Raw genomic sequence first — 269,653 nt, 5'->3', positions numbered from 1 at the left:
GTTTCAGATCCAACTACAATCCCGAGACAGAGAAATTGCCAGCCTTAAAAAAGAGTTGGCTGACATTAAACGCCTGTTACAAGCGCATCAGGTACAGAATGCCACTGCGGCTAGAATGCCACCCACCGCGTCCCAGGATTCGACCAATAATGCGATGGAAACAGACGCTATTTGCCACACTCCCTCCAACGCGTCCCAGTCTTCAGCCCATAACGCGACGGACACAGACGCCAGAATAGCAACTAAAAGACCGCATCCTACAAAAGAAGGCGAGGAATCCAAAAGAAAGGCCGAGGCTTCGGAAGCCGACACCCCGCAGCCGTCGAAAGCGCCTACCAAAATCAGGGCAGACATCAATACTCTGTCAGAGAGAACTAGCGCTATATCAACAGAACAAGCAACCTTCCAAGGCCTCGTTACTACCAAATTTGCAGAGATAGATATTCGCTTTGCAACACTAGAGGGACAGGTATCCCAAATAGCCACCTGCACGCAGCAAATAATGGATAGGCTTACAACTATCGAGGCCCGCCTACCCCCCACCTTGGATCTGTCCACGACGCCACAACCATCTATAACCCAACATGGCACCACGCCAAAAATTTGAAATTTGGCAATGGAACTGCAGAGGCTTCCGCCGCAAGCGGGCCCACTTGCAGCTCCACATCCAACAAGCACCGTCTGTTCCAACCGCAGACGTGATTGCATTGCAAGAAGCTAGCGGCAGGGCTACACTGCCAGGCTATAAAGCATATCTGCCACCTCATTATGATACTAGTAACGCAGCCGGCTCCTTCACAGCCACTCTGGTGCATAGAAATATCACCGCAATTCAACATTTTATAAATGATTCGGAAGAAGATTACACCCTACTTGAAATAGTACCAAGGCAAAAAGGAGGCTCAAATCTCTTCATCCTTAATGTATACAACCCTCCCAGAAACAAAGGCAATGGACTCCCACACTTGTTGATAAACACAGTAAAGCTGGCTGCTAGGGCTCAACTATTAATTGTGGGAGACTTCAACGCTCAACACCCAGCATGGGGATATACCAAAGCAACTCCGAAAGGGAACCTGCTCTGGCAAATCATATGTCACTAGGGCTCACAACGCTAAACAACCCGAGCGACCACACACGCATGGGTAACAGTGTATGTGTAGACACATCTCCAGACTTATCCCTCTCTAAAAACGTCAAGGACGCAAAGTGGGTCAACACCGGGCAAAACCTTGGTAGTGATCACTTCATCCTTAGCATCACCTTCCCCACGACAAAACTTAAAAACAAAGCAAAAGAAATACGAACCACGGATTGGGACAAGTTCAGGCAACTTCGCGACAAAACAGCTCCAAAGGAGATCTCTAACCTTAGCGACTGGGTTATCTCCCTGAATGAGGATGTCAGCTCCACTAGCGTTGCGGTGCCAGTTGAGAAGGAGGAGCAGATTGCAGACTCAAAACTGTTACACCTGTGGCAGGCACAAAAAGGCCTCCAAAAACGCTGGAAGCAGCAAAAACACAACAAGCGACTACGGAAAAAGATCGCTGAAATCGAGAGGCGAATCGAGGAACATACACTTACTCTCCAAACACAACAATGGAACCAAATATGTGAAAGCGTCAATGGACAGCTCGGAAATAAGAAGACATGGCATCTTCTAAGACACCTGCTCGATCCAGAACAAACACGTCCCGTGCAACAAAGTCAACTGTACAGACTCATACATAAATATGAGGGTACAACTGAAGACCTAATCAAAGAGCTAGCAGAACGTTATCTAAACACGGATGATAGTACCACACAACCAGACTACCGGGGGACTCCTAATCCAAATTTAGACGCAGACATCACAGACGCAGAGGTCTGGTACGCAATTGGAAAACTGCGGACAACATCTGCGGCAGGACCAGACAAAGTAACAAATAAGACTCTCAGGAACTTAGAAGCAACGTCGATCGCGGCGGTTACAGACCTTATGAACAAATACTGGCATGCAGGCAACATACCACCAGAGTGGAAACACGCGAAAATCACTTTTATTCCTAAAGCGGGTAAGAAACTCAGCACTGAGAATCTACGCCCAATTTCATTAACATCATGCCTAGGCAAACTCATGGAGCATGTCATCCTCAATAGGCTCCAAAACTATGCGGAGGACATGAACCTCATACCTGAAACAATGTTAGGATTCAGGGCCCAACTATCTACCCAGGACGTTCTCTTGCAGCTTATCAAGGACATAATTGAAGCTGACGAGGGAACAGGAACGAAAGCAATATTGGGTTTAGACCTTGTTAAAGCTTTCGACAACGTCACCCACAAAGCCATCTTGACAAACTTGTCAGAAATCAACCCCGGAGAAAGGACGTACAACTACATCCGATCCTTCCTCACTAACAGAACAGCAGTGATAACGGTCGGAACAATAGAGTCTGCCCCAATCAAACTAGGAAGTAAAGGAACGCCACAGGGCTCCGTCCTGTCCCCTTTCCTTTTTAACCTCTCACTCATCAAAATTCCCCCCAAACTGGCACAAATACCAGACCTACGTCACACGTTCTATGCAGATGACATCACACTTTGGGTAACCAAATGATGCGAAGGCTACATAGAAGACACACTCCAAGCAGCAGTGGACATCATCGAGGCATGCGCATGGGATTCCGGCCTCACTTGTTCTGAGCAAAAATCTGAACTCTTCGTGATCCGTCGTAAACAAAGAGGTAGGCGTACCACGACATCCCCCCCGCAAATAAACGTCTATGTTAATGGACGATCTGTCAAAGAGGTACAGACCATGAGAATACTGGGGTTGTATTTACAAACAAATGGAAAAAATACTGACACACTCACTAAGCTAAAACGCACGGTAGAAGCGACGGCGCGATTACTCCGCCGCATAGCTAACCGCAGACAAGGGGTGAGGGAAAGAGATTTATGCCGCCTAGTGCAGGCCTTTGCGCTGAGCAGGATACTCTATGCCACCCCTTATCTGAAATTTTCGAAAGCAGAAAAGGACAAATTGGATAGCATGATACGGCAGGCCTATAAGGCTGCGTTAGGACTCCCACTAAATGCCTCAACCGAAAGGCTTATGAGGTTAGGAATACATAACACCTACAATGAACTGAAAGAAGCCCATTTAATGGCTCAAACAGCGCGATTACCAATTCCAGAACTGGCAGGAGTATTCTTACCAGGCTCGGAATTAACTTTCAACCTACGAATAACGATGCTAAAGTAGACTTACCCCGCGCCTATAGGACGGCCCTACTAATCAAACCACTCCCCAAAAACATGCACCCCTTACACCATGAGGGTAGAAGACAAGCACGAGCCAAAGCCTTACATAAGAAATACAGACAGTGCGCTGCAACACTTTATGTAGATGCGGCAGAATACAAAAATACCAATGCCTTTGCAGTTGTGGTTGTGAACGAGAATGGTGACCACATCGTCTCGGCGACAATCAAAACGAAATCCTCTGAAACGGCAGAAGAGGCGGCTATAGCCCTCGCCCTAGCACATACCCAAGGGAGCATCATCCTCAGCGATTCCAAAATGGGTATCAATAATTTCGCTAAAGGGCGAATTACAAACACCTCCCTTAGAATCCTTAACGCAACCAAATTCTCACCAAATTATTCCGAATTGATATAGGTCCCAGCCCATTCGGGGAATCCGGGGAACGAGGCAGCCCACAATAAAGCCCGAGGTTTCGTCGACCGGGCAGTGGATGAGTCTGGCTCCCTGAATTTCGCGAAGGACTCAATGATCACATATCATGATCTCACCAATCATTTTAAACTAGAGAGGAGAATTTTCCCCCCTCCAGACAAAAGACTTACTAAAGAACAAGAGGTTACGTGGCGTCGTCTACAGACGAGATCGATACGCACCCCATCACTCCTCGCGCACATTTATCCAGATCTTTACAACCCAAACTGCAAACACTGTGGCCAACGTGCTACCTACGATCACATCCTGTGGGACTGCAAAATAGAGCCACCTCCGGGTGATCTAGTTACAGCTCCTTCTCTCGAGCGGTGGGAGACCGTGCTGGCTAGCTCTGACCCCAGAACGCAAGTTTTGGCGGTGGAGTGGGCTGACAAAGTCGTCGAGGGCTATGTACTCTCGACCACTTAACGCGACCTCTTGCCAAGCTCTTCCCGGCGAATAAAATGTTTTACAATCAATCAATCTGATATGAGGGCTCGCAGGGATCTATGAATGTAGAAAATGATCAATTCCGCATACATGGGCATTAACCCATTAACGCTATCGCGTCATACCCTTAAGGCGGAGCTTAACTGTCCCCTCCAGTTTTTTTTTTTTGCACAAAGTTCAAGAGATGACTAGAACGCCGCACCCCTCCAAGATTCGTCCATAAAGATATACAAAGGGCCGAACGAAGGCACACACTGCCGGAGCCGGTACAGGAAGCCGAATGAGAAGCTGAGCTGCACTGCCTGAGTAGAGACAGTAGACATTTTTGAGTATAGCGGAAAGAATCTCCGTGTCGAAGAGAGAGAGAGAGAGAAAACGCATTCAAACTCAATAAAGGATTATAAAGCCCATCGTAATGTAGCTAGGAGCGCTCTGGCGAGCTTAACCAGGGGTTTCTGACATGTACGGAGAAGCTGATGTGGTGTAGTAAGCAAGCTTGCCCACGGACTATGGTAGTTTCTAGCGGGGAATCGGGACAAGGACTGACCGAGGGTAGTTTTATTGTGCGGGCAGTCCAACAATGTGCGAGTATGTGATAGCGGCATGCATCTTGCGGCCTCAGTACTTGTAGCGGGGGTGGCCAGGGTTGTGCTGGATGCTGTGCATGTAGTGGCTGGTGAGGAGGTGGTTGTGGTGGTGAAGCAGTTCATTTAAAAAGGTGACTGGGAAACCGGCCCTCGTGGACGGGGTCCTCAGTCCAAGACTCCGATAGCTTCTGCTATCCTGCGGGCCCAAGCGATCAGCCGCTGCTGATCGCCCAGGCTAGAGATGGACAGAGCAGCTTCCCATGAGGGTATAGTGGGGTGAGGTATAGGGTTCGGGGGGGGGGGGGGGGGGGGTTAAGCCGGGAGTGAGTTTAAGCACCCCACCAGTGCAGGAGTTCAGAAGACCTACGCCAAGTATTAGGCGGGAAAGGGGTTCGGAAAATGTTTCGCTATAAGCGTGAAATAAATTGCTTTTGTCCTCGGCTCACCGCCCAGACAAAGACAAGCCCTCTTGTCGAAACGTTGGCAAGCACCCTGAGGATTTCCCTTCCCTTGTTCACATTGTGTGTGTTGAAACTAGTTATTTACTGTTGATAACTGGCGTGGGGGCCCAACGGGGCTAACAACCCCTTCGTTACTGTCGTCTTTTCGGTTCAGATCTTGCTCCGATCTTTTCGTATCCTACGCAGTCGATTGTAAAATAGCGCTGGAGAAGGAATAAATGAAACCACGCCCGAAACAGTCCGCGCTATGAGGCTCAAGCGGACAAAGAAGGCTCTCACGGGTGGATTTGGCTATTTTTCGTCCGTATCAGCAGAATCTGTCTCATTTTCTATTCGAAATAGGGTTTGCTCGCAGGTCCTCTAGGCATTACGGGGCAAATTTCGTTATCGTAATTTTTCCAAAGGAAAGATAGGTGGATTTGCTTGACATTGCAGTACAGTTTGAGTTTCACTTTCTGGATTGGGGTCATTTCGAAAAAAAGAAAAAAACTCGAATTATTTTGCCGTTTAAGGTTTCTGGCGACAGCCCGTCTGGTTCAGCTGCGTAATCGGCCCGGGACACCTGCAGCCGGGGTCACTGCATGGCGATAGTCATCTTGGTTCCCACGGCCTGTCCCCGCTTGGGTTATTCGATTCGAGACGGAGGACTCTGCTGCTGTTTGTAAACAACATTGTTCCCGGAACATCGACCGTGCGGTACGGAGGCAGTTAGCGACCGCCAAACCTAGCAGGAGTGGCTCACCCCTTCAACTGTGCCGTCTCGCCGGCGCCTCGCCCATTCGGACTTCCCGAAAGACGTGTTCGGCTTGACAGCGTGAGAACTGTCGTTCGGACGCTAAGACAACGCTCTCTCTGGTGGGGGCGATTGTCCAGCGGCACCGTCTCTCTCCGGCGAGGCATGTGACGGGGGCGTGTCCCTGTGTGAAGTGGTCTGTGTGTGTACGGCAGCGCAAGTTAGGTCACGCCCAACCTGGCGAAGACCTCCTCGAACCTGGGGAATCCTAGGGACCGGACCCTTTTAAAACCGGACGACGAGTGCCATGAGAAGCAATCCTCGATCATCCTCAGATCTTCTCAGACCCTCCGACCTTCCCCATCACCCTGCAATGGGTTCCTAAATCTTGTAAATAATGTAAAATAAACCCCCAGTGCAGTTTCTTTCATAGCCAAGTCCGACAACGCCATTAGGAGAAGGGACCTGCGGCGCTGAAAGAGTCAGCTCACTCAAGGACCCCTCATCTCCGACAGCCGGTACTCACCTGCCGAGCCACAACTTGGACTTTAACAAAAGAGTTGGGAATTATGTTCAAGGGAAGGTAGTGCAACGGAAAGGGTGTGAGGAAGAACAGTGCACACGGGACGAGCGCCACTAGAATCTGTGAAGTGTATCGACTCGTGCGTAGGCATGGCCTCTGTAACACTTTTAGAACAAACAGAGGCGCTCTTTTTTCGCGATCACATGACGGCCGCTTTTGAGACCTAACTTTTTTCGTCTAGACCTTTTTCAATGACTGTCATTCATTTACAAATGTCGCACGCGCCATTCTTCGCTGTGTTCCTTCCCTGCAGTTGCGACGGCCTGCGCAGGTGCGCAATATTCAGTTGGGGCGTCTATTTCTAAATAAACGTCACCGTTGTCAGTAGCGTTTGATGCACCCTACTTCCTTACGTCCTGTTCTTCGCGTTGCCTTCGCTCGATTATGTGTAAACAACCGGCGCGCAACTCTACCTTCTTAGAACCGTGAAATGAGATTGAGGATACAAGCCCTGACAACGAAAAAAATGCCAGTGGCTTAGCTCGGCTATGCCAGGATATACGTAGCGAAAGCTAAGGCTAGCTCAGCGGTTAACCTTGCTTAATCTTGATTGTAAGTCCAGGTTAGTCTGGTTGTCTGGCTAGTTGTTGTCACGTGGTTCGTCACGCGATTGGTCACGTGGTGCGGTGCGACCACGGTGGGAATGCGAGCACCGTGAAACTGCGAGTTCGGGGCCAATGTAGCTTTCGCTACAAAACATTACAGCTTTGCGCTCAGAAGGTGAGCAGCGCGGATTAGAAAATAAACGTGAATTCGTTGTAATCTATCTAAAATTAATACGAAGGAAGTGTGCAGGACACGTAATGCGCTGAACGAACAGACAGTGGTGTATGAGGGCCACCGCTCCGAAAGGTGTGGGTTGGCAGACAAGGTGTGAAAATGCCGCTTCGATATAGGTGTATCATATTTTATTGCAGGAAACTGGGTACAGACTGGTGGGGAGGCGGCGGTCGCATGACACCTCACGCTAGCACTAGATAGATACCTAAACTTCCCCACACCGGGTTGTTTGACCCCTTAGTCTGCCCCGTTATAACATTCCTCGCCCCTACATGACGACGTCCTTTAGATGCGCGGGACGGTTACTCTGTTGACGCCGTGGCCACTGGGACTTTGGGGCTACGCTCACTTCACAGTCTACACCACTGGGACCTGATTCGGAACTGAACATTTCAGCCTCTTATGGTGCTTCTCCTAGACCTCGTTCGCCTGGGTCCTCAGAACTTGTTGGAAGAGCCCCGGATACAGGACCCCTTGCTGGGAGAGCAATAAACGGATCCTCCCCTTCGGATAGCCGAGGAGTGGAGCGTTCAGATGCATGGCTCGCAGAACCGCTTCTAAGTGGGCCAACGCGATGTCGCCCTAGACGGCCATCCTTGGTTACGACCAAGTAGGACACTGGTCCCGTGGCAGCATCTACAATGCAGGCAACCAGTTGGGCCACTACAAACAGTTGTGCACAAACACTCGGTCTCCCGCGGCAAACAGCATGCTGCCTGGTTACCGAGCTGTGCCCCCTGTTCTTGGTTCTGCTTCACGATGGACTGACTGTAAATGAGGATGCAGACGTTCGAGCACCGTTACTTGCTTCCTACTCGTTAACCGTTCGGCTGGGATTTTGCCTGTCGTAGAATGAGGCAGAATATGCTTCGTCACTAAAGACCTCATCAGAAGTATGTCTATGTTGCCTCCCATGCGCATGAGCAATTCCTTGGTTTCGAGCACTATTTGCTTGACCGTTTGAAGAAGGGTGATGTAGTGCAACAGTCACATATCGTATCTGGTTTATGGTATATGGCGACATGAGCTATGAGGGACGCCGTAGTGGAGGGCTCCGGATTAATATAGACCACCTGGGGTTCTGTACAACGTGCACTGGCACCGCACAGTACACGGGTGTCTTGCGTTTCACCTCCATCGAAACGCGGCCGCCGCGGCCGGGATTGCACCGCGGGTATTGAACCCGCGCGAGGTGTATGTAGTTTCTGGAGAATTTTGCGAACTAGTCCGAACAAAAGGCAGTTCTGTTGTCTGTAAAAACAGTCTCTGGAATACCGTGGGTAGCAAAAAGAAAACGAAGCTCGTCACAAACTGCAGCTGCTGACATGGAATTCACCCGGCACCAGAGGTGGGCATTTGACCTCAAAAGTCTGGACCTCACCTCAACCTCAAAAAGAATTTGCCGACCTCACTCAACCTCAACCTCATCAGTTGAGGTTGAGGTCTGCTTAGACGCCCTCACTCCACTTTTCCCGAGGCCACTGCTGACCTCACTCAACCTCACCTCAACCTCAAATTGTGAGGTTGAGGTCGGCTGCTCGACCTCAGAAAACAAACGAAAAACAAAACAAAAAGCGAGTAAGAAGTTTTTCAGTTAAAACAATTCTGAGAATCCTGTGAGACAGGAAAGCCAAAATGATGATGGTATTATTTAATGAGGTGTGTACAGACACTATTGACGTGCACGCAATAGGAGAAGCTTATAATCTGGGATGAACCCTCAGAGAGTATATGGCCTGCGGGCAGGGGTGTCCAATACGCGGTTACCACCAGTACGTCGGTGAGTACTTTACCAGTGTCAATATTCGGCAACCTGCTTCGTGTATACTCGTTCGTATTGAAAGCCTCACGCTCATTCACGCACGAACCGGCAATTGGCAAACACAGACCTTCTACACCATCTACCAGAAATTTGGAGGAGGGGGGGGGGGATTCACGGTACTCTTTTCAGTCTTGAGAATAGTTACCGAATATAAAGAAACTGGTGGCCGATGTACTTTCAAATGCGACGGTTATTCAGACGCATATCAGTATTTTTCGATTTTCTAGCTCTATCCGGCATAGCGAGAATGCTTCTTTCAGTCCTCTGTATGTTGCCTTCGAAAACACTTAAGAAGCTGCGACTGTAGTACACCAACAGAGGCATCTTGTATTTATGTCTGTGTAGAAGCAAGCGGCTTCCTTTATTAATTGGAAAGCATTAGATGGCTCACTTCAAGGTCATATCCGCAAAAAAAGTGTCCGCAAGCAACGACACCATGTGACGTCACGATCCGACGAGTCACGCGACGAAGATGATGACGGCACATAATAAAGTAATGGTAATTAATATAATTAGGTAACACTAAGACTAATTAATAAAATTAGTTATGACATCATATGAGTGTGACGTCATACCAGGTCACGTGACAGCGATATAATGTGCCATCAAACCTAGTCACGTGACGACGCTGTAATATGACATCACACCTACTCACGTGACAACGATGTAATTTCTCGTCATACCAGGTCCCCATCCACCCCTCTTCCACAGCCATTTCAAGATCCATATGGATCCCACATTACTACACATGCGCGCATGACGCATTACAAACAGTGCCCACAACCCGGTCCACAATAATGACATTCGGATTGTCCAGCAGGTAAACGCGCCAGTTCTCATGTATGACATACTAGAAAGATCATGCAACGACACATGCATTTGACTCTAGATATGATGGCGATGATGATGATGCTAACAGTGTATCCTTTTGAGCCCGATGAAGTCTGATATACCGCTACCAAATTAAAAGTTGCCAGAATATTGATTAAATATTGAACATTACCCAGCAACCGGAGACAATTATAGCGCGGGAAAATAGGAATACCTGCAGCTAAGGGAGGTCAAGACCCTCCCCAATTTCCGCTACTTCCCTCCAGGTGCCGACGGTAATGGTTTCGAAATCCTGGGAATTCTCAGATGACTCGGTGATCCCGCGGCATATTGAAAGAAAGGGCTAGATTACGTCTTCGAACACTGTGCCAACTATTAAAATCACATGAGTCAGAACAACTGGCCTAGAGTGGGCAGCATGAACCGCTCTCTCTGTCAAGAGCACCATGGGTCTCCGCTCAAATTTCCCCGCAGCGAAATCTTTTTCCGAGCAACCCCCCCCCCCCCCCCCCCCCAAACCGCCACCCCACCCCGGGGGGAAAAAACCGCCTAAATGCTCATACGCGTCAATACAATTCTGGGTACCATTTCTTCAACCAGTCTGAGAGAAGCTGCTTTAAGTCACTCACTTGTTTTACTTCAAAACTGAGCTAATCAATGGTACGCCAGCATCCTCGACGTTTTTTACCCACGAGCACCGCGCGATCATTATGCGAAGCCGTTTAAGGTGAACGATGGGTCTCTGAAAAATAGTAAAGGAAAGATAACGTTTAGTGCCTGGTCGTCTGCAAGGCAGGCCGCCAACCCAACTGATCCCATACGAGAAAAGAAAACAAAAAGAGAATGTTTAGAAACATACAAACAAAAATCGCACACTAAAAACAGAAGCGAACAACAGTGTGCCCCATTAAACGTTATATTAGAAGGTTTGAAACAGCGACTCAGCAGCACAGCGCGAGCACGTAGTCAGTTCTATTCACACATCTTCATTTTAAAAAAAATGAAAATGAATCGGCTACCACATCATGATACATTCATATAGTTTTGCATTTTTTACCACTATAACACTGCTATACTGCTACGTTCACCCCGTGCTGCGGTGTTTCGGCATATGTGAATTCCCGAGAAGGAGCAAGGAACCGGAGACCAAAGAGAGGTTATTCAGACTGATAAAAAAGTGAAATCATATTTACATGTGATTGCATTGCGGAACGGGAATACACAGAATTAGTGTGAGATTCGAAAGGGGAAGACACCGATCAAAAGCTTCGACGGTGTTATACAGGTTTTTCTGGCTTCGTGCTTTTTTAATAAAATCAGATGTGTACTGGTTAGGAACCGGCTGATAAACATTCTCTCGCCTGTGGCGACTTCTCCAGTTCATGTTAAGTCACCGTGTAATATACATACAGCAGGATCCCCTTTATTCGCCTTCAAGGCAAGAAAGAGCCATTACGTCTGCGCCGGCAACGAGCATGAACACGAAGCAGTCTTGCTTGGGGCCATCCGCGCTGCGACGAATTTATTGCGTGCTTGTTGGACTGAACTTATTTGTTTGCGGCATCAAACAAAGCTACCGCTAGTCAACGTGAGTTACGTGCTTTTCGCGCTCCCGGGAGTTTGAGCCGACCGGCAGGCAGCTACGGGTGCTACGCCAGCGGGGGAAGGGGGAGGGAGAGTGGCGCGCTGTGACAGCAGCACTCCTTCCAGGAAGACCAGAGGGGTGCGTCTTCCTGTCGGCTCGGGCTGAACGGACATTGCGGTGCAGCACCGAAAGCTAAGAGGGAACTTTGGCATCCGGTTGTCCAAACAGGAGAAACCAAACACCAAGCGTCATTGCATGAACACTGCAGCTCCAACTCCGCTTCAGAAGCGGCACTCGTCGGAGTAAGGCGTGGCAACTGCAAAAAGTCTCGACCTCAATATTTCGACGTCACTGAATGACGACCTCACTCAGCCTCAAACTCACGCGTGAGGTTGAGGTCTGATTTGCTGACCTCACTCACAAATTTCGAGCCGTCGCCGACCTCACCTCAACCTCACCTCACGACGTGAGGTTGAGGTGATTTTGAGGTTGAGGTCAACCTCATGAGGTCGAAACCTCATCACGTTGCCCACCTCTGCCCGGCACACATCTAATGACTGAGTGAGCGTCCAGCGCTATCAGGAAGACATTGTCTTGGATGGGCCCAGCAAAATCAATGTCTAACCTTGTTCAAGGTCACTTGGAGATATCCAAGGGGTGCATTCTCACAGCCGTTGGCGAGGCCTGGATTCCTGACAGCTCACACAGTCATTCACCCTCTGCTCAACAGTTTCGTCGATTCCTGGTCACCATACCGCTCCTCGGACGAGTCACTTCATCTTGACAATCCCGGGATGAGCCGTGCGAAGAATTACAGTGACATGCCGTCTGTCTAGCTGAGGATTCACAACTCGACTGCCTCACAGCGGACAACCTTGGTACACGACAATTTATGATTTCGGCTCGCAAACGCTACAAACTCTTCAGATAGTTTGTGCTCTGGTCACCCATGCTGCACCCAATTGCAGACTCTAGCCCCCCCCCCCTTTTTTTTTCCTCCGACGTATACTTTACCACCTTACTTGAGTTACGTGCGGCTTTAGGAGCCATTTCCAACATTCCTATCACCCAGAGACGTTGCTCCTCTCAGCGCCCAGAGGTAAACGGCTGAGTGCATCGCACTGCCTGCAGAGTCTTCTTCGCTGGTCGGTACTCAATTTCACAGTCGTATATGCCGACAACTTGAGAGACCAACACAGCATGCGTGGTGACAGCACCTGTAGAATGGGCTTGGCATGGTGCAGCAGTTATATATAAGAGCGGCTTGTGACCTCTCGCAATCTTGAAATGCCTGCCATGAAACTTCACGCCGAGACCGATGGCGGGCGCCCCTAGGTCTGTTTGAGCACGATTTCTTTTTCTTCTCTCTCTCTCTCTCTCTTGGTTCTTGAGGTGCAACTGGCCTCTCTCTGCCGTGTTGACTCGCAGGTTAACACGTCACCCAGTCCATACGGAGACGCATCACAGGCAAGCAAGCTTGCTGGGATAATCGTGCACTAGCACGTGCAATTACTGCAGCGGATCCTTCTCTCGGCGAAATTTTGCTGCCTCGGCCTCAATCGAACGCCACTCGCGACCCTTGTCCAAAGGCTGTATAGTGGCCACATGGCATGAGGTGCTCGTTTTAGGTATTCGTTGTAGGAGTTCAGAGCTCCCAAAAAGGCTTGAAACTCTTTTTTGAATGTAGGCGCTGGTGCCTCGTGAATTGCACGTACAATGTCTTTGGTCGATTGTGCGCCTGCAGAGTTCACTCGGCATCCCAAGTAACGCACTTCTCGCAAACAAAACTGACATTTGTCAAGCTTCTGTTCCAGGCTATCTTCACGGATTCCCTTGAGCAAAGAAGCATTGCCCTACTTCTCGTCTTTCCCATCGATCGCGATTTCATCTAAGAACACAAGAACTACATATAATTCATGCAACTGTTCTTCCATGCATCGTTGGAAAATAATCACTGCCATTAGTACATCAAACTGAATACGGGTTACGCGCAACAGTCCCTGATGTGTTGTAACTGTCACCATGTCAGCTGTCCCTTCATCAACAGTATTTTGCTGATAGGCTTGGCCGATATCTAACCTCGAAAACTTCGAGAATCCGGCAACTACTGCCATAGTGCCAGTAGTGTATAAGTTTTCCACTGCACTACAAGGTTGACTGTGCTCATGTAGTCCCCACAGGTCCTAAATTATCCGTTTTTCTTGACTACTGGAACAACAAGTGTTGCCCACAACGAGTGACGTACAGGTAGGAAAATGCCTCAGCTCGCGAACTTGTTCAGTGGCTTGTCGACCTTCACCCTTGGCGCAAATGGCACTTGCCGTGCCTACAGAAATTGTGGTTCAGCAACCAGGTCCACCTCTATATATATGCGCAAAAGAGGCCCCCAGCTTGTCCCAAGTCCGAGCTCGAAGACAGATGTCCTTCCATGACCGCCGGTTCGACACGGCTCGCGCACACAGTGAACACCACTCAGACTTATGCTTAGACATGAACCAATCCCATGCTCGGCGCCAATTATTTTACATCTTTTATTGCCGCGCAGAGTGTGTGCAGACTGGCGGGGAGGCCGCAGTCCCGCCATGCCTCACGCTGCCACTGCATGGCTGAACTGCCCCGCACAGGGTTGCTTGACCCGTTAGTCTGCTGTCCCGACGTTGGTCACGGAGATCCTCAAATGGAGTTACACCTCTCTCTTTGTGATGGCAATAATAATAATAATTGGTTTTTGGGGAAAGGAAATGGCGCAGTATCTGTCTCATATATCGGCGGACACCTGAACCGTGCCGTAAGGGAGGGGATAAGGGAGAGAGTGAAAGAAGAAAGGAAGAATGAGGTGCCGTAGTGGAGGGCTCCGGAATAATTTCGACCACCTGGGGATCTTAAACGTGCACTGACATCGCACAGCACACGGGCGCCTTAGCGTTTTTCCTCCATAAAAACGCAGCCGCCGCGGTCGGGTTCGAACCCGGGAACTCCGGATCAGTAGTCGAGCGCCCTAACCACTGAGCCACCGCGGCGGGTATGTCATGTATGAAGATTCAAACCAATTTGCCCCCAAACTCGTTTTGCTTTGTAAATAGGTTGCGAGTGTACGCTTCCACGTTTCCGAAGCCTCGAGAGTTGACGCGTTTTACTCGGCAAAAAAATAAAATAAAAGCGGGCAGCGCGCCAGGAACGTTTAAACTAGCTGACGCTCCTAGCAGGAGCGAGCACGCGCGCAGAGGCAAGAAACGTCCCTTTGAAACGAGCGTCTACCTGGTGGCACAAGTCCCAGCGGCTCCGCATGCACGCCATGCTGTATTTTCGGAGCAGCGCGACGGCAGCGACTCGCCCAGCGGTTAAAAACTGTCCGTAGTGACGAAGACCAACCAAGCCAAGGGCGTCGCTGGCGCTTCGGCTCGTGCATAGACGATGCGGAATTCGGTCTTCGCTTGCGCAAATGGTTTCGGTGAGGCGGGCTGGCGAAAGCCTCGGGGCCCAACAACCGACGACCCGCACGCACGTGACCCACCTCAGGAAAACACCGCGCGGCAACTGCTGGCGGTCACCCCGCGGCCTGCCGCGCGGACATCGGCGGACTCCTTGCGCTGTTGAGGGCACGCGAAACTCCCGCCATACAAGTGGTCAAACTTGTCAAGGGGGGCGAAAGCTGGTTGCATGACACTCGCTGCACCGCGGGTGGGGGGAATGAATCAACAGAGGTGGTCAATCGCGCCAGCCTTCTTCCCCTGCATGTCCCGCTTCGATGGAGGCGAAATGCAAAATCACCCGTGTGCTGGGCGGTTAGTCCGGAGCCCTGGAATACGGCCTCTCTCTATAGCCGACGTGCTACTTGGGGACGTTAAACCCGCATGTTAACGCCGCATGTTATCGCAGTTATATCGAGACGAAAATCGAGTGCGAGCAGTCGCGATGTCGTCTTTGTGCCGGTGCCAACGTCCCTTCCCGCAAGCTTGTTTCATAATTGTATGGGTGTTAGAGTTGGCCTCGCCGTTTTCTGAGCTGAAGCTGATGCGCGTCTTCAACTTCCACCGTGAATAAAAAGACGACAAGATAAAACGTTTCGCAGGGGAACAAGAAGTGTTTAAAGACCGGCATTTATCGCTCATTTTCGTCCAGTCTCACTGCTCAGTCTCATAGGTTTGCACCGGCCCGAAAACTTATAGTCGAAGTAAACTCCCGCGCTGTCTGCAGCCTTCCGTCGTGTTAGCTGAACGCTTCGCACTTACCAGCGCTCGGTCGTTCTCTTCAACGTCTTTTGGCCCTCACGGCGCTTTTTGCGCAGGCCCTTTCGATTCGCATTAGCAAATATATTGCCTGCACAGCTTTAAGTTTAGACAGAGTTGTAGACAGAAAAAACGAAGCAGGAGTAACCGGAGGCTGCCCCTTCCCTTCCCCTCAGAAATCTGACCAACCGAACAGAAAAATACTACAGTGGCCCTGGTCTTCCCGATCACATCCTGCTCTTCAAAGGGCCGGGCACATTTCAGTTTCAGCACGCACTACCCTCTACCTTCCGCCTTCAATAAATTTCTCGCAATGCCACTGGTCTCTGCGCTATCCTCATAAAGGGATTTTTCGCCGTATTCTCAGAGCGCACAGGCCAGAATGAGATGCGCAGGCCGTCAAACAAAAAAGCCTGCAACTTAAAAGGGGGAAGAAACTAAGAGAGACAGAAGAACGGAAAGGCAGGGAAGTTATAAAGACAAAATAACTATTGTAATAAGCAGCTGGGCAAGCAATGTTGTTTGTCCGGTCGGCCATCTTTTGTGCCGCTTTTCTCGCTATTTTCCCGTCCTTAGCAATATACTGATCGTTTGCGGTTCGCTTCTTGTGTTTACGCACAGTTTGAGCAGAGAGGTTTGATGCGTGTTTGAAGCGTGAAGTTTTTGAAGCGAAAAAGCTTCACTACGCTAGTCAACACCGCGCTTCGCGCGAGCCGGCGTATGTCGGAGCACGAGTGACGTCACGCACGGCGCAGGTAGTTGCCGCCGACTCTTTCTCTCTCTCTCCCTCTCGCTCACTAGTCACAACTGCGCATGCGCCACTATTAGCACCGAGCCACAGGTGTTCCGCCGCTGCGCAGCGCCGCGCCTTTCCTCAAAATCCAACTTTCAATTTTCAGTTTTCTCTTTCTTCTTTCCCCACCTTCTTTATCCCTTACTTTATGGCGCGGTTCGGGTGTCCACGCCCTGCAAGCGAAGATAAGATGTCAATATCGATGCCGCCGTTTGAAGTCTTGCACGAACTTGAGGACGGGTCACCCCTGATGCCCAAATACAGATATCATCTGCATATACAGAGATCTGAGCAGATTGTGGCAATACGTCGACCAGGCCGATGAGAGCAAGGTTGAAGAGGACTGGGCTCAGCACTCCACCCTGAGGGACTCCGCGCGAATTTCGGTGTAAGGACGTTGGTCCGTCCGCAGTCAGGACAAAAAACGACCTATCTGATTTCGACCGAAAAGTGTTCACTTGTGGCGTTTACACGCAAAATAATGTCACGTTACACCATTCGCATCAATGGCGAAGCCATTCCCTATGAGAGAAGCCACAGATTCCTTGGTGTTGTCATCGACAGGAACCTCTCGTGGAGTCCACTTATCTACGACATGAGAAATAGACTAATTGCAATTGTCCGCGTCCTCTCCTTCCTCGGGGGAAAGTCCTGGGGCGCATCAGTGCGCTCGATGCTACAACTGTACCGTTCCCTATTTCTGGGCTACATGCGGTACAGTCTTCCGATATTCAGTTCCATTACGAAGACAAATATCAAGACTCTTCAAAGTGTGCAAGCGCAAGCTCTCCGTATCTGCCCTGGACTGCCTAAATGTGCATCAACAGCAGCAACTGTTCTTGTTGCCCGGGAACATCCTGTTACCACATACATTGCTGTTGACACCATGAGAACACATATTCGGCACCTCACACGGGCTCCCTGTCATAACCTCGCAACACTCCCAATAATTAGGCCGCGTACGGCATTCACCAGTCATTGAAGCTCATCGCGCATATCTTCCATCGGAGTTCACCCCTGCGTCAAGACCGTGCTCACCCTTATGGAGTCTTCATGAACCTCGGGTTCACCTCTATATTCCTGGCATTACGACGAAACCTGGTGTATCACTGCCCGCTCTCAAACAACTGACATTGAATCACCTGCATACTTACCACAGTCACCGCATACATGTTTACACAGATGGATCAGTTCACTCTACCAGTTCTGCGGGTTCGGTGGTGATACCGGCCAGATCCATCTTCATGCAAGTGAAGACGACCTATCCAACATCTTCAACTGGTGCGGAGCTCGCAGCCTTACGGGTTGCGGTAGAGTTCATCAGACAAGAACCTCCACATGACTGGACGGTTTTCACCGACTCTAAAGCAGCCCTTCAAGCCCTGCAAGCTGCGCTACGCCGCGGGTCGCAGGAACAACTTGTTGCTGAGATCTGTCTACTGTACCACGGCACCGTATCCAAAGGTCATGACATCATTTTTCAATGGCTGCCAGGACACTGTGGTATTAACGGTAATCACCAGGTCGATGCGGCTGCGCGTTCTGCTCGCAACGACGGACTTCCAGTGAGGATTCCAATATCAAGACCTGACGCTGCGTTTTGGCTTCGCCCTTTGGCGCTGGAGCTCACACTTTTAGCGTGGAATACGGGAGAATTTTGCAACCTCCGCCTCAAGGCACTGGACCCTGGACTGCGGCTTCGTCATCCACGTAACTTAGCACATCGCGAAGCAACATTGTTATGCCGTTTAAGGATCGGTGTTGCTTTTACCAACCACTATGCTTTCCGGATGGGGATGGCCGACAGCCCTGCCTGTGAAAGCTGTGGTTCTGAGGAGACCATCGCTCATCTTCTCTGTGAGTGCCCTGCATTTGCGAGTGCAAGACATACACTGTGGTGTATCCTCGCCCATTAACAGAGCAAAAGATCCTCGGTCCGTGGCCACAGCAGTCGACTTCCCTCAAGGCACACAAGGCACTCTTTGCCTACTTGAGAGCGACTGGATTGAGTGACAAATTGTGACAGCGTTGTGCGTGTGTGTGTTATGCCTTTTCCCCTTCTCTCTTCCTCCTTTTAGTCCCCTAATTCCTCTTCCCCAGTGCAGGGTAGCCAACCGGAACCCCTTCCTGGTTAACATCCCTGCCTTTCCCTCCTCCTCTTTATCTATCTCTCTATCGAGTGTCCACCGAGATATGTGAGACGGTTACTACGCCATTTCCTTTCCTCAAAAACCAAACAAAACAAGTGAGCTGACGGCGTTCATACAGTTCATTGGCGTTGACAACTTTGCAAAGGCCGTTCATTTTCATGAAAGGAAAGGCGCACAACCGGTTCCGCGGGTCACTGGAGACCTCAGTCTCGCTTTTCGCTTTGTATATTCTGGATTAGCTGAGCTAATCCACATTAATGTTTTAATGCCACTTTGTCCCAGGTGTGGCGCGAAAGTGGGAAATAACTCGAATTGGTAGCAGCATGTAGCAGCATTTGCATTAGGAGTAGTTTGGCGCAATTGGCGCAGCAGTTCCACAGCTGCATATACTCTGGGTCTAATTGTTTCTGGCTCGTGCCGCTAAGTTAAGCGCACGCCCCAGCTCACGAACGTGAAGGCGCTTCAGAAATGAGATTCGCGATGACGCTTCAATCGTTAAGGTGTAAGCCTCGCCTCATCCTCTCGCGCCGCGTGCTTAACTGGTACACCCTCTCGAGCTATGCTTTGTAGTTCCCCGCCGCGTTCGCCCTCTTCCGTCTGTTCGTTGCGCGCCTCGGCTCGGCTGGACGCCGCCGCTCCGTCAACCGTCGACGACAGCGATATGCAGGGCGTGCTGGCGCCATCGCCAATTCTTCGCGTCCGGCGCTGGTCCCGCGGGTCGCCACAAACCATAAGTGGGGAATGTGTACCTGTGCGCGCTGTCTCGCGCTGTGAAAAGCTAATGAAAGAAAAGCTGCAAATGACGGAAGTTCCAAGACACGAATGCGGCTACCATGCAGCATCAATGAAGCGTCCTAGAATGCGCTACGCCTTTCTTGCATTGCATTTCACACATCTGCTCTCGACGAAGAGATTGATCGGGATTTTTTTTTTCGTATGTGAACACATATCGCAGTCGTATACAAATGAATCAGTAAATGTATTTCAGGAAAGGAAGTCCTGAGCCCTTTGGATGAGGCAACTGAGGGGAAGAGGGTCGAGGGATGACCGCTCATGACTGTGTCGGTGAGGTCCTTCTAAGGGGAATATCCAGTCTTCGTAGGACGCGTTAGACTCTGTGTAGGTCTCGTTGTGCGGCAAATGTGTAACTACATTATACAGGGTGTTTCACATAAGATTTTGAGGAATTTTTAAAAACAGGCTTCTTGAGTTAGAAGAGCGCTTCTTTCGCCATAGCACTGCCAGCGCAGTAGCACATCAGAATGCAGCTAAGCGTGCTAACTAGCAGACTGGTTAAGTATTATTGAATCGTTAACTTTTAACTATTACTCTTAGTCTCCTTAATTATTGAGAGGCATGTAGCGCACCGTAATTAACATCCATATCGGCTTTTATAATTTCGAAAACGCTATTACCCTCGGCAATGTGGGCCAACAAATTCTGCCTGCATCGCGCCAAAATACACGTGCTTTCGAAAGCATGCAGGCAAAGCAATCCCTCCAGTGGACGTAATTATCGAAAAAGCCAAAAAGCCGAAAAAGCCACAGCGCCAAGAGTAATCACGTTTTCGAAATTTTTAAAACTGATATGGCTCTTACTAACGACCGGCTACAAATCTCTAATAGCAACTAGACGCCTAACTCTATGCTAGTTAAAAAGTTAATTATTAGAAATTAGTTAAACAGCTTACTACTTAAGACCATTCATCGCCTTTCTGGTGTCCGCCAACACTGGTAATACTGTGCCGCACAAGCTATATCTCTACGCCAAAAAGCCTATTTTTGAAAATTTTTGAGTTTTCGCTAAAACACCTGACATGTGCGAATGTGTTTGTGTTTTGCTATAGAAACAACTATGAATAAACATATGAATATGTATGAGCATATGAAGCGCGTGTGTGTGCGTGCGTGCGTGCGTGTGCGTGTACGTGCGTGCGTGTCCTGCTTATGAATAGAGCGCGCAGTCATTTCTGCCGGCGTAAACCTGGGCATTTTGATTTTACGTTGGTTGATGCGTCAATTGAGCAGTGCTTTTGACACGATGTTCGACGTTCGACTGCAATTGCTGAGGAAGGGGACTAAGAGCACTCGCTTAAAAATCTTGAGAGAAGGCGTTGCTGCTGAAGGCGCGAAGGATTGTGGCTGCCTCATTACGAGCTGCAGGTGCGCCCATTTCTGTGATGAACGCGTGTCTCTGGTATAGAGCGCAATTTTTCTTCTTTTTCGCACTTCAGTTCGTCCGAAATCTGCCGCTGGCAGCGCTGTGCGCAGCTTTCGACCTTAATTATCTGCGACGCAAGCGCAAGCTTGCTATACGCGTTAGCTTTGTCCCACAGGCACACACACACGCACACAATAATAATAATAACAAATGGGCGCTGTGTGCCCGCTGCACCGGCTCTTCTCGCGTCATTGCCGAGCGAAAACGAGAGTACGCCCACCGACGCCAAGTGAGGTGGACTTAATTGTCGCACGGAAGATCGTCGCGAATGCGTGAACTGGAGCGCGTTTTCTTTTACAGCAGCGATGTGATAACGGTCCCGGGCGGACGCTATTCTCGTCCCGACACATATCTCCGACCCGTCTTTCGGCGGCTCGCCTCGAGTGGAAGATAGCACTCCGGAAGAAGGCACTCCAGCCTGCTAGCTGCCCCAAAGCTGCGCCCACATCTCTCGGATGCCGTACACACAGCCAAGGTCAATGATTCTGCTGTCAAGCGAGCCACGTGAGCGCCGCATGCAGAGCTCTCTCCGCACGCCGGTCGGCGTCCGCCGGCGACGACTGTATGTGCGCACGCCACGTTGGAACGCGAGTGGGCTGACGCAGATAAACTCGCTGGCATGCAGACACCCGCCTCTGGAAATGGAATGCGAAATGGCCAACTTCGCGGTCACACTGCAAAAAAGAAAAAAAATTAAAGGTGCCAGGTGTTATCGGGAGATTTGATCATCGAACCACAAATCACTCGGAGTATATCCCCAAACAGCCAAAACTGCCTTTACAGCTACGTTTGTCCATCCACTCCGCGCACTTTGACCCTTCTTCCTGCGTTCTATACTGTTCGATTGCTCGCTCGCTCCGACCCCCCTACACCGGGTTCGAACGTGCCGCCCATGCCATGTTCAGCTAGGTGCGATGTCAGTGCACGTTAAAGAACCACAGATGTTCGAAATTATTCCATTACGGCAACTCTTTACTCTTTCCCTCTTCTTGCTTTCAGTCCCTCATTCACCCACTTCTTCACGGCGCAATCCAGATCTCCACAGAAAGTGAGACAGCTGCTGAGACTTTCCTTTCATCATAGGCAGTTTATTATTTACAACGTGGCGCTGCGCAGGGTCGGATCGGCGGCCGCTGTAGGGAATGACAACAGTTGAAGGGCCGGTTCCTTCGTAAACTGCATCGGTGCTCTGTGTTATCGACAGTCGATCATTGAAATGAGGGCCACATGTAAGAAATCAGGTCCGCCCTTGACTGAGTGGGGCAGATGAATGAGCGGATATCTGCTGCCCGACATCGCAATTCGCATGCTGTACTGCATGCCGAGGCGTCTGGAAAGAAGGGAGCACGCGGGATGTACAGGTGGAAGCAATACGAAAGGAAACACGCCAGCGCACCGGTGCGGGCCGATAGCGCGCTTCCTTTGAACTTTGGATGCACGTGTTTGCGTCCTGTCTGCGTTCGAAGCCGGTATCCCGACTACATATGCATGCCAAAGTGCTCGTTGGGTGTCGCTGCAGTTTTAAAAAACTGAAAGCACTTTTCGTTATACTGTGACTTTAATTTTTTTAATTGGTTTTTGTGGAAAGGAAATGGCGCAGTATCTGCCTCATATATCGTTGGACACCTGAACCACGCCGTAAGGGGAGGGATGAGGGAGTGAAAGAAGAAAGGAAGAAGGAGGTGCCGTAGTGGAGGGCTCCGGAATAATTTCGACCACTATACTGTGACTGTTCGTTAAATTCAAGTCACTCCCCGCCGTGCTTGCGGCATGGCGTGCTATAAATCATTTTCTAATAGAACAACGACAGGAACGCGATCGCCCCGCATTGGCGCGCGCTCACGCGTTCTCATGCACACTGCTCCAACCTCTACAATATACGACATATGCCGCCGCCCGCGCCCGTCATAACGGGTCGCCTTTGGCGCCATCCACGGCACACAAGTGCCGGGTCGCGCACTGGCGGGCATTATCGCCAAACTTGGCAAGGCGACAACTCACGCGCCGTTGTTTCGCTCCCAGCGACGAGCGAACGGCGGGCGCAGGTTGTGCACGCCGCCGCGTTTGTTTAAAAAAAATCCAGTAATCAGATAAGCATGGTGCCCCCCCCCCCCCCGCTCACCGCCGCGCGCAGGCAGGGAAACAATTAGTGCAGATACATCTCCATATTTTAGCTTTTAGTGCGCGCCTTGTCGCTTGCATGTCAACTGCTGCGACAAAAGCGTGGCGGCCAATCATCATACAGACACTACGCTTTTTATCGTTCATCCCAACTAAGCAGCCCGAACGCCAGACACAACATGTTTCCAGCGGCTGGGCGCGCCAAGTCGAGTATTCGGTAGAATGGCCACCAAAATTCATCGTCGACAGACAATGCGTGAGAAGATGCATGTCAGCTCGTATGCATCCGCGGAACCGCAGAGCCCTACCCACACGGGGAGCGGCCTGGCGGCGTCGCCTGCATCCGGCAGATAGGGGCACCCTTCCGACTGACTGCTGTGCCCCGGCCCGCCCGCCACGCGCCCCACAGTTGCGACATATCGCACTTGTCGCACGTAGACGTTATTTAGCGAAGCGGGAAAAAAGAAACTTCCTTTATGTGTGTATATATATATTAAGGAAGCCAACGGTCACCGAAACCAAGGTGCATATGGGAATGTTTCTGTTTTTAATATCTAGTGCCGATCAATTTGTTTAAAGAAAATTACTTATAAAGCAGCAGAAAAAACAACCATGCCGCCGGTGGGATCCGAACCCACGACCTCCGAATATCGCGTCCGGTGCTCTTACCAACTGAGCTACGGCGACGGCTGTCCAATCTGCTGCTTTCGTGGGTATTTATGTTTTGCGTGTAAGCGAACCTTGAGAGTGTTCACCAGCGCCACCCTATGCACCTTGGTTTCGGTGACTGTTGGCTTCCTTAATATGTTTGTCAAACGAGCCCCTCACTTCATTTGCCTTGTCTGCTAATGGCTTAACGGGGGTCTTGGTTCTGGCAGTCTTGATGCCATAGGTAGCATAGGAGGGCTCTCGCAGTTTCCGCCCTCGCCGTTAGAGGACGTTCTACGTCACACTTGCGGTATTACAGGACGTGCTGCGTCCACCGCTATGGACCAGGGTATATATATATATATATATATATATATATATATATATATATATATATATATATATATATATATATATATATATATATATATATATATATATATATATATATATATATATATATATATATATATATATATATATATATATATATATATATATATATATATATATATATATATATATATATATTAAGGATGCGTTTAATTGGGGTGCTCAGAGCGACCGAGCAGCTGGGACGGTTCTTGCGACGTAGAGTCTGGAAGAAAGGAAGGCCTCAGACGTTGCTGGCCAAGTGGCCAAGTCTGCTTAGCCAGCACCAGGAGAGAGACCAACTTCCTCTTCTTCGGGCGCAGCGTAGTCTCCGCGCATGCTGGTAGTGAAAACGGTTACAGTTGGCACACTAGTTTCTCCCGGCGGAAAAGGAGCCATCCTGGCGACTCATGGGGACAAAAGAACAGAGGGATCGTGGCAAGGTTTCGAACGGTTTACATGGACGGTTTCGCGTCTACGGCGACGCAAGTCCGCAGAAGATTATCTTCGAGCAGGTTGGCTCGCGCCCGTATACAAGATAGAATGGAGACAATGCGATGGTGGTTTTCGTGGCGGTGTCTTAGGCTTAGGTGACGAAGGGAAGCACCTGGTCCCAGTTGCAGTGGTTGACTGCTCACGTACTATCGCGCTCGATATGAGTTGCAACGCGCCGTCGTCGACCGGAGCTGGCTCCCTCGTCTACACCCTCCAACAATCGCTCGGAATTCTGGGAAGAACTGCCATTCCAGGAAACGACCACACTCCCTCTCAGGAAACAACTTGATATAACTGAGATGCATTCTATTTGACTGTGGTATTCTGCTGCATCCCAACTACCATCGATAAGTTCATTATATATGTCGTTTCCTGGAATGGCAGTTCTTCCCAGAATTCCGAGCGATTGTTGGAGCATGCACACCAGACAGCCAGCTCCGGTCGATGACGGCGCGTTGCAACTCATATTGAGCGCGATAGTACATGGCCAGCATGTCACTGAGGGCCATTCGCTCTGTCAGGTCATTCGCCTGACTGTGGTGAGGCGTAGCAGTGCGGTGTTATCCACCACGGCACTCTTCAAGAGCTCCTTTGAGCAGTGCTTTAGGACAACCATGGTGTAAGAACATGTTCTTGAGAATAAAGGAAGCAACGTCACATGCGGAAGCAAAGGTAATGGCAATGTTTCAGTATAACGGGTCAAACGGTCTGCGGCTACGATGATCCAACTGTGGCCAAGGGGCCGTGAGGCCTATGCCAACGAGGTCAGATGGGCGTTCAGCAGGGTAACGTCTGCAATGACGCAGGTGAAGAGTGAAGAGGGGCGAAAAATGAAGCGGCGAAAAGGGGGGGGGGGGCAGGAGCAGAGGCTGAAAAAGCTGTGCAGCTGCTTCAGTGAGGTTGGTCAGGGAGATTCGGAACCTGCACGAAGTTTGGAAGAATGCCACAATTAGAAACGACGTGTCCTAAAATGGTGAGTGTTCGGGCGGCAAAGCGGCACTTTTTCAAATTCAGCTGATGCCCAGCGTCAGTGAGACAATTTAGGACATGCTTCAGTCGGAGGAGGTGAGAAAATATCAAGAAGATATCAAGATAGAAAAGGCGAGTCTGCACTTGAGGCCACTGAAGATAATGTCCGTCATTCATTCGAAAGTTGCGGGGTCATTGCAAAGGCCAAACGGCATGAAGTTTAACTCACATAAGCTGTCAGTTGTTATTAAGGCAGTGTTTGTGCGATCAGCGTCGACCATCGGCACCTGCCAGTAGCCAGAGCACAAATCCGATAAGGAGAAAAAGCTGGCTCCCTGCAAGCAGTCCAGGGTGTCATCGATGCATGGCAGAGAATAGACGTCCTTGCGTGTGATCTTGTCGAGCCCTCGGCGGTAATCAACAGAGAACCGGATGGAACCACCTTTCATCAACACAACCGGAGACACCTACGGACTGTTGGAGGGCTGTATGATGCCCCGACGAAGCACGTCGTCCACGTGGTCATGAATGACTCGGCGCTCAGAGGCCGCGACGCGAGTGCTGGCGCAAAGGGGCGTGTGCGCGCGTGCGTGTGTGAAGAAATCGAACAGTAACTGGTGGTTGTCCAATCTTCTACTTTCGAGGATGTATTTATATTTTTCACATATATTTTCAGCCTCGCTAGCCTTTGATGTCGTATACGGCATTTTTGGGCCCGCTCGTTCGCCAACCTCGAGTGCACATTTCTCGTCATAAACACGCAGCTCTTGGCTCGGTCGTGTTTTTTCCCTTCCATTCCGCTAATGCATTTAGCGTCAGAAGAACACTGCTAGCTTGCGCCGAGCAGAATCAAACTTCTTTCTCTCCTGTTCTCCTCTTTACCGCAGGTGCGCATGGTCGATCCTTATTAGTCTGGGGGCTCCAGGCGCGTCCATCAGCTCCTTCGAACTAAAGGTCGCGCGCTTACCCATCGTCCTTTATGCGTCCTTTCCACGAAGGGCGCGTTCACTTGGCGCTCCATTTTACGCGCTCGAGTGCAATGCGCTGGACTGAATATTAAGGCCAGCACCAGCACAGTGCGCTGCGGCGCCACACGCGACCTGCTCGGCTTCCGCGAGTTCCTGCCCCCACACCCGCCGCTTTCGAGATTAGTGGGTCCGCAGCTTCCTTCCTTTGCGCCATTTTTTTTTGTTGCCGTTAACGGACCAGACGGCAACCGTCGGATGGGCAACGGCTATTAGAGACGGCAGCACCGGCCGCGCCAGACAGCCAACCGATGACGGCGACCACCATATACTATGTAGTCGCAGTGCCAGGGTGTGACACTATACACCGCCGCCGCCAGCTCGTATAATAGAGCGCGGCCGTCTCCGTTGACGTGCGGCTCCTCGGCTTGCAGTGCACGCGCGGACGGATCGATGCCGAAGTGGGGCCGCGGTAGGTGGTTCGATCATCGGGCCTCCTCCTCCTTCCACGCGCCGGACTCTGGGGCGAGGGGGGGGGGGGGTTGTGGGGGGGGGGGGGGGGGGGGGGGCACGCGCCGCTACGCTGCGCCGAAGACGGCGTGGCTACTTCGCTGAAATGAGCGGACGCCGAGGGTGGGGGGGTAGGGTCACTGCCCCAAATATTTAGAACGCGCAGACGGCGAAAATAGCTTATCGGCGCGCGCGTCGACTGGGGTCGGAGAGTATGCGACGGCCCGTTCTTCTGTTCGCCATCGTGAAAGTTCGCATAATAATATTAGCGGTACACATGATTGCGACGTTCTTAAGAGAAAAAAAAAACACTGCGAGGCGTGAGAAAGGAACGACCTCAATTGAATTAACTTTTTCAGACGCCGTATGCACGCCGCTGTGCATAAAGCGAACCAGCAGCTTTTTCTGAGAACGACGCTATACCTGCGTGGCACGATAAAGAGAGGGCAGCGAAGGAGGAAAGCTTGACAGCACGAAATGAACAGCAGCAGTCTGTTCGTGCTGTGTTGGAATATGGGCTACGTTTTGGCGAGCCAGCGCTGAACGCCGCCGTCGACGACCCGCCCCCGCCCCCCCCCCCCTCTCCTCCCACGTGACACGGCCGACAGTGCTCAAGGAAGATTTCACGCAGTTCACGGCTTAGTTGTCGTCCCTTGTCGGTGTAGGTTGTCGAAAGTGGAAATACAGTGGCGCCACCTGTGATCAGTGGGCGCTATCCAGGTTTGCACGATTTGCGCCACCAGCGTCCGCGTTGTTGTCTCAACACTTCACTGGCAGGCGGGATTCGTTCATGAGCTGCTTGTTTCAGAGCACGGCTATCGCTGCGCGCGAGCGAGCGCGGAAACGCGGAACTTTTAATTTCATATCTCGCTGGTTTTCTTTCCAACGCGGAAAATACTAATCCGTCTAAATGAGGTGTTTTCCAGGACACCCTACAGTTTTGTTATTGGAAGCTTTGGCCTAAATTCAGATGTTATAAATTAAAGTTGCAAAATACTCCGAGTTGCTCCAGTGAGTGACCTACAATACGCTTTAAGTTTATAACCTTTCGTTTTAAGATTATCTATTCTTTTAAATCGAAGGTGAAAATTGAATAGAAATAAGATTTTTCACAATAGTGTTCCGCATTTAGAGCTTTATTATAGGGGTGGGTTTATTGTTATATTGAAGAGACATAAGAAACATACTTTTTTTTTTGGAAGGATAACGTTATTTCATTACAGCGATAAACAATAAAAACAAGGTCGCATCAAGAAAGTGTTTACGAACTGTTGCTTCCTAGCTTTTCCTGAAAACCCTTCTCAGCTTTCATTATGAATTACAATCATTGCCTTCCTATGCCTATTCTGAATATGCTTGACTTGTTCGTGCACTCCAACAGCGAAAAAGATATTTGACCTTCACAGTTGCCAACCGGCACATGAAGAACAGCTTTACAACAGCGTACGCAAGCAAGGAATATAATTTGGTGAAGTGACCGCAGCCTAAACTTTTGTATATCTCAGCTTTTACCGGGACCTCAACTGGCAGTGAAGCAATGCCTCGAGTGACAAGGGCTCCAAGGGAATGAAAGTTTTTTTTTTTAATAAAGGCTAGCCCACCACCGGTTAACTGTAAATGTCATTCATTTAAGGTTTCTGTCAGTTCTCTCCATGCATGTTAGGTATGTTCAGCTGCTTTCAGCGGCAGGATACATTCCCCAAAGGAAGTGTTTTGATAGAAGACAGCTTTGAATTAATTCTCCTGAAGCTATCTCGAGGTGCAGGGGCCGGGAAGAATCGCATTTCGCCCGAAAGAGAAGGGCCCTATTTAGGTCGCGCCAGGATCGGATAATTTATAATTGGAAGACCATACTGACCCCCCCCCCCCTTTTCTTTTTCTGCGAATAAAGCTTAAGAAATAGATGCTTCACGTGAGCCGCCCCGAAGGGTTGCCCACAAATGCGCCCACGAGTTGCGTCCTCCCCAAAGCGCACCGGTATATTTTTAAACCTTGGCTCAGGTAAGTTACTTGGAACACATTGTAGACTACAGATTGCGCGCGAAAACCAGTGTGTGAAAGCGGTGCGGCTGCGAGTCAGTGCTCAACCAAGTCGACTTTTCCGCCAGTAAGTCGGTAGAGTGAATTACTGAAGCGAGCTCACAAAGTGGTCAGCGTACCCGTGGTGAGCGCCACGCTTATCAGTTCTTGTGCGTTCCGTCCTTTTACGCTGGTCCCTTATAAATGTCCTAACCACTCCTGCAGCTTTCGGTATACGGCTCCTGCAGTTGCCAGAATAAAACGCGCAGTTTGGAATTTCGGATTCTGAGGTACTTGATGTTGAGGAAAAATGAGATAGGCCCGTCATAGTTAGGTGAAAGAAACTCACGGAGATAGAAATTGTATTTTTTTTTCATTGTTAATTCGATGGCATTTAGTTTTTCTCTAAAAAAATTCAGCCGTTTCTGCCACGAAATTCCCTAATTGGGCGAGAGAGGTCACGTGACCTCGTGACGTCATCGCAACCTGCCCACCGGACTGTGAGAAAACTTCTCACCGTGGCGGGTGGCAGTTAAATTAATGATTGGTTGCTCGAGAACAGAAACCTGGGTCGCACAGGGCCCACCTTGGCTTGGCAAATTTGGCCCTGCCAGATTTGAAAATCTGAGGACCCCCAAAATTCTTTGGCCCACCCCCGAAAATTCTTATGGATCCCCAAAATCTTGGAAGTGGGACTGCCCTAGAAAATGAATTAAGGTGGATTAAACTGGATTAGTGTGTGGGATTAGTGTAATCCCATATGATAATCCAATTGAAGGTACTCAAACATTCTATAAGGTGATGACTAATGTACATCATATAAGGGCAATGGAACCGGTTTCGACCGGAGTGTTGGGGGAAGATCGCACGAACAACATTAGACACTCATCGCAGACATCATAGCAGGCAAACTGAACGCTGTCGCATTTTCTTGCTTGTGAATGTGGTTAAGCAGGCCTCAGAGTGTTTATTCCAAGACTTGCTGTATGGCATATACCTGTACATCCCAAGCTGTTTGAAAGGCGTTCGCGCTGCGCGTGTAAATTGCTCCTACCAACTTAAGTCATCGCGCCAAACCTGCCCGCAAGGACAGAAAGCCTGTACAGGTGGCGTTGATCCACTGACTTATTAGCGCGGTAAGTTCTCTTTTCGCCCCTGTTTTGCAGAGCCGCATGCACAAAGCAGCGAAACATGTCCATGAGCGTTCGCACGAATATTTACGCATGTAGTCGATCAAGCATTCAGGGGAGCGCAGAAAAAGGCTAGCTAAACTAGCTATACGTGGCCCGCTTCATAAAAGCGGCATGGCTTGTTCCTCACCTTGCCACATCCGACAAAGACTGGACATGTGTCAGTAACCCCGACCCGCCCGTAAGCAATTTATTTTTTATGCCCTCATGCTCAGCAACGACGGAGTCGTGTCAGTCGCCGTGGGCATGACAACTGCACTGGCCAATTAAGCGACTGAAAAAGGCGATATCGGGCATTAAAGGGGCACTGAGGACGACTCCGCCCAACTTTTGTTTTCGGTAAAAATAGATTCTGTGGTTTGTTTGTTCGGCAGCAAAAGAGGCATTCATTGCGCCGATAAAGTTGGATTTAAAAATTCTTCCACCAGTCGATTCAACTTAGTGACGGAAATACCGAAAAGGACTCGGTAATCGCCGTATGAAAGTGAATGGTATAGTACAGCCTAGCCTCAGAGATCCGCACGAAAAAAAAAAATGTCTTGAAGCACTTCAGTTTGCTTGCAAAAATAGCCGCGGGTGGCGACACTCGTTATGTCATTTTTTTTCATTTTCTAGGTTATAAACGCTCCGTTTTAAACAAAAAAAATGACGTTTTTTTTCGTTATAACGCGGTAATGTAAAGAAATAGGCCAACTTAAATTTATCCTCAGTGTCCTCAATGGCCAAATAAAAAAGCACAGCAGCGTCTACAGTACTCCGCACGCTGTTCTCTTGGAGTTACACTAACGAGGTACTGTTAAGAGAGAGAGATTTATTGAAAGAGAAGGCGCAGACAGGTCGACTGAGGCAGCGTTTTGTAGTCTTCGGTTCCGCGCTGGAAAAACAGGGAAAGGGAAGAAAAAGAAAAAAATAAGTGAGGCAATGTGCACGGAGAAAGATAAGAGACAACAAAGCCAGCCCTGTCAGTGTATACTGCATGCAGAGAGTCCAGCACTGCCCATGTGGCCTGCCTTCTACAGCCCGAAATAATACCTCTGGAAAGTGGTCGGCTGCCTGTGCGTTCCAGGGATGAGCCCAGCACCTCTCGCTGCCGCATGCCTGCATGGCAGCAGTGAATTATGTGCCTGGCAGAGGAGGCGTGTTCTGAGCAGCGTGCAGGGGTCGTTTAATCCTCAAGAGTTTCCACGATCGTAGAGGCTCGCTTGTAAGAAGCGCTTTGAGCACGTACGCCTTTCAGCAGGCGAGGGCGCCTTGTAAATGATGCTGTCAGCGCGCATTCTACACGAACTTCGTTTTGTGCTTGAGGCACACTTTGTAGGAAACGGGTCCGCCCATGTATTCTCTTTTCTGCTTTCATTTACATCCCTTTCAGTTTGGTAACGGCGTAATATATGTGCTATTCTTTCAGTCGAGGCGCAGTCGGTCTTTTGTACGGCATGCACGCGAACTGAGCGCGGCGTAGTATAGCACACGGCGAGACCTGGCCCCAGCGATCACCCCAGCTGCTACGCTCTGGTCACAGTGCTCATGTCGGGTCATACAGGCTGCAGCTTACAAAGACAGACACAAGCGCCTCACATTTTAAAGCCATTTGCTGCAGTCTAATTCCGTACTGCGTTTCATTTTTCCCGAAACACATCGCTGGAGCGCTCACTATACATGATTGCGGTCTTCAGGACCGCAGCCTCGGACTCCATTCTCACGTCTTGTAGGTCCATAATTGGTGCTCTTTATTTAGAGACATGCACGCTTGGACCTAAAGCGCGCTCGTTATGCGTGGATATATAGGCCATGAGGTTGTCCCCGGACAGCAACGAACATCGTTTTCACTATAGCCCTTGCCTTGGAAAATAATGCACACAGATAGTACCACATGCCTGATCATTTAACCACAGTGATATTGACAGGGAAGCCCACAGCAGGGAACTCCGCATTCAGAATCGCCTGCCAAGGACGGATCTCACGGGGGCGGACGCCGAAGAACCCTTCCGACAAGTGGCCTTATTCTTAACAAACACAGATACCAGGCTCCCGTCTTCGTACGTCATCACGGGAGGATAGGTTCCCTGGCGTTCCCTGCTTCTTCAGATTTTGTAACCCAGTTCGCTGAACAAGGTTTGCCAACTTTTTGCGCGCGCAAAGCATCGCATGAGCCTCAGCCATGCCTATACCCCCACAGTGTTGAAACTTAAGACCGACACTGTGGTGTATGTGGCGCGCCTTTTGAAAATGAAGACACTACTTCAAATAATGGTTTCGAATTACAATCTCAGACTTATCCAGCTTTCGTTCATACCGAGTCCTTGCATTAATATGCTTCCGAGGAGTCAGTCTCACGAGACCGAAGACGTTTCATGGCATAAAAGGTGGCTACCGCCTCAACCGCCGCGGTGGCTCAGTGGTTGTGGCGCTCGGCTGCTGGCCCGAAAAACGCCGGTTCGATCCCGGCCGCGGCGTCGAATTTCGATGGGGGCGAAATTCTAGTGGCCCGTGTACTTACTGTGCGATGTCGCTGCACGTTAAAGAATTCCAGATGGTCGAAATTTCAAGAGCCCTTCCGGAGACTACTGGGGGTGACATCCGATGTGGGCCTTGGCGTGCAAGGGCGTCTGCTTTTCTCTGGCCAACAGTCGGAGTTATCTTTGTGGGTCCAGTGTATTTGGATGCGTTTCATCATTTTCATATTGAGAGCATGCATGCATCTCCTGAGTGATGCTTCGTGCCTTCGATCGTCCCTCTTGAGCTATTTAATAGCAGCTAAGAAGTTAGATATGCGCGTCTCTTACAGACGCCATATCATTTATAGACTCCATCGCATTTAGGACAGCGTAGAGCTCCATTACAAAGAGCTCCGGGTTGTCCGAGACGTATTCCCGATGTGTGATTAACTCAGAACGTGCAGGGCTAGTAGTCGCCGTTTTTCCAGCCTTTTCTGCGACCGATGCGTCCGTATAAGCTATACACGTTCCTGGACTTATATCAACCTCCACTCTAGTTGCCGCCTTGTCTTTATCACGGAGCTTGGTCGTCTTGTTTGTAGCTAGTGTTGTGTATGCCCACGGAGGGGGGGGGGGTCTATTATTTTCGGTGACTGTGCTGTCATCTCATTGCATACAGCAGCAACGGCCGTAAGGTACTTTCTCTTCAGATGTCTTGTTGCATCTCGCTGTTCGATAAGTTTAGTTAGTGTGTTCAACTGAGCGTACTACTGGAGAATCGGGATGGGTGCTAGTTTTGACAAGGCCGTGAGAGTGCGCACTGCGCTCCTATATATTGTTTCTAGCGCCGCCCACTGTCTTCAGTCAATGGAACGGAGCAAGACGGCTGGTCATCTCGGTGCCGGCCCTGCCACCCCTATATTAAATGCGCTTGATCAAGTGCAACGTGGTCGCTACTGCTTTCTTCGTCCTATGGAGCCATTGTGTTCCTTTGCGCGACTCATGTATATCTAGCCCAAGGACCCTCAGCTCATCCACATCTTGGAACGTCCGGTTACCAATCTTGAGCGGGAATCTCTTGGTTTGAAATTTCTTTCTTCCGTTATTGTTAACCACGTGAATGTAGCTGGATTTCTGTGGCCACATTTCCAGGCCCGCTTCGTGGACGTACTCCTCCAGTGTGTTTAAGGCTATTTGTAAATGAAGGTTCTGCGTCGAAAATTATTACCAATGGACCATATAGTGACATTATCTGCCTAAATCATGAACCATATATGGTATTTCTCCTAATTTCCAAGCCAATGGTACGAAAGCTATATTAAATAGTTCAGGGACTAAGACTGAGTCTTATGGCACTCCACTATTTGAAGTGTTATTACCGATTTGTTCTCCATTAAGCCGAATAGAGAATGTCCTGTCCCTAAGCAGGTTGTGCTTATGTGACGATCCTTTCTTCTTACGTCGCACGAGCTGCCGTTAGCCGCGAGTACATACCATAGCGCCATCTACCACCAGCACCTCTCGACATACAGTAGGCGACATCCCGTGACCTCCACTGTCGCAGCGTTTGCTTCGAACCGAGGTAGCCGTTCGATCGCCGTGGTGCCGTTGATAATACGCTTTCGGAAGTGTGCAATAACCAAAGGTGTTCCCAAAACACGACGCAATTGGAAACGCGAAACGAATACGAGTGCAAGACTCGCAGCGAGTTGCGCGCAAGGCGCCAATGGTGTATTCATTTTTAGGCGTTGTGTCGGACAGTTAGGATAACGCAGACAGTGGTTGGTCTGGTTATTTCCGCGTTTCTCTGGGGGGCATATCTTGCAGGTGAGAGCGTCAATGATCGCAGGCACTGGATTACCAACGAAGTCGCACCTCTGTCCTTGATCGCATTCCAGGAAACGCGCGCGGTGTCTGCATGGCGCACATGATCCTGGTGGCAAGCGCCATTCTTGATTTTCTCGCTTAAGTTACTTTTATTTTCCTTGTTTCAGTGACTATCCGTTTTATAGTATCATTTAGGGAGCGTTCAGTTTTATTGCCCTCAGCTCCAGCCTCGAGAAGGTTGAAATGACCGTGGTCCATAGACTTGTCAACACGCAGCAAACCTCTATAGTCATGCATCGATTGTATGCGCCTCGGCGACATGTGCGGTCGGTCATATTGTGCTTACCTGCTTTTTAACACCGTGAAAAGTAAGAAAAAGGAAGCAGACAAGGTGCTCGCTGGGGTTACATACAGTATGCTGTGGATTTGTACCTTGCGTGTTGGATGCGCTTGCGTGAAGTTCAGCGTTTTTCGTGGTGCCGTGCATTGTATTCAAGGTTACTTTCATTCGATGAGAGCTGAAACATAAACCCAAGTTGACTCCTCAAACAGCAAATTCAATATAAGATTGGGGTCTACGTATGTTCGCATTCTGCACGAAAAAAAAGACGGTTAAGGGCACAGTGCCGAAAATCGAAAATGGCCTGGCAAATACGACACATTTAGTGAAAACGGAGCCTTTATAAGGTATAGGAAATGTAAAAAAAAGAAATACAGGTGTCTCCACCACCAGCCGTTCTCGCAGGCAAACTGCTGCGTGTCAAAATTTCAACGCGGATCCCAGAGGCTATGCTCCACCACCACTCGCTCAAAAACGGTGATCACGGAGTCCTTTTCGGTCTTGACGTCACGAGTTTGAATCGGGTGGTGGGACAATTTTTAAATGTAATTTTCTCGGCGATAAATGTGCGTTTTGCGGCCGGATAGACATCGACACAGCCAGAAAGAGCCATAGAATCGATGTTTACTTACTAAGAACAAAATTTCGATGGAGTTGTTCTCGGTATCCCTTTAACAAAGGCAAGCGGAGAGTGACTTTGTTTTGTGAAGACATTAGAGGCGTCCAACGAAATCAGGAGCCACTTTATTTTCGTTTACCGAACAGTGCAGCGATAAGCGAGACCCCAGGTGGCCGGAATTAACCCGGAGCCCTCCACTGTGGCGCCTGTCACAATCTTCCTTCTTTCGCTCCCCCTTCCCCCCTTCCCTCACGGCACATTTGAGATGAGTCGGTTAGTGCGCCTGTTCTCTCCTATCACCAGTTTTCTCCAACCAGAAAAATGAGCGACTTGGCTGTATAGCCGGTGCAGTCCCCCTTCGTAGCAAATACGGTCTCCAAGGGTCTCAAAAGAACTTGAAGTTCATAATCCTAGCAACATACATTAGTGGCGGACAGAAGAAGACTGTTCTCCAGGAGGAAAAGAAAAAATAAAGCATCGTAACCACGCCACTTGGCGGTCCAATCCTGATCGTTCCCACTGCGCTGGCGCGGCGAGGTGGTGTCGGTGCAGTGTGGTGAGGCGTCGCTTTCTACGCCACGACGACTGCAACGCCAGCGCGTATACAATGGTGAAGCCTTTGTCGTCACACGCCAGCCTGCGACCCAGCAGGAGTCGACCGACGAACCTGCTGTTGCGGGCGCGGAACGCGAATCCCGCAACGCGCCGTGAACACCTCACGTCGGTCGAAAGCAGTGGCTCGGATTCAGTTCGCGACTGCTCTTCCGGATAGAAAAGCTCGACCTTGAAATGCCACCGCGCCGCGCCCGCGCCCATGACACTAACGAGCGCTTCTCCGCACGACACTCTAAAAGTGCGCCACTGATGGTGGATGGAGACAGAGCTCCGCCGGCTGGCGTCTCCTGCCTCATAGCGGCCGGCAACGGGACGTGTCTTGCACGTCCTGCAGATAAAGACGTCACCGAAGGCACGCGGCCGATCAGCCGACTTCGCTGCGTGATTTTCTGGCACCACGCCACGCCAGCCTGATTCTACCGCACCCTCCGTTCTCGGACCTGTCCATCAACGGTGACGCAACGCGAGAAGCGTTACATCGCTGCTCCCTGGCGTGAAACACAACACCGGAACTATTTACGGCTCTCTCAGATGTGGAGGGCGAAGGAGCCCGTCTGAAATAAAGCTCATAGGTCACGTGCTCTGTCATGGGGAGCTCTGCAGTTATAGAGGGGGAAAAAAAAGCAGAAATGGAGGATGACGGCACAACAATAACACGAGACACACAATGACAGGGAAAGTTTTGAAAACATACTCTTAGGGCACCATAAGGATCACACCTGTCGTCTACAGTGCTTTTAAGAGGTAGTTCCGATCGTAGCTATTCAGAAGCAAGTACCAACTAGCCCAACTTTCTCGTTTAGTTGTATGCCTTGAAGGGAAATGAGGCCGTCATTATGAACACATTACTAAGTTCTCATTTTTATGTTTAGTTTATTTGTTTGAAATTCGCTTGGAGTTTTACCGTCGCACGTTGGTGGCCCTGCGTCGTACTGTCTCATTCGCGAAGCTCACGTGGCCGCTTCCCCGCCCAGTTTTCGGCACGCCCACGAAGTGCGATCGCCGGCCTGACCGCGACCAACACCTCGTCGCGTTTTGATGCGCTTGCTTCGTTCGCAGGGAAGCTTGCTTGGGAAGGACCAGCTGCAGTGAAATTGTTTCAATAGCTCTTTCAGCTTTCTTCACTGAACAGTGCGCATGCTTTCAGATAGTCCGAACTGCCTGTCTTCTTGCCTTTCCCCGTTCTATTCGCTCTGGCTCCCAAGCCATACACATGCCCCACTAAAAAGCTTCCTCTGGTCTGATTGGGGGCTACCGGCAACGCGGTTCTCTGCGCACAGTGCACAGCTGCGCCATTTCCCACACTCAGCCGGAAATTAGAATCCTCCCTTTTACTAACAAAAAAAAAATGAAATGCAATATGTTACGGTGGGAACAAAGTTTCTAAGCGGAAACGAGGGCCTTGATGATATAGCAGTACCCCGCAGCTATCGACAACAGTGAAATCAAATTCACCTACACACGAAACCCGAGTTCCCGGCAGGAGTTTGTAAATGCAGAGGCGAAACAAAATTAAACACGTTAAGGCGCAGGGATGTAGCTTCGGCTAGGTCACACGTCACACCGGCTAGGTCACACCGAACTTCGGCTAGGTCACACGTCGGCGCAGTTGTGTCACTGCACAACGTCCGGTCCGCCTATGAGGCGGCGCGAATGTTGAGTGCGACAGTGCATGTGCAAAAATTTAGTGTACAGTCAAGATAATTATATTCTCCGCATTGCACTTTGCACAACTTTAGTTGTTCACACGGATTAAATCCATCCTATATGATATTTCCACGAGTCTGGCTGTAATGAATGAACACTAGAGAATGCGAGCAATACAGATTGCCCACACGAATCACGAGTCTTTCACTCCGTTAAGGCGAGCCTGTATTCTCAATAATCGCACCTTTATTACGAGGATATCAGTCCGGCACTGCAAGTATTGCACCACATTATATTGCCTGCGTTCACAATCAACACAATTCAAATTCCTAGTAAACAACAACAGCAGCAGCAGCAACAACAACAATAAACACTCACTTAGATCATGAATTTACACCCATGACTAGACTCACATTCAGTATCATGCCCTACAAAACTACACTCGACACAGCAGCCATAGCTACCCACAAAAAAAAACCTGGATCGCGGAAACTTCATCAAAATTGCATTCCTTCTGACTGATGCACAACTATCCTGCACCCCAGCTGGGTATATTGCACTCACAAACTTAATGTATAATACCAATGTTTCTGAAAAGAAACGGAGGGAAATGTTAATGTCATGCTCGAACCGGTAGCTCGGTGGCTATGGAGTACGTTCTGCTACTGATTACCATGCCGTGAGTTCGATCCCGGCCGTGACAGAGGCATTGCGACACGGGAAAACACTCCTGTACTGAGATTTATGTGCTTGCTGAAGAACCCCGGGTCGCTCAAACTGGTTGGGCTAGTTAACGGGTTTTCAAGCGTCGAAACGACATGAGAGTTCCGGATTAATTTCGACTAGGGTTCTTTAGCGCGCACCGATAACTCAATACACGGGCGCGTTTGCAATTCACCTCCACTGATAAATCGGTCGTCGCGGCCGGGAAATCGAAGCTGCAACCTCGTGCTCTGCACGAAGAACGCCGTCTTAATCACCGAGAGGCCGCGGCGGGTGGTCGCTGAGAACAATCCAGAGCCTTTCACCACAGCGTATTTGATACACAGCTGTAGATCGTTAATGCTACGAATGTTACTGGAAGGAAACGTCGAAGCTACTGAAAGGAAGTCAGTCCTAACTGCCGATGACGTTTCGCGACCAGGCAACGTCGACAATCCCCTTTAGCGAGGAGATCTGAGATCGGAGTGGCCGCGTCATTTCAATGTAACGTCCTTTTCAAAACCTCGCAGGCTACCGCGGATTCGCTGTCGAAGCATGTCGCGGAACTATAGTTACATAAACGGCACTTCGAACTTCTGAAAGAGGGAGGAGGAAAGGCCTCCTCACCCGCCAGAGGCTCGAAGCAGTGGGGATGCTAGCTAATGAGCCTCACTGCATGCAGGGCCTGGGAACTTTTGAAAGGAACGGCGCACCAACGCATGGATGACCGCGGCCGATTTGGTGCTGCTAAAATACACACACACAAAAAAAAACCACGCGCGCTTTTTTTAGTGCATGTTGCGCAACCTGGCACTGCCAGCCAGGGACAAACGATACACTGAGCAACAGTCAAGGCACGTTAGACTTTAACACGAATGCTCGTACACCAGACTGAGCAGAATGTACTAGAATACACCCCCTGCTGCGCTGTTCACATGCAAAGGCTCGCCAGCGCGCGCGCGCACGCACGCTTAAGACCTGAAATGCGGAGGGCTCTGCTCACTGAGCTGACGCACTAGCGGAGACTGCACACATGCGTGCACGCGACTGAAGTTTGCGTTCATTTCCGCAGGAATAGTCCACCGAGAAAGAGTACGCACGGCTGCACCGAGGTGTGCAGTGAATATGTCGTGGTGAACTGAGACCTTGGACAGAGAGCAGCGCATATCATATTATCTCAAAGTCAGGAGAACCCCTACTATGGCAGGACGGTCAGGAGCCCTTGTCAGGAATAAGGGCCCTAGGTTTTCGGGTTTTATCTTTTACGGCGTCCAGGGGGCTAAAAAACGGACGCTACTCTTTTGGTTAAAATTCGGGTAGAAATCTGGCTGTTCAAGAAAAAGTTCTATAATTCGGGGCGAAGGGGGTATTTTTCAACGAAATAATTAATTATAATTAGTGCACGTTCATGTGCGGGACGTAATTAGGCGATATATTTTTCTCATTACTATATTTATTACAATTATTAAATTTACTACGAATGCTCTGAGCAGCACTCCCGCTTCTGTACTATAGGCCTGTCTGAGTGTACACTGCGGAAATATTCAACATCACAGCGGACATTCTAAACACAGCAGCTTCGCGGGTGGATTCGGATAGCTTGGTAGCGCTTGATACACTGGAGAAAGTAAAATTTTCCGTCCGTACCTGTGTTCTGTGCTCGCACTTTAAGAAAGCATAGTTTTTGACCTCATCCACGGATTAAGCCATGCCGCGGATGACAAGCGTCAAAAGAGGTTTGAAATCGTTAACTGGAATCACTGCTACTGAAAAACTACAAGACATCCGCTATATTTCCGTACGGTGCCTTCAGCAATCAGCAATCACATTTTCTGGTACAAAATGGGTTTAACTCTATTATCAAGAAATCTGCTCGGGGTGCAAGAACCGGGTGAAACCGCGGTTGTTCCCAAAGAATAAGAACCCTCCCTAACTGTATACCGTGCCTGTCTACGTCAAAGTCTGCACTGGTGGTGAAAAAAAGGGGTCTTCAGGAAGTGCAAGCGGCAACCGAAGCGCATAGTTGTGTCATGAGCAGAATGCTCGGGACTAGGCCCATAGCGGTGAAATTTGCACTCGCCTTCCCTAATGCGTTATACAGGACACGGGGGATCGCCGGCCTACGCCGCACCTGCGCGTCCTCTTCGCGCGTCTTCGGCACTTCTGTCCACGAGAGTACACATACTCGCTGGATCTCGGTCAGCCTGCCGTGGAAACATGTGCGACACTGCTGTATGCGTGTCACGAGCGCTGCTGCGCCATTGTTCGCGTTTAAAGAAATCGCTGCTAATTATTTCAGTGACTTTCCACAGAGAAGTGGAACAGACAACGTACACCTCCCGTCAAAAGTATACAGCCCAAGGTATTTGCTTGCGAGGCGTTCGGCGTGCCTGGTTATGCATACTCAGGGACCGTAATCTCTCGAACCATACATGGCTTCGAGTCCTGAATCCCCCCAAGGTATGGATTGCTAGATTTCCTAGGGAGCTCCGCTAAACAGCTTAGAAGCGAACCCCTTGAGCTGTGCACTTTTTTACGGGGGCCGTACTTTTCCACTGTCGCAGGAGCGGATCTGTGGCTCGCTCTTGGAGGGAGCGGTTGGTGGGGGTGTCTCATTTGAACCACGCATTTCGTGGACTTTTTCGTCCCCCAAGAAAGGGTTGGTTTATGGTCTTATGGGGTTTAATTCGTCCGAAAGCGACTCAGGCTATGAGGGACGCCGTAGTGAAGGGCTCCGGATAATTTCGACCACCTGGGGTTCTTTAACGTGCGCTTACATCGTGCAGTACATGGATGTCAAGCATTTCGCCTCCATCGAAATGCGACCGCCGCGGACGGGATCGAACCCGCGTCTTTCGGGCCAGCAGCCGAGCGCCATAACCACTGAGCCACCACGGCGTGCAGCAATACTTCTCGCTGATGGGGGGGGGGGGGGGGGGGGGGGGGGGGGGGGGGGGGGGGACCGCCTCCCCGAACCCCTTTAAGTCCGCCTCTGAGTCATCGCAGATAGAAGCGAAGTCGCAGTTTGGCAAACAAAGCTGATTCGCTGTTGCAGTTTCTAGTGGGCCCATGGAAGCACGCCAACTGATCACGACTTACTGACGCGCGCAAAGAACGTTCGAGTAGGAGTTCGATTCTAGCTCTCGCGCTGGCCTCTACCGCCCTGCCACAGATATGCTTGGAAATAGAGCACTCACACTCAATTGCAGCATTGCAGCCGACGCTCCAGGCGTTGGTTGCAATGCTGGCCGAGCAGTATCCTGTGATCAAGCGTTTAATGACATCCTGGCTGCACAATTTTGAAATCCATGCGTATAAAAAGGGTCCTGCTTGCATGAGGCCTCGCAGCACTGACGACCCTAATTAGACGCCCACAACCACTGAGTCACGGCGACAAAAGTCGCAGCTGCGTTCAAAAAACAGCACAAGGCACACAACACCTCCTATAATGTACAACACACCCGTTACTTCACCGTTACTACCATCAATATTGACGATTTCTGGTGACACACAGAGACCGGAGGTATACTCGAAATCGGTGCTGAGCTGTCCTCTGCACAAGCAGTTCCTAAATGTCCACAAAATCCATACATAAAGTATAGTTTTCACAGAGAAGATCGTTTCACTTTAGGTTAACAAGGTTTTTTTATGGTTTATGGGGGATTTAACGTCCCAAAGCGACTCAGGCTATGAGGGACGCCGTAGTGAAGGGCTCCGGAAATTTCGACCACCTGGGGTTCTTTAACGTGCACTGACATCGCACAGCACACGGGCCTCTAGAATTTCGCCTCCATCGAAATTCGACCGCCGCGGCCGGGATTGAACCCGCGTCTTTCGGGCCGGCAGCCGAGCGCCATAACCACTCAGCCACCGCGGCGGCTAGGTAACAAGGTTACATGAGGAAGTACATGCATACGTCTTCAAGGACAACGTAGCCTCGTACACTGGAAATAAAGAGGATAAGGATATGTCTCTAGGCGTTAGCTCATCTGATATAGCTAGTGATGAAATGCACACACTCCCATTCAGAACAGAAGGCCCGTTATACGACTGAGCCCTTGCCTCTACAAGTATATCCTGGAAGCACTGGTCTAGGGTGTACAGCCATTATAAATGGAACTAACGGCGTACCCTGCGATAAATAAAAAGTGGGGTTCTCAAAGCACATGATACTGGATCCACCCGCTGCCCCGTACTACGTATAGAGGTGGAACACTGAAACGACAGCCTACGGTTCAGTCACTCCATTACCACTGCACTATCTTTGCTGTCTTTGTTAGCCATATCAGGTACACAGTAGGATAAAGGCTACCTGCAAATGCCGGTGTCTTATTGTGCCGGCCATGGCCACCCTGTCCCGAAAAATTCGCTAACCCCGCCACTCCAGCTTGGCGTGTATCGCCCAGGGACCACCGGTTATCTGCTCTATGTGTTCTGTCCAAGTCTATTTCCTCAAAGTCATTTCGGTTAGTGCATCAACTTGTGTTCTTTCTCTAATCCACGCCCTCTGTCACTTAATGTCACAGTTATCAGTAATCATTTTTTTTTGCATTTCTAGCTGTCATTACAAGACTAATATTATTGCGCGAAAAGAAAAAAAGGGACACTTCTGACAGTAGCTGCAGACAGCTGCGTAGTTCAGCACAAAACGTGTTTCACTGCGAACAAACCAGGTACCATACAACCACACGACAAACTCCTGTCTCCAAAAACGACGGTTCTTGAGCAAAAAAAAAAAAACTGTTGAAAAGCTCGAAAATCTGGGACAACAAAGAAGGAAGCGGAACTAGAGACGAGCAAAGGGGATGGCTCAGTCCGGTGAAGAAGGTTTGACAAGGAGACTACTGGACAAACAGACTGCCTCAGCACCACCCTTGCCCATTTCTGGTTCTCAGGAAACTGAAAAAAAAAATGCACCATTTTACGCCGTCCAACTACACCCACCTTCGGCGCTCACATTTCGTCAAACAGCAAACAAAACAAAAACAAGGAAGGGTGGCGTGAGAACGCCAGACGGGGTTCACCGCCGAACGCCGCCTACGGACATCGTGTGCTCAGAGCCAGTGGAGCCAGCTGCCGCATTGTGACGCCGACTTGTGGGCGGCAGGAGCCCGGTCGACGGCGGCGGCGGCGGCGGCAGGCGCCGTCCGTGAGCGGCGGAAGCGGTAGTTGGCGCCCCCGTTGTTGTCCCAATAGCGGCGTCCGTCCTCGGTCTCGAAGCAGACGGCCAGCTCGCAGCGCAGCGGGGCGTCGGCCACGCTCAGTGCGAACGCGAACTGGTCCACGCCGTCGGCCAGCGAGCCCGGCAGGTACGAGGCCGGCCAGTCCACGTGCGACTGCCACTCGTTGGTCGTGTAGCGCACAAACACGTGCTTGTGGTACGTCAGGTTGGCCACGCTCACCGTGCCGTGCAGCGTCAGCTCGCGCACGGACAGCGCGCTCAGGCACACCTGCGCCACACAGCGGGAAACCTTAGTGAGGGCCGGCTCGCGCACGAGTCCGCGGTGACCATGTTAGATCGCCCGCTCGCGACAGCAGGCATTTGGGGCGGCAAAACGCGCGGGAACAATTGCATGCGCGGTCTCCAGATGGACCACCGGGATGCACTGCATACAGGCTATTTTCTCTTTTTTTTGCGCGACGCTCTTTTAGTCTTCATCTAATTACTGGTCACGCGCCCGCTCTTGTAAAATCACAGGCTCTAAAACAAGCAAGTCTCAGTCAACCGCCAGGGTGGCGGCGTACAGTTGGCCTCCGGTGTGCCGCTGTAGCATCAAAACCAGCTGCCGGTGCACCGTTCACTTAGTTGGCTCCGCCATTAGAGTCAGGCCTCTCATTATGCGACACTTAGGAAAACTACATTCAATTACTGTTCCCAGCAAAAATTGATTACCTGGCTCTTTCTGGCTGTGCTGACATTTGCCCGGCAGCAAAGACGCATTTATCGCCGAGAAAATTGAATTTTAAAATATTCCCGCCAGTTGATTCAAACTCTTGACATCAACAAAAAATATAAAAAACGACGCGCTGCTATAGTTTTGAAGTGAATGGCGGTGTAGCGTAGCATCTGGGATCCGCGCCCAAAAATCTGTGTCGACGCACGCATTTTACTCGCCAAATCGGCCGGTGACGGCCACACCTGCATTTCGTTTTAGAGCCGTTCTTGGGTTGAGCCGTGTCGCCGCCATCGGTGTAACTGAGCCAAACTATAAACAAATAAACACTGCCACGACAGGGATTCGAACTCACGACGCCGCGAACAGATCAGCTTAGCTTGCCACTGCACGAGAGCACTATAGGCTACAGCCGCAGCCGATCACGCCTCGTGTTAAATAAACTTTAACACACACTCGCGCTGTGCATTGCACATCATCATCTTCATCAACTAATACTACTACCGAACTGATATCGTCGCCAGACGTGCCGACGACCAAGTTTTAGAAAGGAACTTCAATTCACGCGTTTGCCTCACGGCCCGATCACTAACCTCCACGCTGTTGACCCGTCCTGTATTCACTAAAGTCTCCTCCTCCTCCTCTCCTCAGCGCTGTTACTGTTTCCTTTACGGCAACAGTACTTCATGTTGCAACCACTACTCTAAACACCACCATATGTGCGTTATTATACTTCTACATGAACTGCTGTTTATAAACAAGCCAAGATAAACTATAAGAGACACTGAGCGCACAGAGGCGCCACATATATCACAAAAAAAAGAAGATTTTTCCGCGGTTCCCCGAAAAAAAAAACCCGAAAATTGGGTTTTGAAATAAACACCGAAAAAATTCCGCCGAATTTTCAAGGAATAAATACCGAAAAGTCCAACCCCCTCACCGTTAGCACTGCTGTTGGGCGCTAGCTGGACGCGTGCTGCACGTGCGTTTCCTCACAGATTCGGCAACGGTGCGGAGCAATACCGATAAGCAAATAGGCCATACTGTATACTCCGTTTCATACATAGCAGGCAACGCTGTCAAAGCTAGCACGCCTGTTCGCGCAGGTCAAGTCCGCGCCCAAAAAGTAGTTCGCCATATAGCCAAAGTGAACACAGGCACATTTCGTCGCGACAAACCGTAAGTGGTGTGGCTGGCACCTCCTGGACTTCGTTATACCTCTTGCCACAGTTTCGTCCAGCCACTCACCGAGACTTCGAGAAAAAAGAATTGCACATGTGGCGATATGATGCGCGGTTGGTAGGGCCAACCGCTCTTACTAAATCCGCGCCCAAAAAGTAGTTCACACTCAGTGAAAATTACAGCCCGAGGGCCCGAACACTGGGCGCCTCACAGCATCGGCCGTGATTTTCAATGCTACCATTTCGTTGTATACCTCTCTTTGTTTTCGTCCAAACATTCGCCGGAGAAGAACAAATGATACATGGCGGACTAATACGGTTTCGCGAACGCACAGCTTCGGCAGCCTCCGCAGCGTTGCCTGCTGTGTTCCCTTGCGCAGCTAGTGTCCAACGGTACCGGTATATGTAGGGCCCTTCGTTTTCGGTTGGATTTTAACCGGAATGAGAACGGGGGGCGGAGGGGGGGGGGTAAATCGAGCGATACTTTATTACCTCAAATTCGCTCACAAATCGAGTTATTCAACAAAAGATTCCATAATCGAAATTTATCGGGACATAGTTTGAGGCAAAATGCAATTTGCTGTAAGCGCTCGTTTTGTGCGGGACATAAAATGCTGTATTTTTTTTTCGCACATTGTATTGTAAACAAAATGGACCTAGTAGGCTGCACTGCAAAACTTCTGTAGCATCACGTATTTCTTTGTTTATTTTCATTATAACTATTTCGCCGCGCACATTATCATCTACTGCGCAGCACTTCTGCGTCCGTGAAACACCCATCTGCCTTTGCTAGTACACTGCGACAACATTCATTCGACGTCCTTGCGGTCATTTTAAACGAGAACAGCCATGCAGGAGGACGCCATTAGCGTAGGTATCGCTTGACAGAGCGATGCCATTGAGACGTGTGGTGAGTACCGCGCTTTAACTTCTCGCTTCCGAAACGTACTGTTCGAACTTGGCCCCAAATTAACCGCCGTCATCAATAAGAGGTCTTAAACGAAGTTTAAAATCATCGTTTGACTGAAAACATCCCTCTGGATGTCCCAACAAGATGTCCGCCACTTTTCATGTGTGGTCTCTTCACCTTTGTCCACACGTTAAACTATGTTTCCTCGTAGGCTTATTTTGGGGTAGAAAGCAAGTTTAACCGGATTTGTAAGAAATATCGCTCGGGGTGCAAAAATCGGGTTATAATTGGTTATAATTGGTTTTTTTGGGGGAAAGGAAATGGCGCAGTATCTGTCTCATATATCATTGGACACCTGAACCGCGCCGTCAGGGAAGGGATAAGGGAGGGAGTGAAAGAAGAAAGGAAGAAGGAGGTGCCGTAGTGGAGGGCTTCGGAATAATTTCGACCACCTGGGGATCTTTAACGGCCCCGCCGCGGTGGCTCAGTGGTTAGGGCGCTCGACTACTGATCCGGAGTTCCCGGGCTCGAACCCGACCGCGGCGGCTGCGTTTTTATGGAGGCAAAACGCTAAGGCGCCCGTGTGCTGTGCGATGTCAGTGCACGTTAAAGATCCCCAGGTGGTCGAAATTATGCCGGAGCCCTCCACTACGGCACCTATTCTTCCTTTCTTCTTTCACTCCCTCCTTTATCCCTTCCCTTGCGGCGCGGTTCAGGTGTCCAAAGATATATGAGACAGATACTGCGCCATTTCCTTTCCCCATAAAAACCAATTATTATTATTTATCTTTAACGTGCACTGACATCGCACAACACACGGGGCGCCTTAGCGTTTTTGCTCCATAAAAACGCAGCCGCCGCGGTCGGGTTCGAACCCGGGCAAAAATCGGGCAAAATATAGTTTTACCCGAAAGCGAAGGGCCCCAGGTATATGGCAACGCTGAGCTAAAACATTCTAATTGAGAGTTTTGGCATAGCGGATACAGTCAAACGTTTACCACGGCCGCCAGCTGTCAGTGCGCTACGCACATGGCACCAGGCAGCCACGGGCCTGCAGAGCGCGGTAACGCGTGAACAGCGGGTTAGGAATCCGGTCGCACTTTCACTCACCGCGCAGATCGTACGCGGATAAGCACTTGACGAAGCTGTGCCACAAAAGTAAACATCTGAGGTGAAAACAGTACACAATGCGCAGGCCTCAAAGAAGGCCTCACAACATGCTCGCAGTATGCGAGGCGGCGCCTTCCGGAGGTGCAACGTTCTCATGTGCCGACCGCGCAGGCGTTGAGAACCCGCCTCCTTGTCCTCGCAATGCCAGAAACTAGCGAAGGCGAAGCTAAAACGCTTGCTGCGCAGCGAAAGAGTGCGACCGCTAAGCGACCAGACGCCAAGAGGCACGTCACCCGTCAATCGGGATGATGGACCGGCCATATGCTGTGGACTATTCGCGTAGCAGGCGCGGCCGTGACGTCGTCGGCGTGGACGAGGCCACTGGCTTTGCCGAAAGAGAGAGAGAGAGAGAGACCGAGCGGGCTTTGGTTCGAGTTTCCACCGTCTTTCGTGTAGCGCCTGACCCTAATATTTTTCAGAGGCGATCGCAACCGCCCAATTAACGCACAACACTTATTTACATAAAATGTCCAAAACAAAGCACGGCTCTCTTTATACGGTCATAAGAGTCGCAACAATGGAGACCACATGCGCGAAACAAGGAAAACGATTACGCATCACTGATGTTCTTCGCTTCTACAGGGATTGCTCCGAAGTGCATACGGCGTCGCGTTTGGCGCACCATGCCGTAGCTGAATACTCCCTCGTTCTCCTGCTGGCGACTGGGCCACAAACGGCCGTAGAGGTGGTTGTCGGCGCCCTCTAGAATTCATCATCCGCGCCCACGTGATTTAGGTGGTCCACGGAGTAGGCGCACCCACTGGGCGGAGCTCTCGCTGTCACTTCATTACTCCGCGGACAGCTGAAAAGCATGGGGTTGTGCTCGCAGTTGTAGTTGCACGACATTCTAGATGTGGCGCGGAAGCGTGCCCGCAGTGTGAAGCTTCGCGAAGCGGCCGCCATGAGCGCGCTGCAGTCGCGGCGGCGCAGGAAGGTCCGCGTGGCTGCCATTGCGGTGCATTAGTGTCGAGCCACACGACAGCGACGTCACAGCGGATACACATAGCGTGGTCGCCGCAGAGCTTGCGTCATTCTAGACGGCTCTGCGCCGTTTATTGAGGCTGCATCGCGCGTGCGATCGAGAGCGCGAACGTTTAGCCGGAGCGGCACGATGCGCCGCAGAAAATGCGGAGCCACGGCAGGCTGCAACACGCGCGAAGAAGCTAACAGCTACCGCTGATTTCGTGCAATACGTTTTTTGGCCTCGTTTCGCTGCTGACACGGAACCTGCGATTATGATGAAGGGCAAACGCCCACTCGCTGTCCGGGTAGCAGAGAAATGTTACGACAATGTTACTCTTTTGTTTAGGTCAAAAGTTAATATATTGTTCTTAATGTCCTTTTTATAAAGTTTCTGAAACGTTACAAATAAACGTCGGAATAGCCTTGCCCTAAACTTAAACATTTAAACAACATAAATAGAATTTCTCTAAGGTGGTGACCTTGTAAGCGCGTGCGTGTCCCCAATTGTGAAGGTACACAACTTCAAAGCTTTGCAAGAACCAACAACGATCGAGGAGACACACGAGATGTACAATGCACCAATACATGCAATAACTCACTCACCTGCGAGAGGATATCATGGACACAAGCTTAAATAGCCATTATCAAAGCGGTAAATGGGTAACAAGCAAACAAAATGATGGGATGCGCATGCAATATACGGCAAACGAATCCCTTTGTAGGGCCGGCGCTTGCCAATACACTTCCAATATTGGGCCGATTATCTGTGCTGCTGGGGTTTGCGATTTCCCAGAAGCCTCGTCGGCAGAAGCATACAGAAAATTCCGTCTACCTTCGCTTTTCCCAGCTTCGCTGGCAGCGACTTCCAGTGCCCTTCCTCTGACGCGCGCCGTTTGGAGGCTCGATTACGGCGCTAGCAAGAAAATTAATGGAAAGGGAAAACCACAAATCGAGGATGTCGGCAACGCATAGTAAGTACAACAAGAAACCGAGCTTAAAATACATATACTAGCACCGAAAACATGATGCATCGTGAGTTATTTAACGGTTCCTGCTCTTCTACACCACACTCTCGAGTCAGGGCACTGCATTTGAAACAGTACGCAGGGAACAACTACACTTTCAGTGCCCACAAATTGGCGCAACGCCACACTGGCACTTTCTGGTCGCTCAAGTGCGCAGCGCTTAAGTTCCTATAATTGGCAGCTTAAGCTCCTTTGTCGTGCGGGGGGGACACTGACGTTGAAACGACAACGAGCTCTTCTCACTTCCGCCAGGCGCTGGTGCGATGGCAGCCTTTTTGTAATGTGGCGCGAGCCCCATCCTTCTGCGGAGAAGGCAGGCTCGGAGCAGCGGATGCGTGGAACCGCGCCAAACTTCGTGCTTCCCCGCCTCCGCGCATGCATGGGCTGCCGTCTGCGTGCATACACGCGCACGGCTCCCGGAAGCAGCGACACAGCGGCCAAGTGGCTCGATTGCCTCGGTGCAAATTGCCGGGCCCTCGGGAGCCGCCTGTTTAGACGGGCCGCCCGCCAGACACTGGGCGGCTACAAGAGAGCCTCGTTTGGCGCGGCTCCAGGCTGCGCGACAAACGGAAACAGCCTCGGGCGCAACAAAGCGCGGCTGGCTGCCGCGTGCATGGCAGTCAATCCGTGCCTTAAAGAGCCCCGAAAGGCAGTCCTCACTCGGGCCGCCAATGACGAGCTGCGGGTTCGTTCAATGTCTTTCCGCCACTGAGCTACCAGGAACACGTGCACGCTTCCCAAAACGCACGTCGAAGGTCAGAACCGCCAAGCGGTCATATGCTACGCCTTAATGACCGTTGGCGAAAACGGTGATTTTACTCTGTGTAATAATTTAACCAATAAAGCTTCAACAGGGGTTGGGGTAAAGCGAAGCGGCTAAGCGGCCGCATTAACGGCATCCGGGGCCTCAGCAGGAGTCTCACATGCTCTGACCTCAGTGGTAACTTGGCGACCGTCTGACCATGGAGTATAGCCTTGGTGAACATAACCTCAGTTACCATGCACTTCAAGCTGGCGCTCTGAGCATGCACGCCACTTCCAACACACCAAAGCCATCTCATTAAAATGACTGGTTCGTATAGGGTTGACATAGGGCCCTTCGTATTCGGGTTCTTTCTTTTAAAGAATTCGGGGGGGTCGGTACCAATGGGGTTAATTCAGGAAAAAAATTCCAAAATTCGACTTTATCGGATCCTTTTTTGCAGCAAAAGGCAATTTAATAAAAGCACGTTCGCTTTTGTGCGGGAACAAAATGCCCCATTTCTTGCTCGAAATTTCACAGACAGCATGAAAATGGCAGGTTGCGCTCAAAAAACTGTATACCAAATCAGCTTTTGCCTAACGTATTACAACTATTGCGTCGCGTGCACTATCAATCTCCTACGCAGCACTTCCGCGTGCAAGACCTGCTTCCCTTATGCACTGCGAAAACATTAAATCAACACCAGAGCAGCCAAAGCGCAAGAGCCCTGGAGCAGAAAGTCGTTAGTCCGGATAACTCTTGACACAATTATGTCAATTCAATGTCGGGTCGGTACTCTGATCTCTCCCTTCTAAAAGGTGCTTTTCGAACTTACCCTCAAATTAAGCCACGTCAAGATCGACAAGCGCTGTATGAGGTTTAGAATAAATACTTAAACAGGAGCAGTATGCACAGGGTACCCGCTAATTTTCGTGAGGTGTCTCCAACATTGAGCAAAAAAGCGTACGTTACTTCTCTGGGTTCTTCCACATATAAATACCGTAACAAGCCTCTTATTACCGTACCCGTGTGTGTTCTGTGGGAAGGGGCACTTTCGCGTTGAAATCGGGTTTAACAACCCGATTTTTTCTTAAACACTTCGGTGTGCAAGAATAACGAAAGGCCCTTTTAATAATGTTTAGCGTCCCGAAGCTGCACGACGGCTATTCGGCTATTGAGCCGGAGTACCCGGGTTCGAACCCGACCGCGGCGGCCGCGCTTCGACGGAGGCAGAACGCAAAAAATTAAGGCGCCCGCGTGCTGTGCGATCATGACTAAACTGCCCGAAAGAAACAGGGACAAAGGCAAGAAAACACATACTGCGCTCTGTGTGTGTACGTGTTTTCTTGTCTTTGTCCCTGTTTCTTTCGCGCAGTTTAGTCATGAAGGAGAAGCACCAACTATATAGCCCGCCAGAAAACCCTTCTTGCTGTGCGATGTCAGTGCACGTTAAAGATCCCCCAGGTGGTCGAAATCATTCCGGAGCCCTCCACTACGGCACCTCTCTCTTCCGATTTCCTCCCCCCGTTTACGCGCCAGCAAAATACAGACGGTGGCGCGTCTTCTTCACAACGTGTGTCCCTCGAAGCTGTCTGCGTGCGAAACAGGGAACGAAACAGAAGGTCACGAGTGGCGCTTCGCACACCTCAACAGCGCCCGCCGCGCTTCTCGTCCAAACATCGTCGCACGTGAAAGCGGCGAGCCAATAGCGGCCGACGAAGATTTCACCTCGACAGGTGCAGTTACCGGAATTCCGGGTAACTGCAAGCATGGCACATTTTTCAACCTGCACACACTACACAAAATGTTCCCTACCCAGTACAGGGATACATGTCCATGGTGCGGGACAGCCCCCACGTTATAGCACATCACGTGGGAATGCAAGCGTAATTTCGCATTCCATAAAGTAAATAACCCAAGTGCGGAACAATGGGAGGGGGGCTTGCTCACCAGCAGCGCGCTCGCAGCCCAACGGGCAATTGTGCAGCACGCCTGCGAGGCAGCAAGACTCAGCGGTGCCCTGGAATAGGGGCGCCGACCTTGTGAAGCGGCCAGGTCTCACGACATGAAGACATCGGCCCACCGCCAATCTCTCTGAGATATAGAGCGATAAAGTTTTCCATTCCATTCCATACCGGAATTACCGAGGAGCGCGTCGCTCCTGGGGGTTTTGTACTTTCGTGAGCTCTGTTCTTCATAAAAATGACATATTTACCAATTTAACCTCCCAATCCAGCTCGACCTGGTACTCCCCTTGACATCGCACAGCACACGGGCGCCTTTTGCGCTTCGCCTCCATCGAAATGCGGCCGCCGCGGCCATGGGATTCGACCCCGCTACACCATGCTTAACAGGCGTCCGTCAAGACCACTCCGCCACGCCTGCATGACAGTATTCGTGGCGAAAATTTCCAAGCAAGCTGTTCGCTCAAGGTGCCAGTTTTGGATAATCGTTCGGCCCCCGCTTCCAGTTCTAGCTGACGCCTGTAAACGGTTCCCCCGAAAACAAAACTATACAGGGCAGGAAGAACATGCACAGACGTGCACAGACGTCGCGGGGCTAGCTCATTCAGCGCATTGGATATGATGTGCATGATGAAAAATTGGAAAGGAAACAACGTTTGCCAACAGTATACATTACTGTATGCTGTTAATTTTCGAATTAACTTTTAAGACATCTGGCACGGCTTCGTAACGTGCGTCAGAAGAACGCCCCAGCTCCATAAGAGCCAGAATTCTCCCCTTGAAACGTCCTTTCGAGATTGAGAAAATATAAACCGCCGTAGACTTTTGGACCAGAACAGCACGGTAACGCACTGCTTTGAAGACGACGAGTTTGCACGCGCCATGTTTGACTTGATCACTTGAGCTACTGCCTCTCTCTCTCTCTCTCTCTGTGCGTGCGTGTGTGTATGCTTTAATTTCCATTATTCATTTGTCGTTGAGGAACTGAATGAGCAGTGCAAGCCTCAAGAACCAGACTTGATGTGTAGGAATACAGTGTAGGAATACAGCCCTCGTGCTACAGAAATGCAAATACAAAGCGCGCATAGCCCAGAGTCAACAAGTGATAAGTGGGGACAAACCGCATTTCGATGGAGACGAAATGCAAATGGCCAATGTGCCGTGCGAGTGAGGGCGCGTTACAAAACCCCAAGGTGGTCGAAATTAATCCGAGCCCTGCACTAGGGCGCCCCCCTCCGCCTACTTTCACACCATACCTCACTCCTTACCTGCACGGCGCAGTTGAGGTGTTCGCCAAGAAGTCAGACAATTACTGCTCCCGTATTTTCCTCACAAAACACTTGCACTGCCATTCGCGTGTTCGGACCAAAAGCCTTCCGCAGTGCCGTCATAGCTGCCTTCTCCTCTTGACAGCGTCACATTTAGCTGAGACTAGTCCTGCCCACGAGTTTGGTGCCACTTTGTCGCTTATTAAGCCTGTTCAGCGTAAATGGTGCAGACCGGGGCTTATCATTTGTGAATCCTTTTAAGGTAGCGCCAGCCTACTGAACGTCGCTTACAGGCAGGACATTATATTACGTATTCACTTTTATTGTACAACCTAACGTATATCACTCACAGAAGCCCAATGTGTCAATATATAGGCGGTGCTGGCAGGCCACCCTTCTTTAAGGGCCCCTTCGTTTAAGGACCCCTCCTAACGAATGTCGATCGCAGACTGCGCAGCCTGTAATCGCTATTTTAATGCGAAATCATTATATGCCGCATTAGCATTAAAGGCAGCGTCCGCCGTCCATTGCACGAAATTCGAAGCATGTCAGAACGCCAATGTACGATGTCACAACACATGTAAACGAACATTTACAGTCATCAATGATGAAATGTAACGTACAATGACCTACTAAAGTCATGACTCGTAGTCATAGTTATGACTCAGCACTTTACAAGTAAGGTAATGTAAGGTGTACAGGTTTATGGGGGTTTAACGCCCCAAACGGACGCAGGCTATGAGACGCCCTAGTGAAGGGCACCGGAAATTTCTACGAACTGGGGTTCTTTAACGTGCACTGACATCGCACAGTACACGGGCCTCTAGAATTTCGCCTCCATCGAAATTCGACCGCCGGGGCCGGGATCGAACCCGCGTCTTTCGGGTCAGCAGCCAAGCGCTATAAACACTTGAGCCACCGTGGCGGCACGTAAAGTGTGGAGTTTGCGCAAAGTATGCATAGTCAAAGTCATGACTCATAATCATTGTACAATGTAACATGATTCAACACTTCTGCGATGTAGCATTACTCAGCACTTCACAAGTACCGTAGTCATGACGCATTACTCAGCACTTCACATCCGCCACATAGCATGACTCAGCACTTACAAGTAACGTAATGTAAGGTGTACAGTTTGTCATGACACGTAGTCATTCCACGACTCATAGTGATTATGCAATGTATCATGACTCAGCACTTCACAAGTCATGTAATGTAAGGTGTATAGTTTGTACAAAATATGCATAGTCATAATCACGACTCATGAATTTTAACTCCGCAACGTAGCATGACTCAGCACTTCATTTATGCAACGTATACAGTTGACTCTGCACTTAACAGGTACCGTAATGTAAGGTGTACGAGTTTTAGACATCGCTCACGATAAAGTCATTCTGCAAAATATCACGACTCAGCACTATACAAGTAACGTAATGTACGGTGTACAGAGTTCATACAAAGTATTCATAATGATGCTTCATAATCATTGTGCAACGTAGCATGACTCAGCGCTTTAATGCTCTCGCATTCTCACTCGCAAGCATTCTTAAGTGTTTCTGGCGAATTTTGTTGTTGTTGAAGAACGGACATCACATGTTTGCTTGTGTGTTTTGTTTGAAATGATGCGCTATAGGCATAAATTTCATGCACTCCGTATTTTGCTCACTTTACATGCAATAACATTAATTAGTATTAACAACGCCCATTACTGAACAGTCAATACATTGCTCTTTCGAATAAGGTAGAACTTGTTTCTATATATCTCAAGCGGGAGGGCCACATCAATGGCGCAAACATTGTATAAAACGGCCAGTGGCCGTTTTATAAATACCCTGGTGGCTCAACACCACGATTACGTCGCTACATAATTGGGCAGCCACAAAGGGCGCGTTTCTGTCACAATATATAGGCGCCGGCTGCAAGCGGCGCACTCGCGGTTTCGTCGAGAGCAATGCGATGCCGGACGACAGTCGCCTGACTCCGAAGTCTGGCTACGCGAGATCTCCGAGCGGCACCGACAGCTGCTTCTGCCGGCTTTCCCCGTAACCACCGGGAAACGGTGTCCTTCGCTAAGCCTATGGGCTACGAAAGTCGAGCTGCGACCTCGGAAGCAGAAAATTCAATAAAGTCAGCACCGTAAGAATTGTCGACGAACGCAGTGGAGAAAAAAAAAGCTGTAATTATGGTAGTACCGGCGGCGAGTATGCGGCTCTCGTGGGGTCCCTCTACATCACAACAAAAAATGCGCCCTTAATTTGTCCTTACCGCGCCAAAGTCGTTCAATTTGAACAATGACACATTTTGAGCAATCCAAGCCGCTTCTGGACAGGTAAAGCTATTCGGTACAATGGAAACGGTCTGGACTTAAGTTTCGGATTGCTTTTTTTTTTTCGTCAGCCGCACAAGGGAGTATTTTTAAACTTTGCTCGAAAGGTGTCAGCACGGAGTGATCGCGCAAGCATGGCGTCCTCTTCTCGCACTGACCGTGCTCAGCAGCAACGGTGTTTTCGCGATTTCCCAGCATCGACATATCTGACTATATACAGGAGGTGCAAGTGACAACCTTCTGCGAAAAGATGACGCCCAGCTGCCTTGTTTTATTCCGGACAGAGGTGACTGCTCCTCTCAGTCCGGACCATCGACAGGTGTCCGCCTGTAAATTTCGTTTCCGCCGTTGCCGAGGAGATTTAACTGCTTTCGGGGCCTCTCTGAAGGCGTACCGGGCATGTTCTGAACGATGCCGTGCCACCTTGCAACAGTGCAGCGGACACAGTTGTCTGCAAGACTGCCCCCAGGGGACCACCTTGGCACAGCACTGCGGAGAAGCCCAAAGCGCTGCACGCAAGCGAATGATTTTTCTTCTTTTTTTTTTTGCTGACCGGAAAGTTTAGCATCAAAAGTTCTGAAACTTCGAATACTCACTTTTGGCAAAGTAGCGCATTAAAAGGATATTCTGATTTTTTTTATTCTCATATTTTCCGACTGGATGTGGTTAATATTTTCGTTACTTTTGCGCGAGTCTCGTGTTCCCCCCCCCCCCCCTTTCTTTTTTCTTTCATGAGCAACTTTTTTTTTTCTTTGTATCATTGCAAAGAGAATTCTATTAGGTACCGCCGTCAGCACGCTAAACGCGAACGCTCGACTGCGCGTCCTGCGCTGATATTACAGCCCCTCAACGCTGCGGGCTGAGTCCGAGACCATGCTGCACGGTTTGCTTGCGGCGGTTGGAGATAGCGCGTGCCCTGCTTCCACCCTAGTATACTGTCTCAGACCCAGCGGACGACACCCAGCGAAGCTAATGTCTGTGGAAGACACGCGCTCGAGCGTTCGTGTTAGGCGTGATTACAGTGCTACAGTATACATGATATGCTGCAATAACGAAAAAATTTTAATTAATAGGAGAAAAAAAATTATTCGCACGTACCACCCTCAAATTGACTGTTTTCCCGCGGTAAGGAAAAGGTTAAGGGCGTAGCGCTGCTGCGACAAGCTTTCCAGACCCGTAACCTTGTATCGTTTTTTTTTTCCAGGTTGTGCACCTTTCTAAGGTGTGCAGGTGCAAGGCTGCTGCAGCTCCATGGGGTGCAAGGGCGTACAGGTGCTTTTAGACTTACTGGACAACTTTCCAGTTGTTCATTAAGCATGCATCTAATACGATGCAAGCTATTCGAACTCTCGATTAAAAGATAATTTCAGATTTTCGCTTAAGGCTATGTTTCTGAGTTGCGCAGGCACAGCTTGAGAGTTGGGTCAACTGTCTTTGCCCAAGTGCCAAGCACCACTGATTCAATTGATGGGTTTACTTATAAGGGGTATATAAAAGCGGAGGAAGTAACCGCACGTGTCATCAAGAAGTTCGGGGCGTGCTGCTGCAGTGTGCTTCCTTGTTAAACTCTCTCCCTTCGGCAGCACTGAACGGCTCATTCCAATGACGACTCACTCTGATGGCGTTCTCCTGGTCCACATGTGTGGCACGTGCTAGCATCGTGTTGCTGTGTTAGCAGGTACGCTCGAGGTTGGTCTTCCCTGGGGGGCTTTTTGAGTTTTGGAACATTCTTGGAAGAACATATATCTCTATCATTTTCATTTTCGCGGTTACTATACGAGTCTAATGCACACTGACAAAGGCCGTCCGCATTTTATAGCGAGCTGGCTGTTCAGCTTCCCGTTACCATGACGGGAAGCTCTGTTTCTGGGGTGCATGCACTCATAACGGTTATGAGTGCATGCACCCAAAAAGGAGCTGGAGGAGGAGGACAAAAATGACGGATGATTTAGCGTGGCTGGGCCAAATGCGAATTAAGTACGCTCGGACTTCGGTTTTTACTTCGGTTTAGGTTTAATAATAATAATTGGTTTTTGGGGAAAGGAAATGGCGCAGTATCTGTCTCATATATCGCTGGACACCTGAACCGCGCCGTAAGGGGAGGGATAAGGAAGGGAGTGAAAGAAGGAAGAAGGAGGTGCCGTAGTGGAGGGCTCCGGAATAATTTCGACCACCTGGGGATCTTTAACGTGCACTGACATCGCACAGCACACGGGCGCCTTAGCGTTTTTCCTCCATAAAAACGCAGCCGCCGCGGTCGGATTCGAACCCGGGAACTCCGGATCAGTAGTCGAGCGCCCTAACCACTGAGCCACCACGGCGGGTGCGGTTCGGTTTAGGTTCTCGGGGCTCGGTTTAAGAGGCCATGGCGATAGCAGTGTGTTCTGAATCCATCGCGCACGGATGGAAGTCGATGAAGACAATGACATACCCAAAGCATAGCGCGAGAGACTGCCAGTTACTGCGCCACTTCCTTTCCTCAAAAACCAATTTAATTTTACTTTGTAGCGCACGCGGTAGCACTAAAATTAATAATCAGCGGTTTTTGAGGAAAGGTAATGGCGCAGTAACTGGCTCGCTTCTCGGTGGACACCTAAACCACGCCGAGAGGGAAGGGAAGGTGTAACTGAAAGAAGAAAGAGTGAAATAGGTGCCATAAAGGAGGGCACCCGAACCATTTCGACCACCTGAGGATCTTTAAAGTGCACTGACATCGCACTGCACACGGGCGCCTTTCCGGGTCGATGGATGTATTTATTTATTTATTTATTTATTTATTTATTACAATTACCTAAAGCGCCCATTGGGCATTATCGTGTGTGTGTGTGTGCGGGGGGGGGGGGGAGGGGGGGGGGGTTAACTGCAAACATAAAGACTGCAAAACAAAAATTGCAAACAGAAAAGCGGAAGCGAAAGCATACAATCAGTTCTAAAGCAAAAAAAGAAAGAAAATAACTCAAACGGTCATTTTAACAAACAGGACGGAAACACAGTCAATGCCAAATGTAAATGACACACAGAACAAAAAAAAATTTTACCCAGTTTCACAATGAAGTACACTGCATGTAAGGTAAAACAGGTTCAAATAATGTTCTCGATGGCAGGTGAGAAATTAGGCGCAGATACTACCTCATCCGGGAGTAAATTCCAATCTGAAAATGAGCGCGGGAAGAATGAAAACTTAAATTCATTGATGCGACTTTGACATGGCCTGATTTTTTTTTAATTGTCCCGTCTCTTAGACTGATAATGAGGTTGATTAAATATGTGTTCCTACCGATTCCTGTGTTACCGTTGTTAATGTTGTTCGAAGCGTGCGGAGAGCAGTTTCCAACCCAGACTTTCCCTGATTTGAGAATCTCTAATCTTGAAGTCGTAGTTCCCGGGTTCGAACCCGACCGCGGCGGCTGCGTTTTTATGGAGACGAAACGCTAAGGCGCCCGTGTGCTGTGCGATGTCAGTGCACGTTGAAGATCCCCAGGTGGTCTAAATTATTCCGGAGCCCCCCACTACGGCACCTCTCTCTTCCTTTCTTCTTTCACTCCCTCCTTTATCCCTTCCCTTACGGCGCTGTTCAGGTGTCCAACGATATGAGACAGATACTGCGCCATTTCCTTTCCCCCAAAAAACAAATTATTTATTTACAGATGCCCGTGACGAATCTTGCAGCCCTTTTTGAACACGCTGTAATTTATCTTCAAGGGTTTTTGTGAAAGGGTCCCAAGCTATGCATGCGTATTCTAACACCGGCATGATATTTGAGAGGTACAATGTTTCCTTCAGGGCTTTGGTGCACACTTGAAATTTCTTTCAAAAATGTGTAAAAGGCGACATGCCTATGTAGTTTGAATACGATTTGATTAGTTGGAATATGATGGATGGAATGGATGGATGGATGGATGGTAGAAGCGTCCCCTTCGAAGCGGCGTGGTGGCAGCTGCCACCATGATCGATCGGCTTTATTTTTTTATATTACAGCGAAAGCTTTACTGGCCGAGAACTTGCGATTTCGCCGTGGCGGTGCTCCGAAGAGGCACATGACGTCACAACGCGCGCCTCGCCGCGCCTTTCCTTCTCTGATTGTTTTTTCGGGGCGAGCTAGATGGTCAATTGTTGAGCATGCCTTTTTAAAACCGCACTATGGATGTCAAGAAGTTCGCGAGCTTCAAGGACAAAATTTAATCTGATATTTAGGACACTTTCAAAAGATTTGACGAGACAGCTTGTAAAGGCTATTGGCCTGAAGCTGCTAGGGGAGGTTAGCAGCTTTGCAGGCTTCAAAAATGGTACTATAGCGGCTCTTTCCTATTTGTTGGGTATTTCTCCTTCTATGAATATCTTGTTAAAGAAATTCAACAGTGCTTCTATGGCAGGCTTGGAGAGATGGGCAAGCATTTCGTAGTGCATCTGGCCGTGTCCTGGAGCAGTTTTTTTTTTCCCGGCATACAGTACTCTATTGATTTCTTGGGGGGTAATTATACTATTGTATCTTCCATTAAGACCTCCACTTTTTGGGAGCCTGTGTTTTTCGGCTGTGGGTTTGTATTTTAGAAATGACTGGCTACAGTGTGAGGGACTTGAAACCGCAGCAAAGTACTCCCCCAGTATGTCTGCCTGTTCTGCTATACTTGTTTGTGTACCTTGTCTTGTCAGAAAAGGAACTGTGAAGGGTGAGTAGCTACCATTCAATTTTTTAACCCACTCCCACAATTTTTTCGACGAGATCTGGCTGTTTATAGATTAAATATAACTTTTCCATGAGGCTTTCTCGACGCTGCGACGGACGTACCGAGCTTCAGCTCTGAATTTTTTTTTTAATTTACGAAGTTTTCCTGTTTCGGGTACCTTCTAAATATACCCCCATGCTTTGTTTTGTTGTTTTTTGCTTTCTTGCACTCTTCTGTCCACCACGTTTTGTGGTTTTGTCGCACAACCCCAGAGGACTTAGGAATAGCTAATTGTGCGGCAGCTATAATGCAATTTGTGAATTTTTCATTTATCTCGTGGATGTCAAGATTATCTAAAATAATTTTTTCTAAGAGGCTTCTGCTGTAAAAAGTTGCCAGTCTGCTAGATGAAGTTTCCAACGTTGCGGTTTTGTTGGGATTATTTCCGGTGGACATGTTAAGCTAATTAGTACAGGGAGATGATCGCTGCCATATGGGTTGTCGATGACATCCCATTTAAAATCACTAAAAACAGACGGTGAACTAAACGATAAATCTAAACAGCTCATTTTTCCTGTGCTTGGGGAGCAATATGTGTGCTTTCCCGAACTCGATTTAAACAGCTCATTTTTCCTGTGCTTGGGGAGCAATATGTGTGCTTTCCCGAACTCAGTAGACAGACATTATTGCACAGAGTAAAATCTTCTAAAATGCGACCTCTAGTGTTAGTTTCCTCACTTCCCCAGAAAGAGGAATGCGCATTAAAATCCCCGACTAACAAATATGGCTCTGGTAGTTGTTCTAGAAGTTTTTCTAGGTCATGCAGTGTAACTGTTAGTTGTGGCTCGAGATAAATGGAACATATTGTGATGATTTTAAAATGAACAACTGTGGCTGCGACGGCTTCATATTTGGTTTTTAATTTGATTTCACAGGTTGGAAGATGAGACTGAACGATAAACGCGACACCTCTAGAGAGCCTTACTCGCTTGCTCTCGGTCACACCGAAAGACTTTATAATTTTTTTTAAATGTTTGTATGTTTTGAACCTAGGTTTTTTCCCTGAAGGCATAATGCCACAGGGGAAAGAGAGTTTAAAATATCTGTCACATCGCTGTAGTTTGTTAAAAGTCCTCGACAGTTCCAACTAATTAGGAACGCCATGTTGAATGAGCTTTGGGAGTGCAGTTAAACCTATGTTCCTGGTTTTGAGGGTCCTGTTACCAGGGTCCTCTCCTTTCCTTTCCACTCAAGAGAGCTGTGCCGCTGCTGCAGCGAGGCAGAGTTTTGTGTTGTGTCCATTGCCTCACTAGAGGCACTGGACAACCGCGGGGAACCCGCGGTACAGGGGGAAGCCTTGCGGGCTGCCGACTGAGGAGCCGGCGGGCCCATTTTCAGAGGTGGCAGGGCAGCCTTTGCTGCGTCTGCCAGGCGTGGGGATGGCCCTGCCAGAGGCTTTGCATGGACAGTGGCCAGAGCCGGGTGTGGTGCTTCAGCCCTATGCACCACATCCGCGAAGTTTGTCTTTTCCGTAAATAGAAATGGATTTGCGAGTGCCAACCCTTTTCTGGCTTCTTTGAAAGTTATGTTTTCTTTTGTTTTCAGGGTTATGATTTCTTTTTCATTTTTCCATCTTGGACAAGACCTAGAGTAAGCAGGGTGGCCTCCTTCGCAGTTGGCACAAGGGGACGCCACTGCATCGCAGTTCTCAGCTGCATGTTCTCTTGAGGCACATTTCGCACAGGTTTTATGACCGCGGCAGCTGTTTGACCCATGGCCATATCTTTGACAGTTAAAGCATCTGCGGTGGTTGGGCGTGTATGTTTGAACTTGGATTTTCAGGTAACCTACGTCTATTGTTTCGGGTACTGTGCTTGCATAGAATGTGAGGATCATGCGCTCAGTAGGAATTTCTTTATCGTCTTTTCTGATTGTGACTCTTTGAACATTCACCACATTTTGGTTCACGAGACCATCCAACATTTCTTTTTTCAGTGATGTGGAGGAAGCCCGGGTCGGAAATTACGCCACGGACGGTATTCAACGATCTATGTGCAGTGATAGTGATAGGTACTTCTCCAATGGACTGAATGTTCGAGAGCTTTCCTTGCTGCGATTCATTATCAAGTTCGAGTAGCAGGTCTCCACTGCCAATTTTACTTGCTTTGTACTTTAAGCCTATGCCATCTGTCAGGCATTTTTGTACTCGGAAGGAAGACAAGACTCGGGCTGGCTGTTCTTCAACTTCGGAATGTATTACGTGATACTTGGCAAAGCTTTTCTTTGTTCTTTGCATGAAATCTGCAGTGGCATCGGTCCGCCTCCTTTTGTCGGGGCGATCAGTTTTTGAGGAATGGGAAGCCATAAAATGGATATGTGGTTCGGCAACGGTGCCAACCGCCCACCATGGAGGCCCAACGAGGGGACGGGACCGGAACTTAGAACAAAGCCCTGCCCACGCCAGCTCTACACCGCCGCTATAACCCAATCTGAAGTAACTCAGGATAGTTACCCACACAGGGTTAACCCTCGCCGCCAAGAAGAAGGAGAAAGTAATTAAGAGAGGAGAAGACAAGAGAGTTGTAAGAAAGAGATAGGAAAGTGAAAGATGGAGGGGAGGATAGGAAAAGGCGACGGCCGATTCCCCCCGGTCGGGTCAGGCCGGAGGTGCCATCTACAGGAAGCTGGGGCCAAAGTGGTGTGTTGCCTCCGCCGAGGGGCCTTTAAGGTCCAAACGCTCGGCATCGGCTCAACCACCAGGATCCCCTTTTCCCCGGACACGGCTATGCCACGCACGGCTAGGCGCGGGTGCTCGGGTCCGTGGTGATGCACTGTTCACCATCATCCCCCTGCGGGGATGTCCCTGCGGATGCTCGGGAACCCGCGGTGTCGCCACTCACCAACGCCTGCAAGCTGCAGACGCCCCCCTGCGGGGTTAAATACATTTTTAATCCTACACTTCTAACCTTATGTCAGCGCTCTGCTTTGGGGCACCAATCTTCAAATAGCTTTTTGCTAACTTCCACCGCTTATGACCATTGTTGCCTCTAAACCCTATAGGGCCTTCAGGGAGAGCGAGTGTGCCTGCATCGACATCCGGATGGATACTATCACATTCGAGTATAAGATGTTTACGAATGACGACGCTATCTGAAAGCGGCAAATAAAAACTGTTGCTTATATGTTGCCATGGTCTTCTGAAGAGCGTCTTTTCTTTGCTTATTTTACTTTAATTTATCCGCCAGACTGTTACATCTAAGAATCTTTGTTATAGCATCTGTTTCACTTATTTTGTTGCCAGGCGGTCGTGTGTGTATTAACAAACTCGAAGTTTGCAACTTTAACACAGTTTACGCTATTAATAGATCGCAGGCGGCCCAGCAATACGTGAACAACCGAATTTTGGCCACATCGGACCACCGTTTTATGACAGATGGACCTTATGGGAAAAGTTTCGCGAATGGCAATATCAAAGCGCTCTGCCACAGAAATTGGCAGTGCCATTCAAACCCCGTCGATCTGTACTTGCAACTATAAAACAATCCAGACCTAAAAAGGTGCAATGCATAGCCACTGACATTTGACCCCTTACTATAGCGGGTTCAAGGACGCAAGCTATACACACAATGCACCTATAAGGGTGCGTATTTCTCTACAGTGTAAGGTACACGCTTCAGAGCGCGCCGCCGTGTTCCCGTGCCCAGAGGCGACCCACGTACCTTGTCCCGGTGAACGCGCTGTCGCAGCTCGTGCCCGGAGGCGAGCGTGAACTCGGGCTCGAGCACGGGCGGCGCGGTGCTGGGAGCCGGCTGCGGAGTCCGGATGCGGTGCACGAGGCGGCGCACGTGCTCCAGCTCCAGGCCCAGCGCGTCCGCGAAGGTGACCAGGCGGCCCCGGCGGCGCCGCTCGGTCCAGCCGGCGGGGCTCTTCTTCGGGGGCCCGCGGCGGAGGATGCCGCGCACCGCGCCGTCCGCTGCGCAGTGGACACCAGCGTCACAGCGGTGGGCGACTGCGCACAGCCTCGGACTGCTTTGTACTGGAGTTCTTCCCCCAAGTTTAGGGACAGAACCAGCGAGGGGGCGCCAGCGTCGATTAGAAGGCAGCAAGCTGGTATTTCTCCCAGGAAAGAATCCTTGCACGCAGAGAGGTTACTCGTTAACCACGTCTTACACGAGGAGACAGTTTAATTAAGCCGGACGAAGAGTGGAACAGAGCTATGAAATACGTGCCTATCAACTACTCTCTCTTCTGCTCTCTCTTCTACTCCCTTCGTTTTTAACGACAAACATTGACGAGTGTTGCCACTTATTAGCCATGCTTCCCTTGCGATGTTAGTACTTTTTGTTACCCCGCGTTACCGTGTGCTTTTCAGACTAGAATAATCCCCAGTTCACTCCTGTATTACAATTTGTATGTTCCTTTCTTCTTAATAATAATTGGTTTTGGGGAAAAAGAAATGGCGCAGTATCTCTCATATATCGTTGGACACCTGAACCGCACCGTAAGGGAAGGGATAAAGGAGGGAGTGAAAGAAGGAAGGAAGAAAGAGGTGCCGTAGTGGAGGGCTCCGGAATAATTTCGACCACCTGGGGATCTTTAACGTGCACTGACATCGCACAGCACACGGGCGCCTTGCCTCCATAAAGACGCAGCCGCCGCGGTCGGGTTCGAACCCGGGAACTCCGAATCAGTAGTCGAGCGCCCTAACCACTGAGCCACCGCGGCGGGTATTCCTTCCTTTCTTCTTTTTTTTTTGTTTTGTACTGTATCACTCTCCTCTATAATGCCCTCTGGGTCAAGAGGGTAACTGAAATAAATTAATAAACAAAAAAATAAACTAATAAATAAAAAATGGAATGCATTTAACGTCTATAACGCCGCCTTTTGGCGTCCGCGGAGGGCCCACGCCTTTTTAAGCAGACACGGTATAAGTGATCTTGGCAATTAAGCTTCCTATATTGCTTTCAGAGGCCAGGAGCGATGATTGTAAAACGTCGAACGGCGTGGAAATGCGCATTCCTTGAGTCCCCTCGTACCAACAGTGGCACCGTAAAGCCTGTTAGCTCTGTGGGAAAAAAAAAATTAAGTACGTGTTGGGTTTGTCGCGACTAGCTCAGTTCTCACCGTGCAACTATTATCGGCAGTGACAGCTGCGATGCAAGAGCGCTTCATGCATTTGCCTGCGTTTCCAGCGTTGTCAAAGAAAATGCATCGTAGTACATAGGTATTGACTTTGAAAAGTTGATGCGGGGGTTACTGTGAATTACTTATTTTCCGCGAGCCCAATATTTCGCGAATTCGGCCGAAGTCGCATAGTCAGAATATTTCGCGAGCACTAAATTTCACGAAGCACAGGCGATCGAAATCGCGCAACCCCTGGTGCTCCATTCGCCCAGATTATTCGCGGAACCAATTTTTGGCGAGGTCTCTGCGATTCGCGAAAAACGCAAAAATTAGTTTTTTTCGCTACAGTCGCAGCGTATAGTGCCGTGACGCACTGCTTACTTTTCGTAGTAGTAGTAGTGGTTTATTTAAAAAAAATAACATAAAAGGAAGGTAAAAGATTTTTGCTAGCCCCGGCATCTGCCATCACGTGCGGCGGCACCTGAGCTGGGGCAGCGGAAAGAAAGGATAGCAGGCAGGTGGGAGAAATGAAATAAAAGAGGTGAGGGGACAGAAGAAAGACATGGGGGGAGGTAAATAGTACACTACATAAAATAAATATACACTGCATAAAAACATTAAAAGTGAACACTATAAATGCAAAATAAATATACTATATACATTATTACACAAAGAGTCAAAATTACTTTTCGTCCATCGCCTGCTTTTTATGGCAGTGCAGCAGAGGCTAGGCAGGAAAGGGGAGGGGACGGTCCTTTGTCCCCATGCTGTGGGGAGTGTGCTCTTCAGCGCTACTGACCGCGCACCTCCCCTCATCCCTCCGCACCCCTAGCCCGAACAACGAATCACCCACTCCCCACTGCACGGAGACAAAAGGCCGCCTCCTTCCCTTTCCAGTCGGAACAGCCTTAATGCTTCAGCTATTCTATCGAATACTGGCTTCCGGTACCACGCACCACCTTGACGTCGTTGAACAGAGAAACTCTTAGACTGTTTTTAATTGGTCCCGTAATGCTTGTCTAAATAAGGCATCTCTGGATTGGGCTAGGATATGTGGCCATGCTTTCGTTGTGTGGTTTCTTTTTTACGCTTTTATGCTGGTCATGGAACTTTTGCGTAATGCTACGCAGTGCCGCGTCGATTGGAGCGCGGTCTTCTTCTACTCGGATAGCCGCATAGATCACCGACTTCTCGGCCTGTAGAACAGGCGCGAAAAGCGCCAGGAAAGCGGCGAATTTGTATCTGAATTACTCTTTGTCTGTTTGACAAATAAAGGGGAAAAACGTTGCAATAACTTACACGCTAACGGCGATCTAGCGAATACTGGCGGAATACATTTAATGCTTTGAGGTGCTGACTACATCGACAAACACTGAGGCAATGATGAATGCACCTATTGCTCTATCTGAGCACCATGTAGTGTATGCCATGCATCGGATGTACGCTAATAACAGCGCACACACTACAAGCAATGCACTCTGGGTGTCTTTGTTGTGCGGGTGTTGGCATAGGTTTGTGCGCACTCCCGACCACGGCTCCGTACACACTGATCGTGGCACCTAGCCAACCACTTAAAGGCACGCGTGACGTCACACGCTCCGCCTATTTCTGGAGCTCCCACAGACCTTGTGGTCGGGTAGCATTGTATGCTTTTTCTTCAGCGGACGTGACGGATTGCAATGCCTTTCTTCTATTTATTCTTCTAACGGGTACTCCGGCCCATAGGCATGATTCCACTCTCTAAACAGCACAGCACCACGACTTCATCGAGGCACCCTACAACTTCCAGTTACGTAGCGCAACCTAACAGGAAAAAAGGGAAAATTTTATGAGAACGGATAAGAGTACATGATGATGATGATGATGATGATGATGATGATGATGATGATGATGATGATGATGGTGGTGGTGGATTTTTATGGCGTAAGGGCATCTGTGGCCAGGGTAAGAGTACAATTAAAAGGCTTCGTATACGCGTCGCTTTCGTGACGCTATGTGTTAGTGTTGTGTTTTTACGCGTGGGACGACTGTTCGAATCCCCTCAGTTGACTTAGCTTTCTTTTTTTTGTGTGCTTGAAATTACCGTGCAAATTATTTACGATCCCCCTGTGTGTGTGTTAACATTTAGGTAAGCTATTGAGGTGCATCTGAGCTTAAATCGCAGTTTGAGACGAAGTTTGGAGACGAGCTCGAAGGCCCAACCAGAAGTTAAGGTTCTGGGCCCTAGAGAACTAAATTATGCCTCCCATAGAAGTATATGCTTCCTATCAAGACTGTCTTCCATGCTTACTACGTTGTACGCGGGAAATGGCATGCAGCCACAGCTGGGCTTTTGAACCAAGAGGCCCACTCTCGAAGGCGAAAATCCACTGTAATAAAGTTCCCGTAAGTCCATGTTTCTATCGAGTCTGTACCCGCGGCGGTATAGCTCAGTAGTTAAAGCTTTCACCTGTTGATCACGAGGACGCATTGGCTGCGCTTCAATGGAGATGAAATGCAAAAGACGTCCATGTACTGTGCGACGTCAGTGCCAGAGGTGGGCATCCTCACGAAGGCGAGCCCTCATGAGGGCGCCCTCACCCTCACCTCATGAGGATTTCACTCTGTGAGGCGAGGGTGAGTGCGGGAGGATGGGCGCATGAAAATTCGTGAGGACGAGGGTGAGGGAGGAAAGACATGGTGAGGTGAGGGCGAGGGAGGGAGGACATCATGAGGTGGGGGCGAGGGAGGGCAAGATGGACGGTTTGTGGGCGAGTGTGGTGGCCCGAACAGTACTCCGGGCTAACGTTTTTTTGTGATTTGTGAGGGTTTAACGTCCCAAAGAGACTCAGGCTATAAGGGACGCCGTAGTGGAGGGCTCCGGAAATTTCGACCACCTGGGGTTCTTTAACGTGCACTGAGCGCGCACAGTACAAAGCGCAGCCCGTTATGAATTCCCTTCCTAAAGCGCTAGTTCTTGGGGTGAAGGTTCCCGGGGAAGACGCAGTTTCTGCAGTCTGGAGGTACACGAGGCGTACACGAAAGGCGGGCAGCCGCACACCTTCTCCGTCGCCGCGATGTACTACACCGCGGACAATTCTAGCCGAAAAAAGCGCTCTTCTAACTCGAAAAGCTATTTAGAAAACTGTGTAAAGTCATAGTTGAAACGCCCTGCATAGTGAGCTAACAAGGGGGCACTGGCCGGGCCGTGCGGGCGGCCGCCGGTACAACGGGAACCGTGGTATCGCAGTCAAAATTTTCATTATTATACCTAAATTACACCTAGTAAGACTGTTGAATTCCCAAGTTCTAAGCCTCGTTTCCCGGAACGAAGTCGGATTTCAGCTCAGTGAGGTCTCAAAGAACTGGCTGCAGCGCAGCAAAACACTTCTACGAAATTCCACTATCAAATCAAAGCCTGTTGGCGGCGTGGATGTGAAAATTTTTCATTCGCACTTGGTTTATTTCTGTCCCTTGAGAGACGTGTGACCCCGTAATCGCGCGCCTGATTTTATGAACCAAATTTCTTGCAGACATGGTAGGTAACTGACACTCAGCGTTTGGGTAATGCATAGACGGGCAAGCAAAAAAAAAAAGATCACGGGCGGTTTAGCTTGGGGTCAACCACGAATTATCGTGCGCTAGCACCATTAGCCATGGTTTTGCCATTGTTTACCATGACTTCATGTGATTTTGCTTGAACTGAGCTGCCTTACTTTGGTTGATATATCATGTGATATAAGCTAGCGTGATATCTCATCATTTTAGACTTGTGCTGCGGTAGAATTGGTCATTATCTACATTCACAGACCCCGGGGAGTCCTGATTTCGCTCCTGGCGCAGAGGTGCAGCGGTTAGGCTACGCGCCACTGTCCTGCAATGGCAGGTGCTGCCATCGGTGGGGCTTGTGAGACCCATGTTTGTTCCTGAGGAATCTGTCGCGACTATAATCATTAATTGAGCTGCTGCGGTGGGCAGCTTGTGATGACGTCACAACGACACGTGACCAATGTGGGCCATTTGCTAGATGCAGGCTTCGCCGAAGGCAGACAGACAACCGCTCTTCGGTGGAGTGGAAGCGGCGACCACAGGAATCGTTCCCTCCAGACTCGGGGAGTTAGTGATTACCATTATTCAGCCCAAATGGTGCATTTCAGCGACTCGCTCCATTTTCGGGCCGCCTGAATAATGTTTTATTTTAAGCGACTGCATTAGAGCCTCACTGCAGCGGAAAGCCGGCATCGCACTAAGGGAAGGCACTAACGAAATAAAAAAAAAATCATAGCTGGGGGAGCGGGATCCAAACCCGCGGCGGCGCTAAAAAATCAATTCCGCTGGCCGCTGCTTCAGACCACTACGCCATCACCACAGCTGTCCTTTAAGCATGGTATTTGTTACAATGAAAGTGTATTCTGTCCAAATTAACTAAATTATTTACAATGCTTCTAGGAAACGCCACGAGACACATCGCAAAGAGGAAGAGCAACAGAGCACTAGACGCGAGGTAAGGCTGAGCACATCACCAAGAGGGAGTGACACTCCGGTCGGTTAAAATCGGTCGGTTCATACACTTTCCCCCGATGAACATTCAGTTGGGAGAAATCTCAACATTCTGCCTGCACGAACTGCCAAGCTCGCGAGCTGTGCTCGCAATGTCGGCGTGTTATCCTAAACTGTCACTCTCTCACGCTGTAGTATGAAAGCGTGATCTTCATCACCTTTTTTCTATATGCATGGAAGCGTCATCAAACAAGCATGCAGCAAACCGCACGAAATGGCGGGAGATTAGAAACAGTGAAATTCACAAGACTCAGTGCTATCGCAGTGTCATCGGGTAATAGTAATCGAGCGAACTGCAAGCTTTCCTTGTTCTGAGTCTATTCTGTGCTTATCACTTATTGTAATTGTTGTGGAAAACACTACTGCACTGTTTTCTAAATATTCTTGGCGTTCATTAGTTTTGTAGCGAGAGCTACACTGGGCTACCAGTCGAAAATTTCGCGCTACATGGGAGAGGCCACTTGTGCGCATGCGTCGTTACCATGGCAAGCGGAGAGGAGCAGATGTGGCGTGCGCTTCGCCGTCGCCGCGTCCGCGCGCCCGCTCCACCGTTGAAGCCGAGCGTGACGTCACGCGGATGAGCAGTTGTGCGCATGCGCCGATGCCATCGCAACCAGACAGTCCCCACAGCTGCGCCGCGTTCTTCGTCGGCGCCTCGCCGCATGCCGCTCTATCACCCGAACCGCACGTCGCATGCGCAGGATTGCGTATAAAAGGCGGAGATGTAATGGGCGTCTGTATCACAACGTTTGACATGCATCCAGAGAAGGAGAGTCCAGTCGCTGCTAGACGGCGGTATAGACAAGAGATTTCTCTTTCGATCCTGAGGTTGTCGCTTGGCACTTGGCTACTCAACAAAGAGAATGAGCGTGAGAGAGAGAGCAGCGGAGACGCCCGAACAGAGAGAGGAACGCCTTGCCTAACGGAGATGCCAGGCTGCCGAGCGTAATAGACGGCGCATAGCCGTCGAGATGGAGCCTATGGAAGGCGTCAGTCAACGGGAACCAACAGAAGACGATGTGAAGGCCCGTCGTGTGACTGATCACACCATTCGAGTTTCCGAAAGACAAGCTCAGCCAGGGAAACGTACCTCTCGCTACGTATATCCTGGCATAGCCGAGCCAAGCCACTGCCATTTTTTTTTGTACACAGACACAACGCGCTGACACGACGCCGCTGATGTTATAAGTGCAGGGCACATGTATGTTGCAGTGCGTGCCAGAAGTTAAGACGGAGTGATATTTTGGGGCTGAACTCGTAACTGTCGCGGTTTTTTCTCACGTATTAGGTCAAAACACACACACACACACACACACACACACACACACACACACACACACACACACACACACACACACACACACACACGCGCGCGCGCGCGCGCGCGCTAATATAAGCATCGATACTCTCGTCCAATAGTGCATAGAGCCTTGACGGCTTGTCTTTTATGTTCATTACTCAGTAATATCGCCATAAGTTGCCGACTACAAAATATTTCGAGTTTTAAAACGACTGTTAATAAGGATGAGGGGGGCCAGCAAATTTTTCGAAGTGAGGGTGAGGGAGGGCCGGATAATGTTTCAAAATGAGGACGAGGGTGAGGGAGAGCCATGGATTCAAAAGTGAGGGAGAAAAAGTAAACATGAGGGCATTGGCCCACCTATGGGACTCAGTGCGCGTTGAAGAACCCCAGATTGCCCGGAGCCGTCCACTACGGCTCATCTTTCTCCCTTATTTCACTCCTTCGATCCTTCATTCCTTAACCCATGGCACGGTTGATACGTCCACTCAGCGTGAGGCAGCTGATTAAAATCTTTGTGGGAGCTAGTCGGTTACTCATCATGTTAATTTAAGCGGCGCGAAGAAATGAGGACAACGAAGGAATAGATAGACAGATAAATTTAATGAAACGAAGGCAGAGAGGTCGGCCAGAAAGATCGAGATCTGGCCTGCTACTCTGCACTGGGGAAGGGGAGAAGAACAAAGAGGGTCGTGATGGGTGACGATGTGGTCAGAAGGGAGATGAGAGTATGTGACCATACGAGTTTCTTGTTGCTTGTTCTAATAAAACTGTCGGTAGTCAGCGCTTGTCCTATCGTTTCCGTGTTTCCTCGATGTTCTCATTTCGCGCTGCTTAAATATATCCTGGTGCGCTTCCCTTTCTTCGTAACCACTTTTCTATCGAGTTTTTTTTTTTCCCGTCTTCCAAGCCCACCTGCATAACGTGCATACATCCTCCTACCGTACGCGGCCATGTACGCAGTGAGCTCAAAATGTTGCCACGTGTACAAACGTTATGTTGCGACCGAAGAAAAAGCAAATATAAATGTCCCTCGCATGGGCCCCCTATATAGGGCCGGCGGCCCTGGACCGAATAGCGTGAAACAACAAGGACGAGAAAACACAGGTATTTCACGTCGTCCTTCTGTAATCAATTATCAGCGCATTCGTATTATAATTTAAAAATCAAAGTAAATAATTTCGTGGAAATGCGAAGTCTCTGATTTCATTTCACCGATGTTGACAAATATTTTGCACGGCGTTTATTTCGTGCCCATTTAGAAATTTCAAGACTCATTCGGCTTCTCAGACCACTTCATTTGAAGTTAAATATGTGGAGTAGTGGGGATTCGGATTGACTTCGACCACCTTGATTTCGTTAACGTGCACCAACAGCTCGTAATTTGTGGGGTTTAACATTCCGGAGCGACACATGGGCTATGAGGAACGTCGTAGTGGAGGGCTCCGAATTTAGACCACGTATAGGGTTTTTTAACGTGCGCTGACAACGCACAGCACACGGGCGCCTTTTGCATTTCGCCTCGGCTGCGTTTTTATGGAGGAAAAACGCTAAGGCGCCCGTGTGCTGTGCGATGTCAGTGCACGTTAAAGATCCCCAGGTGGTCGAAATTATTCCGGAGCCCTCCACTACGGCACCTCATTCTTCCTTTCTTCTTTCACTCCCTCCTTTATCCCTTCCCTTACGGCGCGGTTCAGGTGTCCAACGATATATGAGACAGATACTGCGCCATTTCCTTTCCCCAAAAAACAATTATAACTATATTACATCCGTCGGCTGCTAAAACCGAAACAGGAAACCATTTAGCGGTCGTAAGAGAATATCACGCGATGATTCATTTACACTAATTTATAATCCATTTATGCGATATATGTAACGCAGCATTACAAAGAAGAAAACACGAAATCAAAACTTTGGCGTCGACACTACTCAATAAAACTGGAAATATAAGCCAAAGGAATTGAGCGGAACAATCCATTCGTTTATTCACTCTGAGCGAAGTAAACGCATCCATGATCTAACTTCTTCCAGCTCACAGCACCCGTTCAGTCACAAAAATCCCCGCGCGCCAAGCGCAGGCCTCCTTGAAGCGAAAGGGAAATCTCCGGCGCGTAAACCTTGAGATAACGGCGGCGAACGAAGCAGGCACGGGGACAAGGTCGACCAAGGCGGAAGCGGGCTCGCTGCAAGATACAAGTGTATGCCCTTCGCTACTTGAAACCGTGATAGTGCGCGGAATCTCCTTTCAGGACGACGGCTGAGGCCGCGAGGCGGGACAAGTTTTTGACAGCCTGCATGCGGATCTTACACGCCTGCTGCATAAGAGGCGCCCGTAACAAAGCCAGCCTATTGCTTGAACAATAGCAAAATTACAACGGTAGGCCGCTTACGGTGCGCATTGTCGTCGTTCTTCAATTTAAAATCAGAACTAACCTAGCTAGCTATGCCTGTTTCGTATGCCGTCTCTTTGATATGCAATCTCACACTGATTCCACAAAGGAAGAGTTGTAACGCACAGCCACAGCAATCACTTCTGAATGTGAACCGTAAATTTTCATGTCTGAGCAGTAGAGTTCTGGCAATTTATTCTTCTGGCAAAATAATGACTCGAGTAAATAAGGCTACAAAGGGGATAAAGCCGACGAAAACAGTTATTTCGTCAATCCTAAGTGCATGAGATTCTAAATGGTTTCTGGGTGTCATTCGGTTTTTGTACGATGCCTCAGTCCGCGGTACCTTATTTCATTGGCTTGTAAACTGTTTTACATTTCGGGAAGGCATTATCCTAACAGATGCAGAATTTAACCCGATATTTATCAAACTTGTTCGAGATGCAGGAATGGGGAATGAGGAAATGAATAGCCCATGAATATAATATACGGTGCTGTTAAAATCAGTCTATGTTTACACCACCGTACACCAATGCCCAACGGGAGATTTGCACGTATGAAATAAATAAATAAGAACAATATCTCTGTCCACTGCGTTCGAGCCTTTTTAGACGTTTGACAAGTTGTAGCTTCGTCATTACGATCGACAGGCGGTTCTTCTAATGTCAGGTGAAATAAGACGCGGATCAATAAGACGCGGACGATGCTGATGCAGGAACTTGGCGCAATTACCTGTTCATTGAAGGAAAAGCCGATTTTCTGTCAACTTGAACGCGGTCAGGCAGGAGCGTGGTTAAGTGGCTTGACCGAAAGTTATGGACAAAATTCTAACGACCAGGTACCGCCAGCGAGTAGACGAACCATCAGAAGGCAGCTAGGAAATCCTTACCGGGGGGAATGGGCTTCATGCTCAGCACATCGTCATCGCCGGATTCCAACGATTCTCGCTTCAGAAACTCCGCTAAGAGTTTCATCTTGCGCTCCCAATGCTGTTCTTCTACCTCGGCACACATGTGGCACGACGAAAGGTTTCTTGGCAGGTAAAGGTAAATACTGTCCGCGTCGGCAGCATTAAGGACGTTCGCGAACTCCCGCCGCTCACCCGGCGGCGGAGCGCATGTCTTAGACATCGCTGTGGCACTTGTTCTCGCACTCCGGGATAGGAATGACATGAACCTGCACGGCACTTTCTCTCATAGCTCATGCCGACGAGAAGCCGCAACATCCAGGCTGATAAGCGAGTTCATAGCCCCTGCTGTGGCGACACCGCTGACAACGTTCGTTGACACCGCGGGCCGCTTGTCTGCCGTTAACTCACAATGGGGCTCTCATTATATATAGGTGACCTCGAGGGCTTCGTGCAGTCGGTGCCTTCACCTAGCTCCAAAACTCCTTCGCCTGTTTTTCTCGGGACCTCTCCGCTTTCCCCGCTTTCCAATGGAGCTTGCCAGCTACTACACAACCATCAAGACACCGTACACCGCATCCGAAACCTATGAACAAAACTACCATGCGGCTTCGGCTATGGATTGATATGGATCGTAAGGCTTCATCATAAAAAAAAGAAGCCGATAAAAAATTCCGAGTTTGAAAAAGAAGGTGACATGTCAGAAAAACAGTCGCAGAAACTAACTCGAAATCTCAATAAATACTAACTACACAATTAAAATAACTACTTTTCTTCATCCCAAACGCTTGCTGTTCATTATGTGGCCCGTGGCGGCAGCTTCAAAAGAGGCACAAAAGCACCAACTTGTAAATCCCTCTGAAGCGTGATTTTTTTTTTTTCCTTTGAAATGCCACGATAGCTTGCAACCTTTCTTCCCTGTGTTACACAGTATGCACTTTGGCACTTGGTTCTTCGCGGCTAAAGGAAAATACAATGTTACAGTGCTCCATGTATAAACAGATTAACCTGCAGCGCGAAGGAACGAGGATGCGAAAGAGAACGCACAACATAGGACGGGCGCTGCCTAACTTTTTATTGTTCCCCAAACCAGCACGATATATACCAGTGACACTGTATCACGTTATACGGTCTGCCAAATGACAGTGTGAAAGGACGCCTGAAAACGCTCGAATACGAAAGAACAAGAAAGAGAACTTTGTGACCCGTGCACTCAACACAGGCCTTACAACAAAGCCAAAATAAAGTATACCAAAGCTCGTGAGCTCGCGTCGTCGTTCTTTCGCGTTGAGTTAATCTGTTGATAGCAATGAACCAACTAGCCCAGAACAAAATCCTGATTCTCCGTGTATCCAAGAGGATATTTAATCATGTTTACAAGCCTTCAGTACATCACACCAAATCATATATTTTTTTTAATAGTATATGAGTATATCCAGCACACTACAGACTACACGTCTGTCATTTTGCAGTGTCTGGACTGCAACCACACACAGACATATCTAGATTGACAGGATTTCAAATCATATCAACTTTTTTTTAACATTTGTTACAATCTTATTTGTTAACAGCAAGGGCAAGAAAAGCCAGGCATTTCATGCAGCCGCCCAGTAAAAAAAAAAAAAATGAACCAACTAGATTTCAAACCGGTTTCAATTGGACCAATGTAGTTCTCAACTGGCTCCAACTGGATACTCCAAATGAACTATCCAATTAGACCAATTGGATTTCCAACTGGTTAGCCCAATTGATCTTACTAATTGCACCCAATCGGTCTGTCCAACTGCACCCAATGTATCCATGTGAACATCTGCATATTCGGCAAACAAGACAGAACCGATATGGTTCTTATAGCAAGAGCTATCAGCGACTTACCCTACTAAACTGTATTCACCTGCACTATCATATTCGAAATTAAATAACTGCGCTCAGTGGGCAAGCGCCACGCCCCAGCATGATAATCACGTAAATGGGCTATTTAAGTTGGAATTAAGTGTGTTCTCTGGATGTGCACCCTTCCAATTTTTTAATAATAACACGTGTTGCATCGTTAAATGCAATGTGTCGAATGCTTCTCTCAGCTACACTGGGTGTTATTCATGCTGCAATTTAAAGCATAATGTGGTATAACATGTCACTTGCCTGATTCAGTCAGAAATAATTGAAAATCCACATCATCTACTACGACAAAAAACCAAACAAGCAGCATATGTACTGCAATGATCCTTGCTGCTGATAGACCCTAAAAGGTCACTGCCACTTCCACTTTAGAGTGGTCGCTTCCCCAGAGGAAGAGAGATGAATCAAAACCACTGCTGTGTATGTTGATTGATCTGGCTCTTTGTCACCGCAAAGGATGCAGATTTTTAATTAATTCTGACTGAATGCAGCAAGTACTGTCCCCTAACACGTTATTAGAGAATAGGAACCATTAACTGCCAAGTCACATATTCAACTGCTGCATGAACAAGCAAGCCACATAGCATAGAGAAGCATTTTACATGTTGCATCTACAGATGCAACACGTGTTTTTATTAAAAATTAGAAGGGTGAATATAATGAGCTTATATATGATATCAGTGTCTGAATGTGTAGTGTTTTTTGTGTGTGATGTATGCATGTCTGTTGGCCTTGATTTCCATAAAAGCACGCGATTTCCAATTCCCGTGCAAAAATATTGATTGGCACCAGGCAGAGCGTCTCCCTGCAGTCTTCACAAATCAGTCTTCCTTTTGTACATTAATTTGTAGTTGTAGAAATATTTTTCACATTGTGCATTTTGTGAATATTTTCTGGATGCAATAACTGCCTAAAGCCTAATGAGTCCAATTGGTTGGTCCAGTTGGAACCAGTTGGAATATCCAATTGGTTCCAATTAAAATTTCCAATGTTTTTTTTTTTTTTACTAAGTGGACATATCTGACATCCTTCTGTCACCAATGCTCAGCACATCTGTATTATAATTTCAAAAGTTCCGGAAACACATTATGTGCAAAAGCAAATTCTCTAATTTCATAATAGAATCAGATTTCAGAAATATAATCAATTTGTTATAAAATTTATGACTTTACGTTCGAGAATTGTTGCCTGCAAAAGCAGCCAGAAATGTGAAAGCAGTTAGAAACAAGACGATAAATGCAGCAAGTCTTTTTTTCTGCTCTGCACCTACATTCTGTCACGCCTCGCAGTAAGGAGACCATTGAGGGGAAGCTCACTATGATGAAGCAAAAGGTGGACACCTGGTGCTATGAATGCCGATAGTATGGAGCATGGTACAGTCCCCTCACATTTTCTGCGTAGTACATTGCTGCAACCAGTGTTCAAATGAGCACCTGCCCCATTTTAACTCGACAGCGTTAAGGAGCTCGTGTCGCAGAAAAGCCGGTGTCGTCGGTGTCGGCCGTGAGCAAAAATCCCTCCTCCTCCCCGTGAGCGAAAAATCCCTCCTCCTCCTCCTCGCAATGTATGCCACTGCCCCAACAGATGGCGCGCGACTGCAGTGCCTCCCGCTCATCTCGTTCGGGCGCAGTGCGGCCGTGCAGGCAAGCAGTAATCACGCGGTGAGCGGCGGACAATGCAGCGCACATCCAAAGCGCGTTCACCACGAAGCTTGCGGCTTGCTGCCCGTTTGTTTGGCACGAAAGCTACGCTGGCGTTCGCGGCATCGGGTTTGTCGAGAACGATGTGCTGACGAACTACAACTGCAACTTGAGTCGCGCGCGTTTCGGCAAGACGCCTGGCAGCGCTTCTACGTGGTTTGCCGCTCCACGCGTCCGTTTCACCGTATGTAGCAGAGCGATTTGTCTAACGGGCAAGGTGTCGCACCGAATGGGCGATGGCGTTCCGTGGACTCCCTGACAGTGCTGCAACACGCTGTCGTGTTCCACTCTTAAAGGCAAAGCTTAAGCATCCTCCAATTTTTCCATTTACATACCATTTCACCTTGGTAGGAAGTGCAATCATGTACATAAGTGCAGTTTGTCTTTACACTGAAGTATACCCAGAAAAATAAGAATGTGCAGCGTTCACATTACATATTGTAAACTGCTATGTATTTTAAATTCATTTATTTATTTCTTTCTGTTATCTCAAGGCCAAAAGGCATTGGAGAGAGGAAGGGCATATAAAATCGTAGTCACACTTCTTGAAGGTGTCGGCGGTGTTGATGGAGGCAGGGAAGTGGTTCCACTTGTTGCAGGTGTGAGGAATAAACGAATTCAGACGAATATCAGTACAGCATGGTGGAACCCCTACTTTAAACTGATGATCGATGCGGGATGACACACAGGATAGAGGAATGAGCAATTCATGTTTGAGGGTGGTGTTCTTGTAAATTTTATGGAACAGACAACAATTTACACACCTGCTGAATACTTTCCATCATTAATAAGGAAGAAGCAAGCATGAGCAGAAAAGAAGCGTCATGTATCCCAAGAGGCCTTTTACTCATAAGGAGCATCATTTCAGTACTCCTTTTGGATGCCATGGTGGCAGTCTATTAAAGGCATAGCTGTCAACAGTTGTCATCTTCAAAATGTAATCAGACACACCGCACCTCAATGATCTGAGGTCAGTGCACCTCAAGGAAGTCCATATTGCATTGTGCTTCTTCTCCGAAATACATACTTCTTGCCTGTTGAGCATTCACGAAATAAGAGTGAACAATAGTATCCCAAGACAAGAACACATAAATTTATTAATAGTTTAGAATCATAATGGCCATGCATTTGGTTCTTCCTGATGCGTGCTCATATATTCTATTTGGTAAAACACAGAGTAGATATACAATACACCAAATTACAGCTGAACCCTCCAAAGTCAAATATGAAAGAAAGCTCGTTATAGTGCGTGTAATCAGTTAAAACTTGCACACAGGACATGCATTTAGCCAAAACCACACCCAGATTTTTCGCGCAAGTTAGTCCCTAGTGGCACAGTACATCAAGCCCAAATTATTTCGAATTATTGGCTTTATCGAACAGACAGATTATCCCCCTGAAAATCCTGTTAAAAGTATAGGAAAGTTGTGCAGTGTATCGAACTCTAATTTCGCCAGTTTTTCAATACATCGAACTGCACGGCGCACCCCTGAGAGTGACGCTTTTCTCAAAGACACTCTTCGATCACATTTTGTGCAAGAAGACTGGTCGGCTGCATGGCCTTGGGCACCTGCTGGCAGTGCTAGAGTTGTAAAATTGTGTGACGAGATGAATGTGGGGTGTGCATGAGGGTGGCCTTCGATCGCTTGTACACATTTTCCATGCCACATAGCGGTCATGTGGTGAAACCAACCTAACTGACTAAAGCCTACAGGCAACTCTTGCGTGGCATTCTTCGCTGATGAAGGCGTTGTGGAATGAGCGATTATTCTATATTGTGTACTGGTAACCGGAATAGACATCTTATGATAGGCAATGGCTAGTTCTGAAGCGCCGTTCGCTGTGGCATTGAAGGACTCTGGCTGCAGCTTTGATGCAAAGCAGCTTAGGCCTACCGACACCTCATGTTGTTACTCATGTTGCAATTATTCCCAGCTCAGGCAACGATAGTCAGGCACACTCAAATGAGGCCACCGGTGTCTCAGCCCCAAACAAGTTTTGACAGTTGGCTTTGCCTATGGAAAGGCCTCATATTTCTAAATCTATACACTTCTTTCCAAAGAAAAAAATTCTTTCTTCAGTTATAATTCAGCAGCAAGAAACATTGAAGAGCTTTTTGAAACTATGCGAATGGTTACACAGCAACCATAGAAATAACGAGTAGCTTTTAGTCAAGGAATGAGAATTTTATTGGCAGACTTTAAATAGTAATGATGAGGGTTTGAGACATAGTTATGACAAAACAACAGCTCAATGACCATAGGCACTCTCTTTAAAAGGATGGTAGTTCAATGACATTTTAAACTGTACACTGAAGCTGTAGACTTTCGTGCAAATGCCTTGCCTTTTTAACTGCACCTGTACACAAACTGTGAATCTTGGTTCTAGTTTTAGGCAATCATCAGGAGGGGTCTTCATGCACTTTGGTCCAACTCTCCAGTACTTGTGAATAAAGTCGCAATTGACTCACACCATCCAGCAGGGACCTAGGAAAACAAAAGAAAAGCAAAACCACAAGTAATAATCATTTGAAACATTCTCAGGCTCCACCCTCCTTAAACTCCTTCAAGCTTCAACACTGAGGCCTATGAAGTTTCTTCAATCTACTGCCGATTTGAAAAGATGGTATGCTAGCACATACAAATTGCTCACCAATACCTTGGGAACAAACAATTCAATTTTCATTTTTTTTTAATGCGGAGCACGTTTTTTTTCTTGTTTATTTAAGAATGAAATTTTCATTTAGTTTTTTTCTTTTGGCTACTATTATTTCGCATGGAAGAATTGTATATATTTTTTTTTCAGCACTATATGTGGTATCACTGTGTGGTCAAAGGTCACGCAGAGTTTCTGTTGGCTTTTTTGTTAGCATGATCTGCTAACATGTCAGTAATTAATGCACATTTGGACAAACTGTAAATCTCATGTAAGGGCCGCACCAGTGTATGGGCTGCGCCCCCTGCTGTTTTGGACTAGAGAATTGAGAAAAAAAAAGTTATATATTTTTCTTTAATGCATGTATGGGCCACACCTTCAGGATTCCCACCTGAATATTAAAAAGAAAGTGTGGCCTTTACACGAGTTAATACGGTATCAGAGCAGTGCTTGCAGGAAGAAATCCCGCCACCACAACAAAAAGTAACAGTATGGGAGCTATCTGATCGGCCTGTGAGGCAAAAAAAATAAATGTAAGTTAATTTCTAACAACTTGGTTGCACAAAAACCAGATAAGCGAAAAACAAACATGTGAAAGCAACAGGTTAGCTGCACACATATACACTTGCCATGACTAATCAAGAGGCCTTTCAGTCTCTTAACCTTGGCAATGAAATCACTTCATCTGGCTGTGGTAAACGAACATGTATTTCTTGCTTATGACATGCTGCTCACTGCTTCACTTAGGGAAGGAACTGAGAAACCAGCAAACGCTTCACTAGAACAAATTTTTGCAATGGAAAGAAAGAAAAAGTGACTGCAGCAGAAATCCAGCAGCCAAGTGACAGCTGTGCATGGTTTTGCTGAGAGCCACTTGTTACGGCCACAAAACTTTGCCAGTGTCCTTACATGCAATGGAAAAACCTCCATATAAAAAAGTAGCATGGTCTCCGATAGGGTGATGACATTCTGTGAGCATGCAGCCCTATGCTAGCAAACAAAGTTTCACTAGGAGATGCAGCCTCCAAGTCTGCACCAGTGTGTGTATAAGGTTGCGGAGCAATGCCTCAAAACGTGAAATCACACTACTTAATCCAAGGGCCCCACTGTTTCACCATGCCTCCTGGCTTCCGAACTTTATAAATTTCCCCTTGTGACAGACTGTAACTGGTACCCAATAGCCAGCAAGTTGTGGTATACCTCTCAAGAATACTAACCTTCTTCGGTTGAAACCAAATTTCAAAGTATTAATTCAGTGTATATTTATAGATTTTTATTGAAACTGAAAAGTCAAACATGTACAAAAACCAATACATGGCATAAAATTTATGCATAAAATGGCAAAAGGAAAATATTAATTGCACTGTTGGCACAGATAAACTTATGATGCAAGAAACTTCACATCTTTGCACAGAGGCCTAAAATCCTGCTACAAAAAAAAATGAAAGGAGAACAAAGAGGGGCCACAGTTGGCAAAAATGGCCTTCCACAAAAGAGAAGGTCAAGGTTAACCCTCCTTCAATATAAGGCACCACCATACTGACCTCAGAGAACCTTCTGCCGAGTCTGCAGCAGCCCGAAGTTTGCACGACAGGTCAGAGGTCATTTCTGGCAAACTGTCATGTTGTTGCTGCTCCAGCTGCTTACAGCGAGCCTACAGTGCAGAAAGAAAAAAGAAAAGAAAACCAAGGTCCAATCTTTCTTATCCAAGGAAACACTTTTCAACAGCATCCCTAATGGGATTGCATATATAAAAATTTCTTGGACCACAGTTTTTTGTCTAAGTCACCAGAAGCAAAATAAAAAGTTACACAATAGAAAATTAGCATACTACCTAGCTACTAGCAGTATTACGAGGAGAAAGAGTAGGTCGATTGGTAAGGAGGCTTGTCCCAAGCACTGTGGTACGGCTAGTGGCACATATGTGACCACGGCATGCACTTGCATATCAGCATGTAGAAAACATACAGGCCCCTTCAAGTAATATCCTACTTCATCTTCTACGGAGCTCTATATCAAAACAGGGCAAGAAGTCAATACACTGACGCATACCAACTTGCATTTATGTATCTTCCTCCTATGTAAGCTTTATTACAACCAGCACACAGAAGAAAACAATAGTGAGTGTCTTGTGAAAAGTTCATTTAGCAATTTCAAGCTAGTTACTATGTGCTTTGCATGAAGAAGTTCAGTTTCTTTTATAGTTCAGTACCTAAAATACCTTTTGCAGCACTCTGAACACCCGTGTTCTGTAGCTCGTGGTTACAGAAGCCATTTCCACTTGTCAATTTCCCGCAAGCATCACAAAAAGAAAAGGTGAATCTTGAATCAAGCAAAAATGCAACTCGAGTGAGCTGCTAACAACACAATGAAAGTTTTGAAGCTTGTGTGACTAAGGGAAACGCACAAAATAAGAGTCTGAACTACTGAACCCCCTGCACAGTCATTGTACACTGCTTTCACAAACAATCAAATATTGCTTAGGAGTGTGTTGATAGGTGCAGCACACTGCCACTAACAGAGGGCAAAATGGCATGCAAGAAGTGTGCATACATGCTTCACAATGTCTCTGTACACATTCACTAGAAGAATATTCAGTGGAGACTTATGATTTCAGTTTTTTGTGATTACATATTTTAAATTCTGGTGCAATAATAAATTTAATAAGCTGCAGCAAGCGTAATAAAAATGCTTCAACCAATTGTGGTGGCAGTTATAGCTGTCTTCCTTTGTGTCAGCAGGCCTTCTGCAAATCCCGACACAGTATGAACACTGCCTGGTGACAGTCACTTGCAAGCATTGGCATCTGGAGCATTGGCTACCACCATCATTTGCCAGAAGCAATAATCTTCATTGCGTCGCTTTAAAATGTCAAACTTCACATACCACATTCTCTTTTATATCTTGCTTAATAAGACACTAAAGAGAATGGCAAATTAAGAAAGATGCTACACCAGATGGATAGATTATTTCTCCAGCATACTACCACTGTTTTTTCTGCATGCAAAGGTGGCTGCATTACTGAAAAAATTGCAAATGAAATCCTCGATATCCTTCCACATCCAAGGACCCCTGAACTTGGGGAAGGTTACGCCATTTTTATGCGTGTTCGCCAGAGCTCTCCGGCCATCCAAGGAACCACTTGTGAGTGTGAATGCCATTAAGGGCATGCAGTTCTGAACTTGCTGCATACGACAACTACACGCAGACTTGATGCACACAATGCAAGGTGAAAGGCTTGGTGCTCATGTGTCTTGTAATGTTTTCTTGTGTCTGATTTGCACTGTTTAAAATAGGCGACTCTTTATAATATTTGCTTAGCTCACTTATCTGCTTTCCTCATATTTTGACAGTACTTGCGCGTTGATGACAAAAAAAAACATCGAGAAAGCAATGAACCAGTCATGGCCAGTGAACAAATTCATGTTACCAGGCACATTTGCAGGAATTCGCAGGGGGTTTTGCCTTGTGTACTTTGCTTTTACGCCATTTTTTGGCTTATAAAAACTCTGTTTTCAGTAAAAATATATTTGCTGTCACATGATGCTAACCTAACAGTCTAGCTTGACTTAGTGTTCCGCTTTATTGTCCGTCTTGAAATTGGGCCCTGGGCCCTTGTGCATGTGTTTGTTTTCATATGAAGGCAAAGGGTGTCATAATCTTCATTCACAGAAATTCGTTCCATCTCTGTGAACACTTATTCGTGACTCATTTAAAAAAAAGTATAAAAGAACAGCAGTCCCTAAATCAGCTTTTAACTCATTTGTGGACTGGGGAACTGTATATATAGTAATCTTAACCTGTATGAGAAGTGGTGCATTTCTGCACTATGACACCTCTGAATATTGTGCTACATCAATTAATGTCCTGCTTGAGTGAGAAATTATCACATGTGCGCCTCACTATGGAATAGTTGCATTCTCGTGCATGCTACAGGTGGTGTTTTTTTCTGTGTTAGACACCACTGAGCAAGGCTCTCTCAAACAGCTAAAAGTGCAGAAAAGCTGGGGCAGTGGAAAGGTGCAGAGTGCCAGTTTTCAGGTTTGGCATGCACTGAGTTTCATCGCAGTACATGGCTTACACTTAAAAATGGCAAGAGAGCTTGGGTCATCCCTAAAAGAAGGAGTCACAACAATAAGCTCCAGGATGAAACAGTACGTCGTCATGGTACTGAAGAACTAGCCCCTACAGTATACCTGTGCATTAAAATTAAATTTTATTCAAGGGTACTTAACTTTTCCTGTCAGTATGTATAGAGTAAAGCTTTTTTTTACACGGGCACTGCTTATTCTTCATAAACAAAGGCGAGGTGTCCCTAAAAAGCAGTAAAGGCATGCATATTCTATGTCATAACAAACATCACACTTATAAGGCTATGTACCTAAGAAGCAGACTATGGCAAGCACTACTAGCATAATCTTGTGTGCAAACAATGGCAAGATCCAAACGCATCACGGAATCAAACAGATGCACATCTCCTGGTCAGGATGAGGTGACCTATGACGCAATTGCAAAGCTACCCAACAACTCCCGTCGTCGACTCCTGGAATATTTCAATTTTTCCTTGATGAGCGGTGAGGTCCCCACAGAATGGAAGCTGGCAAAAATTGTGCCTGTTTTGAAACCCTGTAAGCAGCCAACAAGCTACGCGTCCTTCCAGCCCATCACTCTACTGAGCTGTGTAGGTAAGCTAATGGAATCTAGAATGGAGCGAATGATCTGCAAAATGCATCACACCTGGTTTCTTGAAAGCCACAATGAGTACCCCCAAGAAATGAACGGGTTCAATCGAAAAAGGTCTGCGACTGATAACGTTATTGCCCTCGTCTCATCAATTGAAGAGTACCTTCATGCTGGTGCACACGAACAGCCGTTTTCCTTGACATAAAGGCCGCTTTTGACTCTGTTTTTCACCATGCAATAGATGATATGCGAAACTGCTTGGTGGTCTGGCAACACCGCGCCCACAGCTTCTGGCTCACATCTTGGTTCTGTTGAGCTCGTCGAGCTGGTGCGTCAATTACTATGCGTAATTTCTCATGCCGGTGTGGTTGTCGTGAATCTCACGAGTGGAATTTCAAAACCCAATGCCTCAGTTGCTGTGCTGCTTGTTCTACTCACCTTTTACCAAATGTAAGTCATTTTACTCAGCGCCAGCATGCTCCTACCGCGTTCTCAGCTTCGCTTAAAATTTGGCGCTGATGATGGCAAGAATCTGCACAGGAAAGTGGGTTGGAAAGTCGAACTCTGTGCTGTTGTCGTTTTAATACGTGCATTTAAGTAGCGGTTCAAGTGTCGCGCATTATCATCACTATTTTAGTTTCAAGTGGAAGCAAATTCATCCGCTACAGGGTAGCGAGCGGTTATTCTGCGCTGAGTGCGCAAATGTGTTTACCAGCTTCTCTGGCACTGCGAACTATCATGCGCGCTGACGATAGCAGTCGCGTGCATGGCGATACCCTATCACACAAGAACCTCGGCTAGCTGTGTACTGCCATTTCCTTAATTGCAATGTGCAATGCATATCCGATATTTTCAATGTCACCGTTTCAAAGCCATTGCTAGTGTTGAAACTGCATCATGGAGTGAATATTGCATTGTTAGCAGTCCATATTAAAGAGTGCACAGCCTGAAAAAAAAAACATTCACACCTCAGTTTTTATACGTAGTGTGTATCACATCACACAGACGCATTACCACGCATAACATATGCGGGGGCGATCGCACGACATTAAAGGAATATAGACACCTAATTTTGGTGGCATGTTTTCTTCTCTAGAATGATGCGGAAGACACTACTACGCATGGTTCACCATGTGATATTTGCCTACGACCACTAAATAATTTATAATCTAATTTTTTTCCGTCATGCTGTTTTGGTCTTGGTTTCAACAGCCGACCGATGGCTGTGACGTCAAAGAGTGCTTTTTTGTCATGTGAGGCATAGAAAAACGTCCATAAAATTACTGCTTCATCGTTTTAATTTACTGCAGTGCTGAAGCCGGCCTTCCTCAAGAGCCGGAATGACAACGAATGAGGAAGCAGCGATTATATTGCAGTTTTTTCATGTCTCACGTGACCTGTAAGTACACGTTGAAGTCACAGTTCTCCCCCCGTTTTTTCTTTCTTTAATTTAACCTTTCCTGCACTCCTCTCCTTCTGTCTTTACCTCCCAAGTTTCCTTCCCCACACAGAGTAGCATGCCAGCGATGTTTAAACGTCGGCTAAATTCTCTGCTTTTTCATTAAAGCGCTTCTCTCTTTCTCTCTCTCAAAAGGCAAACTTAAGTAAATTTCTAGTAAATTCCATAAGATGACAAGAGGATTTCCATTTTTCATTCTCCCCTATTTTTCCCGCTTTGTCTATGACTTCAGCTCATAGGCAGTTGTTAAAAAACATTAATATTTGCAAGGGATGGGTTTTTCCGCTACTTCTGATTTTGCTTGCAAATGAAAAAAGGGCAGAGGTGCTCACAAAGCATAAAACACAATTTCCACAGAAGCCATTCATTTTTACATTTCATGAGTTTCGTAATAAAATTTCTACACAGCAATCCTAGCTAAAATGACCAAAAGGGCACAAGAGCTGAAAGGCACCAGCTATTATCAGAAGCAAGGTTAATGAGTATAAAATGACAGGAGATGGCACACTAATGCATTTAGCTCTCTGCTAATGACACAATAGGCAGCCAATCAATATGATCAGTGGTTTTTAATACTACATAAAAAGTTGAACTCAGTGTTTAAAGACAAGCAGTATCATGCATTGCACAGCTAAAAAACAGTTGTTTCAATTTAAATCTAATTTAGTACTTCCTGCTGAGTAGCAAAGTCCCCCAAAAAACACCACCTTTCACCAGAGGTAACACCGCCAATCATCCAATACAATGTACAGCAGACATTGTGAACCCCAAAAAACATACAACTCTAATTACACACTACAGTCATTCAAAAGCAAAGTTTATTAGCACAAGCTGCACCTGAGGCTCGTTAGATAGTGTCATGTCATGTCATTTTAACTTTGATGACGTCTTATAAAAGAGCTTAAAGGGGTGTCCAGTAGTGAGTACTGTTTAAGGAGGGACAACCCTCTTTGAGCTATCTTTTTTATTTATGGACAGATTTACACCAAATTTTCACTGTTTGTACATTTCCATGTGCTGATTCCAAAACTGCGAACAGTTTTCTCCTGCAGCAGATAGTTTCAGATTTATCTTGGAAAGTATGTGTTTTGTTTGGAGGAAGCTTGGTTAACAAACAAAAGACCTTGTGGAGAAGATTTATATTTATAAATGATCTAGAGTCACGAAGGAGTGCAGTAAGGCATAAATGAGCATTCTAGGACACCTTGAACGAATGTTACAGCTGGTCGAACTTGGCAGAGAAAAAGCTCATTTTGATGACTGAGACAAAGGATTTATTTTGAAAATTTTCCTAAGGAAGCAGTGGTTTAAAATTAGCATTACTGCACTACCTGTGCATTTATCTTTCTAGCACAAAAGGAATTGTAGTAATAGCTGATATAAAACCGGAGATATCGCTCCACGAAAATTCTGAATGTGCCAAAAATGCAGTTTTAAGAAATCGGGGAAAAACGTTTTTGGCATATTTCTGTGGTGCCAAAGCTAACTAGAAATGACTGAAGTGTGCTCTGGCTGGTTTCTGATGTGGAAGCACCATTTCCCGTCGGCATAATTATGCTTGCAACAAAAAAACTGCCGGAGAACAGATGGCATGGGGTAGAGGCTGGAACCCGAGCTGAGTGCCTTTGCACTGCGACCTCACCGAAGTTGCGGCGCGCGATTGTAACAACAGCGCTGTTATCGCAGTCAGCCCTTAACAAACAATACGTGCTCGTTTGCTCATCCTGCCCCTCAGAACATTCAGAAGCAAGTTTATTTCGTCAAGGTTTCCGATTCCGCACGTTGCGGGACGCCGTTTTGCAACCAGCGTTACCGGAAAGTTAGATCTGTCGCGCCGGTGCTGGCTGTCCACGAAAGCTGCTTAGGTATCACTTCTTCATCTGCACAATCACGATTACGCTGTCTGTACGCGGCAGGAATCGCCCTGGTCACTCCTCACCATCGCGCTAAGCACCGCCTGCATTTACAATGCATTTACACCTCAATAACACGGAAACTTGCTGTTCCAGCAGCCATGGGCAAGGTCAAAATGCACAGAGCCCACCTAGGCCCATGCATATTTTTTTCTTATTAACATGAATACAGATGACAAGACCTCAAGCACCCTAACCAGATATTTTCTCTCCTGTATTTTGAGTAAAGGACACCATCAAACGGTAGCGTGTGAAAGCTGAAATGCCTCAGAGGTGGCCTCCTTGTTTTGTTTGGTGCTTATGCTTTAAAGTGCAGAAGTGCCAATCAAACACTATTTCACAATCAAGTATTACTTGAACGACTAAAAAGAAAGCTCCCTGAAGCTTCTCCTACATTAACAGCTGTATTGAGCACCTGTTAGGCATCAGGACAAAAATATTATATGCATTTATATGCAGTTATAAGCAGTTTGTGAAATGTGAGCAGCCTTAGTAGAAGAAACTCCATAATGCGTCTCATGGCCCACAAAGCGTCTGAAAACAGTGCAGAATTTTGTGTAATGATAACGACGAACAGGACTCATATTCGAACTTCGATCCCTTGACAGATGTCAAGCATGCACCAACTGGATGAAGCAGCAGTTGTGGCATTCATTTGAAACTGAAAGTGCAGTGGTGCAGTCACATCATCTGTGCTGTGGGTATAGAAAGCCTGAATCTTAGCGAAGTTGCGTCAACCGCCTTTTCAAACCAAACACACAGCACACCTAAGGCAACACTGAGGAAAATCCCATTAAATTAGCGTTCTCAGTACAAGTTGATTCAGATGATGCTGCTGATGATGATGAGGAGCTTTTTTTGTGCAAGGGCATCTAAGGATTGTCTCTAGCTGGCTATTTTGATGCTTGTCCACCAGGAAAAGACACATTTATTGGTGAGAAAACTGGATTTAAATATCCTCCCACCAATTGATTCAAACTAATGACGTCCTTACCAAAAGGGATGGATTGCCACCGTTTTGAAGTGAATGACAATGCAGCATAGCCCCTGGGATAGTCATTAGCAAATTTTCAGAGTACCACATTCGTTTTCTAGTGCTGCCAGGCTTCGAAGGCATATGGCTGCCGCAGCCTAATTTTACCACAACAGCGAGCACCAACTTTTGCAAGTAATACTTTCCTTAGAGTGGCACCCTTCCAATGCCTCCAGGCCATCCTCTAGGGCCTGCATAAGTCTGCAACATGCTGCTGAATAAAAAACTCTTGTTTCCTGTCTCTTCCAAGTGCAGAGAAACAGAACACTGCCAATATGATTACTGTGTTTGAAACCTCAGCCAGCAGCAACCATATACAAGCACGGTTGAGTGCAGAGGAAGAATACACTCCTCAGGGCAACTTTCCAGTGACTACTCTGGGATCCGTGGCCAAAAAACAATGTTGATGTACACCTTTCACTTGTGAAATGAGCCGGTGACAGTGACACCTATATTTTAATTCTTGGTATTTTTTTAGCTTATAAAACCTTAGTTTTTGGTAAGAGTCATCTCTTCGTGTTTAGAACGCAGTAGCCTATCAACGTAGGGCAACTTTTGGTTGGTTTGGTTTATGGGAGTTTAACGTCCCAAAGTGACTCAGGCTATGAGGGACGCCATAGTGAAGGGCTCAGGAAATTTTGACCACCTGGGGTTCTTTAACGTGCACTGACATCGCACAGTACACGGGCCTCAAGAATTTCGCCTCCATCGAAATTCGACCGCCGCGCCCGGGATCGAACCCGCGTCTTTCGGGCCAACAGCCGAGCGCCATAACCGCTGAGCCACCGCGGCAGCTGTAGGGCAACTTTTATTTGTCCTCGTGTCCTTTAAAAAAAAAACAGTACGCCCTAATAAACTCATTATCCTTTTTATAAAATATGTCGGGAAGTATATTTTTGTTTATTAGCAAAAAGCACCAAATTTTTTATCAATGCTTTAAATGCAGCTGCTATACAAATTCTGCGACATCCAAGTTCCTTTGGTACCAAAGCAATTATTCCAAAACTGGCATGCCTTCATACAAAGACACTTTTCATTCTAGCTGGGCACCACATCTGCTTCCACTGCAGAGATTGCAGCTGTTCTAGTATCTACAGTGAGTGCCATGTTGCGGAAAAAAAAGTCCTAAAAGAGCAACCAGAGAAATAATTGAGGTGTGCGAAATCAAGAAAAAGAAAGATGCATCAACACCATGACCTGAGCCCTGTCAGAAAAGCAACTGCAGCTTCTGAATGATGGTCACTGAAATAAAAAAAAAAGCTTTCTCTCAAGCATGCATCGCTTCTGCCACATGTGTGTGATCTTTTGTCGTTCCTATGTGGTGTTCTCATTTTAAGATCGCTGGCAATAGTATACACACTGCAGTAATGCCTGAATAAAAGCCAGAAGTAAGCTCAGAACCCTCTCTATGTGCTTCTTCTGTCATCCATGTCCCTGCACTGCTTCATCAACACTGCTGCACGAACCAATTGGTGATCACTTCATGGGAGCGATCCACCGCTCAAAGATGTTTAAGTTGGAATATGGGCTCAAATAATGCACTTGAATTTGCCAAGATTGTGTTTGTGTATTATTTTCATTTTACTACACACCACTAAGTACAGAAACAGACCTTATTCAGAAAGCTTTTCAATAACAGAGTAATTACTCATTCACATCCACCCGAGCGCAGCCATATGGCTACAGAGGAATGCTTCCTCACCTTTGTGGCTGTATGGCTGCGCTCAGGTGGATGCTAATGAGTAACTACTCTCTAAATGATATCTAATGGGCTAGAAAGTTTTCCAACTTTTATTTATTGCTATGGACAACTCACTTTACAGTTTTCTTCAGGAATGAAAAAGTCCATATCAACATGGCATGACTGCATCTCAGTTTCACGGCATTTTGAAACTGTCTCACCACATGACATAACTGTCATAAATGCTATCTAATTAAGAACTGAACAACTATTACAAAGTGGTCTGACTATTCCAAGTTATAGCTGTGGACACACATTTTAGATATTTTGTGGCATTCTACAGCACTTTATTGTAGCACTTTACATATTTTTTGTCAGGCAAGTATTTTATATACTTTAGATTGTGAACTGTCACAACAGACCCTAGTAGAATGGCAAATGTTTGTTCTTGTGGATGTCATTTTCTGTATTTGCTATAAACTTCATGAACACAAACAGAAAAAATCTCTATGATCACTCTTGATCATTTTTTAATGAAAAATCCAACTAATTTGACATACTGGAGTAGTTACTGTGCCCAGCAGTTTTTGAGACATGAAATTACACCAAGAACTTAAGATGATCAATGATTTGTATACCATGATGAGAAAAGAATTAATACAAATGGCTTGATGTACTGCAACAAAAAACAAAAATATGAGTGTCAACTATCAGCACCAAAGTTAGAAACCAAGTAACGCATTTTGCAAAAAGAAACTAGCTCTGCACTACTGGAAGTTTCCTTGTGTGAACTGGTGTATCTTTCATTCTAAAATCTGACACACAAGCAACAAACATTTATAAACTGCTTACCCATCGAAGCTACATGGAAATTCCCTACACGAAAGTTGCAGAGCATCATCTGAGACATGCTGGGGTGTTCATAACCGAAAACATCGTCATTGTGATTCTTCTGACAGTTGTATTATCCTCAAGAATTTTTTTCTCAGAAAAAAAGGGCACCAAACAACTAAGGAGAGGGAGATTGTGGTCAAAGGGAGCCACAGCCACCAGGATCAGGTGCACTAAGCGCAAACACCATCCCAAATAACAATGCCCAAATAACAATTTGATGGCAAAAGAGATTTCATAATTAATGCCTTTCTTGTCTTCAATGTACGCTTGTAGTGGCATGCATGCAAAGCACCATTGGTACCACCGCAGGTACACCTGTCCATTGGGCCATAGCCAAGTAAGCAGCTATGATTTCTTTATTTTATTCTTTTATGACTTGGGCATTAAAACAGCAGCTCCTTCGAACAGTCCTCCTCTTCACTCTACAAGATTAAAACTGACCACCAGCTTGAACTCTACAAATTTTAGAAAGTGAGTACCTGTAGGGCTTTCACTTCAAGCTTAAGACTGTGGGCCAATTGCTCAGCATCGGAGGCTCTTTCCTAGAGGAAAAAAGAAAATGTGGAGATCAGGATATTATTAGTAAATAAGCATTTATTACACGGTAAGAGCCACATGCTTAATGCTTCAAATGACAGATTCTAATGGAGTGTGCAATGAGTTTTGCACTCATAACTTCATGATGAGGCAGCATAACAAAACAAGTGAAACTTTCCATGATTTGAGAATGACTCACTCAGTTTATAATGAGTACAGTTACAAAATTAAATAAAAATTATCCTGAATCATTCGCCAGCTAAGATTGTGGGACACTGACCCTAAGGGCACAGCAATGATCCGAACAGCTTACACTACATTTTTTTTCAGGTCGAAGTGATTCATGAGCTGGCATATGCTTGCCATCCCTCTAGCTCTGAAACAAGATAGAAATCCACTAAAGGGGTCAAAAAGCACAGGGTCCATTGACAGCTGCATTGCTTCAAAATAAGCCACTCCTACTTTTAAGATTCAACACATCCTTGCTCCAAATATAACAGACAAGTAATTCTTTCCCCGCAGTACATTTCTCAAGCAGCAAAGCTGCCCCCATAACTGAAACAAGGAACTCTAGAGAAAATTATAAACAGTTTTTCACGTTAATCCCGGCTTACATATCCATGCTGACCTAGTATAGCACTGTGTGCTACCACAAGCTACATAATGTTTATCAGCGACATGCCACCTTTCTTTACGCTTGTCGTAAAACTCTACTGAAATAGGTAAAAGGAAGGCCAAATTACAAATACTTTTTTGTTATTTTATAGACAATAAGGTCTTTCCAGTCAAACAGATAATTATTCGCTTCAGCAGATCTTGTACCAGCCACATGAACTCAACTCCTGCACACTTCATGTCGTCAGTACTCCTGAATGGCTGGACCTCTCACAAGCCCCTCATGTCCATTCATGGTAATGACGCTTGACAATGCAACAGCATGGGCACCATCATATTTGGTTACGTGATCCCACCACCATTGCGGGCCTTCTAGCTTAGGCAGCTGCCGGCGCGCTCGTGCTGCCTGATAAGGTGGTGCTCCAGCTACTGGAATAACGAACTGGCGGGGCCGACAAAAGTGCTGTGCTAAGGCGCAGTGTGTGTTTGTGCTACTGAATGCTTAATTTAGGTACCTAATTTACTCGCCTCCATCTGAATGCGTGAATCAGCCGCGTGAATGCGTGCACGCGTATGTGATCACCCCCAGTTATGCCCATGTATACTATTTTATCTTCCGTTAACTTTCTGGCTTCCAAAGAAACAATACAATTTGCTCGAAGGCCAGTTTAAGCGCTCTGAGGTGCTCAAATAGGCACTGGGAAATGTAAAACCATACTGCGCTGGTACTATACAGGTGCTGCAGTGTAGTTAGCTGGAATCAGCTTAAGTACACAAAATTCTATCACACGAATTTTCACCATTGTTTCCTGCACAAGAGCCATTTTAAACGCTTCAATAACTCTATGAACAGTGTCACCGTGTCACCGTCCAAGGTTGCCGGCATGCACACGATGGCATGTCTTCTCCATCTGATGACTTGTAAGGGTGTGCGAATATTGAAATTTTCGAATACGAATTGAATATGAATATGAAAAAAAATGGCTTCAAATATCGAACAGAATATCGAATATCTGTTCAGCTATGAAAAAAATATTTCAGAAAATGATATACAGGCAAATGATGTGGCACTTATGTGTTTCAAAATGGTGCATGTTCTTTGCAACTGAAATAAACAAAACCAGACTGACTCAGCACCATATAAAAAGCATGGTGTGCACAAAAATGTGCCCTACTTGATTAGACAGCATAACAGCGTCCAACCTGAAATGTGGTCATGTAAAATGAAATCCACAAAATGACACATGACTGGCAACTAAAAATAACATTGTGGCTGGTAAAACCTCATAAATTCGGAGTTTAAGAGACCGGAAGAAATGCCCAAATTACCTGAAGGTCGATTTATAAATTGCCCCGCGCCCCACGAAAAAAAAAAAGTCAAAAATGCAAAAATGCGGTGAAGCCTAAGGCAAAAGTAGCCAGAAGCCAATCACAGCTGTCCACAGAACAAAGAAAACAACACATGCTTACATAAACAGCAGTCTCTATTCTTAAAATCAACAAATGAGATAGCAAATGAACAAGATAACCTTCTGCATAAACTGATAACAAAATGAGAACGTTTGGCTACCCACATGAGGACAACAAGCCATATTCGGCCACGCCAGGGTAGAAGTGACACTTCCGGGACAGATTAAACAAAACCACCGACTGTGTCCAGCAACCGAACTATGTCCAGCAACTGAACTATGCCTAGCAGCCAAAGAATAAGGATTTCCTGAATGAGTCTGCACATGCCAAGCTCCCTAAACCCATGGGGAAAAAACTAGATCCTCATTTGGCCGCATTATCCATGCCAGTCAGTAGCAATTAAGGTGTAGCACTCGCAGAGTCTGGTGATGGCTGTTGTAAACTGCCAATGAGGATGCACTGCTGCACGACTAAAGAGCAGGAAGAGCCGCCGCGGTGGCTCAGTGGTTATGGTGCTCAGATGCAGAACCGAAAGGCGCAGGTTCGTTCCCAACCACAGTGGTCACATTTCGATGGAGGTGAAATGCTAGAGGCCTGTGTACTGCGCGATGTCAGTGCGCATCAAAGAACCCCAGGTGCTTGAAATTATCTGCAGCCCTTCACTACGGCGTTCCTCATAGCCTGATCCGCTCTGGGACGTTAAACCCCATAAATATGAAGAGCAGAAAGGATTACTTTCTAAAGACTGGTTCACATGCAAGTGACTGAACGAACTGAGCGATTGAGTGGCACGTTGCAACGAAAATTTCCAACTTGTTGAAACCTTGTCGCTCTGCCGCCAGAGCTGCGGCGAAGACTCAAAACAGGTCTCTGCGCTGCGGCGGCTGGAATCGCTTGCTTTTTCACTTACATGTGAAACAGGCTTGAGGATGCAAGAATGGTGTGCCCCAACAACTCTCACAGCACAATTTTCATGTGCCTTTAACAGTCCCCACTTATTATATTTGTTCGCAAAGTTTCAGGCGGCTCAACATTTTTGTATCACAAACATTTGAACTTAAGGAAATTACTTTAAAAAATAACTACTCTGCATGAGAATTACGCTTTACTCTTGCAAAATGTTAGTTAGTTAGTTAGTTATATTGATTTTAATGGCGCAAAAGCAACTTAGGCTATGATGCGCCAAACACACGGTTAGAGCTTTTGTTAAAGGTTACGCTTTTTATATCTAAAGTTTGTATAAAACATTGGCTTCTCTGAGAAATTTAAAAATGCTAGAAAAATCAACCAGTGCTTGATCTCCTAAAAGTAACATGGGGTGTAGTGGGATGTATTCATTGTACAATGTTGTGAAATATTTTTTCCTCAGTTGTTCCAGTTTTTTGCATACAATTAAAATGTGGTTTACCGTGAGTTCATCGCCACACATTTCGCAGAGAGGTTTGCCTTTTTTTGTCAGTAAGAAGTTGTGAGTAAGGTGTGTGTGTCCAATGCGTAGTCGACACAAAATAACTTCTATGAAACGCTCCTGATGTGTACATGATCTCCATTCTCCCAAAACAGGTTTTATAGAATGTAGTTTGTTGTTTGTTTGTTCGTCCCATGCAATCTGCCACTTATTCCTGAGTTTACTGTGCAGTAATTTAGAAAAATCCCTCTGTGGTATGTTAACTTGTTTTATATTGCCAATTCTAGCTTGTGCTGCGCAAGCATCTGCTCTCTCATTACCTAAAATTCCAACATGGCTAGGGACCCAGCAGAATATAATGTTATGTTTTTGCTTTGTAATTTTAACTATGTTATGTATGATTTTTCCTATTATGGGTTCAGCAGCGTTTGTAGAATGCAGCGCTTTTAGCATACTGAGTGAATCGGTGTAAATGATGCTATTTTTTATGTTTTGTTTTACTATTTGTTCTACAGCTACAAAGATGGCATAACACTCCGCAGTAAATACCGATGCATACTGTGGCAATCGTATCATTTTTTCATTTGTTCCTTGAATTACTGCACTTCCGACATGACTTTCTGTTTTTGAGCCATCAGTGTAAAATTCGGTGTAAGTGTCATATTTTTCTTGTAGTGCGAAGAACTCTTGCTGTATGTGCTCGTGTGGTATTTTCTCTTTGTTTAAGTGTGTCAATGTGAAGTCACACACTGAAGGAAGGCTGTACCATGGTGGTAGATATTCATGTCTTTGTGCAATATTAGGTAGGGCGTCCAGCACTGCTAAGTCTTCACATTTATCTTCAAAGCGCATTATTAGTGGCCTGATAAAATGTGGTTTATTATTGAATAATCTCCTAGATGGGCACTTGGTAACAATGGGATAGCAGAGATGTTTAGGGAGAGAACGGGTTTTTAGGATGTACGTGCATGTTAGTGTAACTCTTCTATCCTCTAGTGTGGGCTCATTAGCTTCAACGTAAAGACTCTTTACCGGGGATGTTCTATAAGCTCCAGTTGATAGGCGCAAACCAAGATTATGAACAGGGTCCAGTCGTTTCAAGTAGGATGTTCTTGCCGAACCATATACCACACACCCGTAGTCCAGCTTGGAGCGCACCAAAGAGCGATATATTTGCAATAGGCATGCTCTATCGGACCCCCACCGTTTTCGCGAGAGTACCTTTAATATATTGAGGGCTTGAGATGCTTTCTTTTTCAGGTTGTTAATGTGTGACAGAAATGTAAGTTTCTTGTCAAAAGTGACGCCTAAAAATTTATGTTCCTGTTTGACTGGCAGTGTGGTTTGATTCAAGCACAGATTGGGATCGACCTGTAGGCCTCGTCGTAATGAGAATAAAACAGCTACTGTTTTTTGAGGGGAGAACTTGAATCCATTTTTCTCTGCCCAAGCAGCCAGTTTATTTAGTGTGATTTGTATTTGTCTCTCGCAGGACAGTATGTTGGAAGAAGTGTATGCTATCTGTATGTCATCTACATAAACTGAATACATTACGGACTTAGGTATTACTTTGGCCAAGGAATTCATTTTTACTATAAATAGTGTCGTACTTAAAATGCATCCCTGGGGTACGCCATTCTCTTGGGCGAATGTCGTTGATAGAGTTGCTCCCAGACGGACTCTGAATGTGCGGTTAGTCAGGAAGTCGTTCAAGCAGTTCAGCATCCTGCCGCGGATCCCTAGATCTGCTAGGTCATGGAGGATGCCGAACTTCCACGCGGTATCATATGCCTTCTCCAAATCGAAGAAGACACCGATACAGTGCTGTTTGTGGATGAACGCCTCTCGGATGGTGTTTTCTAGGTGGACAAGGTGATCAGTGGTCGAGCATGCTTTCTTAAATCTACATTGATGTAAATCTAAGAGTCGACGAGATTCAAGTGTGAAGGTCAGTCTAATGTTTACTATGCTTTCGAAAGATTTAGCGATGCAGCTGGTGAGGGCTATCGGTCTGTAATTGTTAGGACTTGTTGGTTGTTTTCCGGGTTTCAGAAAAGGTACTATTATTGCTTTCTTCCACTCCTCAGGTATATTCCCAGTTGTCCATATTTTGTTAAAGAAGTTCAACAATGCCTGCACGGCAACCTCAGAGAGATGGGCGAGCATAGCGTAATGCACATTATCTGGGCCTGTTGCTGTCTTTTTACCACAAGATAATGCCCTGATCAATTCCTGGAGTGTGATGGGTTGATTGTAGTCCTCGTGCATACCTGCTGCAAATGGAAGTTTTTGTTTTTCTGCTATTGCTTTGTGCTTCTGGAACGTGTTTGTGTAATTGGACGAACTGGAAACTTCAGCAAAATGCTCATCCAGTATGTTGGCCTGTTCTTCTAATGATGTTTGTGTCCCGGGTGTAGTCAACAGAGGAAGTGTGAAAGGGGTATGGTCACTACTGAATCTTCGAACTTTTTCCCACATTTTTTTTGAGGTTATTGAGCTGTTTATAGAGGACACATATTTCTGCCACGAGGATTTCTCGGCATTTCTCCGAACGAATCGCGCTCTGGCCTTGGCCCTCTTAAAGGCAATCAAGTTCTCCGCTGTGGGATACCGACGCAGAGAGCCCCAAGCTTTATTTTGTTGTTTTTTTGCCAATGTGCATTCTTGTGTCCACCATACTTTGTTTTTTGTGTACGAGTCCTGTTGTTTGTGGTATGGCTAGTGTAGCGGCCGATATTATGCATGTAGTAAATTTTCCATTAATTTCATCTATGCTGAGATCTTCACAAAATTCTTTTTCTAGTGTGGCACTTGCTGTAAAAAGTGACCAGTCGGCGAGGTGAAGTTTCCAGCGCCGTGGTCTTGTGGGGATGACTGCAGTAGACGATGAGAGGCTGATGATAATAGGTAGGTGATCACTTCCCAGAGGGTCATTTAAAACATCCCATTTAAAATCTGTAAAAAGCGATGGTGATGCGAAAGCTAAATCGAGAAAGCTCATTTTTGCCGAGCTTGGGCAGCAATAAGTTGCTTTTCCTGTATTTAAAAGACAGATGTTATTTGAGAGGATAAAATCTTCGATTGTTTGCCCCGTAGAGTCGCAGCGCTCGCTTCCCCAAAAAGGGGAGTGAGCGTTAAAATCCCCAACTACCAGATATGGCTCTGGAAGTTCATCTATCAATTCTTCTAGATCATGGACTGTTAATGTAAAATGTGGAGGAATGTATACGGAACAGATTGTTAGTGTTTTATAGCTGACGATGCTGACTGCAACCGCCTCTAGTTTTGTATTGAGCTTTATTTCTCGAGCAGGGACGCCACTTTGGACGACAATTGCGACGCCTCCTGAGAGTCGATTTGCCTGCTCGCGATCACGTCTAAAAGTTTGATAATGTTTCAGGATATGCACATGTTGTGGACCAAGATTGGTCTCCTGAAGACATAAAACTATGGGTAACATTGACCCTAAAATATGTGTTATATCACTATAATTCCGCATAAGTCCTCTACAATTCCATTGAATTAAAAAGCCATGCTTGTGTTTTTAAAAGAAAATGAAAGGAGATTTACTTATGAGGTGGGCCCGTTATGAGGGGCCTGTCTTTTTTTCGCTCAAGAGAGCTGTTCCGCCGCTGTAATGGAGGCGGAGTGGGTGTTGTATCCATCACCTCAACAGAGGTGCTGGAGGACCGCGCAGCCGCGGTTGTGTTAGTTTCAGGCCTCTCCCGACGGGGGGAGGTCCTGCGGGATGCCGACCCATGGACCGGCGGTCCCTGCTTTGGCAGTGACAGGGCAGCTTTCGCTGACCCTGCCTGGGGCGTGGATGGCCCTGCCATAGGCTCGGTGGGAGCGGCCTTGGCAGGTGCCGGAGTGCTGTGCGGTGCTACGCCCCTGCGCACCACATCAGCGAAGTTTTGTTTTGCTGTGAAGGAGAATGTGTTTGTAAGCGCAAAACGCCTTCTCGCTTCTTTAAAAGAAATGTTTTCTTTTGTCTTTATGGTGATAATTTCTTTTTCTTTCTTCCAGGACGGACACGCCCTGGAGTATGCAGCATGTTCTCCTTCACAGTTTGGACAGCACAGGGCTGCGTCACATACATCAGACTGGTGATCCTTAGAGGCACATTTTGCGCAAGTTTTACGACCGCGGCAGCTCTGTGAGCCGTGGCCGAACCTTTGGCAGTTGAAACACCTGCGAGGGTTTGGTATGTATGGTCGTACATTGATTTTCAAATATCCCACGTCGATTGTGTCGGGCAGGGTGCTGGTGTTGAACGTCAGGATCATGTGTTTTGTGTCTATTTCCTTGTTGTCCTTCCGGATTTTGATTCGGTGGACATCTATGACGTCTTGGTCGATGAGCCCTTCGAGCATTTCTTTTTCAGTTATGTGAAGAAAATCATTTTCCGATATTACGCCTCGGACAGTGTTTAGTGAGCGATGAGGAGTCACGGAGACCGGGATTTCCCCTATGGACGTTAGGTTGGAGAGCTTAGAATGTTGGACATTGTCACACAGTTCGAGCAATAAGTCGCCGCTGGCCATTTTTGACAGCTTATAACCAATGCCTAGGGTTTCAGTCAAGCACTTTGACACAAGGAAGGGGGATATTATTCTTGCCTGTTTATCTTGTTGTTCACTGTGGATCACATGATATTTGGGGAAAGTTACTTTTCTTTTTTGAAAGAAGTTGTCTGCCTCGTTCCGCCCTCTTTTGAGAGAGCGATCAGGTTTTGAAAGTTGGGGAGCCATAAAAAAACTTTGTTTTTTGGTCATGGTGCCAGCCACCCACCACGGAGTCCAACAAGGGGACGGGACAGGAACTTGATAGCAAGTCCTGCCCACGCCAGCTGTACACCTCAACTATAACCAAATATGACGCAACTCAGGGCAGTTGGTCACACAAGGTTAACCCTCGCCGCCAGGAAAAAAGGAAAAACCAAGAAGTGAGTAGGATATAGGAGAGTTGTGAGACAGAGATAGGAAAGTTAAAGATGAAGAGGAGGATAGGAAAAGGCGACTGCCGATTCCCCCCGGTCGGGTCAGGCCGGAGGTGCCGTCTGCAGGAAGCTGGGGCCAAAGTGGTGTGTTGCTTCCGCCAAGGGGCCTTAAGGGTCCAAACGCTCGGCATCGGCTCAACCACCAGGATCCCCTTTTCCCCGGACACGGCGATGCCACGCACGGCGAGGCGCGGGTGCTCGGGTCCGTGGTGATGCACAGTTCACCATCATCCCCTTGCGGAGATGTCCCTGCGGATGCTCGGGAACCCGCGGTGTCGCCACTCACCGTCGCGACGCCTGCAAGCTGCAGGCGCCCCCCTGCGGGGAACTCTTGCAAAATGCTTCCACATTTAGAAAGTGTTTCATGCAAGCGATTTCAACAAAAATATGAATCAATTAAAGATTAAGTTTTGATGTCAGCACTGTACCAGCAAAAATAATCAATGGCAACATTATTTTTCCAAACAAAGGGAATGCTAGGACCTTGAGCCTTATATTTGCTCAGATTTTCATCTTCAGATTAATGATGCAAGCAATGCTACTCCAGGTCAGCTCTTAAAGTTTCACTTTAGAGCATTGCAAGAAAAAAGATAATTTTAATCGTAGGCTCAATGCCAAAAGGGAAAAACTAATGGCCATAAGCGTTACACACATGTACCCTTGCGCTGCTGCGGTGGCTCAGTGGTTATGGCGCTCGGCTGCTGACCCGAAAGACGTGAGTTCGATCCCGGCCGCGGTGGTCAAATTTCGATGGAGGCGAAATCCTAGAGGCCCGTGTACTGTGCGATGTCAGTGCACGTTAAAGAATTTCAACCAGGTGATCGAAATTTCCGGAGCCCTTACACTATGGCGTCCCTCGTATACTGAGTCGCTTTGGGACGAATTAAACCCCATAAAACCAGAAACCAAACATGTACCCTTGCTGTGCCTCACATTTTCAAACTTTTATTTTGGTACCAGCACAAATGAACTCCTACAAGCTTCATTGGTGCAATTCACTTCAAGTGAACTGAATACAGCAGGCACAAACCTCTTTCAGCCATGATTCTTTATAGGATGCAATATGAAAGTGAAATCAGCTGGGCATTTCCTTGACTGCCCAGTACTACACCTCGACAATGCCCTCATAAACTTGAAAGACAAGGTTTAGCAAGGAGTTGATGACAGTGAAATGTACCTGGGCTGCCTTGAGGCTGCACTCTACTTGCTGGATCATCCTCTCCAAAGCAGCAGTCTCATCCCGCTCTCTGGCCTGCTGCTGCTCCAGTTGCTCCTCTAAGCTTTTCAACCTGCAGCCACAGTCAAGCATCACCCAAAGCTGTTTCCAGACAAGAGGGCATCACTGGAGGAAGGTCTACAGCCACTCCACCTGGTGTGCTAACAAATTTGCAATTTCAATCGCAGAAATGTGTTGATACTTGAGTAAAACTGCAAAACTCACTAAAAGTAAAATGTTGTATGCATAATGCTAGACTGAGGGAGCCATGAAATATAATCACTGAAAGAATAAAGCAATGATTCAGCCAAACCTTTCAAGTGAGGATAATTATGCAACATTTAGTAGTAACAGCATGAATTACATAGCGAGAACAAAGAAAGGTACAGTTGCGACATCAAAGAAGCTAGGAGTTGCTTATAACTTACTAGGCAGGTGAGTTTCGTGAGTTGTGGCCCTTATCTAAAGATAGAAAATTGGGTTCTGCTACGCTGGTACAACATCTGAAATCACAACTGTTGCTTTCTAACTGCCGCCATCACAAAAATATTCCCGAGAAACTCTTCGAAATCACAAGGCCCACATGCAAGCGGCAGTTATCACTGCCCTGGCATGCAAAAAACAGCTTTAATGGTCCCATGATGCCAGTCCCCAATGGCAAGGAATTCAGAACCTGTAATGACGCCTAGAAAAGCAGTACAGTAGGCCTTCGTTAATATGGACACAGTGGTTTCCAAGAATGCCCACAAACGAGTCGTCCGTATAAAAAATTGTGAAAAAAAAATGTTCAGAAAAAGCACTTTGTGATTATGACTAGCTTCCGTGCACAGTGGTGGACAGTGAATTGGAAATTAAGATAAAATCTTGGCAACTCCAAGTGCATTATCTTGGTCACCATTATCTTAAAATTATGCGGTGCAGTTTGAAGCGCCTAGTGGTCCACAGGGCATGTGTTGGTTTTTCATAGCATGATGACGTATCTCCTACTATGACTGTTCATTTTCCACGAACCACTCGTGCACATCTCCACTCAGTTGGCTGACAGCTTCTGAATGCGGCTGTAAATGCAGCACAGAGAAAGTTTTTTTTATAGCCATTCATGTAATGTCGCAAATTTTAGGGCACATCAAGCGTGCTCCTTGGCAATGTACAGCACAAAAGCACACAAAAAAAAAAGGCCATCATTCAGGCATTTGCACTTTCACACTGCCTTTCACTGGTGCCCTTCACTGAAAATACTCGAATGGAAAGATATTATTGGGGCAGTTGAGGTTTGGTTCTCAGCACTGTCCGGGCACAGAAAACCAAAAGGTCACGGACAAAAGATACCGAGTACCTGACTAGGCCCCTAAACATGTGGTTCATACGGGGCGGATTTAGTGGGGAGACAGTGAGAGCAGTTGCCCCCCTCAAGTGAGAAATTCTGCATACGAAAACCACGCTGAAGTCCAATTTTCAAGAAAAAAAAAGTGAAAGAAATACATGGTTCAAATGGAAACGACCCCCCCCCCCCCCCCCCCAATTGCCTCCGCCAAGAGCGACCCATAAATCCGCCCTTGGTTTCAAACCTGAGCAGCATAAAACTGAATTCATTTTTTCATTAAATAAAAATGCAAACTGGCTAAAACCAGATGTTTCATGAAAAAATTAGTGCAAAATGCAACCAAGGCAACAGTTACCAAACAACTGCTGCTACCAAACAACAAGCATGTTGTATTATTTTGACATACTAATAAATATGATTCTGATTCTGATCTGCACACTCACTTGGAGATGCACATTTCTTGCAACAATGAAAGGCAAACTTTGGCAGCAGATGACACTAACGCTTTGCAAGCCAGATTGTACGATAACAAGTGGGGAGAACATCAAATCCAGATGATCCACATACTGAATATAGCCACTTCCCTAGGTTCCTCCAGTTCAACTAGCAATCAATTACCACTGCTGCTTGTCCAGTGTTGTTTGTAAGGCTGAAGTAGTACTGAGAAGGCTATTTGTTTCATTCCATGATGGAACCTGACATACAAAATACACGTCCATGGCTAAAAGATAGCAGTTTTGACTGGTTAACACCTTTGCTATCTCATAAAGCACTCAACAGTAGTGTGGAGTACAAAAACAGCCCCACCATTTTAGATCAAAGCCCAACCAGATTTAGAATGCTCAAGAGTGGACACACTTATTTATGATGATGATAATTACTGTGATAATGATTACTTTTGATACTACACCCAACAGATCCCAAAACTTGAAAGCACATTAAAGCTGTGATCAAAAAGTGATGAGTTCAAGAAGAATCCAACGTCACACAGGTGACTCAGCATAATGACAAGCAAGCCATAAATATTCCATCAACAAACTGCATCTTCCAGTTTCTATTTTTTTTTTAGCAGATATATGACTTCGTCACTGCAGTGACTTAGCAAAGTTGTAATATATCAGTTAAATGGACACTGAGGACAACTCCATACCATTTTTTTTTAGTAAAAATCGATTTTATGGATTTTTCTGGGTATGTTGATATTTGTCCAGCAGTAAAAGCCACATTTATTGCCGAGAATATTGCATTTAATAAATTTCCTCCCATTCTGTTCAAACTTGTAATGCTTACATTGAAAAGGATTCTATGGTCACCGTTTTGAAGTGAATGATGGTGTAGCCTAGCCTTTGGAATTGGCAGCCAAAAAAATAAAATCTGCCAATGCACTGCAATTTACTTGCAAAATAAACCAGTGATGATGACACCTCTGTTTCACCTTGTGTCCTTTTCTAGCTCATTAAAATCCTTATTTTCAGTAAAATAAACATTAGAATGCCACAATCTAGTGATACAGGCCAACTTGAATTTGTTCTCAGTGTCCTTTTAAGTAGCTTGTATTATGTATTACCAGCAATAAAAGCATTGCAACAAAACAAAATGAAATCCACCTTCTCAGCTGTTCCTTGTTCACTTTTTGTGCATCTTCCAGCTGTTTTTGCAGTTGCTTGTTCTTTTCGTCAAGTCTTTCAGTCAGGTCCTGCATCATCCAAAAACCCATCAATAAATTAGATAACAAACTAGTACCAAACACAACTTATAAAATATTCACAGACACGGTTTCACACCTGGTATGGGCAGCAATAGTAACCAGTGCATTGTTTGCTCAGCTCACAAATGAAACGTGCATAACTTGGCACCACAGCTATCTTTCACAAAACATTACAAAAAGAAAAGTAAACTGCTGAGCAAGCATTTTTTACAAAACCATGCCTTGTACCTCATTTATGATGTCTTGCTTCTCAAAGGAAAGCCTTGATATTCAACCCTTAAACATGCAGCGTACGTTTAGCAACATAAAGACAACACTGGAGCTATTCAGAAGTCTATTTATAAAATTATGAGCTCTAGATGATAGCATTTTAGGTGGAACAGTGTGAGAACAAATGAACGACAAAGAAAAAGGTCACACAGACGAGCGCTCGTCTACCAACTACTGCTGCCAACTAGCCCTACTTTTGATCTTATCCTAGCTGCTAACAACTGAAGCATGCATTAATGATGGTTATAAGCTTCATACAGAAAGAACATTTTATAACAGCTTTTCTGTAAAACAATTACTGCATATAACACATATAAAGACAATCTGCAGCATCCTACTTATGCTTCTGGTTAATATATTCTAAATTGGTCACACCTACAAAACCTTCAATGAAGTAAGGGAACTACATCAAACAAGCTTTCTGAATGCTGTGGGTTGGTGCATATTTGGCAGAATATGTCAAAAATTGTCAATTCAAACAAAGTTAGTTTCATTTTACAGGAGTACACTTAAAGGGGTACTGAATATAAAACTGAAAATACTAAGAAAGCAGTAGATTTCCATTCGTAAGATACGATTACCCAAGTATACAGTCAACAATCCAGTTATTTTTTAACAGATGGTGTTTCGTGAGCGGCCGCCGGGCTGCACTCAGCGAGCGCCTGCCTACAAGCTGGCAGGCATAACTTCACGCGTACCCTCAGTAACGCTGTAGGCAAGCTGGCTTGGCAGTGCACAGTTCAGGAATCCCCGCCCGCTCGTTCCTCTGGTGGGCGCGAGATGGCGCCACTGGTACCGTCTCTGCAAAATGTTGCTTATTTGGTTTGCCGTTGCTGCAGACGATGGGGATTTTCAATTAATTCTGACCGAATCAGGAAAGTAGTCCCCAAAAGTATACAACCACAAGATGCAGGCAGAGAATCTTGAAGCATGGACACGAGAAAGCTGAACGAAATGAACTGTGCAATGAAGCAGAAGCACGCCAAAAGCATTTGGTTTCATGCAGTCCATGCTGCTATGAGTAAGGCTGACGTCACATCTCGTATTGTGAGAGCTTTCACAGGCAGCTGCTATGTCCAGCGGTTTGAGAAACATTCATTAACCTGGTCACTCTCAGTGCCACAGCTATCATTTGGACCAGAAATCTCCATGGCAGACTTTTTGTTCACTATCCCTTTATTGGCCAATTAGTTTCAACTGTTGAAACAACAAGTCTTGCATTTTACAAAAACAGCATGGAACTAGTTCAGCAAAGAATGAAAAGCCTAAGTATAAACAAGCAGATATTATGAGGTTCATTGCAAAAGCAAAAAGATGGCAGAGTCGCCAGGAGAACCTCTACAGATGTTAGAACCTTTCCACAGATGTAGAGAACCTCCACTCTCCCATGGCTCCAACTAGTGGACGTGTAGTACCAAGACAACCACACTCACAGCACACTAGATTTAGATTTCAGTACTAAGCACATGTCAAAGATGCTGCAGTAATAAGGTAACACATTTGCTTCTTGAAAGAACAAAAAGTCAAAAATTTCTAAAGATTATTATTGGAACAATACTAACAGTGTACCTCCTCCAAAAGTAAATTTTTTTAAATCGCAAAAACCAGAGCGAAGGTGTTCTCAGATGCATATTGACTCATTGAGGCCATCCAGTTAGTGCCGACAGAGGAACAGGGCATGGAAATGAGTGGCTCAAACAAGCAGAAAGAGAAACTTACTCTTCCTGTCAGTTCAAAAGCACGCAGTGTGCTTCACTTGCAGTAAAAGCAAAAACAAACAAATATAATTAAGAGATTGGGAAGGTGATGAGCCAAACCCTATAACTCTAGAAATGTATGTCCTTAGGCTAATAACAATCTCAAAAAGAAAAACTACCAAGACTTTTTTACCTCCCTCGAAGGAAATAATGAACTTCATTACGTGCACCTTGTAGTTTGAATCTCATGATGATATGTGATATAGCACAGGCACACAAATCATTTATACCAATATTTCACCTGATCCTTGTGTGTCTTCCTTTTTCCCAGTCTCAATTTACGCTGTTTCTACTCAATTTCACCTATTTCCAAAAGTTTGAAAAGTTTAGCAGTTAAAAGGTTAATGTTGAAAAGACGATACCCAACCTTGTAAAAAGCAAACGTCAACAACACTTTTCCAGTTTCATTCTCACAAAATGAACATTTTTATAGCAATTTGCTCCAATAGCACAGGGCACCCGTATGCACACATACAAACAAACACATCCATCCAGCATAACAGTGAAGTACAAGTAATATCAAAAAGATGCTCTTCAAGATAAGAAGCTGGTTTCTTTAGAATTTGACTGCCAGCGGTGACGGCATCCAGCAATAAACAAATTGAATTAATTATAGTAGCCAGGTTAGAGGAGGCCCATTAAACTTAGTGGTCAGCGCAGTGAGACACGTTGCTATAATTAGCAATCCTTAGCTTAGTGTAAGAAAATGTCATGTCTTAGATTTTGAGAAATTTGATCCTTCTCAGTGTTTTAGTCTAAGAAATTATGGAACTTTGCCCCCATCAAACTGAAACCCAGAGCGCTGGAGGACGCAAAGAGCCAATAAAACCAGCTATTAACCTGTGCACTAGAGGAGTGGCACTGGCTACTTGGTCTCTTCAGCCACTCAGCTTCACAATTGCATGAAGGCAAAGCCAGAATTTATCGCCCTGCAGCCATCAAGAAAAATCAAATTTTTCGAAGTCTAAAAACTGGCATGTTTACTAATATACATCTGTGGATCACTAACTGCAAAGAAGTCACCAACTGAAGTAGTCAATAACAAAAATACCCATGCTTTTCATCTTCTGCTGAGACAGAGTAACAGATAGAGACAGAGTAACAGATAGCTATACCATCTAGTTGGGATAACTATATTACGAGTAATTAACACATACCATATACATTTCTGCTCACCTTATCTAGGTGGCAATGTGCCCCAGGTTCTACAGGCGGTGGTTCTTGAACCCAATTGGACTCAGCAGCACCGATCTGCTCAGAGCTGGAAGGGCAGCTGGCGTCTGTGGTGTCACTTAAAGACGGCCGCCTGGCTGGCACTGCTCCCAGATGTGCAATTAAGTCCAAAGATTGAGGCCTCTTTATATGTGCTACTGCTTCTTAGTAGAATTCCGGCACATGGAAAAAAAAAAATAGAGCATGCCCCAGAATCTTTAGTCTGCAAGTTCAGTACAGTTGAGCAGCCATTTTCAAGGAACCCCTTAAACTCACATCGCTTGTTAGCTGGCGGCACAAAATGTATTTTGCAGACAATGCAAGACAGGAACTCGGGGCACATTAATTGGCTTGTGCAAGCCAAGCATTTTTCTCATACCACTGCACTATGATGCTGTCATTTTTTGTTTAGTGGTACTATGCATACATGAACTGGTGAAATGCCCAATGCAAGCCAACATGATTTCACCATATTAACTTGACCCTAATTTGTGCTGCGGAAAGACACACGCCATTGTAATCATTTCATCTTGCAAAACAGTAAAGTACTACTGTTTTTATGATTGGTGGGGTGATTATATATGAGAAAAAAAAAAGGTGCAGAGGCTGTCTCATTCCAGGACACATGAAATGTCCAATGAAGAAAGGAACAAGAGTCAAAGCAGTAATAGAAGCTATTTCCTCAGTGCTTTTATGCAAGAAAGGAACGGTGCTGTACCACCACACTGCAGAATGCCTTGACAAATGGCATGTTCTGTAATGCAGGTCATGTTCTCATTATATTCAGAAATAGCTATTGGTGATTTCAGTAGCTCATGCATTATTTATAGCCTGCAAATGATTATAAACGGCAGGGAGTTGCATATCTGTGTAGAGAATCTATGCTCACTCTAGCTGGATAGCATTCATAAGTTGTGTTTTCAGGAGAGACTGCCTTTTACGAAACAAGCGTGCCATTAATAGATGCAATAACAAGTTGTGGCTTGACGACTCTTGGATTTTCTATGTAGTGCTATTAACACAATAAAGCTTGATGTTCCATTCACTATTACATATGTCATGACATGTTTCACCAATAGGCACCTAACAAAAAGCTCTACCCTACTTGTGCTCACCTGCTGAAAGCCGACCACCTGTTGTGTACAAGTTACGAGTGCTGCTAAGCATAAGACAGATACATTCATGAATGATGGCTCCAGCTGTACTGCACTGCACTTACTAGCAGTGGTAGAGATGGTAGTATGAAATTTACTGTTATCCTCATATAGCGGCTAGTGCAAGGTGCAGGGTGATCCAATATTTAGGGGAATCCCCCAAGGTGGAGTAGATTAATAATAAGGGAGTAATTACTCATTAACATCCACATGGCTACAAAGGAAAGCTATATCGCTTTCACAAGAACTTTGCAGTTTAAGAACAATACGTCTTGGTCCGGGGTTCAAACCCGGGACTACTGCCTATCTGAGGCAGTCACTCTATCAAGCTAACCAGGACGGCTAGCAGATGGTAGGGCAAGAGCGAACTGATCAACAACTAGAAGTGGGAACAGTGTTGGTACAATTTTGTTTATGGTTTATGGGGGTTTAACGTCCCCCATAAACCATAAACCAGGCTATGAGGGACGCTGTAGCGAAGGGCTGTGTAAAGTTCGACCACCTGGGGTTCTTTAACGTGCGCCAACATCGCACAGTACATGGGCCACTAGAATTTCGCCTCCATCGAAATTCGACCACCGCGACTGGGATCGGACCCGCGTCTTTCGGATCAGCAGCCGCCCACCACGACCACTGAGACAATGGTCCAATGTTTGGAGAATCTCCCAAAGTGGAGTAGATTTCTATGAAGGGAGTACTTACTCATTACCATCCACCCAAGCGCAGCCATACAGCTACAAAGGAAAGCTATACAGGTTTCATGGTCCAATGTTTGGAGAATCTCCCAAAGTGGAGTAGATTTATGAAGGGAGTACTTACTCATTACCATCCACCCAAGCGCAGCCATACAGCTACAAAGGAAAGCTATACAGGTTTCATGGTCCAATGTTCGGAGAATCTCCCAAAGTGGAGTAGATTTCTATGAACAGAGTACTTACTCATTACCATCCACCCAAGCGCAGCCATACAGCTACAAAGGAAAGCTATGCAGGTTTCATGGTCCAATGTTTGGAGAATCTCCCAAAGTGGAGTAGATTTCTATGAAGGGAGTACTTACTCATTACCATCCACCCAAGCGCAGCCATACAGCTACAAAGGAAAGCTATACAGGTTTCATGGTCCAATGTTTGGAGAATCTCCCAAAGTGGAGTAGATTTCTATGAAGGGAGTACTTACTCATTACCATCCACCCAAGCGGAGCCATACAGCTACAAAGGAAAGCTATACAGGTTTCATGGTCCAATGTTTGGAGAATCTCCCAAAGTGGAGTAGATTTCTATGAAGGGAGTACTTACTCATTACCATCCACCCAAGCGCAGCCATACAGCTACAAAGGAAAGCTATACAGGTTTCATGGTCCAATGTTTGGAGAATCTCCCAAAGTGGAGTAGATTTCTATGAAGGGAGTACTTACTCATTACCATCCACCCAAGCGCAGCCATACAGCTACAAAGGAAAGCTATACAGGTTTCATGGTCCAATGTTTGGAGAATCTCCCAAAGTGGAGTAGATATCTATGAAGGGAGTACTTACTCATTACCATCCACCCAAGCGGAGCCATACAGCTACAAAGGAAAGCTATACAGGTTTCGCAGAAACTTTGTAGTTGAAGAAAAATTCGTCCTTGTCCAGGGTTCGAACCAAGGACCACCGCCTGTCCCGGGCAGTCACTCTATCAACTGAGCTAATCGGGACAGCTAGGATGGTAAGGCTCTCTACTCCACCTAGAGGGATAACCCTAAACATAAGACCAACACCGTTCTCACTTTGAGTTGATCAATTCACTCTTGCTCTACCATCTGCTAGCCATCCTGGTTTGCTCAGTTGGTAGAGCGACTTCCCCAGACAGGCAGTGGTCATGGGTTAAAACCCTGGACCAGGACGAATTTCTCTTCGGCTGCGAAGTTTCTCTGAAAGCTTTACAGTTTTCCTTTGCAGACGTATGGCTGCACTTGGGGGGATGCTAATGAGTAATTACTCCCTTATTACAGATGCTGGATGAACAGCATGGAAAGCAAGTAGGAAGTATGCAGAGTACAAAAACAAGAAATTTGCAATACTAAGGCAAGAAGAGATTTGAAAAGGAAAACAGAAAAGAGAACAGCATGTACGAGGTGAAGTTAGAACCGGCAAGCTCAACTGTCGCGCCTCAGAACATCGCTCCGAATACTTTAGTAGAGCTCGTGAAGGACACGATGCGGTGCTCACTGGCAACGAGTGGCCTATCGCTCGATATAGGACCTCGACGTAGATGAGCTTCCGTTTGCACCATGGTTCACAATGCCTCAAAAAGCCAAATTTCGCGAGTGGGACCACTTAAAGTTGCTTATTGGGCAGAGACCACTCAGCAAAGTGCGACCACTTGAGCAAGTGGGACCACATGAACAAATGGGACCACATGAACAAATGGGACCACATGAACAAATGGGACCACTTGAGCAAGAGGGACCACTTGATAAAAATGGACAATTTGGAACTTCCTGGTAAAAAAAAAAGAATGGAAATCTCAATTAGAACCATGCAATTGGATATTCCATATGGTTCCAAGTGGGTTTTGAAGGTTCTAAAGGTAAACTGATTTATGAGGCCTGCAGGGCGGCGCTCGGCCTGTTGACAACATTTTCACAGGGGAATTGAAACTATGAGAATTGCTGTCATGGAAATCAAGACACACACATAAGCATGCATCATACACAAGGAACATATACACTAATATAATTAACATTAGCTCATGTATACACATCCACAGAACAAACTTCTGCTCCCATTTATATACCCTTTGTCAGCAGTGGTGCTTGCATGCCTAATGAGCGCAGTTATTTCATACAATTTCGACTACAATGATTGAGCAAATTATGAATACAATGTAACAGGTTAAGTTGCTGACAGCTCTTATTTTAACAATTGCATTATAGTTCTGCCTTGAATATGCAAATATTCACATGGATTGTGCTTCCACTTGATGCCCAGATGTGGCCACTTGCAGTCTGGTGGTCCCACTTTGCAAACCACTTGCTTTCGAATGACACCATTGCAACCAAGTGGGACCACTTATAAAAACCACTTGCTTCAATGGCATCACTTGACACCAAGTGGTACCATTTGTAAAAACCATTTGCTTTCAAATGGTGCCTCTTGAAAGCAAGTGGGACCATCTGCAAAACCGCCTGATTTGAAGTGGCATCACTTGGAAGTGGGACCTTGTTTTGAAGTCGCACCACTTGAAAACAAGTGGGACCATTTGGAATCCCACTTCATATTTTCACCTGGGATTGCAAGTGGCAGTCTTAAACGCACATGTGTATGTGAACTAATTCTCTGGCGGAAAAAGCGTTATGAAACGAGTACTGCTTTGGTTATCACCTCCGTACCTTTTGGTTTATCGTCTACCACAACGAGGCACTTTCGATGCGTTTGGCGCCCATGCTGACCACCAGCGATTAAATTCGCAAGCTTATCTGATGCACTGTGTTCAGTTGTTGATGAGCTACGGATGTTCACAAAGCGCTGAAAGGAAAACGGGTTGACGTCTTCGCAAACAGAGCTCCGGTCATCTGACTCCTTCACGCTGGACGCCGCCATGCCTCAAGCCCTTAAGCATACTAAGCTAAACCATTCGCGAAATATTTCGATGGTTTCGAACTACACAAGCCGAGCCGCCCCAAGTCACAGACCACCGAATCACACATAGACACGCAAGGAAACGGTGTGAAGAAGAAACTGTGTGGGAGTATGGGGGCGCACCAATCGAGCTATGACAAAGTTTTTAATATTGAACTCCATGGATTCTATGAACCTTATATGTCATGCAGGAAGAATGTGCTCGTTCTTTTTTTTTTACATTTCCCAATCGTCGCACGGAGTTCTCAAACTCCTTGGTGCTTCCCGTCCTCTCCCGCTCTGAGGATGAAAAAATAAACTCCCGGAAACTGTTAAGACAGAAAATAACAAAGGTAGTGTTCCCCGCTTTCTAATAGTCGGAAAGTGATTGTGCGCTGGCGGTGTCACCCAACGTTTATAGATATACTGTGGTGTCAACAACCTCGTTGATTTTTCAAGAAGCGGCGTAGGACGTAGGAAGAGAATGGTGCCAGCGCATTAGCAGCGGAATAAAACGACATGCACTGCTCTTCTGCCAGATTATTGCCAAATTAGACAATAAAGAGGAAAATCCCTTTGTTGAACCCATAATAATTCTGTGGTTTTAGCGTAACATTGCTTTCAGGTACAGTGTGTATCCACCTATCCATCGCTCCACACATCGCTTTCTCCCACACTGGCACTGCTCCCACACTTCCTCTTTCCCACGAAGGGCAGTTGGCGTAACTACGTCAGAGAAAAATAAGGGAGTTTTGTGCAAATGATGAACGAAGTTTCAGAAAATGCATGCGAGTTATAAAATATATATACTGAATACTACCCTAAGGAGTGCCCTGTGGTTATGGTCCCTACTTCTAGGGTCAGACCATACAACCATACCGCGCAGTGCTGTTGCAAGAGCGCTTTTTGAGCTTTTGGCGCCGGTTCAACAGCTTGCGCAATCCTCGCATCGCTCTCTAGGCGCATGATGGAACTATGTTGCTTGAACAACGTGGCGTGTACAAGCTTGGCGTCGGTACGACAGTGCTGCCGGGGCCACTATCTCCACATTATTTATGGACTTCCGCAGTGACCGCGTTTATTAATCCCCCTCAACATTGAAGCGACCAACGAAGAGCGCTTAACCGTACGCGGGCTCATTTGAAATCAGATGCCACTTTCTGCAGTAAGGAAAGAGATAAAAGCATAGGCGTCTGCTTCTGTGGAACCTCGCAAGACACGTGTGTGAGGCAGCTCTTGCGGAATCGTTTTTTCGCATCTTGTGGAGCACGGTAACGTCGTGGAAGAAGCGTGCACACAAGTGTTTTAAGCAGATATTCATCTGACTCCTCTTCGTAGCGCCAGCAGGACAGATGCTTCTAAAAGTTTCCTTGTTTCGTGCCTTCTCATCGCAATGCGGTACGTATGGATAGTTGCTGCGTAAAAGTTAAACGGCATGCAGTTCACGCGCGTGGAAACCCTCTGTCGCGCTTACATTCCCAAGCACGCGCAAATTTTGCTTGCGCCCACATCGCCGCTGACGGCGCATTTTGATGGAAACGAAATGTAAATGTAGTCCCCTGCCCTGAGTTTTCGGCCCAAAGTGGTCGAGATTAATTGGCAGCCTTCAACTCCAGTCCCACAGTTTGGTATGATTGGAAATCATTAAATGCAGGTTGCAGTAGTCAGCTGCAGAATTTGGTGCAAATGCAAATGATTGCAAAGAACACGGTAAATAGTAGTACATGTAGTATGAAATTTGTTTCTCGTAAACGTTTCTTGCTTGCATGTACTCTCCTAGTTTGCTTGAGCATGTCATACCTGGCATGTAAGCCACTTGGTGGCATGGTTTTCACCCCAGCAATTTTTTTGCTGTTTTGTGAAAAAATTATACTGCTGCCACTTTACAGGTTCAAGCTCCTTTGCTGCAACTAGGTGCTTGTTGTCATATTGCAGCCATATATCAAGGTACTGCTCAGTGCAGCCAAGCCATATGCAGTACCTTAAAGGCCTGGTGACCATAGGTCAGCGGACTCACTCGGGTTCAATTAAGAGCATTTCAGATCATGATCTGAGTTGTGAGTGAGTCTGGACCATAGTGGTCCGGACTCACATTCAGGTTACGGTCTGAGTCGTCAGTCCTGGCACACATTCAGATCATTATCTGAGTCTTGGTGAGAGTGGGCTCACATTCAGAGTGTGATCTGAGTCCTGGTCAGTCCAGTAGAGTGTGGGCCTATCAAATCAAATCAGTCCATGATATGAGGCTGAACAATCCCATGATCCCAAGTCAATCCATGTTGCCGATAGGTCACAAGTTTGTAGCGTTCGTAAACGCGTGTTCCCTGCGCACTTGTAATACTGAATCTGCTCTTGGTCGAGATGATGATGTATACCAATTTCATTGTTTTGTGTTATGTAATTTTTGTGGCTGCTGCACTCTAAAACATTACTAAAAGGCAAGAAAAGTTGATTAGCCACCACACTTGGTCCTGTTGATTGTTAGCTGCTGCTTACTGTATCGTGGTTGTTCAAGTTCTTCCTTTACAGTTTTTTAATTGGTTGCCGAACACATGCAGTGTCGGATCTTTACGTCCCACAAGCGGTAGCTAGGCCTCTCAGCCAAGCCTGACTTCACGCTAGCTGCAGTTAAGAGCTCATTGTATCACCGTGTCTTTAACAACTTTTTTGGCATTTTAGGTGCGTAACGATTCATCTGTTCTATGTGTGAGCTTATAGGAGTCCTGAGTCAAGGTGAGCCTGAGTGAGTCAAGTTGAAATGCGCAAGTGCACTCGATGGGTGAGCGCAGATGAGTCATGAGTTGAAACGAGCGAGCGAGTCCAGATGAATCTTGAGTCGGGATGAGTAAGTCCAGGTGAGTTGAGTCAAATTGAGTGAGCCCAGATGAGTCATGAGTCAAATTGAGTGAGCCCAGATGAGTCATGAGTCCAGCTGGATCGTGAGTCCAAATGAGTTGTGAGTTGAAATGATTGAGTGAGCCTAGATGAGCCGTGAGTCTGAGTGAGACATATGTGAGCCGCTATGAGTAGTTGACCTTGGGTGACCAGTGAATCTGAGTGAGCCCAGGTGAGTTGTGAGCCAAGTGAGTGAGCTCATGAATTTAAGTGAGCCCGAGCCTCTGTAAGTGTGAGTTTTAGTGAGCCCGTAGGTTGACAAAACTTTTGTAAGTGAGCCTGAGTGAGCACTTATGATTTTGCTGAGGTATGCCGGTGACTGCAGCCAGGATAGCCTGAAGAATGCTATAGATAGCTTGCACTATTGCCGCACTTCCTGCGTGTTGGTCGACTTGGAGCATGGCAGGAGCCTGTTCGTCCTTTTAATCTGCTTATGCTCTACCTGCCCCATGGAAGCTTGGCAGAAGCTATGCATGGTGCACTGACCCGCCTGATGTCATGTGTAAGCCACGATAAGATCTGATGAGCCACTATAGCAGTTAGCAAGCAGCTAGCTATCCCAAAGGAGGCCACTGTATACAAATAAAGGCCAGTTTTGTTTATTGTATTACTATACTAGGTGTGTGCAAGACCCTCTGCTGGTGTAGTTAAACGATTGGATGCTGCAAGGTGGATGCATCAGTGTTTGTGCTGAAAGGTTACAATATGTGTTATGGCCTCATTATTGGTCGCATGTAAATAAAATTAATATTAGTGTCTCATAGTGCTGCATGGTTTTTACTGAACTAAGTGAATGGCTGCTGGTCTTACAGGAAGCACCGTACAGTGTAGTGAATTTATTTGCAGTTGCCTTCTGCTAGCTACAGATGAATGAACTGTCCAGCAAAGCTGCTGCTGCTCCAGTTGGTCCATTGTGACACAGTGAGCACAAACATACGAGTACATACTATGAAAGGCAGTTAAACGGTTGGTCAGGCTTTAGCTTAGTCACTAGGGTTCCTACATGCTACAGTGTCTCACTTATATTCATATAACTCAGGCTGCACATTTTGGTACGACACAGACTGACAAAGCGCAACGGAACTAGGACGAGTAGAAGAAACACGAAACACAGGACAGGCGCTACTACCAACTTTTATTGCGTCATAAAAAACCAGCACAATTTATACCATTCACATGGACCATGTGATACACTGTCAGCCAGTGGAAATTACGAAAGAAAAAAACGCCTCCCAACGCAGGCGATCATTACGTATTTTGGTGCTGTCAAAAATCTGCTGTGGCTTTGTGTGAACATCTGCGGTCTGAAAAAATTGTTAACTTTTTATACATAAAGTAAGGTAATCATATGCAACTCAGTCTTGTAGGCCTGTTTTTTGTGCAGTGAGCATATGCTGCATTTTGTACCTCCGAGGATCAACAGTTATGAAGCCACCTACCACTGCATTAGATCTGAGCCGGTAACTACAGCAAGTGTTTTTAGTAGGACGCAGAAAAAGCATGCGAACAGGCGTGTTTCTATTGTGTCTTTTAATACGAAGCACTAGCTTGCATAAAGTTCATCTTTGAAAGTAGCTTATGCAACAATTATTTTGCTTGTACACATTCTGCATCATTATAAGTGCTAAAGTTTAATTAATGTAACTTGAAACACAAGTGTTCAACAGAGTAACTCAAGCAAGTGCCTTTGTTCTTGATATTGCTCCTCTTACAGGAAAAAATCTGATTTCCTGCCCGCTCTAGGTTATGCTACTTCCTTGTGCTATGATTTCTGAATTACTTCAATTAGGCATGAAAAAAACTGGTATAATCGTTAATATGTAGTTTTAATTCACTACAACGTTCAAGTCAGCCTACCTCAAGAGCCGTAACGACAACAAACAACGTATCAGCGATTATATTGCAGTTTTATATGCCTCATGTGACCTAAAGCCACTGTTGACATCACAGCCATCATTTGGTTGATGAAACAAACAGCATGAGAGACGAAATTTAATAATAAATTATTTAGTGGTCATACACAGATACCACGTGGTGATCCTTGTATTCTGATGGCATTATATTCAGCACTTTGTGTATTTATAATGATATGATATATTTATAATTATAATGTTACAGACTGTTCTTGTACAGCCAATATTTTTTGCTGCTATGAAATTCCACAATTTTTCAGTCCTATGAATTGAAATGCTGATCAATTATGAAGTATTTTTCAAAAGTGTAAATAACTTGTTGCAGTGTAAGGTAGAATTTTTATTTGTTGACTCAAGGCATGACTTTTATTCCAGGTATCAAATCTGCACGACCGTTAACATCTGTTCCAGAAATTCCACCTTGTAGTGAGAAGCCAAAACCATATCAGGTGCGTGATTTATGTCGTAGATGACTAGATATAGTATTTGCAATTACTTTTAGAAGCAAACATAAGTGCATTTTCTATGAACATTTTGAATCCCATTTGGGGACATGGAAATGGGATTCACAGCCAGTAGCTTATACAGTTACACTCATTTTCTACAGACTTGTTGACCATACAATTTTTTTTAGGTACTGTGTTGAACTTGTAATTGTAATGTGACACAAGAGGCTGAATACAGGTGCGCTTAAGAAATGGCAGCACATCAGAGATGAACGCAGTATTAGCTTTTCTTATTGACTTTTCTGATTTTTAGACCCGCCGCAGTGGCTCAGTGGCTTTTGCATTCAGCTGCTGAACCTAAGGTCGCGTGTTCGATCCTGGCTGCAGCAGCTATATTTTGATGGAGGTGAAATACAAAAACTCTCGTGGGCTGTGCGATATCACTGCATGTTAAAGGGCCAATTTAATCCAGTGCCCTCCACTACGGCGTCCCTCATAGTCCATGTGTCGTTTCGGGCTGTTAAACTACACAATTTAATTTTTATTTTCTGATATTGAGGTATTACATGCTTAGTGGATTTGCAGAATCAGTAAGCAGTCATTGGAACTGGAGCAGTTCAAATGTCATTGTAGTGTTGGTTTACATTGTAGCATGAAACCAGCTGCTGGAATGAACATCATGGCCACCAAAAAGGCACATCTCCTGTTCTTCTGTAGAGCCACTTGGCCAAGCCAGGAGTGGAATTTGTATAGTAGCATATGTTTAGGAGCAGTCTAGAAAAGTTGTCAATGGAAAAGTTACATGCACATTTTTCAAATATCATGGGCTTTGTTTTATGAATAAGAAATAACTTGGCTGAAGCATGCTGCAAGAAAAAAAAGTTTTGAGCTTTTGAGGAGCGCAACTTTCTGACTGTAGCATGGGCCCATGAATTGGTGCTTAAAAAGTTGATGGGTAAATTTGAACTAACGAACTTATAATCTTAGCTAATTATTTCAGATTCAAATATAAACCTTTTTTTTCATGATTCTTGTGCACCAGCCAGATTGCATTTGAACATGCATCTGTGTGCTGTGGTTCAGTCAGTTTTTATTTATGCTTCTGTTCATTCATTATTTTTTTTCTCTTAGAATATGGTAACTGAGATATCTGAGCAGTCTTTTCTTAAACTAGTTGTTTGCCCTGTAACTTGGGTGCTGGGGTCTTGACACTATAATTGGCACAGTGAATGTAATTGAGTTGAAAATGCAGTAAATTTTCTACCTTCCAGAACATCACTGCAAGTGGCTTGAAGTGGGCTTTCTCTGAGTCCAGTTATTTGTTGTGGTCTTTTTTTTTTTGCTTGACATGCGGGTGTGGCTTGTTCATGCTTACTGGGAATTCTTCATTTTAAAGGTGAATTAAGCATTGGCCTTTCAGGCAGTCATTCTGTCAGGGTGCTTGCTTAAAAGCTTTGCATTTGCAGGGATTGAGTTTGTGCTTGCAGAAATAGTATGTTACAGTTCTTGTACAGTGTGATTATAGGAAGTTAGTTTTTACTGCCCATAAAGGCAAATGCTTTAGTGCCACATATGTTCATAAGCATTGTCTTTATAGACATGATAACATTTCATTGCTTCTTGTTCTCACTAAGCTTTTTTTGACAAAAGGAACAAGCAAATTGTGTAAGGAATATGAAGAGGAAGCTGTTAGAAGCGGGGGTGGGGTGGACATGAAAAGAGCAGCACTGTGTATTACAAAAGTTAAATATGCATTTTGTGAAAACAGAATACCAGTTGTTGGGCATGTTGGTGTTCACGGTGGTCCATAACAGCGCGACAAACGGGACAGAGAAGAAGGGACACAACACAGAGCGCTATCCCGTCTGTCGCGTTGTTATGGATCACCGTGAAAACAGAATTATGTGTTGTGTCACCTCTTCAGGCTTGTGACGTTCGTATGGCTGAAGTGTCATGCATTCTTTCCTGTGGACCATGTGGAAGTGCTCCAGTTGGAATCTTCAATTGGAACGTCCATTTGGAATGCCCCATCTATTCCAATTGGTTCCAAGTATACAAGTGGGAATTTTCCATTTGGAAGCCAGTTGTTTTTCCTTGACTGGGCAGACATTCCAATTGGACCTCCGAGTTGGTTCCAAATACAAAATTAGGAATTTTTCAATTGGGAAGTCCAATTGAAACCGATGTTCATTTTTTCTTGTAGGGAAGGCCATGGGCAGAGATTGTGGCGCTGCGAAAGCAGCACTTGAACCCAAGCCTGAGCAGCAACTTGCTGTACAAGGAACCACTGCTGCTCACCCAGGGCCACATGCAATGGCTCTGGGATCACACGGGCAAGCGCTACTTGGACATGTTTGCTGGCATTGTGACTGTTAGCGTCGGCCATTGCCACCCGTGAGCAAAGCAGTCTTCATTTTCTTTCAGTTTTGCTGAAGTTTTTTTTTTACCTGAAACAGCTGGCTTTTTTTGGCATGCTCTGTACATAGCTGCATATAAGCTGTTGTACATTTGCTGTAAGTTAGAAGTTGGTTCAGGCTTTTGCTGGATTGCATGTGTTCATAGGTTGTGCAGCACTGGTACCAGATGTGTCTTCAGCTAGCCTGAAGACACATCTTCAAGAGAGGACTCACTTGAAGAAATGAAATTGCCAGTCATTTTGTTTATAGGCGTTGCTAATTCTACAAGACCTTCATGAATGAAAGACACATCATTCAGAACATCAGGCCTATGAGGTTTTGCCTGTTGGGTGCTCATCATACATATTGTGACTTGAAAAAGAAAAATGTGGCTTGCTTCAAAAATCAACCACATCCAGCCTAAAATTTTAAACTGTCCCATCTGGTGATATTTATGTTTGCATTTCTGTTTGTATAGATTTTGCTGAGTTAATTCAAACTGTATTGTTTTTTTTTTAGTTTTCAAATGGTGTGCACTCCTGTCTTGAGCTCATTCATTGGCTTACTTTTTTTTTTTTTTGGCCCACAGGAAAGTAGTTGCAGCTGCTGAGAGCCAACTGAAACAGCTGTGGCACACTTCTAATGTGTATCTCTACCCTACAGTGCATGAATTTGCTGAAAAACTCTCTTCAAAGATGCCTGGTGATCTGAAAGTGAGGTTATGCTATTGCATCACATATTTTCTGTTTATTTGTTTACTTAAGTGACTTACTACAAGATGGAGTAGTGGATAAATCACTAGAAATTACTTGTAGTTTACTCTCACTGGTCACATCCAGCTGTAACTATATAACATTCTTAAAATGGGCTCACGGTTCCTTGGTGAGAGACTTAGTAGCTTGTAGTTACAAAAAACACTGCAGCTCTTTTAGAGTCCTCTCCCATTCTAGCGAGTACTCAAGATAATAGCACATGATCTTAAAACGCAATGCAAAACATGCATGGGGCTTGCTGCTAGTGCACAGTCATATTTTTTTCTTTAGAAAATGACTCAAATAGCATTTTTGTTGTGTTTTTGGTTACATGCAATGTTTCAAAATTGGCCCATTTTTTTTACTGTCTGTCAGTGGTGATTGTGTTGGGCAACTGCAACGGTCGGTGCTTAGGGCTCCGTTGTGGATCTGCTTTCTTCAACTACTTTTTATGTTAATTTGTTGCATCAGTTGCCTTCCGATTCAAAAATAAGTTGATTGCTATTTTGCCATCCTTAGCATTCATTCTAGAAGCTATGCAGAAGGTGTTACTTGCAGTAGTTTGATGATTTTTTTTTTCATTGACAAATTATGTCAGGGATTATAAGTAATTTGAGTGTTTGAAAATTTGTTATTTATGCATGCATTAAATACGTTTCACTGTTTTCTCCCATAGGTGTGCTATTTCACGAACAGTGGCTCAGAGGCTAATGACTTGGCCATGATGATGGCAAGACTTTACACAGGGGCATTCGACATTATTTCTCTGAGGTAAGGCTGCTGCATAATTTTTTGGCATTGTACAAATATAGGAAAAACTTTCCACTTTCATGCTGCTTGTATATGTGTTGAATTGGGCTTATTTGTTCTCTCTTTTGATGTGACTCCTTTAATTCTGATTAGAAGGAGGATATACTTATTCTTCGTGAGAAATTTTCCATAATAAGGCTAGCGTTAGCAGGTGATTTAAACTGGGCGATGAATGTCACTTCGTGTTTGAATTGTTGGATGATATCAGCACTAAGATCCTTTACTTAATTTCGTTATTTTAATCTGCGTGTTAAAGTTAAAAATTGAATGTGCAGTTTTCTTTGTCTCTCATTCATTCACTTTTACTGACCAGGCATCCTAGATCAGTTTTGTATATGAGCTTTGCATGGCATGTTGCAGTTGACAAACACAGGATTTTTCCCATTGGTGCTTTGTATTGTGCATTTGTTGGCCTTTGATTGCAAAAACCATGTCATGACTCTTATCACACACCTTCAAGAAGGTCTCTCATCTGCATTATTTTTCTGAATTACCCCCATGAGTACAAAGCATATTTAGTGAAAGCAGACATAGCCATTCTTATTCATATGGTGAAGTTACGTAGACAACACACACAGTCATTTTCATCATGCACCTATATGGCAACAAATTGTTTTTTTGAGGAAAGGAAATGGCGCAGTATTGCATCTTGGTGGACACCCGAACTGAGTGAAAGAAGAAAGAGAGAAAGTGGTGCGTTAGTGGAGGGCTGTGGAATAATTTCGACCACCCGGGGATCTTTAATGTGCACTGACATTGCACAGCACATGGGCTCCTTCTGCATTTCTCCTCCATCGAAACATGGCTGCCGTGGCCGGGTTTGAACCCGGGAACTCTGGCAGCAATATCATATTACTGGATATGAGTGACAATGTTACGTGGTTATTAGCTCATAGATATGTTGCAAAAATTAAGGTTTCAAAATTGTTGAAGGGGCACTGATGACAAACTGAAGTTAGCCCGTATGATTAGGGTGCCGCATTCTAATCACAAAAAGACCACTCTCACCAAAAATGGAGCCTTTGTAAGCTAGAAAAAAAAAATAAAGGCATTGCCATCACCTGCTGATTTTGCAGTTAAATTGTGTGCCCTGACACTGATTATTTGTCGTGGATCCTAGTGGCTAGGCTACTTCATTCACATTAGGGAGGGTACAGAGCAAAAAATGTGATTTTGATCAGCAAAAACCATTTCTGGACTTTGGTTGTACAAGGTTCATAAACAATAAGGAACATATTATCCAAGTTTGGTCATGATCTGCACAGTAGAAAGTAGAGTGTAGAGTGTAGTTTTTTCCCCTAAGGAAAAATGTGAGGTGTCACCTGCAAAGCCCAAAAAAGTTGTTTTCAACTCAAAGCACAGTAGTAGGAAGGCATATCGCAGTTTGTCTTTACCCTTTTTTGTTTTTTGAGGTATCCTGCCAAAACTGAAGTGGGGACACATTGTAAACGCAAGAAATTACGATATAATGCTACCCTTGTGACCAGTAATTGGCAGGCAAAACAAAACTAAGGCTGTGAATAAGGGAAACATGTCATGTCACAGTTGGAGCCTAAATTCTAGCCTTTATTCTTCATAGGACCTTGGTTTTATTGGAGCTTGTGCCGCTTATCTTTACTGTTCCGCTTATTTCCCTGAGCTTTCGAGCATGAATTAAGCCACTCCACAGTTCAAAAGCTGGAAAATAAGAGAAAGAAACTGCAAGCTATTGCCACCATGCAACATAAATGAAAGAAGCTGCTACCTATGCTACAATGGCTTTTAATTGAGATAATAGGCCCTTGAAACAAAATTACAGCTCTTGAAACCTTTAAACTCGTTCCCAGTTCACATTTTTTAGCTAAACTGCACATTTTGGAAAACTATCATTTTCATACTGTGTAGCCAAAATTTACTTGAAGTGCTTTCTGGGCCAATATTGTGTGGAGAACAAGCTAATGTGCTTACCGTGCTTGTTGTTTGGTAGATTCTGATGGCAAAACAAGCCAAAATTTTAAATATCAGTTGCAGCAAAAAAACGAGTCAAGTATACTATTGTGATTTTCAGAAATCATTGTCATAAAACAGCAATCTCTTCCCCTTTTTCTGTATGAGAGGCTTTTCTAGGGATCACCAATTTTGAAAACGTGACTAAATTGCAAGCATTTTTAAGATGACAGTTTTCCTAAACTGACACACTCACCAGCTGATTTTCATGTCAATTTTTTTCACTCTCAAGACAAAATATATAAATTTTATTATGTTTAATGGCGTAAGGATACATCATACTTGAAAAATTCATAACTACTGGTGCAGCAGTTCGAAAGTTAATTCTTCAACCTCTCATCCCGCTTTTCACAAACAGTGGCAGCCAGTCCTTTTCGATGTAGGCATCACAAGTTTGAATTGAGTGGCAAAAAAAAATTTTAATTCCATTTTCTCAGCCATGAATGCGTCTTTTGCTGCTGGACAAACATTGACATACCCAGAAAGAGCTGCAGAATCAATTTTTACTGAGAACAATAATTGGGTGGAGTTGTCCTCAGTTTTCCTTCAAGCCAGCTTCTCTGCAATGCTGCATGTCCACATGATGGCAAATGGACAATATTTAAGGCAGCAACTACAGTCAGTGACTGTGGGTTTTATGGCATATAGCAAGTGTCAACGGCGTTTCTATAATGACACCTGTCAAGTATTAGCATCCTTATTCAGCATTGTGTCTTAATCCTACAGACAGCGAGCAGATGTTACTAATTAGGAAATATACAATGTGGAAAAATCAGCATAACATTTCTGAAAAGGGGCTGCAATTGACTGTGTAGTAGTATCACGAGAAAAAATATTTAAAGGCATTTTATTATGAAAAGCAGCTGTTCTCAGTCAGGCTACATATACACAGTGTCTGAATTTAAGGGCACCAGGCTTTAAAAAAGGAATGCTTAACGCACTGTGTGGAGACAAAATTAAAGTAGCATTTATTATTGTCATGTTCTAGTATGAGTTATGTTTACTGTTGCAAACCATAAATTAATTAGTTTTCATGAATACTAGCTGTTGATGCAAGATATTGCCACACTACTAACTCTAATAGTGGCGCTGTATCACGGCTAAACTGTGTTACCTGGCAGTTGGCAAACCTTGAGCCATCTCGGGGCTAGATATTCTTCGTCTTCATCTCTCGAGCTGCCTGCTGCCTTGCGCGTTCCAACAGGGTCTTGCGCGTATAAGTAAACCAGCCCTGCGTACGTCAACCGTTCCTTGGTGACATATTTGGTGGAGCCGCTGGGTAATGGTTCATGTACGCTGACCTCGAGGACACTCTTGACGTCAGTTCTCAATGCGTGGCTACAACACCAGTCCACAAGGCGAGCCGCCGCCTGCGAGGCCTACAAGCAGAGTTCGGCCAGCTCACAAGATTAGTAAGGGCCATGACGTCCGCTACGGCTAGCCAGAAAAGTCAGCATTCATTCCGGCAATGCCCCGCCGTTCGTCCTTCACACGCCTCGGTCGCCCCATCATTCCACGGTGAGAGGTTTGATGACGTCAAAGACTGGTTGGCCAGCTTTGACCGTGTGGCAGGCTTCAACGAGTGGAATGGCGAGCGCAAATTGCGGAACGTGTTCTTCGCACTACAGGACTCAGCCAAGATGTGGTATGAGAACCACGAAGCTTCCTTCACTAACTGGGAGATCTTTCACCGAGAGCTTTTGGCCATGTTCAATACCAGCGAACGAAAGGAGAAGGCTGAAATCGCCTTGCAATCGAGGTCGCAGCAACCGAACGAGAACGTCGTCATGTTCATTGAGGACATGACGCGACTCTTCAATCGCGCCGACCCTGCTGTGCCCGAGGCCAAGAAGGTACGCCACTTAATGCACGGCATAAAAGAGCAATTGTTTGCCGGACTGGTACGTGACCCGCCAAGAACGGTGGCCGACTTTGCCAAGGAGGCAACAAGCATGGAGCATTCTCTGCAAGATCGGGGCATGCACTACGGCCGTCAGGCTAGTGTAGCAGCTGCTCACCACTGTGCGCCCACGTCGCTACCGACTGAGGAGCTTCGAGAGCTTGTGAGGAGCCTGGTGCGCGAAGAACTTGAGAAACTTCCTTTCGAAGCTCCACAGGCCATCGTCGCAGCCATACCGGACGTGGTCCGAGATTAAATCCGGCGAGCTGTTCAGTCACCACTCCTGTGCCTTCACTGCGGTACCCAACTGCAGCTGTACCTGTCGTACCGCAGGAGCCCCTGTCCACCATGAGCAAAGCGCGCGTTTGGCGTACGCCAAATAATAGGCCGCTCTGCTACCACTGTGGGGAGCCCGGCCACATCCTCCGCCACTGCCCCTACAGCAGAATGGGCTTAAGGGGGTTTTCACCTGACTCACCTCGACCACGCTATGGAGAACGGCCGCGGGACATCGAGCAGTATCTATCCGATAACGTGCAGCCAACGGCCTCGTGGCGACGCCAGTCCCGTTCGCCATCCCCAAGGCGGTTTTCTTTGCCAAGCTGCCCGTCTTCTTCTAGCCAGTTCAGAGGCGCACCCCCACATCGGGAAAACTGAAGACGGCGTCCCCCAGGGGTAGGGCCGCCGCTATTGGATCAAGTCAAGATCCTCCACCCGACAATCCGCGGCTACAATCCGACCGACGTTGACCTCAACCGACTGCTTCAACGACAACGACGTGCTGTGACTGACTGGTGTCTGCCGAAATCCCAGTAATCACTGATAATCCCGATGTGACCACACTTGTGGATACGGGGGCCGATTCTTCTGTAATGAGCAGTCGGTTAGCCACGGCCCTCAGAAAGCTTCTGACCCATTGGTCTGTACCACAGATCCAAACCGCCGGCGGCCATGTTGTTACACCAATTGGCATCTGCACATCACGAATACATATCCGCGGTGCTACTTTCCCTGGTTGCTTTGCTGTGCTGCCCGAGTGCTCCAAATACCTGATAGTCTGTTTGGATTTCATTCGGGAGTACGGTGCTGTCATCAACCTTCAGGAGCTGGTCGTGTCATTTTCGACTCAACCAACCCCCTGTTGACGGCGATCCCGAGCCATGCGGGACTAAGTTACGCGTCTTTGACGACCACATATTGATCCTGTCAAGAGCTAACATGTTTGTTACTGTAGATTGCGACATCACCGCAACTCATGGCATCGCTGAAACCAACATGTCGCTGCTCCTTGGTCAGCAAGTCTGTGTTGCTCACGGAATTGTTGAGCTGAACAATGGCCGAACCGAACTCTTGGTGACCAATTTTGGCTGTGAACCTCAGTGTTTGCCTGACAGAACAGTTATTGCGTATTTTGAAGAACTCAGCGAATTCGCGGGACAGCACGATTTGTCCGAAGCCTCGGCATCAGTGGAGGCACCGACCACTCCCATAAAAACTGACATGAACCCGAACCTCCCGTCTCATCAGAAATGCTGCCTCAAAAGCGTTATCCAGTCTTTCTGTGACTGCTTTGCCTCGACCTCCAAGGTCAGGCAGACACCGCTCACAAAGCACCGAATTATAGTCGGTGCCAACCAGCAGCCATTATGTCAGCTGCCTTACCGGATCTCTTCGGAGCGTGATGCCATTCGCCGCCAAGTTCAAGAAATGCTCCAGGACGACGTGATACAGCCGTCGACAAGCCCGTGGGCATCGCCTGTTGTCCTATGTTGTTCTAGTAGCTAAGAAAGATGGAACTCTACGGTTCTGCGTTGATTACCGACGTTTAAACAGTCACAAAAAAAGGATGTTTATCCTCTGCCGTGCATTGATGACTCCCTGGATCGGCTGCACCACGCTAAGTACTTCTCATCACTAGATTTACGCAGTGGCTATTGGCAAATCGAGGTGGACGAACGCGACCGGGAAAAGACCACCTTTGTTACACTGGACGGTCTGTACGAATTCCGGGCGCTCCCTTTCGGCCTGTGCTCGGCTCCTGCAACCTTCCAGCGGATTATGGACACCGTTCTTGCTGATCTGAAATGGCAGTCCTGTCTCATGTACTTGGATGACATTGTCATCTTCTCTGATAAGTTCGAAGAGCACCAGAGACGCCTGCGCGTTGTGTTCAGAGCAATTCGGTCGGCTGGTCTTTCCTTGAAGCCCGAAAAGTATCACTTCGCTTTCGAAGAGTTGAAGTTTCTAGGCCACATCGTGAGTGCTAAAGGGGTTAGCCCTGACCCCGATAAGACAGGCGCTGTGGCTGCTTTTCCTGTGCCCACCGATAAGCAAAGCGTGCGCCGCTTTCTGGGTCTCTGCGCCTATTATCGGCGTTTTGTGCAGAACTTCTCCCAGATCGATGTGCCCCTCACCCGTCTCGCGAAAGATTCTGAACCGTTATTCTGGGGCCTGGAGCAACAGAAGGCCTTTGAAGACCTCCGAACTCGTCTCCAAAGTACGCCCATCCTTGGACACTTCGATGAGTTCAGCCGCCACTGAACTGCACACAGACACCAGCAACATCGGTCTCGATGTGGTCCTTGTGCAGTGGCAGGATGCTCTCGAACGCGCATTCACATACGCAAACCGCACCTTGTCACGATCTGAGGCAAACTATTCCACCACCGAAAACGAATGCCTGGCCATTGTGTGGGCAGTGACCAAATTTCGCCCATACTTATATGGCCGCCCTTTCAGGGTCATCAGTGACCACCACTCGCTGTGTTGGCTGGCGAACCTCAAAGATCCCTCGGGATGGCTTGCACGCTGGAGCCTTCGACTTCATGAATTCGATGTCACCATCATCTATAAGTCTGGTAGGAAGCACAGTGGTGCCGACTGTCTCGCGCTCCTATCGAGGACCCTCGAGCTGACCCTGGCAACGATTCAGTTTTTCTTGGTGCCATCTCCACGTCCGTTCTGATTCAACACCAAAGAGACGACAGTTAACTACAGCCCCTCATCGAGTATCTGGAAGGAAGCGCTCAGTCTCCCCCATGAATCTTTTCACACGGACTGTCGTCGTTCTGTTTACGCGACGACATCCTGTGTAAGAAAGACTACATCGCCAACGGAAGCTGTTTATCTACTCGTCATGCCTATGGCTCTTCGCGACGAAGTTCTGCAGGCATGCCATGATGACCCATCTTCTGATCACCTGGGGTTTTGTCGCACTTTGGCACGAATACGGCAAAAGTACTACTGGCCCAAGGTTGCTGCAGTTTTGAAGCACTACGTAAGAACTTGCCGCGAGTGCCAGCGTCGCAAGACGCCGCCGACTAAGCCAGCCGGCCTACTGCAGCCTGTTGATCCGCCTCAGGTCCCCTTCCATCAAGTCGGCATGGACTTACTCGGCCCATTTCCGGAGTCCTTGCTGGGTAACCGCTACATTGTGATCGCCACCGACTACCTCAGCCGATACCGTGAGACTAAATCTCTTCCCCGTGGTACCACTGACGAAATTGCAAACTTTTTTTATCCAAAACCTTGTGCTTCATCACGGTGCACCCACCATCGTTTTAACTGACAGGGGAACAGCGTTCACCTCGGCCCTTACGCAGGAGGTTATGCGCCTGAGCGGTACCAGTTACAGCAAGGCAACCGCCTACCACCCTCAAACAAATGGCCTCACCGAACGGCTCAACAAGACGATCGCCGACACGATTTCCATGTATGCCGACGCGGACCACCGGAACTAGGACGCCATACTCCCTTACGTCACATTTGCCTATTATACTGCAGTCTAGGAAATGACATGCTTCACTCCATTTCATTTAGTACATGGTCGCGAAGCCACAACCATGCTGGATGCAGTGCTGCTTCCAGCTAGCACTACCTCCTCTGTTATGGGTGCTGCCCAATTCGTTCGTTACGCTGAGGCCGCCCGCCAACTCGCTCGAGAGCGCATCCGGCACCAGCAAGTTCTCGACGCTCGGTGCTATAGCCTCAGCCACCGAAATGTGCGTTACCAGCCCGGCGAACAAGTCTGGGTGTGGAGCCCAATCTGCATGCGAGGGCGCTCTGAGAAGCTTCTGCGCCGATACTTTGGCCCCTACGAGGTGCTCCGCCAGCTCAGTGAAGTCACCTATGAAGTTCTTCCACAGGGAACCGTTCCCTCTTCTAGACGGCCGACCTCCGAAGTTGTCCATGTCGCCCGGATGAAGCCATACCACGCCCGCTAGCCCCTCGCGTGTGTCTACACCGTACGCCAGACACATGCGACTACCCTTGTTGTCCTGCCTCCCATTGCTGCCTCACCGAGTCGGTGTCTTTCAGATAGGGGGAGTAATGCCACACTACTAATTCCTATAGTGGCACCGTATCGCGACTAAACTGTGTTACCTGGCAGTTGGCAAGCTTTGAGCCATCTCGGGGCTAGATGTTTTCTCATCTTCATCTCTCGAGCTGCCTGCTGCCTTGCACGTTCCAACAGCGTCTTGCACATATAAGTAGACCAGCCCTGCATACGTCAACCGTTCCTCGGTGACAGTATTGAAGTATTTGCAGTTAGGAAGCCGCACATTGCTAAATGAAACAGTGGCACATACCCCATGTCTGACTGTGCAGGAAACTGGTGGTGCAATATTTTTTTGTGCTTTGAGTATATTGCAAAAAATACTGTGGAGACATGAGGTTACAGCATCTTGTACTTGCTGCAAGAGACAATGACAGCGCAAGCTGGCAGCCAGAACATCAGTGCGCGTGAAAGCAAATGATGATGTGGGAAAATATCTGAAAATACCACCTTTTTTTATAGCGCTTGAAAATGTACTATATATCAGCAGCTTTTTCAGAAATTGCAAAATGAGAAGTATTTTTCATGTTTTGCTGCTTTCTAATTGAACACTTCCATGTATTGTTTCAACTGGAAACACTCTGTCAGCTATTATGAGCACTTCCGTGTCTGATTACGAGATAAAAAGTTATATTACTTTTTGACCTCAAAGAAGAGACACGGGTGACACTGTCTAAAGTGTTATCTGTCTCTCCTCTTTCTTTTCTGTGGTTTCAGTTGTGCTCATCTCTCAATCTGGAAATGCACCAGCATCGCTTACATAAGTTCTCCTCAAGCAGCATTGCTGCCTTTATAATTGCACAATACATGTCGTTTTTTATCCTTTTTGCTCTATACAAAATTGCTTGTATAGTGTAAACACGTAAAAAGAGAGTTTGTTTTGCGGAAGGAATTATTGTGCAATGATAAAGACTTTAGGATGCAGTCTTGTTTTGAAATTATTTGCCATGGGATAATGCACCTCACTATTGGTTGCTGTATTTAATGGATTAAGATAACTAAGTTCTGGTACGCACAGAGGGATTAGGCGAGTACAAGTACTAACTTCATCTACACTAGTGAGGTGTTCTGCTGTGTGAGGGCTTGAATCTCATCAGTATTTGCAAACACCCAGTATTGTTCATGCAGGAATGCCTACCATGGAATGAGCCCATACTGTGCAAGCCTGTGTGGTGTTGGCAACTACAAGCACCACATACCATCTAGCTTTGGGACATTCCATGTGAGTATATAATGTGTCACATTGGAGCACAATAAAAGAGCATGAGCATATGAGACTGGTGCACTGTGATCCTGAATGTTCAGCCTGCCTGAGCCTTATGCCTTGTTCAGATTGAGAGTAAGGTCTGGTTACTCAACGCATGGATCTCCCTCAAGCAGCAGTGTGACTTCTGACTGCTTAAGTACCTGAGCTTGGAAATAAAACAAATTCATGATAGTATAATTTAACCAAGCATACCTTCAGGTGCATGTAGTTGAAGCAGTTTTTCAAAGGAATAAAAAAAACTCTGTCTGTTTGCACACCTCTCTGTTGCAACCAGTGTGCAGCAATACTAAACTGCAAATGCATTTATCAGTCAGAATTTTCGATTTTGTTTAGTAGTACCATAACCTGTAGCTTCTACAGACAGTGGATACATCTTCTACAGAGCAGAAGCAGGTGTTGGTGCTATTTCTACCAGCTGCTTGTATGCTTTGATGTAGACAAAATACAAAGAAAAAGTTCGGCAGGGAACAATTTCAAAGGCTCTTTTTTTTTTTCTGAAAACAAAAATCATACTTCTAAGTCTTTAAGGCATTCAAATACACTCACATATTTATACTTTGACCACTTCAGTGGTTGAGTAGCAGGTTTATATATGACAAAATGGAGTTTTGTTGCCTTATAGAGTGTTCGGGCTTTCGGGCTAGTCTGCACCATAAAGCTTCAAAAAAAATTTTTGATGCACAATGTGATTTTTGGACAGTAAACCAAAATGACATTTAAGCCAAGAAAGATAAGCACCTTAATTTGGTTATTTAGTAGCATATAACTGACAGATAATTAGGCAGTGTAGCATGGGATAATTTTGTGATGAAAGGCAAATCAATCACCATTGATTACAAAAAACATGTTTGGTTATGATATGTAGCATATTGCTTGCACAGTTTTGTGCCTTGCTTCAAAATTTAGATGCTCTCAATACTGAATGCTTTTTCATGAAGAGTATTCAGGGGAAGCACTGTTTCCAATACACTCAAAGCTCATAAAATTTTTTGTAGAAACTGAAGATGTTTGAGAACCATGAATTAGACTTTTTCTATGAAATGACTCAACTCTTCACTGCACTAAAAGGAGCCAGTCACTTCACTGTACAGGCAATGCTGTAATCTTCACTGGCTTTCTTACCACCTAGCCATTCTTGAATACCTTCAATGTTGCCGAACGTCATGGGCTGCTATGTCGTGGAAAAGGTTAGTTTGCGTTAATGCTTGCAAATATAAAGAATAGTACATAAAGAGCAGTGAAAATCATGTGTACAGCATGGTTTAATGTATTCATGCTTTGCAGTCATTATTCAAGTTTCAACTAAGATTGGAGAGCAGCTGTTGCATATCAGGCAGTGCCTACCAAGCTCGTTTAGCACATTCAATATTTAAATTTTGGGCTCATTGTTATTTTTCTGTTGGTCATGGGTTATCTATTGAGGGCTCTTCGAGCATATATCATATAAGGGACTTCTGCCAGGGTAAATCGCGTTGCCACCAGCATTGGTGGGCGTTCCATCAATGTAGTGATAAGTCACAAATGAAAACTCTTGCAATAATAATTGAAAATAACTTCCATTCACCCTCTGCTGCCCCAATACAATGTTTCCCAGGTGGGCACTAGTGGTAGAGCTACTGCTGTCACTTTGTCGCCTGATAGAATGACAAAACACTGCAGTTTTTTTGTTTATTTTTTACTATCAGCAAAAGCACAAACCTGGCTTTCAAACTTTGACATGATCAATCATGGAGCTGTTTGCATCGTTAGCGTTTGACATTGATTCACACTCATTCTTTTACAGTGAAAATGATACTGGTGAGCAGAACAATTATTCCTTTCCGTCAAAAGACCCATTGAGTTCATTTATTCACTCTAGGAATTATAACAGTGGTTAAAAAGAGATGGCATTTTACTTACAGACACATAGCAAACAGCTTGGCCTCCACATAAGATAGTGCTTGTGTACCGAGTCAAATTATTGACCAAAAATCAACAGACATGACGATGGGCTGCCAATAAATGTTTCATGAAACATTTTTACCTAGCTATGGGTTTTTCCATAGCTCCTAGCTCTTGTGGGTCAGATGTCATGACCACAAACGGTTGACATATATATATAACCGATTATTTAAGAAACAATATGTAACCTTTTGAGAGACAGAATAATAAAAAAAAATATTGAGAGAGAGAACCTTGGATTTTGCATTTTTCTAAATGCTCACATAATAGTATTTAAAATATAAAAAGATAAACAGCATCCTGTAAAATGAATGAAAGGAACAAGTTAATTCATTAGCAAGTCTCATGTTGACACTAAATTTAATATGCAAGCCTGTTTCTCCCAGGCAATGAATCCTGACCCATATCGAGGTGTCTGGGGCGGCGCCAAGTGTCGCGACTCCCCAGTTCAGACAGACCGGACTTGTTCGTGTGGAACAGAATGTGAAGCTGCCTCCCGCTATGCTGATCAGCTCAGTGAGGTACTGCAACAGAGCGTGTCAAAGAAGAAGGTGGCAGCGTTCTTTGCAGAGAGCATCCAGGTATTCATCAGTCTTCTCTGGCTCCTGTTGTGGCACTGTTAAAAGACTGTAGACACCAAAATTTTACTTGCATTTTTCTTCTGTGAAATGATGCATTAAACATTAGTATGTGTGGATCTTCCCGTGGTATGCCCCTACGACCACTAAATAAATAATTATTAAGTGTGTGCAAGTTCTGAAATCTTCGAATATGAATCGAATACGAATATGAAGAAAAAATGGTTTCAAATATCGGATCGAATAACTATTCAGCACTAAAAAATATTTCATAAAATGATAAATAAGCAAATATTGCTCTTATTTAAAAAAAAATAATGTCTGGTCTTTGCAACTGAAATAGACAAAACTGTGTGCACAGGAATGTATACTACTTGATCAGACAGCATAACAGTATCCAATCTGTAATGTGGTCATGCAAAATGAAATTCATTAAATGACTTGGCTGAGAACAAAAAAATAACATGCTGGCTAGTAAAACCTCATTAATTTGGTGTTCAATGGAACGGAAGAAATGACCGGGTTACCCGAAGGTCAATCTATAAAATGCCCCACAGCTCCCGACAAAAACTAAAAAATAAAATAAACTGCCGAAAATGCAAAAATGCAGTACAGCCCTGAGGTGGCTCCATCACACTAACGCCTGTAAGCCTGTTACAAGCGCCCAGTATCGGTGAACGTAATTAAGGGGGGAATGCACAATGGCACGGGACGGCAAGACCGCTTCTAAAAAAAAAAAGCTGCCACCATTTGGAAGACGTTGAAGTAATGAGCGTTAGCTCTTTGGTTTACTAGATGAAGAAAGCGAAGAAGAACGCAGTGCTCGCATCGAGAAACGGAATGTAATACCCTTTGAAACAGGGTGGATTGTCACCATGCTCGGCTAGGCATGCACGCACGCTGCCTAGCCGAACAACCGCCGCCTAGCGCCATCTGTAAGAGAAATTACGATGCACGTCTACCCATTGTTGAGTTGCACCCCCTCAAGATACGTCCCAAAACAAAATTTGCTTCGTTTGGGGTGTCAAGGTGGGCGTAGAATTCGGCTTGTGGTGTGATATGGTGACGCTTCAATTAGTAATTGCATGTATACAATGTTTACCTATTATGTAATTGTGGTTTTATTTCTATACCACAACCCATAGGGTTTTATTTGCCTACCAAATTCGGTATACAACTGCCCCCGGATGGGTGCCCATTGTTGTCGGAGTATATATAGCGGAACGAATGTATACATGTATAGCGGTCCCGTAACGGGACAGTTTTCCTACCTGTTTTAGGATATTTTTTGGTAGGGGGGTGGGGGGGGGGGGGGGGCTAAGGATGAGAGGGCACAACCAATTTTAATGGCCGCTATCTTGGATTTGAGAAACCGAAACTATACCGCCATTTCGTCCCCTGATGTCATACTCACATAGTTCCTCCTCTATCCACCATATTGGACCGTGACGTCATCATTGGCACATGGCAGGTGGTTGTTTCTACAATGCTATTGTAGATGGCGCAACAAGTCTCAATGCGAGATGCGCTGTTTTCTAGTTGCAGCCACAGATGGCACTTTGATCTCAGGGTGGTAAGAGACCTCATGAAATTTCGAAACGTGATGAGTAGTTGCTGCCACAGATGGCGCTGTGATCAAGGGTTGTAGCAGGCCCCACGAAATCTCATGATGAGCTAGAGCTAACGCTCTTAAAAAAGACCAGCGACGCACCAGTCGGCATCCGAAAGCGGCGCGGAGCTGGGATTGGACTGCCGGCGAATGCGCAGGCCGGCAGCTGCCGTCACCATGGGCGAGCAGCAAACCTCAGAAACCAAAACCTCACGGCCAGGCTATTTTTTGGCTTAGCGACATGGGCCATCCGATCGTTCTCACGCCAGCCATTATATCCACGTAAGTGATGCACGGGTTAATATGCACCATGCAGTAAATGGGATTTTTACACGATCGCTTGCCCTGCTGAGACACCTCGACTACCCCATTTGGTAACCTCACGCAAAGTTCCACAAGTGGGCTTTCCCGCATATCGCAGTGAACCAAAACGAGATGGCGGACCTCACGCTAGGAGAGTTATGAAGGCGACAGGACGAATGCCATGAGTGTGAGCAATAAGTATGCGACATATTACGGAAGGATAAAAAAATACGCTTTCGCATTGTGGTTGTTCGAAGCGGGTCGTCGGTCATCTTGTACGTAGCATTTGTGGTATGTGGGAAATCCCACCTGCGGAATTTGACAAACTAGGTTCAGCCTAGCAACGTTGGAATGCGATTGGTCCGCAATAAACGACGGAGAAGAATGGGAACAGGACCTTTGCATTGTTTTTATGGAACTTTAAACTCGATCGTCAGATAATTTGCCCAGATACTGTGGGTTCTGCCACGGTCGAATTTCTGAAAATCGGCGTGGTATATGATCGCTGGCGAGTATTTGGCAATTTTCGAATATTTGGAAATCCTCGATAACAATTTCTCGAATACGAATATGTACCAGATGTCAAACATATTTGATTCATATTCGAAATTTTGAATATTCGCGCACCTCTATTTATAATTTAATTTCTTCTTGATGCTTTTTTGGTTTCAGTTTTAACACTGAACAATGGTTGTGATGTCAAAGATGACTTTAGGTCGCATGAGGCATCAAAGAAACTGCAGCATAATTGGTGATATGTTGTTAAATCAGAACAACGCTAAAGCCAGCCTGCCTCAAAAGCCAGAATCACAGCGAATAAAGAAGCAGTGATTATATTTCAGTTTTTTTTTTTTCATGCCTTAAGTGACCTTTACTGTCCTTTGGCATATCACGGCCATCGTTCAGCTGTTGAAGCCGAAACTAAAACAGGTGAAAGAAGAAATTTAATTGTAAATTTTCTAGCGGCTGTAGGTGAAGGCCGTGTGGTGATCTATGTATTCTAATGTCTTTGCATCATAACAGAGAAGAAAACATGCAACTAAAATTAGGGGCCTCTACTCCTTCAATTAATGTGCATGTATGTGTCATTATGATGTACTAACACTCTTGGAACAGTGAAAAAGAAAACTTTTGATGGAAATCAATGAAATCTTTAGCTTAAAAGACCAATGGTGAGGGCATGGCCAAGCGATATGATGAAGTGACTGGTCTGGCTGATCATTTATAAGTAGGGGTCGGAGTTTTGGTTTTTACTTTTCGAACATTCAGCGGACTATTTTCACTGTTTATTTCAGAATGCAGTGTTCAGTTTTTTTGGGGGTGAATATTTTTTCCGCAGATGAATTACTTACTTTTTTCGAGTATATGACGTTATATTCCGGTACTTTCAAAAGTCACTTAAAGTTGATCTTGTCCTTTTTGTCAGCATGAGCAGTCAATTTACAAATAATTAATGCACAAATGGTAGTGCTTAGAGCTGTGCTTGTAGAGGAGGTACTATTGCCTATAAAAATAAATAATCGAAGTTATATGATGGAACCGTCGGACAAAAACGCAAGTGAAAGTCTACTTCTAAAAACTGGGTTGTCACTTATTGTTGGGTTGATCCACTGGGTTGTGTGATGGGACGAGGCATTACATGGCCGACATGTCGACAGCAGCAATGGGACTGCTACTGAACATGTGATAGCCAGAACATGACACATTTTTATGACACGCTTATGCTTGGCTCCACGTCACTGTCCTTAGATGCAGTGGGGGAGCCAACTTTGAAATCAAATTTTATCTGTACAAATCAAATAAAGTAACTGCCCTAAGTGAATCATGACAGCAAACAAATGGTGAAGAGGTGGAGCCTATCGGTCTGCAGAGGTTTCTGAGGTAGCAGAGCAACGCCTGCCAATACCATGCCTATGGCTGTTGTACTTTGTTAATTTTTTTTTGACTGAGTGTAACTGTTACTCCACAACCAGATTGCTCTAGTGTGCATGTCAAGCGGGCTGACCTTTTTCAGTTTTGAAAATTGCATCCAACTTACTGACCACAGCGGTGGGCAAGTCGTTGAGCATCCGCCTCGCATGCGGGAGGTGCGGGGTTCGATCCCCAGTTCCGCCGGGTACCCACCGGTGATACAATGAGTACAAGCTTTCCCCTGGTCTGGTGCTCGGCTTCTTTAGGCTGAAATGCTTGGGAAATGGGTCTTTGACCCCACCTTGAGAAATGAAAAACACCTTGTGCCATGGCGCTCTTTGGCCGTAGATGCCCTTGCACCATATAAATTCATAATCACCATAATCACTGGCATCCAGCTTGCTTTTATTGTTTTCTTTTTTTCTGGAGGGGGGGGGGGGGGGGGGGTTGGAGTGTGGTGTTCAAACTGAAAAGTCCACCTCTTGTTTATAAGTAGGGCTTGGAGTTTTTGGTCTTTCTTTTTTAAAATTTGGCTGACTTTTTTGAGTGTCTATTTCAAAATGTGACTTCAGTTTTTTTCTCTTTAGTGAATATTATTTTTGACGAATGAAATACTCACCTGACTTTTTTTCAAATGATTTAATGCTGCAATCGTGTTTGGTCAGAAGTAATTTAAAATCTATCTCGGTGTTTTTGTCATCATAACAGCTTATTTATTAGTAATTAATGTGGAAATGGTAGTACATGGAGCTGTGCTTGTGAAAAAAGTTGCTATCATCATTAAAAGAGTAAGTCAGTCAGGGTAAATGAGGTAGCAGACAGACAAAAACGAGAGTGGAATTGCTTCTAAGAAGTAGATTGACATGTTGTCATTGGGTTGTCGCGCTAGGTTGAGCGTGAGGGCGGGGCATCACATGGTCTGCATGTTGATGACAGCGATGGAACTGCTGCTCAATCATCACAGTGACCAGAACATACTTTTTCATTAGACCCTTGCACGGTTTCATGTCCATGTCCTACATGCAGTTGATAAACCTACCTAACTGACTAGCTGCTCTGAGCAGATGATGATAGGGAACAAACAGTCCTTAGCTAGCAGGCGGCGAGGAGGCAGTGCTTCAGGGTCTGCAGAGGTGTGTAATCTAGCAGAGCAAATACCTCAAATCACACAGCTGTGCTGCTGTGATCTAGCAGTACCATCGTGACATCATGCTTCTGGCTTCCCTACTTAGTCAGTTTTCAACTGACCATTCTCGCTTAAAACCGAATTTTTAAAACTAAATTCTGCATGCTTTTGTCACTTTTTTTCTAGTTTGCACCAAAAAGTCCAACCTATTTATAAGATAGCGTGGAGTTACTTATGTGTTTATTTTATTCAGTTCATTTTAAAGTTTACAAGAGTGTATTTGTGATCCGTACCTTTACAAGTTTGATCGTCGTAAAATGCAAGCTGGGTTCAGGCTGTTGGGTGTTGGTTAATGTCTGCATCATGGGGTGCATATTTGACACGCCCATTTTCATAATGACTCAGAGTGGCTCTGTGTGCAGTGTACATTATAGTTCCATGTGAAAACTCTTCTTATCAGCTGATCACAGTAGGCATAATCTCATAAACATTGCTTACTATGGTACAATCTAGTCTCTCAAGATATAACTTAAAAAGAATGGCACAGGGGCTTTTCTGTTTCTGCCTATTGTGCTTGTTTATATTTTTAATTTAGCACTGCAGTGTCTTACATATTTTGTTACCATATTTCCCCGTGTATAAGGCATTTTTTTTTCTGGATTTTTAACTGGTGCATCCTGTAGAACGGTGCGACTTACATATGACAAAAAACTATGCCACCACATGCCATCTTTTGCCATGCCTAATAATTATGTCTGAAAAGATGTATAAAAGAGGAAAAAATTGGTTATTAGAGAGTTTTACGCTAGCACGATCCGTGTTCTGCTACCATGACCCACTTCCAGGGAGACCCAGCTGCACTTGCACAATGGCAGGTGTGCACTCCTAAGGGTCATCTGCGCAGGCACAGATAGCTCCCCTGCCAAAGCTGATGACAGTAGTGGAACACTGATCGCGCAATATATGCAGCAACAGTTTTTTTTTCTTTAATGTTAGCCTATGGGTAGAACACACAATGGCCGCCGCGGTGACTAAGTGGTTATGGAACTCGGCTGCTCACCCAAAAGGTGCGGGTTCGATCCCAGCCGCGGCAGTCGAATTTTGACGAAGGCGAAATTCTTGAGGCTTATGTAGTGTGTGATGTCAGTGCATAGTGGTCAAAATTTCAGGAGCCCTTCACTACGGCGTCCCTCATAGCCTGAGCCGCTTTGTGACGTTAAACCACCATAACCGTAAACCATAAACACACAATCTCGCCGCATCCAGCCCAGCATATTCTCAGAAGTTTCATTTTCGGCGTCGTATCCGTGTAGCTATTTAACACGCATTGTGCGAAGTATGTGGTATGCACTTATGGATAGAAAAGTATGATCACCTCAGCCACCCAGTCCAACCTCAGCCACTGTTCTAAGTTTTTGTTAAAAGGTATAGCTCACAGACCTGCGGCTATTTTGTTATAGAAGGGAACACAGCTTTTAAATGGCTGTTGCACTAGCACATGTACGTGCACGCTTTGACTCAAGGTGCACGGGGCCACCAGAATTCTGTGCCACATGACATCTTGTTGCCGGTGTGGTATGTGGAGCTGCGTGCAAGGAGAAGACCATCACTGCCAGATGGCACATTTTTCGCATGCCATAAAATTGATGATGATGATTATGGATTTTTATGGCGCAAGGGCAGCTATGGCCAAAGAGCGACATGGCACAAGGTATTTTTTCTTTTTCTCAAGGTGGGGTCAAAGACCGATTTCCCCAAGCATTTCACCCTAAATAAGCCGAGCACCAGACCAGGGGAAAGCTTGTACCCATTGTATCACCGGTGGGTACCCGGCGGCACTGGGGATCGAACCCCGCACCTCCCGCATACGAGGCGGATGCTCAACCACTTGGCCACCGCTGCGGTCGCATGCCATAAAATTGAATTTGGTGTTGGCCCTACTTGTCTTTTTACATTGAGGTATATATCAGCAATTCGCAATGTGTCTCAAGAAAGATGTGATATATCTTTTATTAAAGCAAAGTTTTTATTGTGAAGCTTGATGCTTAGCTGCAATTTAAAACAGTTGTGTTGCTCTTTGCATACTATATTTAATGTGAATCAGTTATGTATAAAATGCTTAATTATTGGTGTGTCAAATTTCTACAGTGTGATTTTGTGTTCAGTGATAAGGACAGCAATATTAATGAAGTTTGAAGTCATATGCTGCTAAAAGTTTTTCTTTCTGTGTGTTGGTAGGGTGTTGGAGGCTCAGTTCAATATCCCAAAGGCTACCTGAAGAAAGCTCACAAATTGATCAAGGATAAGGGAGGTCTTTTTGTTGCAGATGAGGTAAGTGTATTTATTTAAATTAAATGTAAACTGTTATCATTGTCCATGTACATGTCAGTGCTCTACACTTGAGTGCATGTGGTTGGCCTGTGAGCTTAGAAAGAAATATAAGTATGATGTAGAACAAGCACTGATGACTTTTTGAGCTAAAAATGCTTCTGAAGTCTGTCTTGTATGCTTACCCTTTCTGCTTGCACAGCACTGACATAATTTGAGAGTTAAGCTAGCAGTGCAGAAACTTACAAATGGCAGCCCACATTGATGAAACCTGCATGCTTGATCACAAGATGGAAAGGCGTTTGCACAGTTAAAAAGCCTCTGACTAGAATGCAGTTTTTTTCTGTTTTAAGGTAAGATGGAAGAGAGAGCAGTAATGAATTGACGACTTAATGTTGATAAGTATGTTAGCTAAGTTTGCAATGGGAAAAAATAATCGCATATATAGTGATAGAACACTCTGGTGTCTCAACTGCATTTCCCATTCTATTGCTTGCTACTGCATGTTGCATGTGTTGCATGAGGTTCTGTAGTGTGCAGAAGGGAACATCTTTGTGAAGTACTGTTCTTTGTGTGAGAACTATTAAAAGCAAAAGCACATTGTGTCTCATCAACACACATAAAGGAAACTACTTACTGCAATCTTGTCAGACATGCATATTAGACTTCAATTGGTAATACAATGTTCTTGTGGTCTAGCAGGTTCATTTCAATAAATTTAAAACTGTGTGAATAAGACAGGAAAGGAAACATAGAAACGAAAACAATATACCACGAAAACTGCGCTTGTGGTGTGTTTTCGTTTCTGTGTCTCCTGTCCTGTCTTATTCATGCAGTTATGCCTTTTATTCAATTGGTACATGGCGTAAAGGCTATCAAATCTACTTCAATATAATTACATATCATCATTGTCATCCCAGCTACATTTCAGCTACAATGCTTTTTAATAATGTTTTTTGTCTCCTGGGAGAACTTGCCAGTGTCCTGCCTAGCTACTCGCATTACCTCTGAGCCAGTGCAGTGCATGTTGATAACCTAGATTCTAGATAGTCATCATGGTTGTACATGCTTCATACTACGTCAAGCATATCTGAATAGATTGAAGCAGCCAGTTTGCCACACGAATTGGTCTGGCTGAGCTGTTTTCAGATCGGCCTGAAAGTCAAATGAAGAGATTTCAAATTTTTTTTACTCTGAGGTACAATATAAAAGCCAAGAAGTTCAGGGTGCAACACTAAGGTAAGAACGTGGCACTTGCGGTAATACAGTACTTTCTATGTCCACTGCTATAGACGGGGGGTGGCGCTGGTGAACACTCTCAAGGCAAAGGTACACGCAACATAAATACTCTCAAAAATAGAAGGTTCCTAGATAGCCGCTGCAACAGATCAGTTAGTAGAGCACTGTACACAACAAATGGAGGTTGGGGGTTTAAATCTCACTGGAGGCATGTGGTTGTTTTTCTCCTTTTTCTTATCGTTTAGCTTTCAGGCAAAAAGTGATTACACTACCAGTTCACATTGATCAACACCAGACATGAAAAAGATAATTCCCCTGTGCTTTCCTTGGCTTCCATGACTGTCGCCTTCCTTCAAATGCATGTCATAACGAGCCCCTCATTTCCCTACCCTTGTCTGCTGAACTAAATCTGTGAATACATGTACAATGCATTCTTTGTTTAAGCACTGAAATATGTGTGCCTGTTTTGCACAAGTAGAAGTTTCCTTGGCGATTTTGCAATTGTGAATGTATGTTCGAGCTTGACTTCACACAAATATTGCTGAAGGAAATAATACATTACGAAAAAACGACTATGATTTCTGTTCTTTGAGCTATGTTTCAACTCAGGAAATTGACCATTCTGCTTTTTTTGCAGAGATACTGTGTCTTTGAAAATAAATTGCTTTGATACCTTTAAATACACTGAGAGAGAAAAATACTTCATTGATGTGACTGAGCGCCAAAGTGATGTAGGCACACATTGTATTAAAGGGGCTCTCAAAGGGGCTCAAATAAAGTTGTGGTATGCCTGAGGTGTTAAAGAGCACCGCTTCACGAATACCGTAGTTTCCTCCAGCAAGGACTTTTTTAATATGCTTTGTAGGGGCTGAGTTAGCCGTAGTCAACATTTTAATTTCAGCGTCCTCATGCCTTTCCCTCTCATCTAGTCACTTTTTGCACGCTGAAAAGTTGGGACTCCTCCGCTGGCCCCATCACTGACGTGTGCGGGAATTCCCCTGGGAGTGGAACTTCCTGACCCGCCAGAGAAACGTGGCATACTGGCCGCGGCCATGGTAGCTGCCTGACGTCTGAAAGAATGTAACCAATGTCCATTCCTGAACTGGCATGCGCAGGAGCATGCAATGGAGGACATGTGAGCATAAAAAAGACGCCGGAAAGGGCTCGCCAACTTTTGCACACGATTGTGGGTGCTTTGCCGCATGTAGAAGTGTATGATTTGTCTCAGATGTTCGTGACAACACAAAGCATAGATTGATCGAATTGATGTGCTCTCCTCGGAAGGTGTTTCAGAGACCCATTAACATGGGTCAGTGGGCTTTTAGGCTATTAATGAAGGCCCTGCAGAACTCTGTGGTGTCTTGTGTTCAGCGATGCTTATATTTATTACGCCTAACCGTTTGCACAGGGTCGTATTAGGATTTTGCCCTATTCTTCCCATTTTTTCCTTGGCATGTGCCGCCAAATTCAGTTCGCATAAGTGGTTGAGATTGCTCCCGGGATCTTGGCATGTAGGCCATTGCTAACATGGTGTGCATCAAATGTGATGTGGTCATTTTGGCCTAAAAAAATATGCCTGATGCATTCATGAAGACTGTTAGCATAATAGCTGGTAGAAGAGAATATGAGGGTCAGGCGGGGACACTGAGCTCCAAGCTGCTGTTCTCACTCATTTCATTTGCTCAATCTTCTCATTTTAAGGCACTGTTTGTAGAAAGTATGATTTCTTTTAAAGAATATTGCGGATTGTTCTTTTAGTAGTTTAAAAGACTATGTATTGTGTGCTTTTGTAGGTCCAGACTGGGTTTGGCCGAACTGGTGATCACTACTGGGGCTTTGAAGGCCATGGAATAATGCCTGATATTGGTGAGTATGTGTGCCATGCCAGCGTTCTTATTAACTTTTCATTTACTGCAGGGAAGCTGTGACATTTCAGGTGTTACTTTTAGCAGGCATGAACAGTAGATTGAAATGCTATTTACAGTGTACAAAACAAACTTTTCTAACCACTGTGGCCTGTAGCTTTTTTCCTGAGGCAGTCATTTTTTGACTGTCATTTCAAGCCACTGTTAGCGGCAGTGTAGGAAAGAGTATTTTAGTTTTGATCCTGAGATTGTATTAGTGGTATGCAGTTGTTTTCCGGATGAGTTTTTTGCTGTGTGGAAATGACTTTTTCAGCGTATTTGCTGATAATTTATTAGAGCAGCATCCTTGGATCTCTAGGGATAACTTTAGTCTTGTGGCCAGTCCAGCTGGTACAAACAGTGTTTTATGGTTTATGGTGTTTAAAATACCAAAGTGACTCAGGCTATGAGGGACGTCGTAGTGGAAGGCTCGGGATAATTTCGACCACTTGGGGTTCTTTAATGTGCGCTGACATCGCACAGTACACGGGCCTCTAGAATTTCGCCTTTATCGAAATTCGACCTCCGCGGCCGAAATCGAACCTGCATCTTTTGGGTCAGCAGCCGAGTACCATAACCACTGAGCCACCATGGTGGCTCTCACAAACAATGCATCAAGAAGTTAATTTTGCTGCTGCTGTTCTGTAGGCAGCACTATATTTAGAACAAAACTGTCTATTCCTTTCTTTCATAGTCATAACTGTGAGGAAAGCCTGTAATGCTTGTTAAAGGATATCTGAAGTAAAGGGACGTTGGGGACAAATTTAAGTTGGCCTCTATCGATAGGATTCTGCATTCTAATCACCAAGACACCACTTTCACTGAAAACAGTTTTTATAAGCTAGAAAAGACCAAAAAATGAATTACAGGTGTCTTTATCACTGGCCGATTTCGCATGTAAAATGCATGCCTTGATACCAGCATTCGCTTCAAGACAGTGGCAACCGAGCCCTATCTGCAACATACCGAGAAGGAGCCAAAGAATCAATTTATACTGAGAACAGTAATTGCTTGAATTTGTCATTTTATTTTTGATGAATGTAATAATGTTATTTTTTGGCTAGCACCGCTAATAATTAATGCAAAAATGGTTTATTGATTCAACCTGTTTTTTGAACTGCATGGTAGAGAGTTTAAGAAGCGATGCATGGTGCTTGTTGTGCAAAGTAGACAGAGAGAGCCAGGACCAAGGTTGTATTTGAGGTGGGTATTGTGTGGAAAGCTTGGCCGCCATTTATTGCTGTGCCCTCCTCATCAGAGGTTAGCTACCTAAATTAATGTCATTGCTTCAGGGTGACAAAAGTGGGTGCCAACTTGAACTCAAGATTTGCTACATTTAGGTGATTTTTAATGTTTTCTGTTTCAGTAAATGTATAGAACATCAATAGCAGGTATCAGTACTCCTCAAGTCTGCACAAAGTGTACTTATAGCTTAATATTTTTTCAAATCTTTGGCTTATCTTTGTGCAGAAATTCCAGAAGCTTCCAGAAACTATCAAGACTATTATCTTTTATTAAGCAAATCAAGAAGTACAAATGAAGGGAAAATTGGGATCATTCCATGCCAAACGAACCAGAGTTTGCATTCAACACCCTCCAATCTTTTCCATAAAATTTGTGGCTCATTACTGAACCGTCTAAAGTAATTACCCTGAATAACTTTGGGGCAAAAAATTTCCTGGTCATGTGATGGCCCTTCAAATTTTTCAGACGTGTACGAAACTTGGTCGTACTAAAAAATTGACAAAAAATCTAATATTTCACTTTTGCGGTCGAAAAGTTTTTATAGATAACGCATATGCATTGTGGTTTTTTGTACAGCAGTGTTCGTAATAATAAATTAGGAGAACTCTATCAAATTTTTTTGTTAGCAAAACCTGATAGTTCAGCATTTCATGGCTTTGTTGCCGCTTGTCCGCGAGCGAAAGATGCATTTATTTCAAACAAATTTGGATTCGAAGTTGAAAAAGTTTTTCCCACCGCTCCAATTCAAACTCGAGAACTCTTATGACGTCACAGCGCACTCTTATGATGTCATAAAATGGAGTGACGTGAAACGTGACGTAAACTCAACTCTGTGATTTTTGGCGGCTAGCGGTGCAGTCTAGCAGCAGCCGAAATGAAAGCTACCGCCGCCGAACGTTGAAGGCATCTATCGGGGGTCGCTACCATGCTTCGTTTATGTTTGCACCGGCATCTTGCCAGCGTTACGATGGATACCGTTCGTTCCCGAACCCGACGACGAAGTTCTCGCAAAAACTCTGGCCTGCATTTCAGCGACCTCAACCCCACAGAGCGTGCGATGCTTTTGAGGAAGCACGGTTAGGTTAGGCGCCGGCGGGTCATTTCCCCGTTCCGCCGTGAGCAGCCGTTGCAAATTAAATATTATAACCCCAGTGCGGGGAGTTGCGAGGGGCCAGGACAAGGTTGGCGCGTCGCGCCCATAGGAAGCTGGTCGGGGCTTTGGGGCCAACGGATTGTGATTTCTTGAATGGAGCGATTTCATGGTGCAGCAGGCGGCGTCGAGGATCTCCCACTGTTGCAAGGGCCAGGTCGTTTATTAATTTTTTTGCCACAAAAAACGGATGGGTGCTCAAGGGCGCTCGCGTTTAAAGTTGGCGGCTTGAAAGTAAAGCCGACGCACGACGCATCAACGGCTTCCGCGCTTTTCCAGAGGTACGGGGTCCACTGGATCGGGCTCTCTCGCCCACTTGCATGTACCTTCAGATGTGTACTGTGAATGGATTAAATTAGCCGAGAGCTCGAAAAGAACAGCTCCGCCCAACTGCCGAAGCTATTGAACGATGTCACAATGCGCACCTCGCCGCGGAGCCAGATCGGTCTGGCCGGGCCGGCGGCGGCTGGCGCACTCAGCGCGAATTAGAGACATGCTCCAAGTCTCCGCCAGTGCGGTTAGAGTGCGGCGAAGCCGCCGAACGCATCGGCGGTCAAGCGCAGTTGGAACGTAGTGGGTCTCGCTTTGGCCGACGTGACGTCGCCGTGCAGCGCGCGCTCGCGCTTTTCTCTGGAGTATAAACGTGCCTTAACAGAGCCGGCGATTAACCGCTAACCAACGTATTCGGTGGCGGCATCTATGGGAGCTGCTGAAACCCCCCCGCCCACTCACTGAATAAAAAAAGAAACCTGTGCCGAGGCTCGGAATCGAACCAGGGCCTTTAGCGTTTGAGGCGGAGACGCTACCACTCCGGCACGACATCTCAAGGTTTAACCATGAATAAAGGCGCATCTAGTGAATGCACTCTTGCGATGCAGAAGTCTCTGCGCTTTCGCTACGTATATCCTGGCCTAACAGAGCTAGGCCATCAGAAATTTTTCTTAACTGCCTTGTACCTTGTCTCCTGTCCCTTATAAACAATTTCCATTCAGTAGTTTGAAGTTGACTGGCACAGCCGGGAATGTTTCGCCGGGCGAGCGTGCGAAGACACAAGTGGTCTTTATACTGTGAACTGCCTTGTACGATTACCGATCATCTGACCAGCGATGTGCGATGTCAGTGCACGTTACGAGAACCGCAGGTGGTCGAAATTCCCGGAGCCCTTCACTACGGCATCTCTCATAGCCTGAGTCGCTTTGGGACGTTATACCCCCATAAACCGAACCAAACCAAACCACCTGACCAGCCTTAACAGGCTCCTTCAAAGGTTAACTAAGTTAGCACTTGAAGCGGCACTTGGAGTTCCTCTGCTGTTCAGCGCTTGCAAATGGAGGCACGTCAAAAACAAAACCACGGGGCACGCAAAGCTCATAGACGCGAAGCGCCATAACAAATCAAAACTCTCCTGGCCGCCTGTGGCGCTGCCAAGCACCGGTTTCCTTTGCTTCCAACATTCAGGTTGTCTTTTGTCTGTCTTCCTTGTGTAATAAAAGTGCACTATCTGTTTTAAAACAAAACTTACTTCAATTCTGAACCGCGCAACATTCCTTTGTCAGCCTCAGAGATTCACGGCTTCCATGTAGGAAGGAAAATTCCTCCAAGGTGGCATCTCTTGTTCTATGACGTCATCATGCTTGTACTTGCGAGATTGGCCTGTGGCGGCGATACCTGTATTTTGGTTCTTGCTATTTTCTACCTTACAAGAGCTTTGTTTTCAGTAAGAGTGGCATTTTTGTGATCAGGAGGTGGTATTCTACCGATACAAGCCAACTTAATTTCTGCTCAGTGTCCCTTTAAGTGAGAAAAAATTTTTCAAGTTAAGCATCACACCACGAGCTATGGTTGCCCCTTACTGCTACCTCAGTGCAGAACACAACTGTAGTGCTGCTCAGAAATCTATATTGTGTTTATGCGAGCAATGGTATGCGAGAGCAGCATCAAATGACTCGACGGGGCTTCGGAAGAGCAAATATGATTACCTCAGGAAGCATGCGTCTCGCCACCTCTGCGTTCTTTCTCTTGCTCCCACCCACCTTTGAGCCAGAGCCAACCATTGGAGGCACCATTGGAGAAGCGCCTCATCCCAATATAAAAATGAAAAGAACTTTGTTACCTTGTGCCACCACGAAAAGGATTTTAATCTCTCTGCTGAGTGGAACTTTTTCGCTACCTCTCATGGCAAGAATGCTTGTGATGGCTTAGGAGGAACAGTAAAGCACCTTGCATTTAAGGGCAAGCTTTCAAAGGCCTTATGAAGGCTACATAATGACATCCCATCAGACATTCACCCAGGCAAAAAACTATCATAAAGTTTATTGAAGTCTTTTAGGTACCAGAAAGCACTGTTGAAGAAAAATAAGCATAACTTAATCAGAGGTTTGTAATGGCTATGCCTGTGAAAGGTACACATGCGTTTCATCATTTGAAACTGTCATCCCTCATTACTGTTCTTGCTGGAACCACATCCTATTCAGCTGCAAAGAAGTTTTCAATAATAAAGCAAGTGTAACCACCGCAGCTGTCTTCCCATCATCAAAGAAACGAGCACCACCCACTTTGAGAACTGAAAAGGTACTAAGACAGCTGCTTTTAGGCCCTCGGTTCTGTTTCAGTCAGCGGCACGAAGCACAGAAAAGACTGCACGAAGCATCGAGGGGGTGGGGGAAACGTGGAAGAATTCTTTACCTTTATTAGTTCGTGCAAATCAGCAATGCTCAGAATAAATCTTCTGGAAAATATTATATCAATTCATGTTATTCAAAGCATTGCATGCTGCATATTTACTGAAGAAACACTGAAAGAAAACACCTGACTGCGCTGCTTGCTCCAGTGATAGGGGAGAACTAATTTTTCTGTATTTGGAATATGGACTGTATTGCGTCTTCTTTGTTAGATGAACAACTGCCATTAGAAAATTTGGGAGCAAAGCGTATTGCGTCGGCTCTGGCTTAAACGTGGATGGGAGCAAGAGAAAGCAGAGTGCAGATGTGGCAAAACACTTGCTTAGGGTATTTCGAATTGCAAAGGTAGTGGCCGCTTTTATGGGAATATTTCAGGTTATATCGAAGGCAGTGGCCGCTTTTATTGGGGGCGGGGGGGGCGTCACAGAAGGCTACAACAGTATCATGCTGGAAAGCGCCGCAAATGCAGTGACTCGAGTCAGAGGTTGTGTTTGTTGTGCTCAAAAAAACAATTAGCCGCTCATTTGTGGATACGCAGCGTGATCGTGAAAACTGTACGGTTTTGTAGTAAGGGCTTTGCAGATTACTGGGCAATTTTTTCTCGAGGTGTGCAGCCGTGAAGTTTGCAAACAATTCGGCGCACCGTTGTCGACGACACTGTGCTAATTCTATGGTTCGAGTGTTGGTGTTCGCGCAGCGTCGCACGTACGCGCCGTTGACAAATGTCTAGAAACAAAATTCAGTGACACTACCCCACATTTAGACCGTTCGTCTAGTCGGCTAGCGCAAATAAAGCATGACCGGCTCAAGAAAATTGCTGGGGAAATACCATGGTTGCATTGGCCTGCCATGTTGACAGCCTGACTCGCCGCTGGTGACGCTCGGATTTTTCATGTTTTCGGCAAGTTATCGGTCAATTTGCACCGTCAAAAGTGCAACGAAGCTAGGGGCGGTGTTTTATTGCGATGCAGGCTGATTATGGTGAGTGGCGAGCAAATTTTTAGACTGGCTTCCCCACTTCCCAATTTGTTAACGTAGCTCTTCGCGTTTAACATTGCAAAGGTCATGCGACCGGTCAGCAGCTCGACAACGTCATTGTTCACACTTGCAAGCGCGACCTGTGGGTCGGGTTGCCTTCTCGTTTGAAGCGAAAACTCTCGGGAATGACGTTGTTCGTGCGGTTTCGAGAGTTTTGTCTGCTTTGGCCAATGTGAAACAGTTAGGCTTAGCGATGACTATAGCGATGACTACAGTAGCCAGGGAGCAGCTCAGTTCGTTGCCTGCGCATCCACAGTCGGCATTGTCAAAAGCTGAGCTCGCTCGCTCGTTGGTTCAGCGGTTCGTGACTCGCAGTCGCAATGCTGGAAAATCGAGCAGCGAGCGACTCGCCTGCAACTGTCGCTTTTCAACCAAAACAGTCGCACAACCTCTGCGGCTCGGAAGTGTGAATGGTCCCATAATCGGAGGGACACTTCTTTTGTGCTTTTTTGCCATGTTTCAGTGCCAGAAGTGCTCTTTAGAGCAGTAAAACTTTGCCATCGAGTGCATGCCATGGAATGCTACGGCAGAAGCCTGCCCACTATCTTTTTCTACTTTTCGGCATCCAAGAGACCTCAGTTTTCCGGCATCGCAAAACGTCAGAAAAACTTTATTTTCGTGTGGATTCTATCAAGAGGGACACCAGCGATGCGATTGTGACTGAGATTAAGGGTTTGGGCACGCTGCACCATAGAATTCGACAGCTTGCCGAGCGCCCCCAGCAGCTGGGGGCGCTCGGCACTCGCTTGGTACTCCTTACTAGGCAGGTCGTCGGTCATGGGTTTGGCACTTTTGTGGCTTGATCTGTACTTGCATGAGACTAATGCCACCGCTCGGGGGTGGCGATGCCTCCGCTCGGCACTTCACTCTAAGCGGATCAAGTTCTTCGTGCGCTTCGAGTAATGCGGCTTAAAATGCATGCGTTTGGTCGGGACTGGAAGAAATTCAGAATAAAGCGATATTTCGAGTAAATCGATTCGTTATAACAAGGGATTACTGTACCTTAGTTCTGAATACAATGCAAGGTGCATTCTGAAGCCAGTGAAATGATGAAAAAAACGTGTTATATTCGTGTAAATATGCTATTTCACCAAAGACTGCTGTCAATGTTTATAAAAAAGATCTGGCTTTGGGACCCTTATGTGAATATGATTATATATTTACTTATCCCCTTTGCATCCAATAAAGCCTTAATAGATCATTTGAAAATAATCTTTTCAATGGTGTAATATCAGCTCTGGGGCCAAACTTCACAAAACAGCTAAGAAATTTAAACTAGTACCAACCTGGTTAACTAAAATCTAATAGCTAACATATCAACTAGTGTATAGTTAGGTACCTCATTTCACTAATTAGAGGTTATTATCTAGCTGTAATAGCCTTATCACTTTTTAGGCTTTCAAAAATGTGATTCTTGTTACCACAGCGGCGTAACTAATTCTAGCGTTACTGGTGCATCAAGCTGAAACAAGTACAATAGAGCATACGGGCTGTAACACCCACAAACACACATCACTCAGCAGCATGCATGTCACATGCTTTCGTTCATGTTGCCCAAGTGAAAGCTGAATGAGAATGTGCCACCTGTGGTCATGATGGTATTTGACATATTGCACAGCACATGGGTGTTTTTGCATTTCGCCTCCATCAAAATGCAGCCATTACAACTGGGATTCAATCCCATAACCTTTGGCTCAGCAGCCAAATACCATAGCCACTGTATCACTACGGCTGATTGAAGTATATCAGCTAGGCCTTATTTTACTCAACGTGCACGTGAGGGGCCTTATGCATGGGGTATAAATTTAACAGTTGTTAACAATAGTAATGCAAAAATGTACAGCGAGTGGAAGGCTTGGATATTTATATGTGTACATGTAGGCAAAATTGTTTTAGCCTGCATCTGCTAGTGTGCTTTTAAAGTAATGACTCAAACTACATTTTTGTTCTATGTTTTGATTTGTTTCTATGTTTGAATAGCATGTCCTTGCTTGCTGCCATAACAGTCTTCACTCACCTGTCTACTGAAACTGAAAACCTCCGAAAAACTTGACTTTGGGATCCCGGTTTCTACATACCTGGCTCCCTGGGTCACACAGGTTTAGTCGTGTTGTAGAAAATCAAATTTTGCCTCTGCTTGATGTGCATTTGTGCTGAACATATGAAGCACTGAGTTGTATTAATCATTGTGCACACATGCTCAGTTAAAATTATTATCATAAGGTGAGAAAATGGGTTAATAGATGTGAAAAGTTAGCATACCATTTGTAGAAACTGATTGCATTATGTTACTTCTAATGATATTTGCTGTTTGCACATGTTGCAACTCTGTGTTTTTGTTTTTTCGTGATCATTTCAGTGACCATGGCAAAGGGCATTGGTAATGGCTTTCCACTAGCTGCAGTGATCACAACACCAGAAATTTCGAAAGCCCTGGATGCAGCTAGCTTTTTCAACACATTTGGTGGCAACCCTGTGGCTACTGCTGTTGGTTCAGCTGTTGTTGAGGTCAGTCACCCCAGTTGCTCTTTGTTTTCAACGCATCTGCTTGAGCTTAGTGTTCGCTGCACTTTTTCAGGCCTTTACTTTGGCAGCTGTTGCAGTAAAAAGCTTAGCTGTGGACTTTGTAACTGAGCATGGAGTATAAATGGTGGCAATAGGAAATGCACAGTTGACATATAGTTTTCCTGTGTGTTATCAGAGCATGGCAGCAACTTTCCAGAGGGTTAGATGCAGCATAAATCACTAATTTTAATCAAAAACATGAAACGGGCTGCTTCGTGTGTCCCCCTGTTGATGCTTTATCAACATTGATTCATTGTACAGCTGTTTGAAAGTTCTAGATATGTCCTACCTTGTAATACTGCCAATTTTCTGTTGCTTATTGAAACCAGCCATGTTTTTGTGAGTTCAGATCCAACTCATGAAGCTCAACATAGTTGTTGTGAAATGTAGAGACAGGAACAAGCAAAACAAGACAAGCACAGCCAACGCAAGGTGCATGGTGAAGTGCTTAACTGTCTTCACCTTGTTTTCTCATCTGCGTCATTACAGTTCAGCACTACAACCATGATTTTAAACATACTCATCATTCTGCTTTCAAGCATAGTCATGCGACCCAGTATATGAGAGGAATTTGATGGTGCCTTTCGCTGTAGCCGAGAATAGGAAACGTGGCACTAAATGTGCCAGTTGCAGTGACAAAAGTGGTGTCATTTACTCCAAGGATACCACTCTGTTATCTTGCACTGAAAAGGTTTTATCACTGAAACTGCATAAAAGCTGTGTTAGGCAAGGGTGCAACGAAAATAAAAATTACGATAGACACTTATTAATTCAAACTTCAAGGGACCCGAGGTTTTTATCTGATATGTTTACCCAACGAGCAACTGGTTGTTTCGTTCAAAAAAGTTTGCAGTGATGCCCTGTTTTTCCATTATAGTAAAACCACAGTAATTGGGATCTCAAAGGGCTGGAAAAAACGTCCGAATTATCTCAAGGTCGCGTCATTGAATGGCTACAAAAAAAAAATTCCAAGAAAACCGTTATGTTGCACAGTAAATTTAATTAATAAAAAAATGAGCAATGGTCATCTGCTTTCAAGTGGAAACTGTGCGGCAGTGATATTTTTTGCAATTCCGTCATGCTGTTATGCATGCCAACTGTAGGAAACATCAATTCAATTCAATTCAATTCAGTTCCTTTATTTTACCATATACATGGAAGGAGCTCTTGGGCAAAAAGCTGCTCGAGGCAGCTTGACTGGGCTCAAGAGACAACAAGGTAGGGCAGCGTGAAGTTCACTCAATGTACATTGCAAATACAGGAGAGACACTACTTGAAATTTCAGTATGGGGTGCAGAATTTCAATATCATGTCGAAAAATAAATATAGGAAAACATATTGCATACATGGAAATGGCAAACAAGGAAAAATAGTTTATACACGATTAAAAAGGAACAGTAACATCAAACACAACAAAATCAATATCTTAAGTAATAACATGCAAGGCAGTGTTTAAGTGTTGATCTCATAATATATTAAGGAATTGCTGCCTCAACTGATTTATCGTAGGCTTGGTATGAAATATGTATGTGTTTAGAACTGAAGGGAGATTATGTTTTAATGACTGATGTTTATAATTAGTTCGAAAGCATGGAATGTACCAGTCATTAGTGCTTCTGGTAGAAACGATATGTTCGTGACGCTGTAGTGATGCGGTTGAAATGAGAAATTCATGAAATGCAAAGCAGAACTACTTCAAAATATTAAGGCCTTCCGCGGCCTCCTCCGCAGGTACAGTGCGGCAGTGGTAGCGGTGGAGCCTTCTCACAAGTGGTTGCACTCATGTAAGGATGTCTTCACCACACAAATTAGGAGCACTTTGTGATGAGCCCGTATTTTTGGCGCGCGGGAAGAACCATGCGAACAAAAGCAAGAGGGGCGCACATCTGTGCCTGAATGGCGAGACTCCTTCTGAACCAAGCAAAGAATAACGACTTGCCAATCAGGGTCTGAAATGGCACACAGCTGGGCTTGGCTCACTGATGCACAGCTGACAGCTACTATCGCTTTGGGCTGGTAAAGTGAAGCTCAGAAAACAAAACTACCCGGTGACAGGATCGCTTGAAGTGCCTATCGGACCTCGACATGGCCCCCCCTTCGCAACGTGTCTTAGTTAACCAGTTGGAGGGGCCGAATTTTCAGCTCATGTGGCACCACAAACCTGATGTATCTGACCTTGACCGCTGCTTTTCGTGCATTGAGAGTGTTGGAGCAAGCATTGAAAATATAGCTGGCCAACCAAAATTTTGAAATTTGTTTGAATTAACCAAAAGGACAAATTATCTGAGTTTGAATTATCGCTAGTGTACTGTATATTAAACTCTCACAGTGTTACATATCGCAATAGGTCCCACTGTTTGTGTTAACTGATGCATGAATCCCTTGCAGTGGTTGTCAGTACACATCAGTGTTTGTATATCTGAACTCAAAGGAAGCGAGTAGGAAAGATTTTGTATGCTCCATATCAGTATCATATGAGTATTCTGGGTATGCTGTTAGCAGAGAAAGCTACAGGCATTACTCCCAACTTAATTTTGTAGCCATGTGTCGATGGATTCAGTCACCTTACTGTGTTTTTTTTTTGTTTTTTTTCATGCTAGAGATGTGCTTATTGCATATAATGAGTTTGAAGGCCGCAACTTACTATGCATGACAGAAGACAATCTGTTGGAAGACTTGCACAGATATTGCTGTTATGACAACTTTTGCTTCAATCTTTGTTATCAGCGCTTTTAATGTGGCTCTGCTAGCCTTGTGTGACTTTGCAGTTGGTTTCTTTAACAAACTCTCTTTCACTGCACCTAACTGACATCTTTTTCTTGCATCAAATTGTGCCCCAAACGTAACTTAAATGCTTGCTTCCAATGACATCTCTTATAACATCTGTAAAGAGGGGAGCCTCTGAAAGACTGACCTATTGCACTGCTGCAGCCATGCAACAGATGAAATGACTACTGCAGTTTGGTAATCTGGCATACCGCTAGCTATCATGCTAGCTCTGAAAATTCTAGCTGGCATTACTGTACCACACCTCTGTGTATCAGAAATCAAGTGGCTGATGCACCTTCTTTGCATTTAAAATAGAGACCAAGGTTATTTCAATTCATGCTGACTATATTGTGTAAGGCCCTGGAGTGCGTAGGTATGTGACGTTATAGTCTGAAATGTTTTCAAACCAATATCAAATTTTTGCAAACCATGCCAATTGTGCATTTAGTTTCAAGTACGCCTGCACTCCTTTCCAGCAGCTGTGGCAAAAAGAGTGGTAACACATTAGTTTGCTTCACGTGGCTTTGTGGCAACATTGCTGTGGTTAATTCAGTATGTATTCTCAGCAAAGTAGGTGTCCTCACTTCTGCTTCTCGAAAAAGCTGGCTGTGCTTTGTTTGTTGCTAACATGCAAATAACTGACTGCATTGTCCTCTCCTAGTCTCTCTCTGTCTCTCTTTTGGCATGGGTACTAAACACATTGCTCAAGGCTATTTGTGAAGCTTGCTGTAAAGGCTCCTACTGGCAGTCAGTGTGACCATACTTCGCCTCACAAGTTGTTTGCAGCACTGTGAATGGTGAAGCTCTCTCATACAATCAGGGCCAAGGAAGACAACAAATAGCCCTTCAAATATTTGCGCATTGGTGGTGTGACAATTTTTCAAACAATTATTACAGTAATTGAAAAGGTAGTTCATGATGGTGTTTTGAAAGAACAGTAAGCATTTCATTCACTGATTATATTAGCTGTGAAAGTCGGCTCAACCACAACACTGTGGAGGCTTGCTGTGAAGTGGTGCGCTGCCATTTGTAAACATGGTGTCCACCGAGTCGGCCGAGCCTCCTGCGCGTAGCAGCTGACACTGGTGTAGTTTCCTTCCCAGGGGTAAAGCCACCATTTGCAGGGTGAGAAACGCGGAGGAACACGTTTTGCAGTGAACTGCGTTCTGACTGGCTGAGAACGCCGTAGCCTGCACACCCCTGCAAACAACTTGTGAGATGGAGAGATGGAGTATAGATGCTGCATAGTGGCTTGAAGCTGTTGTGTTATCACATTTATGCCCGTTCTTTCTTTTTGTGCTGCATTTTCACATTTTGTTTTTCTGTGAAGTCCAGAGTGAAGAGCAATCTTTTTTTTGTTCAGTACGCCTATAAGGCAGTACATTTGTTTAAAACACTGTTTTGTTTTTTACTTAACACACAGGTCTTGGATGATGAAGGCTGCATGGAAAATGCTCGTGTGATGGGAAACCGGCTGTTGCAAGCACTGGAATCACTAAGAAAAGAGTTTCCTGTGATCGGTGATGTCAGAGGCAAAGGACTCATGTTGGGTGTGGAGCTTGTGGAGAATAAGGTTAGTGTAGGTCACATCACAGAAAGTGCCGTGTCTTGGTCATGGCTGCACAGTTGGCGATGCAGAATTCCTGCTTGGTGATATAGTTTCATAGCTTTGTTGGGCCTTGTGTCTGGCTTGTTGCATTTGTAAATGTTAATGGTGTAAATATATCTTTAAAGTGAGGCAAATGGCAAATAGTAAACAGCAATTTATGAAGTGGAGTGGAATATAGTGGATTCTTTGATTTAAAAAGAAAAAAAAGAGTTAAACCGTGAAGTTCATTCATAACCATTAATTAGCTTTATACCAAGAGTTGACTGTAGTCATTGATAAATGTTGAAAACAGTGTTGATTTCAATTTTATGAAGTCACTGTCAGCTGAAATTACCATACTTCACAGCTTTTTATTAGAGGTTTCTGCTATTAATTTTTTTTTTGCTTGCGCATGTGTTCAGAATTTAAAATAAGATTACTGAGACCAGTGGTTCTCAACTGGTGGTCTGTGCACTCTGGGGTTTTTCGAAGCTCTTGTGGTTAGAAATAGCCTCCTGCTCTTTTTTTTTTTAAGGTGATAAATCTGCGTTTGCTCATGAATTTAATCGCAGCTGTTCAGGGACTTTTATATATTTCAGAAGCACTGCTTAAAATTCCAGTGTTACATTGCAGCTTCCCAACATCTGGATGAATTAGTGAAATGACGCAGTATTCCTTTTAATATTTTCATTTGGTTTATTATACTCGTAAAACAAGCCTAATTCATGGCCACAATCAGTTGCATGACCTACCATTTGTTATTAATAGTACCAATTCTGTTGCCCCCTTCCATTCCTCTCCTTTCCACTATCACCTTCCCTGATGCACAAGGTATGTCGTATGAAACGGAGTATATCTGTTTTGTAACCTTGAAATCTGGTGGTGCATATACTTTATAACTATCAATGCTTATAATTCCAGCTTGTATGGGACTATGCTTTTCTTTGCGATATAGTTATTATTAATATGCAAGCATTTTTTCATGGTTTAACAGTCTTCAACTTTAATTTTTGCATTAAATGTTGCCAAATACTGTGAACTGCTATATAAACAAAATTGTCAGGAAAGCAGGAACACTTTGCAATATCTAAGTGTTATTTTGGTAAAAAGAGAGGGGCCTTAGACATCTAGACATATATACTCCAATGCTTTATAAGTACTTGAACCAGGTACTGAACTAAACTGGTTGTTACAGCAAAGTTTTGGGATTTTTATTTTGATTCAAAAGTACGATGTTTTTAGCATCTGAAGCATATCTGCTAGGCAGCAATATGGTTCTTCCAGTATCTTGACATTGGTCATGGGATGCTGTGCTTGCTGTCACTGTCCTGCTCCCATTCCAACATTTTTATGCCCATTCTAATGGATGTCAGGCAAAAGGTACATCTTGTGAATTAACATAGACAAGGCATCCAAAAAGCATACTTGCGAAGTCTCCTTTTTTTACTGGTATGATGTGCAAGATTTGGTCATTTCATATGGTTGTCGAACTGACAGAAAAATCTCCAAGGAAGTTGTCCAGGCTTGCAGTTTTTCAGGCCACATAAGAGATAAAACCCCAAGGGGTCTGTTCATACCAGTTGCATTAGGAAACAACTGTTGACGTTATCCTGGCACCGCCTTCCAGGCAGTGCAGATATTAAAAATCTAGTGCGCCTTAAAACTACTGCTGACTCAGCCAACTAGTCTGTCAAATCTTTGGCTATTGGGGACTTGGGCACATTTAGTCAGTCAAATTCCCACCATTGAGCAGAGAGCATGTTTGTTTTACAATTTAGTCACTATGTCTTATAGCGAGCTTTCATTACTTTTTTGAAGAAGGTGAAATTCTGTACATGATTGCCGAAGGTATATTTTTCCTCCTTAGTCTCACAGAGTGAGTTATTATTTTTGTGAAGTTGGTGACATCTATACATGAATGCTTGCCTTCTGCCCCTCCCCTGTTGCCTGCATACACCAAACATCTTTATTGTGAAATGCTTTGTTTTCCATCAGTCCCTAATAAATTTCATTTCTGCTTGGTCTCTCCTTTTCACCATCTTTTTGTCCCTCCGGTTTAGCTAGTGCCTCTTGGCCCCGCATTCTTTCTAATATACATTAATGACGTACCTTCCACAGTAACATCTACCATCCGCCTTTTCGTGGATGACTGTGTGATCTACTGCCCTATAAGTAACGCGGACGATGCTTCTGTCCTCCAAAATGACCTGGATAGCATACAGCAATGGTGCACTACCTGGCTAATGTCTCTGAATACTACAAAGACTGTAATAATCTCTTTTCACCACCGCGGAAATTATACTTCACAAAATTATAAAATTTACAATACTACAATTATTGCAACTAAATCTTTTAAATACCTTAGTATTGACCTCACTAGTGATTTATCTTGGTCTTGCCACATTAGCCCAACAATAAATTTGTCTAATCGAACAATTGGGTACTTCCGTCATAACCTGCCCATGGCGCCTTCGTCCTTAAAATTACTAACTTACAAAAGATTTGTGCGACCTAAACTTGAACTTGAATACGCTAGTGCAATTTTTGACCCACGCCAGTCTAACCTCATTTCAGCCCTTGAATCAGTTCAAAATTGTGCTACTCGTTTCATTCTTTCAAACTACTCGCGATACTCTAGCATATATGCCTTAAAATTTCAACTACAACTTCCTTCTCTCGTCTCCTGTCGCCGAATTTCACTCCTCTACCTTTATCACAGGTTTTTTTCATTGTTCACCACGTGACAGCCAGCTCATTCAACCAGCCCGTCGAACACCTCGCGCAGGCCATCCCAACAGCATCATCCCTCATCATGCCCGCACTGCCACATTCCAAAAGTCCTTTTTTCTGCATACAGCTCACGACTGGAATGACCTTCCCAGAGGTCTAGCACAAATTTCTGATCCTGTTCATTTCAAGACTGCCATCAAGGAAACGGTGTCGTCTTCATGATTATCATGGAACAGTCATTGTCAACCGCCATTCATATGCCCACCCCTCATGTCTCATATGGGACCGTTGAGGTTCAAATAAATAAATAAATAAAAAGTTTGTAACCTCAGCAAGATGGCACTGTGCACACACCTACGAGCAGATGGCATCAAACTGTTTTCTTGCCTATCCCCTGTGCCCCCTAAACGACTGTGATAAGGAAAGCTAACAGAATGAGCATGGTGTTTTTACGTGACCTTCACAACTTAATTTGTCTTGCCAGATTAAAAAAATAGAAAAGCGAAGGATCAATGTCAATGGGCCACCAGAGTGTCAACAATTCACAATATGCAGAATTAACTGCCATTGCATTCAGAATAATCTGATATAAAATTTCAGTCTGGTTCAGACCATGACACACTTCAAATAAGGCAGCTTGTTATTATGAAGGTTCACTGTTTGTTTTTAAGAAGAAATACTGTGTCATGTCATAAGGAAAGGTGTCCACAAAAATTTCTCCTGTCTGAAGACAAATGCTTAAAGATGGAAGTCCTCGCATCTACCACATGGTGTGCATTTCAATTTTTGCTACTGTGTTTAGTTTGTATTTCTGTCACTCACCATTTATAAGACCAACCAAGGTTTTTTCCCATAACTAAATGAAAGGTGCTTTTTATTATGTGCACAGTGAAACTTATTCTCATGCAATGTTCTGCCTTTGGTGCACTTGGTAGAAACAGCTATGCTCAGCCGATGGATCACATATTCAGGGGATGCGTTTCAGAAATTGCAGAGAGCATTGATGCATATGAGCACTGCTCTAAATAATTATTTATGTGGGCTTTTCGTTTTGGTGTTTGAGTACTAAGAGCACGAACATGCATCTTGTTTCTTACAGGAAACGAAAGTGCCCCTTGGAGCAGAAAAAGTGAATGCCATACTGGAGCACTGTCGTGAAATGGGTGTTCTTATTGGCAAAGGTGGACAGTACGGGCATGTAAGTAGTGCACAAGGGAGCATGTCACATGGTATCTGTTGTGTGTCACATGCAGTGCCTCAGTCAGTTTTAAGCAGGCTTCACTGATTGCACAAGTTCTTCAGAACAACTGACAGTGTTTATTTTCTGTGATGGAACGAACTATTGTACAAAGCGTTGAAGAGCAAGTGGCATGAATATATAAAAATGCATGTGCCTATGTATGTTGCATTTATGTCTTGATACACCGGCAACCATTCAAACCACTTTAATGTTTAGGGGGTATTTTTTTTTACTTTTACGCTGTGTTTTATTTTCCTAAAAGAAAGAGATGTTGATCAGCTTTTGAATACTACAGTTACCGATGGGTTATGAGGCACACTTTGGTGCACGTAAATGGCTACAGATTTATTCTGATCACATTTTTAAATTCAGTACAATTTATTTACATTGAAATGTTTTAATGTGCAATGAAATCTTATTACACCAACATTTTTGTATTGCACCTTCATTATAATGCAGCTGCAATACTGAGATTGAGCCAGTGATTTCATTCTTGTTAGCTTGACGCCATAGCTACTGAGTTTACTCAGCCAACTGTTCTCCCGGATCAAGCAACTTTACAAAAAGATCACGGTGTTTCTTACTATAGCTAGCTTCTTTCGTTTACGGCAGAGCTGTTAGTGACTTACTCGTGACATGATCAGCTTTGTTGGCGTAGCATATGATGTGACCATCATGTCGCCAGTAATGTTACCAGCAGTGAGGAACCGTCCGAGCGTGCTCCACACAGGTGTTAGTAGGCAGGCAGGCAGGCGGGTGGGGTTACTGTCTGTGCCATCGTCTGCTACAGTGCGTTGTTTGCTTTTGCTCATTTATTGCCATTTCAGAGCTGCTTTTCATTTAAATTTGTCTAGGCTTTCTAGTTTGAATGACTGCATTAGAGAGCAAGTGTAGTGCATGCGACAGCATGTTGGACTTCACAAGAAGCTTGCACAATTTTGAGAAGAAACACCCAGCGGATAGAGCGCCTGTTTGGGCATATCTGGCATCACAACACAGATTTATCATGGTGTTATAAAAAGATAGCTTCGAAATGACTTGGCATACTTTGTCACACCCTTCTTCAAAGTAATCGCCAACTGTTAACGAACTGCTACCTCCATGGGTGCCCTCTGAAACGAGAAAAACATTTCTGAAAGTTTTGTTTGCTTGTTTTTCTTTCAGCTACGCTCCAGCCCCACACCAACAGATATATGTTATAACTAGCGCATAAAGGTATAGACAGGAGAAGAAAAACAGGACTCCTGTCTGTGTTGTTACGCTTAATTCTCTCTGTGTCTTTGTGCTCCTCTCTGTTTCTTTATGCCATGTCTTTATATGCTAGGTACAGGCATCTACACAGCTGTCTAGAGTGCTCGAATGGTGCACTGGGGAGTAAACTTGCATTTATTACAAGCAATCTAAGGCTCCAAACACGAACCTGTCATTCATGCACATTCCCATGGACCTTGTTCAACTCATCATGTCTTTAAAAGCTATGTTGGACCCACCATGCAGTAGCAATTGTCATAAATGCACAGCAGTGTGTGCCACTCGGGTGCTCTAGACAAATGTGTGGACAACTGTTCTATGTCTGGATTCTGTGACCAGCTAGCCTAATTCAGGGCCATGGCCATACCCCAGCCAGGGATGACTCCCAGGTGCACGTATTGCAGTGTTTTAGTAATACGTCACCTTTGAAATGGCATTCCATACTTTCACATCCTGTTCTAAGATGTACTCTACTTTCTTCATGAAGGGACGGTATCATAGGTGCAGTGTGAAATCAGAACACTGCTTTTAAAACATTTGTTTATGCATATTCTATGGGCCGTAACCTCATCTTTTACCCCCAGCCGGTGACAGCAGTGCTAGTGTAGGCGGTGGCACTGCTGTGGCCAGAAGGGGGTAGAAAAAAGAAAAACACTGGCATTTTTACAGCTGTACCCTATGTGGATAAAAAAATAAATCAGGCAGAAAGGCCTAGAAACCATAATGAAACTTTGATAATATTTGTTTTTATCAGTTTTATAAATGTTTGCAGGGGCTGTCTACCTACCATTGTGGTTTGCGAAATTGCCAACTGTTTTAGTCCTTTTTTTTTTTAGCTTTTGCTCTCTGATAGGAAATTGCTTTCCGCTGAACATACAGAGTCTAGTAGCATATATTCCTATGTGACCATGTACCCGTGCGATTTACAAGCAACTTTCTTCTTTCATGGGAACAGCACAGATAAGCACTAAAATGTTCTGTACTCTGCCTATTTCCTCTCAGGAACACAGCACTTATGCTCCAAAGTTTTATTGATTAAGTATGCATTCAAAAGACTTGGGCAAATGTGACTTTCTTGAGTGTGACATTGTTATTGTTCATTATACCACCAGAGAAGGGAAGCTTTTAATAGGGATGTTCTAGAGGCATGCATGCATGGATATGGTTGTTTAGTATCCGTCCTTTACAGGCGACCTAACTTTGAAAATAACTGACACATGTTAAGCAGGTCAAGCAGTCTAATTTGTGCAGACACTTTTTGCCCAAGGACTGACATTGTCATCTGCGGACAAAGTAATTGCCTGGTGTTATTGTTGCCTTTTTTTTTTTAACTATACTGAAAACTGTGCACCAGAGCCTTCAGCCAGAAATGCATAGTGCAGCCTTTCTCAACGCACCATGGTGCCTCAGTGGTTAGGGTGGTTGGCTACTGAGCCAGAGTTCCCGGGTGCAAACCCCGCTGCGGCAGCCGCATTTCAGTGGAGGCGAAATGCAAAAGGCACCCTTGTACTGTGTTATCTCAGATGGTCGAAATTATTCTGGAGCCCTGCACTATGACACCTCTTTCATCCTTTCTTCTTTAGCCACCTCCTGTATCCCTTCCCTTACAGCACGGGTTCGAGATGTGAGGTAGCTACTGCACCATTTCCTTTCCTCAAAAACCAAGTTTTCAAAACCCAGTTTTCAATTTCAATTTTTTCAAAAATGTACAACCCAACATGTTCACTTTTGAGCCATACAGCATGGCTCATTTTGCATCACGAGCATTTCAAATGCCATTAAGGTGTCAGAAATTTGCATCCTCATCCTTCTGGAGCTTAGGAATTTCATGAACACTACAAGAGACTTACTGCATGGCTTACAAGCTGAGACCATGGGCTGTATAACTTTGACAAAGGCTGTGCATCAAAATAAAATAAGATCTTGTATTCCAATTGCTGACATCGCAAAAAGCCTGAGGTTGCAGGTAATCGTGTCGCTGCTGATGAGCGGCTTGTGCTGTACACTGTGAGAGCAGTCTGCAGCAGACGTGCCCTATGTTTAGATTTCCATTTGGGTGCCTCTGGGCTGTTGATAGCTTTGATACATTTTTTTTTTTAACTCCACAAATGTTGCAATAACAGAATTCTCTTAGAACCCAAGATAATTTATGCTGCACTTTCAGTGTCATAGCCTGCTCTTTGTTTTGTATTATCTAAAGGCTGGATTTGCTTCACGAATGCTATTTTTGCTGCATCATCCTTGGGTCGCATGGATGCCAAGTGTAGGTGGGGTTTTCACGAAGATTTTGAGTAGTTTTCTGAAGTGCCATGATAAATTGCTTGTTTGCTATCTAGAAGTCCATATGCTAAAGACATATGCTATTGTAATATAAAAGTTTATTTTAAAAACTTCAGTTAAGAGCATGCATTCTGAGATAACCGTACTGAAATTTGCCTGGCAATGATTTTACTTTGGACTTGCTATCCATGTTCCTTGTAGAATCAGCGGTGCTTGGAATATTCATTGGCTCATTGCTGTGCTTGTGTATGTGCAAGGCTTTGGACTTCTGCTGAGTCTGATGGCATTATAGTTTATACCAGCAGATTTTACTATACTCCGTTTCATAGATCAGGTGCAACGCTGTGAAAGGTACGGAAGTACCATATTTACACGATTGTAAGTCGACCCCCCCCCCCCCCCCCACCCCAATCACATTTCTGAAAAATAAAAAAAGCTTCCAAGGTTAAGCTTGGCCTTGAATAGTTGAACGCGATAGCATTGTCCAGCGACCGCCATTTATCGCCAGCCACTATAGGCTGCTGCGCGCGGGCGTGCCCGTGGGCACATTCCAAAATGAAAATGTATTAGTCACTGGACTACCCATCCACACTTGCACCATCGTCCTCACTAGCGCTGCCGCCGTGATCGCTACTGCGGTCCCACAGCATGTCGTTCTAACATCGTCGTCCAGCGAAATCCCGCACTTAGCAAACAGCCACATCATGACATTGCGTGGAACGGCTGAAAACTTTCCTCGCTGCAGCTGCCACACCTGTATCACCCATTGCGAACATTGAACTTGCGGCCCGGCACGCGGTTGTTCGTTTCTTCGGCATAAAAAATGGCAACCATCTTGAATGTAGCCGTGAACGAGCGCTGGTTGCTTGCCGGACCTGGAGCACAAATGATGACTGACGAATCACTACATTAAATACTTGTGAAACACGTCCGGCAGTAGTCAAATGCGTCAGAGCCAAAGAGAAACTTCGTGTGAATGGCTTCGGCTCTTCCGTTGGCTACCGACACTCCCCGGCACCGCTGCCGTTCCGAGTGGGGATGCCGCCTCAGTTGGAACAGCGGCCCTTCCATCAACTATCAACGCTTCCTTGAGCACCGAGCGCGCATTTGAAAGTAAAAAGAAAACTTGTTGGACGCTTGAGCTTCCCGTAGAACGCGATTGCGTTATCGGGCCACCGCCGCTTATCAGCAACTGCAGTCAGCAGTTACGTGCGGGGTGCCAGTTTGCTGCTTATCGATAGCCGCCATCGGCCGCCGCCCGCGCGCACGGGGAGAGGATGTTAGTTCTACGCGTTGACATAGCAGCTGCTCAAGGCCAGCACCAAGAGCGGTGCGACGGAGACGCGCAGCAAAAATGCAACCACACTGTAGCATGCCAGATATCTTGTTTGCCTCGCCTTTACTTATAGTGCGATATTTTCGTTTCGATTGTAAGTCAACCCCCCACTTCGGGTTTTCAAGTTTTGAAAAATAGGTCGACTTACAATCGTGTAAATACGGTAGTCTGGACGTGAAAATAAAGGGAGGTGTGTTACTCCGCGCTTTTTCTGTGCCTGAGTGGCCTATGGCACGAGAAAGCGACAGCATGTTGTCAGCAATAACAGTGCATTTAATCAAGATTATGACAAATATGTCATCCGGTAAGCCTACAGGCAAAGCATTTAGTATGTTTCGCTCACCAGAGAAAGACTACTTTTTGGTCGCAGATGCAGGAAGCGCAAGCAAGAGTGCTAGCTTTGACAGCGTTGCACCTGATGTATGAAACGGAGTATACGAAGTATTGTTCCTAGCACGTGCTCCTTCATCACTATCATCATAATCATCATCAGCCTGACCACACCCACTGCAGGGCAAAGGCCTCTCCCATGTCTCTCCAATTAACCCTGTCTTCTGCCAGCTGTGGTCACCGTATCCCCACGAACTTCTTAACCTCATCCGCTCACCCAACTTTCTGCTGCCCCCTGGTGTGCTTGCCTTCTCGTGGAATCCACTCCGTTACCTTTAAAGACCAGCGGTTATCTTGCGTTCACATTACATGCCCTGCCCCAAGCCCATTTCTTACTCTTGATTTCAACTAGGATGTCATTAACCCGCGTTTGTTCCCTCGCCCACTCTGCCTACTTCCGGTCTCTTAACATTACACCTATCAATTTTGTTTCCATAGCTCACTACGTTGTCCTTAACTTAAGCTGAATCCTTTTTGTTAGCCTCCATGTTTCTGCCCCATAAATGAGTACCGGTAAGATACAGCTGTTGTATACTTTTCTCTTGAGAGATATTGGTAAACTGCTATTCTTTATCTGAGAGATCCTGCCATATGCGCTCCACCCCATTCTTATTCTAGTTATTTCCCTCCCATGATCCGGCTCAGCAGTCACTACCTGCCCTAAGTAGAAGCATTCCCTTACCACCTCCAGTACCTCGCTACCAATTGTGAACTGCTATTCCCTTGCGAGACTGTTGAACATTACTTTGATTTTCTGCATGTTAATTTTTAGACCCCCCATTTTGCTCTACCTGTCTAATTCATTGATCATGCTTTGTAGTTGATCTCCTGAGTGACTTAGCAAGGCAATGTCATCAGTGAATCGCAGATTATACATGTATTCTGTATTAACTCTTATCCCCAACTGTTCCCAATCCAGGCCTCAAAACACCTCCTGTAAACAGGCGGTGAATAGCATTGGGGAATTCATGTCTCCCTGCCTGATACCCTTCCTTATTGGAATTTTATTGCTGACTTTATGGAGGACTACGGTAGCTGTGCTTTCAATAGATATCTTCCAGTATTTTCACATACTACTCTTCTACACACTGATTCCACTATGCCTGCATCACTGCTGAGGTTTCCACTGGGTCAAATGCTTTCTCATAGTCAATGAAAGCTATATATAGGGGCTGGTTATATTGTCACGGGTCATTCAGACGACGCGGGTCGAAGGCACGATGGGGGACCAGGACCACAGTAGCAGGCGCCAGAGACAGGCCAAGTGGTCGCGGCCGGGCTCACGAGCGAGTTCTACCGAGCTTCGACCTCTTCACCGTCGATCGGGACCTCGCTGGTTGAAGATGACATTAAGTGCAAAATGAGGGAATAATAATAATAACACACACGACAATATTCTCTATCACCTGATTGATAGCGTTAATAGGGTCTATTGTCAAGTACCCGGTGTGAAAGCCTGCCTGATCGTCTGTTTGATTGAAGACTAAGGTTGTCCGGATTCTTTTAGCGATTACCTTAGTTAATACCTTGTAGGCAACAGACAGTAATCTGATCAGCCTGTAATTTTTCAAGTCCTTGACGTCTCCTTTCTTAGTGAGTTAAGATAATGTTAGCATCCTTCCAAGCCTCTGGTACGCTTGGGGTCTGTCGCAAATTGGTAACGCGTCCCCGACTTTTCGAAAAGGAACGCTATTGCGTGTAGATTCGAACAAGAGAACAAAGCGATCAAATAAAACAAAACGACACCATATTTGTGATTTAAAGGAAAGGGGGCCAATAAGAAACGGACACGAAAACAAGAAAAACACACACCTAACAGGGGTACAACACTACAGAATAAAAAAAAAAGAGTTCACCAGGTACTGAGCGTCCCAAGTGAAGTGGGGATGCCTTGCAGACAGGGCGGACACCGGTGGTTGTAGTGCGACCTCTCTGGCGCCGCGTCGAAAGAAGCGACAGAAAGGAGCCAGGTGGTATTAGGAGCGGAGAGAACTGCAGGAAGACGTCGGTGGTCTCCAGTCAACAGCCCGAAGAACTTGGCAGCAGCAGGATAAGCATAGCCAGGATCCGTCGACGGCGTCCCGAATCACCAGAAGCTTAAAACAGGCTATCCAAGAGAGCTTTTCGGCAGCACGGACCCTCAGTCCATTGGCTGCCACCTCCACGCTAGCAAGGAACGCAGGAGGCTTGCGTCGGATATTCAAGGGAGGTCCACGGCAGCACGGACCCAATGTCCGACGGCTGACACCTCCACGCTTGAATGACCCGATCTCCGCTGCGCTGTCTTCCATTACACCTCAGTTTTCTGATACGTCAGCTCTCCGCTCCTGGTGCTCACCACGTTCTTTATCGCCATCGCCTCGCACACACCCTTAGCACGCACAACGCTGGGCTGGCACGCGCAGCGCTCTGCTGTCCGACGCACTACTGTCGACGCACTGTGTTCGAAAATCCACGATGATTTGGTGTGCACCTCACAGGGTCATAAGGCAATGCATATACAGGGGAGCTAGTTTTTCTAGCACAGTGTCCCCTCCGTTCTTCAACAGATCTGTTTTTACTTGATCCTCACCAGCTGCTTTCCCCCTTTGCATTACTCCTAAGGCTTTCTCTACATAGATTTGTGCAGAACTCTTCAGCTACTTTAACCATTTTTCCATATTGCTAATGACATTGCCGTCTTTGTCTCCTAAAGCATACATCTGATTTTTTACCTATGCCTAGTTGCCTCTTCACTGCTTTTAGGGTAGCTTACCACTTTTGCTCCTTACCACTTTTTAAAGTTTTTCTTCTTGAAACCATTGTGGCAGTTTCCTTTGCATTTAATGCATAGCTGGAGCATAATGTAGGTGGAAAGATAAAACTCATGTGAAGTCCATAGTTCTGTGAAAAAAAAAGTCTAAGATTAAAGTTTTGAAGCTTGAGATATCTCATGTTTAGAAGTTTTAAATTTTTCTTTCTTTTTACCAATTTTTATTTATAAATGCAGGATTATTACAAGTTAAAAGCGCAACATTTAAAAAATTGTGAAGTGCGCATATGAAAGCATGGCCAGACGTTCTGGGCAAAATTTAATGTTTTACAGCGCAGCTGTTGACCGCCTATTAGTGGCATTGGGCACCAGTGTTATGGTGGTAGGCCTTCAGCATAACCAGCAGAGCAAGCGCAGGAAGGGGGTTGCCACGGTCACCACCAAGGAGGGGGGTATGGCGAGAGCAGATGAATGTGGCATGCTCCATCTGTGGCGGCCGCCTCAAGGAGAGGCTCAGCAGTGGCGGCATCGTATTTGAAGTAGTGTATTGGAGAGGAGTGCTAGCTGAAGAATGATTTATGTGTGGTAAAAAAAAAAGTGGTCTGTAACTATCCATGTATACATGTCTCTCTCAAATTCTGTACCTCAGTATATTGCAAAATGAAATTACCTCAAGAGCTGTGCTGAAAATTTGAATTACCATGTGCAGTAGTTGTCCAGTCATTTTTTTTTTTGTATTAGAGCACTGTGCCTGTCTTTTTCATATTGCATTGGGGCACTCGCATGAGTGTCCCTGCTCTGAAATTTATTTGCGTTCGCTTTTGTGCTAGTGTCTTGTGCTGTTGTACAAAGGTCCTTAAAGGGTAACGTTTAATATTGCTTTTGTCATCATGTTTAGTGTTTGTTTACTTGAGCAGATTATGAAGGGTAAATAAGGTTTGTGATGTGACACTAGAAGACAAAACATAGGAGGTTATGGCTGAACTGTGCCTGGAATAGTGAGGCATTTCAGAGGTGGCTGATAGCACTTTTGCTAAGTGATGCAAAGGCATCCTGCCTTTCTTCTCCTGCATAGTGTAATCAGTTCAATATCGCAGCCATGCCTCAGATTCAGAAAATGAATTTAAAATCTCCATACAACATTCAGAGCTGGTCAGTGATCTACACCCCACCATAGGTTGTTGCACCCAAGGCACTTCGCATGCCTGACAAGCCATGATACCAATGTTTGTCATCCAAACCCCTTGGCAGGTGGCTTACAGCTATTGAATTTGGTCAATGGTTATGGAGCCTTGCTCTCACAGCACTGGAGTAACATCAAAGCTTCCTCTATATTTGTTAAGTTTCCCTTTGATTACTTTGCATGCTTGCTGGAATTCCTTCGGGCAGCTACTGTAAAAAATTTTGTGCTTTTAGAAGGACAATAGTGCTATTCTACAAGTTCCTGCCCTGTGGCCTATGTTGTCTGATGGTGTCTTAATTGTTCCACATACAGCTAGAAGTTATCAGGCACATCAGGCCAGGTCATCCTTTTGTGTAACTTTGCTTCATAGCTTGTCTATATCTGGACAGCTGATTCTCAGCTTCATACATGGTCTTCCACTAGACACGGCAAGCTTGGCAGTAGTCATAGTGTGTGCTTTAATAATCAATACCACGTGCAGTTAACCCATTACCTGAAATGAGTCTGACAACCCTGTCAAAGAACAAAAAGAAGACCTCATTTCTCACTGCTTCAGTAAGTTAAAAGTGGACATGTAATAGCCTTTGTTTTTTTTTTTTAGCTTAATTAAGATTATGGTTGTTATTGTGAACAGAGGAGATGGGAAAGAGGGGAGAGAAGAGACAGATAGAAAAGACACAGAGAATACACAAAGGAAAGAGGCAGGAGAAAGAAAATTAAAATGAACATGCTAAGTAAGGAACAAGAATAACAAAGAAACACAAGGGCCTGTTGCAAAAAGCATAATAAAAAAAAGGAAAAGAAAGACTACAGCAATCGCCACAGGTAAATAGCCCTCTAGACAGTGTTGTGGCTGTAAAGTTCTGCAGATCACGATGATAGAAGTACTTTTAGCACCGTGCTACAGATCAATATTTTAGAGCCTAATATGCTTGGCTGTTCCAGGGTTCAACAAAAGCTTGTCTGGCTAGGAAAAGGCATGACGGCACCAGAAGACACTTGTAATGCCATCTCCTTTAGTCGTTACTCTTCCTATCTGGTTTATTTTTATTCTTATTTTTGGCGAGTGACTGTTTTGCACACCAATATGATTGGTTGTGCCATTTAGATTTTTAGGCACTCAGAATCAATGTTTTCAATAGAATGATGGATAGAGAGTATACGTGATATTCTTACAAAAGCATTGCATACCGCTGCACAAATTATGGACAAACTAAAATTTGGAGGCTATTGATTTTGCAGGGGCCACAGGATAAGGAAGACAGATTCGTCATTCACTCTTGGCTGAACAGCACTAAGAGCATATTTTCAAGCATGTGCATGTCATAAGCCTATAACTGAAAGGAATGCATTGAGAGGGCTGTGTCATTTGCAGGAGGCACTGACTTTGCACATTGATGAACAAATTTATAAACTTTTCAGTGGTGAAAGTTTAGGCCAATGATGAGTACAACTTTTTGAAATTGATTGTGCCAACAAGGTTATGGAAATGAGGGTTTCGTTATGACATACATATGATATAGAAGCCATCAGTCGCTGAAACCAAGAAAGGCAAAAGGGTATTTTTTAAATTTTGTTTGTATCAACATCACAAATTAAACAGGGAACAATTCCCCTATGCTTTTCTTGGCTTCAGTGACTGATGGCTTCCTTTACAAGATCTCCATTGTGTATGACTTCCATTAAGTGATATTTAACATTCCTGCCTTGGTTGTTGTCAAGTGGTGCCAGCAATATCTGCATCCTTGATTTGCTATAACAGAAATGAGCGTGTGCAAAGTGTATGGAGATGAAAGACAGTACTCTGAGAGAATTATTGTGCCATATCCTGCTAGGAAAAGCAATGGCTTATGCAAATGCAACTTTCTGTCTGGTTTTTATGCAGGTACTGAGGATCAAGCCACCAATGTGCATCACTGAGGCTGATGTGGACTTCACTGCAGCAGTGCTGAAAAGAGCCATTGCGCATGTTCAACAGTAGCGACATGGTGCTGTTATGGGATGATTATGCATTCTCATATAATTGTTGGCTGTATAGTGGGAGGATTGGAGATGCTGTGTGTGCAAAGCTTATAGGCCTGACTACCAGATGTCTAAGGGGGCTAAGAGATTACTACTCCACCATTCGCAATTCTTTTTGTTTGCTGCCTCCTTTATACTCATGCATAGAAGGATTTGCAGTTCACGGAATGTGACATGCGCTGATGCAGATTTGCATTCAGCTTACCTTAATGATTTCTTGACAACTCCAGTGCCTTGAAGGGGCTTTGAAAGGGGCCCTAATAAAGTTGCAGTATGCCTGGGGTGTTAAAGGATGCTGATTCACAAATATCGTCCAGCAAGAAATTTTTAAATGCGATTCGTAGAACCTGAGTTATCTGTAGTCAAAATTTGAATTTCAGCATCTTCGTGCCTTTCCCTCTCCTCTCACTTTTTGCACGCTGAGAGTTCAGCGCTTCTCCACCAGCCCAACTGGTAGGGGAGGGTTGCTCAGGTGTTTGTGACAACACAATGCAGTGATGCAGTGACTGAGTGAGTTGATGTGCTTTCCTGGGAAGGTGTTTCAGTGCCCCTTTAATGACTCCTAAGGAACCTGCAAGTCCTCCTTGATGCACATAGCCCAGCACTTGTATTACCTTAATTTTTAGCAAATCACTAATTATAGCCATCAGTATAGTACTTGGAATGTATGCATTTCAGCTTTGCAGTAGACTCTCAGTAATTGAAAGGGGACTGAAAATTTTTTTTAATCATGTAGGGCTTGAATTCAGAGGATCCGTTTAATACACCTGGTGTTGATGGGACCAAAGCGTTGGTTCGAGTAAGCCAGAGGTTTGAATTAAGCAAGTTTGAATTATCGAGGTTCCATTGCATAAAGCTACATTATGTCAGTGTTGCTAAGTTGGTCACTTCTGCTACTGTAGCTGCATAACAAGTAAGGCTTTCAGCACGAACTTAGTTCAACAGACTTTATGCAAAATCTTCTTCTATCTAATGGCTACCACATGTCTATCTGCTATGCTGGAAGACCAGTAAAGTCATTTGTGGACTGCGGTGTGTTTATTAAACCAGTCAGAGTTCACAAATGCTTGTTCTACAAATATCCCTGAAGTAATTCTCGCCTTTCAGGGCCCAGAATTGATAAATCGGTTTGTTGAGATGTGCTTGTTTCATTTTTATTTTAAATAGTTTTGTTTAACAATGCACAATGATCATGAAGCTGAGTTGGATTGATCACATTCTTGAAAGCCCTTAGGCTTACTACTATTTACGTATATGTATGTATGTTTTGTCAGTCCTTGATTATGTCATGTAAATTATGAATTTTTGTAATACTCGAGCAGTGTGAGCATGTGTATAGAGGAGGGATACATGCTTTGAATATGAAAATACATTCTACGGATTGCATGCCAGATTTTCACCCACTGTTGGGTCTGCACTGCAAATCTCACCTAGATAAAAATAGAGGTTTAGGTTCACCTTGATAACAATAAAGACCACCCTTGTCTTTAAAAGCAGGTGCAATATACATGATTGGCGACAGCTAACACTGCATGAGTGGCCTCATGGGCAAGAAGCTAGGTTATACACGGTGTATAGGTGAGCCTGAAAGAGTAGAAAGGTTAAGAAGATAGTCTTGATAGAATACAGGAGCATCCTGTGGGCTGTTGGTGGAAATGCATTTTTTAGCACTTGTGCACCCAGCATTTCACATGTGTGTATCTGTAATTTTTTTTTATAACTGCCATTTTATGCTTAGACAAGCATCCTTAAAGGAGTATAGACACCTAAATTTTGGGTGCGTGTTTTCTGGTTTATAATGATGCGTAAGGAATTATACATGGATTACCACCTGGTATTCTCTTACGACCGCTAAATAGTTTATAATCGCATTTCTTTCTCGTGCAGTTTCGGTTTCTGTTTCAACAGCCTAATGGGCACTGTGACGTCAACGTGTATCTACAAGTCACGTGAGACATGAAAAAACGTCCATATAATCACTATTTCCACATTCGTTGTCATTCCAGCTCTTGAGGAAAGCTGACTTCAGCACTGCAGTAAATTAAAACGATAAAGCAGCGATTTTATGGATGTTTTTCCATGCCTCGCATGACACAAAAGCACTCTTTGACGTCACAGCCATCGTTCGGCTGTTCAAACCGAAACAGAGAAAGCACGACAGGAAAAATTCGATTATAAATTATTTAGCGGTCTTAGGCGAATATCACATGGTGATTCATGCGTAGTAGTGTCTTCCACATCATTGTAGAGAAGAAAACGTGCCACCAAAATTAGGTGTCTATACTCCTTTAAAGGACACTGGGGACAAATTAAGGTTGGCCTGTATCATTAGATTACTGCATGCTAATGACAATGATACTGCTTTCACTGAAGATGGAATTTTGGTAGGTTAGATAAGGTGAAAAAATTAAATACATGTTTCGCTACCACCAGCCATTTTCACAAGCATACTGTCGTGCATCGAGACAGTGCTTTGCGCACGGATGGTTAGGCTGCGAGTCAATCACTTCCAAGCAGTGATTATAGTTTTTTTTGGTCTTAACATCATGAATTTGGATTCAGAACAGCTTTCTTGGCATTTCAATAGTATCTTCATCCATGTAATTCTGGGTCCTGTATGTTCACTTAAGTTGCGATAAGTTCATTTTGTTCCTAATATAAAGCATTAGCATACAGTCTTCAAGATCCCAAGTAACACTGTATCTATAAAAGCATGTGATAAAGAATGCCTGGATTTTGCAGTACAGTTGCTTGCAATTGACAGCATGAATGAAATAAATAATATTTTCTTAACATTATTTGACTTCACTCTGCTGCCATTTTCTACTCTTCACTTTACTCAGTAGGAAGCTTGTTAAAAATTTAGCATTTGTCATGCATATTTCTTGCTCATTTCTGTGTGACATACTGAAGATAGACTTGGGGAAAGTATTTTAACCTACATTTTGTTTTTGATGGCTAAATTTCTGCCCCATAAATAATTATCTGAGAGTCTTGCATGAAGGTGAATTTCCACATTTCCTTTACAGTTCTGAGAAAAATTTAAGCTATATTCAAACATTTGCTTGCTATTTTAACTTTGTGTGCTCAACGTAATTAGTCTTGTGCGTGTTCTATTTTTTCAAAATTAAGGTGCTACATCTCGTGCACTGTGTTTATGGGCAGCTCTCACATATTGACACTTCCCTTTCAGCTTTGATCATATTGCTCTTTGCAATATCACATCACAGTTCCACTTTCTTAATGTTCTTTTTTTGTTTTAATTTTTTTGCTGTCAGTTGAGAAGAGAAAAATGTGAAATTAGTGCAGTAACTAATTCCTCTCTTCTCTATACATACCCAAGGGATGGCAGAAATATAACTATGAATTTGGTTTCTTGTGTCATTTTGTTTATCGTACTCCCAGCTTCAAAAAATGATCAGGAGTACAGTAGTAGTACCCTGGGGACAATGTTTTTGTATTCTTCAATTCCTCTTCTCAGTATGTGGCTGGAGAGAGAGAAGCTTATGCAAAACTAGTCGATATGTATTTATGCCACCTATTCACGATGGTCAGTTTTTCCAACTATAATATGCATTTTAAACAGGATTTTTAGAAGTAATTTACAGATGAGATTAAATAACATACAGGAAATTCCAAGACCACATGTGAGGACCATATAGGAGTGCACTAGGCAGGTGACAAAAAATATACCATGCTTGCTAGCATGTACAAATGCACCTAGTTTAATTAAGGAGAGTGGTTGTGATTTGTGTATGCACCTGTACATGCAGCGCTGAATATCTATGCCCCATTCCAGAAGTGGGCTATAATGCTGCTTCTGAAGCCTGCTGTACTGCTGGATCTACATTACTACTGTATTTATGAAGCCTGCTATTGCACTGTAGCCTAGTTTGAGAGGTGTGGTGCTGCTCTTGTGCACTTTTAGAACCTTGTTGCAAATGGCACCACGCTTATTAACATATGCTGCTGATTTCTTAGTTCGACATGAGGTCTCTCCAGCCTACGCTTCCTTTGTGTTCCTGAGACAGTGGACCACATGTTTGCTGTTTGCCCCTGTATCCTGTATGCATGCAAATGACTGGTGCTGGCTGCTTCCTTAGTGCATTTTGATGGCAGGCAGTTGACAAAGGACATCATACTGGACCCTTGGCCTGATCACAGCTACTGTCAGGCTTACTGGTGGGTGGGTGGGTGGCATCTTTATTTTGAGAGATTTTAGAGGTAGGTAGGTAGGCAAACAACTTTAATTTGAGAAATTTTAGAGAGGGGCTGGAGATCAGAGGGCCGCAAGCCCTTGCTCTGTCGCGACCTCCGCTGTCCTGGTTACCGTCCTCTCTTTAGCGGCGGCTTCCGAGTTGCTTGACAGTGCCTCCCACTGTTTGGTTGTAATTGTTGGGTGTGTGAAGGGTAGGTATTGGCATTGCCATAGGGATAGCGGTAGTGTGCCTGGTTGTCAGCAGGATTTGCGTGTTAGTGTGTATCTATCTGGATATATTCTGGAGAGCAGAAGTGAGTGCGGGTAGGTATTTTTCTGTAGCCGTTGCCACGCATTCGCTTGAGTTTTGGTCAGCGACTTGTGTGCAGGTGGATAGAGTGTCTTTGACAGTCAGTATGCTGATGTAATTTCTTGTTAAGTTTGGGGACTATCCCTGGATCCAGACGCCATCTCTTGCCAAGTAATTTCCCTCACCGGGTAGGCCAATTCTCGGGCTGAGGTGTGGGCAGCTAGATTGCCTGGGAGTCCACAGTGAGCTGGAGTCCAGATTAAAGTGATTTTTGAATGTGGTGCTAGGGCATCTTCAAGAATGCGATGTGCACTTGGGGAGACACGGCCGCACGCAAAGTTGTTACTACCGCTGATAACTGCAGATATTGGCCATAGCAATAGCTAGGACAATAGCCGCCTCTTCTGCTTCTTCTGGGATAGTGCTTTTTATGGAGCAGCTGTTCTAAACTTCCCTCTATTCGTCTGTGACGACTGTTGTCATGGCTGCCTTGTGATCGTGTTCTGCAGCGTCTGTGTAGATGACCTGGGGATTTGAGTGATGGTGCTGATGTAGACTTTGACATCTTGCCATCCTTGTTTCCTGGTGATACTCTGGGTGCATATTTTTGGGTATAGGGAGGGGCGATGACTTGTTTGTTCCGCATCTTTCTGGGAACCGCAAGTTTGGGATTTGGAGATGAACCTAGCTTGCCTACTTCTGTAGAGGAGAGCTGGAGGGATTGCGAGGATAGGTAGCCTTCCACTAGTTCATCAATGGTGTTGTGGACACCCAAGGCCAAAAGCCGGGTTGTGGATGTATTCGGAGGCAGCCTGAGTGCGCATTCGATGATGATTATGGATTTTTATGGCGCAACGGCATCTATGGCCAAAGAGTGCCATGGCACAAGGTATTTTTGACTTCTCAGCGTACACATAGAACCGAGGTTTCCTGGCAAAAAAAAAGTGTCCCTCCATTTCACGTATCACGATGTTTCTTGTTGAATAGTGTTAATCTCGCTTTACAGCATTAAGTGTTCGCCTAATGAAGACATTCCGCTGACGAAGTTATTTTCGAAATCCGTTTTTACGTGAATATACACCATAAGAGGCAAGCCGACTACGAATAAATGAATAAATTCTTACTTAAATTACAAATACCCGAAAAGTGATGCCAGTGAATTAAAATGGCTTATTCTGCCCCTCTTTCGTCGGTTACTTGTGCATTCGAGTAGAAGATATTCAGCGCAAAATAAAACTCGTATCTTGTCTTCAGTCAGCGGCACATCAAGCTCGGTAAGTCCTTTCAGTATTGCGCATCATATTATAAATGGAGATTTGTTTCACCCTCGTTAAGCGCGGCTGCTGATATTGCAAAAATTTAATTGACGAAGACTGCCGCGCAGCAATACGTAAGATGATAAATGCATGGGTTCCACCGTATGCTTACCATGCTTATCAATGACGTAGTTGTCTTAAACGGGTTGAGTCCGAGCGAAAAGGCAAATATTGCAGGTATCAGGTATATGGTCGCTGCGCCGTAGTTGAAACAGACATACTGTGAGACAACAAATGACACAGGCGGAAAATCAGGAATTATTCTTTACTTCTTTTGCAGGCACTGAAAACCCATTATCATAATCTGTACAAGAGTGTGTGGATAATACTGCAATAATTTCCTTTTTATTGGCCATTTGAAACGAAAATTTTCCCATTGCTAAAAAAATATTTCTGTGCTTTCACTTGTACCATTCAGTTAACTCTTTTAGGCAAAATTGTGCGCAGCATATTAAAATATGTTTAGGAGATACGCGTGTGTTTACATAGGGTCATTCCCAATGCACACATTTACTTTAAGACACAAGCATAGCGGTGCGGTTTAGAATAATCCGATGAGCAAGAAAAACCACTGCATTCTGTCAATTCAACGTCCTTTCTGCCAAAATGCATCGCCGTTCCTCCCAACACCAACTGAAACCAGTGGGTACTGCCGGCGCAGAGAAGGCACTGGCTGAGTGCCCTAATTGTGGCCACAGCTGTGCCGTTATTGAATAGGGAACAAAGTTGCGTGGCTTTGAGAAACACATCTAAGCATTTAAATATGTGAGTGCTTAGCTGACGCAGAATGAGAAAGGAGTACATTTATAATAATAACAATAATAGCCTTTATTTCCAGCAACATGATGGGGGAGGTTGGGGGAAAAAAGCTGGACAGCTTGACTGGTTCCCCCCCCCCCCTATATAGAATACACAATTGCTTCCACAAAGGCAGAGCTAAACGGACGGCAGAACACAACATTTCAAAACTAAGCGCAGTTTTAACGATCATGAGAAATGAAAATAACACGTAATAAAACAAGTTATGATGAAACAAAAGAAACAACGTTTTATCAGTAGTGTGGCCTATTTGTACATACTGAGACAATTATAGTGCTATTGAAGATATGTCGCATTCACATGGCTCTAGACATACACAAAAACTACAAATGCATATTTACACGTAGAAAGGGGTATATTTCAAGCCATTACACACAAGAAGAGTACGGGAAACATTGTAAAGGCATCCAAAAAAAATCAATTCAGGTATAGTAGGATAAAGTTAATGATCTTCAAGAAAATAGATTTAATCCCGAAAAAAACATTTTAGGTCTTTCATTAATTTTTTTTCGGGATGTATGTTGTGTCTATAACAAATATTCAATAATTCTGGCAGTTTCTATTTAATCATTTGCTTTCCGTAGTTTGTTGTGCACCTCTAAATGTTCCAAATTTCCGGACAACGTATATCACGCGAAGGTGTTCTCTTTGATAAGAAAGCTAAGGAAGAAAGAAAGTTTGTTTTGTTTTACATCTTTTTTGTAAGTTAAGCACGGGCGGTAAAGGTAGAGTTGAGTAATTTTTATAATCCCTAATTGTTCATATAAACACAAACTTGGGTGATCCAGTGGAACATTAAAAATGTGTCGCAACATTCGTTTCTGCAATGTAAGGACTTTTCTTAAATTTGTAGCAGTAGTACTCTCCGAAACTAAGTGAGCATAATTAATGTGACAGTCAATGCATTGTAAAGAATGACCTTAAAATTTAATGGCAACAACTCCTTATTAATGTATGTAACTCCTACGATGCTTGAAAGCTTGCAAACAACATGTTCGACGTGATCATCCCAAGACAGATTTTCATTAAAAACTACACCAAGAGTCTTGAAAGCATGGAGTATTTCTATTTTTGAGTTACCTAACAACAAATCTGTATTAATAAAAACATTCTTATTTCTGAGACGAAAAAGTATGGCCTTTGTCTTAGACGTGTTTATTTTTAACGCGTTAGCCTTTGCCCAATCATGTAGCCGTGCTAATGAGTCGTTTGCTTTAGTGATCAAATCATTAGGATACGCAGCAGAAAAAAGCATAGTCATATCATCAGCATAAATTATATATTTAATGCTCGGGTTGATATGGACAATGTCATTTAAATAGATATTAAATAAAAAGGGACCAAGTATACTTCCCTGTGGTACTCCTGATGTTATTCGTTTTACAACTGATGAGAAACCATTGAGGTAAACATACTGCTGATGATCATTTAAATAAGATTTTAACAGCATTAGAACATTCCCATGTATTCCATATGCTTCTAATTTTCTAAGTAAGAAAGAATGGTTAAGAAAGTCGAATGCTTTTGTAAAGTCTACAAACACACCCAAGGCCAATTCTTTTTGCTCAAAAGCATTTAAAATGACTTCTTTTTGTTCTAGTAAAGCCTGTTCTGTTGACCGGTGTTTACGGAAGCCAAACTGTGACCTGGTTAGTACGTTGTGTTTATCGAAAAAGTTATTTATTTTGTCGAGAATAATTTTTTCTAATCCCTTGGAGAAAACTGGAAGTATTGACACAGGTCTATAACTACCAATGTCGTTCTTATCACCTTTTTTATACAACACTGACTTTCGCAAGCTGTAATCGTTTCGGAAACACTCCCTGCAATAAGCACAGGTTAAATATGTCGGCCAAACAAGGTGAGATAATATCGATTACATGTTTCACAGGTTGAATTTTTATGCCATCTGCATCGCTGCTTTTACTATTGTTTAGTCTTCGAAATACTGAGACAACTTCAGCCTCTATTACAGGGCTCAAAAAGAGGGATTCCTGATGGACTACTTTGATGTAACTGAGTGCGCTATCAGTAGGACTGTCTGGATTAAGATTGACAAAATATCTATTGAACTCGTCCGCCAAACGTGCCCCCGATATCTGTTTCGTGCCACGCTCAGTCTTCGTAAAAATGGTTAGATTCGTGCGGCGACATAGGAGTACGTTTAGTTTTTTCCAAATTTCATCTGTGTTGCCTGCTGAGGTCTCAAAAAAATTGCAAAGGTAATCATTTCTCGCACATCTGAGCTCGTTTGTCAGTTTTGTTGCGAAATTTTTTAAAAGTTTTCAATACATCTGAATCACAAGTAGCTAGAAATTTCTATCTTTCGCAGAAGTTCCCTCGTCACCCACGGCTTACGTATCTTCTTTGACTTCGAAAATATCTTAATGGGAAAACACTGATTGTATATTTCTAAAAATTGCAGCAAAAATGTATTAAAAGCACTTTCAGCGTCAATCTCGTTAAGCACAGCACTCCAATCGACACACGAAATTTGCTGTTTAAACATGTCCGTGGATGTGTCTGAAAAGTCCTGAAAATATTGTGGGGCAAGCTTTTTCCTGAGCATAGTACATTTCTTTGAACACATATATATGCCAAAATGATCACTTATATGTGTGCACATTGTTCCGGCCATTATATTAGTTTCATGCAAGTTGGTTATAAATATGTCAAGTGGAAGATGTGAGAGTCGCTCTTGTTGGTTCCTTAATAACATTCTTACATCCGTAAACGCTTATTAATTGTTCAAGTTCCCGTTTTATAGGCAAATCCCCAAGCATATTAATGTTGAAATCACCGCCAATGATTACATGCAGCTTATTTTCCCTTGAAAATATCAGCAAAGATTCCAGAAACACAAAGTTTTGCACATTCCCAGTTGGCGGACGATATACTACGCCTATTAAATATTTTTCAACTACCAAACAAAGAACTTCATAATCTTCTTGCATGCATGTAAAATTTGGCACTTGGTCACAAACAAGGCAATTCTTCACTATCAAGGACACTCCTCCTCCCAGAGAGGTGGTTCGGTTTAACAAATAAGTTGTAAGAAGGTAATTTTAGAGCATTGGCTTCATCATTATACCAGGTCTCAGTTAACATAACTACATCAAAAGCAAAATCAAGCCTACTGAACAGTATTTCAAATTGGGCGTTTTTTTTTCGTGCTGACTGGGCATTGAGATGAAACAGTTTTAAAAAATTCGCATATTTGACTCCACAGACTGCTCGAAAGTCAGATGGTGCAATGTAATCATTTTTTGACACTGTGAGGATGCTGACTACGGGCTCATAAAAAAAAATTAAGAGCCTATGCAATTTGCGCTAGGTCCTCCTTGGATCTCATGTGATGGGCTGTTGTTCCATCTTTCTGGCGGACAAAAACTTTCCCGTTCCTATGCCAGGCATATTTCAAAGCGGAAGCAACTTATCTCTTGTCGTTTACGCCGTCTCGCTGCCTGCGAAGAGCGAGCGCTCTTATTTCAAAAATGCGAAGCAACTAGACCGGGAAAACACGTTTGCCAGGTGCCTCGCTGTACCCAGCGCGTAGCGTTCCATACAGGCAGGCACTGTCCATCGGGGTGCGCGTCGCACGTTATCTTGCGCTACCAAGCGCGTGCAATTATTAGCATATAGCCAGCGAGTATATTTTTTCAACTCAAAAACGTGGACCATCTGGCAAAGGCACACAGTGCGGCCTGCAATGGTTCCTGAAGGCATGTACTGAAACGTGCTCTTTGGAGACAGAGCAGAGAAGGCAAAAAAATAAAAACCTCAGCATTGCACTCATCAGCTCTAATTGTTTGTTGTACAGATGCCACAGTGACCTGCAAGTGTTTCAGTGAACCTCGTTCCTCCTCTCAAATCGATGGGATTGGATGGAATTTGGCTTCCGGTGCAAAAAGCACCACAAAAAATAACGTATTGGCGCTTTCCTACGAGCCGTCCCAGCTTCGCTATTATAAGTGATAAAGAGCTCTTGCGCAGCCGGCACATTCAACTTCGATGATATCATAAACTGAGACTAAAAAGAAACTCTCATAATGAATTTCCACAACATATTTAGGCAGAACATTGTGCACCTGAGCAGGTCCTAGCTGCAGAGGCACTGCAAGAGCTCCTCTCTTGGCAAATTTCCTTCAAAACCTGGAGCTCGGTGTTCTGATTATGATTATAGATTTTTATGGCTCAAGGGCATCTATGGCCAAAGAGCGCCATGGCACAGGGTATTTGCAAATTCTCAAGCTGGGGTCAAAGACCCATTTCCTAAGCATTTCACCCTGAATAAGCCAAGCACCAGACCAGGGGAAAGCTTGTACCCATTGTATCACCGGTGGGTACCCGGCAGCACTGGGGATTGAACCCCGCACCTCCCGCATGCGAGGCGGATGCTCAACCACATGGCCACCGCCTGTGCATTTGACTGCTCCTCTGATCAGACGGTTAATTTTTAGCCTGTTCACTGCGTACATTTTGATGTGTCAACGTATACCGTGCAGGCTCAGGACTAAAGCTTGGAGCATTCTCAACAGATCGTGTTCTTTCATGCCACTATGCTTATTTGAGACCTTCTTTATAAGGCAGATAGTTTGATGGGTGGTAGCTGAGAGTTTCTAAAGAGTGATTGTATTATGATGATTGTTAAAGAAGATGAGGCCTAATAGTCCACCTCGGGAATCGGTTGATTACCGATGTGTAGATTGAGGGTGTGGGGAGAGTGGTTCTCTTCTGAGTTTTCCAGGGCTTCCCTTTGCCAGCTGTGGGGGGCTTGATCACGATGTATTCGGACTTCTCATAGGAGCAAGGTAATCCCTTCATGGTAACGTATGCATATATGATGTCGATGACCGCTTGCAGGATGTTGTTGAGCTGGGGTGTGCTTCTAGCCTCTGCCCACATTGAGATGTCATGCACGTGCAAACTATGGTAGAGCCCCGGGATAGTGTAAAGCTTCTCTGGGAACCGAGATGATACCAAGTTGAATAGGAATGGGAAGAGCACCGCTCCTTGTGGGGTTCCTCTCCTGCCCAGCAGGATGGGTGACGATTGATGTTCCCCAACTCGGAGGATCACTGTTTACCCCATCAGAAAATCTTGAATGTAATGGAAGGTCTGCACTTCCACATTGAGGTGGTTAAGATTATTGATTATGGCAGCATGGCTGACATTAGCAAATGCTTTCGTGAGGTGGATTCCTAGTATGCTAGCTGCTATACTTGGGGGAAAATCAACATTGGTGGGCAGAGGATTTGATGTTTAAGCTGAAGAAGAATCTTGTGTGGAGAGATGTGGGCGGAAACCGAATATGGTGTTCCCATCCTCCATGTAGATGTTGAGACAATCCAACACCACGTGCTCCACAAGTTTGCTTATACATTAGGTCAAGGATATGGGATGAAGGATTTAAAGCTTCAGAGGCTTTCCAGGCTTTGGTATGAAGGCCACTGTGGCATTCTTTCATTGCTACGAAAGTTTGCCGCTTTCCCAGCAATCCTTCATAGATTTAGTAAAAGCCTCGTTTGATTGATCGTCCAGGTTGCGAAGGATCTTGTTATGGACGCTGTCTGCTCCTGAGGCTGAGGCAGTGCGGAGTTTGAGAATGGCAACCCATACCTCAACTTCCAGGATTGGGGTGTCCAAATTAGGATCGGGCATGACTTGGTATTCTACTGGTGTCGTGTCTTGGACTTAGGGGCCTATATAGCGATCTTGAAGTTCGCTCAGAAGTTTATCGGGGTTGTCTTTCTTTTGATAAAGGAGCCTGGTCATTTGGCGACGGTGCTCGGCCTTGGTTGCATCTGGGTCCAGAGGGTACCCGAGCAGATCCCAGGTCTTGGCCATGCCAAGACTGCCGTGCATACAGTCACATGCTTAATGCCATTGCTGGGTCGTTAGCTTAGCTGCATGCTGGGCTATTTCTTGATCTATCTTCGCGATGCGCAGCTGGAGTTTTTGATTGGGTCTACCTTGCGCCATCCATCTCAGCATGCTTTTCCAGGCTTGCCACATGTGCAGCTGCCAACTATCCAATTCCGTGATTGGGTCCCAATCTTCAGGGTTTATCTCACTGGTGTACACCTGTACATCTAACTGCAATTCTGTAGTCCAGGTCGACTATGGTTTCCAGCGCCTTCTGCTGCTGTATCTCCCGAAGGTGGTTCCATTCTCTGATATGGAGGATTTTGTTGCTGTGGCACTGCACGCGGAGTCCAGTTGGTATTTCTAGGATGTAGTGGTCGCTTCCCAGACATTCTTGTGTGTTACCCCAGACACAGCTGGTGGCATTTTTGACAATTAAGGGTCAGATCGGGGCTCGTGTTACGCTATCGTCTATGCATGTAGAAAGACCTTGGTCCACAAGGATCGTGAGGCCTTCCTGTTGAGCCATGAGGCAGAGCTGCCATCCTTTAATTCTGTGTTTCTTTGAGATAGCCACATGCTGGACGGGTGGCGTTAAAATCACCGACTATGATGAGTGGCTGATTTTGGTCTAAACACTTGGTGGTGTGGAAAAGCGGGCCGAATCTGTGTTAATGCTCTTGTGGATGACTAGATATTGAGTATAAAAAGGTCTCCTCTTTCTATTTTGGGGAAATAGTTTCGACAAACACGTGGCCATGCCAGTCGAGAAGCCTGGGACGATGGAGTGTTGTAATGCTGTGAGGTCCCTATGGATTAGGGTTGCCATCCTGCTCCCTTGCTCCTGCTTTATATTTAGTCTCTTGCATAGCAATAACATTAGAATGTAGTGTCAATTCATTTTTTTTTTCCCCCGAGCTTTTCAAGGTAGCTAAAGCAGCCTTCACCTCTGGGCTTTAAAAGCCACCAGGGGAAGCCAGCTTTTTTAATACCTTGGGGCAAAGCGTGCAGCGTGTTTGTGCGAAGGAGAAGGTGGTTGTGGATACGCATAAAGGAGTCGGTGTGGGTTGTCGAGAAAGAAAAAGACACTGAAAGAGTCTGAAAGCAATAAAGGGAAAATGGATGCAGGACTGGGGAGCTCAAAACATCTAGTAGTGGTGGCACGGCTGTGGCGATGTTTGCTGCTGCGTGGAAGGCTATGTGGATTAATGTATTGGAGACTTTGATTCGCTATATTGCGGCACATGTATCTGAAGCATTGACTCGTAAACAACCTAGTTCTTTGGAGGACCGTCCAGCCTATATGCCTGGCGTGAATAGTTTGAGATTGCATGATAACTGTAATAATATTTATTTAACAATTATTTTGAGTTCTCAAACTTTCATCTCGCATTCATATAAATAAAGCAAAGCAGTCATCTTTACATTGCACTACTGTTCCTACTGATGTCCAAAATAGAAGTGGCATAAAATAATGAGAATGTGACTGCTAACACATAATTCCGCGAAAAATGCTTAAATCTACGTTTTTTCACAGAATCACTGAAAAATATAGGGGCCTCTCACATGAAATTGAAAGTGGTTTGCCGGCTGGAAATCGTCATTTCCAGCTGTATTTCAAGCTGTATTTCGTCTGGCCAGGTAGATTTAGCACCTTCCAGCTGAAAACAGACTTGATACCTGCTAGATGTCACATAATGCAGGCGGTAATTAGTAATAACTTATGGCACACCCACGTTCACCTGCCTGGCTGTGAAAATGTTATACAAGTGGGTTGGGGATTGCATGGGCGCTTTTTAGAATATGCTATCTGCGGTCAATCATGTGACCTAGGTGGGCAAGAAGTGAGTGGAGGGGGTGCAGCATGAACGCAAAAAATCTAGGACTTTTTTCCTTATGCCATGCATACATACGTCATTTTATCAAAGGACAAATGGGATTTCAGTGAATATTGGACCACCATACTGCACTGAATTAGAATTTATGTATACATTTGCACCATTTTGTTTTAGTGGACTTGCTGTTGGGATCATATATATCTTGTTCAGCAGTGTGTAGACGAAAAAGTGTGAATGTTACTTTCATCAGTTGTGATAACATTTTTATTTAAAGGGGTAGAGAACATCTATTACTTGCATCTACGAGTGCCATCATGATGCACAAACTGCCTGATGTGCATCGTGATGCGTCGCATTTACAACAAGTGACCTGTTCTACATGTGACACGTAGAGGCGCAAGCCTGACCATAGATCACCTTTTATGGGAGTGTGTCGGACTACAACGAACACATGCCGAGCACATTAGCTCAGATATCTGCTGCCTACAGGATTAGATTATGCCCCAGAATTCTGCTGGCACCAAAGACACACTTTTATCCTTGTGGGCCTTTGTGTGCGCTACCGCGTCAACCGCCGAATGTGACCTCCCTCCCAACTTCCTCGGCAAATAACTAGGCCAGTGAGTCACCCTACTTAAAGTACTCAAATATGCTGCGCTTGCAGACGACGGACGAAGAGAGGACGAGACACAAAGTTGTATGTGTGTTTGAGAATGCCTGGGTATGTCAAACCAACTTACCTAGTAAGACATCCTGCTTAAATTAAGGGGTTTTAATCAATCAGTGCGCAAACTAAACTTGGCTCATGTATTCTTTTGTGTTCAGAATACATCCCGTATATATACATTGTGATCAAGGGAAGCAGCACTCGTTTACACTGATTAAAAAAATTCAGAGGGCACTTAAAGCTGCTTGCATGCTGTGAAGGCGAAAGCATTAGTGTGTCATCGTGAGCGTTCGACCTTGATGCAGGTTGCGCACTGAGAAATGAAATGATAATGTGCTTCCGAACGCTGATTCCACAAAGGTCCGAGTGAAACACTCGGGCACTCAGTTTGAATACCTGTCGCGAGCTAGCCTCCAACCTGATTAAGAAATGTATGCTACATGGAACGAGAAATCACACATCACCCGTAATGGAGTATGAAGAATGGTTGTGTTGCAATTTTAAGGCCAAAGCCTTTCTTCGCTCATGAGTGGCATGGACGGAAGTTGTCCGCACGAACTGTGAATCATTAGTTGGTTGGTAAATAAAACAAAAATGTAAAGGTTGATTGAGCAACAGTTCTTAAGCAACGTATTTGTAATGAAATAAACCAGAAATTAAAAATAAAAACAAAAGGTAAAAATGAAAATAATAAACACACACACACATATATATATATAAACACAGAAATGGCAAAAATGAAGGGAGTATGAGGACAGGAAAGGCTTTCACATTTGCCCTCTTAAGCAGACCTAAAGGTGAACTAAAGAGGAACCTGAACTCGTCTTTTTACCGCTGGAACTCGATCTCTATGTCCCGAGCATTCTTAGAAACTTCAGATTATTGCCCCGTGCAGCCGATTTCACTAATTTAAATCAGATTAAACGTCCCTGCTCCCGCCTTTTTTTGAACTCAACGCAGAAGGTAGAAGCAGTCAACCAACGCGTGGAGTGCCTTTCAGGCAGTCTCGTGGCAGCTTCACTTCCGCTTCTATTTTGCTTTCTAGGTTTCTGTGAATAAACAGTTTCAGTCACAGCAGACAACATAGCCGCAAATTAGGCCCACGGAAATAAAAATACACGCGGACTCTTTGATTTACGTATCACTCCGTTGATGGCAGAGCGGCAAGCTGCCACGGGACTGGCTGAAAGGCACTACACATGTTGGTTGACTCCTCCTAGTTGAGTTCAAAAAAAAGGCTGGAGCCGGGACGTCTAACCCGATTTAAGTTAAGGAAATCAGCCGCACAGGACAATAATTTGAAGCTTCTAAGAATGCTCGGTACCTGTAAATCAAGTTCCCGCGGTAACAAGACAAGTTCAGATTCTTTAGTGCGCCTTTAAATGCAATCCTGTAATTTTTAATATGAATATTGGTTTTTGAGGAAAGGAAATGGCATAGTAACTGTCTCAAATCTAATTGGTGGACACCTCAACTGCACCTTAAGGGTAAAGGTAAAGTCTGGGAAGAAGGCATACAGTTGAAGGTGCATACGTTGTCAGTTAAAATCCCTGTCGCAAGCCAGCCTCCAACTTGACTAGAATATGCAAGCTATTTGCAGAGAAATTGTATGACACCACTCTGAATGCTGCAATACAAACGGTCGCTCACAAATTTTGGTACAAATGCAGATGAGAATACTGACGCCACGTTGAGGTCAGCCAGTGGGGGATATATAATGTGAACCAAATGTATCACGATTGTCTGAAATTGTGCTGCTCGGCTTGCTATGTGCATCCTAGCCACGGCTGCTTAATGACGTCACCCTATTTTCCTTGCCATCGCTGGGATTTTCTGTACCATCTGTGACTACTCACACACACGCACACCACCAGCTGGCTTTTCTTGTAATGGGACTAGTAAGGCTTTCGCCTTAAAATGGCGTTAGCACCTTTTGCATAACTGCGCAACTACCCAGCCATGTTACTTGTGACTGTACGTACTACATCATCCCGTCGCCTTGAATGGCACAAGTTTTAAATTATGCCTCCTTGGACTGCTTTAACAGAGGGTGCCTGGGCTGCTCTGGTGCCCAGGCAGTTGCAGGAAAAAAAAAAAAAAGGATGGCTCGCAATGATATAAGCACACAGCCTCATCTGTGATTATAATTCTGGCATTAACTGCACAAATAAAAGCTATTACTTTGTGGGAATGGGCAGCACCTTTCTTTCATAATGCTATTCTGCATCTTATTTACGTCCTGGACTTCGGCATTTGATGCAATTGAAGTACAGAAAAGATTACTGGCATCGGCTGTCACCGACGAAAACTTGGCAAAATGGGAATTAATCCATCAAGTCACTGCAGAACACCCAAACGTAGTCGGTGGAAATCAGGAAATTTAGTATAGCTCTAACATCATCAAACTGAGCCAGCGTTATAATTAATAACGATTTATTATGTGCACGGCGTTCACTCTGTCTCAAACAAAATAAACCATTCAGTCGAATTGGGCATTCCAATTGCATCGAAATGAAATCTAATAGACACTAACAGGCTCGAGAGGACAGCCAATTAGACTCGTGAATTCAACTTTTTAGCCCACTTGGCTTCCCATTTGGGCAATCCATGTTCCAGTCCGACTAGATTGGAATTAAGTCGTTTTGGAAGCCGTCCTTGACTGCTTGTGATCTGGGCCGGCGTTATTTCGACCAGGTTGAAATAAAGGAAAAAATTCGTATTTTGGCAGTCGTAGTTACGTTTTAAGACTAACGCTAGCCAAACCAAGTAAGATATCTAGTTTTCCCGGCATTTCCGCGGTGGCTGGAGATCGTGGCGCCAGATTTCTCTCTGGGTAATATTTAAGAAACTCTATGGCTTTAAAAGGAAAAGAAAGTCAGTAGAGTTTGGTTTTTTAAAAAAAGAATACCGGGCGTGGTGGCACAACTGATCAGTCAGTGGTAGAATCACCAGTACCAGTGACTCTATAGTGAGTGGCCAATGGGAGGCATGGCACTAGTCACTACTCTGGCGAACGCTTCTAACATCCATCCAGTTATCTATCCATGTACATCGTGCATCCCTCTAGGGCAAGCATTAATAAGCATAGGGACACAAGGAATGCTGGGAAGGCGCAGAACAGAAGGCGCGCGCATTCGGGCAGAGAGTAGTCGAATGGCGTACAAGCTGTAGCGTGTAGTTTTTCGGCTCTATCTGGCTCTATTGTAGCGCGCGGTGGTGCGGTCTGCGCAATCCACGACCGATTATATTAACAAGAATTGTTGGCTTCTCTGAAGCGCGTTGAGTTTCTGTAGCCGTAGCCTGTGAAGCGTGTAGCCGACCAGCGTTTCGACAATGAGCATGGCTAGTGAAGATGAAGAGGAGCTTGCGCTGGAAATGGCCGAAGAACATGCGTATCATGTGAGTTTGCTGGAATTGAATGAACCAAGCATCGAGGAGCCGGCAGCGACATCTGTGGTACGTGCAGGTTCTAGTGTCGGAAGTACTTTTGCACGTGAAACCAAGTACAGGGGCGATGGAAAGAAACGGGAACAAAGCGGAGACTAGGCACTCCGCTGTTCGTATTTCTTTTCATCACGCTTTTACTTCGGTGGTAGCGAAAAGACACTAGAGTCGTCTGTGATGCATTCTAGGACGACTCTAACGTCTTTTTTTTTTTTGCCCTTCTGCTAAAAGCGCGATCAAAAGATTCGGACCGCGTAGGCGCCGCGTTCGCCATTTCTTTCCATCGCTATAGTTCCCGATTCTTTCCATCGCGGTAGTTCGCGTTTCTTTGCATCGCAGAATGTTAACCGTACTGTGTGTCTAATGTATGCATAGATTTTGATGCTTTGTTTATGCTATCATGTCCGAAGCGCACCACATGTCAAAACCACTGAAGGCGTTTGACAAGAAGTCTTTCAGCGTGTTTTACTGCGGTGGACACGTGTTGTGGATGGCAGGCAAATCGGCGTTTACCTTTTGTGAGACCGAGAGTGGAACAGTCATTGACTGAGCAAGACGTATTAGGAACGTTTAACAGTGGGAAAACGGGACAAGAACAGAGGAAAACGCAATTTACATGCGCAAGACGCAGCGCTGCTTCGCGTCTTGTGCACATTGTTTCCCTGCCCTGTGCCCACAAAGCGAAGAGTGTTTCTAGTCACCATTTCTTATACTGAGAGTGGAACAGGCCTAAACTGAGCAGGACGTGTTAGAAACATTTAGCTGTGTAAAAACAGGACAGGGACGCAGGGAAACAACTCGCATGCACGAGACGCTGCGGTGCGTCGTGCACTTGTTTCTCTGCCCTGTTCCCACAAAGCGTTGTGCTGTAGCGTTACTAGTAAAATTGCGAGTCAAGCAATATTGTTAGTCACGTAGCATGGCTGTACAGTAAAAAAAAAGATGCGATGATATTGCACTTTTTTTTTTTTTGCCCGCTGTTTGACCACACTTCTTTGTTTCAACAACGGTTGCGTTGCTTCAAGCTTCACTTGAAGTTCGCCGCTTAGCTGTGTTCCGTCCTTTCGCGCAGTTAACGGTAACCATACCAGCTTGCTTGCCATTTTTAGCACTGTTATAATGAAATTGGAATTTTTTCATTTATTCTATTCAATTGTGCGCTGGTTTGCAGGCAACCCACTCATTGCGAAAAGACCTCTCAGTGGTGGATCCATTTTGGCAGCAATGCGACCCATACCCAGATGTGCAGAGACTTTTTGTTGAATTTAATGAGGCCTACTTTTATGGCAAGCTGGACCAGGTTGCAGTGTCCTGGAACTGGCACATGACCCTGTGAGCATGACTTTTTTTATGCTTTAATGAATTTCTGCATTATTTAGGTTTGCATGTGCCAAGTGGATGCTGTGAGCACTCGGTTGTCTGACTTGACTAAACACAAATACCAAAGCAGCAATTTTGTTGTGAGGGTGTTGTGCTCTAATATGGCTAATTTGCATTATTTATAGATTTTTTTAGAAGCTAGTACTTCCATAAATTTTTGTTGACATTGTTCAACAAGCTTTCACTTTTGCACCCAAGCTGAAGTACTGATAATGTACTAATTCATTGTCCATTACCAGTACTTATTGAAATCTGAAGGTCCATAACATTTGTCTTCTACACTTCGCACAGATTGTACAGTCATCAACATACCTGTCGAGCGCTCGAAATCCGTGCTGTCTACACTCTACAGCGCACAGAGCGATGTCTAGCGGCAATGCCTTGTTCCAGATATTGCATATCTGATTATGGTCTGACCATCAGACATGCGCTATATCGAATCAGGCGCTGCTGCTAGACGTCGCTCTGCGTACTGCAGCTAGCATTTCTGGATATTAGGGGAGCCTACGACAACGTTATTCAAAAGGATTTGTGAGACATACTGGGCACATTGGGTGTTGAAGATGGAGTAATTAATATTTTAAAAGATATATATATAAAGGTAACAGAGTGCTTATAAAATGGGAAAAAATTGTATCAGAGCCTATAGAGATACAGTGGGGGCTCAGGCAAGGATGTCCTCTGTCTCCTGTGTTGTTCATGTTGTACCTGCAAGGGTTAGAAACCAAGCTGGAGAGGAGCGGACTAGGCTTCAACCTTTCTTTTTTCAAGCAAGGAGAATGGATTAAACAGTCATTACCGGGAATAATATATGCCGATGATATATTGCTAATGGCTGACAACAAGGAAGGTTTACAGAAGTTGATAAACATATGTGGTACAGAGGGAGGTAGATTAGGTCTCAAGTTTAGTAAGGAAAAATCTGCAGTCATAACATTTAATGATGAGGGTGGCGAGCATAGAATACAGGAGTTCACACTAGAAGTAGTGGATGAGGACAAGTATCTTGGAGTGTGGATAAATAACTGTGCTGAGTAGCTGATTGAGCATGAAAAATATGTCATGAATAAAGCTAACAGGAATGCAGTTGTCATGAAAAATAGGGCCATGTGGAATTACAATAGCTGTTAAGTGGTAAGAGGGATCTGGAAAGGGGTGATGGTACCTAGTCTGACTTTCGGCAATGCGGTCATGTGCATGAGACCAGATGTTCAAGCAAGGTTAGAAATCAAATAACACTGCGTAGGGAGGCTAGCTTTGGGAGCACATGGCAATACACCAAATCAGGGGGTACAGGGTGATATGGGATGGGCGTCGTTTGAGAGCAGAAAAGCTAGCAGTAAGGTAGCATTTGAGTAGTGATTGAAAAATGAGGGAAAAGCAGTGGGCTAGGAAAGTTTTCAGATACCTGTACATAAGGAATGTTGACACAGAATGGAGAAAGCGAACTAGAAAATTGACAAGCAAATATCTGGACAGCAGTAAGGGGGCAAATCAGCAATTATCGGTTAAGAAAAAGGTTAAAGAAACAGAGAGCTCTGTAGAAAACAGGGATGCTGACGAAATTGGCACTGGGAACATACAGGATCTTTATGTAAGCAGGAAGTTGCCAAAGAAAATATCTGTGATAATTGTGGGGAAACTCTTTGTTGTTTGAGGCTAGGACGGGAGTTTTGCGGACTAAGACATATAGAATCAGGTACCACGAGATAGACACATTGTGCGTTGTGTGCGGAGAGGAGGAGGAAATGGCTGAACACTTGATACTTTTCTGTAAAGGGCTTCACCCTACAGTGCAAAGCAGTGGGGCTGAAGGACAGTGAAGGAAAAGTAGATTTTAAGGGGGTAGAAGTAACCAAGCGAAGGTTATCTGATTGGTGGCTAAAATCAAGACGAGTAAAATTTCACAAGTCATGGCTTGGTGGCTTGAACCACTGCCCAATTTAAAGGGTTCAGCCTTATCCATCCATCCAGCGCAGATGGCATAGAGTTTGGACGCTCTAGACAGGTCTATGGATGACTTTCCAACTGCTAATGCACATTTAGTTATTTTCTGCCTAAACGATGCTTGCAGGTCAAGTTTAATTAGCTATTCAATGTAGGAGTTATTGCCAGCTATGCAAGTCACTGAGAGCAGCAGCTACTTTCTCAGCCTAAGTATTTCAGCCTTTGCATTGCTTTGATGGGTAGAGGGTGAAGTGAAACGTGACCTCGTGTATGCATTTCAGCTGTGCTGGGTTGTGCGAATATGAAGGGGATGGACTGTGCACCGTGAAACTCAGTGAGCCCCTACTGAAGTTGAGGACAAGAAAGGATCTGGTGGAAACGTTGCTGGTGAGCACTTGCCTCCATCAGGATATGTAGACATGAGTGACCCTGCCACCCAGTTTTTTCATCGTGCTTGATTGTAAACTTGAAGCAACTAAGCAACACACTGTTAGCAGCCAGCTTGCTTTGATAATGTGGCATGCTGTTCAAGTATGCACTGTTTGATATGTTCAGAAAAGACCAGCAAGGGTTGGGTCATGACTTTCTGCTTCTATTGAAGAATTGATTCAGCCTTGATTTTTTTTGTGCCAGGGGTAGTGTGCCATAGCCACTAAGCCACTGCAGCATGTACCTAGTAATATTTTGATGCGTATAATTTACAGGGGGGTGTTAACTTTGTCATCTAAAGGCTTACAAATGATGGCTAAGTATGGCTGTAAGTAATACAAATGATGATGTAAGTATGGCTCGGGCATGGCAGCTCACATGCTCAGGCACCACACTTGCTTCCTTGTGAAATTTTTTTTTGTGACCGAGCTGTTAATTTGTGTTGACTTTTTCTCCATTCAGTGTAACTTTAAAAAGGTGTGCATGATTTCAATATGCGTGCATGACTTATTGTCTAGATATACATTCAGAAAAGTCTCGAGTAGCAGTGAAATGTTGTGCTGTCAGGTGTAATCCCCAAATTCTTTAAATACAGTCAAGCCCACTTATAACGGCCGCAGATATAACGAATGCATGGTTATTGCGAACAAGGGTGGTGCTACTGTCAGAAATATGTATTGGGGCAATGAAAAGGAATCTGATAGAATGAACAACTAAAGAATGTGCCGCACCACTCGGTTATAGCCAACGCCATCTGATTGACTGTCAGGTTTGTGTCGAGCCCACTGCATGTGGGCTTGACTGTTTTGCATTTATATACTAATTTACGGGTTTTATTCTGTTATAGCACGAGATGATCCATGCCTACCTCTTCGTAACCGACGGCAACATGGTGCGTTATTGTTTCATTCTTTTGCTTTTTTTTTCTTTGTGGAAAAATTGCTGCAAAAAAAAAAAAGTGGATAGTGCACATCCTCTCACTTCTGTCTTGTTTTTTTACTTGCCAGCCTCTGCACACCATACATGGTGCAAAACTTACAATGAAAAAAAAAAAATCACTTTTATGTATAATATAACCTTACTGCACCTTGCTGTGTGTGGGTGTATGATGAACATATCTCTGGTCTTGACATCATGCTGGTGACTCATTTGCTAGTTCCATGGAAATTGAATCTAATGAACTAAATGTTCCATGAGCTGAATTTGTGGATGCACTTAAGAAGGAATGCTTTGCTCTTTTATGAATGTTAGTGGACAAGGTTGCCACAAGAGTAGTGTAGTAAAATGGATAGTTAAGTGAGGTGTTGCATGTTCAGTTTGGAATGCATCATTACATGCGAAGCTGCAGAAAGATGTGCAGAACCACCACCCTGCAGTCCAGCACTACTGATTGTACTGGTGCCACTGTGCAACTAAGCACAATTTGTTCCATTGCTGTAGCCACGAATCGCACAGTTATTCTTGATAGAGCTGTCGGGCATAGTTTCATACAACAGACAATGCGTCTGCCATACTTGGTCATGCTTCTGGAGAATGACATGCCCAAAAGCAGCAACATACTTTTTACAAGTGCACTTTTGCCGATGTTTGTTGCGACAGTAGTGCATCAAGACTGAAACCTCGCAGTTGTGAGTTTAGTTCCCGTCTTGTGTGGTTTTCTTTCAAAGGTGCTTTGAAACATTTTCTGAGGAGAGTACATAAACTCACTCAACCACTGCATTTTGTTGTCATGAACACCTTTGCCTTATATAATAATACACTTATACGCAAAGCAGAAAACCCACAATCCTGCATGAAAGTTGGTGAGCCCTTTTTGGCGACTTTTTCATGCTCCTGCGTATGCCGGCGAAGAGATGGCTATTAGTTAGATTCATTCAGACGTCGCGCAGCTACTATGGCCGCGGCTAGTCAGCTGCGTCGCTGTGGCGGATTAGGAAGCTTGCCTCCCGGGAAATTCCCACGCGTGGAGAGGAGCAGCGACCTTTCAATATGCAAAAAGTGATGAGAGGAAAGGAAAAGGCACAAAAGCCATTCAAATTCAGATTTTGACTACAAATAACTAAGGTTCTGTAAAATGCATTTAAAAAATTCTTGCTAGAGGATACTTGTGAAGCGGCATCCTTTAACACCTCAGGCTTACCGCAACTTTATTGAGAGCCCCTTAAATGCGTTAGCATTAGAACCCCCACTGCAGCGATTTCTGTCCGTCAGTGTTGGTCTCTGAAGCCTCCCAAGAAAGTGAAAAAGCTTACTATACCTATAACTTCAAATGGGATTCAAACCCATGGTGGCGCAAACAGATTAGCTTCACTTGCTTCTGTTTTACATCACTTGGCCGTCGCCATAGCATCTCTCCCCACGTGTTAAATTGCCAACCTCTCATGCTGCACTCGCATTGCAAGTACTAGCTCGCGCAGCTGTGCAAAGAGGGCACCACAAGTCAGTGCGGGCCAATTTGATTTCACTTTTGGGCACTTTTTCACCTTCTGTGATAAGGTATGAGCACATTTTGCATCTTTGCCTTAGCGGAACGTTACTCAAAACGAACACTGGATTCACAGGAAAAAGAAGCCTTTCAAGCATGTAGAATTTTCATTCTTGTCTCATTTTGTTGCCATGTGTGTTTTGTTTTCTGTAGCATTCCTTTCAAATTGAAGGCTGTCCTTACTCCCACACTTCCAGTTCCTGCCGTTCGGCCTGCATGCATGTCACTCGTATTCCGTTACTATCTGCACTTCTTACTGCTCACTGCCATATATGCAGTTACAGTCAACAACCGAAAATTTGGACTCTTGATTATTCGGACTTTATTGCGGCACCGCGACATGGCACATAGAGCCAATGTATAAGGGCGCCTGAAATTTCGGACGCACCGCAACTGACTGCTCGAACCTCTTTCGCACTCGCGGTCAATGCACAAGAAGCCATATAATGTATATAGTGGAACCTCGTTAAATCAAACTGCACGGGAGATTGAAAACTTGTTCAAACAAAACGAAATTCAATCTTAAATGGCGGGGCTGGTATGCTCCGCGAGTTGGCACATTGCGCCCGCGTGGTTTCGAGTTCGTACCGTTCTTGGACACCCTCCGCTGCTTCAAATTTGGTACAGTAGTTACAGCTCGCGAAAGTCATCTATGCCGAGCCTTTCGTCCCGAACGCGGAAAGAGGTGGCAGCGAAGCGCGGGGATGACGTACGGCGTTATGGAGACAGCGAACGCGGAAGAAAATGATGGTGCATTTCAAAGCGAGATAAGCGTACCCGCGGCGAAACTCAGCGCAACCCTGATTTTTCTATCGTAAGACCGTCAACAACTGGAGTTTTGTTGACAAGCAATACACATCTCATAATGCACAAGCCGCCGCAGAGTTCATATCGCCGGTTACGGTGCCAATTTTTGCTCTACGTAGTCGTTAGGCCTAACCACGAAAAACGACGCCGACGGAGTGCTTGCTTCGGTCGTTTGTTGGTTCTTATCGTTTTCGTCTTCTCGTCGTTGTGGGTCCTTCGTACTGCGGGCACACTCGTCGTTGTGGGTCCTTCGTACTGCGGGCACAGCGCAGTTCCTGCAGCGACGGCTTCGCTTTCGCGTACAGACTTTGTACTAACCCGTGCATTTGTCGGCGATATGCCGAAGGCAGTACGGCCATCGTATGCAGAGCTCGTGAAGGCGGGCGCCCGCCGTCGTCTGTGTACTCGACGCGCGCCGAGATTTAATCATGAGGAGCTTCAGAATGTGCACATCACTACCCCTTCCTCGGGCATGTTGGAAATGTTATAGTGATTTTTTCGGTGAAATTTGATTTTTCGGAAAAATTGGTTTTTTGAGCTTTAAAGGAAATGGCGCAGTAAGTGTCAGATCCCGGTGGACCCGAACCGCGCCGTAAGGGTAGGAAGGAAGGTCGGAGTGGAAGAAGAGTGAAGGAGGTGAAAAGTGAAAAAGTGAAATGTGTAAGAGTTCGCATGTGTTCACAGAGTGCTTGCAGACATGCAGGCAGTGCATGTAAACACTGATGGCCCATGTCTACGCTGCAGTCAGGTTAGTCGCAGGGTCTGTGTCATCCCTTTACTCTTCATGCGAAAGATTAGATGGGGCTCTTGATGAGTTAATTGAGTCATTTATTTCCAGTTTGGTTTTAGAAGTAGCGTTTGAAACGAGTTTTTGGTTAATATTTTTTCTTCAGTGATACTTATGAGTCTGCCTGTCTTTCTTTTTCCCCCACTGGTGAAAGCTAGTTATATGAATTTTGACTTGAGTAAAAATGTTGCTCGTCATAGTCATCAGTGACATTACCATCCATAGCCTTGATAGTTCTTATGGGCTTCAATGAAGAGGAGGAGGAAGGTTTAAGGTGAAAAGACTTGACAGCTGCCATGTGCAAAGTTGTCTGCCTGGCCTCGCTCTGTCATGCTTAGAGTTTTGAAGAGGAGGAGATTGTGAGGATAGAATAGACACGCATTCCTGCAGTAGTCTCATCCAGCAGTGTAGACTGTGTTTTCATTGAGTAATATATGACACATAAACAATAGTACTCCTTGAAAAACACTGTCAGAACATCATCATCAGCCTGACTACACCCACTGCAGGGCAAAGGCCTCTTCCATGTTTCCCCAATTAACCCTGTCCTTTGCCAGCTGCATCCACCCTTTGCCTGCAAACTTCTTAATCTCACCCGCCCACCTAACCTTCTGCCGCCCCCTGCTACGCTTACTTTCTCTTGGAATCCACTTTGTTACCCTTAAGGACAAGCGGTTATCTTGCCTTCGTATTACATGCTCTGCCCAAGCCCACTTCTTCCTCTTTATTTCGACTAGGATGTCATTAACCCGCGTTTGTTCCCTTACCCACTCTGCCCGCTTGCAGTCTCTTAATGTTACACCTATCATTTTTCTTTCCATGGCTCACTGCGTTGTGCTTAACTTAAGCTGAACCCTTTTCGTTTCGTGTCGGAACGTGTTAGCCCATCTGTTGCCAGTACATTCTTTTGCGAGAAGGACGAGAATTCCTCAAGATAAAATTTTCTTGTTGTTGTTGGCATCTTCAGAAATTTTCTCTTTCTTTGCATTATTAGCTCATAAAGAGAGTATCAAGTGCTAAAATAACCTCATAAATTCAGTTAAATGCTTAATTTTGTTGGGTGGCCCTTCTGCAGAGGAATTTTATGGCAAAGTGCTTGAAAAAACATTTGCAGTACAATTTACAAGGTGAAGAATGAAGGCCTTCTCAAGCATAATGTGCATGTAGCTAATGCTTTGGTATTGCTACAAATAGTATACTTTATATGGCTATATCAGTCTAGCTTGCCAGTAGTGTGATCAAGCAATTCTCCTGAGTTTACGGGGAGACTTATCTTTCTCTGTCCAGTGGGCTTTGGTACTCTGAGCTGTGGTAACCGCTTGTGTGCTCTGCAAGCTGTCACCCAGCCTCTGACAGCAGCAAATGTGGCTCTGTGTCCTCTCTTTATCTCTGTGATTGCTTTTTCATCACAACAAAGTTGTTACTGGGGGAAGTATTGGTTTTTCACGTAAATGTCGCTGTTCTATAGTTTACCGACTTTGCAACATAAATGACGACATGCTTCTGTATTACCAGAGTTTAGCATTGTCATTGATGTCTTTGTTTGGTTGCATTGCATTTGACTGTTAAAACTTGCATGACTAGAAATGTGGGCAGTAGGTTGGGAGTAATTTGTGTGTGCACATGCATACATCGGCACCACAGATTTATCTGTAATTGACCGTCGCCTTTTATAATGTACTTATTAAATGGTTTCAGTGCTCCTGCATCCTGGCAGTTGTAGCAGCTCTTTCAGGGGCACTGCATAAATATATTTATTGCTGTTCTTTTTTGTGTGTGTGTACACAGGATCACGATGCTCATGGACCAGAGTTCCATAAGCACATGGATCGTGTTAACAAAGCCAGTGGAGCAAACATCACTGTGAGTTGGCCGCCTATTTAGTTTCATGGATACAGAAATGTTGTTGTTGGAGAAATAATTACTTGTGCACTATAATAAGCATTACTTATCTACTCCTTCTGCCTTGGTTGTAGCATTTGCCTTTGTAGCAACTTGAATGCATTATCTAATGTTGTTGTTCAGTCAAATGTGAAAGTGGCCCAGCCTTGTTAAGTGCTGTGTAGTGTTGCTGAGTTTCAGGTAACATTGCATTATTTTACTGTAGCTTCTGCAGGTTCATTAATGCACTGTTAAACAATGGAGGCATTATGAAGACTACACAAAAGGTTGCACCACGTTCTGACTTCTGGTGCTTGTGTTGTTCTAAAGACAGTGAAAATATAAACACATTATTTCATGTTTTTTTAACCTGGCCAGGTGTTCCACAACTTTCATGAGGAGCTGAATAACTACCGTACCCACTGGTGGCGCTGTAACGGCCGCTGCCAGCATCGATTTCCATTCTTTGGCATTGTCAGGCGAGCCATGAACCGGCCACCATCTGATTATGATCGCTGGTGGGCTGACCACCAGCGCAACTGTGGTGGCACGTTCACCAAAATACGTGAGCCAGACCCCAAAGGTAGTAAGGGCAAGCGAAAGGATGGTACTTTGCCGGTTAAAAATGGTGAGCAGCCCTCGCATTTTGTTTCGTTTGCTTACTGTGGAATGGGAGCTTTTGAATTTCCCTGCAAACTGTTTCTGCATGCCTGGCTCTCTTGCTTGGTCATCAACAACTATCTTCCATACCAACTTTCGTAGTGTAGATACCGGACATTATTTTGTAGTGAAATGCTTTATAAATGTATCTTTTTTTTTCTTCTTGTAAAGATGCAAAGCAACCAAAATTGATGGATGGAGCAGACATCAGGGCCCCGCTCGTACCCCCACACAGTGTCAAGTCAACAGTTTCTGTACCTGATAGTCAAAGTCACCAAGGCACCCGTCCAAAACATGTCTCAAGTTTTCCTAACACCATGACGAAGCTGCCCAGTAATGTACATACCCTGCCACAGCATGCCACTGATCTGCAGTGGCCCCAAGTGGTTCCCTTCACTGGCGAAGGCCGCAGGCTTGGTGGTTGTTCCTCCAAATCTCGGCTTCTAGGAGAATCCAACTGTGTTTTGGGAGGTGTCTCCAGCCAGATGCTGCACATTGATGCGAATGAAGCAACATCCTGGAGTTCTGCGGTGTCAGGACCTGGCCAGTCACTGAGCAAGTGTGTAACTGAGACACAAGTGAAACCCGCACCACAGAAGCCATCAGATTCAACTTGGCCAACACTGAAAGATTTTCTGGACCAGGAAATCGGCTCTGACATTTTCAGCTCTAACACCGAGTCTGATGATGACTGTGTTATAACAGAAGCTGATATGACAGTGAAAGAGCAAGGAAAGTGCACTGGAAAGCTGGATGAAGCAAGCGCGTCATCATCATCTTCGCTCACTAGTACAGACGTGGGTGCCACAGCAAATGTGAGCACCAGAAGTGTTGTAGCTCTGATTGAGTGTCCTGTCTGTGGGCACTTCTTGCTAGAGAAGTTTATAAATTCACATTTAGACACGTGCCTTATTCAAGATGACTGATCAGTTTCCATGGCAAATTGTGCTAATCAGCTGAGAGTTTTAGCTGGTTTTATGCATAGTGTACAAAATAAATATTGGTTATATGCATAGTGTACAAAATAAATATTTTATAAGGCTTAAGCTTAGCTAGCTTAGCTATTGTTGTCTACCTCTTAAAAATTTTTATGGAAGAACAAATAAAAATTTGTTCACACATGGATGCATCGTGTCTTTCTTGTAAATAGTATATATAAAGTGCAATTTCCTGAATGCACTCTATCTGCATTGTGCACCTTTGTACGAATGCCACAAGGTGCATGTTTCTCACTTATAGGTGATTGCTCTTCTAAGATCTCTGGTTTGTTCATCATCAAATATTGCACAGAGATGACATTCTATCTGCTTCGTATATTGAAGGGTACAAAAACAAAATTATAAATGCAAGCCAACAATAAGATTTTTTTCAACGTAAGAAGATTCCTTCTAGCAAGTTCAGAGGCGCGCCCCCACATCGGGAAAACTGAAGATGGCGTCCCCCAGGGGTAGGGCCGCCGCTATTGGATCAAATCAAGATCCTCCACCCAACAATCCGCGGCTACAATCCGACCGACGTTGACCTCAACCGACTGCTTCAACGACAACGACGTGCTGTGACTGACTGGTGTCTGCCGAAATCCTAGTAATCACTGATAATCCCGATGTGACCACACTTGTGGATACCGGGGCTGATTCTTCTGTAATGAGCAGTCGGTTAGCCACGGCCCTCAGAAAGCTTCTGACCCATTGGTCTGTACCACAGATCCAAACCGCCGGCGCCCATGTTGTTACACCAATTGGCATCTGCACATCACGAATACATATCCGCGGTGCTACTTTCCCTGGTTGCTTTGCTGTGCTGCCCGAGTGCTCCAAATACCTGATAGTCTGTTTGGATTTCCTTCGGGAGTACGGTGCTGTCATCAACCTTCAGGAGCTGGTCGTGTCATTTTCGACTCAACCAACCCCCTGTTGACGGCGATCCCGAGCCATGCGGGACTAAGTTACGCGTCTTTGACGACCACATATTGATCCTGTCAAGAGCTAACATGTTTGTTACTGTAGATTGCGACATCACCGGAACTCATGGCATCGCTGAAACCAACATGTCGCTGCTCCTTGGTCAGCAAGTCTGTGTTGCTCGCGGAATTGTTGAGCTGAACAATGGCCGAACCGAACTCTTGGTGACCGATTTTGGCTGTGAACCTCAGTGTTTGCCTGACAGAACAGTTATTGCGTATTTTGAAGAACTCAGCGAATTCGCGGGACAGCACGATTTGTCCGAAGCCTCGGCATCAGTGGAGGCACCGACCACTCCCATAAAAACTGACATGAACCCGAACCTCCCGTCTCATCAGAAATGCTGCCTCGAAAGCGTTATCCAGTCTTTCTGTGACTGCTTTGCCTCGACCTCAGGCAGACACCGCTCACAAAGCACCGAATTATAGTCGGCGCCAACCAGCAGCCATTATGTCAGCTGCCTTACCGGATCTCTTCGGAGCGTGATGCCATTCGCCGCCAAGTTCAAGAAATGCTCCAGGACGACGTGATACAGCCGTCGACAAGCCCGTGGGCATCGCCTGTTGTTCTATGTTGTTCTAGTAGCTAAGAAAGATGGAACTCTACGGTTCTGCGTTGATTACCGACGTTTAAACAGTCACAAAAAAAGGATGTTTATCCTCTGCCGTGCATTGATGACTCCCTGGATCGGCTGCACCACGCTAAGTACTTCTCATCACTAGATTTACGCAGTGGCTATTGGCAAATCGAGGTGGACGAACGCGACCGGGAAAAGACCACCTTTGTTACACTGGACGGTCTGTACGAATTCCGGGTGCTCCTTTTCGGCCTGTGCTCGGCTCCTGCAACCTTCCAGCGGATGATGGACACCGTTCTTGCCGATCTGAAATGGCAGTCCTGTCTCGTGTACTTGAATGACATTGTCATCTTCTCTGATAAGTTCGAAGAGCACCAGAGACGCCTGCGCGTTGTGTTCAGAGCAATTCGGTCGGCTGGTCTTTCCCTGAAACCCGAAAAGTATCACTTCGCTTTCGAAGAGTTGAAGTTTCTAGGCCACATCGTGAGTGCTAAAGGGGTTAGCCCTGACCCCGATAAGACAGGCGCTGTGGCTGCTTTTCCTGTGCCCACCGATTAACAAAGCGTGCGCCGCTTTCTGGGTCTCTGCGCCTATTATCGGCGTTTTGTGCAGAACTTCTCCCAGATCGATGTGCCCCTCACCCGTCTCGCGAAAGATTCTGAACCGTTATTCTGGGGCCTGGAGCAACAGAAGGCCTTTGAAGACCTCCGAACTCGTCTCCAAAGTACGCCCATCCTTGGACACTTCGATGAGTTCAGCCGCCACTGAACTGCACACAGACACCAGCAACATCGGTCTCGGTGTGGTCCTTGTGCAGTGGCAGGATGGTCTCGAACGCATATTCACATACGCAAACCGCACCTTGTCACGATCTGAGGCAAACTATTCCACCACCGAAAACGAATGCCTGGCCATTGTGTGGGCAGTGACCAAATTTCGCCCATACTTATATGGCCGCCCTTTCAGGGTCGTCAGTGACCACCACTCGCTGTGTTGGCTGGCGAACCTCAAAGATCCCTCGGGATGGCTTGCACGCTGGAGCCTTCGACTTCACGAATTCGATGTCACCATCATCTATAAGTCTGGTAGGAAGCACAGTGGTGCCGACTGTTTGTCTCGCGCTCCTATCGAGGACCCTCGAGCTGACCCTGGCAACGATTCAGTTTTTCTTGGTGCCATCTCCACGTCCGTTCTGATTCAACACCAAAGAGACGACAGTTAACTACAGCCCCTCATCGAGTATCTGGAAGGAAGCGCTCAGTCTCCCCCATGAATCTTTTCACGCGGACTGTCGTCGTTCTGTTTACGCGACGACATCCTGTGTAAGAAAGACTACATCGCCAACGGAAGCTGTTTATCTACTCGTCATGCCTATGGCTCTTCGCGACGAAGTTCTGCAGGCATGCCATGATGACCCATCTTCTGATCACCTGGGGTTTTGTCGCACTTTGGCACGAATACGGCAAAAGTACTACTGGCCCAAGGTTGCTGCAGTTTTGAAGCACTACGTAAGAACTTGCCGCGAGTGCCAGCGTCGCAAGACGCCGCCGACTAAGCCAGCCGGCCTACTGCAGCCTATTGATCCGCCTCAGGTCCCCTTCCATCAAGTCGGCATGGACTTACTCGGCCCATTTCCGGAGTCCTTGCTGGGTAACCGCTACATTGTGATCGCCACCGACTACCTCAGCCAATACTGTGAGACTAAATCTCTTCCCCGTGGTACCGCTGACGAAATTGCAAACTTTTTTTATCCAAAACCTTGTGCTTCATCACGGTGCACCCACCATCGTTTTAACTGACAGGGGAACAGCGTTCACCTCGGCCCTTACGCAGGAGGTTATGCGCCTGAGCGGTACCAGTTACAGCAAGGCAACCGCCTACCACCCTCAAACAAATGGCCTCACCGAACGGCTCAACAAGACGATCGCCGACACGATTTCCATGTATGCCGACGCGGACCACCGGAACTAGGACGCCATACTCCCTTACGTCACATTTGCCTATAATACTGCAGTCTAGGAAATGACATGCTTCACTCCATTTCATTTAGTACATGGTCGCGAAGCCACAACCATGCTGGATGCAGTGCTGCTTCCAGCTAGCACTACCTCCTCTGTTATGGGTGCTGCCCAATTCGTTCGTTACGCTGAGGCCGCCCGCCAACTCGCTCGAGAGCGCATCCGGCACCAGCAAGTTCTCGACGCTCGGTGCTATAGCCTCAGCCACCGAAATGTGCGTTACCAGCCCGGCGAACAAGTCTGGGTGTGGAGCCCAATCTGCATGCGAGGGCGCTCTGAGAAGCTTCTGCGCCGATACTTTGGCCCCTACGAGGTGCTCCGCCAGCTCAGTGAAGTCACCTATGAAGTTCTTCCACAGGGAACCGTTCCCTCTTCTAGACGGCCGACCTCCGAAGTTGTCCATGTCGCCCGGATGAAGCCATACCACGCCCGCTAGCCCCTTGCGTGTGTCTACACCGTACGCCAGACACATGCGACTACCCTTGTTGTCCTGCCTCCCATTGCTGCCTCACCGAGTCGGTGTCTTTCAGATAGGGGGAGTAATGCCACACTACTAATTCCTATAGTGGCACCGTATCGCGACTAAACTGTGTTACCTGGCAGTTGGCAAGCCTTGAGCCATCTCGGGGCTAGATGTTTTCTCGTCTTCATCTCTCGAGCTGCCTGCTGCCTTGCACGTTCCAACAGCATCTTGCACATATAAGTAGACCAGCCCTGCATACGTCAACCGTTCCTCGGTGACAGTATTGAAGTATTTGCAGTTAGGAAGCCGCACATTGCTAAATGAAACAGTGGCACATACCCCATGTCTGACTGTGCAGGAAACTGGTGGTGCAATATTTTTTTGTGCTTTGAGTATATTGCGAAAAATACTGTGGAGACATGAGGTTACAGCATCTTGTACTTGCTGCAAGAGACAATGACAGCGCAAGCTGGCAGCCAGAACATCAGTGCGCGTGAAAGCAAATGATGATGTGGGAAAATATCTGAAAATACCCTTTTTTTTATAGCGCTTGAAAATGTACTATATATCAGCAGCTTTTTCAGAAATTGCAAAATGAGAAGTATTTTTCATGTTTTGCTGCTTTCTAATTGAACACTTCCATGTATTGTTTCAACTGGAAACACTGTCAGCTATTATGAGCACTTCCGTGTCTGATTACGAGATAAAAAGTTATATTACTTTTCGACCTCAAAGAAGAGGCACGGGTGACACTGTCTAAAGTGTTATCTGTGTCTCCTCTCTTTCTTTTCTGTGGTTTCAGTTGTGCTCATCTCTCAATCTGGAAATGCACCAGCATCGCTTACATAAGTTCTCCTCAAGCAGCATTGCTGCCTTTATAATTGCACAATACATGTCGTTTTTTATCCTCTTTGCTCTATACAAAATTGCTTGTATAGTGTGAACACGTAAAAAGAGAGTTTGTTTTGCGGAAGGAATTATTGTGCAATGATAAAGACTTTAGGATGCAGTCTTGTTTTGAAATTATTTGCCATTCTTTAGGGTGGGATAATGCACCTCACTATTGGTTGCTGTATTTAATGGATTAAGATAACTAAGTTCTGGTACGCACAGAGGGATTAGGCGAGTACAAGTACTAACTTCATCTACACTAGTGAGGTGTTCTGCTGTGTGAGGGCTTGAATCTCATCAGTATTTGCAAACACCCAGTATTGTTCACGCAGGAATGCCTACCATGGAATGAGCCCATACTGTGCAAGCCTGTGTGGTGTTGGCAACTACAAGCACCACATACCATCTAGCTTTGGGACATTCCATGTGAGTATATAATGTGTCACATTGGAGCACAATAAAAGAGCATGAGCATATGAGACTGGTGCACTGTGATCCTGAATGTTCAGCCTGCCTGAGCCTTATGCCTTGTTCAGATTGAGAGTAAGGTCTGGTTACTCAACGCATGGATCTCCCTCAAGCAGCAGTGTGACTTCTGACTGCTTAAGTACCTGAGCTTGGAAATAAAACAAATTCATGATAGTATAATTTAACCAAGCATACCTTCAGGTGCATGTAGTTGAAGCAGTTTTTCAAAGGAATAAAAAAAACTCTGTCTGTTTGCACACCTCTCTGTTGCAACCAGTGTGCAGCAATACTAAACTGCAAATGCATTTATCAGTCAGAATTTTCGATTTTGTTTAGTAGTACCATAACCTGTAGCTTCTACAGACAGTGGATACATCTTCTACAGAGCAGAAGCAGGTGTTGGTGCTATTTCTACCAGCTGCTTGTATGCTTTGATGTAGACAAAATACAAAGAAAAAGTTCGGCAGGGAACAATTTCAAAGGCTCTTTTTTTTTTTCTGAAAACAAAAATCATACTTCTAAGTCTTTAAGGCATTCAAATACACTCACATATTTATACTTTGACCACTTCAGTGGTCGAGTAGCAGGTTTATATATGGCAAAATGGAGTTTTGTTGCTTTATAGAGTGTTCGGGCTTTCGGGCTAGTCTGCATCATAAAGCTTCAAAAAAAATTTTTGATGCACAATGTGATTTTTGGACAGTAAACCAAAATGACATTTAAGCCAAGAAAGATAAGCACCTTAATTTGGTTATTTAGTAGCATATAACTGACAGATAATTAGGCAGTGTAGCATGGAATAATTTTGTGATGAAAGGCAAATCAATCACCATTGATTACAAAAAACATGTTTGGTTATGATATGTAGCATATTGCTTGCACAGTTTTGTGCCTTGCTTCAAAATTTAGATGCTCTCAATACTGAATGCTTTTTCATGAAGAGTATTCAGGGGAAGCATTGTTTCCAATACACTCAAAGCTCATAAAATTTTTTGTAGAAACTGAAGATGTTTGAGAACCATGAATTAGACTTTTTCTATGAAATGACTCAACTCTTCACTGCACTAAAAGGAGCCAGTCACTTCACTGTACAGGCAATGCTGTAATCTTCACTGGCTTTCTTACCACCTACCCATTCTTGAATACCTTCAATGTTGCCGAACGTCATGGGCTGCTATGTCGTGGAAAAGGTTAGTTTGTGTTAATGCTTGCAGATTTTTATTTACAGATACTGCAGGCCCTTCTCGGGCCCATGCACGAGTGGTTACAAGGAGGGAATATAAAACAAAGGGAATACGTAAAGTACAAGGGTACAAAAATAACATTTCATCGCTATAGTGGCACAGGGTACTAATGACGTCAAAGCCAGGAGAAGAAACTAGCGGGTTGAAAAGGAAACACATGTAATTGCAAAGAAAATACAAATGGAAATTGGGCGACATAGGTTCATCACGGTGGTACTGACAGTGATTCAACTCTGTTAACATGCTCTATGAATGATTCGATTGAGTTGCAGTTTACAGCAGCCGGTGGTAGTTTATTCCAGCAAAAAATAGCCGATGGGAATAAAGAATATTTATGAGCATTAATGTGGCTTATGGGTTGATGAAGTGCTTTTTCATGGTTATTTCTTGAAGAGTGACGGAATGGTTCCTGGAGGTATGTTTCTCTTGAGATGTTCAAATGACCGTAATAAAGTAAGTACAGAAATTTAAGCCTTGATGTTATTCTGCGCTGTGCTAAGGTGTGAAGATCTGCTTTGTGAAGTAGGTTAGATACGCTAGAATGTCTAGAAAAATTTGAGTATATGAAGCGTACTGCTAGGTTTTGAATACGTTCCAGCTTGCCTATCAAATATTTTTGGTGTGGGCTCCAAATAAGATCCGCGTATTCTAAGGTCGGTCTTACGAGTGTTTTATACGCATTAAGTTTCACGTTAGGAGGTGCGTTGCGTAATCTTCTTCTAAGGAAATACAGCTTACCTTGGGCCTTATGACATATGTTTTTAATGTGCTGTTCCCAGCATAGATTGCTTGATAGTGTCACTCCTAGGTATTTAATGTTATTAGTTCTCTCGACAGGAACATTAGTTATAGTGTATAAAAAATCTAGTGGCTTTTTTTTCTTACTGAAAGTTATGCTCTTTGTTTTGGTGGCATTAAGTCTCATTCCCCACCTAGTGCACCAAGACTGAATAGACGATAGAGATTCATTTAGTTTAATTTGATCATTAATGGTGTCTATTTCCTTATATACCACGCAGTCGTCCGCAAAGAGCCGAATTTGTACCTCAGGGTCAACGCATAGATAAATATCATTGATATATATTAAAAACAATAAGGGGGCGAGGACTGAACCCTGTGGTACACCTGAGTAGACATCCAAATTATCAGATTCGGAACTTTTCAGTTTGACGCACTGTTTACGATTTTTCAAAAAGCACTCAACCCATGAAATGATAGTGTTTTCGATCCCTATAGCCTGCAGTTTTGTTATTAAATCTAGGTGAGGAACTAAATCAAATGCCTTAGAGAAGTCTAAAAAAATGGCGTCTAACTGACTCCTTACATTAAGGGCGCTTGCGATATCGTGCGTTATCTCTGCCAACTGTGTGGTTGTTGATAATTTCGACCTAAAGCCATGTTGCCTACTGTAGAGGAGGTTGTTAACCTCTAAGTGGTTAATAATTGCTTTGTAAATAATATGTTCGAGTATTTTACAAGTAGAGCTTGTTAGCGAGACCGGTCTGTAGTTGTTTAGTTCATTTTTGGGACCGCCTTTATGAATTGGAACTACTTTAGCCCTGAGCCAGTCATCCGGGACTGTTAGGGTTTGCAACGACAGAGTGAAAATTCGGAACAAATATTTGGAAACCCAGAAGGCGTATCTGTTCAGGAAATTATTTGAGATGTCATCAGGCCCCGGAGATTTCTTTACGTCTAGATTGCGCAGCAGGCAGAAAATGCCGTCTTCACTAATGTTTATTTCTGACATGGGATGAGTGATGGAGTAAGAATCAAGGGAAGCACCTGAAACCGAGCGTGAGAAAACAGACTGAAAGAACGAGTTAAATTTGGTAGCAATAGCGGCAGTGTTGGTTATAGTTTCACTGGACGTTTTTATTTCAGAAACTGTGGATTGCTCGCATGCTAAGTAGCGCCAAAACTTTGCCGGGTCATGCTTCATAAATGACGGTAACGTCTCCGAGAAGAAACGTGTTTTCGCAGCTCGAATTTTACCTTTGAGTGTACTGACAAGGCATGCAAGGTTGCTTGATAGGCAACGCTTGCACCGCCGCTTAATCTTTCTTTTCAGATGGATAATTTCTCGCGTTATCCACGGATATTCTCGGTTCACACGTTTTTTCCTCAAAGGAATGTACTGCTTTTCGCAGAAGTGAACAGTTTTTTTGAAATAGGACCACATTTCACATACGTCATTGAGTGCTTCAAATGCTGGGTAACAAGATTCCAGGCGAGCAAAAACAGAAGTGTCATCTGCCCGCTCGTAATCTTTAACAAAAGTGACAGATGGTTTCACAGTCTTAGTTGAAACATGCAACGGACATGCTAGGATTAACATCTTATGATCTGAGATTCCATGAGCTACATTTACGGAACAATCTTGAAGTGAATTGCTAACAAGCATAAGGTCGAGTAGAGAAGAGCAACACCCGACAGTACGAGTATCAGAAGTTACTAATTGTTTTAATGAAAAACTAAAGGTACTTAGTAACAACATTTCAGCGCTTTTCACTTCCTTGTTGTCGTGTGACATGTCTGACCAATTGATTCCAGGCAAGTTAAAGTCTCCTGTAATGATTATTTTGGATCGTGAGTTGGTACATTGCATGAGGTAGTCGTGCATTACTTCGAGATACTCGGGGGGAGCATTGGGTGGTCGGTACACGCCTCCGAGGAGTATGCGTTTGCCCGCGTATTCTATATTACACCATATGCTTTCATGACCATCAATGTCCTCCAGGCGGGAAAATTTAATGTTGTTTTTTATTGCTATCGCGACTCATGTAAAGAATAGTACATAAAGAGCAGTGAAAATCATGTGTACAGCATGGTTTAATGTATTCATGCTTTGCAGTCATTATTCAAGTTTCAACTAAGGTTGGGAGGAGCTGTTGCATATCAGGCAGTGCCTACCAAGCTCGTTTAGCACATTCAATATTTAAATTTTGGGCTCATTGTTATTTTTCTGTTGGTCATGGGTTATCTATTGAGGGCTCTTCGAGCATATATCATATAAGGGACTTCCGCCAGGGTAAATCGCGTTGCAACCAGCATTGGTGGGCGTTCCATCAGTGTTGTGATAAGTCACAAATGAAAACTCTTGCAATAATAATTGAAAATAACTTCCATTCACTCTCTGCTGCCCCAATACAATGTTTCCCAGGTGGGCACTAGTGGTAGAGCTACTGCTGTCACTTTGTCGCCTGATAGAATGACAAAACACAGCAGTTTTTTTGTTTATTTTTTACTATCAGCAAAAGCACAAACCTGGCTTTCAAATTTTGACATGATCAATCATGGAGCTGTTTGCATCGTTAGCGTTTGACATTGATTCACACTCATTCTTTTACAGTGAAAATGATACTGGTGAGCAGAACAATTATTCCTTTTCGTCAAAAGACCCATTGAGTTCATTTATTCACTCTAGGAATTATAACAGTGGTTAAAAAGAGATGGCGTTTTACTTACAGACACATAGCAAACAGCTTGGCCTCCACATAAGATAGTGCTTGTGTACCGAGTCAAATTATTGACCAAAAATCAACAGACATGACGATGGGCTGCCAATAAATGTTTCATGAAACATTTTTACCTAGCTATGGGTTTTTCCATAGCTCCTAGCTCTTGTGGGTCAGATGTCATGACCACAAACGGTTGACATATATATATAACCTATTATTTAAGAAACAATATGTAACCTTTTGAGAGACAGAATAATAAAAAAAATATTGAGAGAGAGAACCTTGGATTTTGCATTTTTCTAAATGCTGACATTTATTTAAAATATAAAAAGATAAACAGCATCCTGTAAAATGAATGAAAGGAACAAGTTAATTCATTAGCAAGTCTCATGTTGACACTAAATTTAATATGCAAGCCTGTTTCTCCCAGGCAATGAATCCTGACCCATATCGAGGTGTCTGGGGCGGCGCCAAGTGTCGCGACTCCCCAGTTCAGACAGACCGGACTTGTTCGTGTGGAACAGAATGTGAAGCTGCCTCACGCTATGCTGATCAGCTCAGTGAGGTACTGCAACAGAGCGTGTCAAAGAAGAAGGTGGCAGCGTTCTTTGCAGAGAGCATCCAGGTATTCATCAGTCTTCTCTGGCTCCTCTTGTGGCACTGTTAAAAGACTGTAGACACCAAATTTTTACTTGCATTTTTCTTCTGTGAAATGATGCATTAAACATTAGTATGTGTGGATCTTCCCGTGGTATGCCCCTACGACCACTAAATAAATAATTATTAAGTGTGTGCAAGTTCTGAAATCTTCGAATATGAATCGAATACGAATATGAAGAAAAAATGGTTTCAAATATCGGATCGAATATCTATTCAGCACTAAAAAATATTTCATAAAATGATAAATAAGCAAATATTGCTCTTATTTAAAAAAAAATAATGTCTGGTCTTTGCAACTGAAATAGACAAAACTATGTGCACAGAAATGTATACTACTTGATCAGACAGCATAACAGTATCCAACCTGTAATGTGGTCATGCAAAATGAAATTCATTAAATGACTTGGCTGAGAACAAAAAAATAACATGCTGGCTAGTAAAACCTCATTAATTTGGTGTTCAATGGAACGGAAGAAATGACCGGGTTACCCGAAGGTCAATCTATAAAATGCCCCACAGCTCCCGACAAAAACTAAAAAATAAAATAAACTGCCGAAAATGCAAAAATGCAGTACAACCCTGAGGTGGCTCCATCGCACTAACGCCTGTAAGCCTGTTACAAGCGCCCAGTATCGGTGAACGTAATTAAGTGGGGAATGCATAATGGCACGGGACGGCAAGACCGCTTCTAAAAAAAAAAAAAAGCTGCCACCATTTGGAAGACGTTGAAGTAATGAGCGTTAGCTCTTTGGTTTACTAGATGAAGAAAGCGAAGAAGAACGCAGTGCTCGCATCGAGAAACGGAATGTAATACCCTTTGAAACGGGGTGGATTGTCACCATGCTCGGCTAGGCAGCGTGCGTGCATGCCTAGCCGAACGATCGCCGCCTAGCGCCATCTATAAGAGAAATTACGATGCACGTCTACCCATTGTTGAGTTGCACCCCCTCAAGATACGTCCCAAAACAAAATTTGCTTCGTTTGGGGTGTCAAGGTGGGCGTAGAATTCGGCTTGTGGTGTGATATGGTGACGCTTCAATTAGTAATTGCATGTATACAATGTTTACCTATTATGTAATTGTGGTTTTATTTCTATACCACAACCCATAGGGTTTTATTTGCCTACCAAATTCGGTATACAACTGCCCCCGGATGGGTGCCCATTGTTGTCGGAGTATATATAGTGGAACGAATGTATACATGTATAGCGGTCCCGTAACGGGACAGTTTTCCTACCTGTTTTAGGATATTTTTTGGTAGGGGGGTGGGCTAAGGATGAGAGGGCACAACCAATTTTAATGGCCGCTATCTTGGATTTGAGAAGCCGAAACTATACCGCCATTTCGTCCCCTGATGTCATACTCACATAGTTCCTCCTCTATCCACCATATTGGACCGTGACGTCATCATTGGCACATGGCAGGTGGTTGTTTCTACAATGCTATTGTAGATGGCGCTACAAGTCTCAATGCGAGATGCGCTGTTTTCTAGTTGCAGCCACAGATGGCACTTTGATCTCAGGGTGGTAAGAGACCTCATGAAATTTCGAAACGTGATGAGTAGTTGCTGCCACAGATGGCGCTGTGATCAAGGGTTGTAGCAGGCCCCACGAAATCTCGTGATGAGCTAGAGCTAACGCTCTTAAAAAAGACCAGCGACGCACCAGTTGGCATCCGAAAGCGGCGCGGAGCTGGGATTGGACTGCCGGCGAATGCGCAGGCCGGCAGCTGCCGTCACCATGGGCGAGCAGCAAACCTCAGAAACCAAAGCCTCACGGCCAGGCTATTTTTTGGCTTAGCGACATGGGCCATCCGATCGTTCTCACGCCAGCCATTATATCCACGTAAGTGATGCACGGGTTAATATGCACCATGCAGTAAATGGGATTTTTACACGATCGCTTGCCCTGCTGAGACACCTCGACTACCCCATTTGGTAACCTCACGCAAAGTTCCACAAGTGGGCTTTCCCGCATATCGCAGTGAACCAAAACGAGATGGCGGACCTCACGCTAGGAGAGTTATGAAGGCGACAGGACGAATGCCATGGGTGTGAGCATTAAGTATGCGACATATTACGGAAGGATAAAAAAATACGCTTTCGCATTGTGGTTGTTCGAAGCGGGTCGTCGGTCATCTTGTACGTAGCATTTGTGGTATGTGGGAAATCCCACTTGCGGAATTTGACAAACCAGGTTCAGCCTAGCAACGTTGGAATGCGATTGGTCCGCAATAAACGACGGAGAAGAAAGGGAACAGGACCTTTGCATTGTTTTTATGGAACTTTAAACTCGATCGTCAGATAATTTGCCCAGATACTGTGGGTTCTGCCACGGTCGAATTTCTGAAAATCGGCGTGGTATATGATCGCTGGCGAGTATTTGGCAATTTTCGAATATTCGGAAATCCTCGATAACAATTTCTCGAATACGAATATGTACCAGATGTCAAACATATTTGATTCATATTCGAAATTTTGAATATTCGCGCACCTCTATTTATAATTTAATTTCTTCTTGATGCTTTTTTGGTTTCAGTTTTAACACTGAACAATGGTTGTGATGTCAAAGATGACTTTAGGTCGCATGAGGCATCAAAGAAACTGCAGCATAATTGGCGATATGTTGTTAAATCAGAACAACGCTAAAGCCAGCCTGCCTCAAAAGCCAGAATCACAGCGAATAAAGAAGCAGTGATTATATTTCAGTTTTTTTTTTTCATGCCTTAAGTGACCTTTACTGTCCTTTGGCATATCACGGCCATCGTTCAGCTGTTGAAGCCGAAACTAAAGCAGGTGAAAGAAGAAATTTAATTGTAAATTTTCTAGCGGCTGTAGGTGAAGGCCGTGTGGTGATCTATGTATTCTAATGTCTTTGCATCATAACAGAGAAGAAAACATGCAACTAAAATTAGGGGCCTCTACTCCTTCAATTAAGGTGCATGTATGTGTCATTCTGATGTACTAACACTCTTGGAACAGTGAAAAAGAAAACTTTTGATGGAAATCAATGAAATCTTTAGCTTAAAAGACTAATGGTGAGGGCATGGCCAAGCGATATGATGAAGTGACTGGTCTGGCTGATCATTTATAAGTAGGGGTCGGAGTTTTGGTTTTTACTTTTCGAACATTCAGCGGACTATTTTCACTGTTTATTTCAGAATGCAGTGTTCAGTTTTTTTGGGGGTGAATATTTTTTCCGCAGATGAATTACTTACTTTTTTCGAGTATATGACGTTATATTCCGGTACTTTCAAAAGTCACTTAAAGTTGATCTTGTCCTTTTTGTCAGCATGAGCAGTCAATTTACAAATAATTAATGCACAAATAGTAGTGCTTAGAGCTGTGCTTGTAGAGGAGGTACTATTGCCTATAAAAATAAATAATCGAAGTTATATGATGGAACCGTCGGACAAAAACGCAAGTGAAAGTCTACTTCTAAAAACTGGGTTGTCACTTTTTGTTGGGTTGATCCACTGGGTTGTGTGATGGGACGAGGCATTACATGGCCGACATGTCGACAGCAGCGATGGGACTGCTACTGAACATGTGATAGCCAGAACATGACACATTTTTATGACACGCTTATGCTTGGCTCCGCGTCACTGTACTTAGATGCAGTGGGGGAGCCAACTTTGAAATCAAATTTTATTTGTACAAATCAAATAAAGTAACTGCCCTAAGTGAATGATGACAGCAAACAAATGGTGAAGAGGTGGAGCCTACCGGTCTGCAGAGGTTTCTGAGGTAGCAGAGAAACGCCTGCCAATACCATGCCTATGGCTGTTGTACTTTGTTAATTTTTTTTTGACTGAGTGTAACTGCTACTCCACAACCAGATTGCTCTAGTGTGCATGTCAAGCGGGCTGACCTTTTTCAGTTTTGAAAATTGCATCCAACTTACTGACCGCAGCGGTGGGCAAGTCGTTGAGCATCCGCCTCGCATGCGGGAGGTGCGGGGTTCGATCCCCAGTTCCGCCGGGTACCCACCGGTGATACAATGAGTACAAGCTTTCCCCTGGTCTGGTGCTCGGCTTCTTTAGGCTGAAATGCTTGGGAAATGGGTCTTTGACCCCACCTTGAGAAATGAAAAACACCTTGTGCCATGGCGCTCTTTGGCCGTAGATGCCCTTGCACCATATAAATTCATAATCACCATAATCACTGGCATCCAGCTTACTTTTATTGTTTTCTTTTTTTGGGGGGGGGGGGGGAGGGGTTGGAGTGTGGTGTTCAAACTGAAAAGTCCACCTCTTGTTTATAAGTAGGGCTTGGAGTTTTTGGTCTTTCTTTTTTAAAATTTGGCTGACTTTTTTGAGTGTCTATTTCAGAATGTGACTTCAGTTTTTTTCTCTTTAGTGAATATTATTTTTGACGAATGAAATACTCACCTGACTTTTTTTCAAATGATTTAATGCTGCAATCGTGTTTGGTCAGAAGTAATTTAAAATCTATCTCGGTGTTTTTGTCATCATAACAGCTTATTTATTAGTAATTAATGTGGAAATGGTAGTACATGGAGCTGTGCTTGTGAAAAAAGTTGCTATCATTATTAAAAGAGTAAGTCAGTCAGGGTAAATGAGGTAGCAGACAGACAAAAACGAGAGTGGAATTGCTTCTAAGAAGTAGATTGACATGTTGTCATTGGGTTGTCGCGCTAGGTTGAGCGTGAGGGCGGGGCATCACATGGTCTGCATGTTGATGACAGCGATTGAACTGCTGCTCAATCATCACAGTGACCAGAACATACTTTTTCATTAGACCCTTGCACGGTTTCATGTCCATGTCCTACATGCAGTTGATAAACCTACCTAACTGACTAGCTGCTCTGAGCAGATGATGATAGGGAACAAACAGTCCTTAGCTAGCAGGCGGCGAGGAGGCAGTGCTTCAGGGTCTGCAGAGGTGTGTAATCTAGCAGAGCAAATACCTCAAATCACACAGCTGTGCTGCTTATCTAGCAGTACCATCGTGACATCATGCTTCTGGCTTCCCTACTTAGTCAGTTTTCAACTGACCATTCTCGCTTAAAACCGAATTTTTAAAACTAAATTCTGCATGCTTTTGTCACTTTTTTTCTAGTTTGCACCAAAAAGTCCAACCTATTTATAAGATAGCGTGGAGTTACTTATGTGTTTATTTTATTCAGTTCATTTTAAAGTTTACAAGAGTGTATTTGTGATCCGTACCTTTACAAGTTTGATCGTCGTAAAATGCAAGCTGGGTTCAGGCTGTTGGGTGTTGGTTAATGTCTGCATCATGGGGTGCATATTTGACACGCCCATTTTCATAATGACTCAGAGTGGCTCTGTGTGCAGTGTACATTATAGTTCCATGTGAAAACTCTTCTTATCAGCTGATCGCAGTTTAAGAATGGCACAGGAGCTTTTCTGTTTCTGCCTATTGTGCTTGTTTATATTTTTAATTTAGCACTGCAGTGTCTTACATATTTTGTTACCATATTTCCCCGTGTATAAGGCATTGTTTTTTTCTGGATTTTTAACTGGTGCATTCTTAGAACGGTGCGACTTACATATGACAAAAAACTATGCCACCACATGCCATCTTTTGCCATGCCTAGTAATTATGTCTGAAAAGATGTATAAAAGAGGAAAAAATTGGTTATTAGAGAGTTTTACCCTAGCACGATCCGTGTTCTGCTACCATGACCCACTTCCAGGGAGACCCAGCTGCACTTGCACAATGGCAGGTGTGCACTCCTAAGGGTCATCTGCGCAGGCACAGATAGCTCCCCTGCCAAAGCTGATGACAGTAGTGGAACACTGATCGCGCAATATATGCAGCAACAGTTTTTTTTTCTTTAATGTTAGCCTATGGGTAGAACACACAACGGCCGCCGCGGTGACTAAGTGGTTATGGAACTCGGCTGCTCACCCAAAAGGTGCGGGTTCGATCCCAGCCGCGGCAGTCGAATTTTGACGAAGGCGAAATTCTTGAGGCTTATGTAGTGTGTGATGTCAGTGCATAGTGGTCAAAATTTCAGGAGCCCTTCACTACGGCGTCCCTCATAGCCTGAGCCGCTTTGTGACGTTAAACCACCATAACCGTAAACCATAAACACACAATCTCGCCGCATCCAGCCCAGCATATTCTCAGAAGTTTCATTTTCGGCGTCGTATCCGTGTAGCTATTTAACACGCATTGTGCGAAGTATGTGGTATGCACTTATGGATAGAAAAGTATGATCACCTCAGCCACCCAGTCCTACCTCAGCCACTGTTCTAAGTTTTTGTTAAAAGGTATAGCTCACAGACCTGTGGCTATTTTGTTATAGAAGGGAACACAGCTTTTAAATGGCTGTTGCACTAGCACATGTACGTGCACGCTTTGACTCAAGGTGCACGGGGCCACCAGAATTCTGTGCCACATGACATCTTGTTGCCGGTGTGGTATGTGGAGCTGCGTGCAAGGAGAAGACCATCACTGCCAGATGGCACATTTTTCGCATGCCATAAAATTGATGATGATGATTATGGATTTTTATGGCGCAAGGGCAGCTATGGCCAAAGAGCGCCATGTCACAAGGTATTTTTTCTTTTTCTCAAGGTGGGGTCAAAGACCGATTTCCCCAAGCATTTCACCCTAAATAAGCCGAGCACCAGACCAGGGGAAAGCTTGTACCCATTGTATCACCGGTGGGTACCCGGCGGCACTGGGGATCGAACCCCGCACCTCCCGCATACGAGGCGGATGCTCAACCACTTGGCCACCGCTGCGGTCGCATGCCATAAAATTGAATTTGGTGTTGGCCCTACTTGTCTTTTTACATTGAGGTATATATCAGCAATTCGCAATGTGTCTCAAGAAAGATGTGATATATCTTTTATTAAAGCAAAGTTTTTATTGTGAAGCTTGATGCTTAGCTGCAATTTAAAACAGTTGTGTTGCTCTTTGCATACTATATTTAATGTGAATCAGTTATGTATAAAATGCTTAATTATTGGTGTGTCAAATTTCTACAGTGTGATTTTGTGTTCAGTGATAAGGACAGCAATATTAATGAAGTTTGAAGTCATATGCTGCTAAAAGTTTTTCTTTCTGTGTGTTGGTAGGGTGTTGGAGGCTCAGTTCAATATCCCAAAGGCTACCTGAAGAAAGCTCACAAATTGATCAAGGATAAGGGAGGTCTTTTTGTTGCAGATGAGGTAAGTGTATTTATTTAAATTAAATGTAAACTGTTATCATTGTCCATGTACATGTCAGTGCTCTACACTTGAGTGCATGTGGTTGGCCTGTGAGCTTAGAAAGAAATATAAGTATGATGTAGAACAAGCACTGATGACTTTTTGAGCTAAAAATGCTTCTGAAGTCTGTCTTGTATGCTCACCCTTTCTGCTTGAACAGCACTGACATAATTTGAGAGTTAAGCTAGCAGTGCAGAAACTTACAAATGGCAGCCCACATTGATGAAACCTGCATGCTTGATCACAAGATGGAAAGGCGTTTGCACAGTTAAAAAGCCTCTGACTAGAATGCAGATTTTTCTGTTTTAAGGTAAGATGGAAGAGAGAGCAGTAATGAATTGACGACTTAATGTTGATAAGTATGTTAGCTAAGTTTGCAATGGGAAAAAATAATCGCATATATAGTGATAGAACACTCTGGTGTCTCAACTGCATTTCCCATTCTATTGCTTACTACTGCATGTTGCATGTGTTGCATGAGGTTCTGTAGTGTGCAGAAGGGAACATCTTTGTGAAGTACTGTTCTTTGTGTGAGAACTATTAAAAGCAAAAGCACATTGTGTCTCATCAACACACATAAAGGAAACTACTTACTGCAATCTTGTCAGACATGCATATTAGACTTCAATTGGTAATACAATGTTCTTGTGGTCTAGCAGGTTCATTTCGATAAATTTAAAACTGTGTGAATAAGACAGGAAAGGAAACATAGAAACGAAAACAATATACCACGAAAACTGCGCTCGTGGTGTGTTTTCGTTTCTGTGTCTCCTGTCCTGTCTTATTCATGCAGTTATGCCTTTTATTCAATTGGTACATGGCGTAAAGGCTATCAAATCTACTTCAATATAATTACATATCATCATTGTCATCCCAGCTACATTTCAGCTACAATGCTTTTTAATAATGTTTTTTGTCTCCTGGGAGAACTTGCCAGTGTCCTGCCTAGCTACCCGCATTACCTCTGAGCCAGTGCAGTGCATGTTGATAACCTAGATTCTAGATAGTCATCATGGTTGTACATGCTTCATACTACGTCAAGCATATCTGAATAGATTGAAGCAGCCAGTTTGCCACACGAAGTGGTCTGACTGAGCTGTTTTCAGATCGGCCTGAAAGGCAAATGAAGAGATTTCAAATTTTTTTTACACTGAGGTACAATATAAAAGCCAAGAAGTTCAGGGTGCAACACTAAGGTAAGAACGTGGCACTTGCGGTAATACAGTACTTTCTATGTCCACTGCTATAGACGGGGGGTGGCGCTGGTGAACACTCTCAAGGCAAAGGTACACGCAACATAAATACTCTCAAAAATAGAAGGTTCCTAGATAGCCGCTGCCACAGATCAGTTAGTAGAGCACTGTACGCAACAAATGGAGGTTGGGGGTTTAAATCTCACTGGAGGCATGTGGTTGTTTTTCTCCTTTTTCTTATCGGTTAGTTTTCAGGCAAAAAGTGATTACACTACCAGTTCACATTGATCAACACCAGACATGAAAAAGATAATTCCCCTGTGCTTTCCTTGGTTTCCATGACTGTCGCCTTCCTTCAAATGCATGTCATAACGAGCCCCTCATTTCCCTACCCTTGTCTGCTGAACTAAATCTGTGAATACATGTACAATGCATTCTTTGTTTGAGCACTGAAATATGTGTGCCTGTTTTGCACAAGTAGAAGTTTCCTTGGCGATTTTGCAATTGTGAATGTATGTTCAAGCTTGACTTCACACAAATATTGCTGAAGGAAATAATACATTACGAAAAAACGACTATGATTTCTGTTTTTTGAGCTATGTTTCAACTCAGGAAATTGACCATTCTGCTTTTTTTGCAGAGATACTGTGTCTTTGAAAATAAATTGCTTTGATACCTTTAAATACACTGAGAGAGAAAAATACTTCATTGATGTGACTGAGCGCCAAAGTGATGTAGGCACACATTGTATTAAAGGGGCTCTCAAAGGGGCTCAAATAAAGTTGTGGTATGCCTGAGGTGTTAAAGAGCACCGCTTCACGAATACCGTAGTTTCCTCCAGCAAGGACTTTTTTAATGTGCTTTGTAGGGGCTGAGTTAGCCGTAGTCAACATTTTAATTTCAGCGTCCTCATGCCTTTCCCTCTCATCTAGTCACTTTTTGCACGCTGAAAAGTTGGGACTCCTCCGCTGGCCCCATCACTGACGTGTGCGGGAATTCCCCTGGGAGTGGAACTTCCTGACCCGCCAGAGAAACGTGGCATACTGGCCGTGGCCATGGTAGCTGCCTGACGTCTGAAAGAATGTAACCAATGTCCATTCCTGAACTGGCATGCGCAGGAGCATGCAATGGAGGACATGTGAGCATAAAAAAGACGCCGGAAAGGGCTCGCCAACTTTTGCACACGATTGTGGGTGCTTTGCCGCATGTAGAAGTGTATGATTTGTCTCAGATGTTCGTGACAACACAAAGCATAGATTGATCGAATTGATGTGCTCTCCTCGGAAGGTGTTTCAGAGACCCATTAACATGGGTCAGTGGGCTTTTAGGCTATTAATGAAGGCCCTGCAGAAATCTCTGGTGTCTTGTGTTCAGCGATGCTTATATTTATTACGCCTAACCGTTTGCACAGGGTCGTATTAGGATTTTGCCCTATTCTTCCCATTTTTTCCTTGGCATGTGCCGCCAAATTCAGTTCGCATAAGTGGTTGAGATTGCTCCCGGGATCTTGGCATGTAGGCCATTGCTAACATGGTGTGCATCAAATGTGATGTGGTCATTTTGGCCTAAAAAAATATGCCTGGTGCATTCATGAAGACTGTTAGCATAATAGCTGGTAGAAGAGAATATGAGGGTCAGGCGGGGATACTGAGCTCCAAGGCGGGGGCACTGAGCTTCAAGCTGCTGTTCTCACTCTTTTCATTTGCTCAATCTTCTCATTTTAAGGCACTGTTTGTAGAAAGTATGATTTCTTTTAAAGAATATTGCGGATTGTTCTTTTAGTAGTTTAAAAGACTATGTATTGTGTGCTTTTGTAGGTCCAGACTGGGTTTGGCCGAACTGGTGATCACTACTGGGGCTTTGAAGGCCATGGAATAATGCCTGATATTGGTGAGTATGTGTGCCATGCCAGCGTTCTTATAAACTTTTCATTTACTGCAGGGAAGCTGTGACATTTCAGGTGTTACTTTTAGCAGGCATGAACAGTAGATTGAAATGCTATTTACAGTGTACAAAACAAACTTTTCTAACCACTGTGGCCTGTAGCTTTTTTCCTGAGGCAGTCATTTTTTGACTGTCATTTCAAGCCACTGTTAGCGGCAGTGTAGGAAAGAGTATTTTAGTTTTGATCCTGAGATTGTATTAGTGGTATGCAGTTGTTTTCCGGATGAGTTTTTTGCTGTGTGGAAATGACTTTTTCAGCGTATTAGCTGATAATTTATTAGAGCAGCATCCTTGGATCTCTAGGTATAACTTTAGTTTTGTGGCCAGTCCAGCTGGTACAAACAGTGTTTTATGGTTTATGGTGTTTAAAATACCAAAGTGACTCAGGCTATGAGGGACGTCGTAGTGGAAGGCTCGGGATAATTTCGACCACTTGGGGTTCTTTAATGTGCGCTGACATCGCACAGTACACGGGCCTCTAGAATTTCGCCTTCATCAAAATTCGACCTCCGTGGCCGAAGTCGAACCTGCATCTTTCGGGTCAGCAGCCGAGTACCATAACCACTGAGCCACCATGGTGGCTCTCACAAACAATGCATCAAGAAGTTAATTTTGCTGCTGCTGTTCTGTAGGCAGCACTATATTTAGAACAAAACTGTCTATACCTTTCTTTCATAGTCATAACTGTGAGGAAAGCCTGTAATGCTTGTTAAAAGATATCTGAAGTAAAGGGACGTTGGGGACAAATTTAAGTTGGCCTCTATCGATAGGGTTCTGCATTCTAATCACCAAGACACCACTTTCACTGAAAACAGAGTTTTTATAAGCTAGAAAAGACCAAAAAATGAATTACAGGTGTCTTCATCACTGGCCGATTTCGCATGTAAAATGCATGCCTTGATACCAGCATTCGCTTCAAGACAGTGGCAACCGAGCCCTATCTGCAACATACCGAGAAGGAGCCAAAGAATCAATTTATACTGAGAACAATAATTGCTTGAATTTGTCATTTTATTTTTGATGAATGTAATAATGTTATTTTTTGGCTAGCACCGCTAATAATTAATGCAAAAATGGTTTATTGATTCAACCTGTTTTTTGAACTGCATGGTAGAGAGTTTAAGAAGCGATGCATGGTGCTTGTTGTGCAAAATAGACAGAGAGAGCCAGGACCAAGGTTGTATTTGAGGTGGGTATTTTGTGGAAAGCTTGGCCGCCATTTATTGCTGTGCCCTCCTCATCAGAGGTTAGCTACCTAAATTAATGTCATTGCTTCAGGGCGACAAAAGTGGGTGCCAACTTGAACTCAAGATTTGCTACATTTAGGTGATTTTTAATGTTTTCTGTTTCAGTAAATGTATAGAACATCAATAGCAGGTATCAGTACTCCTCAAGTCTGCACAAAGTGTACTTATAGCTTAATATTTTTTCAAATCTTTGGCTTATCTTTGTGCAGAAATTCCAGAAGCTTCCAGAAACTATCAAGACTATTATCTTTTATTAAGCAAATCAAGAAGTACAAATGAAGGGCAAATTGGGATCATTCCATGCCAAACGAACCAGAGTTTGCATTCAACCCCCTCCAATCTTTTTCATAAAATTTGTGGCTCATTACTGAACCGTCTAAAGTAATTACCCTGAATAACTTTGAGGCAAAAAATTTCCTGATCATGTGATGGCCCTTCAAATTTTTCAGACGTGTACGAAACTTGGTCGTACTAAAAAATTGACAAAAAATCTAATATTTCACTTTTGCGGTCGAAAAGTTTTTATAGGTAACGCATATGCATTGTGGTTTTTTGTACAGCAGTGTTCGTAATAATAAATTAGGAGAACTCTATCAAATTTTTTTGTTAGCAAAACCTGATAGTTCAGCATTTCATGGCTTTGTTGCCGCTTGTCCGCGAGCGAAAGATGCATTTATTTCAAACAAATTTGGATTCGAAGTTGAAAAAGTTTTTCCCACCGCTCCGATTCAAACTCGAGAACTCTTATGACGTCACGGCGCACTCTTATGATGTCATAAAATGGGGTGACGTGAAACGTGACATAAACTCAACTCTGTGATTTTTGGCGGCTAGCGGTGCAGTCTAGCAGCAGCCGAAATGAAAGCTACCGCCGCCGAACGTTGAAGGCATCTATCGGGGGTCGCTACCACGCTTCGTTTATGTTTGCACCGGCATCTTGCCAGCGTTACGATGGATACCGTTCGTTCCCGAACCCGACGACGAAGTTCTCGCAAAAACTCTGGCCTGCATTTCAGCGACCTCAACCCCACAGAGCGTGCGATGCTTTTGAGGAAGCACGGTTAGGTTAGGCACCAGCGGGTCATTTCCCCGTTCCGCCGTGAGCAGCCGTTGCAAATTAAATATTATAACCCCAGTGCGGGGAGTTGCGAGGGGCCAGGACAAGGTTGGCGCGTCGCGCCCATAGGAAGCTGGTTGGGGCTTTGGGGCCAACGGATTGTGATTTCTTGAATGGAGCGGTTGCATGGTGCAGCAGGCGGCGTCGAGGATCTCCCACGGTTGCAAGGGCCAGGTCGTTTATTAATTTTTTTGCCACAAAAAACGGATGGGTGCTCAAGGGCGCTCACGTTTAAAGTTGGCGGCTTGAAAGTAAAGCCGACGCACGACGCATCAACGGCTTCCGCGCTTTTCCAGAGGTACGGGGTCCACTGGATCGGGCTCTCTCGCCCACTTGCATGTACCTTCAGATGTGTACTGTGAATGGATTAAATTAGCCGAGAGCTCGAAAAGAACAGCTCCGCCCAACTGCCGAAGCTATTGAACGATGTCACAATGCGCACCTCGCCGCGGAGCCAGATCGGTCTGGCCGGGCCGGCGGCGGCTGGCGCACTCAGCGCGAATTAGAGACATGCTCCAAGTCTCCGCCAGTGCGGTTAGAGTGCGGCGAAGCCGCCGAACGCATCGGCGGTCAAGCGCAGTTGGAACGTAGTGGGTCTCGCTTTGGCCGACGTGACGTCGCCGTGCAGCGTGCGCTCGCGCTTTTCTCTGGAGTATAAACGTGCCTTAACAGAGCCGGCGATTAACCGCTAACCAACGTATTCGGTGGCGGCATCTATGGGAGCTGCTGAAACCCCCCCGCCCACTCACTGAATAAAAAAAGAAACCTGTGCCGAGGCTCGGAATCGAACCAGGGCCTTTAGCGTTTGAGGCGGAGACGCTACCACTCCGGCGTGACATCTCAAGGTTTAACCATGAATAAAGGCGCATCTAGTGAATGCACTCTTGCGATGCAGAAGTCTCTGCGCTTTCGCTACGTATATCCTGGCCTAACAGAGCTAGGCCATCAGAAATTTTTCTTAACTGCCTTGTACCTTGCCTCCTGTCCCTAATAAACAATTTCCATTAAGTAGTTTGAAGTTGACTGGCACAACCGGGAATGTTTCACCAGGCGAGCGTGCGAAGACACAAGTGGTCTTTATACTGTGAACTGCCTTGTACGATTACCGATCATCTGACCAGCGATGTGTGATGTCAGTGCACGTTAGAGAACCGCAGGTGGTCGAAATTCCCGGAGCCCTTCACTACGGCATATCTCATAGCCTGAGTCGCTTTGGGACGTTAAACACCCATAAACCGAACCAAACCAAACCACCTGACCAGCCTTAACAGGCTCCTTCAAAGGTTAACTAAGTTAGCACTTGAATCGGCACTTGGAGTTCCTCTGCTGTTCAGCGCTTGCAAATCGAGGCACGTCAAAAACAAAACCACGGGGCACGCAAAGCTCATAGACGCGAAGCGCCATAACAAATCAAAACTCTCCTGGCCGCCTGTGGCACTGCCAGGCACCGGTTTCCTTTGCTTCCAACATTCAGGTTGTCTTTTGTCTGTCTTCCTTGTGTGATAAAGGTGCACTATCTGTTTTAAAACAAAACATACTTCAATTCTGAACCGCGCAACATTCCTTGGTCAGCCTCAGAGATTCGCGGCTTCCATGTAGGAAGGAAAATTCCTCCAAGGTGGCATCTCTTGTTCTATGACGTCATCATGCTTGTACTTGCGAGATTGGCCTGTGGCGGCGATACCTGTATTTTGGTTCTTGCTATTTTCTACCTTACAAGAGCTTTGTTTTCAGTAAGAGTGGCATTTTTGTGATCAGCAGGTGGTATTCTACCGATACAAGCCAACTTAATTTCTGCTCAGTGACCCTTTAAGTGAGAAAAAATTTTTCAAGTTAAGCATCACACCATGAGCTATGGTTGCCCCTTACTGCTACCTCAGTGCAGAACACAACTGTAGTGCTGCTCAGAAATCTATATTGTGTTTATGCGAGCAATGGTATGCGTGAGCAGCATCAAATGACTCGACGGGGCTTCGGGAAGAGCAAATATGATTACCTCAGGAAGCATGCGTCTCGCCACCTCTGCGTTCTTTCTCTTGCTCCCACCCACCTTTGAGCCGGAGCCAACCATTGGAGGCACCATTGGAGAAGTGCCTCATCCCAATATAAAAATGAAAAGAACTTTGTTACCTTGTGCCACCACGAAAAGGATTTTAATCTCTCTGCTGAGTGGAACTTTTTCGCTACCTCTCATGGCAAGAATGCTTGTGATGGCTTAGGAGGAACAGTAAAGCACCTTGCATTTAAGGGCAAGCTTTAAAAGGCCTTATGAAGGCTACATAATGACATCCCATCAGACATTCACCCGGGCAGAAAACTAACATAAAGTTTATTGAAGTCTTTTAGGTACCAGAAAGCACTGTTGAAGAAAAATAAGCATAACTTAATCAGAGGTTTGTAATGGCTATGCCTGTGAAAGGTACACATGCGTTTCATCATTTGAAACTGTCATCCCTCATTACTGTTCTTGCTGGAACCACATCCTATTCAGCTGCAAAGAAGTTTTCAATAATAAAGCAAGTGTAACCACCGCAGCTGTCTTCCCATCATCAAAGAAACGAGCACCACCCGCTTTGAGAACTGCAAAGGTACTAAGACAGCTGCTTTTAGGCCCTCGGTTCTGTTTCAGTCAGCGGCACGAAGCACAGAAAAGACTGCACGAAGCATCGAGGGGGTGGGGGAAACGTGGAAGAATTCTTTACCTTTATTAGTTCATGCAAATCAGCAATGCTCAGAATAAATCTTCTGGAAAATATTATATCAATTCATGTTATTCAAAGCATTGCATGCTGCATATTTACTGAGGAAACACTGAAAGAAAACACCTGACTGCGCTGCTTGCTCCAGTGATAGGGCAAAACTAATTTTTCTGTATTTGGAATATGGACTGTATTGCGTCTTCTTTGTTAGATGAACAACTGCCATTAGAAAATTTAGGAGCAAAGCGTATTGCGTCGGCTCTGGCTTAAAGGTGGATGGGAGCAGGAGAAAGCAGAGTGCAGATGTGGCAAAACACTTGCTTAGGGTACTTCGAATTGCAAAGGTAGTGGCCGCTTTTATGGGGGTATTTCAGGTTATATCGAAGGCAGTGGCCGCTTTTATTGGGGGGGGGGGTCACAGAAGGCTACAACAGTATCATGCTGGAAAGCGCCGCAAATGCAGTGGCTCGAGTCAGAGGTTGTGTTTGTTGTGCCCAAAAAAACAATTAGCCGCTCATTTGTGGATACGCAGCGTGATCGTGAAAACTGTACGGTTTTGTAGTAAGGGCTTTGCAGATTACTGGGCAATTTTTTCCCGAGGTGTGCAGCCGTGAAGTTTGCAAACAATTTGGCGCACCGTTGTCGACGACACTGTGCTAATTCTATGGTTCGAGTGTTGGTGTTCGCGCAGCGTCGCACGTACGCGCCGTTGACAAATGTCTAGAAACAAAATTCAGTGACACTACCCCACATTTAGACCGTTCGTCTAGTCGGCTAGCGCAAATAAAGCATGACCGGCTCGAGAAAATTGCCGGGGAAATACCATGGTTGCATTGGCCTGCCATGTTGACAGCCTGACTCGCCGCTGGTGACGCTCGGATTTTTCATGTTTTCGGCAAGTTATCGGTCGATTTGCACCGTCAAAAGTGCAACGAAGCTAGGGGTGGTGTTTTATTGCGATGCAGGCTGATTATGGTGAGTGGCGAGCAAATTTTTAGACTGGCTTCCCCACTTCCCAATTTGTTAACGTAGCTCTTCGCGTTTAACATTGCAAAGGGCATGCGACCGGTCAGCAGCTTGACAACGTCATTGTTCACACTTGCAAGCGCGACCTGTGGGTCGGGTCGCCTTCTCGTTTGAAGCGAAAACTCTCGGGAATGACATTGTTCGTGCGCTTTCGAGAGTTTTGTCTGCTTTGGCTTAGCGATGACTATAGTGATGACTACGGTAGCCAGGGAGCAGCTCAGTTCGTTGCCTGGCGCATCCACAGTTGGCATTGTCAAAAGCTGAGCTCACTCGCTCGTTGGTTCAGTGGTTCGTGACTCGCAGTCGCAGTGCTGGAAAATCGAGCAGCGAGCGACTCGCCTGCGACTGTCGCTTTTCAACCAAAACAGTCGCACAACCTCTGCGGCTCGGAAGTGTGAATGGTCCCATAATCGGAGGGACACTTCTTTTGTGCTCTTTTGCCATGTTTCAGTGCCAGAAGTGCTCTTTAGAGCAGTAAAACTTTGCCATCGAGTGCATGCCATGAATGCTACGGCAGAAGCCTGCCCACTATCTTTTTCTACTTTTCGGCATCCAAGAGACCTCAGTTTTCCGGCATCGCAAAACGTCAGAAAAACTTTATTTTCGTGTGGATTCTATCAAGAGCGACACCAGTGATGCGATTGTGACTGAGATTAAGGGTTTGGGCACGCTGCACCATAGAATTCGACAGCTTGCCGAGCGCCCCCAGCAGCTGGGGGCGCTCGGCACTCGCTTGGTACTCCTTACTAGGCAGGTCGTCGGTCATGGGTTTGGCACTTTTGTGGCTTGATCTGTACTTGCATGAGACTAATGCCACCGCTCGGGGGTGGCGATGCCTCCGCTTGGCACTTCACTCTAAGCGGGTCAAGTTCTTCATGCACTTCGAGTAATGCGGCTTAAAATGCATGCGTTTGGTCGGGACTGGAAGAAATTCAGAATAAAGCGATATTTCGAGTAAATCGATTCGTTATAACAAGGGATTACTGTACCTTAGTTCTGAATACAATGCAAGGTGCATTCTGAAGCCAGTGAAATGATGAAAAAAACGTGTTATATTCGTGTAAATATGCTATTTCACCAAAGACTGCTGTCAATGTTTATAAAAAAGATCTGGCTTTGGGACCCTTATGTGAATATGATTATATATTTACTTATCCCCTTTGCATCCAATAAAGCCTTAATAGATCATTTGAAAATAATCTTTTCAATGGTGTAATATCAGCTCTGGGGCCAAACTTCACAAAACAGCTAAGAAATTTAAACTAGTACCAACCTGGTTAACTAAAATCTAATAGTTAACATATCAACTAGTGTATAGTTAGGTACCTCATTTCACTAATTAGAGGTTATTATCTAGCTGTAATAGCCTTATCACTTTTTAGGCTTTCAAAAATGTGATTCTTGTTACCACAGCGGTGTAACTAATTCTAGCATTACTGGTGCGTCAAGCTGAAACAAGTACAATAGAGCATACGGGCTGTAACACCCACAAACACACATCACTCAGCAGCATGCATGTCACATGCTTTCGTTCATGTTGCCCAAGTGAAAGCTGAATGAGAATGTGCCACCTGTGGTCATGATGGTATTTGACATATTGCACAGCACATGAGGTGTTTTTGCATTTCGCCTCCATCGAAATGCAGCCATTACAACTGTGATTCAATCCCATAACCTTTGGCTCAGCAGCCAAATACCATAGCCACTGTACCACTACGGCTGATTGAAGTATATCTGCTAGGCCTTATTTTACTCAACGTGCACGTGAGGGGCCTTATGCATGGGGTATAAATTTAACAGTTGTTAACAATAGTAATGCAAAAATGTACAGTGAGTAAAAGAGTAGTGGAAGGCTTGGATATTTATATGTGTACATGTAGGCAAAATTGTTTTAGCCTGCATCTGCTAGTGTGCTTTTAAAGTAATGACTCAAACTACATTTTTGTTCTATGTTTTGATTTGTTTCTATGTTTGAATAGCATGTCCTTGCTTGCTGCCATAACAGTCTTCACTCACCTGTCTACTGAAACTGAAAACCTCTGAAAAACTTGACTTTGGGATCCCGGTTTCTACATACCTGGCTCCCTGGGTCACACAGGTTTAGTCGTGTTGTAGAAAATCAAATTTTGCCTCTGCTTGATGTGCATTTGTGCTGAACATATGAAGCACTGAGTTGTATTTATCATTGTGCACACATGCTCACTTAAAATTATTATCATAAGGTGAGCAAATGGGTTAATAGATGTGAAAAGTTAGCATACCATTTGTAGAAACTGATTGCATTATGTTACTTCTAATGATATTTGCTGTTTGCACATGTTGCAACTCTGTGTTTCTGTTTTTTCGTGATCATTTCAGTGACCATGGCAAAGGGCATTGGTAATGGCTTTCCACTAGCTGCAGTGATCACAACACCAGAAATTTCGAAAGCCCTGGATGCAGCTAGCTTTTTCAACACATTTGGTGGCAACCCTGTGGCTACTGCTGTTGGTTCAGCTGTTGTTGAGGTCAGTCACCCCAGTTGCTCTTTGTTTTCAACGCATCTGCTTGAGCTTAGTGTTCGCTGCACTTTTTCAGGCCTTTACTTTGGCAGCTGTTGCAGTAAAAAGCTTAGCTGTGGACTTTGTAACTGAGCATGGAGTATAAATGGTGGCAATAGGAAATGCACAGTTGACATATAGTTTTCCTGTGTGTTATCAGAGCATGGCAGCAACTTTCCAGAGGGTTAGATGCAGCATAAATCACTAATTTTAATCAAAAACATGAAACGGGGTGCTTCGTGTGTCCCCCTGTTGACGCTTTATCAACATTGATTCATTGCACAGCTGTTTGAAAGTTCTAGATATGTCCTACCTTGTAATACTGCCAATTTTCTGTTGCTTATTGAAACCAGCCATGTTTTTGTGAGTTCAGATCCAACTCATGAAGCTCAACATAGTTGCTGTGAAATGTAGAGACAGGAACAAGCAAAACAAGACAAGCACAGCCAACGCAAGGTGCATGGTGACGTGCTTAACTGTCTTCACCTTGTTTTCTCATCTGCGTCATTACAGTTCAGCACTACAACCATGATTTTAAACATACTCATCATTCTGCTTTCAAGCATAGTCATGCGACCCAGTATATGAGAGGAATTTGATGGTGCCTTTCGCTGTAGCCGAGAATAGGAAACGTGGCACTAAATGTGCCAGTTGCAGTGACAAAAGTGGTGTCATTTACTCCAAGGATACCACTCTGTTATCTTGCACTGAAAAGGTTTTATCACTGAAACTGCACAAAAGCTGTGCTAGGCAAGGGTGCAACGAAAATAAAAATTACGATAGACACTTATTAATTCAAACTTCAAGGGAGCCGAGGTTTTTTTCTGATATGTTTACCCAACTAGCAACTGGTTGTTTCGTTAAAAAAAAGTTTGCAGTGATGCCCTGTTTTTCCATTATAGTAAAACCACAGTAATTGGGATCTCAAGGGGCTGGAAGAAACGTCCGAATTATCTCAAGGTCGCGTCATTGAATGGCTACAAAAAAAAAATTCCAAGAAAACCGTTTTGTTGCACAGTAAATTTAATTAATAAAAAAATGAGCAATGGTCATCTGCTTTCAAGTGGAAACTGTGCGGCAGTGATATTTTTTGCAATTCCGTCATGCTGTTATGCATGCCAACTGTAGGAAACATCAATTCAATTCAATTCAGTTCAGTTCCTTTATTTTACCATATACATGGAAGGGGCTCTTGGGCAAAAAGCTGCTCGAGGCAGCTTGACTGGGCTCAAGAGACCACAACAAGGTAGGGCAGCGTGAAGTTCACTCAATGTACATTGCAAATACAGGAGAGACACTACTTGAAATTTCAGTATGGGGCGCAGGATTTCAATATCATGTCGAAAAATCAATATAGGAAAACATATTGCATACATGGAAACGACAAACAAGGAAAAATAGTTTATACACGATTAAAAAGGAACAGTAACATCAAACACAACAAAATCAATATCTTAAGTAATAACATGCAAGGCAGTGTTTAAGTGTTGATCTCATAATATATTAAGGAATTGCTGCCTCAACTGATTTATCGTAGGCTTGGTATGAAATATGTATGTGTTTAGAACTGAAGGGAGATTATGTTTTAGTGACTGATGTTTATAATTAGTACGAAAGCATGGAATGTACCAGTCGTTAGTGCTTCTGGTAGAAACGATATGTTTGTGACGCTGTAGTGATGCGGTTGAAATGAGAAATTCATGAAATGCAAAGCAGAACTACTTCAAAATATTAAGGCCTTCCGCGGCCTCCTTCGCAGGTACAGTGCGGCAGTGGTAGCGGTGGAGCCTTCTCACAAGTGGTTGCACTCATGTAAGGATGGCTTCACCACACAAATTAGGAGCACTTAGTGATGAGCCCGTATTTTTGGCGCGCGGGAAGAACCATGGGAACAAAAGCAAGAGGCGCGCACATCTGTGCCTGAATGGCGAGACTCCTTCTGAACCAAGCAAAGAATAACGACTTGCCAATCAGGGTCTGAAATGGCACACAGCTGGGCTTGGCTCACTGATGCACAGCCGACAGCTACTATCGCTTTGGGCTGGTAAAGTGAAGCTCAGAAAACAAAACTACCCGGTGACAGGATCGCTTGAAGTGGCTATCGGACCTCGACATGGCCCCCCCTTCGCAACGTGTCTTAGTTAACCAGTTGGAGGGGCCGAATTTTCAGCTCATGTGGCACCACAAACCTGATGTATCTGACCTTGACCGCTGCTTTTCGTGCATTGAGAGTGTTGGAGCAAGCATTGAAAATATAGCTGGCCAGCCAAAATTTTGAAATTTGTTTGAATTAACCAAAAGGACAAATTATCTGAGTTTGAATTATCGCTAGTGTACTGTATATTAAACTCTCACAGTGTTACATATCGCAATAGGTCCCACTGTTTGTGTTAACTGATGCATGAATCCCTTGCAGTGGCTCTCAGTACACATCAGTGTTTGTATATCTGAACTCAAAGGAAGCGAGTAGGAAAGATTTTGTATGCTCCATATCAGTATCATATGAGTATTCTGGGTATGCTGTTAGCAGAGAAAGCTACAGGCATTACTCCCAACTTAATTTTGTAGCCATGTGTCGATGGATTCAGTCACCTTACTGTGTTTTTTTTTTTTTCATGCAAGAGATGTGCTTATTGCATATAATGAGTTTGAAGGCCGCAACTTACTATGCATGACAGAAGACAATCTGTTGGAAGACTTGCACAGATATTGCTGTTATGACAACTTTTGCTTCAATCTTTGTTATCAGCGCTTTTAATGTGGCTCTGCTAGCCTTGTATGACTTTGCAGTTGGTTTCTTTAACAAACTCTCTTTCACTGCACCTAACTGACATCTTTTTCTTGCATCAAATTGTGCCCCAAACGTAACTTAAATGCTTGCTTCCAATGACATCTCTTATAACATCTGTAAAGAGGGGAGCCTCTGAAAGACTGACCTATTGCACTGCTGCAGCCATGCAACAGATGAAATGACTACTGCAGTTTGGTAATCTGGCATACCGCTAGCTATCATGCTAGCTCTGAAAATTCTAGCTGGCATTACTGTACCACACCTCTGTGTATCAGAAATCAAGTGGCTGATGCACCTTCTTTGCATTTAAAATAGAGACCAAGGTTATTTCAATTCATGCTGACTATATTGTGTAAGGCCCTGGAGTGCGTAGGTATGTGACGTTATAGTCTGAAATGTTTTCAAACCAATATCAAATTTTTGCAAACCATGCCAATTGTGCATTTAGTTTCAAGTACGCCTGCACTCCTTTCCAGCAGCTGTGGCAAAAAGAGTGGTAACACATTAGTTTGCTTCACGTGGCTTTGTGGCAACATTGCTGTGGTTAATTCAGTATGTATTCTCAGCAAAGTAGGTGTCCTCACTTCTGCTTCTCGAAAAAGCTGGCTGTGCTTTGTTTGTTGCTAACATGCAAATAACTGACTGCATTGTCCTCTCCTAGTCTCTCTCTGTCTCTCTTTTGGCATGGGTACTAAACACATTGCTCAAGGCTATTTGTGAAGCTTGCTGTAAAGGCTCCTACTGGCAGTCAGTGTGACCATACTTCGCCTCACAAGTTGTTTGCAGCACTGTGAATGGTGACAATTTTTCAAACAATTATTACAGTAATTGAAAAGGTAGTTCATGATGGTGTTTTGAAAGAACAGTAAGCATTTCATTCACTGATTATATTAGCTGTGAAAGTCGGCTCAACCACAGCACTGTGGAGGCTTGCTGTGAAGTGGTGCGCTGCCATTTGTAAACATGGTGTCCACCGAGTCGGCCGAGCCTCCTGCGCGTAGCAGCTGACACTGGTGTAGTTTCCTTCCCAGGGGTAAAGCCACCATTTGCGGGGTGAGAAACGCGGAGGAACACGTTTTGCAGTGAACTGCGTTCTGACTGGCTGAGAACACCGTAGCTTGCACACCCCCGCAAACAACTTGTGAGATGGAGAGATGGAGTATAGATGCTGCATAGTGGCTTGAAGCTGTTGTGTTACCACATTTATGCCCGTTCTTTCTTTTTATGCTACATTTTCACATTTTGTTCTTCTGTGAAGTCCAGAGTGAAGAGCAATCTTTTTTTTGTTCAGTACGCCTATGAGGCAGAACATTTGTTTAAAACACTGTTTTGTTTTTTACTTAACACACAGGTCTTGGATGATGAAGGCTGCATGGAAAATGCTCGTGTGATGGGAAACCGGCTGTTGCAAGCACTGGAATCACTAAGAAAAGAGTTTCCTGTGATCGGTGATGTCAGAGGCAAAGGACTCATGTTGGGTGTGGAGCTTGTGGAGAATAAGGTTAGTGTAGGTCACATCACAGAAAGTGCCGTGTCTTGGTCATGGCTGCACAGTTGGCGATGCAGAATTCCTGCTTGGTGATATAGTTTCATAGCTTTGTTGGGCCTTGTGTCTGGCTTGTTGCATTTGTAAATGTTAATGGTGTAAATATATCTTTAAAGTGAGGCAAATGGCAAATAGTAAACAGCAATTTATGAAGTTGAGTGGAATATAGTGGATTCTTTGATTTAAAAAAAGAAAAAAAGAGTTAAATCGTGAAGTTCATTCATAACCATTAATTAGCTTTATACCAAGAGTTGACTGTAGTCATTGATAAATGTTGAAAACAGTGTTGATTTCAATTTTATGAAGTCACTGTCAGCTGAAATTACCATACTTCACAGCTTTTTATTAGAGGTTTCTGCTATTAATTTTTTTTTTGCTTGCGCATGTGTTCAGAATTTAAAATAAGATTACTGAGACCAGTGGTTCTCAACTGGTGGTCTGTGCACTCTGGGGTTTTTCGAAGCTCTTGTGGTTAGAAATAGCCTCCTGCTCTTTTTTTTTTTAAGGTGATAAATCTGCGTTTGCTCATGAATTTAATCGCAGCTGTTCAGGGACGTTTATATATTTCAGAAGCACTGCTTAAAATTCCAGTGTTACATTGCAGCTTCCCAACATCTGGATGAATTAGTGAAATGACGCAGTATTCCTTTTAATATTTTCATTTGGTTTATTATACTCGTAAAACAAGCCTAATTCATGGCCACAATCAGTTGCATGACCTACCATTTGTTATTAATAGTACCAATTCTGTTGCCCCCTTCCATTCCTCTCCTTTCCACTATCACCTTCCCTGATGCACAAGGTATGTCGTATGAAACGGAGTATATCTGTTTTGTAACCTTGAAATCTGGTGGTGCATATACTTTATAACTATCAATGCTTATAATTCCAGCTTGTATGGGACTATGCTTTTCTTTGCGATATAGTTATTATTAATATGCAAGCATTTTTTCATGGTTTAACAGTCTTCAACTTTAATTTTTGCATTAAATGTTGCCAAATACTGTGAACTGCTATATAAACAAAATTGTCAGGAAAGCAGGAACACTTTGCAATATCTAAGTGTTATTTTGGTAAAAAGAGAGGGGCCTTAGACATCTAGACATATACACTCCAATGCTTTATAAGTACTTGAACCAGGTACTGAACTAAACTGGTTGTTACAGCAAAGTGGTGGGATTTTTATTTTGGTTCAAAAGTATGATGTATTTAGCATCTGAAGCATATCTGCTAGGCAGCAATATGGTTCTTCCAGTATCTTGACATTGGTCATGGGATGCTGTGCTTGCTGTCACTGTCCTGCTCCCATTCCAACTTTTTTATGCCCATTCTAATGGATGTCAGGCAAAAGGTACATCTTGTGAATTAACATAGACAAGGCATCCAAAAAGCATACTTGCGAAGTCTCCTTTTTTTACTGGTATGATGTGCAAGATTTGGTCATTTCATATGGTTGTCGAACTGACAGAAAAATCTCCAAGGAAGTTGTCCAGGCTTGCAGTTTTTCAGGCCACATAAGAGATAAAACCCCAAGGGGTCTGTTCATACCAGTTGCATTAGGAAACAACTGTTGACGTTATCCTGGCACCGCCTTCCAGGCAGTGCAGATATTAAAAATCTAGTGCGCCTTAAAACTACTGCTGACTCAGCCAACTAGGCTGTCAAATCTTTGGCTATTAGGGACTTGGGCACATTTAGTCAGTCAAATTCCCACCATTGAGCAGAGAGCATGTTTGTTTTACAATTTAGTCACTATGTCTTATAGTGAGCTTTCATTACTTTTTTGAAGAAGGTGAAATTCTGTACATGATTGCCGAAGGTATATTTTTCCTCCTTAGTCTCACAGAGTGAGTTATTATTTTTGTGAAGTTGGTGACATCTATACATGAATGCTTGCCTTCTGCCCCTCCCCTGTTGCCTGCATACACCAAACATTTTTATTGTGAAATGCTTTGTTTTCCATCAGTCCCTAATAAATTTCATTTCTGCTTGGTCTCTCCTTTTCACCATCTTTTTGTCCCTCCGGTTTAGCTAGTGCCTCTTGGCCCCGCGTTCTTTCTAATATACATTAACGACGTACCTTCCACAGTAACATCTACCATCCGCCTTTTCGTGGATGACTGCGTGATCTACTGCCCTATAAGTAACGCGGACGATGCTTCTGTCCTCCAAAATGACCTGGATAGCATACAGCAATGGTGCACTACGTGGCTAATGTCTCTGAATACTACAAAGACTGTAATAATCTCTTTTCACCACCGCGGAAATTATACTTCACAAAATTATAAAATTTACAATACTACAATTATTGCAACTAAATCTTTTAAATACCTTAGTATTGACCTCACTAGTGATTTATCTTGGTCTTGCCACATTAGCCCAACAATAAATTTGTCTAATCGAACAATTGGGTACTTCCGTCATAACCTGCCCATGGCGCCTTCTTCCTTAAAATTACTAACTTACAAAAGATTTGTGCGACCTAAACTTGAACTTGAATACGCTAGTGCAATCTTTGACCCACGCCAGTCTAACCTCATTTCAGCCCTTGAATCAGTTCAAAATTGTGCTACTCGTTTCATTCTTTCAAACTACTCGCGATACTCTAGCATATATGCCTTAAAATTTCAACTACAACTTCCTTCTCTCGTCTCCTGTCGCCGAATTTCACTCCTCTACCTTTATCACAGGTTTTTTTCATTGTTCACCACGTGACAGCCAGCTCATTCAACCAGCCCGTCGAACACCTCGCGCAGGCCATCCCAACAGCATCATCCCTGATCATGCCCGCACTGCCACATTCCAAAAGTCCTTTTTTCTGCATACAGCTCACGACTGGAATGACCTTCCCAGAGGTCTAGCACAAATTTCTGATCCTGTTCATTTCAAGACTGCCATCAAGGAAACGGTGTCGTCTTCATGATTATCATGGAACAGTCATTGTCAACCGCCATTCATATGCCCACCCCTCATGTCTCATGTGGGACCGTTGAGGTTCAAATAAATAAATAAATAAAAAGTTTGTAACCTCAGCAAGATGGCACTGTGCACACACCTACGAGCAGATGGCATCAAACTGTTTTCTTGCCTTCCCCCTGTGCCCCCTAAACGACTGTGATAAGGAAAGCTAACAGAATGAGCATGGTGTTTTTACGTGGCCTTCACAACTTAATTTGTCTTGCCAGATTAAAAAAATAGAATAGCGAAGGATCAATGTCAATGGGCCACCAGAGTGTCAACAATTCACAATATGCAGAATTAACTGCCATTGCATTCAGAATAATCTGATATAAAATTTCAGTCTGGTTCAGACCATGACACACTTCAAATAAGGCAGCTTGTTATTATGAAGGTTCACTGTTTGTTTTTAAGAATAAATACTGTGTCATGTCATAAGGAAAGGTGTCCACAAAAATTTCTCCTGTCTGAAGACAAATGCTTAAAGATGGAAGTCCTCGCATCTACCACATGGTGTGCATTTCAATTTTTGCTACTGTGTTTAGTTTGTATTTTTGTCACTCACCATTTATAAGACCAACCAAGGTTTTTTCCCATAACTAAATGAAAGGTCCTTTTAATTATGTGCACAGTGAAACTTATTCTCATGCAATGTTCTGCCTTTGGTGCACTTGGTAGAAACAGCTATGCTCAGCTGATGGATCACATATTCAGGGGATGCGTTTCAGAAATTGCAGAGAGCATTGATGCATATGAGCACTGCTCTAAATAATTATTTATGTGGGCTTTTCGTTTTGGTGTTTGAGTACTAAGAGCACGAACATGCATCTTGTTTCTTACAGGAAACGAAAGTTCCCCTTGGAGCAGAAAAAGTGAATGCCATACTGGAGCACTGTCGTGAAATGGGTGTTCTTATTGGCAAAGGTGGACAGTACGGGCATGTAAGTAGTGCACAAGGGAGCATGTCACATGGTATCTGTTGTGTGTCACATGCAGTGCCTCAGTCAGTTTTAAGCAGGCTTCACTGATTGCACAAGTTCTTCAGAACAACTGACAGTGTTTATTTTCTGTGATGGATCGAACTATTGTACAAAGTGTTGAAGAGCAAGTGGCATGAATATATAAAAATGCATGTGCCTATGTATGTTGCATTTATGTCTTGATACACCGGCAACCATTCAAACCACTTTAATGTTTAGGGGGTATTTTTTTTTACTTTTACGCTGTGTTCCATTTTCCTAAAAGAAAGAGATGTTGATCAGCTTTTGAATACTACAGTTACCGATGGGTTATGAGGCACACTTTGGTGCACGTAAATGGCTACAGATTTATTCTGATCACATTTTTAAATTCAGTACAATTTATTTACATTGAAATGTTTTAATGTGCAATGAAATCTTATTACACCAACATTTTTGTATTGCACCTTCATTATAATGCAGCTGCAATACTGAGATTGAGCCAGTGATTTCATTCTTGTTAGCTTGACGCCATAGCTACTGAGTTTACTCAGCCAACTGTTCTCCCGGATCAAGCAACTTTACAAAAAGATCACGGTGTTTCTTACTATAGCTAGCTTCTTTCGTTTACGGCAGAGCTGTTAGTGACTTACTCGTGACATGATCAGCTTTGTTGGCGTAGCATATGATGTGACCATCATGTCGCCAGTAATGTTACCAGCAGTGAGGAACCGTCCGAGTGTGCTCCACACAGGTGTTAGTAGGCAGGCAGGCAGGCGGGTGGGGTTACTGTCTGTGCCATCGTCTGCTACAGTGCGTTGTTTGCTTTTGCTCATTTATTGCCATTTCAGAGCTGCTTTTCATTTAAATTTGTCTAGGCTTTCTAGTTTGAATGACTGCATTAGAGAGCAAGTGTAGTGCATGCGACAGCATGTTGGACTTCACAAGAAGCTTGCACAATTTTGAGAAGAAACACCCAGCGGATAGAGCGCCTGTTTGGGCATATCTGGCATCACAACACAGATTTATCATGGTGTTATAAAAAGATAGCTTCGAAATGACTTGGCATACTTTGTCACACCCTTCTTCAAAGTAATCGCCAACTGTTAACGAACTGCTACCTCCATGGGTGCCCTCTGAAACGAGAAAAACATTTCTGAAAGTTTTGTTTGCTTGTTTTTCTTTCAGCTACGCTCCAGCCCCACACCAACAGATATATGTTATAACTAGCGCATAAAGGTATAGACAGGAGAAGAAAAACAGGACTCCTGTCTGTGTTGTTACGCTTAATTCTCTCTGTGTCTTTGTGCTCCTCTCTGTTTCTTTATGCCATGTCTTTATATGCTAGGTACAGGCATCTACACAGCTGTCTAGAGTGCTCGAATGGTGCACTGGGGAGTAAACTTGCATTTATTACAAGCAATCTAAGGCTCCAAACACGAACCTGTCATTCATGCACATTCCCATGGACCTTGTTCAACTCATCATGTCTTTAAAAGCTATGTTGGACCCACCATGCAGTAGCAATTGTCATAAATGCACAGCAGTGTGTGCCACTCGGGTGCTCTAGACAAATGTGTGGACAACTGTTCTATGTCTGGATTCTGTGACCAGCTAGCCTAATTCAGGGCCATGGCCATACCCCAGCCAGGGATGACTCCCAGGTGCACGTATTGCAGTGTTTTAGTAATACGTCACCTTTGAAATGGCATTCCATACTTTCACAACCTGTTCTAGGATGTACTCTACTTTCTTCATGAAGGGACGGTATCATAGGTGCAGTGTGAAATCAGAACACTGCTTTTAAAACATTTGTTTATGCGTATTCTATGGGCTGTAACCTCATCTTTTACCCCCAGCCGGTGACAGCAGTGCTACTGTAGGCGGTGGCACTGCTGTGGCCAGAAGGGGGTAGAAAAAAGAAAAACACTGGCATTTTTACAGCTGTACCCTATGTGGATAAAAAAATAAATCAAGCAGAAAGGCCTAGAAACCATAATGAAACTTTGATAATATTTGTTTTTATCAGTTTTATAAATGTTTGCAGGGGCTGTCTACCTACCATTGTGGTTTGCGAAATTGCCAACTGTTTTAGTCCTTTTTTTTTTTTAGCTTTTGCTCTCTGATAGGAAATTGCTATCCGCTGAACATACAGAGTCTAGTAGCATATATTCCTATGTGACCATGTACCCGTGCGATTTACAAGCAACTTTCTTCTTTCATGGGAACAGCACAGATAAGCACTAAAATGTTCTGTACTCTGCCTATTTCCTCTCAGGAACACAGCACTTATGCTCCAAAGTTTTATTGATTAAGTATGCATTCAAAAGACTTGGGCAAATGTGACTTTCTTGAGTGTGACATTGTTATTGTTCATTATACCACCAGAGAAGGGAAGCTTTTAATAGGGATGTTCTAGAGGCATGCATGCATGGATATGGTTGTTTAGTATCCGTCCTTTACAGGCGACCTAACTTTGAAAATAACTGACACATGTTAAGCAGGTCAAGCAGTCTAATTTGTGCAGACACTTTTTGCCCAAGGACTGACATTGTCATCTGCGGACAAAGTAATTGCCTGGTGTTATTGTTGCCTTTTTTTTTTTTAACTATACTGAAAACTGTGCACCAGAGCCTTCAGCCAGAAATGCATAGTGCAGCCTTTCTCAACGCACCATGGTGCCTCAGTGGTTAGGGTGGTTGGCTACTGAGCCAGAGTTCCCGGGTGCGAACCCCGCTGCGGCAGCCGCATTTCAGTGGAGGCGAAACACAAAAGGCACCCTTGTACTGTGTTATCTCAGATGGTCGAAATTATTCTGGAGCCCTGCACTATGACACCTCTTTCATCCTTTCTTCTTTAGCCACCTCCTGTGTCCCTTCCCTTACAGCACGGGTTCGAGATGTGAGGTAGCTACTGCACCATTTCCTTTCCTCAAAAACCAAGTTTTCAAAACCCAGTTTTCAATTTCAATTTTTTCAAAAATGTACAACCCAACATGTTCACTTTTGAGCCATACAGCATGGCTCATTTTGCATCACGAGCATTTCAAATGCCATTAAGGTGTCAGAAATTTGCATCCTCATCCTTCTGGAGCTTAGGAATTTCATGAACACTACAAGAGACTTACTGCATGGCTTACAAGCTGAGACCATGGGCTGTATAACTTTGACAAAGGCTGTGCATCAAAATAAAATAAGATCTTGTATTCCAATTGCTGACATCGCAAAAAGCCTGAGGTTGCAGGTAATCGTGTCGCTGCTGATGAGCGGCTTGTGCTGTACACTGTGAGAGCAGTCTGCAGCAGACGTGCCCTATGTTTAGATTTCCATTTGGGTGCCTCTGGGCTGTTGATAGCTTTGATACATTTTTTTTTTAACTCCACAAATGTTGCAATAACAGAATTCTCTTAGAACCCAAGGTAATTTATGCTGCACTTTCAGTGTCATAGCCTGCTCTTTGTTTTGTATTATCTAAAGGCTGGATTTGCTTCACGAATGCTATTTTTGCTGCATCATCCTTGGGTCGCATGGATGCCAAGTGTAGGTGGGGTTTTCACGAAGATTTTGAGTAGTTTTCTGAAGTGCCATGATAAATTGCTTGTTTGCTATCTAGAAGTCCATATGCTAAAGACATATGCTATTGTAATATAAAAGTTTATTTTAAAAACTTCAGTTAAGAGCATGCATTCTGAGATAACCGTACTGAAATTTGCCTGGCAATGATTTTACTTTGGACTTGCTATCCATGTTCCTTGTAGAATCAGCGGTGCTTGGAATATTCATTGGCTCATTGCTGTGCTTGTGTATGTGCAAGGCTTTGGACTTCTGCTGAGTCTGATGGCATTATAGTTTATACCAGCAGATTTTACTATGCTCCGTTTCATAGATCAGGTGCAACGCTGTGAAAGGTACGAAAGTACCATATTTACACGATTGTAAGTCGACTCAAATGTAAGTCGACACCCCCCCCCCCCCCCCCCCCCCAATCACATTTCTGAAAAATAAAAAAAGCTTCCAAGGTTAAGCTTGGCTTTGAATAGTTGAACGCGATAGCATTGTCCAGCGACCGCCATTTATTGCCAGCCACTATAGGCTGCTGCGCGCGGGCGTGCCCGTGGGCACATTCCAAAATGAAAATGTATTAGTCACTGGACTACCCATCTACACTTGCACCATCGTCCTCACTAGCGCTGCCGCCGTGATCGCTACTGCGGTCCCACAGCATGTCGTTCTAACATCATCGTCCAGCGAAATCCCGCACTTAGCAAACAGCCACATCATGACATTGCGTGGAACGGCTGAAAACTTTCCTCGCTGCAGCTGCCACACCTGTATCACCCATTGCGAACATTGAACTTGCGGCCCGGCACGCGTTTGTTCGTTTCTTCGGCATAAAAAATGGCAACCATCTTGAATGTAGCCGTGAACGAGCGCTGGTTGCTTGCCGGACCTGGAGCACAAATGATGACTGACGAATCACTACATTAAAAACTTGTGAAACATGTCCGGCAGTAGTCAAATGCGTCAGAGCCAAAGAGAAACTTCGTGTGAATGGCTTCGGCTCTTCCGTTGGCTACCGACACTCCCCGGCACCGCTGCCGTTCCGAGTGGGGATGCCGCCTCAGTTGGAACAGCGGCCCTCCCATCAACTATCAACGCTTCCTTGAGCACCGAGCGCGCATTTGAAAGTAAAAAGAAAACTTGTTGGACGCTTGAGCTTCCCGTAGAACGCGATTGCGTTATCGGGCCACCGCCGCTTATCAGCAACTGCAGTCAGCAGCCACGTGCGGGGTGCCAGTTTGCTGCTTATCGATAGCCGCCATCGGCCGCCGCCCGCGCGCACGGGGAGAGGATGTTAGTTCTACGCGTTGACATAGCAGCTGCTCAAGGCCAGCACCAAGAGCGGTGCGACGGAGACGCGCAGCAAAAATGCAACCACACTGTAGCATGCCAGATATCTTGTTTGCCTCGCCTTTACTTATAGTGCGATATTTTCGTTTCGATTGTAAGTCAACCCCCCACTTCGGGTTTTCAAGTTTTGAAAAATAGGTCGACTTACAATCGTGTAAATACGGTAGTCTGGACGTGAAAATAAAGGGAGGTGTGTTACTCCGCGCTTTTTCTGTGCCTGAGTGGCCTATGGCACGAGAAAGCGACAGCATGTTGTCAGCAATAACAGTGCATTTAATCAAGAATATGACAAATATGTCATCCGGTAAGCCTACAGGCAAAGCATTTAGTATGTTTCGCTCACCAGAGAAAGACTACTTTTTGGTCGCAGATGCAGGAAGCGCAAGCAAGAGTGCTAGCTTTGACAGCGTTGCAACTGATGTATGAAACGGAGTATACGAAGTATTGTTCCTAGCACGTGCTCCTTCATCACTATCATCATAATCATCATCAGCCTGACCACACCCACTGCAGGGCAAAGGCCTCTCCCATGTCTCTCCAATTAACCCTGTCTTCTGCCAGCTGTGGTCACCGTATCCCCACGAACTTCTTAACCTCATCCGCTCACCCAACTTTCTGCTGCCCCCTGGTGTGCTTGCCTTCTCGTGGAATCCACTCCGTTACCTTTAAAGACCAGCGGTTATCTTGCGTTCACATTACATGTCCTGCCCCAAGCCCATTTCTTACTCTTGATTTCAACTAGGATGTCATTAACCCACGTTTGTTCCCTCGCCCACTCTGCCTACTTCCGGTCTCTTAACATTACACCTATCAATTTTGTTTCCATAGCTCACTACGTTGTCCTTAACTTAAGCTGAATCCTTTTTGTTAGCCTCCATGTTTCTGCCCCATAAATGAGTACCGGTAAGATACAGCTGTTGTATACTTTTCTCTTGAGAGATATTGGTAAACTGCTATTCTTTATCTGAGAGATCCTGCCATATGCGCTCCACCCCATTCTTATTCTAGTTATTTCCCTCCCATGATCCGGCTCAGCGGTCACTACCTGCCCTAAGTAGAAGCATTCCCTTACCACCTCCAGTACCTCGCTACCAATTGTGAACTGCTATTCCCTTGCGAGACTGTTGAACATTACTTTGATTTTCTGCATGTTAATTTTTAGACCCCCCATTTTGCTCTGCCTGTCTAATTCATTGATCATGCTTTGTAGTTGATCTCCTGAGTGACTTAGCAAGGCAATGTCATCAGTGAATCGCAGATTATACATGTATTCTGTATTAACTCTTATTCCCAACTGTTCCCAATCCAGGCCTCAAAACACCTCCTGTAAACAGGCGGAGAATAGCATTGGGGAATTCATGTCTCCCTGCCTGATACCCTTCCTTATTGGGATTTTATTGCTGACTTTATGGAGGACTACGGTAGCTGTGCTTTCAATAGATATCTTCCAGTATTTTCACATACTACTCTTCTACACACTGATTCCACTATGCCTGCATCACTGCTGAGGTTTCCACTGGGTCAAATGCTTTCTCATAGTCAATGAAAGCTATATATAGGGGCTGGTTATATTGTCACGGGTCGTTCAGACGACGCGGGTCGAAGGCACGATGGGGGACCAGGACCACAGTAGCAGGCGCCAGAGACAGGCCAAGTGGTCGTGGCCGGGCTCACGAGCGAGTTCTACCGAGCTTCGACCTCTTCACCGTCGATCGGGACCTCGCTGGTTGAAGATGACGTTAAGTGCAAAATGAGGGAATAATAATAATAACACACACGACAATATTCTCTATCACCTGATTGATAGCGTTAATAGGGTCTATTGTCAAGTACCCGGTGTGAAAGCCTGCCTGATCGTCTGTTTGATTGAAGACTAAGGTTGTCCGGATTCTTTTAGCGATTACCTTAGTTAATACCTTGTAGGCAACAGACAGTAATCTGATCAGCCTGTAATTTTTCAAGTCCTTGACGTCTCCTTTCTTAGTGAGTTAAGATAATGTTAGCATCCTTCCAAGCCTCTGGTACGCTTGGGGTCTGTCGCAAATTGGTAACGCGTCCCCGACTTTTCGAAAAGGAATGCTATTGCGTGTAGATTCGAACAAGAGGACAAGAGAACAAAGAGATCAGATAAAACAAAACGACACCATATTTGTGATTTAAAGGAAAGGGGGCCAATAAGAAACGGACACGAAAACAAGAAAAACACACACCTAACAAAGGTACAACACTACAGAATAAAAAAAAAAAGAGTTCACCAGGTACTGAGCGTCCCAAGTGAAGTGGGGATGCCTTGCAGACAGGGCGGACACGGGTGGTTGTAGTGCGACCTCTCTGGCGCCGCGTCGAAAGAAGCGACAGAAAGGAGCCAGGTGGTATTAGGAGCGGAGAGAACTGCAGGAAGACGTCGGTGGTCTCCAGTCAACAGCCCGAAGAACTTGGCAGCAGCAGGATAAGCATAGCCAGGATCCGTCGACGACGTCCCGAATCACCAGAAGCTTAAAACAGGCTATCCAAGAGTGCTTTTCGGCAGCACGGACCCTCAGTCCATTGGCTGCCACCTCCACGCTAGCAAGGAACGCAGGAGGCTTGCGTCGGATATTCAAGGGAGGTCCACGGCAGCACGGACCCAATGTCCGGCGGCTGACACCTCCACGCTTGAATGACCCGATCTCCGCTGCGCTGTCTTCCATTACACCTCAGTTTTCTGATACGTCAGCTCTCCGCTCCTGGTGCTCACCACGTTCTTTATCGCCATCGCCTCGCACACACCCTTAGCACGCACAACGCTGGGCTGGCACGCGCAGCGCTCCGCTGTCCGACGCACTGTGTTCGAAAATCCACGATGATTTGGTGTGCACCTCACAGGGTCATAAGGCAATGCATATACAGGGGAGCTAGTTTTTCTAGCACAGTGTCCCCTCCGTTCTTCAACAGATCTGTTTTTACTTGATCCTCACCAGCTGCTTTCCCCCTTTGCATTACTCCTAAGGCTTTCTCTACATAGATTTGTGCAGAACTCTTCAGCTACTTTAACCATTTTTCCATATTGCTAATGACATTGCCGTCTTTGTCTCCTAAAGCATACATCTGATTTTTTACCTATGCCTAGTTGCCTCTTCACTGCTTTTAGGGTAGCTTACCACTTTTGCTCCTTACCACTTTTTAGAGTTTTTCTTCTTGAAACCATTGTGGCAGTTTCCTTTGCATTTAATGCATAGCTGGAGCATAATGTTGGTGGAAAGATAAAACTCATGTGAAGTCCATAGTTCTGTGAAAAAAAAAGTCTAAGATTAAAGTTTTGAAGCTTGAGATATCTCATGTTTAGAAGTTTTAAATTTTTCTTTCTTTTTACCAATTTTTATTTATAAATGCAGGATTATTACAAGTTAAAAGCGCAACATTTAAAAAATTGTGAAGTGCGCATATGAAAGCATGGCCAGACGTTCTTGGCAAAATTTAATGTTTTACAGCGCAGCTGTTGACCGCCTATTAGTGGCATTGGGCACCAGTGTTATGGTGGTAGGCCTTCAGCATAACCAGCAGAGCAAGCGCAGGAAGGGGGTTGCCACGGTCACCACCAAGGAGGGGGGTATGGCGAGAGCAGATGAATGTGGCATGCTCCATCTGTGGCGGCCGCCTCAAGAAGAGGCTCAGCAGTGGCGGCATCGTATTTGAAGTAGTGTATTGGAGAGGAGTGCTAGCTGAAGAATGATTTATGTGTGGTAAAAAAAAAAGTGGTCTGTAACTATACATGTATACATGTCTCTCTCAAATTCTGTACCTCAGTATATTGCAAAATGAAATTACCTCAAGAGCTGTGCTGAAAATTTGAATTACCATGTGCAGTAGTTGTCCAGTCATTTTTTTTTTGTATTAGAGCACTGTGCCTGTCTTTTTCATATTGCATTGGGGCACTCGCATGAGTGTCCCTGCTCTGAAATTTATTTGCGTTCGCTTTTGTGCTAGTGTCTTGTGCTGTTGTACAAAGGTCCTTAAAGGGTAACGTTTAATATTGCTTTTGTCATCATGTTTAGTGTTTGTTTACTTGAGCAGATTATGAAGGGTAAATAAGGTTTGTGATGTGACACTAGAAGACAAAACATAGGAGGTTATGGCTGAACTGTGCCTGGAATAGTGAGGCATTTCAGAGGTGGCTGATAGCACTTTTGCTAAGTGATGCAAAGGCATCCTGCCTTTCTTCTCCTGCATAGTGTAATCAGTTCAATATCGCAGCCATGCCTCAGATTCAGAAAATGAATTTAAAATCTCCATACAACATTCAGAGCTGGTCAGTGATCTACACCCCACCATAGGTTGTTGCACCCAAGGCACTTCGCATGCCTGACAAGCCATGATACCAATGTTTGTCATCCAAACCCCTTGGCAGGTGGCTTACAGCTATTGAATTTGGTCAATGGTTATGGAGCCTTGCTCTCACAGCACTGGAGTAACATCAAAGCTTCCTTTATATTTGTTAAGCTTCCCTTTGATTACTTTGCATGCTTGCTGGAATTCCTTCGGGCAGCTACTGTAAAAAATTTTGTGCTTTTAGAAGGACAATAGTGCTATTCTACAAGTTCCTGCCCTGTGGCCTATGTTCTCTGATGGTGTCTTAATTGTTCCACATACAGCTAGAAGTTATCAGGCACATCAGGCCAGGTCATCCTTTTGTGTAACTTTGCTTCATAGCTTGTTTATATCTGGACAGCTGATTCTCAGCTTCATACATGGTCTTCCACTAGACACGGCAAGCTTGGCAGTAGTCATAGTGTGTGCTTTAATAATCAATGCCACGTGCAGTTAACCCATTACCTGAAATGAGTCTGACAACCCTGTCAAAGAACAAAAAGAAGACCTCATTTCTCACTGCTTCAGTAAGTTAAAAGTGGACATGTAATAGCCTTTGTTTTTTTTTAAGCTTAATTAAGATTATGGTTGTTATTGTGAACAGAGGAGATGGGAAAGAGGGGAGAGAAGAGACAGATAGAAAAGACACAGAGAATACACAAAAAAAAGAGGCAGGAGAAAGAAAATTAAAATGAACATGCTAAGTAAGGAACAAGAATAACAAAGAAACACAAGGGCCTGTTGCAAAAAGCATAATAAAAAAAAGGAAAAGAAAGACTACAGCAATCGCCACAGGTAAATAGCCCTCTAGACAGTGTTGTGGCTGTAAAGTTCTGCAGATCACGATGATAGAAGTACTTTTAGCACCGTGCTACAGATCAGTATTTTAGAGCCTAATATGCTTGGCTGTTCCGGGGTTCAACAAAAGCTTGTCTGGCTAGGAAAAGGCATGACGGCACCAGAAGACACTTGTAATGCCATCTCCTTTAGTCGTTACTCTTCCTATCTGGTTTATTTTTATTCTTATTTTTGGCGAGTGACTGTTTTGCACACCAATATGATTGGTTGTGCCATTTAGATTTTTAGGCACTCAGAATCAATGTTTTCAATAGAATGATGGATAGAGAGTATACGTGATATTCTTACAAAAGCATTGCATACCGCTGCACAAATTATGGACAAACTAAAATTTGGAGGCTATTGATTTTGCAGGGGCCACAGGATAAGGAAGACAGATTCGTCATTCACTCTTGGCTGAACAGCACTAAGAGCATATTTTCAAGCATGTGCATGTCATAAGCCTATAACTGAAAGGAATGCATTGAGAGGGCTGTGTCATTTGCAGGAGGCACTGACTTTGCACATTGATGAACAAATTTATAAACTTTTCAGTGGTGAAAGTTTAGGCCAACGATGAGTACAACTTTTTGAAATTGATTGTGCCAACAAGGTTATGGAAATGAGGGTTTCGTTATGACATACATATGATATAGAAGCCATCAGTCGCTGAAACCAAGAAAGGCAAAAGGGTATTTTTAAAATTTTGTTTGTATCAACATCACAAATTAAACAGGGAACAATTCCCCTATGCTTTTCTTGGCTTCAGTGACTGATGGCTTCCTTTACAAGATCTCCAGTGTGTATGACTTCCATTAAGTGATATTTAACATTCCTGCCTTGGTTGTTGTCAAGTGGTGCCAGCAATATCTGCATCCTTGATTTGCTATAACAGAAATGAGCATGTGCAAAGTGTATGGAGACGAAAGACAGTACTCTGAGAGAATTATTGTGCCATATCCTGCTAGGAAAAGCAATGACTTATGCAAATGCAACTTTCTGTCTGGTTTTTATGCAGGTACTGAGGATCAAGCCACCAATGTGCATCACTGAGGCTGATGTGGACTTCACTGCAGCAGTGCTGAATAGAGCCATTGCACATGTTCAACAGTAGCGACATGGTGCTGTTATGGGATGATTATGCATTCTCATATAATTGTTGGCTGTATAGTGTGAGGATTGGAGATGCTGTGTGTGCAAAGCTTATAGGCCTGACTACCAGATGTCTAAGGGGGCTAAGAGATTACTACTCCACCATTCGCAATTCTTTTTGTTTGCTGCCTCCTTTATACTCATGCATAGAAGGATTTGCAGTTCACGGAATGTGACATGCGCTGATGCAGATTTGCATTCAGCTTACCTTAATGATTTCTTGACAACTCCAGTGCCTTGAAGGGGCTTTGAAAGGGGCCCTAATAAAGTTGCAGTATGCCTGGGGTGTTAAAGGATGCTGATTCACAAATATCGTCCAGCAAGAAATTTTTAAATGCGATTCTTAGAAGCTGAGTTATCTGTAGTCAAAATTTGAATTTCAGCATCTTCGTGCCTTTCCCTCTCCTCTCATCACTTTTTGCACGCTGAGAGTTCAGCGCTTCTCCACCAGCCCAACTGGTAGGGGAGGGTGGCTCAGGTGTTTGTGACAACACAATGCAGTGATGCAGTGACTGAGTGAGTTGATGTGCTTTCCTGGGAAGGTTTTCAGTGCCCCTTTAATGACTCCTAAGGAACCTGCAAGTCCTCCTTGATGCACATAGCCCAGCACTTGTATTACCTTAATTTTTAGCAAATCACTAATTATAGCCATCAGTATAGTACTTGGAATGTATGCATTTCAGCTTTGCAGTAGACTCTCAGTAATTGAAAGGGGACTGAAAATTTTTTTTAATCATGTAGGGCTTGAATTCAGAGGATCCGTTTAATACACCTGGTGTTGATGGGACCAAAGCGTTGGTTCGAGTAAGCCAGAGGTTTGAATTAAGCAAGTTTGAATTATCGAGGTTCCATTGCATAAAGCTACATTATGTCAGTGTTGCTAAGTTGGTCACTTCTGCTACTGTAGCTGCATAACAAGTAAGGCTTTCAGCACGAACTTAGTTCAACAGACTTTATGCAAAATCTTCTTCTATCTAATGGCTACCACATGTCTATCTGCTATGCTGGAAGACCAGTAAAGTCATTTGTGGACTGCGGTGTGTTTATTAAACCAGTCAGAGTTCACAAATGCTTGTTCTACAAATCCCTGAAGTAATTCTCGCCTTTCAGGGCCCAGAATTGATAAATCGGTTTGTTGAGATGTGCTTGTTTCATTTTTATTTTGAATAGTTTTGTTTAACAATGCACAATGATCATGAAGCTGAGTTGGATTGATCACATTCTTGAAAGCCCTTAGGCTTACTACTATTTACGTATATGTATGTATGTTTTGTCAGTCCTTGATTATGTCATGTAAATTATGAATTTTTGTAATACTCGAGCAGTGTGAGCATGTGTATAAAGGAGGGATACATGCTTTGAATATGAAAATACATTCTACGGATTGCATGCCAGATTTTCACCCACTGTTGGCTCTGCACTGCAAATCTCACCTAGATAAAAATAGAGGTTTAGGTTCACCTTGATAACAATAAAGACCACCCTTGTCTTTAAAAGCAGGTGCAATATACATGATTGGCGACAGCTAACACTGCATGAGTGGCCTCATGGGCAAGAAGCTAGGTTATACACGGTGTATAGGTGAGCCTGAAAGAGTAGAAAGGTTAAGAAGATAGTCTTGATAGAATACAGGAGCATCCTGTGGGCTGTTGGTGGAAATGCATTCTTTAGCACTTGTGCACCCAGCATTTCACATGTGTGTATCTGTAATTTTTTTTTATAACTGCCATTTTATGCTTAGACAAGCATCCTTAAAGGAGTATAGACACCTAAATTTTGGTTGCGTGTTTTCTGGTTTATAATGATGCGTAAGGAATTATACATGGATTACCACCTGGTATTCTCTTACGACCGCTAAATAGTTTATAATCGCATTTCTTTCTCGTGCAGTTTCGGTTTCTGTTTCAACAGCCGAATGGGCACTGTGACGTCAACGTGTATCTACAAGTCACGTGAGACATGAAAAAACGTCCATATAATCACTATTTCCACATTCGTTGTCATTCCAGCTCTTGAGGAAAGCTGACTTCAGCACTGCAGTAAATTAAAACGATAAAGCAGCGATTTTATGGATGTTTTTCCATGCCTCGCATGACACAAAAGCACTCTTTGACGTCACAGCCATCGTTCGGCTGTTCAAACCGAAACAGAAAAAGCACGACAGGAAAAATTCGATTATAAATTATTTAGCGGTCTTAGGCGAATATCACATGGTGATTCATGCGTAGTAGTGTCTTCCACATCATTGTAGAGAAGAAAACGTGCCACCAAAATTAGGTGTCTATACTCCTTTAAAGGACACTGGGGACAAATTAAGGTTGGCCTGTATCATTAGATTACTGCATGCTAATGACAATGATACTGCTTTCACTGAAGATGGAATTTTGGTAGGTTAGATAAGGTGAAAAAATTAAATACATGTTTCGCTACCACCAGCCATTTTCACAAGCATACTGTCGTGCATCGAGACAGTGCTTTGCGCACGGATGGTTAGGCTGCGAGTCAATCACTTCCAAGCAGTGATTATAGTTTTTTTTGGTCTTAACATCATGAATTTGGATTCAGAACAGCTTTCTTGGCATTTCAATAGTATCTTCATCCATGTAATTCTGGGTCCTGTATGTTCACTTAAGTTGCGATAAGTTCATTTTGTTCCTAATATAAAGCATTAGCATACAGTCTTCAAGATCCCAAGTAACACTGTATCTATAAAAGCATGTGATAAAGAATGCCTGGATTTTGCAGTACAGTTGCTTGCAATTGACAGCATGAATGAAATAAATAATATTTTCTTAACATTATTTGACTTCACTCTGCTGCCATCTTCTACTCTTCACTTTACTCAGTAGGAAGCTTGTTAAAAATTTAGCATTTGTCATGCATATTTCTTGCTCATTTCTGTGTGACATACTGAAGATAGACTTGGGGAAAGTATTTTAACCTACATTTTGTTTTTGATGGCTAAATTTCTGCCTCATAAATAATTATCTGAGAGTCTTGCATGAAGGTGAATTTCCACATTTCCTTTACAGTTCTGAGAAAAATTTAAGCTATATTCAAACATTTGGTTGCTATTTTAACTTTGTGCTCAACGTAATTAGTCTTGTGCGTGTTCCATTTTTTCAAAATTAAGGTGCTACATCTTGTGCACTGTGTTTATGGGCAGCTCTCACATATTGACACTTCCCTTTCAGCTTTGATCATATTGCTCTTTGCAATATCACATCACAGTTCCACTTTCTTAATGTTCTTTTTTTGTTTTAATTTTTTTGCTGTCAGTTGAGAAGAGAAAAATGTGAAATTAGTGCAGTAACTAATTCCTCTCTTGTCTATACATACCCAAGGGATGGCAGAAATATAACTATGAATTTGGTTTCTTGTGTCATTTTGTTTATCGTACTCCCAGCTTCAACAAATGATCAGGAGTACAGTAGTAGTACCCTGGGGACAATGTTTTTGTATTCTTCAATTCCTCTTCTCAGTATGTGGCTGGAGAGAGAGAAGCTTATGCAAAACTAGTCGATATGTATTTATGCCACCTATTCACGATGGTCAGTTTTTCCAACTATAATATGCATTTTAAACAGGATTTTTAGAAGTAATTTACAGATGAGATTAAATAACATACAGGAAATTCCAAGACCACATGTGAGGACCATATAGGAGTGCACTAGGCAGGTGACAAAAAATATACCATGCTTGCTAGCATGTACAAATGCACCTAGTTTAATTAAGGAGAGTGGTTGTGATTTGTATATGCACCTGTACATGCAGCGCTGAATATCTATGCCCCATTCCAGAAGTGGGCTATAATGCTGCTTCTGAAGCCTGCTGTACTGCTGGATCTACATTACTACTGTATTTATGAAGCCTGCTATTGCACTAGCCTAGTTTGAGAGGTGTGGTGCTGCTCTTGTGCACCTTTAGAACCTTGTTGCAAATGGCACCACGCTTATTAACATATGCTGCTGATTTCTTAGTTCGACATGAGGACTCTCCAGCCTACGCTTCCTTTGTGTTCCTGAGACAGTGGACCACATGTTTGCTGTTTGCCCCTGTATCCTGTATGCATGCAAATGACTGGTGCTGGCTGCTTCCTTAGTGCATTTTGATGGCAGGCAGTTGACAAAGGACATCATACTGGACCCTTGGCCTGATCACAGCTACTGTCAGGCTTACTGGTGGGTGGGTGGGTGGCATCTTTATTTTGAGAGATTTTAGAGGTAGGTAGGTAGGCAAACAACTTTAATTTGAGAAATTTTAGAGAGGGGCTGGAGATCAGAGGGCCGCAAGCCCTTGCTCTGTCGCGACCTCCGCTGTCCTGGTTACCGTCCTCTCTTTAGCGGCGGCTTCCGAGTTGCTTGACAGTGCCTCCCACTGTTTGGTTGTAATTGTTGGGTGTGTGAAGGGTAGGTATTGGCATTGCCATAGGGATAGCGGTAGTGTGCCTGGTTGTCAGCAGGATTTGCGTGTTAGTGTGTATCTATCTGGATATATTCTGGAGAGCAGAAGTGAGTGCGGGTAGGTATTTGTCTGTAGCCGTTGCCACGCATTCACTTGAGTTTTGGTCAGCGACTTGTGTGCAGGTGGATAGAGTGTCTTTGACAGTCAGTATGCTGATGTAATTTCTTGTTAAGTTTGGGGACTATCCCTGGATCCAGACGCCATCTCTTGCCAAGTAATTTCCCTCACCGGGTAGGCCAATTCTCGGGCTGAGGTGTGGGCAGCTAGATTGCCTGGGAGTCCACAGTGAGCTGGAGTCCAGATTAAAGTGATTTTTGAATGTGGTGCTAGGGCATCTTCAAGAATGCGATGTGCGCTTGGGGAGACACGGCCGCACGCAAAGTTGTTACTACCGCTGATAACTGCAGATATTGGCCATAGCAATAGCTAGGACAATAGCCGCCTCTTCTGCTTCTTCTGGGATAGTGCTTTTTATGGAGCAGCTGTTCTAAACTTCCCTCTATTCGTCTGTGACGACTGTTGTCATGGCTGCCTTGTGATCGTGTTCTGCAGCGTCTGTGTAGATGACCTGGGGATTTGAGTGATGGTGCTGATGTAGACTTTGACATCTTGCCATCCTTGTTTCCTGGTGATACTCTGGGTGCATATTTTTGGGTATAGGGAGGGGGGATGACTTGTTTGTTCCGCATCTTCCTGGGAACCGCAAGTTTGGGATTTGGAGATGAACCTAGCTTGCCTACTTCTGTAGAGGAGAGCTGGAGGGATTGCGAGGATAGGTAGCCTTCCACTAGTTCATCAATGGTGTTGTGGACACCCAAGGCCAAAAGCCGGGTTGTGGATGTACTCGGAGGCAGCCTGAGTGCGCATTCGATGATGATTATGGATTTTTATGGCGCAACGGCATCTATGGCCAAAGAGTGCCATGGCACAAGGTATTTTTGACTTCTCAGCGTACACATAGAACCGAGGTTTCCTGGCAAAAAAAAAAGTGTCCCTCCATTTCACGTATCATGATGTTTCTTGTTGAATAGTGTTAATCTCGCTTTACAGCATTAAGTGTTCGCCTAATGAAGACATTCCGCTGACGAAGTTATTTTCGAAATCCGTTTTTACGTGAATATACACCATAAGAGGCAAGCCGACTACGAATAAATGAATAAATTCTTACTTAAATTACAAATACCCGAAAAGCGATGCCAGTGAATTAAAATGGCTTATTCTGCCCCTCTTTCGTCGGTTACTTGTGCATTCGAGTAGAAGATATTCAGCGCAAAATAAAACTCGTATCTTGTCTTCAGTCAGCGGCACATCAAGCTCGGTAAGTCCTTTCAGTATTGCGCATCATATTATAAATGGAGATTTGTTTCACCCTCGTTAAGCGCGGCTGCTGATATTGCAAAAATTTAATTGACGAAGACTGCCGCGCAGCAATACGTAAGATGATAAATGCATGGGTTCCACCGTATGCTTACCATGCTTATCAATGACGTAGTTGTCTTAAACGGGTTGAGTCCGAGCGAAAAGGCAAATATTGCAGGTATCAGGTATATGGTCACTGCGCCGTAGTTGAAACAGACGTACTGTGAGACAACAAATGACACAGGCGGAAAATCAGGAATTATTCTTTACTTCTTTTGCAGGCACTGAAAACCCATTATCATAATCTGTACAAGAGTGTGTGGATAATACTGCAATAATTTTCTTTTTATTGGCCATTTGAAACAAAAATTTTCCCATTGCTAAAAAAATATTTCTGTGCTTTCACTTGTACCATTCAGTTAACTCTTTTAGGCAAAATTGTGCGCAGCATATTAAAATATGTTTAGGAGATACGCGTGTGTTTACATAGGGTCATTCCCAATGCACACATTTACTTTAAGACACAAGCATAGCGGTGCGGTTTAGAATAATCCGATGAGCAAGAAAAACCACTGCATTCTGTCAATTCAACGTCCTTTCTGCCAAAATGCATCGCCGTTCCTCCCAACACCAACTGAAACCAGTGGGTACTGCCGGCGCAGAGAAGGCACTGGCTGAGTGCCCTAATTGTGGCCACAGCTGTGCCGTTATTGAATAGGGAACAATGTTGCGTGGCTTTGAGAAACACATCTAAGCATTTAAATATGTGAGTGCTTAGCTGACGCAGAATGAGAAAGGAGTACATTTATAATAATAACAATAATAGCCTTTATTTCCAGCAACATGATGGGGGAGGTTGGGGGAAAAAAGCTGGACAGCTTGACTGGTCCCCCCCCCCCCAATATAGAATACACAATTGCTTCCACAAAGGCAGAGCTAAACGGACGGCAGAACACAACATTTCAAAACTAAGCGCAGTTTTAACGATCATGAGAAATGAAAATAACACGTAATAAAACAAGTTATGATGAAACAAAAGAAACAACGTATTATCAGTAGTGTGGCCTATTTGTACATACTGAGACAATTATAGTGCTATTGAAGATATGTCGCATTCACATGGCTCTAGACATACACAAAAACTACAAATGCATATTTACACGTAGAAAGGGGTATATTTCAAGCCATTACACACAAGAAGAGTACGGGAAACATTGTAAAGGCATCCAAAAAAAATCAATTCAGGTATAGTAGGATAAAGTTAATGATCTTCAAGAAAATAGATTTAATCCCGAAAAAAACATTTTAGGTCTTTCATTAATTTTTTTTTCGGGATGTATGTTGTGTCTATAACAAATATTCAATAATTCTGGCAGTTTTTATTTAATCATTTGCTTTCCGTAGTTTGTTGTGCACCTCTAAATGTTCCAAATTTCCGGACAACGTATATCACGCGAAGGTGTTCTCTTTGATAAGAAAGCTAAGGAAGAAAGAAAGTTTGTTTTGTTTTACATCTTTTTTGTAAGTTAAGCACGGGCGGTAAAGGTAGAGTTGAGTAATTTTTATAATCCCTAATTGTTCATATAAACACGAACTTGGGTGATCCAGTGGAACATTAAAAATGTGTCGCAACATTCGTTTCTGCAATGTAAGGACTTTTCTTAAATTTGTAGCAGTAGTACTCTCCGAAACTAAGTGAGCATAATTAATGTGAGAGTCAATGCATTGTAAAGAATGACCTTAACATTTAATGGCAACAACTCCTTATTAATGTATGTAACTCCTACGATGCTTGAAAGCTTGCAAACAACATGTTCGACGTGATCATCCCAAGACAGATTTTCATTAAAAACTACACCAAGAGTCTTGAAAGCATGGAGTATTTCTATTTTTGAGTTACCTAACAACAAATCTGTATTAATAAAAACATTCTTATTTCTGAGACGAAAAAGTATGGCCTTTGTCTTAGACGTGTTTATTTTTAACGCGTTAGCCTTTGCCCAATCATGTAGCCGTGCTAATGAGTCGTTTGCTTTAGTGATCAAATCATTAGGATACGCAGCAGAAAAAAGCATAGTCATATCATCAGCATAAATTATATATTTAATGCTCGGGTTGATATGGACAATGTCATTTAAATAGATATTAAATAAAAAGGGACCAAGTATACTTCCCTGTGGTACTCCTGATGTTATTCGTTTTACAACTGATGAGAAACCATTGAGGTAAACATACTGCTGATGATCATTTAAATAAGATTTTAACAGCATTAGAACATTCCCATGTATTCCATATGCTTCTAATTTTCTAAGTAAGAAAGAATGGTTAAGAAAGTCGAATGCTTTTGTAAAGTCTACAAACACACCCAAGGCCAATTCTTTTTGCTCAAAAGCATTTAAAATGACTTCTTTTTGTTCTAGTAAAGCCTGTTCTGTTGACCGGTGTTTACGGAAGCCAAACTGTGACCTGGTTAGTACGTTGTGTTTATCGAAAAAGTTATTTATTTTGTCGAGAATAATTTTTTCTAATCCCTTGGAGAAAACTGGAAGTATTGACACAGGTCTATAACTACCAATGTCGTTCTTATCACCTTTTTTATACAACACTGACTTTCGCAAGCTGTAATCGTTTCGGAAACACTCCCTGCAATAAGCACAGGTTAAATATGTCGGCCAAACAAGGTGAGATAATATCGATTACATGTTTCACAGGTTGAATTTTTATGCCATCTGCATCGCTGCTTTTACTATTGTTTAGTCTTCGAAATACTGAGACAACTTCAGCCTCTATTACAGGGCTCAAAAAAAGGGATTCCTGATGGACTACTTTGATGTAACTGAGTGCGCCATCAGTAGGACTGTCTGGATTAAGATTGACAAAATATCTATTGAACTCGCCGCCAAACGTGCCCCCGATATCTGTTTCGTGCCACGCTCAGTCTTCGTAAAAATGGTTAGATTCGTGCGGCGACATAGGAGTACGTTTAGTTTTTTCCAAATTTCATCTGTGTTGCCTGCTGAGGTCTCAAAAAAATTGCAAAGGTAATCATTTCTCGCACATCTGAGCTCGTTTGTCAGTTTTGTTGCGAAATTTTTTAAAAGTTTTCAATACATCTGAATCACAAGTAGCTAGAAATTTCTATCTTTCGCAGAAGTTCCCTCGTCACCCACGGCTTACGTATCTTCTTTGACTTCGAAAATATCTTAATGGGAAAACACTGATTGTATATTTCTAAAAATTGCAGCAAAAATGTATTAAAAGCACTTTCAGCGTCAATCTCGTTAAGCACAGCACTCCAATCGACACACGAAATTTGCTGTTTAAACATGTCCGTGGATGTGTCTGAAAAGTCCTGAAAATATTGTGGGGCAAGCTTTTTCCTGAGCATAGTACATTTCTTTGAACACATATATATGCCAAAATGATCACTTATATGTGTGCACATTGTTCCGGCCATTATATTAGTTTCATGCAAGTTGGTTATAAATATGTCAAGTGGAAGATGTGAGAGTCGCTCTTGTTGGTTCCTTAATAACATTCTTACATCCGTAAACGCTTATTAATTGTTCAAGTTCCCGTTTTATAGGCAAATCCCCAAGCATATTAATGTTGAAATCACCGCCAATGATTACATGCAGCTTATTTTCCCTTGAAAATATCAGCAAAGATTCCAGAAACACAAAGTTTTGCACATTCCCAGTTGGCGGACGATATACTACGCCTATTAAATATTTTTCAACTACCAAACAAAGAACTTCATAATCTTCTTGCATGCATGTAAAATTTGGCACTTGGTCACAAACAAGGCAATTCTTCACTATCAAGGACACTCCTCCTCCCAGAGAGGTGGTTCGGTTTAACAAATAAGTTGTAAGAAGGTAATTTTAGAGCATTGGCTTCATCATTATACCAGGTTTCAGTTAACATAACTACATCAAAAGCAAAATCAAGCCTACTGAACAGTATTTCAAATTGGGCGTTTTTTTTTTTCGTGCTGACTGGGCATTGAGATGAAACAGTTTTAAAAAATTCGCATATTTGACTCCACAGACTGCTCGAAAGTCAGATGGTGCAATGTAATCATTTTTTGACACTGTGAGGATGCTGACTACGGGCTCATAAAAAAAAATTAAGAGCCTATGCAATTTGTGCTAGGTCCTCCTTGGATCTCATGTGATGGGCTGTTGTTCCATCTTTCTGGCGGACAAAAACTTTCCCGTTCCTATGCCAGGCATATTTCAAAGCGGAAGCAACTTATCTCTCGTCGTTTACGCCGTCTCGCTGCCTGCGAAGAGCGAGCGCTCCTATTTCAAAAATGCGAAGCAACTAGACCGGGAAAACACGTTTGCCAGGTGCCTCGCTGTACCCAGCGCGTAGCGTTCCGTACAGGCAGGCACTGTCCATCGGGGTGCGCGTCGCACGTTATCTTGCGCTACCAAGCGCGTGCAATTATTAGCATACAACCAGCGAGTATATTTTTTCAACTCAAAAACGTGGACCATCTGGCAAAGGCACACAGTGCGGCCTGCAATGGTTCCTGAAGGCATGTACTGAAACGTGCTCTTTGGAGACAGAGCAGAGAAGGCAAAAAAATAAAAACCTCAGCATTGCACTCATCAGCTCTAATTGTTTGTTGTACAGATGCCACAGTGACCTGCAAGTGTTTCAGTGAACCTCGTTCCTCCTCTCAAATCGATGGGATTGGATGGAATTTGGCTTCCGGTGCAAAAAGCACCACAAAAAATAACGTATTGGCGCTTTCCTACGAGCCGTCCCAGCTTCGCTATTATAAGTGATAAAGAGCTCTTGCGCAGCCGGCACATTCAACTTCGATGATATCATAAACTGAGACTAAAAAGAAACTCTCATAATGAATTTCCACAACATATTTAGGCAGAACATTGTGCACCTGAGCAGGTCCTAGCTGCAGAGGCACTGCAAGAGCTCCTCTCTTGGCAAATTTCCTTCAAAACCTGGAGCTCGGTGTTCTGATTATGATTATAGATTTTTATGGCTCAAGGGCATCTATGGCCAAAGAGCGCCATGGCACAGGGTATTTGCAAATTCTCAAGCTGGGGTCAAAGACCCATTTCCTAAGCATTTCACCCTGAATAAGCCAAGCACCAGACCAGGGGAAAGCTTGTACCCATTGTATCACCGGTGGGTACCCGGCAGCACTGGGGATTGAACCCCGCACCTCCCGCATGCGAGGCGGATGCTCAACCACATGGCCACCGCCTGTGCATTTGACTGCTCCTCTGATCAGACGGTTAATTTTTAGCCTGTTCACTGCGTACATTTTGATGTGTCAACGTATACCGTGCAGGCTCAGGACTAAAGCTTGGAGCATTCTCAACAGATCGTGTTCTTTCATGCCACTATGCTTATTTGAGACCTTCTTTATAAGGCAGATAGTTTGATGGGTGGTAGCTGAGAGTTTCTAAAGAGTGATTGTATTATGATGATTGTTAAAGAAGATGAGGCCTAATAGTCCACCTCGGGAATCGGTTGATTACCGATGTGTAGATTGAGGGTGTGGGGAGAGTGGTTCTCTTCTGAGTTTTCCAGGGCTTCCCTTTGCCAGCTGTGGGGGGCTTGATCACGATGTATTCGGACTTCTCATAGGAGCAAGGTAATCCCTTCATGGTAACGTATGCATATATGATGTCGATGACCGCTTGCAGGATGTTGTTGAGCTGGGGTGTGCTTCTAGCCTCTGCCCACATTGAGATGTCATGCACGTGCAAACTATGGTAGAGCCCCGGGATAGTGTAAAGCTTCTCTGGGAACCGAGATGATACCAAGTTGAATAGGAATGGGAAGAGCACCGCTCCTTGTGGGGTTCCTCTCCTGCCCAGCAGGATGGGTGACGATTGATGTTCCCCAACTCGGAGGATCACTGTTTACCCCATCAGAAAATCTTGAATGTAATGGAAGGTCTGCACTTCCACATTGAGGTGGTTAAGATTATTGATTATGGCAGCATGGCTGACATTAGCAAATGCTTTCGTGAGGTGGATTCCTAGTATGCTAGCTGCTATACTTGGGGGAAAATCAACATTGGTGGGCAGAGGATTTGATGTTTAAGCTGAAGAAGAATCTTGTGTGGAGAGATGTGGGCGGAAACCGAATATGGTGTTCCCATCCTCCATGTAGATGTTGAGACAATCCAACACCACGTGCTCCACAAGTTTGCTTATACATTAGGTCAAGGATATGGGATGAAGGATTTAAAGCTTCAGAGGCTTTCCAGGCTTTGGTATGAAGGCCACTGTGGCATTCTTTCATTGCTACGAAAGTTTGCCGCTTTCCCAGCAATCCTTCATAGATTTAGTAAAAGCCTCGTTTGATTGATCGTCCAGGTTGCGAAGGATCTTGTTATGGACGCTGTCTGCTCCTGAGGCTGAGGCAGTGCGGAGTTTGAGAATGGCAACCCATACCTCAACTTCCAGGATTGGGGTGTCCAAATTAGGATCGGGCATGACTTGGTATTCTACTGGTGTCGTGTCTTGGACTTAGGGGCCTATATAGCGATCTTGAAGTTCGCTCAGAAGTTTATCGGGGTCGTCTTTCTTTTGATAAAGGAGCCTGGTCATTTGGCGACGGTGCTCGGCCTTGGTTGCATCTGGGTCCAGAGGGTACCCGAGCAGATCCCAGGTCTTGGCCATGCCAAGACTGCCGTGCATACAGTCACATGCTTAATGCCATTGCTGGGTCGTTAGCTTAGCTGCATGCTGGGCTATTTCTTGATCTATCTTCGCGATGCGCAGCTGGAGTTTTTGATTGGGTCTACCTTGCGCCATCCATCTCAGCATGCTTTTCCAGGCTTGCCACATGTGCAGCTGCCAACTATCCAATTCCGTGATTGGGTCCCAATCTTCAGGGTTTATCTCACTGGTGTACACCTGTACATCTAACTGCAATTCTGTAGTCCAGGTCGACTATGGTTTCCAGCGCCTTCTGCTGCTGTATCTCCCGAAGGTGGTTCCATTCTCTGATATGGAGGATTTTGTTGCTGTTGCACTGCACACGGAGTCCAGTTGGTATTTCTAGGATGTAGTGGTCGCTTCCCAGACATTCTTGTGTGTTACCCCAGACACAGCTGGTGGCATTTTTGACAATTAAGGGTCAGATCGGGGCTCGTGTTACGCTATCGTCTATGCATGTAGAAAGACCTTGGTCCACAAGGATCGTGAGGCCTTCCTGTTGAGCCATGAGGCAGAGCTGCCATCCTTTAATTCTGTGTTTCTTTGAGATAGCCACATGCTGGACGGGTGGCGTTAAAATCACCGACTATGATGAGTGGCTGATTTTGGTCTAAACACTTGGTGGTGTGGAAAAGCGGGCCGAATCTGTGTTAATGCTCTTGTGGATGACTAGATATTGAGTATAAAAAGGTCTCCTCTTTCTATTTTGGGGAAATAGTTTCGACAAACACGTGGCCATGCCAGTCGAGAAGCCTGGGACGATGGAGTGTTGTAATGCTGTGAGGTCCCTATGGATTAGGGTCGCCATCCTGCTCCCTTGCTCCTGCTTTATATTTAGTCTCTTGCATAGCAATAACATTAGAATGTAGTGTCAATTCATTTTTTTTTTCCCCCGAGCTTTTCAAGGTAGCTAAAGCAGCCTTCACCTCCGGGCTTTAAAAGCCACCAGGGGAAGCCAGCTTTTTTAATACCTTGGGGCAAAGCGTGCAGCGTGTTTGTGCGAAGGAGAAGGTGGTTGTGGATACGCATAAAGGAGTCGGTGTGGGTTGTCGAGAAAGAAAAAGACACTGAAAGAGTCTGAAAGCAATAAAGGGAAAATGGATGCAGGACTGGGGAGCTCAAAACATCTAGTAGTGGTGGCACGGCTGTGGCGATGTTTGCTGCTGCGTGGAAGGCTATGTGCATTAATGTATTGGAGACTTTGATTCGCTATATTGCGGCACATGTATCTGAAGCATTGACTCGTAAACAACCTAGTTCTTTGGAGGACCGTCCAGCCTATATGCCTGGCGTGAATAGTTTGAGATTGCATGATAACTGTAATAATATTTATTTAACAATTATTTTGAGTTCTCAAACTTTCATCTCGCATTCATATAAATAAAGCAAAGCAGTCATCTTTACATTGCACTACTGTTCCTACTGATGTCCAAAATAGAAGTGGCATAAAATAATGAGAATGTGACTGCTAACACATAATTCCGCGAAAAATGCTTAAATCTACGTTTTTTCACAGAATCACTGAAAAATATAGGGGCCTCTCACATGAAATTGAAAGTGGTTTGCCGGCTGGAAATCGTCATTTCCAGCTGTATTTCAAGCTGTATTTCGTCTGGCCAGGTAGATTTAGCACCTTCCAGCTGAAAACAGACTTGATACCTGCTAGATGTCACATAATGCAGGCGGTAATTAGTAATAACTTATGGCACACCCACGTTCACCTGCCTGGCTGTGAAAATGTTATACAAGTGGGTTGGGGTTTGCATGGGCGCTTTTTAGAATATGCTATCTGCGGTCAATCATGTGACCTAGGTGGGCAAGAAGTGAGTGGAGGGGGTGCAGCATGAACGCAAAAAATCTAGGACTTTTTTCCTTATGCCATGCATACATACGTCATTTTATCAAAGGACAAATGGGATTTCAGTGAATATTGGACCACCATACTGCACTGAATTAGAATTTATGTATACATTTGCACCATTTTGTTTTAGTGGACTTGCTGTTGGGATCATATATATCTTGTTCAGCAGTGTGTAGACGAAAAAGTGTGAATGTTACTTTCATCAGTTGTGATAACATTTTTATTTAAAGGGGTAGAGAACATCTATTACTTGCATCTACGAGTGCCATCATGATGCACAAACTGCCTGATGTGCATCGTGATGCGTCGCATTTACAACAAGTGACCTGTTCTACATGTGACACGTAGAGGCGCAAGCCTGACCATAGATCACCTTTTATGGGAGTGTGTCGGACTACAACGAACACATGCCGAGCACATTAGCTCAGATATCTGCTGCCTACAGGATTAGATTATGCCCCAGAATTCTGCTGGCACCAAAGACACACTTTTATCCTTGTGGGCCATTGTGTGCGCTACCGCGTCAACCGCCGAATGTGACCTCCCTCCCAACTTCCTCTGCAAATAACTAGGCCAGTGAGTCACCCTACTTAAAGTACTCAAATATGCTGCGCTTGCAGACGACGGACGAAGAGAGGACGAGACACAAAGTTGTATGTGTGTTTGAGAATGCCTGGGTATGTCAAACCAACTTACCTAGTAAGACATCCTGCTTAAATTAAGGGGTTTTAATCAATCAGTGCGCAAACTAAACTTGGCTCATGTATTCTTTTGTGTTCAGAATACATCCCGTATATATACATTGTGATCAAGGGAAGCAGCACTCCAGTTTACACTGATTAAAAAAATTCAGAGGGCACTTAAAGCTGCTTGCATGCTGTGAAGGCGAAAGCATTAGTGTGTCATCAAGAGCGTTCGACCTTGATGCAGGTTGCGCACTGAGAAATGAAATGATAATGTGCTTCCGAACGCTGATTTCACAAAGGTCCGAGTGAAACACTCGGGCACTCAGTTTGAATACCTGTCGCGAGCTAGCCTCCAACCTGATTAAGAAATGTATGCTACATGGAACGAGAAATCACACATCACCCGTAATGGAGTATGAAGAATGGTTGTGTTGCAATTTTAAGGCCAAAGCCTTTCTTCGCTCATGAGTGGCATGGACGGAAGTTGTCCGCACGAACTGTGAATCATTAGTTGGTTGGTAAATAAAACAAAAATGTAAAGGTTGATTGAGCAACAGTTCTTAAGCAACGTATTTGTAATGAAATAAACCAGAAATTAAAAATAAAAACAAAAGGTAAAAATGAAAATAACACACACACACACACACACATATATATATAAACACAGAAATGGCAAAAATGAAGGGAGTATGAGGACAGGAAGGGCTTTCACATTTGCCCTCTTAAGCAGACCTAAAGGTGAACTAAAGAGGAACCTGAACTCGTCTTTTTACCGCTGGAACTCGATCTCTATGTCCCGAGCATTCTTAGAAACTTCAGATTATTGCCCCGTGCAGCCGATTTCACTAATTTAAATCAGATTAAACGTCCCTGCTCCCGCCTTTTTTTGAACTCAACGCAGAAGGTAGAAGCAGTCAACCAACGCGTGGAGTGCCTTTCAGGCAGTCTCGTGGCAGCTTCACTTCCGCTTCTATTTTGTTTTCTAGGTTTCTGTGAATAAACAGTTTCAGTCACAGCAGACAACATAGCCGCAAATTAGGCCCACGGAAATAAAAATACACGCGGACTCTTTGATTTACGTATCACTCCGTTGATGGCAGAGCGGCAAGCTGCCACGGGACTGGCTGAAAGGCACTACACATGTTGGTTGACTCCTCCTAGTTGAGTTCAAAAAAAAGGCTGGAGCCGGGACGTCTAACCCGATTTAAGTTAAGGAAATCAGCCGCACAGGACAATAATTTGAAGCTTCTAAGAATGCTCGATACCTGTAAATCAAGTTCCCGCGGTAACAAGACAAGTTCAGATTCTTTAGTGCGCCTTTAAATGCAATCCTGTAATTTTTAATATGAATATTGGTTTTTGAGGAAAGGAAATGGCATAGTAACTGTCTCAAATCTAATTGGTGGACACCTCAACTGCACCTTAAGGGTAAAGGTAAAGTCTGGGAAGAAGGCATACAGTTGAAGGTGCATACGTTGTCAGTTAAAATCCCTGTCGCAAGCCAGCCTCCAACTTGACTAGAACATGCGAGCTATTTGCAGAGAAATTGTATGACACCACTCGGAATGCTGCAATACAAACGGTCGCTCACAAATTTTGGTACAAATGCAGATGAGAATACTGACGCCACGTTGAGGTCAGCCAGTGGGGGATATATAATGTGAACCAAATGTATCACGATTGTCTGAAATTGTGCTGCTCGGCTTGCTATGTGCATCCTAGCCACGGCTGCTTAATGACGTCACCCTATTTTC

The 269,653-nt window shown here is 44.8% G+C and overlaps 5 protein-coding genes across 7 annotated transcripts; 3 read left to right on the top strand and 2 right to left on the bottom strand.

The window, feature by feature from the left end:
- Positions 1-37,931: 37,931 nt before the first annotated feature.
- Positions 37,932-75,398, bottom strand: LOC144114834 (protein phosphatase 1 regulatory subunit 3E-like). The gene is made up of 3 exons (XM_077648821.1): positions 74,774-75,398; positions 64,251-64,504; positions 37,932-43,871 (listed from the first exon to the last, which is right to left on the bottom strand). Exons 1-3 carry the CDS (start codon positions 75,054-75,056, stop codon positions 43,476-43,478), a joined length of 933 nt encoding a protein of 310 aa, XP_077504947.1. The 5' UTR covers positions 75,057-75,398; the 3' UTR covers positions 37,932-43,475.
- Positions 75,399-77,695: 2,297 nt separating this feature from the next.
- LOC144114832 (uncharacterized) lies at positions 77,696-114,056 on the bottom strand. 3 transcript variants are annotated; one of them, XM_077648819.1, is made up of 7 exons: positions 113,690-114,054; positions 109,129-109,325; positions 105,825-105,913; positions 102,855-102,966; positions 93,188-93,250; positions 82,590-82,699; positions 77,696-80,876 (listed from the first exon to the last, which is right to left on the bottom strand). In XM_077648819.1, the coding sequence occupies exons 1-7, from the start codon at positions 113,898-113,900 to the stop codon at positions 80,792-80,794; spliced, it is 867 nt and encodes a 288-aa protein (XP_077504945.1). In that variant the 5' UTR covers positions 113,901-114,054; the 3' UTR covers positions 77,696-80,791. The 3 variants fall into 3 exon arrangements, with proteins under 3 accessions (XP_077504945.1, XP_077504946.1, XP_077504944.1); XM_077648820.1 differs by having other exon boundaries at positions 79,241-80,876; positions 109,129-109,322; positions 113,690-114,056; XM_077648818.1 differs by having other exon boundaries at positions 79,244-80,876; positions 109,129-109,328; positions 113,690-114,056.
- Positions 114,057-114,763: 707 nt separating this feature from the next.
- LOC144114831 (alanine--glyoxylate aminotransferase 2, mitochondrial) lies at positions 114,764-176,576 on the top strand. Its single transcript, XM_077648817.1, has 13 exons — positions 114,764-115,316; positions 119,102-119,175; positions 121,376-121,566; positions 122,158-122,281; positions 122,997-123,091; positions 132,481-132,574; positions 134,947-135,141; positions 142,326-142,418; positions 145,448-145,520; positions 154,032-154,180; positions 158,430-158,579; positions 162,424-162,522; positions 173,642-176,576. The coding sequence occupies exons 1-13, from the start codon at positions 115,271-115,273 to the stop codon at positions 173,735-173,737; spliced, it is 1,479 nt and encodes a 492-aa protein (XP_077504943.1). The 5' UTR covers positions 114,764-115,270; the 3' UTR covers positions 173,738-176,576.
- Positions 176,577-191,926: 15,350 nt separating this feature from the next.
- On the top strand, positions 191,927-207,120 carry LOC144116246 (DNA-dependent metalloprotease dvc-1-like). The gene is made up of 8 exons (XM_077650966.1): positions 191,927-192,247; positions 193,407-193,567; positions 195,844-195,949; positions 196,839-196,883; positions 201,859-201,933; positions 202,330-202,579; positions 202,783-203,426; positions 206,983-207,120. Exons 1-8 carry the CDS (start codon positions 192,125-192,127, stop codon positions 207,118-207,120), a joined length of 1,542 nt encoding a protein of 513 aa, XP_077507092.1. The 5' UTR covers positions 191,927-192,124.
- A 1,726-nt stretch (positions 207,121-208,846) lies between these two features.
- Positions 208,847-255,623, top strand: LOC144114830 (alanine--glyoxylate aminotransferase 2, mitochondrial-like). Its single transcript, XM_077648816.1, has 8 exons — positions 208,847-208,947; positions 214,125-214,319; positions 221,425-221,517; positions 224,567-224,639; positions 233,141-233,289; positions 237,465-237,614; positions 241,460-241,558; positions 252,689-255,623. The coding sequence occupies exons 1-8, from the start codon at positions 208,870-208,872 to the stop codon at positions 252,782-252,784; spliced, it is 933 nt and encodes a 310-aa protein (XP_077504942.1). The 5' UTR covers positions 208,847-208,869; the 3' UTR covers positions 252,785-255,623.
- The last annotated feature ends 14,030 nt before the right edge of the window (positions 255,624-269,653 follow it).

Source organism: Amblyomma americanum, chromosome 1, assembly GCF_052857255.1.
Source record: "Amblyomma americanum isolate KBUSLIRL-KWMA chromosome 1, ASM5285725v1, whole genome shotgun sequence".
Classification (NCBI taxonomy): domain Eukaryota; kingdom Metazoa; phylum Arthropoda; class Arachnida; order Ixodida; family Ixodidae; genus Amblyomma; species Amblyomma americanum.
The sequence above is the reverse complement of the archived record's forward strand: the minus strand, read 5'-3'. Positions and strand labels throughout refer to the sequence as shown.

Coding starts and splice junctions, on each gene's coding strand:
- LOC144114834 (XM_077648821.1), bottom strand. CDS start 75,056: ATGTCATTCCTATCCCGGAGTGCGAGAACAAGTGCCACAGCGATGTCT. Junction 64,505..74,773: donor CATGAAGCCCATTCCCCCCG/GTAAGGATTTCC, acceptor TCCACTGCGCAG/CGGACGGCGCGGTGCGCGGC. Junction 43,872..64,250: donor AGCGCGTTCACCGGGACAAG/GTACGTGGGTCG, acceptor TGTGTGGCGCAG/GTGTGCCTGAGCGCGCTGTC.
- LOC144114832 (XM_077648818.1), bottom strand. CDS start 113,900: ATGGCGGCGTCCAGCGTGAAGGAGTCAGATGACCGGAGCTCTGTTTGC. Junction 109,329..113,689: donor GGTAGACGATAAACCAAAAG/GTACGGAGGTGA, acceptor AATTCTACTAAG/AAGCAGTAGCACATATAAAG. Junction 82,700..93,187: donor TTGAAGTGAAAGCCCTACAG/GTACTCACTTTC, acceptor TCTGCACTGTAG/GCTCGCTGTAAGCAGCTGGA.
- LOC144114831 (XM_077648817.1), top strand. CDS start 115,271: ATGCTTCTAAAAGTTTCCTTGTTTCGTGCCTTCTCATCGCAATGCG. Junction 115,317..119,101: donor TGCCTTCTCATCGCAATGCG/GTACGTATGGAT, acceptor CTTTTATTCCAG/GTATCAAATCTGCACGACCG. Junction 122,282..122,996: donor AGATGCCTGGTGATCTGAAA/GTGAGGTTATGC, acceptor TTTCTCCCATAG/GTGTGCTATTTCACGAACAG.
- LOC144116246 (XM_077650966.1), top strand. CDS start 192,125: ATGAGCATGGCTAGTGAAGATGAAGAGGAGCTTGCGCTGGAAATGGCC. Junction 193,568..195,843: donor TGGAACTGGCACATGACCCT/GTGAGCATGACT, acceptor TATGCATTTCAG/CTGTGCTGGGTTGTGCGAAT. Junction 195,950..196,838: donor ATCTGGTGGAAACGTTGCTG/GTGAGCACTTGC, acceptor ATTCTGTTATAG/CACGAGATGATCCATGCCTA.
- LOC144114830 (XM_077648816.1), top strand. CDS start 208,870: ATGAGCCCATACTGTGCAAGCCTGTGTGGTGTTGGCAACTACAAGCAC. Junction 221,518..224,566: donor GTCTTTTTGTTGCAGATGAG/GTAAGTGTATTT, acceptor GTGCTTTTGTAG/GTCCAGACTGGGTTTGGCCG. Junction 233,290..237,464: donor TTGGTTCAGCTGTTGTTGAG/GTCAGTCACCCC, acceptor CTTAACACACAG/GTCTTGGATGATGAAGGCTG.